At 39.8% G+C, this 288358-nt stretch overlaps 5 protein-coding genes and 1 long non-coding RNA gene across 10 annotated transcripts; 3 read left to right on the forward strand and 3 right to left on the reverse strand.

Moving 5' to 3' along the window:
* Nucleotides 1-27952: 27952 nt before the first annotated feature.
* On the reverse strand, nucleotides 27953-36110 carry cbx2 (chromobox homolog 2 (Drosophila Pc class)). 2 transcript variants are annotated; one of them, XM_026910080.3, is made up of 5 exons: nucleotides 35956-36110; nucleotides 35756-35799; nucleotides 33072-33137; nucleotides 30721-30790; nucleotides 27953-30544 (listed from the first exon to the last, which is right to left on the reverse strand). In XM_026910080.3, exons 1-5 carry the CDS (start codon nucleotides 36025-36027, stop codon nucleotides 29249-29251), a joined length of 1548 nt encoding a protein of 515 aa, XP_026765881.1. In that variant the 5' UTR covers nucleotides 36028-36110; the 3' UTR covers nucleotides 27953-29248. The 2 variants fall into 2 exon arrangements, with proteins under 2 accessions (XP_026765881.1, XP_026765883.1); XM_026910082.3 differs by lacking the exon at nucleotides 35956-36110 and having other exon boundaries at nucleotides 35621-35761.
* A 10553-nt stretch (nucleotides 36111-46663) lies between these two features.
* Nucleotides 46664-53188, reverse strand: LOC113523971 (ectonucleotide pyrophosphatase/phosphodiesterase family member 7). Its single transcript, XM_026910075.3, has 7 exons — nucleotides 52916-53188; nucleotides 51262-51389; nucleotides 49965-50110; nucleotides 48623-49255; nucleotides 48159-48393; nucleotides 47405-47525; nucleotides 46664-47112 (listed from the first exon to the last, which is right to left on the reverse strand). Exons 1-7 carry the CDS (start codon nucleotides 53032-53034, stop codon nucleotides 47058-47060), a joined length of 1437 nt encoding a protein of 478 aa, XP_026765876.3. The 5' UTR covers nucleotides 53035-53188; the 3' UTR covers nucleotides 46664-47057.
* Nucleotides 53189-55916: 2728 nt separating this feature from the next.
* On the forward strand, nucleotides 55917-81193 carry LOC113523970 (uncharacterized). Its single transcript, XM_053231427.1, has 7 exons — nucleotides 55917-56068; nucleotides 66062-66440; nucleotides 66634-68269; nucleotides 68368-68637; nucleotides 72493-72909; nucleotides 74945-75412; nucleotides 80639-81193. Exons 2-7 carry the CDS (start codon nucleotides 66104-66106, stop codon nucleotides 81108-81110), a joined length of 3600 nt encoding a protein of 1199 aa, XP_053087402.1. The 5' UTR covers nucleotides 55917-56068; nucleotides 66062-66103; the 3' UTR covers nucleotides 81111-81193.
* A 9457-nt stretch (nucleotides 81194-90650) lies between these two features.
* LOC128317719 (uncharacterized) lies at nucleotides 90651-100586 on the forward strand. Its single transcript, XM_053231541.1, has 3 exons — nucleotides 90651-90694; nucleotides 91481-91897; nucleotides 100134-100586. Exons 1-3 carry the CDS (start codon nucleotides 90651-90653, stop codon nucleotides 100552-100554), a joined length of 882 nt encoding a protein of 293 aa, XP_053087516.1. The 3' UTR covers nucleotides 100555-100586.
* Nucleotides 100587-110872: 10286 nt separating this feature from the next.
* On the forward strand, nucleotides 110873-180629 carry LOC117596474 (uncharacterized). 4 transcript variants are annotated; one of them, XM_053231423.1, is made up of 21 exons: nucleotides 110873-111283; nucleotides 113445-113864; nucleotides 117322-117738; nucleotides 119424-119840; nucleotides 125391-125651; nucleotides 126786-127202; nucleotides 129036-129473; nucleotides 143090-143506; nucleotides 151161-151628; nucleotides 157747-158163; nucleotides 169388-169804; nucleotides 171651-172067; nucleotides 172910-173338; nucleotides 176411-176671; nucleotides 176800-177051; nucleotides 177129-177374; nucleotides 178253-178510; nucleotides 178640-178939; nucleotides 179310-179579; nucleotides 179668-179751; nucleotides 179888-180619. In XM_053231423.1, exons 1-21 carry the CDS (start codon nucleotides 110988-110990, stop codon nucleotides 179952-179954), a joined length of 6969 nt encoding a protein of 2322 aa, XP_053087398.1. In that variant the 5' UTR covers nucleotides 110873-110987; the 3' UTR covers nucleotides 179955-180619. The 4 variants fall into 4 exon arrangements, with proteins under 4 accessions (XP_053087398.1, XP_053087399.1, XP_053087400.1 ...); XM_053231424.1 differs by lacking the exon at nucleotides 172910-173338 and having other exon boundaries at nucleotides 171651-172058; nucleotides 179888-180617; XM_053231425.1 differs by lacking the exon at nucleotides 151161-151628 and having other exon boundaries at nucleotides 179888-180617.
* On the reverse strand, nucleotides 154841-158082 carry LOC128317704 (uncharacterized). The gene is made up of 3 exons (XR_008301258.1): nucleotides 157920-158082; nucleotides 155935-157754; nucleotides 154841-155400 (listed from the first exon to the last, which is right to left on the reverse strand). It is a non-coding gene; the product is annotated as an uncharacterized LOC128317704 (long non-coding RNA).
* Nucleotides 180630-288358: the final 107729 nt, after the last annotated feature.

Raw genomic sequence — 288358 nt, forward strand, 5'->3', positions numbered from 1 at the left:
CAGGAACATGTTGTTGATGTCATTGAATTTTGTTCATTTATATTATATTTCATTAACATTTAAACAAACATTAATACAGGAGTTAACTGAACATGTTACTTTCCTGATATTAATTGCAGTTTATTAATGATGTAGTTTATGTAGTTTGTTAACATTAGCTAATGCAGTGAATAATGTTAGTTAAAGGAACTTTAATGGAAAGAGAAAAACAGATAGCTAGTATTTTCAATGATTTTCTTTGTTTCTTTCTTTCTTTCTTTATCGACTTGACAGAGAAAATGAAAAGACTTAAACATGAAATTTTACAAGATTACTAATATGCCTCTCTCTCTCTATCTCTCTCTCTGTCTTTGTCTCTCTCTCTCTGTCTTCCTCTTCGTTTGTCTGTCTCTCTTTCTCTCTCTCCCTCTCTCTGTCTATCTGTTTCTCTCTCTCTTCCTCTCCCTCTGTCTGTCTTTCCTTCTCTCTGTTCCTCTCTGTTCCTGTCTGTCTGTCTTTCTCTCTCTCTGTTTCTCTCTGTTTCTCTCTCTCTCTCTCTCTCTCTCTCTCCCCCTCTCTGTCTGTCTCTGTCTGTCTCTCAATTTTTCAGTGTGCTTTATTGACATGACAAAGTATTTTTGTACTGCCAAATCAACATACAGCAACAGAGCAAGAGAAGTAGGAATTGAACAAAACTTAAAGTGAAAAATAGTCAGAAAAATACAAAAATAAAGAAATGTCAAATAAATATGTTGCAAAATGAATAACTAGATGCAACTTCATATACAGTGATGATAACACAGGAACACAGGAAGAAGGTGATGAAGTGGGGTTTGAGTGAGCGGGTGGGTAAGGTGTTAGGCACAGTTATGGTGGTCATGGTGTCTCTCTCTCTCTCTCTCTTTCTCTCTCTCTCTCACACACACACACTTTCTCTCTGTCTGTCTCTGTCCCTGTCTTTCTGTCTGTCTCTTTCTCTCTGTCACTGTCTGTCTGTCTCTCTCTCTGTCTCAGGCTCTCTCTCTCTCTCTCTATCGCTCTCTGTCTGTCTCTCTCTCTCTGATTCACTCAGTCTCTCTCTCTCTCTCTCTCTCTCTCTCTCTCCATGTCCCAGCTGTTGTGATGAACTGTCTCTCTGTGTGATTTGCTAACTGGACTGTTGTTCACAATTCTCTGATTTACTCGCCGTGCTAATTCTGTCTTTTAGACTACTGACAATAAACGACAGTAAAGCTGTCGGACTCCTTTATGTCCTTTCTTTTGTAGTTTTTTTTGTGGCTGTAGAAGCATAGGAACATCTCGAACATGCAGAACTCGTTTGTTTTTTAAACAGAGCTGAATAAAGTTCTGTTGAAATATGAGTTACAGAGTTTTTTATTCTTCATAAATGTGTTTAGCGTTCTGTTTCACACAACAGTGACACATTTCTGTTATTTGAAACTGTAAAAATACACTACCTGAAGTCTGAACCTCACACCGTGATGTGCTTTGAACATATTTTTTATGATGCGTTGGCAGTGGAGAGTTTTCTGCGCTCTTTGAAGTGATCAGCACTGATAATGCTCATGAGTTAATGAGCATGGGAAAAAAACAAAGCCACTCCCAAAGTCTGAGGTTTTACTGATGAAAGCGCATATTTGTTTTTGATGTCTGGAAAACTATGTCCCTTTTTCACAACTTCGGGCATTTTTTGCACTCTTTCATGGACCCGGTGCTGGAGATGGAATCGTTACGAATATTTACGAATATTTCCACTTCAAAAGAGCCGCCTCTCAGGTGGCTGTTTAATGCTGCTTTCACACATTTTTTTTTACAGAACAAAGTGCCATCCAGGGAGAGTATTAACTAAGGAATAAAGCAATATATATATATATATATGTGGCTACAGTGAAGGCCTGGCAAAGCATCTCCAGTGAGGAACATCAGAATTTGAGTTTTGAGAACATGGGCTCCAGACTTCAGGCAGTCATTGACTGCAAAGGATTTTCATCCAAATATTAAAATTATGGCTATATTTACAATTATGTCACTTTGTCCAAATACCTTTGAGCCCCTGAAAATGGAAGTACTTTGTTGAAAATGGCTGTGATTCCTAAATGGTAAATGCCATATTTTTGTGGAAGCTCTTCAAATAAAGCTGAAAGTCTACACTTCCATCACATCTTGATTGTTTTATTTCAAATCCATTGTGGTGGTGTATAAAGGCAAAATCACAAAAACTCTGTCATTGTCCAAATACTTCCGGACCTGACTGTGTGTGTGTATATAAACTCACACGATGCTTACACTGTAATAACACCACCACCAATTCCCAGCTAATGCCTAGCTACTGCAAGCCACATAGCCATTTTTCTTCTTCTTCTTCTTCAAATACTACTACTACTACTACTAATAATAATAAACAATTATATTTATTTTTCAAAATTTAGTCTAACTATGGCAAGGATGCAGCTTCTCTGAGCTTTGGAGACAGAAAATCAGTATTTAAAGTGGGACCGGTCCATGATATCAAACACCATCATACCAACTTCCAAACCGAGCAGATGTGATCTCACGGGTTACAGTACAGTGTTAAAATCCTGGCACTGAAGTAGCTCCACTTGATCATATAATAAAGCTCCTCATACTGTCTCACTCGTAAGACTATCGTTGTTCCGTCCTCAGTGTGAATGATTCTAGGATCGTTACTTGAGGTAAGTCTTTAAGGACAAAACAATCGAATCCTAGAATTCAATTCAATTCAATTTTATTTGTACAGCGCTTTTAACAATGGACATTAATTGGATTAAATGCATTAAATGGACAATAAATGTATTCAAAATATAACATAAATATGTGAATTTAGAATTCAGTTTGAGATGATGTAATATCAACACTTTATACTTTATACTTTATAGATTAATTTAATTTAATTCGCTAATTTACTGGGTTTTTTTTCCATGCTGTTTAACCAAGACGTCTGATTGGTCTGGAAAGCTGTCAGTCAATCGGCTCGTACCACGATAGATTCTTTAAGATGCAGGAGGCATTATTGGTTATGGTTACCTCTGACTCCTTCTCCATGACATAATGTGATCCAGTTGGAGATGTTTCTTCCGATTAGGTCCCGCGTGTCGTGACAGACGGGAAGTCTGAGTGAGACAGTTTGGGATTGGACTGGAATCTGACCCAGGACAAGATTAAACAGTCCCCGTTATTCAGCAGAACATCTTTAAACACTTAATACACATGCTGTTTCAGTTTGTACAATTGTAATGTTTACATATTTTGTTCTCTTTAAACTATTGTTGACATGGTGGAGTCTGAAGAAGAGCCGTGTTTTTCCATTATGGAAAAGGCTCAGCACTGCAGCTATGGTTTTGTGATTCAGATCTTCTCAAGAGCTCCTCGACTCGCCTCACTTTAGCTTTAGCACTTCTTCCATCAATTTCTAGAATTCTCGGCTAATAACGAGAGTGCTAGTACTTTTTAACATTTCCTACTTGGCACGGCCAGTTTAAGTTTTTCTGGATGGAGCTTTGCTCTGATTAAATTGCCCCAAAGAGCTACAGATCCTTCTGTGATCAAAGCACGGGGGTTCAGATCGCCATGCCAACCATTACAAAGCGAACCGTATCGACGTAAAACCCAGCGCCAGTTACACCGCAGGGAAGGAAAGCACCAACACTCAGAGTATTAATTAAACCAAGTGTTTCCATTAAGAATTTATTGTTTCACTTGTTTTTTTTTTTAAATTTTAAATGGTTTTGCTTTTGCCCAAGTAGCAATAGTTACATTATTAATGACATGAATAAAATTACTGGTGTGTATACGTTTCCTCGTAATTATCGCCATGATTGAACAACAGCGATCCTTGACTCCATAAATTTGTCATACTTTGTCATAATCTCAATTAGTAAATTATTGATTTAAATTTTAAATGAAAGCACAAACATTCGCAAACATAATATTATCTCATTTTAAAATGATTCAAATTTGGGAAGCTGGAAATAACCCTATTATTTTTTCCACTTGCTAACTGGAGTAGGCTTAATGGCTTCCTTTAAACAACATCACGATCAAATGGCTTTAATGGTTTCCATTATATCACTTATTCTTGGTTCAGTCACAGATACAGAATATTATTTGTAACGTTCGATCTTTGATGAAATATTTTCTAGTTTCCTATCAAGATAACCAAAACTCCTATACACTCTATACATCCTGTAAAGGTCTCCATTTCAGCATATTTCTTTGATCAAATAAAAACTACATTTACAGAATGTGTTATTTAGATCCACCCCAAATCCATTTTGACTGCCGTTTATATCATCAGTGTACAATGTGACGTTGAGATTTATACCACAGAGCTGTTGAGTTCTGGATTCTGATTGGTCAGAAGGTGTTGATTAATTTTCTAGAACAGCAGCTCTGACAGTAGTGCAGGTTTATATTAATGCGCTCGTTCTAATACGTTATTGTTTCTATAGCAACAGCTTGTTCACAGGGACGTGTACGGTGGATGCAACATATTAACAGTTTTAATTGTTGATGTGGTGAAGTTTTCTGTAAGGAGATGTTTATTTAATATTTATGGAAGGAGTCTCCAGTGTCAGTGCTTTGTAACAGTCAGAGGTAAAGCTGTAACTTTAAGTTCTCAGACATCTTCAGGACAGAGGAGTTTACGCTAATTTGCGGTTTCTCGGTAACATGACGAACTGCATATTTTTGTTTTATTGAGAGAAAAAAGAGAGGCTGGTGAGGGAACGACTGTTTATAGCTGCTATAACGTAAGTGAGAACTGGAACACGCCTGTTTTGCAGACATTCTACAGCATTGAATGTAATTATAAATGAATAAAAAATGATAAGACGTTCCTTAATTTTAAAAAAAATTGTAACTGTTGTCAAACTGCTGTGGTATAAGAGGAATAAAACGCATGGGGATATGCTGTTTTTGGAAAAGAATCAAATTCACTGTGCTAACAGTAACTCTGCTGCATCACACCACCAAGCTGCTGATTAGTTTCATATAACAGCTCCACATGGAGTGCTTTATTCCTTAGTTAATACTCAACTGTTTAAAGTCTAAACCAGCTAAGATCTCACATACTGCATGTATTCATCTAAAAAAATTTCATATAAAGTGAATAATGCTGTCTTTCAATGACCATAAACTTGTATTTTTCTAAATGTGTTTGTTATTTTTAGCTGTATAGGTTGAATTTTGTTATTCATATATCGAATGTTCTGGTTTAATACAGCATGAATTCACCCATAAAGAACCAAATATGGTAAATATAGTGAACCTTAACATACAGTTTCCTGTAGTTATTTAGATTGTCTATCTGACATCTTGTCTGGAACGTGTAATTACTTGAATCAACATCAAATTTCCATAATTTGAGTTCCTGTAATCATCTTTAGACAGCAGCTGATTAATTGTTTGCTTTGTAATTGTTAGCATTGCACAAGCGGCTTTTCCCCCGGAGCGTTGGGTTCGATGTATAAATATGAACTGGAGATCTGGCCACAAATATATCTGCGCATTGCCAGAGAGTTCAAAGCCCCTGTTGATCTGCACTGTGTCCTCTAGTTGTAGACATGAAAAGAATGCTGTGGTGTTGATTTATACACGCGGCGAGAACACTAGTCGGCTCTAATGAGGAATTCACAGCCCTGCCAAGTCTGTTTTCTTTTGGTTTTTTTCCATCTCTTTCCATTTTTACAGTACATGCTGCCAGAGACAGACTAATTAACCTCGGTTTTTATCCCCAGTGTATTGATATTTAACTTGCCATGACTGAATTGTGCATGTTAATTATCTTAAAATTATCTTAAAATCACACAAATCAAAGGGCTATAAGCCTAACCCTAACCCTATTGATATTTCGTTTATAAATATGCATGTAAAATAAAGGTAAAAGACATTTTAAATGCAGCTAAAGACATTTTACCGATATCAATAATCAATATTCATGAAACTACTTAAAAACATATTATTTTCGCAGTAATACTTGAATCCATTTAACGTCTCATGTTTGAAATGGCCATTTCCACGATTCCTCCATGATAGGTTATGAAAAACGCACATCTGCGTTCCGTCACTCAACTCTGTTACTGAAACACATTCACCTCTGTGAAATATTTGGAATAATCCACAAGTCAGATGTTCAACACAAATTTCCTGAAGATCACGGGAAGAAGAAAAATAAATCTTCTCCTTCTTTTTTCTTAGTTTTCTAATGAAATAATGATGTTCATGAATGAATATTTTGATATTCACTGATGAGGTCACTTTGAGAGTAAACATGTTACCCAAATTATTTATGGATAGAAATTCATCCTTAATGTCCTCTTGCCGTTAGCATGGATGCTAGTTAACCACATTTTATTGTATTTGCTAATTCTATGCTAAAAAAAAAAAAATCAACCCTGTTATGGTTAAATGCATGTTTCCTTAGATTCAATGCTAAAAAAATGAATTAAAAACATTAGTAAAATTTACTTAGTAACTAACTTACTAGTAAGTTTTCTAGTAAACTTTACTAAAATTTAACTTTTAATAGTTACAAGGGCTAAATAAAACCAATCGTGGAATCACTCATAAATGTAGAGGAGTTATTTGAAATGTTTACGTCTAGAAAGGTTTGTCAGGTCTGTGTGTGTGTGTGTGTGTGTGTGTGTGTGTTTGAGTAATTTATTAGGTAAAGGTGTTGCGTTCTTGACCCTTGTAATGGCTAATAAACATTAGTCATAGACTAGCATATGATATCACTGTAGTTCCCAGTGGCTGAATAAAGCTTTTATCTAGACATCATTTGGACATAAAAAAAGGAACTGTATGAAAATGTGACGAGGAAACTTGAGGACGAGTGTTTTGTCCTGTTGGCGTGTTTATGAGAAGTATACGTGTGTGTGTGTATTGAGCTTATGGAACACAGCTCTGGAGACATATGATTCTCATTGAGGGGATAAAAGGCATCTATAATGTTGTGTTTTTTTCTTCTCCTTCTTTTGTGCGTTTGAGGAAAGCCGTGTGCACGGTGTGCGCGAGTGCTCGCCCCAGCCCTCCACTCCTACATGTGGTATTGTTTAATACGTCACAAGTGTGGATTCATTGAAGTGAAATTGAAACTTCGTGACAATTCTTTATTAGGAGCTTATAAATACTTTATTTCATCTGTGGGTTGATTCTTTCAGGAAGAAGACAAGTTTGTTGACTCTGGCTATTGGGATTGGAGTGCTGGAGATATTTTATCCAAATTCAAAAATGTAACCTTTGATACCGTGGATTGCATAAGTATTCAACCCCCCGCCCCTTCTTGAACTTAGCTCCATTTTGTTGGAACTGAAATGGACTTAAATGGGATTTTATTTCATGAATCTGCACAAATAATCTGCAGCCATAATATTGAAGTTTGTTAAAAACGTTTGTTTACAAATAAAAAAATTGAAAATTCTTATAGCATTAATTATTCACTCCTATCACTGCGAATCCCCTAAATTAGTGCCCAAAAAACACATAATTAGATCCATATGTGCAATTAAAGTGCCATGTAATTTTAGTATAAATACACCTATTCCTGGAAGAACCTAAATTTTGCTAGATTAAATATACTGTACCTAAACAAACTGCATCATGAAGACCCAGGAGCTATCAAAACAATTATTGGACAAAGTTCTGGAAAAATATCAATCAGGGTTTGGTCCTAAACTTTGAACATCTCGCAATAATATGGCACAACAGTAACTCTGCCAACAAAATCACTGATTGGGTTAAGACAGAATTATTCAGAGATGCAACCAAGGGTAATTCTAATTCAACATGATGCTCCCACCACCATGCTTTACTTTAGAGCACAAATCAATTTTAAAGAACTACAACCACTTAGTGAAGTGAAGTGACTTGGGGCCAAGTACTCATACTCATAATCGGACCCATACTCAGAATTTGTGCTCTGCATTTATCCCATCCAAGTGCACACACACAATAGTGAACACACACACCGTGAACACACACCCTGAGCAACCCTGCTCAAGTGTCTCACCTCAGTCGTGGTATTGAGGGTGGAAGAGAGCGCTGGTCATTCACTCCCCCCACCTACAATCCCTGCCGGACCTGAGACTCGAACCCACGACCTTCAGGTTCACCTTCGGGTTGCAAGGCCGACTCTCTATCCATTAGGCCACAACTGCCCCCAGGTAGGTCACTTTGGGTGGGTTACTTGGAATGGGGAAATGTTTGTTACTGACTTAGTAGCTAAAGCAGTTGGGCTAATGCCGTTATTTTAATTGTTTCTTTAATGGATTGATATATTGAGTGTAATGGAGCGGTGCTGTTATCACCCCAAAGTTGATTACTTTCCTATAACAACAATGTTTTATACCACTTATACCACAGCAATTTGCCATCTATATTTTCATGCAACAATACCATTTATATTTTAATTCCATCCATATTTGACATTTACACACCATGTCAATCACCAATTCCTTGAACCTACCATCATTATTTCATTATTATTATAATTATTTTTTCCTGCCGTTTAACTACTGTCTACATGGAATTAATTTTCCCTTCAGGTCTTTGTGGTCTCCTTCATAATTAAATTAAATGCATGTCCCCATCAGTGTTGGAAAGGTGTTCTCTAATATTCATCTGTCAGTGCTGTTAAATATCACTCTTTCCCCTAACATCTACAGCTGCAGTATTCTGGATGTGTGTGTGTGTGTGTGTGTGTGTGTGTATGTTTTCATCTTCACAGGTGTGCTATCAACTGTGCACTCATATAAAGCATGCATTCATGAGCCTATACAGAGATGTAGGTTAAACCATGCTGCTGACCTTGGCTTCACTTTTTCCTGTTGGAGGAAAGAGTAAAATTCTTTGCTACACACAGTTATAAATTTCACTTGTTTGTTAAAGCTTTTCATTCGACTCATCCTCGTCTCCCCCACTCGGCCTAATTGGGAGTCTTTTGATGCGTTTCACCTTGATGCTGATTTGGGAGGTGATCACAGAGTCCACACCCAACAGTCAGACAAGGTTGATTCAGATTCTCTGCATTCTTATCTGGGTCGTATATTTGTGTGAGTGTGTGTGTGTCTGTGTCTGTTTTGTGGTGCATTGTGGGAACATGTCATGTGATTGAGAAGCTCATTAGTCTGTACAGGATGTCAAGGTCGGCTCCGTTTGGCTCAAGACCGTAAATCTCAGAAAGACTCTACATACAACACAGTATGACAATCACAAATATTATTTTGTATTTATTTCTCTTTTTGTTTTATATGTCATTTTCTTTATTTCTCTCCTTCTTTTGTTGATTTATAAGAATTCACACACTCCAAGTGGTGTGTAAAGTTCGAAATGGTTGTAGTCTCACAAGCCAGACATCTAGGCTCCTCTAGGGAGTCTGGCACTTTTTTGGCAACAAGAAGTGCCTACTTGGAAGAGCCCATTCTGACTGATTTATTTTTTCATTCTGGTGACTTTATCTTGCTCCGAAAGCTCATTGTGTCACTGTGTCCAAAATCAGAAATTCGAAAACAGAAACAAGTGTATGTAGATATTTGAAAGCCAGTCAGATTGCAATCCTCAAGATTCTGAAACTGACGGCCTGACATGTGTACAAACAATATCAAAGCATCTGAAGCTAAGACTAAAGTTGCTAACGAACAGCAAGTACCACTGGAGTAACATGGAAAATAAAGTTACAGGTTTATGAAATGGATTTTGTGATTCCTGGTCCAATGAATCTTGATTTCTGCTGCAGATGGTAGAGTCAAAGATTGGTGTCTACAGCATTAATCCATGGCCTGCCTTGTGTCAACAGCTCAGGGTGGTGGTAGTGGTGTAATGGTGTGAGGAATGTTTTCTTGTCACACATTGGGCCCCTTAATACCAATCAAGCATTGTTTGAACACCACAACCTATCTGACTATTGTTGCTGACCATGCGCATCACTTTATGGTCACAATTTACCATTCGATATATTTACAGTCTTATAAAGAACGTCTTTCACATGTGGAGGAATGGGAGTTTCGCAGCATCAATATGCAGCTGACAGATCAGCACACCGGTTACTCGATGCAATCACGTCAATGTGGACAGAATCTCAAAGGAATGTCACTAACACTTTGTGGAGTTCTGAGAGCAAAAGGGGTCCTACCCAGTACTAGAATAGTGTTCCTAATAAAGTGGCTGGTGAGTGTACAATTAGGTTTTAAATGTAACAGTTATTAGTTTATGGAAGAAACAGCAACAAAGCTCTGTCAAAAATCGATGTTTTGACGTTAAACTCTCAAATTGAGATGTTACAGATGAACTTGTTAGCATTTTACCAAATTCACGTCAACACTCTTCCCTCGCAATGGTGCTTCTCGAGCTTGTATATCGTCCGTGGTTTCTTCGGCGGGTTTCTTGAGATGCTCAGGAAAGCAGAACAGGAGTTTTGTTCTCGCTGTCTGCTGGAAGCGGCGTGTTTGTTATGCAAAATAAAACCCAACAGACGGCCACTTTACACCAAGCCCAGGAATCCACCGCAATTACCTCCTCATACTCGCATGTAAATATGAGTGTTTGAGGCCTGCTGTGGGCGGCAGCGACATGCACGCACTCACTCACGCACACACACACACACACAAATACACATGGTCCCGCACGCAGAGGATCCTGCTCCTTTGTTCTGCCGGCCTCTTGGCTTGCTGCCATGGCGATTCCTCTGGCAACACCTCTCTGTAATAATCCCACAATGGCTGGCGTGTGAGCCGTCCATCACATTCTCTCTCTCTCTCTCTCTCTCTCACACACACACACACACACACAATTTCCCTGTCTTGCGCACCCTCTCACATCTCTCATCATGGCATCAGCAGCACAAAAGAACAGACAAATTCACAAAATATAACACAATAACACACACACCAACAGGCTTTTGAAAAACAGAGCTTATATGTTTTTTTTTCCTTTTTTGAGTTATTCTTTCTCTCTTTCTTTGAAAAAGACAGAGACTTTTTGTGCACAATTACCTTAACTTTTGGCAATAACAAACAGGATTGTGTTTTTCCCATCAGCCACCTGTTCGGTACCAAAGGTTCCGTGTTACTGTAACACGTTTCATACAGTGTGTAAGCTCAGATTGAACAGGTGTCTTTATACATATGTGCGCCTATATGAAACTCATACCACCTGTATATATGTGTGTGTGTGTGTGTGTGAGAGAGAGAGAGATATAGTGTGTGTCTGTGTGTGTGTGTGTGTGTGTGTGAGAGAGAGAGAGAGAGAGAGAGAGAGAGAGAGAGAGAAGGAGAGAGTAATAATATCTGCTCACGACCTTATCAGTGGGTGTTAAAATGCAATTTGTCCTCAGTTTACTGACTGAAAGAAAAAAAGTGGAAGATTGAAGTGTGTGTGTGTGTCTCTGTGTGTGTGTGTGTGTGTGTGTGTCTGTGTGCCTGAAGCTTTGAAATACACTGCAGGATGTACTTAAGAGAAAACGTGTAAATGTGTAATGACTGTGTGTTTGTCGATGTTCTTTAGTCTGAGAGTCTGACTGATTCTCACACCACTCTGTCTCCACATCGCAGCAAATATTTGTGAGTGGTTTACACACTCTTCCTCTGTGCCTGAGTCGGGGTACTGAGAGTACTTCAGGACAAAGAGATCTATCTATCTATCTATCTATCTATCTATCTATCTATCTATCTATCTATCTATCTGCAGAAAAGACATTTTAGCAAATGAAAATCTTGAATATATTCAGATTTATCTAGTATTTAATAAGATTACAATAAACCAAATAGAGTATATGATTATTAAACCTTTTATTTTAACCTTTATTTCTAGAAAGAAGTAAAATTATCAGAATTATCTATCTATTCATCTATAATAATAATAATAATAATAATAATAATAATAATAATAATAGCCCAGAATGTTCTTGGTTTCCTACCAGCAGCGTTTTGGTCCCGGAACCCGGATTTGTGTAGATTTTGCTCCTGTGTTGTGTACACGTGGAACGGTTCCAGATTAAGCACTGGCTATGGAACCAGAACAAGAACCATCATCTGCATCCTGTCGGTCTCTTGAGCAAAAGGCCCACTCAGCTACTCAGCTCTATGATATGATAAGTAAACTTAATTTATAAATCTAAGGTCATTTTCACACTTGAGGGCAGTTTGTCCTGAGAGTTTGGCAAGTTTTGTCAAGTCTGAAAGCTGTTACTGAGGCCGGGAGCAGTCAGGAGAACTCATCATCTGGGGCTTGCTTCAACCAAACCCTGGTGTGTTCCACATCAGGTGAGGAACCTATCCACTCCCAGCGCTATGTAATTATGTGATTGGTTGAACTTACTGTCAAGTAACTTCCAGTTTCAGGTTTTGTGATGGCGTGGAAAGGGTTGTTATGGTCGCCTCATAAGTGGAATGAAGATGGTATTCAAACACAAATTTCCTCGACATATAAAAATTCAGAATTGCTTTTATATACTGTATATGCAAGCAGCACATTTGTGGTAGCCGACATGGCTATAAATCTTCTTACACGAGAATGGCTCCACAGTTGCAAGTATTCCTGCACAATGACATGCCCTGCATCCAAAAAGTGCCTTTCTTTGCCATTTGAGTGTTGGTACCAAATGAAAATAATTTAAAAATTAAGAAATGGATGAACCTAATGTCTACCATTTTGCAAACCTTTGTGCATGGCCAAGAGTGAAAAAGCCCTAAGAGAGAATTGTTGCATCAACTTATGGTCAAAAAGTGATGCAATTATATCTGAAGGAAGATTTACCCCAAACCTTTATCCTAGTAAATGTACTTTTGAATTGATACGGGTTGCAAAAATTCTAGAAGTTTTCCAGTGAAACACGGCCAAAGCAGTTAAGCAAAGAGAGACGGAAAGACGTGATGGAAATTTGGCTTCATTGAGGATCTGCGTCTGTGGTGATTTGGACACAGGCTATAGCTGACCTGCATCATCTAAGCAGTGAGACAGACAGAGACTGTGTGTGTGTGTGTGTGTGTGTGTGTGTTGCTGCTAGGAAACGCTTGATTAATAGAAAGACCGGTCGGCTCCAGAGCTTCAGAGGAGAGGAGGGAAGCTAAGACAAACAGAGGTGTTACGGAGAGGGGGGCCATGTAGATGTGGCTGTGGTGGTGTGTGTTGTTAATTTTCTTCCATGCTGATCGGTCAACCAGGAGCCCCGACTGAGCAAATCTCGTTTCCAAGCCTGTCTGCAGGAGCTCAAGCAGAGAGAGAGAGAGAGAGAAAGAGAAGGAGAGAGAGAGGCGCCAGATAGTAATTAAGGCTGTGTAGATTAAGTTTACAAGAGTGTGATGGTTTAGCCCCCTTTATTACCCCAAGCCCACAACCCCCACTGCCCAGAGGGGTGTAAAACCCTCCATTCTGTGTGTGTGTGTGTGTGTGTGTGTAAACCAGTCTCCAGTTTAACCCTGCTATGGCTGCTCTCTTGTTTTCCACGGCCGGTTTTACGCACTCTAAAAGCGCTGTTCACAGCTCGCTTAACTGGACATTACGAGTGTGTCACCATCACTAATCAAAGTAGCAATGTACACTTCAGAGGACTCTTTTTCTCTTCTCCCATCATCTCTCCATCTCTTGCTGTCTGTCTTATCTCCAGAGTCATCAGTAGTTTATTAGGCCACGTGCTGGCACGGTAACAACGCCGTGGAGGAATCACGAAGGCTGACGCCAGGAGTGATGCGAAACAGGCTTCTGGGCTGCTGAAGAAGAGCTCAGACCTTCAGTTTGGAGGAATTTTTATATTGGCACTGACAGAACAGGGTTTCATTTATCACAACAGAGTTGAGCTCAGTTGCTCTTTGAGTCACATCTATCTATCTATCTAGCTATCTTTTGCATTTTTCTTGGCAAATTATCAAAAAAACAAGAACAGGCCCAAACAAGAGCCAACAGAACCTGAGATTCTAGTTTATTTTCCAGAATAGGAAAATATAAAATAATATAAGACGTATAAGAAAATAAGACACACCCAGTAGCCAATCAGAGATTGGCATTTTACCCAGACAAGGTTCAAGGATCCTTAACCAGAGACGACTAGAACGTTCATGTTCACTGTAAAAACGACTGCATCATTATTTCATTAATTTATGGTTTTGTTCATTTCTCTTATCGAACATTTGATTAGCTGTATTAAAATTAAAATTAAAACTAAAACAGCTGTCAAATGCTTGCTGATGAAGTGTTTTAAAATTTTGTGCAGGTCCAAAAGACATTTTGATGAAACTTTAGTACTTTGGTACTGGATTTTCTCAGAGTGTTGCGATGGTTACATCTAGCTAGTTTTAGTTAGTTTTAAACTAGTAGCTAGTTTTTTAAAATTGTTGTTTATCAACAGAGTAGCTAAGCATCAATATATGCCTAGCCTAAACAATTTATGGTCGTAGTCGTGGTTATATTCCTAAATGGAAACATGGTAATAGGAACATTAGTTTAGAACCATAATAAAAAAAAAACTGAGATAATTCTGGATTGTGATTGGTCAGAAGATGTTGATTAATTTTCTATAACAGCAGCTCTGACAGTAGTGCAGCTGCAAATCACAGGTTTATGTTAATGCGCTCGTGTTAAAACAATATGTTATTGTTTCTATAGTAACAGCTCATTCACAGGGACTTGTACGGTAATAACTGATATAACTGACAGTAATAACTGATATGGTGACGTTTTCTGTAAGGAGATGTTTATTTAACATTGACGGAAGGAGTCTCCAGTGTCAGTGCTTTGTAGCAGTCAGAGGTAAAGCTGTGACTTTAGGTTTTCAGACATCATCAGGACAGAAGAGTTTATGCTTTTTGGTTTCTCAGTAACATGACAAGCTGCGATTTTTTGTCTTATTAGCTTTAAGAGAGAGAGAAAAGAGAGACTGGTGAGGGAACGAGTGTTTCTAGCTGCTAAGCTGCTATAGCATAAGTGAGAACAGGAACTAACTTGTTTCACAGTTAACATTCAGTGTAAGTATAAATGGATTAAAAAAAATATGATGTTTTATTCTTTAGTTTTTTTTAAAATGTAAATTGCTGTGGGAGAAGAGGAATAAACCTTAGGGATATGCTGTTAGAGGAGAATAATCAGCTTCAGGGTGGGAACAGTAAGTTCATTTCATCGCACCACCCCGTCACTCAGCATTTTACTAGATCAACGTGTCTACATGTTCGAGCTTGGTTTGACCTTCAGGTCATTACTGCGATACTGTGTGTGTGTGTGTGTGGTCAGGAGAGAACGACTGAGGGGAACAGAAGAAAAGAATGAGAGAGAGAGAGATAGACAGGGCTGTGCTGGTGTATGTTGTAGCCTCTGAGCTCTGGAGCCGGAGTAATGAAGTGTGAAATTCACAGATAGAGACATCCTGCTGCTCTACACACCACTACTGACACACACACACCGCCACACACACGCACACACACTCACTGCTACGCTGTCCCGGGCGGGCCTGAGCTCCCTCTCTGTCTCACTCTCTCTCTCTCTCTCTCTTCTTTATCAAAAATGTGATTGCACAAACGATGATGGTCGTTGATTATTTCCAGACTTCACTGTAGCGCCTCGCTGCCTACATCCCCTCCCTGTCGTTTCTTTTCCTCTTTTTCGCTGTATTCTGACCAATCACTGAATAAGGTTTATGAGGATGTTTTCAGCTCTGCACGCCCCTCACATCACTTTTTTTGGTTTTTGTTTTGTGGAATTATATGCAGCGTGAAAACAATCCATAGAGCAAACAAATGAAAAGTCTTAATTTGGACTCGGCAAGCTCCATAAGGAACGTGTAACCTACTTCGGCTTTTAAATGCTAACAATTTTCACTTCCTAAAACCAGTTTATACCCAAATATCAGCTTGCATCAGTGTTTAATCTCACCTGGATATAGTAGATTTGTAGCTAAGAGCTGCTGCTGCTGTAATCATAAAGACAGTCCTGTTGCTCATCCCAGGACTCTTATTCACAATCCGCTCTTAGTCAACATCCTGTAAACACACCCACTTCTGCTTGTCTTTACTCTTCTACACCTGTATAATGATTTATAATCGCATTATCCCGTGTCAAGCAGAAGAAGATGAGTTCCCTTTTGAGTGTTTTGACCACATTTCTTCCTCATGTCGTCTCAGGGAGTTTTTCTTCACCACTGTCACCTCTGGGTTGCTCACTGGGGATCTAAATCTACATCCTGAGTGAGTAGAAATAAATTGAGGAATGTATTGGACAGGCTTGCAAAGCTTTTGAGGTAGATGCAAGGCAGCTGACTTTTACCCATTGACCCATTGGGAGCTTTTATAACCAATGCAATTTATAAGAAGCTCAGAACTGAAAATTTGGTTTAGAAGCTTTGGAAAAAGTTTTGTTTTAGAACTACACTATGAAGTGTGACATCTTAGCAAGTGAAAATATCTTGAATATAGTCAAATATATCTACTATGTCCTATTATAATATTACAATAAATGTTTTGGTCTGTTGGCTGATCATTTTTCTAATTTTAAGCATTTATTTCTAGAATAAAGCAAAATTATCTAAAGCTTGAACTAAGTAAGAGTATCTTAAAAACAGGTTGAATATTCTTATATTTGATTTATAATAATCTCATAATAAGAAATATTAGTACATTTTTCCATATTTGAAAAATTTGCACTGCTAATATACCAGCTTTTTAAGAGTTTTGCTTAAAAGCCTGCTGATGTGGTGGTGCTGGGATTTAAACTCACAACCTTCCAGTCAACATGACTACGACTAGCCTATAGTGACCGATGAAAGGGTGGAATCAGCAGGTACTTTGAATTCAAGCTGTTTTTAACTCTCCTTGTCTGATGGACAATTTCTTTCTGGAATTATATTATATGGTGAACAGCCAAAAATGAAACCAAATTGCGTTTTTCTTCCAACAGTATGCTTTGATGCCACAACTTTAAGAGAACATAAATGTGAAATTGTTTTTATTTAGGCTACTTTCTGATAGTGCCTTGGTGTAATGTTGTTTCTCTGACAGTATATAAGGTTATAACAGTAGAGGTACGGCATCTTTCTAGTGGAATTGGAATAAAATCTTTAAATGTAATTTTCTCCATTTTCACTTTTGGGGAAATTTAAAATGTTAGAATGTTATTTCTGGTAATATGTGACAAAGACGTATATATTTAGTTTTCAGAACTATACTAAATAGTAGAAAATGTCAAAATTTGACCATGTGAAAAGTTTTCCCAGGCCAATTCACACACACACACATATATTTATATATAGTTGCTTACTGCCCTGACACACCACTCTCCCCCTCGAACTGTGTCTGGTTGTTGGTGCTCCCGCATGCACTTTGATCATCACACTGATCTCAGTGGTGTCATCACTACAAGTCTGATGATGTAGGGGTTCATTCACACAGTCGTGGGAAAAAAAAGGATAAAGTTTGGTTTTGAAAACAGTTATAAATCTAGCCACATCACTCCTTGGCTCTCTGGTTCATTCTCCATCTGGCCTGTGCTGTGATTTACGTCCCTGCTGCCACTCTGGATGTATATATGTGTGTTTTTCCTCTTCTTTTTGGATCTTTTGCCACACTGAAGCCCCTCCTCAGCTTTCTGACACCATGCTGGCACCCGAGGGGCTCGATGGAGCACAAAAGGGCACACACACACACACACACACACACACACACAGAGCGGAGCCGCAGCACAGAGGGAAGACCAGCGCGGTGAGACACTTTGATGTCTACGCTCTGGTTTGCTCTGCAGCTCAGCTTAATCAAGGGTCTAACAGACTAAGAGCCGTGTGAGGCTTAAGTCTGGAGCGTGGAGACACACACACACACACACACACACACACACACCACTGGACTTTTACATTTACCACATACCATATTGGTTTATCTATCAATCTGTTAATAGAACACCTGAAAAAAATTTAATTAAACCTGAACAGAGAACAAGCAGAAGAAGAAGAAGAAGAAGAAGAAGAAGAAGAAGAAGGAAGAGAAGAAGTAAAATTTGATGAAGGAAGAAAATTAGTAGTAGTAGTAGAAGAAGTAGAAAGGGAAGAAGAAGACGAAGAAGAAGAAGAAGAAGAAGAAGAAAACAGGATAAGTAAGTGAAAGATAAAGTGCAAGGGAAGACAGGAAGAGAGAGGATGAAAAAGAAAGAGAAGAAGAGAGCCAGAAGAAAGGAGAGAGAAATAGAAAGAGGAGAGATAGAAAGGAAAAAAGAGAAAGGGAAAGAAAAGAACTATAGCGAGAAGAAGGGAAAAGAGAGAACGTAAGGTTGAGAGAGAAAGAGAGCAAGAGATGCTGAGAAATACAAAGGGAAGCTAGATGGAACAATAAAGTGTGTGTGTGTGTGTGTGTTTGTGTGTGTTTGTGTGTGTGATTTGATTAAATCCACTTTGACTTTGTCGCCTCTGTTTCACACAGTGGAAAGATTCCTACAGGGAAGCCAGCCGGGAGCAAATACACACACACACACACACACACACACAAACACAGATCACAGATGAAGGCTGCATTCGAGGTGAAGTTGTAAGGTGTAATTCCCGCCTCTAACTGGTAAAAACCACAGAAAACTTGAATTTGAAAAAAAAAAAGCTTGAATTTCACCTCGTCACCTCGGGGTAGTCTCCTCAACTACCAGTTCCTTCCCCGTTCCCGGAGTGACATCAGATCAACATGGCCGCTCTCACTGTGAACAGCGTAAAGTTCCCCTTCTCTACCGTTAAACGAGTTTATAGCAGGATTGGCTTTAGATCAGTTCATATACAGACACAGCACTCTGTTAAATCTATAACACTCACCAACTAATCACTGTGTTGAGAAGCTAATCATCACCATTAGAGTTATCACTAACGTTAGCCGGCTAGCTTGTTGCTAAGCTAATCACGATTGTCCGCTGTGCTGCAGTTTCAGTCTGAAATGTTGCCTGAATGTTTGAAGGTCACTACAGTAGAACAGAACCAGCAGCCACTCAGGCCTGTAACTGTAAAAGTGCACTTAATGTAGCTTTTTATGAGCTTTACCTGCTCTGACTGAGCAAACAAAACACACTTTCATGGAGGCAGCCATGTTTTTTTCTCATGTTGAACACACTGAGGTGGGAATTGATGTTATTACAACCTGAACGCAGCACTACACATTCTCTTCTCTTCAAAGCGATTTTAAGTGGAGTAGAGTTTAATTTGATGTCAGTGACATTAAGTGAAGCATTCTGGAGACTACCAATAGGAGTGATGGATTGTGGGAAATCACTCACTTTCAGTAAGCGCTTTATCCTGGTGAATACCCTTCGCAGGGCACCACACACACACACACATACACATACACACACACACACACACTCACAGACACACTCACACTCACACTCAATCACAACTAGCTGCAATTTATCTTAGCCAATGCACATACTGACATGGTTTTTGGGATTTGGGAAACACACAGTCACGGGAAGAACATTAGAAACTCCGCACAGACAGTAACCTGACCTCATGAGGAAACCCAGGACCCTCGAGCTGTGAGGCAGCAGCGCTACCCCCCCTGTACCACCATGATGCCTTGCTCCTGAAGTTAATAAGACAAAAAAAATGCAACTTGTAACCATAAACTACCCACAACAACAACAACATTTCGCTAGGAATGTGTTATAAATTATTATAAATATGCAAGCTTTCTTCTTCTACTCATACACCTTCTCACCACTGAAGCCATGCCAGCTTTCACCTCAGCAAAGAAAATATTGAAATAAAATTTATCTATCACTGATTTATCTCTAGCTCCATTTTTTCTTCCACTTAATTGTCTTATTTCAGGAAAATAATGCAATATAAATATGAAGTGGATCAAATTGTTACACAGAGTTTTGCTTTCTAGAGATGGATCTAACACCCTGCGCCTCTCCCTCTCGCTCTCGTTCACACACACACACACACACACACACACACACACACACACCAGTCACAGGTATTAAGCTGGTGACTCCAGTATTGTTTATGAAACATGGCAGGATGACATCAGCCAGCGAGACTAATCGATAAGTTTTCACTTCTCTGGCTTCAGACCACTTCAGGTGTCAGTGTGTGTGTGTATGTGTGTGTGTGTGTGTGTGTGTGTGTGTGTGTGTGAGGCAGGCAGCAGTGTGAAAAGCGAGAGTGTGTGTGTCAGACATGTCGACTCCGCTGGCTTGATGGATGGTCAGCGGAGTAAGACAGATGACAGTGTGTGTCTCTGGCTCTGTGTATGTGTGTGTGTGTGTGTGTGTGTGTGTATACGTACCAGTCTCTGTCTCAGCTCTCAATATCACTGGCCAAACTAAAGTTTGTTTACCATGCTGAGGCCAAGTGATTTAGAAGCACACTCTGTGTATATATGTTTGTGTATGTGTGTGTGTGTGTGTGTGTGTGTGTGTATGTGTGTGTGTGTGTGTGTGTGTGTGTGTGTGTGTGTGGAAAGGTATTCTCAGTCTACACAGTAGAGCCATCTCAGATTTCTAAACAGCCCTTTGAAATCCAGACCATCGTTAATGTCCTAAACACAAGCAGCCCTGCTGGGGATCCAAAACAACACACACACACACACACACACACACACATTCCATTCCATTCTTCTAGAAAATTTATAGGGGTAACTGTATCAGTCCTGACCCGGGACAGTGGGTTTATAGGGGTAAATGTATCAGTCCTGACCCGGGACAGTGGGTTTATAGGGGTAAATGTATCAGTTGTGACCCGGGACAGTGGGTTTATAGGGGTAAAAGTATCAGTTCTGACCCGGGACAGTGGGTTTATAGGGGTAAATGTATCAGTCCTGACCCGGGACAGTGGGTTTATAGGGGTAAAAGTATCAGTCCTGACCCGGGACAGTGGGTTTATAGGGGTAAATGTATCAGTTCTGACCCGGGACAGTGGGTTTATATACGGGTAAATGTATCAGTCCTGACCCGGGACAGTGGGTTTATAGGGGTAAATGTATCAGTCCTGACCCGGGACAGTGGGTTTATAGGGGTAAATGTATCAGTCCTGACCCGGGACAGTAGGCTTATAGGGGTAAATGTATCAGTTCTGACCCGGGACAGTGGGTTTATAGGGGTAAATGTATCAGTTGTGACCCGGGACAGTGGGTTTATAGGGGTAAAAGTATCAGTCCTGACCCGGGACAGTGGGTTTATAGGGGTAAATGTATCAGTCCTGACCCGGGACAGTGGGTTTATAGGGGTAAAAGTATCAGTCCTGACCCGGGACAGTGGGTTTATAGGGGTAAATGTATCAGTTGTGACCCGGGACAGTGGGTTTATAGGGGTAAAAGTATCAGTCCTGACCCAGGACAGTGGGTTTATAGGGGTAAATGTATCAGTTGTGACCCGGGACAGTGGGTTTATAGGGGTAAATGTATCAGTCCTGACCCGGGACAGTGGGTTTATATACGGGTAAATGTATCAGTCCTGACCCGGGACAGTGGGTTTATAGGGGTAAATGTATCAGTCCTGACCCGGGACAGTGGGTTTATAGGGGTAAATGTATCAGTCCTGACCCGGGACAGTAGGCTTATAGGGGTAAATGTATCAGTTCTGACCCGGGACAGTGGGTTTATATACGGGTAAATGTATCAGTCCTGACCCGGGACAGTGGGTTTATAGGGGTAAATGTATCAGTCCTGACCCGGGACAGTGGGTTTATAGGGGTAAATGTATCAGTCCTGACCCGGGACAGTGGGTTTATAGGGGTAAATGTATCAGTTCTGACCCGGGACAGTGGGTTTATAGGGGTAAATGTATCAGTTCTGACCTGGGACAGTGGGTTTATAGGGGTAAATGTATCAGTCCTGACCCGGGACAGTGGGTTTATATACGGGTAAATGTATCAGTCCTGACCCGGGACAGTGGGTTTATATACGGGTAAATGTATCAGTCCTGACCCGGGACAGTGGGTTTATATACGGGTAAATGTATCAGTTCTGACCCGGGACAGTGGGTTTATAGGGGTAAATGTATCAGTTGTGACCCGGGACAGTGGGTTTATAGGGGTAAATGTATCAGTCCTGACCCGGGACAGTGGGTTTATATACGGGTAAATGTATCAGTCCTGACCCGGGACAGTGGGTTTATAGGGGTAAATGTATCAGTCCTGACCCGGGACAGTGGGTTTATAGGGGTAAATGTATCAGTCCTGACCCGGGACAGTAGGCTTATAGGGGTAAATGTATCAGTTCTGACCCGGGACAGTGGGTTTATATACGGGTAAATGTATCAGTCCTGACCTGGGACAGTGGGTTTATAGGGGTAAATGTATCAGTCCTGACCCGGGACAGTGGGTTTATATACGGGTAAATGTATCAGTCCTGACCCGGGACAGTGGGTTTATATACGGGTAAATGTATCAGTTCTGACCCGGGACAGTGGGTTTATAGGGGTAAATGTATCAGTTCTGACCTGGGACAGTGGGTTTATAGGGGTAAATGTATCAGTCCTGACCCGGGACAGTGGGTTTATATACGGGTAAATGTATCAGTCCTGACCCGGGACAGTGGGTTTATATACGGGTAAATGTATCAGTCCTGACCCGGGACAGTGGGTTTATATACGGGTAAATGTATCAGTTCTGACCCGGGACAGTGGGTTTATAGGGGTAAATCTATCAGTCCTGACCCGGGACAGTGGGTTTATAGGGGTAAATCTATCAGTCCTGACCCGGGACAGTGGGTTTATAGGGGTAAATCTATCAGTCCTGACCCGGGACAGTGGGTTTATAGGGGTAAATGTATCAGTTCTGACCCGGGACAGTGGGTTTATAGGGATAAATGTATCAGTCCTGACCCGGGACAGTGGGTTTATAGGGGTAAATGTATCAGTTCTGACCCGGGACAGTGGGTTTATAGGGGTGAATGTATCAGTTCTGACCCGGGACAGTGGGTTTATAGGGGTGAATGTATCAGTCCTGACCCGGGATAGTGGTTGTCCACACATAAACATATCAATCATGACTTTCCTACACAGTAAAAACTAATCTCAGTGCCAATTCAGTTTTAAACTCATTATGATATATTGATAACAAAGTGCTATAAAGTGTTATAATGGCATTATAAAATGTGATGTGCTGATTTTTATGAATTAAGCTAATTGTTTTTGTGTTATTGGCTCTGTGATTGTGAAGTAAAACAGTAGCTCTCTCTCTCTCTCTCTCTCTCTCGATTGTCATGAACTCACAGCTGATAAAGCACAGCAGTCACATTTCATCTCTCCACTGGCACAGGATCAAATCTCTAATCTGCAAACACAGTCCTTTAAATCTGGCTCTCTCTCTCTCTCTCTCTCTGTGTGTGTGTGTGTGTGTGTGTGTGTGTGTGTGTAGTAGTAGTAGTAGTATGATGTATGGCAGTACCACAGTGGCAGTGCAGTTATGTCATCAGTGGCAATGTAAACTGATTCCTCACAGGAATTTCTTTTTCCTGATGCCTGCCTCTCTCTCTCTCTCTCTCTCTCTCACACACACACACACACGTACTCTTTGTCTCTCTGTCTCGTAGTGTGTGTGTGTGTGTGTGTGTGTGTGTGTGTGTGTTATCAGTCATGGCTGGGTTTGGCAGGGCAACAGGTCAGATGCTACACTCAGGTCACATACACAGTCTCCCACCCTCTCTCTCTCTCTCTCTCACACACACACACACACACACACACACAGAGTTTCTTTTATCCCAAACAGATCCTCCTCGATAACCAGCCAGAGCAGTAACACAAGCAATTATATTAATTGTTCATTAATGTGTGTGTGTGTGTGTGTGTGTGCGTGTGTGTGTGTGATTACATAGAGAATAAGTTCAGCTGCATTTCTCTCTGCTGTTCAGCTCACTACAAAATGCAAAACATTATGCCTTACTTGACAGTAATATAAAGTTTTAATAATGTATAACAAGATTTAGTTAACAAAGCTTGGGGAAAATTTATTATTATAACTTATTATTTTCTTACACTATTGCACACAAATATTTTCTTCTCTAACTTTCCATCTTTCCATCCTGGTAGGATCTGGAACTGCTGTGACCCTCCCCAGAATAATGTGCTTACTGAAACTGAGTGAATGAGAGTGAGGAAAGAAAATGATAATATAGAATAAATTTTTTAAAAAAAGAATATGATTGAATAGAATGGATTAGAACAGAACTGAACGGATTAGAACAGAATAGAATAGAATTTGATACAACAGAATGGATTAGATCAGAATAGAATAGAATAGAATAGATCAGAATAGAATGTGACAGAATAGAATAGAATATGATACAATAGAACATATCAGAATAGAATGGAATAGAATACAATAGAATAGAATAGAACTGAATGGATTAGATCAGAATAGAATAGAATAGATCAGAATAGAACTGAATGGATCAGAATAGAATAGAATGGAATAGATTAGAATAGAACTGAATGGATTAGATCAGAATAGAATGTGACAGAATAGAACAGAATAGAATAGCGTAGATATTGTACAATAGATTAGAATGTGATACAATAGACTAGAATGATACAATGGAATTGATTAGATCAGAATAGAACATGACAGAATAGAATATGATACAATAGATTGGATTAGATCAGAATAGAATATGATAGAATGTGATACAATAGAATAGAATAGAATTTCATTGCCTGGGTGAATGATAAGAGTTTTTTGGTTTTTGCTCAACAAACACAACAACAGTGAGAATGCAACACAAAATAAAAACACACACAATACACACCAATTACAGATAAACAAAAACAAACAAACAAACAAACAAACCAACAAACAAACCAACAAACCACTGGCGTTTATGTTTGAAATCTGAATGGAGACCCTGAGGATGGAGATTTGTCTGTTTCTGAAACAGCCGTGTGTTCCGGCGTTCAGAGTCTCTGTACAAGCAGCAGCAGTTTATTCAGCTTTAATGCAGCAGCGCCATCCGCTGGCACACAGCTGTACATGCAAGCGACCATGAATAACGCACTTCAATGAATTCTTGTGGGATTAAGACACTGACCATAGCACACTCAACATGCTAGTATTTAATAATAATAATAATAATAATAATTTATAGCTAAGGAATAAATAATTGTGTTGCTGTAATAGTAGAACACTGTGACAGTGTGTTGTGATGAATGTTATCACACCGGAGCTGATTATTTTCCTATAAAAGTACATCCTGAAGTGTTTTATTCCTCTTAAATAACAACAATTTGTCAATGATTACAATTTTTGGCTTATTAAAGAGTGACTTTTCATCCGTTTACAGGTAGATTTAATGCTGTGCAATATTGCCGAAACTACTCGGTTCCTGTTCTCACTTACGTTATAGCAGCTATAAACAGTCGTTCCCTCATCAGCCTCTCTTTTTTTCTCTCTTTAAGTTAATAAGCCAAAACAAATAACAAATAAGACAAAACGCAGCTTGTCATGTTACTGAGAAACCGCAGTATAAACTCCTCTGTCCTGAAGATGTCCTGAAGAAGCACTGACACTGGAGACTCCTTCCATAAATGTTACATAAACATCTCCTTACAGAAAACTTCACCATATCAACGATTACACAGGTTTTTAATCCAACTGTGTAGAGCATCTGCTGTACAAGTCCTTGTGGAAGAGCTATTACTATAGAAACGACAACATATTAGAACGGGCATGTTAATATAAACCTGAGAGCTTAGAGCTGCTTTCATAGGGAATTAATCAACCAGTCAAAATCCACAATTCGACAGTGCTGTGGTGTTTCTGTATTAGCTGTAGACTGTAAAGAACTGTATGCTAACTTGGCTGTAGTGTTTATTCTTTACTGCAGTGTTATCAGTGACATAACGCTCATGGTTCCCAGATAAGAAAAAGTCCATAATGTGTACTGGTTGTTCTTTAAAATCACTTTAACCTTTTTGTGATCTGCTGAACTGCATGCTGTCTCCAGAGGGGAAAAAAATGCCATTATCAAGCAACTCTTTCCCCTCACTGTGTGTGTGAGAGAGGCAGTGAGCTGCTGGTAAAGAAAAACAGGAGCATGTGAAAGAGCAAGCTAAGCGCGTTTGTTCTTATCTTTGAGAACAGAAATGAAAGCCAGTCCTCTCCTCCACCTAGTGAGGGATGAGAGAGGCACTGATAGCACAATCACTCTCTGAAATAAAACAGTTTACTACTAATGTTACAGTTTCACAGCTAAGTTCATGGTGTTACAGTTAAAGCATTGTGTACTGTTTACGCCTTTGCAGTGGATATACTGTTCACAGGTCATATCCACTTTTGGTAGAAAGATAGAAAATAATATTTGAAATAACCAACCTTGAATACGTCTGTTTTTTGGGGAACTGTAAAGGTTCTTAGGTATGATTGCAAAACAGAGTTAAATTTTCTTATAAGGCAAACGTTTGTGGCCACCTGACCATCACACCCATATGTTCTTGTTGAACGTCCCATTCCAGATTTATTCCCCCCGTGTTTGCTGTTATAATGAGCTCCACTCTTCTGGGAAGCTTTCCACTAGATGTTGGAGCGTGGCTGTGGGGATTTGTGTTCATTCCGCTACAGGAGCATTAGTGAGGTCAGGCGCTGATGTTGGGATGTCGAGGAGGTCTGGGGTTCAGTCGGTGTTCCAGTTCATCCCAAAGGTGTTCAGTGGGGTTGAGGTCAGGGCTCTGTGCAGGACACTCGAGTTCTTCCACTCCAACCTTCACACACCATGTCTTCATGGAGCTTGCTTTGTACACAGGGGCATCGTCATGCTGGAACAGGTTTGGGCCTCTTAGTTCCAGTGAAAGGAAATTGTAATGCTACAGAACACAAAGACATTCTATACAATTGTGTGTTTCCAACTTTGCGGCAGCAGTTTGGGGAAAAAGCACATACGGGTGTTTGTGGTCAGGTGTCCACATACTTTTGCCCATATAGCGTATATCACCACTATTTGTGATCTGTTTCTTACCCGGGTCACAATGACCAGAATATAATGGTGTAATGTAATGAAATAAACTACAGGGTGTCCCAAAAGTCTCCATACATAGGGGAAATGAACACTTATTAACAAAATAGCTTCCAAAATTTTTCATACTTAGTTTATATTATCAAATTTTTTTCAGATAGCCTTTAAGAATGCCTTGGACAAAAGAAGAATGCATTGAAATCATTCTCATGGTTGGATCAGGAAGCTGTCAGAAGGTTGCAGTGGACATGCGGTTACGTGCATAACACCAGATATGAGTTCCTCATGAGTGGGAGAGACGACTCCGTGTGTTTTTAAAAAGAAATGGCAATCATGCTTTGTAAATAAAGTTACATTTTGCTAAAAAGTGTTAATTGCCCCTATGTAAGGAGACTTTTGGGACACCCTGTATATGTACATGTACATATAGAGAATGCTCAGTAGAGAAAATGAGACAAGCACACAAAGTTTCATGCTGAAAAACAAACATGAGCATGGCTCCATGGGTAATTCTGGCCCAGGTTAACTGCATGGTGCAAGATTTTTTCATATCACAAATTAGTAATGTAGTGATGTTCTACCATCATTGTGTGCTGTATTATTAAATAAAAAATAAAATTAGCAACATTTAAATTAAAACTGTCCACTCATGGACTGCATTACTGGTGTGAATCAACACTGGGATCCTGTCAACTCCAACACAAAAACTGAAAGCGTGCAGCCCGATATGAAACTCGCAGGATAAAGAAAGACCAGGTTCATTACAATGAACAAACCGAGTGCTTTCTGTGAGGCATTTTCTGCTTTCATTCATTCATCTTGTGTAAATGCCTTATGGTGGTCAGGGTTACAATGGTTTAAATTACTAATTTGTTTATATTTTGAAAGAGATACACATTTTGAACACCAGAATGTTCACTTTCACCCATAAGCTGCTCCTATGGTGGTCTTTTTCCACTGATGGATGGTGTAGGGGAGAAATACTTTTGTGAAGAGTAACAGATGCATATTTGACATATCCACATTTAAACTCACGCCCAAGTTTAATTCAAAAGGTCTGATTTAAAATGAGCTGCCAACTTTTATTTTTTTTTACAAAACCTTTTGCATAATCATCTAAAATAAAGATAGTAAGAAATAATAAATAAAGATGGAAATATTGTGTTCTATCAGAGAGAAGGCCACGTGTTCTACGATTATAATAAGGCAAAAAAGATCACATCTCTAAAACTGGCCATTTAAAAAAAAAAGCCCAGAAGAGTTCAGATAAAAACAAACAAAAAGAACTTTGGATACATTTTCTTCCTTTTGTAGTTGTACATGTCTGTAAACACTGTTTGAGAACTGTATGTCATGTTTTCTTCCATTTTCAGAAACAAATCGACTTGACTTTTTTCTCCCCATTAACTGAGCATAGCATGTAAAAACCCTTTCCCTGCCTGAGTATCGTATATTCCAGCTTGAGCATTGGACTCCAGCATCATTTAGATCGGTGGTTCTCAAACATTTTGGAGCTAAGAACTCCTTTAACTGTAAAATAAACTTCACGAACCTCCTCAGTACAGATTAATTTTATGAACATAATCCAACTATTTAAATATTAGGCTCATTATTCAAATATCTACAGTAATATCCCAGATATTTACTGGGGCTTTTTATTCCTGAACCTTCTAACAACAGTTCTGATTTAAAGTGAACAGCCAAAAAACTAATACCAATAAGACCACAATAATGCATATTATAACTTCAATAGGCTGAATAATGAATTCCTCCACTATAACAAAATATAAAAATAAAAATAAAATAAAATCACAGACCACCTAGCTATGCTTCAGATCCTGGGGGCTCCCAGACACCACTTTGAGAACCACTGACTTAGATGACAAATCAGGGAAATTCAACAAAAAAACTAATTTTAAAACCAAAAGTTCCACATTTAAAATCCTGGAAATGCAATTTTCGAGTTTGAAGATTTTCTTAACCTCCAAGCACCAACTGGTTCAGTCCTTGTGTAAACGCCAAGTCTGAGGATTTGTTATCTTCCAGGCTTCCAGGAGTTTCCAGAAATTCCAGTCTTACTATAAGACACTGTGGTTGTTTAATGAAAAAAAAAAAGCACCAATTGGCTAAGCACCTGAAAACGCTCAAATGTTGAAAACTGAGTAGTTTTTGAATCACCAAATGGTTTACCCACTTTCTTCAGTCCCTTAAATCCTTGCCTTGATTCAGGTATCCTCTTCTTCAAGAAGCAGCTTCCAGAACAGACTTGGTGGTTGTAACAAGAAACTGTGATCTACAACACTTTGCTAAGATACCCAATATCAATAGATACTTCAAGAATCTGTTCTCCAACTCTCTCAGTAATTCCGGATGCTAAAGAAACCCACGCTAGTGGGAGATTCTTTCACAGTTACAGTGACTAGATTAGCAGTGACATCAGTAACGAAAACATGTTCGATGAGGCTTCGTGTTGGCCTCCAGTCCTTGCACTCTGACTGCACTTCCAATGATAACTCCTGCCTTTCCCCAGTGAAGGGAGACTCCTGCTCGGATTCTGAACTGCTTCCCTCCTCGCCCGTGCTCATCTCACTTAGCGGTTTTGTCATTTTGCCTCCATCTTTTGAGCCAGTAAATGTCGGGACTTTCCGCTGCCTTCCCGGATTCGCTTTCCCCAATCTCTCCAATGGATCCTCCATTTTTACTTTTTCTACCCCCCCTGGTGTGCTGATATCACGGGATCCTGGTCGACCCAAAATCCCTCCTTCCGCTGGAGCACTTTTTTCCTGCACTGGACCTTTTTTCACTGTGCTCCCAGAACCCCTATGGTTGGTAACATCTTTTGGAGAAGCACTGACACTGAGTTGTGTTTTGTTGACACCAGACAAGCTGGAGACCTGAGTATTGGGGCTTTTCACTGAGGAGAGAGAGGATGCAGAAGGTTTTGTGTTCGTTGGTCTCTGCAGACCTGGAGTTTCCTGCTTTTTCGTCCAATTAGGAGCTCCCCCTGCCGCCTGTCCATTGGTACTGTTGGTAAGTTTTGAATTGTGCAAACTCAGAGAAGCCACTCCCGGAGACTTAGAGGATGAGTTTTTTAAATCCAGGCTTCCACCATTACCCATGTCTGAGACAGAAAGCTTAAAATCCGTCACAGGTTTCCCTTGGGACTGGGTGGATCCCAGGGTGTTCTTTGGAGATTCGTTGGCAGTAAAAGATCCTCGGTTCTGCATGGCTATTGTCTCCCTGTTGGCGGCTCGATTCAGGCCTGTGTATGTGAAACTGGCAGGCATCAGTGGTTTCTTAATGCTGCTACGCAGGTCTGAGAGAGAGTCTTTTAGCGGTGGCTTCATGATTTTGCGTGAATTTTTGGCCTGATTCTGCTTCAAGGCCCTCAGCTCTGGAGCAAGAGGCTTCCTGCCTCGCTTCTTTTTCTTTGGAGGATCCGGCTTGGCCAGCACGATCTGAGCCTTCTTCTGTGGGACAGGGTGCAGCTCCCGCACTCGAGGGCTTGGCTTTGTCTTTCTGTCGCTGTCATCCTGGTCGTCGTCATCATCTTCAGATGAAGAGGACGAGGAGGATGAAGATGATGATGAATCAGAGGAAGATGAAGATGATGAGGAGCTGCTTGATTTTGAGACTGGCTGAACCGGCTCCTGCTGAAGTGACAAGAAGTGAAAAGAAATCACTTGCTGGTGAATAAAATAATGTTTCATTAGGGAAAAATGCTATAAGTCCTGTGACGCCTGTACTGCCATATTCTCCTGGCACTCTGAAGTCCAGGAATAAATGCTGAGCTACAGTGCTGCATTTGTATCTAATCTGAGGTCCTTACCATTATTTTCCGAGGTCTTCCACGTGGTCGTTTCCCTCGCTTCCGAATCAGCAGCTCTCTTTCTTGCTCCCTGGACATAGTAGAACATCAAGATTCATAAATGCCAATACAAAATAGTCATCAATGTTGTACGAAATAACACTGCTGGCAAGAACCTTCTCGATACCACGAAGGAACTGAAGTTGAAATAATTAAGATAAACCACAAGCAGTAATTTTGTTTAATGTTCCACACAGGTGGATCAAGAGTACCCCTTGATAAAAGCTTATCTTTAACTGTGCTATCAAAGGACTAGCATTTATTAAGTCCAGCTTCCAGGTGAGTCCTGCTTCTCGACTGAGAAAGAGATTTGAGAATGAATCTACTCGACTGCAGAAAGCCAACTGTGTGTTTTGGGTTGCAGCAATTTTTTTGTAAATATAAGCTGCAAAACTGAGCCAAAAGACAGAACTGTAGGACTGCAGAAATGCTATGTTTTCTAGAGATTTGGACCAAAAAGAGAGAAAAACTCTTGATATGACACAAAAATGTTTTAAATTTAAGTTTTCCAGTCTGGAGATTTTTTTCCCCCCACACACACTTGATAAAGGTTTGTTTAATATTTTTCATCGCCATATTTCTGACCAGTGAAATAAGAGTTTTAGGAGGATGGTTTCAGCGCTATACGCTCCTCAGACAACTTTTCTCCCCCCACTGATTTGGATGTAACAAGACAATAGGTGTGGAAGCACCCTTAATTGTTCTCTCTCCAAAAAAAAAATTCCCTCCAAATTTGCAGAAGGTAAAAACCGAACTGATGCATTTGCTCAAGAATACAATAATATCTCATTTTCAAATCATTTCTGAACATTTGATGTCAGATCAGCATGTGCTTAACCACCTTTTTTGTCACAAGGGTTTTGCTTTGATCAAAAATAAAAATCCCCATCTTTATTGTGCCACAAACTCAGGTTGTGAAATCTAGTTCCTGTTTTTTATAAGTTAAAACCATCGCCTCCACACTTCCTCCCTTGCTGAGGCCTCGTTGCAGAAATGTTATTTTGATAGACCAGTTTTTCTCTTTTCTTCTCTTTTTTTAACCAGACTAGAGATGCAACAAGCAAGCATTTCTGATCATCTATTTCCTATTCAAATATTATGCAAGTTAATTACATCATTGAGATGAACAGAATTTACCAAAAAATGTCATTTCTCTCATCATCCATTTTATGAGTTGCAAAAAACAAACAAACAAAAAAAAAACATTAAGTTAATGCTTTTAAAGCAGGGTTTGTACATTTTAACAATCTTCAAAATCATAACTCATTCAGGACTAAAACTTAAATACTTCATTGCTGAATATTCACCGATTATATAAACTGATTTAAACTCTTACACTGAAATTTTAAATTACTGACTAATTGCAAAGATCACAAAGTCCCATGTGTGTCCCATGAACTGGGAAGCGAAATCTCTCACTGCAATTACTATCACGGTCAAGAAACATTTCCTGACTGAAAAGGTTTGCTCATGTCCTAGCATTGCAGAACAATAATGCTTATCCATCACATTTATCTTAACATTTAATAGCTTTTATTCACGTATGAAGACATGAACGTCTTTTGAAAGACCTTTTTGAAGGTAATTTTTAAAAAAAAAAATAAATTTCTTATTTTTCAAGGAGAATGGAAGTTTATTTCCTGTGACTTTCCAGAGTTCCTAGAACAAGCCCTGTAAAGCAGAGGTGTAGCAAATGGGTGGAGTTCAGGACTGAATCTCTCTGGAATATTTTATGACCATTCCAAATGTTTATTTGTGGGTGGTTAACCTAACGCAAATTACAGCTTATTATATATGTGGTAACATTAATATGGTGAGATTGGTTGACGCTTGCTCGTGCCTGAAATGATTGGATAGCAAACTCGTGCATTGTTGCTTATCCTGCTGTCTGGCAGCTGTTCAAAATGCAAAAGTGCCTTACACTTATCAATATTAGCACAGCTCATGGAGTAACTTTATTTCCTCATCCCACACTGCTAATTGCTGCTCTATGGCACTCAGATTCCTACAGGATTTCTCTAGACATTTTAGTCATGATTAACCTGTGCTGTTTGTATTTTTTTGCTACTGAGTCTTTTTCATGATTAAATCTGAAGCTAGCTAAAAAGAGATAAAGCAACAGTTTGAGACTCGGGTGTGTAACGTCTCTGTAAACGAGCCCCATTGGCACCACTAAAGCCCTATCTGCATGTCCACAGAGGTGAAAGACTACAAACGGTGCTGCGCTCACGCCCGCTGGAGCGTTTCAGCCCGTATTGTTTACATTCAAAGCAGGAGGAGCGTTTTCCTCGGCGAGTCCCGACCCCCCTCACCTCTTATTAAACGCAGCCAGCAGTCTCGGGTCCAGCAGGTTCTCCTGAGGCTCCCAGCTATTGTGCCTGAAAACACAAAATACACAAATTAGAGCTGTTAGTCAGTTCCATCTGCACACACAACCCAGAGAGCAAATCACTCAAACTCCACGCCATGACTTTTATAACACAAAGAGGAGTTTATCAGGATCTTATACAGCCAGTGTTCATGAACAACACACACGTCCACTGTCACAGAGATAGAGGAAAAGAAGCTGGAGATAAAGAGAGACAGAGAGAGACACACACAGAGAAAATAAGAGTAAGAAAGAAAGAAAGAAAGAAAGAAAGAAACTTAGTAAATAAGAATAAAAGGAAAGTAAGAAACAAACAAGAAAGATACACAGAAAATTCAAAAAGAAAGAAAGAATAAAAAAAGTAAAAAGTAAGTAATAAACATACAAAGTATAAGAAAATAAAATAAACATGTAAAAGTAGAAAGAAAAGAAAAACCCAAAGAAACAAAATGGCTCCATGTAAATAAAGTGTGTCACGTTTTTGGGTTATAACAAGACACACAAACCGGAACTGCACCATTTTCTAACTTTCCAGTTTCAGCTGGAAAAAACTAAAAACATAAATTATGATCTATTTCACTTTCTCGAGGTTCTTCATGCATTTTTTTTTTTTTTTTTTACAAAATTATAGCAACACACCAGGAAAAGAAGAAAAAGTGTGTTCTGAACATGTTCTGAAAAAAGTGTAAAAAAAAAAAAAAATCATTAGAAATTTTTAGGAAACACGTAAATAACATACTTAATAATTTAATAGTCAGACTCTTCACTTCTTCTCCAATAAAACATGTTTAAACGCTCAGGAAAATCTTTGCTTTTCTGTAAACAAAGCCGCCGTTATTTATCTATTTAATTACAGATTTGTGCAAGAGTGAAAGAGTGAAATCGGCTCTCGAGTAGCACAAAGAAGGACACGCATATGTTAAAAGCAGGTGATTAAAATAATCAATAGCCACTGAGCAAGTGGAAGCAGATGGAGCGGTGGGAAAAAAATGGAGTGTGATTGACAGATAAAATACCCACTGCCTAGGATTAAAGAGTGACAATAGAGAGAGAGAGAGAGAGAGAGAGAGAGAGAGAGAGAGAATAAACACAAAATCAAACAGAATATAAAAAGACTGACAGAAAAATGATTAAAAAAGATAACTGATAAAGGACAAGGGGATAAAGAAAAAGAACACAGAGAAAAAGAGAAGGATGAAATGTAGAGTTAAAAGAGAAAAACAGAGAAATGTGATGACAGAGATGGAGAAAAGAAGCTGGAGATAAAGAAAGAGAGAGGAAAAAACAAGAAAGAGAGAAAGACGGCATATATAAAAGAAGAAAAAGGTAAGAAAACAGAAAAAGAACTAGTCAGACGAAAGAGAAACAAACAGACGACAATTTTTTTTGTTTAATTTGTATTAAATATTTTCCCCCTGAGCTACAATTCTCAGTCTTGCCCAATTAATTATTACAATTTTATCTTGCTTATTTATTTATTATTAATTTTAGGATGATTTATTTATAGTTGTATATTCACTTTATATTACAGTTTTATTTTCCTGCTTCTTTTGCTTGTTATTCTTTGCTTTTAATTTTCTTTTACATAAATTTGTATTTCATTTTTAGTTTTTCTTCTTCCATCTTCCTAAACCTAATGTGTTACAATAATAATAAAGTTTATTACATTTTTGCTTTTTCTCTGTGAAGAACCTGAGCTGCATTTTATTGTACTCAAGGTGCTACGTATAAATAAAGCTGATTATTTTCTATTAAGACAGAAGTTACAATATAGAGATGTACATTTTTATATACAGAGATATTACATGTTTATTTTCTCTTAGGTTTTTTTCTTTGTACTGAACTTTAGTAACATTATTATTATTATTATTATTATTATTATTATTAAGACAGAAGAGAGAATGCAGTGATAGAAAGTAAGATATTAAAAAGAGATTAATAGAAAGAATAAGAGGAACAACAAAGAAAGAAACAGAAAGAGAGAGAGAGAGAGAATGGATGAGAGACTATAATAAGGGAACTCACACACACACTCTCTCTCTCTCTGTGTGTGTGTGTGTGTGTGTGGAAGGGCAGCTGCAGTTGTTTATGAAAGACGGCACAGAGCCAAAAACGGTTGAAAACAAAAGAAAACCAGAAAAAAAGGCGGCGGATGTTAAAATATCCTGCAACACTGTTGAGAGGAGAGTAAATATTTACAGCACTGTGTGATGCATTAACACTAACATTAAACACCACCATTAAACACGCGGAGATTAAAGACAATGCTACTGAGAAACAGATTAAAATCCACACACACACACACACACACACACACACACACACGAAAAAAGGAAGTTTGTCCTCCAGTGTAAATCATCTGAACCTAACCTGGAACAACACTCAGGCTAATCTCAGACAAAAGAGCAGAGTTGAAAACAGTAACAAACACCCAAGCGCAACTGTGTGTCCCAAAGCCGAAAATGTAGCACTAATCCCAGCCTGCAGTCATACTTCTCCATTTCTCTTTACTCTGCACAGGGATGAGTTGCACTGTAACTGTTACACTGAAGCAACAAGCGACACGATGCTGCTGCTGCTGCTGCTGCTGCTACTGCTGCAGTTTTCATTGTTTCAGCTCACACTTACTTGGACGACCATCCTCTCCACTTCACCAGATACTCCAACTTTCCCTGTGCAAAACACACACACACACACACACACGAGCGCAGAACGTTCACACAGGTCACACAATGCAACAACATCAATCCCCAAACGCGCAAACCCATTATATTTAAATAATAATAATAACAATACTAATACTAATAATAGTTAAAGTGCAATCTTACCTTTCTTAGTCTTTTACTGAGAATGCACTCCGCATCGAAAACCTGCTCTCCTACAGCACTCAACTCCTCCATGTCTGCTCCAGCACCAGCTTTCCTCCTCCTCCTCCTCTTTCTCCTCCTCCTCCTCTTTCTCCTCTACCACTGAAAGACAAGGAACCGCGAGGGGGAGGGAAGAAGAAAAAGGCGAAAAATTCAACAAAACAGCCCGGAAAAGTTTGGCCCTCTGCGGACGCCGTCGGTGGTGACGTCATCGCCCGTTGCTTCACACTTCCTGGTTTTTTTGTTTTTGTTTTTTTTTTTTTTGTAAGAACTTTATTCAACAGTAAGAAAAGTTCTCTACAAACATAAATGGCCTGATTTAATACTGAATATTTCTAATCCAGACAACAGACAAGCGCCATAAAACAAACATGTAAAACAAAGGATGTAAAACAAAAATGCAAAAAAAAAACAAAAAAAAAACAAAAAAAAGGAAAAAAGAGAAGATCTAGAGATTCTCTGCATGTTTAATTTCCTCTATTAAGTTACAGAGTTTCAAGGCATTTTTCTTCTCCATTAATTGCAGTGAGAAGAAATAATGACACAGCTCCTTGTGAAATATGTAGAAATTCAGTTGTTTTCAGGAATCTGTTCTTATGTAAAAAGAATTTTCCAAGAATAATAATTATGTTAATTGCCAAGTTGTGTGTTTTGTCTTTTATAAATACACCAAAGATCACATTTTCTTTTGTTAATTCAGAGATATTGTCAAATGTAGGAATTAACCAGTAATGCAAATGCAAATCTTCCCAAAAGGCACTAGCAAATTTACATTCATAATATAAATGTTCATAAATATAAATGTTCTGTTGTTTCAATCTGTTCATCACAAAATGAGCAATTGTTATGATCTAGACCAAACTGATATCTTAAAAATTCTCTGCAAAGATCCATCCTTTGCCTTTGGTGCAACTTCCTGGTTCAGTGGAATTAATCAGAATAAAAAAGAACAATAATAAAATATTTGAGCTAACCAAATGTTTAAAACAAAGTGGATTTGATTATCTGTCATTTATAAACAATAGGGAGAAAGAGTGTAACATAACATAAATACAAAATACAAATCCAGGTAATTATATTGCAAAAAAAAAAAAAAAAAAAAATGCTGAGATTGAACATCTCTCAGCAAATAAACTGATCATTACTTAAGTTCCTTGACCAAAATAAAAGACCTATTTATTAAGTTGTTTTGCTGAGCTGGGGTTACTGTCTGTGTGGAGTTTCACGTTCTCACCATGTCTGCATGGGTTTCCTCTGGGTTCTCCAGTTTCCTCCCACCTCCCCAAAACATGCCAATAGGTGGCTTGGCTAAGATAAATTGCCCCTAAGTGTAATGGGGTGTGTGAATATGTGCATGCGTTATGCCCTATCAGGGGTTGTCATCACATCCACAGTGTATTCCCACCTCATGCCCAGCGTTCCCAGTTCCCATAAGCTCTGTATTCACCCTTACACAGATCAGACGCTTACTGAAAGTGAGTGAAAGAGTTAACTCAGTCAGAACATTCAGAACAACAGCATTCAGAATGACCAACAACAATGACACTGCAGCAGCTTTTGGAAGTCTATGTTTTAATGCAGACCTATTTTTTTTAAGACTACATTAAGCAATTACATAAAATGACTGCACCAATAGGGGGTAAGGTTATTATTTACAGCAAAGAGGGGATTGAATCTGGAATGGGATGTTCAAAAAGCACATATAGGTGTGATGGTCAGCTAGGGAAGGCCGTGTGTGTGTGCGTCGCTTACCTGGGGAAGAGATGGCACCAGGATGCACTATAGGAAGAAGGCAAGTTGGTGGAGGAGGCGTGATCCTCTGGGCAATGTTCTGCTGGGAAACCTTGGGTCCTGGCATTCATGTGGATGTTACTTTGACACGTACCACCTACCTAAACATTGTTGCAGACCAAGTACACCACTTCATGGTAACGGTATTCCCTAATGGCAGTGGCCTCTTTCAGCAGGATAATGCAACCTGCTACACTGCAAAAATTGTTCAGGAATGGTTTGAGGAACATGACAAAGAGTTCAAGGTGTTGACTTGGCCTCCAAATTCCCCAGATCTCAATCCAACTGAGCATCTGTAGGATGTGCTGGACAAACAAGTCCGATCCATGGAGGCCCCACCTCACAACTTACAGGACTTAAAGGATCTCCTGCTAACGTCTTGGTGCCAGAAACTACAGCACACCTTCAGAGGTCTTGTTGAGTCCATGCCTCGATGGGTCAGAGCTGTTTTGATGGCGCAAGGGGGAGCTACACAATATTAGGCAGGTGGTTTTAATGTTATGGCTGACATGCACACATACAGTCAGGTCCATAAATATTGGGACATCGACACAGTTCTAACATTTTTGGCTCTATACACCACCACAATGGATTTCAAATGAAACGAACAAGATGTGCTTTAACTGCAGACTGTCAGCTTTAATTTGAGGGTATTTACATCCAAATCAGGTGAACGGTGTAGGAATTACAACAGTTTGCATATGTGCCTCCCACTTGTTAAGGGACCAAAAGTGATGGGACAATTGGCTTCTCAGCTGTTCCATGGCCAGGTGTGTGTTATTCCCTCACAATGAGCAGATAAAAGGTCCAGAGTTCATTTCAAGTGTGCTATTTGCATTTGGAATCTGTTGCTGTCAACTCTCAAGATGAGATCCAAAGAGCTGTCACTATCAGTGAAGCAAGCCATCATTAGGCTGAAAAAACAAAACAAACCCATCAGAGAGATAGCCAAAACATTAGGCGTGGCCAAAACAACTGTTCGGAACATTCTTAAAAAGAAGGAACGCACCGGTGAGCTCAGCAACACCAAAAGACCCGGAAGACCACGGAAAACAACTGTGGTGGATGACCGAAGAATTCTTTCCCTGGTGAAGAAAACACCCTTCACAACAGTTGGCCAGATCAAGAACACTCTCCAGGAGGTAGGTGTATGTGTGTCAAAGTCAACAATCAAGAGAAGACTTCACCAGAGTGAATACAGAGGGTTCACCACAAGATGTAAACCATTGGTGAGCCTCAAAAACAGGAAGGCCAGATTAGAGTTTGCCAAACGACATCTAAAAAAGCCTTCACAGTTCTGGAACAACATCCTATGGACAGATGAGACCAAGATCAACTTGTACCAGAGTGATGGAAAGAGAAGAGTATGGAGAAGGAACGGAACTGCTCATGATCCTAAGCATACCACCTCATCAGTGAAGCATGGTGGTGGTAGTGTCATGGCGTGGGCATGTATGGCTGCCAATGGAACTGGTTCTCTTGTATTTATTGATGATGTTACTGCTGACAAAAGCAGCAGGATGAATTCTGAAGTGTTTCGGGCAATATTATCTGCTCATATTCAGCCAAATGCTTCAGAACTCATTGGACGGCGCTTCACAGTGCAGATGGACAATGATCCAAAGCATACTGCAAAAGCAACCAAAGAGTTTTTGAAGGGAATGACGTGGACTGTTATGCAATGGCCAAGTCAATCACCTGACCTGAATCCGATTGAGCATGCATTTCACCTGCTGAAGACAAAACTGAAGGGAAAATGCCCCAAGAACAAGCAGGAACTGAAGACAGTTGCAGTAGAGGCCTGGCAGAGCATCACCAGGGATGAAACCCAGCGTCTGGTGATGTCTATGCGTTCCAGACTTCGGGCTGTAATTGACTGCAAAAGATTTGCAACCAAGTATTAAAAAGTGAAAGTTTGATTTATGATTATTATTCTGTCCCATTACTTTTGGTCCCTTAACAAGTGGGAGGCACATATGCAAACTGTTGTAACTCCTACACCGTTCACCTGATTTGGATGTAAGTACCCTCAAATTAAAGCTGACAGTCTGCAGTTAATGCACATCTTGTTCGTTTCATTTGAAATCCATTGTGGTGGTGTATAGAGCCAAAAATGTTAGAATTGTGTCGATGTCCCAATATTTATGGACCTGACTGTATACACACACATAAAAAAGTCTGCATACTCCTGTTAAAATGTTAAAATGGCAGGTTTTTGTGATGTAAAAGAATGAAACCAAGACAAATCATGTCAGATCTTTTTCCACCCTCAATGTGAAATTACAATGTATAAACATTAAGTGAAAAACAATAATTTTAGGGAAAATAGGAAAAATAAAAAATAGGAAAAATAGAAAATTTACAATAATCTGGTTGCATAAGTGTGCACACCCCTAAACTAATACGTTGTTGAAGCACCTTTTGATTTTAGTACACCACTCAGTCTTTTTGGCTAAGAGTCTATTGGCACTTCTTGACTTGGCAATATTTTCCCACTCTTTCTTGAAAACACATTCTAGATCCTTCAGATTGTGAGGGCATTTCCTGTGCACAGCCCGCTTCAGGTCACCCCACAGAGTTTTAGTTGGATTCAGGTCATTCAAAAACATGAATCTTCTTTTGGTTAAGCTATTCCTTTGTTGATTTGGATGTATGCTTTGGATCATTTTTGTGTGGAAAGTTGAAATTCCTTTTCGTCTTCAGCTTACTAGCAGACACCTGAAGGTTTTGCACTAAAATCGCCTGGTATTTGTAGCTATTCATTAAGAAAAGCAGCCCTAAAGCATGATGCTGCTACCACCATGCTTCACCATGGGTATGGTGTTCTTTAGGTGATATGCTTTTTTTGCACCAAACATACCCCTTGGAATTATGAAATTATTTTACCTTTTGGAATTGGTCTCATCAGACCATAACACATTTTGCCACATGGTCTGGGGTGATTTATTTAAGCTTGGATGTTTTTTGTGCAAAAAGGCTTCCTACCCCAGAGCTCAGGCATGTGAATAATATGAGAGATTGTTGTCACGTGCAGAGAGTAATCAGTACTTGTCTGATATTCCTGCAGCTCCTTTAATGTTGCAGTAGACGTTTGACAGCCTCGCTTCTAATTTTTTCTTGTCATTTAATAAATAATATATTAATAATAAATTTTGGAGGGATGTCCAGTTCTTGGTGATGTCACTGTGGTGCTCCATTTTCTCCATTTGTTGATAATATCTTTTACAGTGTTCCAGGGTACATCTAATATTTTGGAAATTCTTTTATACCCCTCTCCTGATCTATACCGTTAGAAAAGTGAGATACCATGCATGCTTTGTAAGCTTTTTGCAGACCATGGCTTCAGCAGTCGGATGAAACCAAGAAGATGTGAAGAAAATCCTACAGAAACAGCTGGCCTTTATTCGGGGTTAATCAGAATAATTTCAGTGATGACAGCTGTATGATAATTACTTTCGAACATGAGATTGAATGTGATTGGTTCATTCTGAACACAGCCACATCCCCAATTTTAAAAGGGTGTGCACACTTATGCAGCCAGGTTATTGTAAGTTTTTTATTTTTCCTATTTTTGTCACGGTTCATGGGTTCACCGGCTCCTTCTGGCTGTTTCATGTACTACGGTTAATTAGTCATTGCTTTCAGTTGCCACTCATTACCGGCTCTATTTATACCTCAGTGTTTGTACTGTCTTTTGTCAGTTCGTTGTCTTCATGTTTGTGCTTTTTCAGCTCCGCGGTTGCGCTGCGTGTCTTGAACTCAGGAGGATTACGGTGTCCAGCTGGCTTCCTGGGACTGTCTGTGCTGCTTGTTCTGTTTCTGCAACCTCATTAAAGCCTCAGTTTACTCGCTACTGAATCCGCCTCCGTTTTTGCCGTGACAGAACGAACTGACCTATATTATGGATTCAGCGAGTGCCGCTGGAGTCAACAGTTTTCTCTCGGACACGGCCGCGCTTCTCGACAGGCAAGAGGAACAGATGGTCGCCACGGGTCGCGCGGTACAGGCTTTGGTGGCGCAGGTGTCCGAGCTCACTGCCCAAGTGCAACTACTCAGAACCGGATCGGTGACGTCACCCACTGCGCCAGCTCCTCAAGACTTAACCCCTCAATCGCCGCTTACTCTTCAACCCGAGCCACCTCCCGCCCCATACTCTGGTGAGCCGCGGCTCTGCCGTGCCTTTCTCACCAAATGCTCGCTTTTTTTTTCTCTCCAGCCCCAGACCTTCTCCACCGAGCGATCCAAGGTGGCGCTGGTGCTGACCTTACTGTGGGGGAAGGCGGCGTTGTGGGGGACAGCGGTATGGGAAAACCAACACCCGTGCTGTGCCTCGTTCCAGACACTCGCCGAGGAGATGAGGAGGGTTTTTGATCGGGCCGTGACGGGACGCGAGGCAGCTCGGAAGCTGGCTGACTTACGTCAGGGCGATCTTCCGGTTTCGGATTATTTCATCGAGTTCTGCACCCTGGAGGCTGAGTGTAAGTGGAATGAGGAGGCGCAGTGGGATATGTTCCTGCATGGGCTGGCAGACCGCATCCAGAGGGATATATTCATGCTTGAGCTCCCAACGTCCCTGGACGGGCTTATCGCCCTGGCCATTAAGGTGGACGCACGCCTACAGCAGCAGGAACAGCGGGGGCTGCAACGCGCAGTTCCGGTTGCCGTGGATCTCCCGGTTTCCCTCTCCAGCGATGCAGTCAGCCCTGCGCACGATCCGGAGCCCATGCAGGTGGGCAGAGCCCGACTGTCCCGGGAGGAGAGGGATCGCCGTCGGACCAGAGGATTGTGCCTATATTGCGGAGGGGCGGGACACATCGCCTCGGGCTGTCCAGTAAAAGCCACCGCCCGACCGTAGATCAGAGGTTACTGTCGGGTGGAATGGCGGCGGGTAAAGCCTCTTCCACAACGCTCCTTCCAGTACGGCTGCAGCAGGGAGGCACACTTCACCCCGGTCAAGCCCTTTTGGAAGGTAATTTTATGGACATTCAGTTCGCTCTCCAACTTCACCTGCCGGTGTCTATGCTTAACCAGCCCATCTCCGTCAGTGCGCTCAATGGCCAAACTCTCTCCAAAATCACACACACCACCGGCCCGTTAACACTCATCACGTCGGAGGAGATATGCTTCCTTCTCGCCGACTCCCCGCTCGCTCCTGTTGTCTTAGGTCACCCCTGGCTCTCGCTCCATAACCCTCACATTAATTGGCGTTCCAGTACGGTCTTATCTTGGAGCGAATATTGTCATGCTAATTGTCTTGTGTCTGCCTGTTCGTCTGGGTCTAGTTCTGTTTTCCAGGAGTCGGTGGATCTGTCTAACGTGCCTAAAGAGTACATGGACCTGAAGGGAGTGTTCAGTAAGTCTCGGGCCGCTTCTCTCCCACCGCACTGTCCCTATGACTGTGCCATAGATTTATTGCCAGGTAAGTCTCCGCCTAAAGGCAAGTTATACTCGCTTTCTGTCCCAGAAAGGGAGGCCATGGAGAAATATATTTCTGATTCTTTGGCAGCCGGGCTCATCTGCCCTTCCTCTTCTCCCGCAGGGGCTGGGTTCTTTTTTGTGGGCAAGAAGGACGGTTCTCTGCAGCCGTGTATTGATTACCGAGGGCTGAACAGCATCACGGTAAGGAACACTTACCCCTTGCCGCTGATGTCTTCAGCTTTCGAGCAGTTGCAGGGAGCGTCTTTTTTCACTAAACTTGACCTGTGCAACGCCAAAATCAATGACATATTGATTTTTTCCTCCTCTCTCCAGGAACATGTTCAGCACGTCAGGCGAGTGCTCCTTCGGCTGCTCGAGAATGGGCTTTTTGTCAAGGCGGAGAAATGCGTTTTTCATGCGCAGTCCATTCCGTTCCTGGGGTTCATCGTGTTGTCTGGGGGGGTGTGCATGGATCCCGATAAGATCAAGGATGTGGTGGATTGGCCAGTCCCTGGCTCTCGCAAGGCCCTGCAGAGGTTTCTGGGGTTCGCCAATTTTTACCGGCGTTTCATTCGCAACTTCAGCCAACTCGCTGCCCCTCTGACCGCCTTGACCTCCACCAAGACGGCGTTTAGCTGGTCGAGCGCAGCCCATGCTGCTTTTACCAAGAGCCGCTTCGTTTCGGCCCCTATTCTTATTGCCCCTGATCTGTCGCGTCAGTTTGTGGTGGAGGTTGACGTTTCGGAGGTGGGGGTGGGCGTGGTTCTGTCCCAGCGCTCCTCCGCAGACGGCAAGATGCATCCGTGCGCCTTTTTTTCTCATCGCCTGTCTCTCGCCGAACAGAATTATGACATTGGTAATAGAGAGCTGTTGGCGATTAAGTTGGCCTTTATTTTACCCGAGAGACTTGTGTTGGCGATTAAGTTGGCCTTTTATTTTACCCGAGAGACTTGTGGTCTCCACCATCACTTGGGAGATTGAGTCTAAGGTCCGCACGGCCTTACAAGGGGTAATGCCTCCATCCGGGTGCCCCCCGGGTCGGTTATTTGTGCCGGAGAGGTTAAGGTCTGACGTCATCCGCTGGTGCCACTGCTCTAAGGTCGCTTGTCATCCGGGGATTAGTCGTACTGCCTTTTTGGTCAAACAACAGTTCTGGTGGCCATTGATGGCCCGTGACATTCGGGAGTTTGTTTTGGCTTGCTCGGTCTGTGCCAGTTGTAAGACTTCCAATCGTCCCCCAGAGGGTCTCCTTCAACTGCTGTCTGTCCCTTCTAGACCCTGGTCCCACATAGCGTTAGATTTTGTTTCCGCCCTCCCTCCGTCCCAGGGTAACACGGTGGTTTTGACCGCGGTGGACGGGTTCTCGAAGGCGGCCCATTTTATTCCCCTGCCCAAATTGCCTTCTGCCAGAGAGACTGCGGTTACTGTCGTTGATCACGTCTTTCGCATTCATGGCCTCCCGACTGATGTGGTTTCTGACAGGGGTCCCCAGTTCGTTTCCAAATTTTGGAGAGAGTTTTGTCGGTTACTGGGGGCGAGTGTTAGCCTTTCGTCTGGTTTCCATCCTCAGAGCAACGGACAGTCCGAGCGAGCCAACCAAGATCTGGAGCGGGTGTTACGATGTTTGGTTTCACAGAACCCGTCCTCTTGGAGCCAACAGCTCTCTTGGGTGGAGTACGCACACAATTCATTGCCAGTGTCATCCACGGGCCTTACTCCGTTTGAGTGTAGCTTAGGATACCAGCCACCTATTTTTCCCAGCCTGGAATCCGAAGTGGCGGTTCCCTCTGCCCACGCCTTCGTCCAGAAGTGCCGTCGCACCTGGAGAACTGTTCGTCAGACACTTCTCCGGGTGAGTGCGCGCACCAAGGCTCAGGCTGATCGCCACTGGTCGAAGCCTCCCGTCTACGTCATCGGTCAAAAAGTGTGGCTTTCTAGTAAAGATATTCCGCTCTGCTCCATTTCGAGTAAATTGGCTCCCAAATTCATTGGCCCATTCATTGTCACTAAGATTCTTAGCCCAGTGGCAGTCCGCCTCAAACTTCCTCCAGCGTACAGGAGAATCCATCCCGTGTTCCACGTATCCAAATTGAAACCTGTTTTTCACTCGCCTATTTTTCCAAATCACACCACTACATGTGGGAAACGTCATGTCTTTTGTTCAAAAAGAAGGTGTATATCACATAAAACCCTGGTATTCAGCCGTCCAAAATTTGTTATTAAGAATGAAATAGACCTCAGATATAAATTAATTTCATAATTTTGCCTTTAGATAGATAATCAAGATATTTGGGTGTGTACTACAAAAACAAGAAGTGTTTATTGTGATATACCTTATTTTATGTGTGTCTGAAAAACCATGTGCCCAGTAGTTTCATGGCTGCCATATTGAATATAGGCCCAGAATGTGAAAAATATCAACTATGTTGCCTGTCATCTGTGTATTTTTGAACAAAGAAACAAAAATGCATAGGAACATTCAAATATTAAATCAGCAGCTAAATATCTAATTCCGTTCTGTTGTACTTTTATTGTTAATTCTATCATTGCTATTGATTCTTGCTTACAAAAATTAACTTTATTATGGGTTCTGTATTCCGTGTATTGTTTTCTCTGTTAAAACCAGGTACTGTAATATAAAGTAGCCCAAGCAGCCCATACGACACCCAGACAGGGCCCTCCATGTACCCACGTTGCAGTTCCATAATAACTACCTGGGTGCGGGTGCCACCCTGTTTGCCTACAAGGGCCCTACATCAGTAGCCCATAGGGGCATCCGTATCTGGGGCCCACATTGAAAACGTCTTACTCTGAGACATGTGAAGTGAGCCAACCGCATCCTTTCGAACTGCTGCTCATGCTGCTTCATAGGGCAGCGTAACACACTCAGAGGAAAGCACTATTCCTCGTCTTCCTCATACATGAGCACATAGATGTCCACAGTCTGCTAGTGTATCAGTGACTGACGGGAGACAGTGTGTCATGGAAATTTACCCTAAAACAGGAACGAGTCAGAGGCAGATAATTGAGAGTGAAACACTTTACCTTTATTCTTGATTAAGGAGAAGAGTTATATGCAGTCATAGGACAACACCAAGTCTTCTGACAGTCAGCTTTCTACACCACTCCTTTACGACTATTTGATTACATCCTGTTTTCTTGTTAAACCTCAATTAAATGATATCATAATATGCCCCTCCCACCAATTAAGATCTCTCGGCTTCTGGTCATGAATGGCTGTGGCATCATTGGGATTTGAACTCATGATCTCCAGACGATAGGGCAAACTGTATTATATGTTGTTAAAGAAACATTTTTTGCTTTCACACCTTAATTGATGAATTTATTTATTAATGAATAATATATAAGCCCTTAAAATAATTTTCCAATTTTACTTTTATTTTACATTTTCCCAGAAGATTCAAATGGACCCCGAAATAACACAGAAACACACAAAGCGTAAAACAGGAAAAATGTTTTAATTTAACATTATGGAAATACTTCAGAAATATAAAATATATTGACATGAATATTCATATACAATGCGTATAAATATATCCATATTTACCATGTGTATGAACATTTTAAAACCATCTTGGCAGGTAAGGGAACTTTGCCATTTATATATTTTTTAAAATCATTATTATTTAACTTACAATAACATGCACACAATAAATTAACCATTATATGTTTACGCTAAATAAATGTAGCATTTTTTTGCTGTATGGCAGAGGAGAATTTCTTTGTTTTGTTTGTTTGTTTTGTTTATTGGTTTGTACTGTTTCATACATAGACTGAAATTTCCTCATTTTCTGTCCAGTGAATTGGGCAAAAGGTACGAATGCAACACCAGGCTAAAATGATGTTTGTTTTTTGTCATCACCTTCAGATTTTTCGCAACTACCAGCTCTAAAAAAGAAAAAAAAAACACAACATATATATATGAAATGGCAAATACACACTGAATCAGCTTAAATCATCTTAATTACTGCTTTAAATAAATTACGTACTGAAACCTAATGAATTAATAACGGATAATTAAATGGTAACAATTTAAATTTTTTTGTTCAAATGATTTCTGTTTCATTTATTAAATCAGTTATGCATTTAATTTTTAACACTGCATAAAATAATTATACAAATTGCTTTATTTCATTTTTTTATTCTTATTTTCTGAGTTCATTTTTTTAAATCCCCATACCTCTGCTTTTTCCTTGTGTGCTTAAGGACGCTGTGGGTCACCATGACAACAAACACGATCAGCAGGAAACCAGCCACAGCCCCGAGGCCAATGAACACTCTGGACATGACAGAGTTTTTTTCTGTAGCACACACACAGACAATGAGAAAAAGTGGTGTGATTGGTGAGCGATGAGATTTTACATATAAGTGCAATTTAAAATACAATTTGTGACCAGAAGGTTGGGAGTTTAAAAACCCAGGAAAACCAGAGAGCCACTGATGGACACATAGATTTTTGGAATGCAGAGAAGACTTGGCATAAAAAAGTAAATAGACTAGCATGTTGATAAAAGAAGTGTAAACTAAATTTAAAAACTCGAAATTTCATTTTAAATTAAATCTAGGACATTATTGAAGTTCATATGTTAATTCTAAATATTAATATGCAAGTTATTCAGGGTAGATTTTTCCTTTAGCAATCGACAAAAGTGCAAGCATATACTGTATGCTGAACCATAGGCTTCGGAGGCAACACTCAGGAACTAGTTCCTTTTGTTGTATTTGATTAGTTAGTTAAAACAACTGTGGATTTTACATGTCAGGTGGACAGAAATTTAAAAACGATTGCTGTAGACATTGGCTCTCTTTTCCAGCAGTGCTTTGCCACTTATTCCCACGAGGGGTGTATGATATCTCAAAATGATCATCACTATATCTCTTTATAAGTGAAACCATGATAATTGATTACATCAGGATTTAGGTAATTAGCTAACCGTGCGGTTGCTCAGAGGAGAGCAGCATGGCGCGTGTGGCGTCCAGGTGTCCGTCATTGGGTTCAGGTGTGATGCCCAAGAGGTGGCACATCAGTGAGTATATGTGGACTGTCTCAAATGGCTCCACTGTAAAATTCTTCCGGAAGGCAGGTCCCACTGCACGGAAGAATGGCTTCATGTCCAAATCGTCATTGTCAAAGCCATGCTCTCCTTTGTTGAACTGCACTGGGATGTACTGCAAGTAAAGTTTCACAAGATCATTCTTTCTGAAGCGTTTGTGCTGGCACATACAACCGAATTTAACTTTATCTCAGTGATTTGCAGCCGCATTCCTGTCAAAGTTGCTGTTATAGAAAATTAATCAACGCCTTCTGCCCAATTAGAATACAGACTTCAACAACACTATTACCAATTTCAATGGTATTCAGTTCATTTTTTAAACTGGATAAATAGTTGTTACTCACCCCATTAATGACGTATCCCAAATCGGCCCATAGGATGATGGGCAATATGCGGTCATTTTGGGCAAAGTGCAGCCTGGGGGGCATTTCCTCTTTCTTGTAGACATGGAGGTGAGGATGAGCACCCTTCAGGGCATTGTACACTTTTTCAAGCCTTCCTGTTTTAGGGAGGAGCAAACCAGATGGCCCATAGTCGACCAGATGGAAGTCTAGATCTTGGAAAGAGAATCCCGGGATTTTGGAGAGTACAATCTCGTTCACCACGCCACCACGTAACACTGTGGTCATGCCATGGTCAGCAGTGATGATGATATTGAGGCACTGGCTGAGGCCGTTGCGCTCGACAGAAGCTCTTAGGTAGCCCACCGTTCGGTCCACCTGTCTCACCATCTCCCTGCGCTGTTCAGAGTCTGGACCGTATTTGTGGCCTGTGCTGTCTGGCTCTCCAAAATACAAGGCCACAAAGTCCAGGTCTTTTTCTCCGAACCAGACACCCATGATCTTGTCAATGTTCTGGCGCCATGCTGTCTCATTGCTGTAGTTATAGAGGCGAGGCTCCACTTCAGACACCAATGCTGTCTCACCATCGTAGGTTGAAGCTGTGCCGGGGAAGTGAAGTGAGCCAGCTCGGAGACCCTGAGTTTAAAAAAAAAAAAAAAAAGAAAGAAAAGAAAAGAAAACAGCATTTTATAGCACATCAGATTAAAAGTCAGATGTCAAATGTTATTTCAGTGCTAAATGTGAATATACAGTAATGTAAATGTAATTATTCAGGATATTGAATTGTCTAGTAATATTAAGTGACTGGATCTGCGGAATAATCTTGCTGCATGGTGGAGTGTCCTCACAAATTCAGGGTCATTGGTTCAATCCTGAGCTCAGGTTACTGTTCTCCTGTACCATGGGACTGGGATACACACTGGAGCTTCCACTTGCCTAGTGGCTAACTAATAAATTCTTTTATTTGTCCACCTCTGGCATTATAAGTCCAGGCACTGTGACTTAGTACCTCAGGCAATTATAATGTGTCTAAACCTAAAGGTTAATCGTGCCAGTTATCACAAGACATAATCTGTTGTGTGCCATGTTCTCTGAACAGATAACGGATAAGATATTTCTTATCTCTGCAATATAATGGATATCAATTCAAAATTTTATGTGTATTACAGTCCACCAAAGCTATGACAGTCCACCAAAAGTCCACTGACTGACCCCAAAGTCAGCTTTAGGACCAGAAAAAGTTTTTAACACTCAGCATTTTTGTATGATTGAGTGATTAGAATGTTGACATATGTTGAAACTGTAAAATACTGTGTAACAAGAGCCAGGTTTTGTGTTTTTGTACCTGTCTTTGAGCACTGATCCAGATGGGAAGGCTGCCGTTATCCCACCACTCGTTCACAAACTGCGTCTGGTAGTACGGCTTCTTCTCAGACGTGCTGGTGTTGAACCACATGTTGTGTATCACGCCATGATTCTCAATATATTTACCTGCAGAATAAATGACAATGGCAGTCTTGGGTAAGATTAGAGTACACATTCTTTCCATTTCTTGATATTTCTTTACACTGCGTTATGAGGATACAGTAAAATAATTAACACTGCGGTGGTGTGAGGAAGCCGTGTTAGTGTTACCACCCTGAGGATGATTATTTTCCTATGATAGCACATCCCAAAGTGTTTTGTTTCTTTTATGATGCATACAATTCCCAACAATTTTACAATTTTTTATTGATTAAAGAAAAACAGTCTGTGGTACAAGTCTCTATGAATGAGCTGTTACTATAGAAACGATAACGTATTAGAATGAGCTTAATATAAACCTGCAATTTGCATCTACAATACTGTCAGAGCAGAAGACATTAATCAACACCTTCTGACCAATCAGAAGCCAGAATTCAACAAGCCAGAAGTAGAAACGCATAATAGAGTTGGAATTATTAAACACTTTGAGCAAATTAAAAAGTGATGTATACGCTTTGTGGGAATTGTAATAGGTATCTTCTTTGTACTTACAACATCTGGTGCTATGTGTAACTCTCTAGTCTGTTTATTAGTGGAAAGATGTGGATTATTCTCAGCAATGCAATTCAATTCAATTTTATTTATATGGTTCTGTTAGCAGTAGACATTGTCACAGCCTCACTGAAAGATTTACAGAGATCCGGGTATAGATTTAGATCCCTACTGAACCAGCCAAAGGCAACAGTAGCAAGTAAAAGCTCTCCCAGATAACATGAGGAACAAACCTTAACTCAGGGAACCTGTCCTCTTTTGGGTGACACTGGATAGTGGGATTATAATAAATCATTACACAGTGTAGAAGAGTAAAGACAAAGAGTACTGAGTGTGGATGCTCAGTATGAGCAGATTGTGAATAAGAGGCATAGAATGAGCAACAGGACCGTCTTTATGATCACAGCAGCAGCTTTAGGGTACAAATATAAAGTTGGTTAGGGGTTGCCTAATAAAGTGGCCATAGAGGGATAACTGTGTCTTGATGAAGGATATGTCTTGATAAGATGAAAGCACTTTTACTGATAAGAGAGGTTGCATGTGTATGGTTTAGATAAGCATGTGAAGGACACAAACAGAGATAAGTGAATTTTAATGAGGTTACTGAAGGATGTGTGTGCTGTTACCTGTAAGTAGTGTGAAATGAGTAGGACTGGTCATGGTAAAGAAGGCCGGTGTCACGTAAGGCGCTTTCACCCCATCTACGGCCATTTGGTCCAGGTGAGGTGTGTCCACATCCCTGTCATAATCCCACCTGAAACAGCAGCAGTTTTTAACATAGTAGTAGTAGTATTAGTAGTAATCACAACTGTATTTACTTATTTATTTAAATAAGATCTAAAATAATGTGTCTATAGTGGATAAACTGCAGGCACAGAAAGTGGATATGTTGCAGGTTCACGACGAAAAATAATTGCAAACATATATATGATGCATTCAAAAACTGAATATGAATGCAAAATACAAGATTGTGTGTTCTGTTTATAGGAAATGGGATTAAAACCTTTTTTCACATGAGGTACTGAGCCATAATATTGATAAACATTTTATCATTATTAAAACAAAGTATAACATAAATGGTATCTTGTTGTGTTCATCAGTTGGAAAGTGACTAATACTTTAATTTTAGATCTAATTGCATGGACTCTGCCCCTTTGTTTGCAGTTTAATGTTAAAATGCCCCAAATTGCTTATTCCTTAAGGAAAACATGCAACATGAGACAAGAACACACAATACTCTAGAGACCTTGTTCGTAAATCAGTATGGTTTTTGTGGCCTTTATAAAGTGTTCACATGTTTTTACATATGGAAGCATTTAGTAAATCAGGTCTTCTATATATATCTATATAAACAATAGAGTTGGTAAGTAGGCCAATTTCACTTTTATTTCAGTTATACAAAGATAAAATCTCAACTAGGGGTCTACAGTTAACTGTAGCTTTAATTGTGGCTGGGGTGGTACCCTAAAGCGTGAACGTACTCTTATTGTGCACCTCTCACCTGGAATTGTGGATATAGTGTACCTTTAAAAATTCTTTAAGGCACTTAATTAGACCTTAATGGTCAGAGTAAAGATTGACACAAATTCATGAAAATTACAATAAGGGTTAATTAGACACTAAATGTGCCTGCACAACTGCTGTCACAGCTGTTCGTGGCATCTGTTGCACTTTATTATAGATCTTTCACATGGAAATGTGTATATAGTAAACTTTTAAAAATAATTTAAGTATAATTTATCATTTGAATTTTAAAGCTTTACTATTTAAAGTTTCACCACATGCAACTTACCAGCTAAAAGATACACGCTAATGATAAAAACATGTATCCTTAATGGTACCACCCCAGTGACAAGTAATGGTAGAGTTTTGTACCATTTATCTGTGAGACTGTGTTTGTAAATCATGTAAAATCATGTTAGTAACACTGGCATTAATCAAGTTTTATGGCAGTGTTAAATTTTAAATATTGATGGTAACGGATACCCAATTGTATCTGATTTTTATTTCAGAGTTATAGTATGCATATTAAAACATTCCTAGCACATTTTTTTCTTGTTACTCTCAGGTTGAAATAAGTGGGACATAATCTGTAAGACAAATATGATTTTTACTGAATGTCTGATAATTTAGTAAAAATAATACATTTTTGCTAACAATAAATAAATGAATTAATTAATGTTTAAAAACATCTATAGAAAAAGCAAATTGGAAAAATATTTGTATTATTATTATCTTATAATAATAAAACACTAAATGTCCAAAAAATTTATGTCTTACCTGAAGCCATCAAAGGAGACCAGCAGCACCTTGCTGCGATCTAAGCAGTTATTTTTGCTGAGAGGCATGGCCTGCAAAGAGCACGCAAACACACACAGACACACACACAAATTCCACATGACTGTATCTGTTCAGTCGTCTCTTACACACAGATCAGCTCTGTGACCAGCTTAGGGATGATCTTGACTTTTGTTGTTCAGATTTTTCCTCCTGAAATCCTGAGCAGCTTCTCTCAGTCTCTCCCTCTGTCAGGTCTGGGAAGTCATTCTCACTGCTGTTTTCTTTTTTTCAATCAGATCAATGGCCAAAGTTTGCTCTTATCTTAACTGATTGTATCTAATTGATTACGAAGCTGTTGACTCAGCAGGTTACAGAAATGAAGTTACGGTTCTGATTAACTATCTGCCATCTAATTTAATATCACCTCTTTGAATGATTTACAAAGATAAGCACTATTCTGTTTGTAAGTATTAGCAGTAAAAGGACTATGTAAGGAATTAAACATTATTTTAGGGAAAGAATAAACTTCAAGGTGGATGTTCCTTATTTTCCTATAACAGCATATTCCTTTGTGTTTTGAACCTGCAAAGCGTAAACTCTTCTTAGTCAGAGGTAAAGTTACAACTTTACCTGTGACTGTTAAAGTGCTGACACTGGAGACTCCTTCCATAAATGTTAAATAAACATCTCCTTACATGAAACAATGTTAACATGTTTTTAATCTGTTTGAGTCCCTGTGAACGAGCTGTTACTATAGAACAGATAACGTATCTAACGTATTTCTAACCCTAACCCGAGTGCATTTACATAAACCTGTGATTTGCAGCTGCACTACTGTCAGAGCTGCTGTTATAGAAAATTAATCAACACTTTCCACATAATCAGGATCTCCAGAATTTAACAGAGCTCAATCAGAATCCAGAATTTGGTAGGGCTGTGAGCAAAACCAATATAATCAATAATGAAGCTCTCATCTGTGTTCTTTATGAACAGTTCTGCAAAATTGTTACAAAAAGTCACCCACCCTGTCTTGGTTATTTGGCTGTTTTGCAGTGTAGCCTCATCAATCCTGATCACATTTGCTATTAGTCTGATGATAAGGCTTGTGTTTCTATCTCTCTCTTCACTTTGGCCTTGAAGAAAGTTCAAGGGAAACGTCTAAGATCAAAGAAACGTTCATCAGCTATCAGACTCGTATACTGCTGCTTCTCTGGTGTGTGATTTTGTGGCTCTGTGTGGCACGAAACCAAGTAATAAATATTTATTTATAGATATTTATTTATACTTCCACTTGAACCCTTTGATAGAGAAACACTGTTGTAGGGTTATATATAGACCCTTTAAGAGTTCTCTGAGAAGAATAACTGAAGATCCTTTAAAGATCCTTTAAGTTTTCTGAGAACTTGTGCTTCCCGAACCCCCAACCTAAAAAATTATTCAAATTACTGTAGTGTATGTGTATAAAAACAGGCCAAGTCATCTCATTTCCCCAGGGCTTTTATTTCCTATCATTTACTGGCAAATAAAAGAATACAAAATAAAATAAAAAATGATAATATACAATAAAGTTTTATAAACTACATGAAAATAAGAATCTTATGATGAAATTTCATTGAAATATATATATATTTTTTTAATTTCCATCTCATCCCTAACCTCCCCAGTGTAATGTCAGCCCCAGAGTATGAGTGTCAGTGGCGCCCTCTGCTGCCACATGTTCATTTTTCCACATTATTCACATAATTACATGTGGAGGACTTACCACATGTGAAAAATATGATTTTTTCCAGGAAGATTTACATCTCATGACCATGGTTTATCTTAGTTTGCCATCAGCAGATGTGCTGAACTTGATTAATGTCACACACACAAACAAACTAGAGGAAAGTACAATAAGATATGGTGCAAAGACACTGACATTAATTTCCAACTCTTTATCAATAGATAGATAGAATAGTTGTTTAAATTCATACACAGTTGATGTGTGTCGATATGGGTGTGGTGTATAATGTGATAGCTAGACTAAAATCTCCCACTGGGATCCTTGTAGGGGAGTGCTGGTATAGTTGTCAAAGTTTTTATTTGAGTTAAATTACTCAGTGATTAAATTAAATTACAGACATCATCATTTCCACCAGGGATTAGAAACAAGGGATATTAATTTTACATTTTCAGATCATCCTTCTAGATCATCTTGAATTGTGGACAGGAAATTAGAGCTTTTGGGAAAATGTGCAGGTTTATGCTAGACTTTTCTTGAAATCACACTGGAATGGGAAAAAACTAATGATATTAAACAATTAGGCATTTAAAAAAATGACCTGTTCAATGTAGAAGGATTTTGTTGATGTTTTTTGATTACATGCAATGAAATATTCCATCTGCTTTTGTTTTATTGGGTGGTAATTAGTGCTTGTGTCTTTTCTGTCTTTGAGAGCCTCTGAAGCAAGATTCTGTGAGGCTGTAGCAGGTGTTACAGGTTTACTGACCACATCCATGCTTTCCTACAATCTTACAAGAGCTAGGTGTACACAACTACACAGAAACAGTTCACAGCTTCATGCCTGCATTTAGAGAAAATAAACAACTCTTACAATCCCCTACTTTCTGCTGAAAAAAACGTGCAGGGATTTTTTGCATGGCGTTGGAGATTTTTTTTTTGTCTAGGACAAAAGTTTCATATTGAACAGTTCATAATTAACATTAACCATTAAGACCATGCAGTCTAATTGTGTATTCAGAGATTCTACATATATGGGCTAATGTCTGCGAGTGTAAAGTAAAAAAGATAAAATGACAATAAAGTACAATATGGCATATATTAATAATCTGGCTGAATAAATGAATGTTTCAGTTTTAGAGCTACAAACTAACACACCTTCAACATCATCACAGTCTCCTAGCTTCACTATGAAAAGCAGTGAGCTCAGACAGGTGTGTGTCATTAAACAGCCTCCTACTTCATCCTCTATATTTCCGGATTCCGTCCTCTATATTTCCGGAGATCTGCTTTTATCATTTTAATGCACAGTTTTCTCTTAGCCAGCTGTGGAGAGCTGAACCAAGCAGGACAAAAACTTTTCTACTCTTTTATAAAAAACTTTTATACTCTGTAAACCTTATTCAGCGTGTGTGTGTGTGAGCGGAAACTGGGTAAGTGTTACAGTTTCCGTTTTGTCACTCTTTCCTGGAAACAGAGCACGATTTCTTTGTCTTTCTTTCTATCCAAAAGTTAGTTTTTTCCTTGTAAAATAAGTTTAAAAGGAATTAATTTAGATAAATTCCCAAACTCAGTGGTTCTCTGGTGAGTTGTGTACATGTATTTGTACATGTATTTGGTCAGGAAATGAATTGGACGGTTTTTTGACCCGTGAAATGCTTTACTTTCGTTTTCTTACATCTGCTAAAAATATTTCTTTTATATAAAAAATTTCCGATGAAACTTTTGGAGAGTGCTGTCTCACCCTAAGACTCTGTAACAGCTGTACAGCTGTGAGCTTTAAAGCAGGTTAGTGTGTTAGATGTTATTGAACAGTGAAATGAAAAAAAAAAAAAAGCTGTGAGACCACGTTATGAAGCACACGTGAAATCAGTCCAATGGAGAAGTGAGACGTCACGAGCGGGGTGACGTGACCAACCAGGAAGCATAAAGCGCATCCGGCAAACACACGTTAGCTTCTGGTGAAGCGAGTGCCTGCAGGGATGCAGGGAGTATGGCAGAGAGATGCAGCATCTCGTTCCCTTCGGGGAACCATGGTTACATATGTAACCCAGAGACGTTCCCCTTCAGGAACTCAAGCTGTGTCAAAATGCTTTGGGAACGAGAATACCCACTGCGACATTATGAGCAAGTCCCTGTCTGTGTGTATCTGGCGAGCACATCAAGACGAGAGAACTCTAGACCCTGGGGTAGATGTCAGGTCGAAGTCGTAGAAATGGGGAGACGAAGAGGACCAGCCTGCCGCAGCACAAATGTCCCAAAGGGCCACGCCTACTGACAAGGCCTTGGAGGCCGCCATACCTTCTCTCACTCCCCTCACGGCTGTGAGAATCACTTCGATACGAGCAGGAGACAACTGTGCCTGCATCGTTGTCGAATCCCACACCACACTCACATAAGTGGTCCTCTGTAGTGGATAAAGCACACTTTACGTTTAGCCGTAACCCCAGCTCTTTCATGTGGGCGAGGACGACGTCTCGATGCCGAGCCACCATCTGCTCTGACTGAGCTAGAATCAACCAATCATTGATGTAATTCAGTATGCGGATCCCCTTAAGGCACAAAGGAGCCAGGGCAGCATCCACACACTTGGTGAAAGTGTGGGGTGAGAGTGACAGCCTGCTTCCTGGAAGGGAGGAGGACAAAAGGCTTGCAGTACCACGGGGCCTGGAGAAGAAGTGGGCACTTTAGGGACACACCCGGGTCTCGGGTAAAGGAATGCCCCAACCATGCCCGGGGCCCTATCCTCCTGAGAGAGGATATAGCAAGCAAGACGATAGTCCTCAGCATGAGGAGCTTATCAGAACTATCTTCATTGGGTTCAAAGGGGGCATTGCACAAAGCCTCCAGAACCACCGCCAGGTCCCATGAGGACCCCTTGGTGCACTGTACTGGCCTCAGCCTCCGGGTGCCATGGAGGAAATGTGTAACGAATGGGTGTCTTCCCAATGACTGACCACCTAGAAGGGCGTGGCAAGCAGCTAAGGCCACCATGCACACCTTCAGAGAGGAGGGAGATAACCCTGCAGAGAAACACTCCTGCAGAAACTCCAGAACTGTACCAACTGGGCAGTTGACTGGGTCTTGCATTCGCTGTCCGCACCAAGAAGTGAAAAGTTTCCACTTCAAGGTGTACAGTTTCCTCATGGCGGGAGCTCTGGACTGGAGTATGGTCTTAACAACCTCAGTTGAGAGACAGGATGCTAGGAGCTGTGCCCCCTCAGGGGCCACGCCCACAGCTTCCATAACTCCGGGCAGGGGTGAAGGACTCCGTCTGAGAGAGGAGGTCTCTCTTGCTCGGAATCTGCAGTGGAGAGCCGTCGAGGAAAGATACAAGATCCGAGAATCATATTCGGGCCGGCCAGAACGGGGCTACTAGCAGAAGCCGGACCCTGTCCAGGCGTACTCTCTCCAGAACTCCCGGGAGCAGAACAATCAGGGGAAAGCATACAGACGAAGCCTCGGCCACGTCTGCACCATGGCATCCAGCCCAAGGGGAGCTCGATGCATGAGGGATTACCAGAGTGGACAGTGTGTCGTTTCCTGCGACGCAAATAGATCCACTTCCTCCTCCCTCCAGAGGAGCCCCACCACCTCGAAGTGGAGCCTCCATTCCCCGGGCCCAGGATGTCTGCTCCCTGATTGAGGTGCCCAGGGATGTATACCACTCTGAGTGAGAGGAGCTTTCCCTGAGCGCACAGGAGGATCTGGTGTGTCAGCCTGTATAAGGGCCACGAGCACAGATTCCCCTGTCAGTTCATATAGGAGACCACCGATGTGTTGTCTGTGCAGACAAGCACATGATGTCCCCTTAGGTCTGGAAGGAAGTGTTTTAGAGCTCAAAACACGGCCAGCATCTCCAGGCAGTATATGTGCCACGTGAGATGATGGCCTTCCCATAGACCCTGGGCAGAGCGGCCACTCATGATCACTCCCCAGCCCGCGACGCTCTCTTCCCGGGTCTGGCGATATGAGGAGCCAGACGGCCTGGGCTGTTCCCGCTCAGCAGCCCCAAAGACCTGGGAACGGCGAGGGAGGAAGTGCTGGAATGCCACCGCCTGCCTCTTCGCCCAGGCAGACATGCACCGGCCTGACCTGCTGCTGTATAAGCTTTGCCAACCAGGCCGGACGTCAGTCTTACTGGCCTGGTGGGAAGCCTTGGGGCCTTCAGGGACGATGCTGAAGACGGGGCGAGATAGCATATCCGTTCTCATTCAGCCCTGTAATGTTTGAGTAATTCGAAACTGTAGGGCTGAAGAGTCGGAATGAATACGGTTTCTCCCACGATCTCGCACTTTGTCGTGGAGATCGGGGAAAAACAGAAGGCCCCGTCATGAAGGCTGTGATCTAGCTCCTAGGAAGCTCTCGTCCAGCTTGCTTTTGGAACGAGCATCCTGCTTCTCGGCCGGCCAAATGATATTGAGCTTGGCTACAGCGCGAGTCACAACCTCCACGAGCTCCTCATACGCGAGGGACTGTGGTGGCGAGCCCACAGTCTCCTCCGTGTTGACGCTCATCACATCAGCCTCTTTGGAGGAAGACAGATGAAACGCCTTTTTTTTTTTTTATTTAGCGGGTGAGGACCGAGATAAGGACGAGCCCGTGTCGGATCCCTCCGCTAAATCCACTTGCGATCCCCACGATAACAGTCTCCGCTGTGCCTCGGCAACAGCGGGACCGGACCCAGCAGTATCGCGGGAGCAATGTTAGCAATGAGCAATTTTTATCAATTTATGACAAGTTCTAATACATTATTGTTTCTCTAGTAACAGCTCATTCCCAAGGACTTGAATGGTGGATGCTATACATAATATAAGGTTAATAAATTTGTTGTTTAAAAAAAGGTATAATTGGTGAAGTTATGAGACATTCATTTAATGATTATGGGAGGAGTCTTTGTAAAATTCAGCAGGTTTTCCTAAAAGGAGGTTAATTCCTGTTATGGATATTATAGGAACTTTTCAGTTGTACCTCCACCAACCTCTCTTTTTTATTTTTCACTTTAAGTTGATAAGCAGCTTGTCATGTTGCTGAGTAACTGGAAAGTGCAAACTCTTCTGTCCTAAAAACTCAAGTCTTGTGTACGTTCCATAATAAACAGTACAATAAACAGTTAGTCATTCACAAATCACTGTGGTATAAGAGGAATATACAATACCAACTGAAAAACGACTCAAAATACTTCAATACTTTTATCGTATAATGTATTTGTTAATTTCACTGGGCCTCATTCATCAAACTTTTAATAAAAGTTGTGTATAAATGTTTGTGAAAGCCAAACCAAACAAAAATTTTCTTCCAGATGTACACAGTTTTCTCTTTACTCATGTGCATATGTTGATCACTCATAAAGTGCAAAGCACGTGCTTGACCCAGCTCAATTACATTTAGTGATGCCCCAAGACTCCATAAAAGGTCAAGTGCACAGGCAGCTGGGAGCATGAAATGAAAGATCAGGATAAAGGCTGCAAGGCAGAAGTGGAAATTATTCTGACTCAATTATGCCAATAAAAATATTTAACAATGTATACTATTAATAACAATAAGCGAGTGCTAAACCTTTCATCAGTTGAGGTGTTTGTTTAGGGCTTATGGCTCTGTGCAGACAGACCGGCTCATCCTCCATTTCTACACCACCATTTCTTTTGTTATATTGGAATGATTAGTTTTATTTGTCTTAAATGATGGGTTTGTGTTGGCTCCCTTTCTTTATTTTTTTATATTCTTTAATTAATGCCAATAATATAAATGTCTGGTTTTCACAAAATGTTCTAGATGATACTCTTTGTCCCTGACCTAGTGTGATGTGAATAGACTGTTTAAACGACTGAACCCCTGCAAAGCCGTGGGCCCGGACGCTGTCTCCCCCTCCACCCTGAAGCACTGTGCCAATCAGCTGTCTCCGGTGTTCACTAACATTTTTAACACCTCACTGGAGACCTGCCATGTGCCAGCCTGCTTTAAAACTTCACAGATTATTCCAGTCCCTAAAAAGGTGAGGATCACAGGACTTAATGATTACAGACCCATTGCCCTGACTTCTGTGGTCATGAAGTCTTTTGAGCGCCTCGTCTTGTCCCACCTCAAGGACATTACAGACCCTCTTCTGAATCCCATGCAGTTTGCCTACAGAGCCAACAAATCTGTAGACGACACTGTAAACATGGCCCTCCACTTCATCCTCCAGCATCTGGACTCCCCAGGATCCTATGCCAGGTTACTGTTTGTGGACTTCAGCTCTGCCTTCAACACTATCGTTCCCATCTCTGCTCTGAGACAAGCTCTCTAAGCTGAACGTGCCGGACTCATTGTGCAGGTGGATCACAGACTTTCTGACAGACAGACGGCAGTTTGTGAGGCTGGGGAAGCATGTCTCGGACTCCCGGATCATCAGCACTGGATCCCCCCAAGGCTGTGTCCTCTCTTCTCTGTTATTCTCCCTGTATACCAACAGCTGCACTTCTAGTCACCAGTCTGTTAAACTTCTGAAGTTCGCAGATGACACCACCCTCATCGGCCACATCTCTGATGGAGATGAGTCGGCCTACAGAAGGGAGATGGACCGTCTGGTGTCATGGTGCAGCATGAACAACCTGGAGCTCAACGCTCTCAAGACAGCGGAGATGATAGTGGATTTCAGGAAGGACCCAAGCCCCCCACCCACCCGTCATCCTCCGTGACACTCTGGTGACCTCTGTTGAGTCCTTCCGCTTCCTGGGTACCACCATCACCCAGGAGCTTAAGCGGGAGCAGAACATCAGTTCCCTTACCAAGAAGGCTCAGCAGAGGCTGTACTTCTTGCGGCAGCTGAAGAAGTTCCACCTCCCCGTGAAGATGATGGTCAACTTCTACACTGCCATCATCGAATCTATTCTCACTTCCTTCATCACAGTCTGGTTTGCTGCTGCCACGGCCAGGGACAAGGCCAAGCTGCAGCACGTCATTCACTCCGCTGAGAAGGTGATCGGCTGCAGCCTTCCATCACTCCAGGACTTGTACGTCTCGAGGACCCGGAGACGTGCAGCCAGGATTGCAGCCGACCCCTCTCACCCCGGACATGTACTCTTCCAGCCACTCCCCTCTGGCAAGAGGGTCCAGTCCATCAGGACCAGGACCTCATGCCACAAGAACAGCTTCTTCCCCGCTGCAGTCAGCCTGCTGAACAGTGCCCCAATTCCCCTCAGGTGACCCCCCCCCAACCTACTGACAGTCACTCTCCCCTCTAAATTGTTTCTGATTCTGATTTACATTAATTAGTCTACTTTAGTCAGTAAATTTGCACACACTCAGGAGCAAGATACAAACATTTCCGAGTTTACAGGATTTTCATGAATACCAAATTTCATGTGTAAACACTCATATGAACGATTTACACACAAATCCGTTCATATCCAACTTCATTAATGCTGAATAATTAATATTTTCTGAAAGCACAATAAAGCCTTTAATTGTTGTAATTATTCTTATGAATAAGAAAAACAAACAGAAACCTTTTCCCGAATTTGATCTCAGATTTAAAAATAGAAAATTGAGTAATGCAAAAGTAAATGGACCCTTTATAAACACATTACTGAGGCAACTTATTTCATTCCTATGTTGAAAAACACACAAAGAGGAATACTTGTGTATTTGAACATGTGAAATCTGTAACTAATTTGTAAAAATTCATTATATGTTTTTTCTATATCTTGCATTTGTTGTGCTTTTTAAAGCATTCTTGCCATTACTAAAACAAATCCCCCGCAATCTTTTGCTGAAATCTTTTAGGTGTTGACTATTTACATGTGAAGGAAAAGTTTATATCATATCTTAAAGAAGCATGGCTTACCCTTTTATTAAGACTGCCTGAAAAATAAGCAATTTGTGAAAATGCATAACAAGTATTTGTTATATTTTGTATTGTATCAGAATAGGGTTAGGAGGGAAGGATTGGGAGATTTTGTAAATCTTATCATCAAAGAAGATGGTGAAGCCATCAGCACTAAGAGAAAGGTGGAAAAAGGAGATGGCAGGTTGAGAAGTGAAGAGAAAAATATGGAGCTTGCCTATATCAGAGAGGAGATAATTCCTGCCTTCCTTTGTAGAACGATGTCTTATCAGCTGTCATGTCAACTTTGACAGAGGATAGTGGTATGAGAGGAGATCAGCATCAATTTGTGATTTCTTCCACTTTTTCTCAGCTGGTCTTAACTGTCTCTGATTACTGCTTAACAGATTTGACAACCAAGGAGCAGGGTGTGAAGGCTTCCTAGGTTTGGAGGAGACAGGACAGAAGAGGTCAATGGATGAAGAAAGTGAAAAGACGAAAGTAATGGTGGCTCATTTAAGCAGTAAAGGAAAAGGAGTCAGGGTGTGAAAGGGTTGGTAGGATCCTGGAAGAGGGAGGAAGGAGAGACTGAATAGAGATTGTGGCAAGCAGGAGAGCAGTATGAAGAGTGTGTTTCTGCCAGGCCAGGGAGAGTGACAGTGAAGAATACAAAGTGATAGTCAGATGCTGTGGGGTCCTTACCCATTGAAGGATTACATTTTTGGGGGAGACCCTTCGTTGGGTAAGTTTGTTTTCCTTGTTTTGGCAGTTGTGGCATTAGTGTGCTGATTGCATGCATCAGGAATTTGCTGATTCGAGAGGCTGACCAGATTTTCCCATGCCACACGGCTACCTTTGAAGTGCGCACAAGGGTTGTTGCTGTCTTGCTTCATTATTGCTTTATTTGAGTTTGGTTTCATTCAGGTGTATTTGTTGTTGTTTAGTATTCGACTCGGGGGAGACTCTTAATTTTTGCTCTGTGGCCTGAGTTTCTGATCAATGGCCTGCATTGCTACCATGCAGTTGGAGTTGTCAAGTATGCGGCTAATTGAAAACAACTCTGTATGTTTAGTGGTGATTGCTTACTCCATTTCTTTGCTTGGTTTTGTGTGTGTTTTTTTTTAGTTTTTGGTGTCTGGAGTTGTTTATTTCATATGTTAAATGGTATTTTTCTGTTTTTGTTTTTTTTGGTATTATTGAACAATATCAGTAGGTTTTGTCAATTTATTTACTGAGTGTTTGGTTTATTTCAGTAGCTGGGGATCCATGGCAGAATGGCCTTACCTCCCCTCTGTTGGTGGTGGAGTGTTTCCTCACCGTGTGCTGTGATTAGCACCCTATTTTGAGTGTGTAAAGTGTGGTACATGAGTGCATGGTTTTGTGTGTGTGTGTGTGTGTGTGTGTGTGTGTGTGTGTGTGAGGGGAGTATGATACTTACAGATATTTCTTCTTGCATCTATCTCTTCTGCTGGTAAGCCTCAGCCCTGTGTTTTGTTGACCCTTGGTTTAAATAAATACCTATTTTCTCTTTTTTTTTATTTTAGTGTTTTGTGACTGAGAGACAGCTGTGGCATGTGCATTTATTCTTTGATGACCTGTGATTAGATTTTAGTGTGTTTGGGCCTTGAAATATTTAAAGAAAGTGTAAAATAAAAAATAAAGTGTCTCTATTTTTATACTCTTTTGCCCTCATTGCAGAAATGAATCGGTGTGACCTAGGGCTAGTTTGTGCTCTATCAACTATTTCCCCAGGTGGAATTCCCAGGGTGGTGTAGTCTATCATTCCCTGAAATTTTAAGGTCAGTATTTATATAGTACCATCCTCCCCGGTATCGCCACAATCTGGCGTAGTCAGCAGGATCCTGCTGGTTTAGAGCAGAGACGTGGGTAATTAATTTTTTTCTTTTTATTGTATTTATTATCTTTATGAACTATATTGATAAATTGTGTTGGGAGATTTCTGTTTGTTTTTGTTGACAGAAGCAAGGCAGTGGTGACCCTCCAGTGTTGTAGGTGAGGTGATTTGTCTGGTTCCTGTGGATATCCTGGCCTTCCTTTTATTTATTTCACTTTTAGTGGTAAATGGTTGAGCGGTCTGTAGAAATAGAAGATGAATTGCATGAATTGAGAGAGCTGATAGTTCAAATAAAAGCAGATAATGAAAGGTTACGGCAGGAACGGGTTCCGGTTGCACAGCCTGGTCCAAATATTGAGTTATCTGGTGTTCCTGCCCCCCTATCTGTAAACTCTCCACTGGTTGGCACCAGTACATCCACAACTGACCAATTTGTTTTTATTCATAAGGACAGAAAGTGTCCATTAATATGTTAGTGGAGGAGGCTCAGGCCTGTATGCAAGCTTGTCATCTTTTCACCACTGACCCAGCATTTTTTTTTGTTTGATCATCTCGAGGGTGAGGCGATCAGGAGATCAAATATTGTTCGGGTGAAGAACGGTGGGACCCAGATAAAATATTGGTGCCTTGCGTGAATTCTGTGGTTGTACGCAATTGTATGTAGCTTTACAGGAGTCTTTTTCTCCAGGTGACAGCAGGATGGGGATACTTTACTTAGTTGAGTGCAGGTGAGGTCATCTCCGAGGTTGGTGCAGCAGTCTCTGTGTAGCGGCATGCTGAGGAGACAGAGGGTTAGTAGCGGCAGCTTTTAGAGAGCCCCAAGCGCAGCAGGGGGTAGAAGGGGACCGTCTTCCCCACTGATGTCGCCTTCTGAAAGCAGAGAGAGAGAAACAACCATTAGTGCAGGCTCCCTGGAGGGGGGTCCCTGGAGGACTAGTGATTAGGCCTTGGCGCTCTCATCCCTGGCCAGGGAACCAACCCCAGCCATTGGGGTTGCATAGACTCCCAGTGCCGGTCCAAAGCCAGGATAAAATCGGGGAGTGTTGCATCAGGAAGGGCATCTAGCATAAAAAAAACTGTGCCAAATCAAATATGCTGACCAGTGATACAATGTGGTGACCCCTAACAGGAGCAGTGGAAAGAAGAAGAACAACAACATAGTATTTTTTAAAAGCAATCTTCGATTTCTTTGTATGTGCCTAAGATTTTTGCACGTTACTACGTGTTATCCATCTGTTGACCTTACAGTATTCCATGACAGGGAGCCTGCTGAGCATTCCTTACTATGTCCTTTATTTAGCAGTTTGCCCTAGTGTGAGTGTGGTGACCATCTCTGAACACCTTTCCATTCAGTCCTAAGGTGTGTTCCTCATGACATTGTGACAGAGCTTATTCAGGTGACTCTTGCTGTCCCTTTGAACAAAGTAAACACTAAAGTCTACCATTTAAATTCCATTAATGACCAAGGATTGTAACCCAAGAGGTCCATTAATAAAGTACTTGTAACAAATAGTCTGACTGGGGAAGAGTAGAAATGTGAAGATAGTAGATATTATTTGTTTACTTTTGCAAAGTTCTGTAAACTGAATTCAAGAACACTTCAGGAATAGGCTGGATGTTGTCAAATGTTGTTGCGTATTTTAATGGATTGTCTTAGTTAACCAAACTTATTAGACTAACAATATATATTTACATGAATTCAGAATTATGTTAATGAATGAAATACTGTACATTTACTAATAGGTGTATTTCTTGTCATTTCAGTGATGGAGGAGTTCATGAATTTGAAGAACTGACGGCATCAATATGGCTTCTTCAAATCAGCCTGCAAGACAGTATGTCAGAGATGCTCGTGAAAACCTGGTTGGACGGCTACAAAACCTGCCTCTTATTGTTGAAAAACTTCACCAAGAGAATGTTTTCAATGGCAATGAAGTTAGTGAAATTGAGGCAGAACCAGAAAAGTACAATAAAACCAGGAAGATACTGGACTGGGTCTTCAACAAGGGTGAGGAGGCCTGTTATAAATTTCTCAGAATACTGGATCGTGAGAGGAAATCGGTTTTGCCAAAAACTCCTGAACTACATACATGGATTTGCTTGTTCTCCTTTAGAGATGAGGCTGAAGATCATTATATTCAAGGTAAGAATGCTTGAGATATGCACATGAATGACTAATAATAAATTTACTCTGTGTACACAATGCACATGATAAAAGAAGTATCTTAAATATTGTGGTAAAGGTTAAATCTGCAATCTCACTAAAAGACACTAAACTGTATAAATACTGTGAGTTATTCCCACCAATAATGTTTTCATTTTACCTGTTATTTTAGGACCTGTCTCATGTCATCAGCTGCAGAAGGATTTGAAGACAAGAACAAAAGAAAATCATGGTCAACAGTGGAAGCAAAGCCTGCAGTTCTATGGAGGAAAAGTACAAAAAAACTTCACCTTTATTCCTCTGGTGTTGGATACAGACACAGAAAAGAATACACCCCATAACAAAATCATGCTCAAGAGAAAGAAATCTAAAAAGTCCCGTTCAAAAAAGATGAAGGCCTACATACCAAGAGACACACGGGGAAAATCCCCTGAAGATTTGCTTAATAGCAGGGAGAAGAGTATCCTCATAGTAGGAAAACCTGGAATTGGGAAGACAGCAGTTGTTCAACAAATGTTGCATCACTGGGCAGAGAGACATGACAGAAACCTTGATTTTGTGTTTTACTTTGATGAAAGCACACTGCCAAATACCTCAACTATAGTTAGCTTAGAAAATCTTCTGCTTAGCACATTTTTAATGTCAAATCCACAGCTTAAAGAAAGTGTTGAAGAAATTTCACAATACCTTCAAGAATATTCTGAAAGAGTCACCATTGTTTTTGATGGAATCAGAGATTTGAGGGACAACAAGATTTTGCTGGGGATCATGAAACATGAACTTCTGCCTGAAGCAACGATTGTTGCAACATGTAGGCCTGAAGTAGAGGATGAGTTCTCTGACTGGCCAACATGCAGAGTCTACGTTCAAGGTTTCAGTGAAGAGTCAATTTATGATTTTTTTAGGAAAATATCAGATAATAATCCAGACTTGGTAGACAGTGTGATAAACAATCCTGCACTCTTCAGTCTCTGCCATGTCCCTATGTTTGCTTTTATGGTGGCAGCCTGCATTGCATACTACACTTCTGAAGAAGCACAGAAGCCATGCACAGCTAGTGAGCTGTATGTGCGAATTTTTCGTCACTGTCTACAGAGACATGGAAATAAGAAATTGCCGGAATTAGATGGACACATTAAAAACTGCAGAGACACGGTGTTATCTTTAGCAGAGAGTGCTTTCAGTGCAACCAAGTTAAAAACGAATAACCTGGAGTTTGATTATGATGAGAAAGGCATTACTGGTGCTTTCTTGAAGTCAGTCTCAGATGTGTCACCAGCATTTGCCAGGACATTTTGTGCATTTCTTCACAACACAATGCAGGAATTTTTTTCTGCTCTCTGGCTTTTAGAAAAAACAGAAATACTTGATGATGTACTCCATCTGTGCCAGAATGAAGACAGTAATCACATGAAGCATGTAATTCCTTTTCTCTGTGGACTTCAATCACAAACCAACGTTCGTCTTCTGAAGTGTCTCTTTCCATTGAACAACGTCAAGAAAAACATTGATGGTTTCTTTGAGAAGGTCTTAAACACTTTCCTCTGTGGTCAACCAGATGATGAAAATGTTGCCTTCATATGTCAGTGTCTGTATGAATTTCAGTTACCTGAAAGCTGCTGCTCATTTCTAGAGAGAATAAACTATCATCTAGATTTGAGTGAGGAACGTCTCGACCCTTACACATGCTGTGCTGTGTCCTATGTAATCAGCCAATCCAGAAACAAACAGGTTCATCTTGATTTGGAGAACAGTGCTGTGTCTCTCTCAGGGCTGAAGACAATTCTCAAACATTCACAATATCTAAGGTATTAATAATTCAATATACTGTATATAATGTATGTAACTGTATATTAAATGAAAATGATATAATTTACTCACAGATGGTGTTTTTTTTGTCCCTCAGTGATTTATCAACAACACTCTGTCAGGTGTGGACAGTTTCCTTGAAACATGAGCAGTTGGATTATTTGATACAGCTCCTGCAATTACTGGGGCATGAGCTCCACCTTCTGATGAGCAGTGATACAGGCGTGCTTGAGCAAGCTGTAAAAATCATAACCCGAAGTGCAGAACAAATAAATCTCTATCTACACTGTGATAAAGACCCACACCAGCTCACAAATGATCCTTACAACACAGTGTTCTCGTGGCTGCCACACAGCGGCTCTCTCAAGTAAGTAACTCAAGCAACAGATATGTACTAAACCTAATTCCCAAAATGTATTTATGTCCAGGAGCTGCAGGAACATCTAGCAAGTACTGGTCACTCCCTGCATATGGTAACAATATCTCATATTCTTCACACGTCTGGGCTGAGGGCTAGGGTGGCTAGACGGACCTTTCTCAAAAAAAAAAGAAAAAAAAAACAGACCATGTGGCCAAGTGTTTTATTGTCTGATGAAATCAAGATTATACTTTTTGGCCAAAAAAATTCCTAAAGGTATGTTTTGGACAGCATATCACTGAAATAAACGTGGAGTGAAATATGAATAGCTCCAAAAACCAGTCAATTTTGGAACAAAATCTTCAGGCTTCTGCTAGAAATCTGAAGATGAAGAGAAATGTCACGTTTCAGCACAACAATGACCCAAAACATGAGAGAAATTTTTTTAATATTTGCTAGACCATTGCCTTTAAACCCAAAATGCAGAGGTAGAAAATGCAGACTGTAGAAGGAAGCAGCTTTTTTTCTTTGCAGTTAAATGTATTATGATCAGGATAGTTGTTGCTGAAGATGAATGATAAAAAAAAAAAAAAGACCATTTAAAATGCAAAATTTAATAGGGATCTAGTTCAGGGGTGTTGAACATACAGCCAATGGGCTGGAACCGGACTGATAAAGGTTTTAATCCAGCCCACCCGATGAATTTAGAATCCGTGTTCTATATTATAATCACCTTGTGAACCATAATTAAATCGAAAAAACTCTTTTAGTCTTTTTTTTTATTCTATTTTATTCCACTATGACTGGCAGTCTTCAACTGGTAAATTGCAATCCAGATGAAAACCTGGAAATATTTCGGCAGACTGAACAGAGTACTTGAAAAAGTACCGTAGCACCAAACGCATAAAACAACAGCCCGTACTTTCATTTTGTGGCTACTCAATCTGCGTCCGCTGCCCGATTTGTGCCACGCATGCGTGGCGCAAATCGAACAATGGATGCAGCTCTGGTAGCGATGCTGCTGCCTGGTCTGTACCATGGATGCACAAAAATGTCACATGTTATGAACCTTAGTTTAGCTCATACATTAGAACAGATTGGTTATGATACTATACATTTCAGTTATATTTCAGTTATAAGATATAAAAACGAAAACTTGCAATACAAACTTTTATAATAAGATTAAAAGCATAAGGTCTGTTATTCTGAAGTGACTAGTATCTTGCTGCAGTCACAAACATTTTTTTGCTGAACAACCTCACTAATACTCCTGAGATACTCCAATGAGTTTAATCAAACTCTGATTAATATTGTTTAAATCAGAGTAATACTGTTCACAATACATCTGAAATGTAAACAATAAAATGAGGAACAATAAAGTGCAAACAGTAAAAATTTCCTTCATCACATCCAGAACCTTCCATCTTCTATAGACGAGCTGGTGGTCTGAAACTGCTTTCTGAAAGTGTAGTCTGTTATAAACCTTAAAACAGCTCGCCACAGAATCGGATGAAAAACGCTGTGTATAAATCTCAGTGTAAACTGATTCACTGTGTTAGTTTCTCAGACCGGTGTCTTCAGTAAACATTTCTCCTCTATGATAAAACTCTCACATTTAATAGCGAGTTTCCCCTGTGCTTCTTGTTTGCATCACACACTGCGATATGATCATGATACTGTATAATGGATTTATTTACAGAAATCTACAGTCATGGTATTGTGTTAATATAAATATATTATATAAAGTGTGAAGCTTCATAACGGCTGTAGTTCATTATAATATCCAGTTTAATCCTGCAGGATCACACACTTTACTTTCTCTTTCTTCTAACAGACTCCCAATAAACACACAGTGTAGTGATGTAAACCACAGCAACTCAATAACAATAAACACTAGAGCGTCGTCTTCAGTGACTGATAGACTTGTGAATTTAAACACGGTACACTGAAGTGCTTCAATATAAGATATATTCAATATAATGCTGCTGAATACAGACGAGTGAAACACTTCAGAAACAGTTTCAGTTTATAATTAACTGCACGAGGTTTATTTTTCCCCAGCACTTTTCAAGACAAAGTTATGTAAATGTTATCTTTTATAATACTTTTATTCGTACAGTGAAACACAGAACTCACATTGTTTTTGGCCCTTCTTTGCTGTCTAATTCAGCAGATTCTGGTGTTGTTCATGTGACAGCGCCTGCTAGAGGACACGGTCATGTTACATGCAAGTATAAATACTTCACCCTGTGCAAGGACGTACATGTAGAGATGTGCACGCAGAAGTATAAATCAGTCCAGAGGATGTCACACACAGCAGAATACAAAACTAATGCAAGCTTTCAAACCTAAATCAGCATAAAGACATCATAGACAAAGTCTCACACCATATGACAAAAGGTCTGTGAGATAACATGGTAGAAGGACTTAGCTAAAGTCTCAGCAGTGTGATTGTTTTTTCTTCTTTTGGCTGTTAGTTCCCTCGTCTTTTTGGCAAAAAAGATGTTCCAGTAATAAAAAAGGGAGAGGCAGTTTATTTTTTTATTGATTTTTTTTATTCTGTGTCACTTGTGTAAAGAGAAAGTGGCCACAGTGTGAAGGATAAGCTGACTGAGCACTCATCTGCTATGTTTACAGCTCACTTTACGTTCATTCATCACTTCATCCATAAAATATCTTGCCCATGAGATAAACAGTGCTGTCTGCTCTGATGCCTTCTGTGTGAAGAACTTTTTTGTGGACTTTAAAGAGACAATACTGTTCATTATTTGATCATATCATACTTACTTATTTATTTAATATTTGCCTGAAATGACATTCCATCATTTATTTGAGTGTATTTCGAGCCCAAAACATGAATCTCAGCATGACATATTGTGGTTGCATAACACTGTCAGACAGAGGCACTGGACTTAATACTGCTCCTCACTCAAGCTGATATCACACAGGAAACATGTGCTTAAGTTCATAAACATTCATAATCATAATGTCCTTAAAGTGAACAAAGGTGGAAGAATGTGGGGGGAAAAAGTTCATAATCATATCTAACTGATACACACCTCTCTTTTATTCAAACTGCACACAGCAGGCGTTACTGTACCATAAATTGAGGTTTAACGTGCAAGTTTCTGCAGTTTCCTCAGACTTGCTTTAGTGCTCTGTGCACCACGTCTGCTAAAAGCCCTGTTTTACTTATGTTAATTATTTATTATTATTGTTAAATCCCGTCACAATCGCATCTATTCAATAAAACTCTGAAGTGTGAACTACATGCAGGTGATGTTAATAATCTGAAAGACACACTGAGAAAATCAGCTTAAGTCCACGTGTAACCTGTCTCTGAATCCACTTCACTTTCAGACTTCTGTCAGTGACTCTGTTTACAGCCCAGTATGAAGATTCTCACAGTATATAATATTTATGCAGTAACTGTACAGAGATGATTGTCTAATATCGTTGAGTAAATATCTGTGTTTCCTTCAATATCAGGAAGAAAACACGTGATAGAGCATAAACGTTACTACTAGCCAAGTACTGTAGCGTTTCTTTTAGTGTCCCTAAGACACTCTCTGTGTTCTAGCAACAGCTCCTTAATATTTTTACTCAACGAGAAACAGAAACTTTAGTGACTCGTCCACAGTTACAGTTTCTAACATATCAGAGGCTTTAAGATAGAGACTACAAACCACTTGTGTACGTCTCTCTGCACATCTGCCAAATGCCATAAATGTAAATGTTTAAGAAAAAAAACAGGTCTCCAGGAGAGAGAGTGTGTGTGTGTGTGTGTGTGTGTGTGTGTGTGTGTGTGTGTGGTGTTCTCTATGTTGTGTACTGTAATAATGTGAATCTTTCACTTTTCTCGAGGTTTGACTCTAAAGAGGGAGACAAAGAACAAGAAAAGAGATGGAGAACATTTAAACTGGATTTGTGTCTGCAAGCAGTTCTACACCAACCACAAAACATCCAGCAAACAGTGCAGAAAGTGATCCCTTATAATTATAAAGAAGAGAGTGATTTCCTGCTGGATCTGTGCTCACGTGTGAAGCAGTATGAGAGTGACACAGGCAGAAGTGTCCTTCCAGCATTGCTGCCAGTTTACCAGTCAGTTCCTGAAGTCTGGTCCATAAAGCTCTCAGAGAGAAAAGCCTCCCTCCTCCTAGAAGTGCTGAAACTCCAAACAGAGAAGAAACCAGTGGAGCTGAGAGACTGCTCAGATGAAGAGAGTGAAGTGAGGAGTTTCCTTCAGTGTCTGCCCTACATCTCACAGCTCTGGTTTAAAGAGTAAGTTTTTACAGTTTTCTCAGACTTGCTTTAGTGCTCTGTGCTCCACAGCTGATAAAAGCACTGTTTTTGTTTTGAAGTGAAATATTCCTGCAGATAAATATCACCATTTTTAGAATAAAATATCTGGTTCTGAAAAGGAACAAAATGAATTTGAGCTTAATCTTTTATGTCGTCAGTCCTGAAATGTTAACAATCAGTTCAAAGCCTGACTTCATTCTATTTACTGTTAACTTGTTTCTTCTAATAAAATTTTGAAATCTAGTATTTTTTCTACTGGAATCTAATAATTCCTGAAGTGTTGTGATACAGTGCAGCTTGTTATAGTATGCAAAGTGGACGAAGGGAATGCAAAAAGAAAAAAACATCTACACATTGATTCATGGTTATTAAGTAGGGGTGTAACGATATTTGATTTGTTTCATGATACTGGATTCATGATTGGGTTCAATTCGATTCTCAGAATATTTTGAACAAAATTTGAATGAAGAAAAATTCTGTCTGAAAAGATTCCTATTACAAGAAAGCAAATATAAGATTATTGAATTATTGTAAGATTATTCAATCTGTTTCTAGACATATTAAAAACTGAAATTAATTAATTTTTATTTTTTCACTCGCAGTAGTTAACTGCACCGTAATCCATTGTGCACACTTTCTAAACACTGTGCGCTTTATTTAATTACTTTATTAATAAACTTTATATATAATACCTTTGTAATCAGACCTGGCAGATTGCTACAGACCAAACAGGCTTAATAATGAAGAGAGCTCGAGAGCAAACGAGACTCAGCAATCCGAGATCTTTTCTTCTTTTGGCCGCTTTACATCCAGTGTGACATGTTAGCGTTCTCATCATCACCGTTTGGTAAAAAAACAAATTTCAGTAATCAGTCAATGGGAGAGATTGCTCAGCTTGGCTAAGAGGGGGCGTGGCTGAGAGGGGTGTGGATTTCAGTAGGGATTCGGTAGCTCTTGAACTAGGCTTATTCCAATAATTATAAAACATTAAAAAGTTAATATCTCTTAAAACGAAACAAAAATCACCAGAACTGTAAATTCGCCTATTAATAACTGATAAGTGAATGCTCTTGTTGCTGTTACTCTCTCCTGACCACAATCACACAATCGCTTAGAAAAAAATTGCTATTAGATATTTTAGTGAAATCATTCAGCCCTACTTTTAATTAGCTATTTTAATCTTTTTTAAATATTAAACTGATTCCAAAGTTTTTTATTCTGTGTCACTTGTGTGTGTAGTGTTCTCTATGTTGTGTACTGTAATACTGTAAATCTTTCACTTTTTTTTTTAATGATTTTTTAAAATAATTTGATCTGTACCTGAAGTCTCGGGACACAGTGCAACTTGTTAAAGTAAGCAATATGGAAAAAGGAACGCAAAAAAGGCCAAAAAAGATTTGTGTTTAAAGGCAGTGGTCTAGAAGTTATTATTGTTAAATCCTGTCACAGACGCTTCTATTCAATAAAACTCTGAAGTGTGAAGTACATGCAGGTGATGTTAATAATCTGAAAGACACACTGAGAAAATCAGCTTAAGTCCACGTGTAACCCGTCTCTGAATCCACTTCACTTTCAGACTTCTGTCAGTGACTCTGTTTACAGCCCAGTATGAAGATTCTCACAGTATATGATATTTATGCAGTAACTGTACAGAGATGATTGTCTAATATCGTTGAGTAAATGTCTGTGTTTCCTTCAATATCAGGAAGAAAACACATGATAGAGCATAAACGTTACTACTAGCCAAGTACTGTAGCGTTTCTTTTAGTGTCCCTAAGACACTCTGTGTGTTCTAGCAACAGCTCCTTAATATTTTTACTCAACGAGAAACAGAAACTTTAGTGACTCGTCCACAGTTACAGTTTCTAACATATCAGAGGCTTTAAGATAGAGATAAATGTAAATGTTTAAGAAAAAAAAAACAGGTCTCCAGGAGTGAGAGTGTGTGTGTGTGTTTGTGTGGTGTTCTCTATGTTGTGTACTGTAATAACGTGAATCTTTCACTTTTCTCGAGGTTTGACTCTAAAGAGGGAGACAAAGAACAAGAAAAGAGATGGAGAACATTTAAACTGGATTTGTGTCTGCAAGCAGCTCTACACCAACCACAAAACATCCAGCAAACAGTGCAGAAAGTGATGACATATAACTATAAACAGAAAGTGATGCCAGATATTGAATATTATGATGAAGACGAATATTATGAAGAACAGAGTGATTTCCTGCTGGATCTGTGCTCACATGTGAAGCAGTATGAGAGTAACACAGGCAGGAGTGTCCTTCCAGCATTGCTGCCAGTTTACCAGTCACTTCCTGCAGTCTGGTACATAAATCTCTCAGAGAGAAAAGCCTCCCTCCTCCTAGAAGTGCTGAAACTCCAAACAGAGGAGAAACCAGTGGAGCTGAGAGACTGCTTAGATGAAGAGAGTGAAGTGAGGAATTTCCTTCAGTGTCTGCCCTACATCTCACAGCTCAGGTTTAAAGAGTAAGTTTTTATAGTTTTCTCAGACTTGCTTTAGTGCTCTGTGCTCCACAGCTGATAAAAGCACTGTTTTTGTTTTGAAGTGAAATATTCCTGCAGATAAATATCACCATTTTTAAAATAAAATATCTGGTTCTGAAAAGGAACAAAATGATTTTGAGCTTAATCTTTTATGTTGTCAGTCCTGAAATGTTAACAATCAGTTCAAACCCTGACTTCATTCTATTTATTGTTAACTTGTTTCTTCTAATAAAATTTTGAAATCTAGTATTTTTTCTACTGGAATCTGATAATTCCTGAAGTGTTGGGATACAGTGCACCTTGTTATAGTATGCAAAGTGGACAAAGCAAATGCAAAAAGAAAAAACATCCAAATCTACACATTCATATATCGTTATTAAGTAGGGGTGTAACAATATACTCTCATCATTATTCGATTCATGATACTGGATTCACGATTGGGCTGAATTCGATACTCAGAATATTTTGAACAAAATTTGATGAAGAAAAATTATAACTGAAAAAAACTTTTTTGTTTCATTTCTGAATCATAAACAATGCAAAACAGTGTGTATTTTTGTCTGTATGAAACTAAATAAATCAAAAATTGCTATAACCGTTTATAGGTTTAATATTGTAAATAAAATGTACTACAGGTTTACTATATCTTAAAAATAAATAAATACATTTATAAATTCTCCCACAAAAGACTGAATAAATAAAGTCTCCGACGCGGGGAAATGATGGACTGAAACATAACTCCCCTACTCCCCTACTCCTGAAGAAACCCACTCTAGATCCCTCTGTCATCAGCAACTACCGACCGGTATCACTTCTCTCTCTTCTTTCTAAAACCCTTGAACGGTCTGTCTATAATCAGCTGTCTTGCTATCTCTCACAGAACAACCTCCAAGATCCCAATCAGTCTGGCTTTAAACCGGCACACTCCACAGAGACTGCCCTTTTGGCCGTCACTGAGAAGCTACATGCCGCTAGATCAGCCAAACTGTCTTCGGTTCTCATCCTCCTTGACCTTTCAGCAGCGTTTGACACGGTGAACCACAAGACTCTCCTATCCACCCTCATGAGTCTTGGAATTCGTGGTGCAGCATGGCAATGGTTTGCTTCCTACCTGGAAGATCGGTCATATCAGGTAACATGGAGGGGATCCACATCTGCTCCTCGCAGACTCTCCACTGGTGTTCCACAAGGCTCAGTACTTGGTCCTCTCCTGTTCTCCCTCTATACCCGATCTCTTGGTGCGGTCATATCCTCACATGGGTTTTCATACCACTGCTATGCAGATGACACTCAACTCATCCTCTCCTTCCCTCCCTCAGACTCTCATGTTTCTGCTCGGATATCAGCTTGTCTGGCTGATATCTCATCATGGATGACAACTCACCAGCTGAAACTTAATCCCACCAAAACTGAACTGCTGTTCATCCCATGTGATTCATCCCCATCTCAGGATCTCGCAATCTCGCCTTCAGTTACCGCACGCAACCTTGGGGTAACCATGGACAATCAACTGTCCTTCTCCTCTCACATTGCTAATCTAACTCGCTCATGTCGATTTCTCCTTTATAACATCAGAAGAATTCGTCCATTTCTTTCCTCACAGGCCACACAGGTGCTTGTTCAGTCCTTTGTCATTTCGAGACTGGACTACTGCAACTCACTCCTGGCAGGTCTGCCTCTGAGCGCCATTCGTCCTCTGCAACTGATCCAGAATGCAGCTGCACGACTGGTTTTCAACCTTCCTAAATTTTCCCACACCACCCCATTGCTGCACTCCCTCCACTGGCTTCCTGTAGCTGCCCGCATCAGATTTAAAACACTGATGCTTGCCTACAAAGCCAAAAACGGACCAGCACCCACTTATCTCAAGGCACTTATCACACCTCGAGCGCCACCACGCTCCCTCCGATCCTCTAGCACTGCTCGACTGGTCCCTCCATCTCTCAGGGTACAAGGAAGGCATGCATCGAGACTCTTCTCTGTTCTGGCACCAAGGTGGTGGAATGAACTTCCCCTAGATGTCCGAACAGCTGAGTCACTGGCAGTCTTCAAACGACGGCTAAAGACTTACCTCTTCATAAAATACTTAAATTAGCACTTTCACAAAAACAAAAAAAAAAAAAAAAAAAAAAAAACTCCCAACAGAGTTTTGGACTGATGGTATTCCTAGTTTGTGACCTACCGAGCCAATATCAGAATGTATTTTTGATAGACTTCAAAGCACTATTGTAAGTCGCTCTGGATAAGGGCGTCTGCCAAATGCCATAAATGTAAATGTAAATAACGAGCTCCGTAGCAGAGCCTGAGGCGTCATTTTAACCGGAAATAGAGCTCCAAAGTCTATCTCCTGGTAATGGTGCAGACTCTCCATGAAAGAGTGTGATCATGTGACCAGCGTGCTCTCTATATAATTTAACTCTGAGTTGTGCAGATTAGGACCTCTGCTGTTCAAACAGTGTAAATGTATTAGATGTATAATTAATAGAAAGCTGATTTCCATGCTGTGATTTGCACATTTCAGCGATGCACATCGTCACGTTTTAGCATCACGATGCATCGTTACACTCCTATGAGTAAGTTCTGTGTCCTGCTCTTCATATTACACGTTTATTTCAATGCCTGATATCGTCTCATCCCTTTACCATCATATTAGTCTTTTATTTTTAAATCATCTCTTGTGTTTATCATCGATCATCTTCAGTAACTGCTTTATCCTGATCATATTACATCTGATAGCTTAAAAGACTATTTCCGTCTTCAGTCTGCATTTTCTATCCCTGATTTTTTTCCACCTTAAAAACAAGTGAATGTGTTTAAAAGCAGTGGTCTATACACTATTGAAAACCCGTCTCAGCCGCTTCTATTCAATAAAAATCTGCCAACCTCTGAAGTGTGAACTTCATGCAGGAGATGTTAATAATCTGAATGAATCACTCAGAAAATCAGCTTAAGTGCACGTGTGACCCGCGTCTCAATACGTGTAACTTTGTCTGTGTAGATGCTGTAACTTTTGCACTTAAAGGGGAAGTTCACCTTTTCTCACATTTGAGGACTTCTAAATATTTATTCAGCGATTTCTAGTCACCTCAGACAGCTTTTAAGTCACTACATGCAGTTTTAAGATTTTTATATTTTTTCTCCATTAAAGATTGTTTTCAAAAATAGATTATAATCAGATGAATTTATGACACTGAGTGCGGTAACTGAGTTGTCGATGTCCATTTTTTCAAAACTTAATTTTTAAAGATAAAAAAAAAAAAAAAAAAAAAAAAAAAATCTACTTTTCTTCATGGTGGTCTATGTATTCCTGTCATGATTCGATCTTTTCTCTTCTTCGTAGTTCATATTTTCAGGGTGCTGGAGGTGGGACAAACCACTCCGGTTGTTGATTGATTTATTGTAATTAGTTTTAACAAATTATTTAAGCTATTGATATAAAAACTGCCTGAGGTGTCTAGAAATCGCCCTACAAGTGCTTAGAAAGGGTGAAATGTGAAAAAGGTGAACTCCCCCTTTAAGTGACTCTGATTACGGCTCACAGTGAATATTCTCACTATTTTTTAGCCCTGCAAAAAATGACATCAAGTTTAAATATCTTTAACATAGTGAAGGTATCAAGTACTTCCTATTACAAGAAAGCAAATATAAGATTATTGAATTATTGTAAGATTATTCAATCTGTTTCTAGACATATTAAAAACTGAAATTAATTAATTTTTATTTTTTCACTCGCAGTAGTTAACTGCACCGTAATCCATTGTGCACACTTTCTGAACACTGTGCGCTTTATTTAATTACTTTATTAATAAACTTTATATATAATACCTTTGTAATCAGACCTGGCAGATTGCTACAGACCAAACAGGCTTAATAATGAAGAGAGCTCGAGAGCAAACGAGACTCAGCAATCCGAGATCTTTTCTTCTTTTGGCCGCTTTACATCCAGTGTGACATGTTAGCGTTCTCATCATCACCGTTTGGTAAAAAAACAAATTTCAGTAATCAGTCAATGGGAAAGATTGCTCAGCGTGGCTGAGAGGGGTGTGGATTTCAGTAGGGATTCGGTAGCTCTTGAACTAGGCTTATTCCAATAATTATAAACATTAAAAAGTTAATATCTCTTAAAACGAAACAAAAATCACCAGAACTGTAAATTCGCCTATTAATAACTGATAAGTGAATGCTCTTGTTGCTGTTACTCTCTCCTGACCACAATCACACAATCGCTTAGAAAAAAAATTGCTATTAGATATTTTAGTGAAATCATTCAGCCCTACTTTTAATTAGCTATTTTAATCTTTTTTTAAATATTAAACTGATTCCAAAGTTTTTTATTCTGTGTCACTTGTGTGTGTAGTGTTCTCTATGTTGTGTACTGTAAAACTGTAAATCTTTCACTTTTTTTTAATGATTTTTTAAAATAATTTGATCTGTACCTGAAGTCTCAGGACACAGTGCAACTTGTTAAAGTAAGCAATATGGAAAAAGGAACGCAAAAAAGGCCAAAAAAGATTTTTGTTTTACCGTAAAGGCGAGTGCTTGTGTTTAAAGGCAGTGGTCTGGACGTTATTATTGTTAAATCCTGTGACAGACGCTTCTATTCAATAAAACTCTGAAGTGTGAAGTACATGCAGGTGATGTTAATAATCTGAAAGACACACTGAGAAAATCAGCTTAAGTCCACGTGTAACCCGTGTCTGAATCCACTTCACTTTCAGACTTCTGTCAGTGACTCTGTTTACAGCCCAGTATGAAGATTCTCACAGTATATGATATTTATGCAGTAACTGTACAGAGATGATTGTCTAATATCGTTGAGTAAATATCTGTGTTTCCTTCAATATCAGGAAGAAAACACATGATAGAGCATAAACATTACTACTAGCCAAGTACTGCAGGGTTTCTTTTAGTGTCCCTAAGACACTCTCTGTGTTCTAGCAACAGCTCCTTAATATTTTTACTCAACGAGAAACAGAAACTTTAGTGACTCGTCCACAGTTACAGTTTCTAACATATCAGAGGCTTTAAGATAGAGACTACAAACCACTTGTGTACGTCTCTCTGCACATCTGCCAAATGCCATAAATGTAAATGTTTAAGAAAAAAAAAACAGGAGTCCAGGAGAAAGTGTGTATTTGTGTGTGTGTGTGTGTGTTGTTCTCTATGTTGTGTACTGTAATAATGTGAGTCTTTCACTTTTTTCTCCAGCTTTTACTTTACACAGGGAGAGAAAGAACAAGAAAAGAGATGGAGAACATTTAAACTGGATTTGTGTCTTCAAGCAGCTCTACACCAACCACAATACATCCAGCAAACAGTGCAGAAAGTGATGACATATAACTATAAACAGAAAGTGATGCCAGATATTGAATATTATTATGAAGATGAATATTATGAAGAACAGAGTGATTTCCTGCTGGATCTGTACTCACATGTAAGGCAGTATGAGAGTAACACAGGCAGGAGTGTCCTTCCAGCATTGCTGCCAGTTTACCAGTCACTTCCTGCAGTCTGGTACATAAATCTCTCAGAGAGAAAAGTCTCCCTCCTCCTAGAAGTGCTGAAACTCCAAACAGAGAAGAAACCAGTGGAGCTGAGAGACTGCTCAGATGAAGAGAGTGAAGTGAGGAATTTCCTTCAGTGTCTGCCCTACATCTCACAGCTCTGGTTTAAAGAGTAAGTTTTTACAGTTTTCTCAGACTTGCTTTAGTGCTCTGTGCTCCACAGCTGATAAAAGCCCTGTTTTTGTTTTGAAGTGAAATATTCCTGCAGATAAATATCACAATTTTTAGCATAAAATATCTGGTTCTGAAAAGGAACAAAATGATTGTGAGCTTAATCTTTTATGTTGTCAGTCCTGAAATGTTAACAATCAGTTCAAAGCCTGACATCATTCTATTTACTGTTAACTTGTTTCTTCTAATAAAATTTTGAAATCTAGTATTTTTTCTACTGGAATCTGATAATTCCTGAAGTGTTGTGATACAGTGCACCTTGTTATAGTATGCAAAGTGGACAAAGGGAATGCAAAAAGAAAAAAACCAGCCAAATCTATACATTCATTCATCGTTAGTAAGTAGGCGTGTAACGATACACTCCGGTCACGATTTGATTCGATTTGATTCATGATACTGGATTTATAATTGGATTCAATTCTCAGAAAATTCTGAATAAAATTTCAATGAAGAAAAATTGTGTCTGAAAAAAATCCTTTTTAAATTTTCAATCATAAACAATGCAAAAGAATGTGCATTTTTGTCTGTATGAAACTAAATAAATCAAAAATTGCTATAAATCGAGCTTTAACATTTACATCGTCAGCTCAGACAGTTTTTAATATTTTTATCTATTTTTTTATATAATCAGATGAATTTGCAGCTCTAAGTGCAGTAACTGAATTATCGAGATCAATTTCCTCATGAGTTAATTTTTAAAGAAATCAAAAATCCCAAAAATCTACTTTTCTTTTCGATGGTCAACATATTCCTGTCCTGATTCGATCTATTCACTTCTACATGATTCATAGTTTCAGGATTCTAGAGGCGGGACAAACCACTCCAGTTTTTTGATTGGTTTATTTTTAACTAGTTTTAACAAATTATTTAAGCAGTTGATATAAAAACTGCCTGCGGTGTCTAGAAATCACAATACAAGTGCTTAGAAAGGGTCAGATGTGAAAAAAGGTGAACTTCCCCTTTAAGTGACTCTGATTACGGCTCACAGTGAATATTCTCACTATTTTTATTCCTGCAAAAATCACATCTTAGCAAGTTTAATTACTTAAATATAATAAGGTTTATCTAGTACTTTCTATTACAAGAAATCAAATACAAGATTATTAAATTATTGTAAGATTATTAAATCTATTTCTAGACATATTTTAAAAATTCCAATTTATCTAATTGTATTTCTTCACTCGCAGTAATGAACTACATAGAAATCCAATGAGCACACCTTCTATACACTGTGCACTTTATTTAATTACTTTATTAATAAACTGTATTTATTTATAACAGCTTTGTAATGACAACAAGCAGATCACTACAGACCAAACAGGCTTATAATGAAGAGCGCTCGAGAGCAAACGAGACTCAGCAATCCGACTTCTTTTCTTCTTTTGGCCGCTTTACCTCCAGTTTGATGACTTAGAGTTCTCATCTTCACTGTTTGGTGGAAAATAAATTTCAGCGATTGCTCAGCTTGGCTGAGAGGGGGCGTGGCCAAGAGGGGGTGTGGTTTTCTGTAGGGAATCTGTAGCTCTTGAACTAGGATTATTCCAATAATTATAAAACATTAAAAAGTTAACATCTCTTAAAACAAAACAAAAATAATCACCAGAAATGTAAGTTCACCTATTAGTACTGTCTAAACACTGGAAGGCTGAGCCCACCCTGAGATTTTGGCTTTTGCAGGTGAGCTTTAGAGATCCTAGGAGTTTTATAGTTCCAGATGTAAGAGAGTATAACTGAGTCCAGATTTTTGAAAAATGCAGATGTTAGAAAGATAAAGAAATCTGGGAAGGGACACCATTTTGATAGAGTTTTAAAATGAAATCTAAAAAATGTAATTTAAATATTAATTTAGGGTTTTTAGGGATTTTTAAGCCAAGATAAGTAATATGGTCATCAACTATCATAAATGGTACATGTTCAAGGAAACCAGGACTATAGATGCCAGATGCAGAGGCATGAAATCACTTTTTGTCGAATTAATAGTATAACCTGACAGCCTACCAAATGAAGTAATCAAGTCCAACAAGATAGGAATAGACTACTCTGCATTCTTCAGATATAGCAGTATGTGCTAAGCGTATAAGCTAATGAGTGTTTCAATGCCTCCCACTGTAAGGCCTTCGATGTCAGGGTGGCCTCTGATTTTTAAGGCAAGCGGCTCAAGTGCAATAACAAAAAGTGCAGGTGAAAGGGGGCAGCCTTGCTGGACGGAATGATGTAGGGGAATGAAGCTGACTTATCAGTGTTAGTTAAAATAGAGGATACTGGACTGTTATAGATGATTTTTACCCAGGAGATGAATGATTCCCCGACGCCGAAGCGCCGCAGTGACTCAAATATGTAGGGCCATTCTATTGGATAAAAAGTCTTCTGCGTGTCAAGGGATATAATTGCTGCTTGATTAGTCTTGCCCTGATCTGCATATATTGTATTGAGGAGTCGTCTAACGGTAACAAAGGAAAACCTTCCTGGGATGAATCCAGTCTGATCGGGGTGAATAAAAGATGCAAGATGTTTACTTAATCTATTTGCCAGTACCTTTGTAATAACTTTTCTGTCAACATTCTGTAAGAGACAGATGTTGGCCTCATATAAAGTTTAGGTAGGGTCTTCTGTTCTGCAGAATGACAAAGCATTCTAAATAATATCGGGACTAATAAGTCTGAAAATGCTTTCTAGTATTCACTGGGGAATCCATTCGGTCCTGCGGCCTTCCCCTAAAGGGAATGATTTAATGGCAGAGAGAAGCTCTTCCTTGGTGAAATCAGAGTCCAGTTCTTCCCTAGCCTGATCACTGAGCTTTGGGTTATCCAAAGAGTCAAAGAAGCTGTGTAGATCAGACTGAGTGACACTACATTTGGAAGAGCAGAGGTCTTGTTTCCTTCCGGTGCTGTTCTTGTGACGAGCCGGCAGGGCTGTGTGGCGTTTTTAATGTGTTTTTTTTCGGTTGTCTAGTGTTAGCTACTTTTTTAAAGCATAAGTCGTATGTGCAACATGCTTCATTTTAAATTCGCCAAGATGGCCTCTACCCGACCATTTTATTTACCACGTGAGTTTCCTCAATTATACTTTCTTGTTGTGTACATTCATCCTCGTGCTAAACTGGGCTCAGCCATAGATGTGGTGATGAAAACTCTCCATATATATGGACAATGTTTTAAAAGGATATTTTCAATATGTTATTTGTGCAACTCGGGCGAATAGGACTTTGGACAAGTGTTATGGCCCGATCAAAGATGCCTATAAGTTGATGCCTTTACCGCCGATTGGAACGGCTGACCATAATACAATACTTTTAGCCTCGACCTACAAGCCAGTGGTAAAGCGTGAGGAAAGAGAGAAAAAGATAATAAAGAACTGGACTGTCTCTAGCATAAAAGAACTGCAAGGTTGCTTTGAGAGTACTGACTGGGACTTGTTTTTAAATTATAGTCCTGATTTGAATGATCAGGTTTTGGTGGTTTCCAGTTATATTGATTTTTGTGATGATTCTACTACTCCTACAAAAAGCTTGGCAGTATTTCCAAACAACAAGCCATGGGTAACCAAAGAGCTTAAAAATATTCTTAATATGAAAAAAAGGGTATTTCTATTAGGGACTAATGAGGAGAAAAAAAATATTAATAAGGAAGTTAAAAGAGCGATTAGACGTGCTAAATTAAATTATAGAAATAAAATAGAAGAAAAGTTTGTTCAAGGTGATATGAGGGCTGTCTGGCAAGGCATCAAAAATATGGCGGACATAAATATATCCAAGAAGGGGCCAGGTATAATGGATAAAAATGATATGAACTCCTTAGCCAATGACTTGAACTTGTTCTTTACGTGTTTTGAAAAACATGATTTAAGTGCTGCACTTGAAGAGTTTAAACAGACATTGAGTCCCTCTGCCCCTATGAAACTGTGTCTCCCTAATATAATTAAACAGCTGAAGTCTATACCTTTTAAGAAAGCTCCCGGACCCGATGGTACATGTGGCAGAACCCTTAACCACTGTGCAGAGCAGCTCAGTGGGGTGTTTCACACATTGTTGCAAGCCTCACTGGATCAAGCCATAGTTCCTCGGTTATGGAAAGCTTCAATTGTAGTACCCATTCCGAAGCGAGAGAAGTCCCATTCTTTTAATGATTATCGGCCCATTGCCTTAACCTCATTAGTTATGAAAGCTCTGGAAAGGGAAGTTAAGTTACAGCTTATGAAAGTTTGCGATGAAAAATTAGACCTCTTACAGTTTGCTTATCGCACCAAAAGAGGTGTGGATGATGCAAAACTCTTTCTTCTGAATACTTTACATCAACATTTGGAAAATGGGGGCTCATTTGCCAGACTATTATTTTCTGACTTTTCCTCAGCATTTAATACAATGAATCCAATTATCTTAGTTAAGAAACTTGTGAATGAGTTTAATGTCAATCATGGGCTGGTTTTATGGATCTTGGATTTTTTAATTAGTAGACAGCAAAGGGTTAGGAAGAATGGAGTTTTGTCAGATACACTTAGTACGTCTATTGGGACTCCACAGGGGTGTGTGTTGTCGTCAATTCTTTTTATCCTCTATACAAATGAGTGTAAAAGTTATGAGGATAATTATGTTGTTAAATATGCAGTTGATACAGTTTTCCTATCCTTGTTATCAAGCTCAAAAGATGATGATAGTCTTGCACTTCTTAAGTATACTACATGGTGCAATGACGTAGAGTTGAGATTAAATATAACAAAAACAAAGGAGATGTTGATTGATTTTAGAAAAAATGCTCCAAGGGTGCAACCAGCTCTTATTCAGGGTAAAGAGGTTGATAGAGAAGAGGAGTACAAATATCTTGGAACTGTTTTTGATACGACTTTAAAGTTTCAGCAGAACACAGAGGTTATAATTAAGAAGGTTCATAAAAGAATGTTTGCGTTAAGGAAATTTAATTCTTTCTGTGTACAAAAACCTATACTGAGTGTATTTTATAATACTTTTATTGAGAGCGTTTTGAGTTTTTCATTTTTGTGTTGGTTTTCATCATTTTCTCTAAAGAATAAGAATCACCTCCAGACCATAGTTAAGACTTGTTAAAAAATTATTGGTATGCCACTGCGGAGCCTAAATGAATTTTGTGAGCAACAAGTGATAAGGAAAGCTCGGAGCATCATGAATGATGACACGCATCCATTGCACAAGCATTTTGAGGTAATGCCTTCTGGAAGGCGGCTTAGAAGTATTAAGTGTACGACCAATCGATATAAGTCTGCTTAGACAGAAGCTATTCGTATTTGTAAACTGAATTGTAGTAATGAGTATTGACGAGTATTAATGGTTCTTAATTTGTCCTGCACTATTTTTTTTTTTTTTTTTTTTTTTTTTTTAAGATCTTACTTGTGGTTGAATTTACTATGAAGGATGTTGTATTGTTGTAATTTGTGTAAAAATGTCTTTTTTTTTGTGTGTGTGTTTTTATGTATATTTGAACTGAAGTTTCAGATGTGCTGCCTATGCCCTATGCAATTGCCCCGTGTGGGATTAATAAAGTAGTAAACAAACAAAATATAGAACTCTAAACCTATTACTGATGTCTTTAGGGTTGGTCAGCAGAGCACCTGAGTTTGATTTAATTCTGTAAATTGACCTGGTAGCTTGAGAGCATTTAAGCTGCTGTGCTAACAACTTCTCTGGCTTATCTCCTAGTTCAAACAGTTTCAAAAGGGAGTTATTAACCTGACTTCCCAGAATGCAGTTGTATTCATATTTAAGCTTCACGATTTTATTAAACTCTACTGGGGATTTTGAAATTTGATATGCCGATTCGAACGTGGGAAGGATGCTCTCAATTTCTATTAGACGCTTGTCCCTTTCCTTTTTGACAGAAGATTCATAGGAGATGATGTGACTGCGCATTACCAAAGAGTAAGAGTTTCCCAGAGAACAGAATCCGAGACCTCACCTGTGTCATTAATTTCAGTGAACTCCCTTATCCTCACATTCATGCTCTCACAAAACCTTTTATCAGCCAATAATAAGGGATTAAAATGCCATGGGTAATGCTGCTTTGGAAGGGCAAAGTCAATGGTCATTAGGAGAGGGCTATGGTCGGAAAGAAGTATACTGTGATATTTGGTGCTGACTACATTTGGAATTAAATTAGAGTCCACCAGGAAATAGTCGATTCTACTGTGGGACCTATGGACATGAGAATAGTAGGAGTAATCTTTATCTGTGGGATGTTGAAGTCTCCTTTTGTCAACAAGGTTCCAGGATTTAGTTAAATGATTTAAAACTCGAGGTGTTGTTATATTAGGTGGGGAACAAGAGGACAGCCTGTCTAAATACGGATCCAAAAAGCAATTAAAGTCCCCTCCGATTATAATGTTTGTTTTTCTGTCAGCAGGGAGCAGATTAAACACTTTTTTAAAAAATAATGGGTCATCAAAATTTGTACCATATATGTTGAGAAAAGTAACGGGGATTGAGTTGATCCTGCCAGAAACAATGATGTATCTCCCATTTGGGTCTGTGCTCACATTGGTGAGCTGAAAGGGAACATTTTTCCGAAAAAGAATGGCAACACCCCGGGCCTTGGAGGTAAACGGCGCTTGATAAACCTGAGAAATCCAATTACATCTAAGTCTTCGCTGTTCTGTGGCTTTAATGTGGGTTTCCTGTAGAAAACCTATATCTGCTGAGAGGGACTTGAGGTGTTTTAAAAACCTTGCCCCTCTTAATGGCATGACCCAGTCCCCTGACGTTCCAGGAAACCAAAGTGAGATCCCAACTGCCTACCCTAACACCTTGATAAGACCTGTGCATGTAAAAGGGATAGATAAGGAATTACCTCTTGCTTATGCATACATTGTGAGTGGTGGAGAGGGCCTGGCAGCACTGCACAACTATAGACGTAGGGGAGATGAAAATAAAAGAAGAATACAAATACAAACTCTGTGACATAGACAACATACATCCACACTGACCAATGCCTATATAAGCGAAATACAACTCTTTTCATCAAACCAGAAGGAGCGGCCGGGCAATGGCTGCAGAACTATTTAAGAACAGTAACTACAAAAATGACCTTAAACACAGGAACCTCTCCGTGAAAATGAGTGAGAGAAATTACAGACATACCGGTACAAAGTTATCTGTTACCAGTAAGGAGTATAAAATATATATCGGGCTGGAAGACAGAGGTGTCGTAATAATATGAATCAATGTGAAACATATTGATGCTTCTTTAGTGATGTATACAAAGTAAATGCAATGGAAGATCAATGACAGCCTATAAATGTTATAAAATTATACTCAAAGGGAAACTCCCTGCTTTATCATAGACTGGACCAATTCAGTATAGATGTTTACTTGGCACAACTAGTTCTTATTTGCTGTAAATGAAACAATTATTTGTCCACTTCTCTGCGAGAATGATTCGCTTCCACAAATTGTGCTGCCTCTGTTGGATCTGAAAAGATGGTGGGTGCTCCGTTTGGATGATGAATATGAAGCTTGGCCGGATAGCGTAAGCTGTGTTTAACACTGGCGTCCCACAGGGCTCGCAGCACGTCACGAAAAGTGCGGCGTTGCATCAGTGCCTCGTTTGTATAGTCTGTGAGGATGAAAATTCTCTTCCCCTTGTATTCCCGAGGTTGTTGTCTGCTAAGGCGAAGGATCAGTTCTTTCTGTTGAAAATGATGAATGTGCACCATGATGGTGTGCAGGTTTGCGCCTGGAGCCGGCTTTGGAGCAGCGAGCGATGCGCACGGTCAATAGACAAGTCAAGTCAAGTCAAGTGGAGTTTATTGTCATTTCAGCCATATACAAGTACACAGTGAAACGAAACAACGTTTCTCCAGGACCAAGGTGCTACATAAGACAACACAGAACAACATAGAACTACGGGGACTACATAAATTACATAAATTAAACGTAAAGTGCACAAGTGCAAACATGTGCAGACAGCACAAGACAGAACAGACAGTACTACATAACTACGACGCCGACCAGTACACAGTCCTGTTGAAAGTGATAAGGTGACAGTAGTGCAAATATTACAGCTGAGGTAGTGTAAACAGTGTAAACATATTAGTAGCAGCAATAATAAAACATGTGCAAAACATGTGCAGTGCATGTGCATAGAGGATGTTCTGTTGTGTGTATATATATGTATGTATGTATGTATGCGTGAGTTCCTTTGGACCAGTTCAGTTGTGTGTGTATATATATGTGTGTGTGTGTGTGTGTGTGTGTTCCTTCAGTCCAGTTCTAGGTATTTAGGAGTCTGATTGCATGAGGGAAGAAACTGTTGCACAGTCTGGTTGTGAGGGCCCGAATGCTTCGGTACCGTTTACCAGACGGCAGGAGTGTGAAGAGTGTGTGTGAGGGGTGTGTGGGATCATCTACAATGCTGGTGGCTTTGCGGATGCAGCGGGAGGTGTAAATGTCTGTGATGGAGGGAAGAGAGATCCCGATGATCTTCTCAGCTGTCTTCACTATCCGCTGCAGGGTCTTGCGATCCGAAACGGTGCAATTCCCAAACCAGGCAGTGATGCAGCTGCTCAGGATGCTCTCGATAGTCCCTCTGTAGAACGTGGTGAGGATGGAGGGTGGAAGATGTTCTTTCCTCAGCCTTCGCAGAAAGTACAGGCGCTGCTGGGCTTTCTTTGTTATGGAGCTGGTGTTGAGCGACCAGGTGAGGTTCTCCGCCAGGTGAACACCAAGAAACTTCGTGCTCTTGACGATCTCCACGGAGGAGCCGTCGATGTTCAGCGGAGAGTGGTCTCTCTGTGCTCTTCTGAAGTCAACAACCATCTCTTTAGTTTTGTCCACATTCAGAGACAGGTTGTTGGCTTTGCACCAGTCCGTTAGCCGCTGCACCTCCTCTCTGTATGCTGACTCGTCGTTCTTGCTGATGAGACCCACCACGGTCGTGTCATCGGCGAACTTGATGATGTGATTTGAGCTGTGCATTGCTACACAGTCGTGAGTCAGCAGGCACAGGCTTTGGGAAGTGCTACATTGAAAACAATTTAGCAATCAACTTGGAAACAAATTCTGTGGGTTTGCCTTCTTCTTCTCCTTCAGGTATGCCCACAATTTTGATGTTGTTTCTACGGGAGCGCGCCTCCAGGTTGTAAACTTTAGCTTGCAGTTGGTTGTTAGCTTTAGCCAGGTCCAGACATTTATTTTCCAAAAGTTGAATCCACGGCTCGTGATCGCTGCTGACTTGCTCTTGAGTGACTATCCGAGCCTCTAAGTCGGTGTGTGAAGTCAAAAGAGTTTGAAATTTTTCCTCGAAGGCATCGAAGTGTTCATTAATGCCGTGGAGAATGGCCTCTGATATCTCTTGGCAAAGTTTTTTGCACATATCAAGTGACATCTCCGAAGACTGAGACGGCGTAGAGTCCATTAGCTTGTTAGCCGCAGAGGGAGAATTAGCTTTAGCCTCAATGGTTTGATGGTTAGCATTAAGTTTAGACTGAATTGCCTTCGGCATGACTGACTTCACGGCTTGTTAATGTCGAACAGAGAATATCACGGAGAGGAGCACCATCGACACACGTCTACTCCATACACTTGCGCACTAGCGCCCCCTATGATTTAGTTTAGTTTTGTTTAGAAATTAAAATTAAAATCCCATTAAAAACTGAAGAAAATAATTTTGAAGTTGATATTTTATCCTGAAATGTAAAAATTTTTTCTTGCATAAATGTTTTTGATTTAATTCTATTTATTGCTAAATTGTTTATTTAAATGTTTATGAACTTGTTATAATTTGATCTGTACCTGAAGTCTCGGGACACAGTGCAATTTGTTAAAGTAAGCAAGATGGAAAAAGGAACACAAAAAAGGCCAAAAAAGATTTTTGTTTTACCCTAAAGGCGAGTGCTTGTGTTTAAAGGCAGTGGTCTAGACGTTATTATTGTTAAATCCTGTCACAGACGCTTCTATTCAATAAAACTCTGAAGTGTGAAGTACATGCAGGTGATGTTAATAATCTGAAAGACACACTGAGAAAATCAGCTTAAGTCCACGTGTAACCCGTCTCTGAATCTACTTCACTTTCAGACTTCTGTCAGTGACTCTGTTTACAGCCCAGTATGAAGATTCTCACACTATATGATATTTATGCAGTAACTGTACAGAGATGATTGTCTAATATCTTGTGTACGTCTCTCTGCACATCTGCCAAACGCCATAAATGTAAATGTTTAAGAAAAAATACAGGTGTCCAGGAGAGAGAGAGAGAGAGAGAGAGAGAGGGGTGTGTGTGTGTGTGTGTGTGTGTGTGTGTTGTTCTCTATGTTGTTTACTGTAATAATGTGAGTCTTTCACTTTTTTCTCCAGCTTTGACTCTAAACAGGGAGACAAAGAACAAGAAAGGAGATGGAGAACATTTAAACTGGATTTGTGTCTGCAAGCAGCTCTACACCAACCACAAAACATCCAGCAAACAGTGCAGAAAGTGATCCCTTATAATTATGAAGAACAGAGTGATTTCCTGCTGGATCTGTACTCACATGTGAAGCAGTATGAGAGTAACACAGGCAGGAGTGTCCTTCCAGCATTGCTGCCAGTTTACCAGTCACTTCCTGCAGTCTGGTACATAAATCTCTCAGAGAGAAAAGCCTCCCTCCTCCTAGAAGTGCTGAAACTCCAAACAGAGAAGAAACCAGTGGAGCTGAGAGACTGCTCAGATGAAGAGAGTGAAGTGAGGAATTTCCTTCAGTGTCTGCCCTACATCTCACACCTCAGGTTTAAAGAGTAAGTTTTTACAGTTTTCTCAGACTTGCTTTAGTGCTCTGTGCTCCACAGCTGATAAAAGCCTGTTTTTGTTTTGAAGTGAAATATTCCTGCAGATAAATATCACCATTTTTAGAATAAAATATCTGGTTCTGAAAAGGAACAAAATGATTTTGAGCTTAATCTTTTATGTTGTCAGTCCTGAAATGTTAACAATCAGTTCAAACTTCATTCTATTTACTGTTAACTTGTTTCTTCTAAATTCAATTTTTAAATCTGTTTTTTTCTACTGGAATCTGATAATTCCTAAAGTGTTGGGATACAGTGCAGCTTTCTGTAGTATGCAAAGTGAACGAAGGGAATGCAAAAAGAAAAAAACAGCCAAATCTATAATGATACACTCCGGTCATGATTCGTTTAGATTCTTAGAATATTTGGAACAAAATTTGAATAATGAAAATTTCTGAAGGAAAAAAACTCCTTTTTTTATTTCTGAATCATAAACAATGCAAAACATTGTAATTTTTGTCTGTGTACAACTAAATAAATCAAAAATTGCTATAAATATATAGGTTTAATATTGTAAATAAAATGTACTACAGGTTCACTATATCTTAAAAATAAATAAATACATTTAGAAATTCTCCCAAAAAAGACTGAATAAATAAAGTCTCTGACGCAGGGAAATGATGGACTGAAACATAACGAGCTTCGTAGCAGAGCCTGAGGCGTCATTTTAACCGGAAATAGAGCTTCAAAGTCTATCTCCTGGTAATGGTGCAGAGTCTCCATGAAAGAGTGTGATCATGTGACCAGCGTGCTCTCTATATAATTTAACTCTGAGTTGTGCAGATTAGGACCTCTGCTGTTCAAACACTGTAAATGTATTAGATGTATAATTAATAGAAAGCTGATTTCCATGATGTGATTTGCACATTTCAGCGATGCACATCGTCACGTTTTAGCATCACGATGCATCGTTACACTCCTATGAGTAAGTTCTGTGTCCTGCTCTTCATATTACACGTTTATTTCAATGCCTGATATCGTCTCATCCATTTACCATCATATTAGTCTTTTATTTTTAAATCATCTCTTGTGTTTATCATCGATCATCTTCAGTAACTGCTTTATCCTGATCATATTACATCTGATAGCTTAAAAGACTATTTCCTTCTTCAGTCTGCATTTTCTATCCCTGATTTTTTCCACCTTAAAGACAAGTGCTTGTGTTTAAAAGCAGTGGTCTATACACTATTGTAAACCCGTCTCAGCCGCTTCTATTCAAAAAAAATCTGCCAACCTCTGAAGTGTGAACTTCATGCAGGAGATGTTAATAATCTGAATGATGCACTCAGAAAATCAGCTTAAGTGCACGTGTAACCCGTGTCTCAATACGTGTAACATTGTCTGTGTAGATGTTGTAACTTTTGCACTTAAAGGGGAAGTTCACCTTTTCTCACATTTGAGGAGTTCTAAATATTTATTCAGTGATTTCTAGTCACCTCAGACAGCTTTTATGTCACTACATGCACTTTTAAGATTTTTATATATTTTGTCCACTAATGATTGTTTTGCAAAATAAATTATAATCAGATGAATTTCCAACTCTAAGTGCAGCAACTGAATTATCAATATCAATTTCCTCATGAGTTAATTTTTAAAACCCCAAAATCTACTTTTCTTTGCGATGGTCAACACATTCCTGTCATGATTCGATCTAATCAAATATAATGTTATTAAATTATTGTAAGATTATTAAATCTATTTCTAGACAAATTTTAAAAATTCCAATTTATTTAATTTTATTTTTTCACTCGCAGTAGTCAACTGCATAGAAATCCAATCAGCACACTTTCTATACACTGTGCACTTTATTTAATTACTTTATTAATAAAGTTTATATATAATAGCTTTGTGATCAAAACTGGCAGATCGCTACAGACCAAAAAGGCTTATAATGAAGAGAGCTCGAGAGCAAACGAGACTCAGCAATCCGAGTTTTATTTTTCTTTTGGCCGCTTTACCTCCAGTCTGATGTGTTAGAGTTCTCTTCATCACTGTTTGGTGAAAAATAAATTTCATTAATCAGTAAACGAGAGATTGCTCAGCTTGGCTGAGAGGGGGTGTGTCTAACATGGGTGTGGTTTTCTGTAGGGAATCTGTAGCTCTCGAACTAGGCTTATTCCAATAATTATTAAAACAATAAAAGATAATATCTCTTAAAACAAAACAAAAAAATTCACCAGAAATGTAAATTCGCCTATTAATAACTGATAAATGAATGCTCCTGATTCACTATTCAATTTTTTTTTAATTATTAAAATGATTCTTATGTTTGTTTTTTATTCGGTGTCTCTTGTGTAAAGAAAAAGTGGCCACAGTGTGAAGGATAAGCTGACTGAGCACTCATCTGCTATGTCTACAGCTTATCCATAAAAAATATATCGATATCACACAGGAAACATGTGCTTAAGTTCATAAACGTTCATAATCATAATGTGCTTAAGCTGAACAATGTGAAGGGAAAAAGTTCATGATCATTTCTAACTGATACACACCTCTCTCTCTTATTCGAACTGCACACAGCAGGTGTAACTGTACTGTAACCTGAGGTTTAATGTGTAAGCTTCTGCAGTTTCCTCAGACCTGCTTTAGTGCTCTGTGCACCACAGCTGCTAAAAGAACTGTTTTATGATTTAATTTAGTTTTTTTTTAAATTAATTTTACAATTTTTTAACAACAACAGACAAAGATGAGACATGACAAAAACACATTATACACAATACCCAAAGGGAACAATCAAATTAAAAATTAATTATGCGCATAGACACACCCACAAAAAAAAAAACAAAAAACAAAAAGAAGGGGGGTGCTGCCAGGAGGAGACAGTGAATGTACAGCTCAGTATGCATCGTCAGGCGGTGAACAATTAAATACAAAAACTGGTTCCGTCTTTGAGATTGTCCAGATAGGCAAGAAATAGACCCCATATATGTATAAACTTTCCCAGGGATTTGGATCTTGTGAACCTTAATTTTTCCATCCGAATAATAGACACCATTTCTGACAACCACCTTCATACCAAGCATCAAAGAGTTTTGTAAGGCTTTAGGTAGATGTAGTGTGGATTCTGAACAACCAAAAATTGCTAATTCAGAATGTGGACTAATGTCTTTGCCATATGCCTTGGAAAACCAAGATAAGATGTTCGACCAATATCCTGCCAGTGTATGACAGTGCCAAAATGTATGCTATAAGGTAGCTTCTGAAATTTTGCATCTGTCGCACTGGGCTGAAACAGACTGATAGATCTTATGCAGTTTGGAGTAGTGAAGACGGTGTACGACTTTAAACTGAATCAAATGGTGTCTACTATTAATGGAACAAGAGTGTATCCTGGCCATAATTTCAGTCCACAGAAGTTCAGACAGGTCCGTGCCCAACTCACTGCTCCAGGTTTTTCTTAAATGATCAGTGCATACTTTAACATGATGGGTGAAAACAGATACAAACATTGAGACCAGTCGTCTGGAGTCAGGGGGATGCAATAAAACGTCAACAAAAGGATATTGTGTTGGTATGTTTTCAAAAGTTTGTATTTTGTCTCTGACGTAATGCCTGACTTGTAAATAGCGAAAAAAAATGTGAGTTGGGAAGTTGGAATTTGTCCCTAAGCTGATCGAAGGAGGCAAATTTACCATTTATATAAAGATCTTCAATAGTGACTAATCCCCCCCTGCTCCAGGCCCGGTAGCATTTATCTGACCATGGCAGCAGAAAAGAGAGATAGAAACAAATAGGAGTTCTTACAGAGGTATTGGGAATGCTAAGCACCTTTCTAATCTGGTTGAGAATTCTGATAAAGCTTCTTGTTATAAAACTTAAATTAACAGAAGTACTAGGTTTATCCAGTTTTGAGAACAGCAAGGCCTGCAGGGAAGAGTTACCAACTGAATAAGCCTCCATTTTCACCCACAGCGGGGTATCAGGGGTGTAATCCGTTGGGCTGCAGGTGTTCCAATACATTAATGTTCTTGCATTAGCAGCCCAATAGTACTGTATGAACACTGGAAGGCCGAGCCCACCCTGAGATTTTGGCTTTTGCAGGTGAGCTTAGAGATCCTAGGAGTTTTATAGTTCCAGATGTAAGAGAGTATAACTGAGTCCAGATTTTTGAAAAAATGCAGATGTTAGAAAGATTTTGACACAAATGAAGAAATCTGGGAAGGGACACCATTTTGACAGAGTTTTACAAAATGAAATCTAAAAAATGTAATTTAAATATTAATTTGGGGTTTTTAGGGATTTTTAAGCCAAGATAAGTAATATGGTCATCAACTATCATAAATGGTACATGTTCAAGGAAACCAGGACTATCGATGCCAGATGCAGAGGCATGAAATGGCTTTTTGTCCAATTAATGGTATAACCTGACAGCCTACCAAATGAAGTAATCAAATCCAACAAGATAGGAATAGACTTCTCTGCATTCTTCAGATATAGCAGTATGTGCTAAGCGTATAAGCTAATGAGTGTTTCAATGCCTCCCACTGTAAGGCCTTCGATGTCAGGGTGGCCTCTGATTTTTAAGGCAAGCGGCTCAAGTGCACTAGCAAAAAGTGCAGGTGAAAGGGGGCAGCCTTGCTGGATGGAACGATGTAGGGGAATGAAGCTGACTTATCAGTGTTAGTTAAAATAGAGGATACTGGACTGTTATAGATGATTTTTACCCAGGAGATGAATGATTCCCCGACGCCTAAGCGCCGCAGTGACTCCAACATGTAGGGCCATTCTATTGGATAAAAAGCCTTTTGCGCGTCAAGGGATATAATTGCTGCTTGATTAGTCTTGCCATGATCTGCATATATTGTATTGAGGAATCGTCTAACGTTAAAAAAGGAAAACCTTCCTGGGATGAATCCAGTCTGATCGGGGTGAATAGTAGATGCCAGATGTTTACGTTACTCTATTTGCCAATACCTTTGTAACAACCTTTCTATCAACATTCTGTAAGAGACAGATGTTGGCCTCATATAAAGTTTTAGGTAGGGTCTTCTCTTCTGCAGAATGACAAAGCATTCTAAATAATATTGGGACTAATAAGTCTGAAAATGCTTTCTAGTATTCGCTGGGGAATCCATCCGGTTCTGCGGCCTTCCCCTGAAGGGAATGATTTAATGGCAGAGAGAAGCTCTTCCTTGGTGAAATCTGAGTCCAGTTCTTCCCTAGCCTGATCACTGAGCTTTGGGTTATCCAAAGAGTCAAAGAAGCTGTGTAGATCAGACTGAGTGACACTACATTTGGAAGAGCAGAGGTCCATATAGAACTCTCTAAACCTATTACTGATGTCTTTAGGATTGGTCAGCAGAGCACCTGAGTTTGATTTAATTCTGTAAATTGACCTGGTAGCTTGAGAGCTTTTAAGCTGCTGTGCTAACAACTTCTCTGGCTTATCTCCTAGTTCAAACAGTTTTTGTTTCAGTTTCAAAAGGGAGTTATTAACCTGACTTCTCAGAATGCAGTTGTATTCATATTTAAGCTTCACGATTTTATTAAACTCTACTGGGGATTTTGAAATTTGATATGCCGATTCGAACGTGGGAAGGATGCTCTCAATTTCTATTAGACGCTTGTCCCTTTCCTTTTTGACAGAAGATTCATAGGAGATGATGAGACTGCGCATTACCAAAGAGTAAGAGTTTCCCAGAGAACAGAATCCGAGACCTCACCTGTGTCATTAATTTCAGTGAACTCCCTTATCCTCACATTCATGCTCTCACAAAACCTTTTATCAGCCAATAATAAGGGATTAAAATGCCATGGGTAATGCTGCTTTGGAAGGGCAAAGTCAATGGTCATTAGGAGAGGGCTATGGTCGGAAAGAAGTATACTGTGATATTTGGTGCTGACTACATTTGGAATTAAATTAGAGTCCACCAGGAAATAGTCGATTCTACTGTGGGACTTATGGACATGAGAATAGTAGGAGTAATCTTTATCTGTGGGATGTTGAAGTCTCCTTTTGTCAACAAGGTTCCAGGATTTAGTTAAATGATTTAAAACTCAAGGTGTTGTTATATTAGGTGGGGAACAAGAGGACAGCCTGTCTAAATACGGATCCAAAAAGCAATTAAAGTCCCCTCCGATTATAATGTTTGTTTTTCTGTCAGCAGGGAGCAGATTAAACACTTTTTTAAAAAATAATGGGTCATCAAAATTTGTACCATATATGTTGAGAAAAGTAACGGGGATTGAGTTGATCCTGCCAGAAACAATGATGTATCTCCCATTTGGGTCTGTGCTCACACTGGTGAGCTGAAAGGGAACATTTTTCCGAAAAAGAATGGCAACACCCCGGGCCTTGGAGGTAAACGGCGCTTGATAAACCTGAGAAATCCAATTACATCTAAGTCTTCGCTGTTCTGTGGCTTTAATGTGGGTTTCCTGTAGAAAACTTATATCTGCTGAGAGGGACTTGAGGTGTTTTAAAAACCTTGCCCCTCTTAATGGCATGACCCAGTCCCCTGACGTTCCAGGAAACCAAAGTGAGATCCCAACTGCCTACCCTAACACCTTGATAAGACCTGTGCATGTAAAAGGGATAGATAAGGAATTACCTCTTGCTTATGCATACATTGTGAGTGGTGGAGAGGGCCTGGCAGCACTGCACAACTATAGACGTAGGGGAGATGAAAATAAAAGAAGAATACAAATACAAACTCTGTGACATAGACAACATACATCCACACTGACCAATGCCTATATAAGCGAAACACAACTCTTTTCATCAAACCAGAAGGAGCTGCCGGGCAATGGCTGCAGAACTATTTAAGAACAGTAACTACAAAAATGACCTTAAACACAGGAACACAGGATGAAAATTCTCTTCCCCTTGTATTCCCGAGGTTGTTTGTCTGCTAAGGCGAAGGATCAGTTCTTTCTGTTGAAAATGATGAATGTACACCATGATGGTGCGCGGGTTTGCGCCTGGAGCTGGCTTTGGTTGCAGCAAGCGATGCGCACGGTCAATAGACACAGGCTTCGGGAAGTGCTCCATTGAAAACAATTTAGCGATCAACTTGGAAACAAATTCTGTGGGTTTGCCTTCGTCTTCTCCTTCAGGTATGCCCACAATTTTGATGTTGTTTCTACAGTAGTGCGCCTCCAGGTCGTAAACCTTAGCTTGCAGTTGGTTGTTAAGTCGGTGTGTGAAGTCAAAAGAGTTTGAAATTTTTCCTCGAAGGCATCGAAGTGTTCATTAATGCCGTGGAGAATGGCCTCTGATATCTCTTGGCAAAGTTTTTTGCACATATCAAGTGACATCTCCGAAGACTGAGACAGCGTTAATGTCGGAGCAGAGATTCACAAAGGTAAAACTAGTTGGCTGGCCCAGAAAAATAAGAGTAACCAGTATATAATACTAAATTATTAATATCACGGAGAGGAGCACCGTCGACACACGTCTACTCCATACACTTGCACACTAGCACCCCCCATCATTTAGTTTAGTTTTGTTTAGAAATTAAAATTAAAATCCCATTAAAAACTGAAGAAAATAATTTTGAAGTTGATATTTTATCCTGAAATGTAAACATTTTTTCTTGCATAAATGTTCTTAATTTAATTCTATTTATTGCTAAATTGTTTATTTTAATGTTTATGAACTTGTTATAATTTGATCTGTACCTGAAGTCTCGGGACACAGTGCAACTTGTTAAAGTAAGCAAGATGGAAAAAGGAATGCAAAAAAGGCCAAAAAAGATTTTTGTTTTACCCTAAAGGTGAGTGCTTGTGTTTAAAGGCAGTGGTCTAGACGTTATTATTGTTAAATCCTGTCACAGACGCTTCTATTCAATAAAACTCTGAAGTGTGAAGTACATGCAGGTGATGTTAATAATCTGAAAGACACACTGAGAAAATCAGCTTAAGTCCACGTGTAACCCGTCTCTGAATCCACTTCACTTTCAGACTTCTGTCAGTGACTCTGTTTACAGCCCATGAAGATTCTCACACTATATGATATTTATGCAGTAACTGTACAGAGATGATTGTCTAATATCTTGTGTACGTCTCTCTGCTCATCTGCCAAATGCCATAAATGTAAATGTTTAAGAAAAAATGTCCAGGTGTCCAGGAGACAGACAGAGAGAGAGAGAGAGAGAGAGAGAGAGAGAGAGAGAGGTGTGTGTGTGTGTGTGTGGTGTTCTCTGTGTTGTTTACTGTAATAATGTGAGTCTTCCACTTTTTTCTCCAGCTTTAACACTAAACAGGGAGAGAAAGAACAAGAAAAGAGATGGAGAACATTTAAACTGGATTTGTGTCTGCAAGCAGCTCTACACCAACCACAAAACATCCAGCAAACAGTGCAGAAAGTGATCCCTTATAATTATGAAGAAGAGAGTGATTTCCTGCTGGATCTGTACTCACATGTGAAGCAGTATGAGAGTAACACAGGCAGGAGAGTCCTTCCAGCATTGCTGCCAGTTTACCAGTCACTTCCTGAAGTCTGGTCCATAAATCTCTCAGAGAGAAAAGCCTCCCTCCTCCTAGAAGTGCTGAAACTCCAAACAGAGAAGAAACCAGTGGAGCTGATAGACTGCTCAGATGAAGAGAGTGAAGTGAGGAGTTTCCTTCAGTGTCTGCCCTACATCTCAGAGCTCTGGTTTAATGAGTAAGTTTTTACAGTTTTCTCAGACTTGCTTTAGTGCTCTGTGCTCCACAGCTGATAAAAGCCCTGTTTTTGTTTTGAAGTGAAATATTCCTGCAGATAAATATCACCATTTTTAGAATAAAATATCTGGTTCTGAAAAGGAACAAAATGATTTTGAGCTTAATCTTTTATGTTGTCAGTCTTGAAATGTTAACAATCAGTTCAAACCCTGACTTAATTCTATTTACTGTTAACTTGTTTCTTCTAATAAAATTTTGAAATCTAGTTTTTTTCTACTGGAATCTGATAATTCCTGAAGTGTTGGGATACAGTGCAGCTTCTATAGTATGCAAAGTGGACAAAGCGAATGCAAAAAGAAAAAAAAAACAGCCAAATGTATACATTCATTCATCGTTAGTAAGTAGGGGTGTAACGATACACTCCGGTCACGATTCGACTCGATTCTCACAATATTTTGAACAAAATTTCAATGAAGAAAAATTCTGACTGAAAAAACTCCTTTGTTTTGTGTGTAAATGTACTACAGGTTCACTGTATCTTAAAAATAAATAAATACATTTAGAAATTCTCCAAAAAAAGACTGAATAAATAAAGTCTCTGATGCGGGGAAATGATGGACTGAAACATAACGAGCTCCGTAGCAGAGCCTGAGGCGTCATTTTAACCGGAAATAGAGCTTCAAAGTCTATCTCCTGGTAATGGTGCAGAGTCTCCATGAAAGAGTGTGATCATGTGACCAGCGTGCTCTCTATATAATTTAACTCTGAGTTGTGCAGATTAGGACCTCTGCTGTTCAAACAGTGTAAATGTATTAGATGTATAATTAATAGAAAGCTGATTTCCATGATGTGATTTGCACATTTCAGCGATGCACATCGTCACGTTTTAGCATCACGATGCATCGTTACACTCCTATGAGTAAGTTCTGTGTCCTGCTCTTCATATTACACGTTTATTTCAATGCCTGATATCGTCTCATCCATTTACCATCATATTAGTCTTTTATTTTTAAATCATCTCTTGTGTTTATCATCGATCATCTTCACTAACCGCTTTATCCTGATCATATTACATCTGATAGCTTAAAAGACTATTTTCTTCTTCAGTCTGCATTTTCTATCCCTGATTTTTTTCCACCTTAAAGACAAGTGTTTGTGTTTAAAAGCAGTGGTCTATACACTATTGAAAACCCGTCTCAGCCGCTTCTATTCAATAAAAATCTGCCAACCTCTGAAGTGTGAACTTCATGCAGGAGATGTTAATAATCTGAATGACGCACTCAGAAAATCAGCTTAAGTGCACGTGTAACCTGCGTCTCAATACGTGTAACATTGTCTGTGTAGATGTTGTAACTTTTGCACTTAAAGGGGAAGTTCACCTTTTCTCACATTTGAGGAGTTCTAAATATTTTTTCAGTGATTTCTAGTCACCTCAGACAGTTTTTATGTCACTACATGCACTTTTAAGATTTTTATATATTTTGTCCACTAATGATTTTAGGTTTTGCAAAATAAATTATAATCAGATGAATTTCCAGCTCTAAGTGCAGTAACTGAATTATCAATATCAATTTCCGCATGAGTTAATTTTTAAAGATATCAAAAACCCCCAAATCTACTTTTCTTTGCGATGGTCAACATATTCCCATCATGATTCAATCTAATCAACTATAACATTATTAAATTATTGTAAGATTATTAAATCTATTTCTAGACATATTTTAAAAATTCCAATTTATTTAATTTTTATTTTTTCACTCGCAGTAGTCAACTGCATAGAAATCCAATCAGCACACTTTCTATACACTGTGCACTTTATTTAATTACTTTATTAATAAACCTTATATATAATATCTTTGTGATCAGAACTTGCAGATCACTACAGACCAAACAGACTTAATAATGAAGAGAGCTCGAGCAAACGAGACTCAGCAATCCGAGTTTTATTTTTCTTTTGGCCGCTTTACCTCCAGTCTGATGTGTTAGAGTTCTCTTCATCACTGTTTGGTTAAAAAAAAAAAAAAAAAGTCAGTAATCAGTCAATGGGAGAGATTGCTCAGCTTGGCTGAGAGGGGGCGTGGCTGAGAGGGGTGTGGTTTTCAGTAGGGATTCGGTAGCTCTTGAACTAAGATTATTCCAATAATTATAAAACATTAAAAAGTTAATATCTCTTAAAACAAAACAAAAAATCACCAGAACTGTAAATTCACCTATTAATAACTGATAAGTGAATGCTCTTGTTGCTGTTACTCTCTCCTGACCACAATCACACAATCGCTTAAAAAAAATTGCAATTAGATATTTTAGTGAAATAATTCAGCCTTCCTTTGATTAACTATTTTAATCTTTTTAATTATTAAAATGATTCTAAAGTTGTTTTATCCTGTGTCACTAGTGTAAACAAAAAGTGGCCACAGTGTGAAGGATAAGCTGACTGAGCACTCATCTGCTATGTTCACAGCTCACTTTACGTACATTCATAACTTTATCCATAAAATATCTTGCCCATGAGATAAACAGTGCTGTCTGCTCTGATTCCTTCTGTGTGAAGAACCTTTTTGTGGACTTTAAAGAGACAATACTGTTCATTATTTGATCATATCATAGTTATTTAATTATTCAATATTTGCCTGAAATGACATTCCATCATTTATTTGAGTGTATTTCGAGCCAAAAACATGAATCTCAGCATGACATATTGTGGTTGCATAACACTGTCAGACAGAGGCACTGGACTTAATACTGCTCCTCACTCAAGCCGATATCACACAGGAAACATGAGCTTAAGTTCATAAACATTCATAATCATAATGTGCTTAAAGTGAACAAAGGTGGAAAAAGTTCATTATCATTCAAACTGCACACAGCGGGCGTAACTGTACCGTAAATTGAGGTTTAATTCCTGTCACAGACGCTTCTATTCAATAAAACTCTGAAGTGTGAACTACATGCAGGTGATGTTAATAATCTGAAAGACACACTGAGAAAATCAGCTTAAGTCCACGTCTAACCTGTCTCTGAATCCACTTCACTTTCAGACTTCTGTCAGTGACTCTGTTTACAGCCCAGTATGAAGATTCTCACAGTATATAATATTTATGCAGTAACTGTACAGAGATGATTGTCTAATATCGTTGAGTAAATATCTGTGTTTCCTTCAATATCAGGAAGAAAACACATGATAGAGCATAAACATTACTACTAGCCAAGTACTGTAGCATTTCTTTTAGTGTCCCTAAGACACTCTGTGTGTTCTAGCAACAGCTCCTTAATATTTTTACTCAACGAGAAACAGAAACTTTAGTGACTCGTCCACAGTTACAGTTTCTAACATATCAGAGGCTTTAAGATAGAGACTACAAACCACTTGTGTACGTCTCTCTGGACATCTGCCAAATGCCATAAATGTAAATGTTTAAGAAAAAAAACAGGTGTCCAGGAGAGTGTGTGTGTGTGTTGTTCTCTATGTTGTTTACTGTAATAATGTGAGTCTTTCACTTTTTTCTCCAGCTTTGACTCTAAACAGGGAGACAAAGAACAAGAAAAGAGATGGAGAACATTTAAACTGGATTTGTGTCTGCAAGCAGCTCTACACCAACCACAAAACATCCAGCAAACGGTGCAGAAAGTGATGACTTATAGGTATGAAGAACAGAGTGATTTCCTGCTGGATCTGTACTCACATGTGAAGCAGTATGAGAGTAACACAGGCAGGAGAGTCCTTCCAGCATTGCTGCCAGTTTACCAGTCACTTCCTGCAGTCTGGTACATAAATCTCTCAGAGAGAAAAGCCTCCCTCCTCCTAGAAGTGCTGAAACTCCAAACAGAGAAGAAACCAGTGGAGCTGATAGACTGCTCAGATGAAGAGAGTGAAGTGAGGAGTTTCCTTCAGTGTCTGCCCTACATCTCAGAGCTTAGGTTTAAAGAGTAAGTTTTTAGAGTTTTCTCAGATTTGCTTTAGTGCTCTATGCTCCACAGCTGATAAAAGCCCTGTTTTTGTTTTGAAGTGAAATATTCCTGCAGATAAAGATCACCATTTTTAGAATAAAATATCTGGTTCCGAAAAGGAACAAAATGATTTTGAGCTTAATCTTTTATGTTGTCAGTTCTGAAATGTCAAAAACCTGATGTAATTCTATTTATTTTTTCCAATTAAATTTTTAAATCTAGTTTGTTTCTACTGGAATCCAATAATTGCTGAAGTGTTGAGATACAGTGCACCTTTCCATAGTAAGCAAAGAGGACAAAGCGAATGCAAAAAGAAAAAACAGCCAAATCTATACATTCATTCATTGTTAGAAAGTAGGGGTGTAACAATACTCTCCGGTCACGATTTGATTAGATTCACAATACTGGATTCACGATGGGATTCAGAATTTGGATTCTCAACAAAATTTGATAAAGACAAATTATGTCTAAAAAAACTTTTTTGTTTTATTGCTGAATCATAAACCATGCAAAACAATGTGCATTTTGTCTATATGGAACTACATAAATCAAAAATTGCTATAAACAGAGGTTTAATATTGTAAATAAAATGTACTACAGGTTCACTATATCTTAAAAATAAATAAATACATTTAGAAATTCTTCCAAAAAAGACTGAATAAATAAAGTCTCTGACGCGGGGAAATGATGGACTGAAACATAACGAGCTCCGTAGCAGAGCCTGAGGCGTCATTTTAACCGGAAATAGAGCTCCAAAGTCTATCTCCTGGTAATGGTGCAGAGTCTCCAAGAAAGAGTGTGATCATGTGACCAGCGTGCTCTCTATATAATTTAACTCTGAGCAGTGCAGATTAGGACCTCTGCTGTTCAAACAGTGTAAATGTATTAGATGTATAATTAATAGAAAGCTGATTTCCATGATGTGATTTGCACATTTCAGCGATGCACATCGTCACGTTTTAGCATCACGATGCATCGTTACACTCCTATGAGTAAGTTCTGTGTCCTGCTCTTCATATTACACGTTTATTTCAATGCCTGATATCGTCTCATCCATTTACCATCATATTAGTCTTTTATTTTTAAATCATCTCTTGTGTTTATCATCGATCATCTTCAGTAACTTCTTTATCCTGATCATATTACATCTGATAGCTTAAAAGACTATTTCCGTCTTCAGTCTGCATTTTCTATCCATGATTTTTCCCACCTTAAAAGACAAGTGCTTGTGTTTAAAAGCAGTGGTCTATACACTATTGAAAACCCGTCTCAGCCGCTTCTATTCAATAAAAATCTGCCAACGTGTGAAGTGTGAACCTCATGCAGGAGATATTAATAATCTGAATGATGCACTCAGAAAATCAGCCTAAGTGCACGTGTAACCCGTGTCTCAATACGTGTAACTTTGTCTGTGTAGATGTTGTAACTTTTGCACTCAATTGACTCTGATTGCGGCTCACAGTGAATATTCTCACCATTTTTTAGGTCTGCTAAAAATTTTAGTAAGTTTAAATGTCTTGAATATATTCAAGTTTTTGAAGTATTTCCTATTACTGAATTACAAGAAAACAAATCTAAGATTATTAAACCTAGTTTTAAGTTTTTTTCTTCCAAATTTAAGCTTGAAATAATCCTGTTCTACTAACGTTTTCAGCACTTTTTCTTACAAAGAAGCAACATGATCTGCCAACAGAATAAAAAAAATTAAAGATTGAAATGATTGTGTTTATAAATAGGTTTAATAATCTGATATTTGGCTTTTGATAATCGTATAATAGGAAATACTATGTTAACGTGAACATATTTGACACTTGCTAAGATGTCATTTTTTGCAGTGTGAGAATTGTTTAGTGTCGTCGAGTAAATATCTACATTTCCCCTCAGTATCAGGAATAAAACACAGTAAACATTACATAAACATGACGAGTGGCCAAGGATGAGTTTTTATTGTGTTTCAGTGTCACTAACACATGACCTGTGTACAACAGCTTCTCAATATTTTACCCAACAAGCAGAAGAAACTTTGGGGACTCGTCAACAGTTTTTAATACATCAGATACTTTTTAAAAACAACAACAGGAATTGTTCAGTACGTACGTGTGTGTGTGTGTGTGTGGTGTTCTCTGTGTTGTGTACTGTAATAATGTGAGTCTTTCACTTTTCTCCAGCTTTGACTCTAAACAGGGAGAGAAAGAACAAGAAAAGAAATGGAGAACATTTAAACTGGATTTGTGTCTGCAAGCAGCTCTACACCAACCACAAAACATCCAGCAAATAGTGCAGAAAGTGATCCCTTATAATTATAAAGAAGAGAGTGATATCCTGCTGGATCTGTGCTCACACGTGAAGCAGTATGAGAGTAACACAGGCAGGAGAGTCCTTCCAGCATTGCTGCCAGTTTACCAGTCACTTCCTGAAGTCTGGTCCATAAAGCTCTCAGAGAGAAAAGCCTCCCTCCTCCTAGAAGTGCTGAAACTCGAAACAGAGAAGAAACCAGTGGAGCTGAGAGACTGCTCAGATGAAGAGAGTGAAGTGAGGAGTTTCCTTCAGTGTCTGCCCTACATCTCAGAGTTCTGGTTTAATGAGTAAGTTTTTACAGTTTTCTCAGACTTGCTTTAGTGCTCTGTGCTCCACAGCTGATAAAAGCCCTGTTTTTGTTTTGAAGTGAAATATTCCTGCAGATAAATATCACCATGTTTAGAATAAAATATCTGGTTCTGAAAAGGAACAAAATGATTTTGAGCTTAATCTTTTATGTTGTCAGTCCTGAAATGTTAACAATCAGTTCAAACCCTGACTTCATTCTATTTACTGTTAACTTGTTTCTTCTAATCCAATTTTTACATCTAGTTTTTTTCTACTGGAATCTGATAATTCCTGAAGTGTTGGGATACAGTGCACTTTGTTATAGTATGCAAAGTGGACAAAGCGAATGCAAAAAGAAAAAAATGGCCAAAGTTATACATTCATTCATCGTTAGTAAGTAGGGGTGTCACGATACAGTCCGGTCATGATTCGACTCGATTCTCAGAATATTTTGAATAAAATTTGAATGAAGAAAAATTATAACTGAAAAAACTCCTTTTTTATTTCTGAATCATAAACAATGCAAAACATTGTAATTTTTATCCGTTATAACCTAAATAAATCAAAATTGCTTTAAACGGAGGTTAAATATTGTAAATAAAATGTACTTCAGGTTCACTATATCTTAAAAATAAATAAATACATTTATAAATTCTCCCAAAAAAGACTGAATAAATTAAGTCTCTGACGGGAGGAAATGATGGACTGAAACATAACGAGCTCCGTAGCAGAGCCTGAGGCGTCATTTTAACCGGAAATAGAGCTCCAAAGTCTATCTCCTGGTAATGGTGCAGACTCTCCAATGCAGGAGATGTTAATAATCTGAATGATGCACTCAGAAAATCAGCTTAAGTGCACGTGTAACCCGTGTCTCAATACGTGTAACTTTGTCTGTGTAGATGTTGTAACTTTTGCACTCAAGTGACTCTGATTGCGGCTCACAGTGAATATTCTCACCATTTTTAGCTCTGCAAAAAAATGACATTTTAGCAAGCTTAAATGTCGAATTATGAAGTATTTCCTATTACAAGATTGCAAGAAAACAAATCTAAGATTATTAAACCTATTTCTAGACATTTTCTAGAAATAATCCTGTTCTACTGACAGATAATTTCGTTGTTTTTCAGCATTTATTTCTAGAAAGAAGCAACATGATCTGCCAACAGAATAAAAAAATTAAAGATTGAAATGATTGTGTTTATAAATAGGTTTAATAATCTAATATTTGGCTTTTGATAATCGTATAATAGGAAATACTATGTTAACGTGAATATATTTGACCCTTGCTAAGATGTCATTTTTTGCAGTGTGACAATTTTTAGTGTCGTCGAGTAAATATCTACATTTCCCCTCAGTATCAGGAATAAAACACATTAAACATTACATAAACATTACGACTGGCCAAGGATGAGTTTTTATTGTGTTTCAGTGTCACTAACACATGACCTGTGTACAACAGCTTCCTAATATTTTACTCAACAAGCAGAAGAAACTTTGGGGACTCGTCAACAGTTTTTAATACATCAGATACTTTTTAAAAACAACAACAGGAATTGTTCAGTACGTGTGTGTGTGTGTGTGTGTGTGTGTGTGTGTGTGGTGTTCTCTGTGTTGTGTACTGTAATAATGTGAGTCTTTCACTTTTTTCTCCAGCTTTGACTCTAAACAGGGAGAGAAAGAACAAGAAAAGAAATGGAGAACATTTAAACTGGATTTGTGTCTGCAAGCAGCTCTACACCAACCACAAAACATCCAGCAAACAGTGCAGAAAGTGATCCCTTATAATTCTGAAGAACAGAGTGATTTCCTGCTGGATCTGTGCTCACATGTGAAGCAGTATGAGAGTAACACAGGCAGAAGTGTCCTTCCAGCATTGCTGCCAGTTTACCAATCACTTCCTGCAGTCTGGTACATAAAGCTCTCAGAGAGAAAAGCCTCCCTCCTCCTAGAAGTGCTGAAACTCCAAACAGAGAAGAAACCAGTGGAGCTGAGAGACTGCTCAGATGAAGAGAGTGAAGTGAGGAATTTCCTTCAGTGTCTGCCCTACATCTCACACCTCTGGTTTAAAGAGTAAGTTTTTAGAGTTTTCTCAGACTTGCTTTAGTGCTCTGTGCTCCACAGCTGATAAAAGCCCTGTTTTTGTTTTGAAGTGAAATATTCCTGCAGATAAATATCACCATTTTTAGGATAAAATATCTGGTTCTGAAAAGGAACAAAATGAATTTGAGCTTAATCTTTTATGTTGTCAGTCCTGAAATGTTAACAATCAGTTCAAACCCTGACTTCATTCTATTTATTGTTAACTTGTTTCTTCTAATAAAATTTTGAAATCTAGAATTTTTTCTACTTGAATATAATGATTCCTGAAGTGTTGGGATACAGTGCACCTTGTTATAGTATGCAAAGAGGACAACGGGAATGCAAAAAGAAAAAATGTCCAAATCTATACATTCATTCATCGTTAGTAAGTAGGGGTGTAACAATATTTGATTTGTTTCATGATGCTGGATTCACGATTGGGCTCAATTCGATACTAAGAATATTTTGAACAAAATTTGAATGAAGAAAAATTATAACTGAAAATACTTTTTTGTTTTATTTCTGAAGCATAAACAATGCAAAACAGTGTGTATTTTTGTCTGTATAAAACTAAATGAATGAAAACTTGCTATAAACAGAGGTTTAATATTGTAAATAAAATGTACTACAGGTTCACTGTATCTTAAAAATAAATAAATAAATACATTCATAAATTCTCCCAAAAATGTGACTGAATAAATAAAGTTTCTTACGCGGGGAAATGATCGACTGAAACATAACGAGCTCCGTAGCAGAGCCTGAGGCGTCATTTTAACCGGAAATAGAGCTCCAAAGTCTATCTCCTGGTAATGGTGCAGACTCTCCAATGCAGGAGATGTTAATAATCTGAATGATGCACTCAGAAAATCAGCTTAAGTGCACGTGTAACCCGTGTCTCAATAACGTGTAACTTTGTCTGTGTAGATGTTGTAACTTTTGCACTCAAGTGACTCTGATTGCGGCTCACAGTGAATATTCTCACCATTTTTTAGGTCTGCTAAAAATTTTAGTAAGTTTAAATATCTTGAATATATTCAAGTTTTTGAAGTATTTCCTATTACTGAATTACAAGAAAACAAATCTAAGATTATTAAACCTAGTTTTAAGTAATTTTTTTCTAAATTTAAGCTTGAAATAATCCTGTTCTACTAACAGATAATTTTGCTCATTTTCAGCACTTTTTCTTACAAAGAAGCAACATGATCTGCCAACAGAATAAAAAAATTAAAGATTGAAATGATTGTGTTTATAAATAGGTTTAATAATCTGATATTTGGCTTTTGATAATCGTATAATAGGAAATACTATGTTAACGTGAACATATCTGACACTTGCTAAGATGTCATTTTTTCCCGTGTGACAATTGTTTAGTGTCGTCGAGTAAATATCTACATTTCCCCTCAGTATCAGGAATAAAACACATTAAACATTACATAAACATGACGACTGGCCAAGGATGAGTTTTTATTGTGTTTCAGTGTCACTAACACATGACCTGTGTACAACAGCTTCTCAATATTTTACTCAACAAGCAGAAGAAACTTTGGGGACTCGTCAACAGTTTTTAATACATCAGATACTTTTTAAAAACAACAACAGGAATTGTTCAGTACGTGTGTGTGTGTGTGTGTGTGTGTGTGTGTGTGTGTGTGGTGTTCTCTGTGTTGTGTACTGTAATAATGTGAGTCTTTCACTTTTCTCCAGCTTTGACTCTAAACAGGGAGAGAAAGAACAAGAAAAGAGATGGAGAACATTTAAACTGGATTTGTGTCTGCAAGCAGCTCTACACCAACCACAAAACATCCAGCAAATAGTGCAGAAAGTGATGACTTATAATTATGAAGAAGAGAGTGATTTCCTGCTGGATCTGTGCTCACATGTGAAGCAGTATGAGAGTAACACAGGCAGGAGAGTCCTTCCAGCATTGCTGCCAGTTTACCAGTCACTTCCTGCAGTCTGGTCCATAAAGCTCTCAGAGAGAAAAGCCTCCCTCCTCCTAGAAGTGCTGAAACTCCAAACAGAGAAGAAACCAGTGGAGCTGAGAGACTGCTCAGATGAAGAGAGTGAAGTGAGGAGTTTCCTTCAGTGTCTGCCCTACATCTCACAGCTCAGGTTTAAAGAGTAAGTTTTTACAGTTTTCTCAGACTTGCTTTAGTGCTCTGTGCTCCACAGCTGATAAAAGCCCTGTTTTTGTTTTGAAGTGAAATATTCCTGCAGATAAATATCACAATTTTTAGAATAAAATATCTGGTTCTGAAAAGGAACAAAATGATTTTGAGCTTAATCTTTTATGTTGTCAGTCCTGAAATGTTAACAATCAGTTCAAACCCTGACTTCATTCTATTTACTGTTAACTTGTTTCTTCTAATCCAATTTTTACATCTAGTTTGTTTCTACTGGACACTAATAATTCTGAAGTGTTGGGATACAGCGCAGCTTTTTATAGTATGCAAAGAGGACAAAGGGAATGCAAAAAAAAAAAAAATGGCCAAAGTTATACATTCATTCATCGTTAGTAAGAAGGGGTGTATACACTCCGGTCACGATTCAACTCGATTCTCAGAATATTTGGAACAAAATTAAAAAAAAAAAAAAGATAAATGAAAAAACTCCTTTTTTATTTCTGAATCATAAACAGTGCAAAACAGTGTGTATTTTTGTCTGTATAAAACTAAATAAATCAAAAATTGCTATAAACAGAGGTTTAATATTGTAAATAAAATGTACTACAGGATCACCATCTCTTAAAAATAAATAAATACATTTATAAATTCTCCCAAAAAAGACTGAATAAATAAAGTCTCTGACGCAGGGAAATGATGGACTGAAACATAACGAGCTCCGTAGCAGAGCCTGAGGTGTCATTTTAACCGGAAATAGAGCTCCAAAGTCTATCTCCTGGTAATGGTGCAGAGTCTCCATGAAAGAGTGTGATCATGTGACCAGCGTGCTCTCTATATAATTTAACTCTGAGCAGTGCAGATTAGGACCTCTGCTGTTCAAACAGTGTAAATGTATTAGATGTATAATTAATAGAAAGCTGATTTCCATGATGTGATTTGCACATTTCAGCGATGCACATCGTCACGTTTTAGCATCACGATGCATCGTTACACTCCTATGAGTAAGTTCTGTGTCCTGCTCTTCATATTACACGTTTATTTCAATGCCTGATATCGTCTCATCCATTTACCATCATATTAGTCTTTTATTTTTAAATCATCTCTTGTGTTTATCATCGATCATCTTCAGTAACTGCTTTATCCTGATCATATTACATCTGATAGCTTAAAAGACTATTTCCGTCTTCAGTCTGCATTTTCTATCCCTGATTTTTTCCACCTTAAAGACAAGTGCTTGTGTTTAAAAGCAGTGGTCTATACACTATTGAAAACCCGTCTCAGCCGCTTCTATCCAATAAAAATCTGCCAACTTCTGAAGTGTGAACTTCATGCAGGAGATGTTAATAATCTGAATGATGCACTCAGAAAATCAGCTTAAGTGCACGTGTAACCCGTGTCTCAGTACGTGTAACTTTGTCTGTATAGATGTTGTAACTTTTGCACTCAAGTGACTCTGATTGCGGCTCACAGTGAATATTCTCACCATTTTTAGCTCTGCAAAAAAATGACATTTTAGCGAGCTTAAATGTCGAATTATGAAGTATTTCCTATTACAAGATTGCAAGAAAACAAATCTAAGATCATTAAACCTATTTCTAGACATTTTCTAGAAATAATCATGTTCTACTGACGGATAATTTTGCTCATTTTCAGCACTTTTTCTTACAAAGAAGCAACATGATCTGCCAACAGAATAAAAAAAATTAAAGATTGAAATGATTGTGTTTATAAATAGGTTTAATAATCTGATATTTGGCTTTTGATAATCGTATAATAGGAAATACTATGTTAACGTGAATATATTTGACACTTGCTAAGATGTCATTTTTTGCAGTGTGACAATTTTTAGTGTCGTCGAGTAAATATCTACATTTCCCCTCAGTATCAGGAATAAAACACATTAAACATTACATAAACATGACGACTGGCCAAGGATGAGTTTTTATTGTGTTTCAGTGTCCCTAACACATGACCTGTGTACAACAGCTTCTCAATATTTTACTCAACAAGCAGAAGAAACTTTGGGGACTCGTCAACAGTTTTTAATACATCAGATACTTTTTAAAAACAACAACAGGAATTGTTCAGTACGTGCGTGTGTGTGTGTGTTCTCTATGTTGTGTACTGTAATAATGTGAGTCTTTCACTTTTTTCTCCAGCTTTGACTCTAAACAGGGAGAGAAAGAACAAGAAAAGAGATGGAGAACATTTAAACTGGATTTGTGTCTGCAAGCAGCTCTACACCAACCACAAAACTTCCAGCAGACGGTGCATAAAGTGATCCCTTATAATTATGAAGAACAGAGTGATTTCCTGCTGGATCTGTGCTCACATGTGAAGCAGTATGAGAGTAACACAGGCAGGAGAGTCCTTCCAGCATTGCTGCCAGTTTACCAGTCACTTCCTGCAGTCTGGTCCATTTCTCTCTCTTCAGAGAGAAAAGCCTCCCTCCTCCTAGAAGTGCTGAAACTCCAAACAGAGAAGAAACCAGTGGAGCTGAGAGACTGCTCAGATGAAGAGAGTGAAGTGAGGAGTTTCCTTCAGTGTCTGCCCTACATCTCACACCTCTGGTTTAAAGAGTAAGTTTTTACAGTTTTCTCAGATTTGCTTTAGTGCTCTGTGCTCCACAGCTGATAAAAGCCCTGTTTTTGTTTTGAAGTGAAATATTCCTGCAGATAAATATCACCATGTTTAGAATAAAATATCTGGTTCTGAAAAGGAACGAAATGATTTTGAGCTTAATCTTTTATGTTGTCAGTCCTGAAATGTTAACAATCAGTTCAAACCCTGACTTCATTCTACTTTCTGTTAACTTTTCTTCTCATCCAATTTTTAAATCTAGTTTTTTTTTTCCTACTTGAATCTGATAATTCCTGAAGTGTTGGGATACAGTGCAGCTTGTATAGTATGCAAAGTCGACAAAGCAAATGCAAAAAGAAAAAAAAATGGCCAAAGTTATACATTCATTCATCGTTAGTAAGTAGGGGTGTAACGATACACTCCGGTCATGAATCGATTCGATTCTCAGAATATTTTGAACAAAATTAAAAAACTATGAATGGAAAAAAACTCCTTTTTTATTTCTGAATCATAAACAATGCAAAATAATGTGCATTTTTGTCTGTATAAAACTAAATACAACCCCAAGTCAGAAAAAGTTGGGACAGTATGGAAAACACAAATAAAAAAAGAAAGTAGTGATTTCTAAATTTACTTTGACTTGTATTTCATTGCAGCCAATACAACAGCACATTATTTAATGTGTTCATGATTTTTATTGTTTTTTCTTCAAAAAAAACAAAATTCCTATTTTGGTTCTTGCAACACATTTCAAAAGAAGTTGGAACAGTAAAGCATTTACCACTTTGTAATGTTGCCATTCCTTTTCACAACACTTAAAAGACGTTTAGGGACTGAAGACACCAAGTGAAGAAATGTTTCAGTTGTAATTTTGTCCCATTCTTGCGGCAAACAAGTCTTAAGGTGGGCAACAGTACGGGGTCTTCGTTGTCGCATTTTGCGCTTCAAAATGCGCCACACATTCTCTATTGGAGACAGGTCGGGACTGCAGGCAGGCCAGTCAAGTACCTGTATCCTCTTCCTCCGCAGCCAGGACTGTGTAATGTGTGCAGAAAGTGGTTTTACATTATGTTGTTGAAATATGCATGGACGTCCCTGGAAAAGATGTCTTCTTGAAGGCAGCATATTGTGCTCCAAAACCTCTATGTACTTTTCAGCATTAATGGTGCCATCACAGAAGTGCAAGTTACCTTTACCAAGGGCACTGACACAACCCCATACCATGACAGACCCTGGTTTTTGGACTTGTTGCTGGTAACAGTCTGGATGATCATTTTCTTCTTTGGTCCGGAGCACACGGCATCCATTTCTCCCAAAAAATACCTGAAATACTGATTCATCCGACCACAGTACACGTTTCCACTGTGTGATGGTCCATCCCAGATGCCTCCGAGCCCAGAGAAGTCGACGGCGCTTCTGGACACTGTTAACATGGGGCTTCTTTTTGGCACAGTACAGTTTTAACTGGCATTTCTGGATGTAACTACGTATTGTGGTACTTGACAAAGGTTTGCAAAAGTAGTCCTGAGCCCATGTGGTGATATTGCTTATAGATGAATGACGATTCTTGATGCAGTGCCGCCTGAGGGATCGGAGAGCACGGTTGTTCAGCTTAGGTTTGCGCCCTTGTCCTTTACGCACTGAAATTCCTCCACATTCCTTGAATCTTTTAATTATGTTATGCGCTGTTGAAGGTGAAATAAGCAAATGTCTTCCTATCTTTCTTTGAGGAACATTGTTTTTAAACATTTCAATAATTTTCTCATGTATTTGTTGGCAAACTGGCGATCCTCGGCCCATCTTTGCTCCTAAAGGACTAGACCTTTCTTGGATGCTGCTTTTCTACCAAATCATAATTACAATCACCTGTTGACATCACCTGTTTCAAATCACGTCATTATTTAACCAATTTACCTGGTTATTAGCCCTAAATTGCTCCTGTCCCAACCTTTTTTGGAATGTGTTGCAGGTCTGAATGCCAGGAAAGGATGTATATTTACAAATGAAATTAAGTTGACCAGACAAAACATTTATTATTAATATTTTGTGTTCATATTGTCTGCAATGAAATACAAGTCAAAGTAAATTTAGAAATCACTACTTTCTTTTTTTATTTGTTTTCCATACTGTCCCAACTTTTCCTGATTTGGGGTTGTAAATCAAAAAATTGCTATAAACAGAGGTTTAATATTATAAATAAAATGTAGTACAGGTTCACTATATCTTAAAAATAAATAAATACATTTATAAATTCTAACAAAAAAGACTGAATAAATAAAGTCTCTGACGCGGGGAAATGATCGACTGAAACATAACGAGCTCCGTAGCAGAGCCTGAGGCGTCATTTTAACCGGAAATAGAGCTCCAAAGTCTATCTCCTGGTAATGGTGCAGACTCTCCAATGCAGGAGATGTTAATAATCTGAATGATGCACTCAGAAAATCAGCTTAAGTGCACGTGTAACCCGTGTCTCAGTACGTGTAACTTTGTCTGTGTAGATGTTGTAACTTTTGCACTCAAGTGACTCTGATTGCGGCTCACAGTGAATATTCTCACCATTTTTAGCTCTGCAAAAAAATGACATTTTAGCGAGCTTAAATGTCGAATTATGAAGTATTTCCTATTACAAGATTGCAAGAAAACAAATCTAAGATTATTAGACATTTTCTAGAAATAATCATGTTCTACTGACAGATAATTTCGTTGTTTTTCAGCATTTATTTCTAGAAAGAAGCAACATGATCTGCCAACAGAATAAAAAAATTAAAGATTGAAATGATTGTGTTTATAAAAAGGTTTAATAATCTAATATTTGGCTTTTGATAATCGTATAATAGGAAATACTATGTTAACGTGAATATATTTGACCCTTGCTAAGATGTCATTTTTTGCAGTGTGACAATTGTTTAGTGTCGTCGAGTAAATATCTACATTTCCCCTCAGTATCAAGAATAAAACACATTAAACATTACGACTGGCCAAGGATGAGTTTTTATTGTGTTTCAGTGTCCCTAACACATGACCTGTGTACAACAGCTTCTCAATACTTTACCCATTTACATTTACGGCATTTGGCAGACGCCCTTATCTAGAGCGACTTACAATTATCTCATTTATACAACTGAGCAGTTGAGGGTTAAGGGCCTTGCTCAGGGGCCCAGCAGTGGCAGCTTGGTGGTGCTGGGGTTTAAACTGACAACCTTCTGAGCAGAAGTCCAACGTCTTAACCACTGAGCTACCACTTCCCCAACTACCCAACAAGCCAACAAGCCAACAAGCAGAAGAAACTTTGGGGACTCGTCAACAGTTTTTAATACATCAGATACTTTTTAAAAACAACAACAGGAATTGTTCAGTACGTGTGTGTGTCTGTGTGTGTGTGTGTGTGTGTGTGTGTGTGTGGTGTTCTCTGTGTTGTGTACTGTAATAATGTGAGTCTTTCACTTTTTTCTCCAGCTTTGACTCTAAACAGGGAGACAAAGAACAAGAAAAGAGATGGAGAACATTTAAACTGGATTTGTGTCTGCAAGCAGCTCTACACCAACCACAAAACTTCCAGCAGACGGTGCATAAAGTGATCCCTTATAATTATGAAGAACAGAGTGATTTCCTGCTGGATCTGTGCTCACATGTGAAGCAGTATGAGAGTAACACAGGCAGGAGAGTCCTTCCAGCATTGCTGCCAGTTTACCAGTCACTTCCTGCAGTCTGGTACATAAATCTCTCAGAGAGAAAAGCCTCCCTCCTCCTAGAAGTGCTGAAACTCCAAACAGAGAAGAAACCAGTGGTGCTGAGAGACTGCTCAGATGAAGAGAGTGAAGTGAGGAGTTTCCTTCAGTGTCTGCCCTACATCTCACAGCTCTGGTTTAATGAGTAAGTTTTTAGAGTTTTCTCAGACTTGCTTTAGTGCTCTGTGCTCCACAGCTGATAAAAGCCGTTTTTGTTTTGAAGTGAAATATTCCTGCAGATAAATATCACCATGTTTAGAATAAAATATCTGGTTCTGAAAAGAAACAAAGTGATTTTGAGCTTAATCTTTTATGTTGTCAGTCCTGAAATGTTAACAATCAGTTCAAACTCTGACTTCATTCTATTTATTGTTAACTTGTTTCTTCTAATCCAATTTTTACATCTAGGTTTTTTCTACTTGAATCTGATAATTCCTGAAGTGTTGAGATACAGTGCACCTTGTTATAGTATGCAAAGTGGACAAAGCAAATGCAAAAAGAAAAAAAAAAAACAGCCAAATTTATACATTCATTCATTGTTAATAAGTAGGGGTGTAACGATACACTCCGGTCACGATTCGATTCGATTCACGATACTGTCTTCACATTTGGATTTGATTTGCTTCTCAGAATATTTTGAACAAAATTTGAATGATGAAAAATTATGACTGAAAAAAACTCCTTTTTTATTTCTGAATCATAAACAATGCAAAACAGTGTGTATTTTTGTCTGTATAAAACTAAATAAATCAAAAATTCTTACAAACAGAAGTTTAATGTACTACAGGTTCACTATAACTTAAAAATAAATAAATATATTTATAAATTCTCCAAAAAAAAAATTTGACTGTATAAATAAACTTTCTGACACGTGGAAATGATCGACTGAAACATAACGAGCTCCGTAGCAGCGCCTGAGGCGTCATTTTAACCGGAAATAGAGCTCCAAAGTCTATCTCCTGGTAATGGTGCAGACTCTCCAATGCAGGAGATGTTAATAATCTGAATGATGCACTCAGAAAATCAGCTTAAGTGCACGTGTAACCCGTGTCTCAGTACGTGTAACTTTGTCTGTGTAGATGTTGTAACTTTTGCACTCGAGTTACTCTGATTGCGGCTCACAGTGAATATTCTCACCATTTTTAGCTCTGCAAAAAAATGACATTTTAGCGAGCTTAAATGTCGAATTATGAAGTATTTCCTATTACAAGATTACAAGAAAACAAATCTAAGATTATTAAACCTATTTCTAGACATTTTCTAGAAATAATCATGTTCTACTGACAGATAATTTCGTTGTTTTTCAGCATTTATTTCTAGAAAGAAGCAACATGATCTGCCAACAGAATAAAAAAATTAAAGATTGAAATGATTATTAAACCTATTTATAAACACAGTCTGATATTTGGCTTTTGATAATCGTATAATAGGAAATACTATGTTAACGTGAACATATTTGACACTTGCTAAGATGTCATTTTTTCCCGTGTGACAATTGTTTAGTGTCGTCGAGTAAATATCTACATTTCCCCTCAGTATCAGGAATAAAACACACTAAACATAACATAAACATGACGACTGGCCAAGGATGAGTTTTTATTGTGTTTCAGTGTCACTAACACATGACCTGTGTACAACAGCTTCTCAATATTTTACTCAGCAAGCAGAAGAAACTTTGGGGACTCGTCAACAGTTTTTAATACTTCAGATACTTTTTAAAAACAACAACAGGAATTGTTCAGTACGTGCGTGTGTGTGTGTGTGTGTGTGTGTGTGTGGTGTTCTCTGTGTTGTGTACTGTAATAATGTGAGTCTTTCACTTTTCTCCAGCTTTGACTCTAAACAGGGAGAGAAAGAACAAGAAAAGAGATGGAGAACATTTAAACTGGATTTGTGTCTGCAAGCAGCTCTACACCAACCACAGAACTTCCAGCAAACAGTGCAGACAGTGATGACTTATAATTATGAAGAACAGAGTGATTTCCTGCTGGATCTGTACTCACATGTGAAGCAGTATGAGAGTAACACAGGCAGGAGTGTCCTTCCAGCATTGCTGCTAGTTTACCAGTCACTTCCTGCAGTCTGGTACATAAAGCTCTCAGAGAGAAAAGCCTCCCTCCTCCTAGAAGTGCTGAAACTCCAAACAGAGAAGAAACCAGTGGAGCTGAGAGACTGCTCAGATGAAGAGAGTGAAGTGAGGAGTTTCCTTCAGTGTCTGCCCTACATCTCACACCTCAGGTTTAAAGAGTAAGTTTTTAGAGTTTTCTCAGACTTGCTTTAGTGCTCTGTGCTCCACAGCTGATAAAAGCCCTGTTTTTGTTTTGAAGTGAAATATTCCTGCAGATAAATATCACTATGTTTCGAATAAAATATCTGGTTCTGAAAAGAAACAAAGTGATTTTGAGCTTAATCTTTTATGTTGTCAGTCCTGAAATGTGAACATATATTTTAAATCTATTTTTTTTCTACTTGAATCTGATAATTCCTGAAGTGTTGGGATACAGTGCACCTTATTATAGTATGCAAAGTGGACAAAGCAAATGCAAAAAGAAAAAAAAACCAGCCAAATTTATACATTCATTCATCGTTAGTAAGTAGGGGTGTAACGATACACTCCGGTCACGATTTCACTCAATTCGATTCTCAGAATATTTTGAACAAAATTTGAATGATGAATATTATGACTAAAAACACTCCTGTTTTATTGCTGAATCATAAACAATGCAAAACAGTGTGTATTTTTGTCTGTATAAAACTAAATAAATCAAAAATTGCTATAAACAGAGGTTTAATATTGTAAATAAAATGTACTACAGGTTCATTGTATCTTAAAAATAAATAAATACATTTCTAAATTCTCCCACAAAAGACTGAATAAATAAAGTCTCTGACGCGGGGAAATGATGGACTGAAACATAACGAGCTCCGTAGCAGAGCCTGAGGCGTCATTTTAACCGGAAATAGAGCTCCAAAGTCTATCTCCTGGTAATGGTGCAGAGTCTCCATGAAAGAGTGTGATCATGTGACCAGCGTGCTCTCTATATAATTTAACTCTGAGTTGTGCAGATTAGGACCTCTGCTGTTCAAACAGTGTAAATGTATTAGATGTATAATTAATAGAAAGCTGATTTCCATGATGTGATTTGCACATTTCAGCGATGCACATCGTCACGTTTTAGCATCACGATGCATCGTTACACTCCTATGAGTAAGTTCTGTGTCCTGCTCTTCATAATACACGTTTATTTCAATGCCTGATATCGTCTCATCCATTTACCATCATATTAGTCTTTTATTTTTAAATCATCTCTTGTGTTTATCATCGATCATCTTCAGTAACTGCTTTATCATGATCATATTACATCTGATAGCTTAAAAGACTATTTCCGTCTTCAGTCTGCATTTTCTATCCCTGTTTTTTTTCCACCTTAAAGACAAGTGCTTGTGTTTAAAAGCAGTGGTCTATACACTATTGAAAACCCGTCTCAGCCGCTTCTATTCAATAAAAATCTGCCAATTCTGAAGTGTGAACTTCATGCAGGAGATGTTAATAATCTGAATGAATCACTCAGAAAATCAGCTTAAGTGCACGTGTAACCTGCGTCTCAATACGTGTAACTTTGTCTGTGTAGATGTTGTAACTTTTGCACTTAAAGGGGAAGTTCATCTGTTTTCACATTTGAGGAGTTCTAAATATTTATTCAGTGATTTCTAGTCACCTCAGACAGTTTTTAATATTTTTATCTATTTTTTTATATAAACAGATGAATTTGCAACTCTAAGTGCAGTAACTGAGTTGTCGATATCAATTTCCTCATGAGTTAATTTTTAAAGATATCAAAAATCCCAAAAATCTACTTTTCTTTTCCATGGTCAACGTATTCCTGTGATGATTCAATCTATTGACTTCTACATGATTCATAGTTTCAGGATTCTAGAGGCGGGACAAACCACTCCAGTTTTTTTATTGGTTTATTTTTAACTAGTTTTAACCAATTATTATTTATGCAGTTGATGTAAAAACTGCCTGAGGTGTCTAGAAATCACAATACAAGTGCTTAGGAAGGGTCAGACGTGAAAAAAAGGTGAACTTCCCCTTTAAGTGACTCTGATTACGGCACACAGTGAATATTCTCACTATTTTTATCCCTGCAAAAATCACATCTTAGCAAGTTTAATTACTTAAATATAATAAGGTTTATCTAGTACTTCCTTTTACAAGAAATCAAATACAAGATTATTAAATTGTTGTAAGATTATTAAATCTATTTCTAGACATATTTTAAAAATTCCAATTCATCTAATTGTATTTCTTCACTCGCAGTAATGAACTACATAGAAATCCAATGAGCACACCTTCTATACACTGTGCACTTTATTTAATTACTTTATGAATAAACTGTATTTATTTATAACAGCTTTGTAATGACAACAAGCAGATCACTACAGACCAAACAGGCTTATAATGAAGAGCGCTCGAGAGCAAACGAGACTCAGAGATCCGACTTCTTTTCTTCTTTTGGCCGCTTTACCTCCAGTCTGATGACTTAGAGTTTTCATCATCACTGTTTGGTGGAAAATAAATTTCAGTAATCAGTAAACGAGCGATTGCTCAGCTTGGCTGAGAGGGGGCGTGGCCAAGAGGGGGTGTGGTTTTCTGTAGGGAATCTGTAGCTCTTGAACTAGGATTATTCCAATAATTATGAAACATTAAAAAGTTAACATCTCTTAAAACAAAACAAAAATAATCACCAGAAATGTAAGTTCACCTATTAGTACTGTCTAAACACTGGAAGGCCGAGCCCACCCTGAGATTTTGGCTTTTGCAGGTGAGCTTAGAGATCCTAGGAGTTTTATAGCTCCAGATGTAAGAGAGTATAACTGAGTCCAGATTTTTGAAAAATGCAGATGTTAGAAAGATAAAGAAATCTGGGAAGGGACACCATTTTGATAGAGTTTTAAAATGAAATCTAAAAAATGTAATTTAAATATTAATTTGGGGTTTTTAGGGATTTTTAAGCCAAGATAAGTAATATGGTCATCAACTATCATAAATGGTACATGTTCAAGGAAACCAGGACTATAGATGCCAGATGCAGAGGCATGAAATCACTTTTTGTCCAGTTAATGGTATAACCTGACAGCCTACCAAATGAAGTAATCAAGTCCAACAAGATAGGAATAGACTTCTCTGCATTCTTCAAATATAGCAGTATGTGCTAAGCGTATAAGCTAATGAGTGTTTCAATGCCTCCCACTGTAAGGCCTTCGATGTCAGGGTGGCCTCTGATTTTTAAGGCAAGCGGCTCAAGTGCACTAGCAAAAAGTGCAGGTGAAAGGGGGCAGCCTTGCTGGACGGAATGATGTAGGGGAATGAAGCTGACTTATCAGTGTTAGTTAAAATAGAGGATACTGGACTGTTATAGATGATTTTTACCCAGGAGATGAATGATTCCCCGACGCTGAAGCGCCGCAGTGACTCAAACATGTAGGGCCATTCTATTGGATAAAAAGCCTTCTGCGCGTCAAGGGATATAATTGCTGCTTGATTAGTCTTGCCATGATCTGCATATATTGTATTGAGGAGTCGTCTAACGTTAAAAAAGGAAAACCTTCCTGGGATCAACCCAGTCTGATCGGGGTGAATAGTAGATGCCAGAGGTCTACTTAATCTATTTGCCAGTACCTTTCTAATAACTTTTCTATCAACATTCTGTAAGAGACAGATGTTGGCCTCATATAAAGTTTTAGGTAGGGTCTTCTCTTCTGCAGAATGACAAACCATTCTAAATAATATCGGGACTAATAAGTGAGAGAGAATGATTCGCTTCCACAAATTGTGCTGCCTCTGTTGGATCTGAAAAGATGGTGGGTGCTCCGTTTGGATGATGAATATGAAGCTTGGCCGGATAGCGTAAGCTGTGTTTAACACCGGCGTCCCGCAGGGCTCGCAGCACGTCACGAAAAGTGCGGCGTTGCATCAGTGCCTCGTTTGTATAGTCTGTGAGGATGAAAATTCTCTTCCCCTTGTATTCCCGAGGTTGTTGTCTGCTAAGGCGAAGGATCAGTTCTTTCTGTTGAAAATGATGAATGTGCACCATGATGGTGCGCGGGTTTGCGCCTGGAGCTGGCTTTGGTTGCAGCGAGCGATGCGCACGGTCAATAGACACAGGCTTTGGGAAGTGCTCCGTTGAAAACAATTTAGCAATCAACTTGGAAACAAATTCTGTGGGTTTGCCTTCTTCTTCTCCTTCAGGTATGCCCACAATTTTGATGTTGTTTCTACAGTAGTGCGCCTCCAGGTCGTAAACCTTAGCTTGCAGTTGGTTGTTAGCTTTAGCCAGGTCCAGACATTTATTTTCCAAAAGTTGAATCCGCGCCTCGTGATCGCTGCTGACTTGCTCTTGAGTGACTATCCGAGCCTCTAAGTCGGTGTGTGAAGTTAAAAGAGTTTGAAATTTTTCCCTCGAAGGCATCGAAGTGTTCATTAATGCCGTGGAGAATGGCCTCTGATATTTCTTGGCAAAGTTTTTTGCACATATCAAGTGTCATCTCAGAAGACTGAGACGGCGTAGAGTCCATTAGCTTTTTAGCCGCAGAGGGAGAATTAGCTTTAGCCTCCATGGTTTGATGGTTAGCATTAAGTTTAGACTGAATTGCCTTCGGCATGACTGACTTCATGGCTTGTTAATGTCGAGCAGAGATTCACAAAGGTAAAACTAGTTGGCTGGGCCAGAAAAATAAGAGTAACCAGTATATAATATAAATTATTAATATCACGGAGAGGAGCACCATCGACACACGTCTACTCCATACACTTGCGCACTAGCGCCCCCTATGATTTAGTTTAGTTTTGTTTAGAAATTAAAATTAAAATCCCATTAAAAACTGAAGAAAATAATTTTGAAGCTGATATTTTATCCTGAAATGTAAACATTTTTTCTTGCATAAATGTTCTTGATTTAATTCTATGTATTGTTAAATTGTTTATTTTAATGTTTATGAACTTGTTATAATTTGACTTGTACCTAAAGTCTTGGGACACAGTGCAACTTGTTAAAGTAAGCAAGATTGAAAAAGGAATGCAAAAAAGGCCAAAAAAGATTTTTGTTTTACCCTAAAGGCGAGTGCTTGTGTTTAAAGGCAGTGGTCTAGACGTTATTATTGTTAAATCCTGTCACAGACGCTTCTATTCAATAAAACTCTGAAGTGTGAACTACATGCAGGTGATGTTAATAATCTGAAAGACACACTGAGAAAATCAGCTTAAGTCCACGTGTAACCCGTCTCTGAATCCACTTCACTTTCAGACTTCTGTCAGTGACTCTGTTTACAGCCCAGTATGAAGATTCTCACACTATATGATATTTATGCAGTAACTGTACAGAGATGATTGTCTAATATCGTTGAGTAAATATCTGTGTTTCCTTCAATATCAGGAAGAAAACACATGATAGAGCATAAACGTTACTACTAGCCAAGTACTGTAGCGTTTCTTTTAGTGTCCCTAATACACTCTGTGTGTTCTAGCAACAGCTCCTTAATATTTTTACTCAACGAGAAACAGAAACTTTAGTGACTTGTCCACAGTTACAGTTTCTAACATATCAGAGGCTTTAAGATAGAGATTACAAACCACTTGTGTACGTCTCTCTGGACATCTGCCAAATGCCATAAATGTAAATGTTTAAGAAAAAAAAATAGGTGTCCAGGAGAGAGAGAGAGGGGGGGGGGGTGTCTGTGTGTTGTTCTCTATGTTGTGTACTGTAATAATGTGAGTCTTTCACTTTTCTCCAGCTTTGACTCTAAACAGGGAGAGAAAGAACAAGAAAAGAGATGGAGAACATTTAAACTGGATTTGTGTCTGCAAGCAGCTCTACACCAACCACAAAACATCCAGCAAACACTGCAGAAAGTGATGCCAGATATTGAAGAATATGAAGAACAGGGTGATTTCCTGCTGGATCTGTACTCACATGTGAAGCAGTATGAGAGTAACACAGGCAGGAGAGTCCTTCCAGCATTGCTGCCAGTTTACCAGTCACTTCCTGCAGTCTGGTACATAAAGCTCTCAGAGAGAAAAGTCTCCCTCCTCCTAGAAGTGCTGAAAGTTTTTACAGTTTTCTCAGACTTGCTTTAGTGCTCTGTGCTCCATAGCTGATAAAAGCACTGTTTTTGTTTTGAAGTGAAGTATTCCTGCAGATAAATATCACCATTTTTAGAATAAAATATCTGGTTCTGAAAAGGAACAAAATGATTTTGAGCTCAATCTTTTATGTTGTCAGTCCTGAAATGTTAACAATCAGTTCAAACCCTGACTTCATTCTATTTATTGTTAACTTGTTTCTTCTAATCCAATTTTTACATCTAGTTTTTTTCTACATGAATCTGATAATTCCTGAAGTGTTGGGATACAGTGCAGCTTGTTATAGTATGCAAAGGGGACAAAGCAAATGCAAAAAGAAAAAAAAAACAGCCAGATTATACATTCATTCATCGTTAGTAAGTAGGGGTGTAACGATACACTCCGGTCACGATTCGACTCGATTCTCAGAATATTTTGAACAAAATTTGAATCAAGAAAAATTCTGACTGAAAAAACCCATTGTAATTTTTGTCTGTATAAAACTAAATAAATCAAAAATTGCTATAAACAGAGGTTTAATATTGTAAATAAAATGTACTACAGGTTCACTGTATCTTAAAAATAAATAAATACATTTCTAAATTCTCCCAAAAAAAGACTGAATAAATAAAGTCTCTGACGCGGGGAAATGATGGACTGAAACATAACGAGCTCCGTAGCAGAGCCTGAGGCGTCATTTTAACCGGAAATAGAGCTCCAAAGTCTATCTCCTGGTAATGGTGCAGACTCTCCATGAAAGAGTGTGATCATGTTTCTTTTAGTGTCCCTAAGACACTCTGTGTGTTCTAGCAACAGCTCCTTAATATTTTTACTCAACGAGAAACAGAAACTTTAGTGACTCGTCCACAGTTACAGTTTCTAACATATCAGAGGCTTTAAGATAGAGACTACAAACCGCGTGTGTACGTCTCTCTGCACATCTGCCAAATGCCATAAATGTAAATGTTTAAGAAAAAAAAACAAGAGTCCAGGAGAAAGTGTGTGTATGACTGTTGTTGTCTATGTTGTGTACTGTAATAATGTGAGTCTTTCACTTTTTTCTCCAGCTTTTACTTTACACAGGGAGAGAAAGAACAAGAAAAAAGATGGAGAACATTTAAACTGGATTTGTGTCTGCAAGCAGCTCTACACCAACCACAAAACATCCAGCAGACAGTGCAGAAAGTGATCCCTTATAATTATGAAGAACAGAGTGATTTCCTGCTGGATCTGTGCTCACGTGTGAAGCAGTATGAGAGTAACACAGGCAGGAGAGTCCTTCCAGCATTGCTGCCAGTTTACCAGTCACTTCCTGCAGTCTGGTACATAAAGCTCTCAGAGAGAAAAGCCTCCCTCCTCCTAGAAGTGCTGAAACTCCAAACAGAGAAGAAACCAGTGGAGCTGATAGACTGCTCAGATGAAGAGAGTGAAGTGAGGAGTTTCCTTCAGTGTCTGCCCTACATCTCACAGATCAGGTTTAAAGAGTAAGTTTACAAAGTTCCTGTGTTTATAGACAAAATACTTCACTGGGACATCCGCCCCAAACCAACATGTTTAAATATTAAATTAATATTTAAAGACTTGAGGTTGGAATCCTATGTTGGACCCTTTGACATAAATCATATCAGTTATGAGATACAGGCTATTACTGAAGTGATGGAAACGTGTAGCACTGAAAGTACACCTGCTGCTAATTTAATGGATACAGGACTATAGTGTGTGATCAGTGTGCTGCTAAATGCTGTTCCTTGAGATTCAACTCCTATTACTGATCTGAATTGTCATTGTTAGCTAGCTAGTTACCTTACCTTGAACCTCCTAATACTGGTTGTTAGCTGGCTAATAGTAGCCAACTTAAAGGCATTTTCTGAATTTTTCTCATGTTGATATGATGTAACTGCACCACTGACTGGTCAGCAGTGGGAGAACTAACAACAGGTGTTTAACTTTACTATTGTGATTAGAAGGCAGGACCGGGACGGCTAATGTGGCTATAAAACAGCAGGTTGTGACCGAGGACGCTGTCACTGGCCGGAACAGCACTCACATCTCTTCACACACATAGCCATTTCCCCATTATTTCCTCACGCAGCTACGTAGCCGTTCCCTGGGGTGCACACTTGGGTTTGTGCTATCGTCATTTCATACACGCGTACACGTACACGTTACTTCACCCCGCAGTTTCCCATCCCCAATAAACAGATAAGGTTAATATATATCTTTATTATTTATCTGCATTTGTTATTGTCTATGTCTTTGTTTGTGTAGTTGTCAGCTCCGATGTGTTTTGTGGGTCCAGTCCGCTGAGGGTACAGCGTGAGCCAGGGGCTAAACGCAGGCGGCGGTCTGAGAATCCTCAAATACAGGATTTTCCTGCGCTGCACCTGCACGATGCCTCCGGCAGCTGGACTGTTCCAAGTGTTCATGAATCTAGGGGAGAAACAGGAAATGTCTCTTTATTAACTCAGAATCTGTTTAAAGAAATGTTGTAAATATTTGTTAAATATTTGTTATGAATATCAGGTAAGTATTATCACATCCATCTTCTGTAAGGACAATGGTAAGTCTACAGCACATACATATAGTAATTATATATATATATATATATATAATTACTATATGTATGTGCTGTAGACTTACCATTGTCCTTACAGAAGATGGATGTGATAATACTTACCTGATATTCACCTGTTGTGTCCTAATGATACATTCCATGTGGGCGGAGCCTCTGCTTCATAAGCATGGCTCTGGCACACAGTCGGGGTGAGACGTTAAGGCAGAAGTTAGGAGGTTGAAGTGAGCTTGTCTAGCGTAATGTAGTTACAATTAGTAATCCTTTGTGTAGAAGGAAACGTGTACATATCTCTATATTGTAAATATCACTCTTTTCTATTTTGTTTCTTTTGATTTGGTTTTGGTTTTTGTGCCCTTTTGAATTTTGGGGCTATTTGTATCACCACGGACACTGTAAATAAACACCATTACACTGACGTGCTATTGCGGCCCAACCATCATTTCTTAGTCATTACCAACACTCCTCATCACACTCAGAAACAAGACCAATGTGTATTTTAAGTGAAATTATTTGCTACTTTGCCCCAGTAAACTGCGTCAGTTGATGCTCCTGTCCATGGATGCAAGCAAAACTCATAATTTTCCATCTTCCGTAATATGAACAGACTGATGTTCTGATCTTCTAAACACTAGCTGAATATTAGTCTTTATTAACGTGTCTGATCTTAGCCTTAGGTGATTCTTGCACTTTTCAAATATATGTGATACTCTTCCTCATAACTTATATATTTTCTAATAAACAGGTTTGATTCAGTCTCTGCATCCATCCAGTTTTTGCTGAATCTGAGCATCGCAGCAGTCGACTGTCAATCAGATAAAGGAGAGAGTTTTACTGAGCTGCTGGCGTCAGTGTGCAGCTACAGCACATTCCCTTTTGGTGAAGAGTTTCATGGATTCCAAGAAAGACAGAGTGATTTCCTGCTGGATCTGTACTCACATGTGAAGCAGTATGAGAGTAACACAGGCAGGAGTGTCCTTCCAGCATTGCTGCCAGTTTACCAGTCAGCTCCTGAAGTCTGGTACATAAATCTCTCAGAGAGAAAAGTCTCCCTCCTCCTAGAAGTGCTGAAACTCCAAACAGAGAAGAAACCAGTGGAGCTGAGAGACTGCTCAGATGAAGAGAGTGAAGTGAGGAGTTTCCTTCAGTGTCTGCCCTACATCTCAGAGTTCTGGTTTAAAGAGTAAGTTTTTACAGTTTTCTCAGACTTGCTTTAGTGCTATGTGCTCCACAGCTGATAAAAGCACTGTTTTTGTTTTGAAGTGAAATATTCCTGCAGATAAAGATCACCATTTTTAGAATAAAATATCTGGTTCTGAAAAGGAACAAAATGATTTTGAGCTTAATCTTTTATGTTGTCAGTCCTGAAATGTTAACAATCAGTTCAAACCCTGACTTCATTCTATTTATTATTAACTTGTTTCTTCTAATCCAATTTTTAAATCTATTTTTTTTCTACTTGAATCTGATAATTCCTGAAGTGTTGGGATACAGTGCACCTTGTTATAGTATGCAAAGTGGACAAAGCGAATGCAAAAAGAAAAAAACATCCAGATTATACATTCATTCATCGTTAGTAAGTAGGGGTGTAACGATACACTCCGGTCACGATTCAACTCGATTCGATTCTCAGGATATTTTGAACAAAATTTCAATGAAGAAAAATTATGACTAAAAACACTCCTGTTTTATTGCTGAATCATAAACAATGCAAAACAGTGTGTATTTTTGTCTCTATAAAATTAAATAAATCAAAAATTGCTATAAACGGAGGTTTAATATTGTAAATAAAATGTACTACAGGTTCACTGTATCTTAAAAATAAATAAATGCATTTATAAATTCTCCAAAAAAAGACTGAATAAATAAAGTCTCTGACGCGGGGAAATGATCGACTGAAACATAACGAGCTCCGTAGCAGAGCCTGAGGCGTCATTTTAACCGGAAATAGAGCTCCAAAGTCTATCTTCTGGTAATGGTGCAGACTCTCCATGAAAGAGTGTGATCATGTGACCAGCGTGCTCTCTATATAATTTAACTCTGAGTTGTGCAGATTAGGACCTCTGCTGTTCAAACAGTGTAAATGTATTAGATGTATAATTAATAGAAAGCTGATTTCCATGATGTGATTTGCACATTTCAGCGATGCACATCGTCACGTTTTAGCATCACGATGCATCGTTACACTCCTATGAGTAAGTTCTGTGTCCTGCTCTTCATATTACACTTTTATTTCAATGCCTGATATCGTCTCATCCCTTTACCATCATATTAGTCTTTTATTTTTAAATCATCTCTTGTGTTTATCATCGATCATCTTCACTAACCGCTTTATCCTGATCATATTACATTTGATAGCTTAAAAGACTATGTTCGTCTTCAGTCTGCATTTTCTATCCCTGATTTTTTTCCACCTTAAAGACAAGTGCTTGTGTTTAAAAGCAGTGGTCTATACACTATTGAAAACCCGTCTCAGCCGCTTCTATTCAATAAAAATCTACCAACCTCTGAAGTGTGAACGTCATGCAGGAGATGTTAATAATCTGAATGATGCACTCAGAAAATCAGCTTAAGTGCACGTGTAACCTGCGTCTCAATACGTGTAACATTGTCTGTGTAGATGTTGTAACTTTTGCACTTAAAGGGGAAGTGCACCTTTACTCACATTTGAGGAGTTCTAAATATTTATTCAGTGATTTCTAGTCACCTCAGACAGCTTTTATGTCAGTGCAAGCACTTTTAAGATTTTGATATATTTTGTCCACTAATGATTGTTTTGCAAAATACATTATAATCAGATGAATTTGCAACTCTAAGTGCAGTAACTGAATTATCAATATCAATTTCCTCATGAGTTAATTTTTAAAGATATCAAAAAACCCCAAAATCTACTTTTCTTTGCGAAGGTCAACACATTCCTGTCATCATTCGATCTAATCAAATATAATGTTATTAAATTATTGTAAGATTATTAAAGCTATTTCTAGACATATTTTAAAAATTCCAATTTATTTAATTTTATTTTTTCACTCGCAATAGTGAACTGCATAGACATCCAATGAGCACACCATCTATACACTGTGCACTTTATTTAATTACTTTATTAATAAAGTTTATATATAATAGCTTTGTGATCAAGACTGGCAGATTGCTACAGACCAAAAAGGCTTATAATGAAGAGAGCTCGAGAGCAAACGAGACTCAGCAATCCGAGTTTTATTTTTCTTTTGGCTGCTTTACCTCCAGTCTGATGTGTTAGAGTTCTCTTCATCACTGGTGGGTGAAAAATAAATTTCAGTAATCAGTAAACGAGAGATTGCTCAGCTTGGCTGAGAGGGGGTGTGGCTGAGATGGGTCTGGTTTTCTGTAGGGAGTCTGTAGCTCTCGAACTAGGCTTATTCCAATATTTATTAAAACAATAAAAGATAATATCTCTTAAAACAAAACAAAAAAATTCACCAGAAATGTAAGTTGACCTATTAATAACTGATAAATGAATGCTCCTGATTCACTATTTCATTTTTTTAATTATTAAAATGATTAATTATTTTTTTTTAATTAATTAAAAATTGTGTAAAGAGAAGGTGGCCACAGTGTGAAGGATAAGCTGACTGAGCACTCATCTGCTATGTTTACAGCTTATCCATAAAAAATATATCTATCACACAGGAAACATGTGCTTAAGTTCATAAACGTTCATAATCATAATGTGCTTAAAGTGAAAAAAGGTGAACAATGTGAAGGGAAAACTGTAACTGATACATACCTCTCTCTCTTATTCAAACTGCACACAGCGGGTGTAACTGTACTGTAACCTGAGGTTTAATGTGTAAATTTCTGCAGTTTCGTCAGACCTGCTTTAGTGCTCTGTGCACCACAGCTGCTAAAAGAACTGTTTTATGATTTAATTTAGTTTTTTTTTTTTTATTAATTTTACAATTTTTTAACAACCGACAAAGATGAGACATGACAAAAACACATTATACACAATACCCAAAGGGAACAATCAAATTAAAAATTAATTATGCGCATACACACCCACAAAAAAAAAAAAAAAGAAGGGAGAGTGCTGCCAGGAGGAGACAGTGAATGTACAGCTCAGTATGCATCGTCAGGCGGTGAACAGTTAAATACAGAAACTGATTCCATCTTTGAGATTGTCCAGTTAGGCAAGAAATAGACCCCATATATGTATAAACTTTCTCAGGGATGTGGATCTTGTGAACCTTAATTTTTCCATCCGAATAATAGACACCATTTCTGACAATCACCTTCATACCAAGCATCAAAGAGTTTTGTAAGGCTTTAGGTAGATGTAGTGTGGATTCTGAACAACCGAAAATTGCTAATTCAGAATGTGGACTAATGTCTTTGCCATATGCCTTGGAAAACCAAGATAAGATGTTCGACCAATATCCTGCCAGTGTATGACAGTGCCAAAATGTATGCTATAAGGTAACTTCTGAAATTTTGCATCTGGCGCAGTGGGCTGAAACAGACTGATAGATCTTATGCAGTTTGGATTTGGAGTAGTGAAGACAGTGTACGACTTTAAACTGAATCAAATGGTGTCTACTATTAACGGAACAAGAGTGTATCCTGGCCATAATTTCAGTCCACAGAAGTTCAGACAGGTCCGTGCCCAACTCACTGCTCCAGGTTTTTCTTAAATGATCAGTGCATACTTTAACATGATGGGTGAAAACAGATACAAACATTGAGACCAGTCGTCTGGAGTCAAGGGGATGCAATAAAACGTCAACAAAAGGATATTGTGTCGGTATGTTTTCAAAAGTTTGTATTTTGTCTCTGACGTAATACCTGACCTGTAAATAGCGAAAAAAAATGTGAGTTGGGAAGCTGGAATTTGTCCCTAAGCTGATCGAAGGAGGCAAATTTACCATTTATATAAAGATCTTCAATAGTGACTAATCCCCCCCCGCTCCAGGCCCGGTAGCATTTATCTGACCATGGCAGCAGAAAAGAGTGATTGAAACAAATAGGAGTTCTTACAGAGGTATGGGGTATGCTAAGCACCTTTCTAATCTGGTTGAGAATTCTGACAGAGTTTCTTGTTATAAAACTAAAATTAACAGAAGTACTACGTTTATCCGGTTTTGAGAACAGCAAGGCCTGCAGGGAAGAGTTACCAACTGAATAAGCCTCCATTTTCACCCACAGCGGGGTATCAGGGGTGTAATCCGTTGGGCTGCAGGTGTCCCAGTACATTAATGTTCTTGCATTAGCAGCCTAATAGTACTGTCTGAACACTGGAAGGCCGAGCCCACCCTGAGATTTTGGCTTTTGCAGGTGAGCTTAGAGATCCTAGGAGTTTTATAGTTCCAGATGTAAGAGAGTATAACTGAGTCCAGATTTTTGAAAAATCCAGATGTTAGAAAGATAAAGAAATAAAGAAATCTGGGAAGGGACACCATTTTGATAGAGTTTTAAAATGAAATCTAAAAAATGTAATTTAAATATTAATTTGGGGTTTTTAGGGATTTTTAAGCCAAGATAAGTAATATGGTCATCAACTATCATAAATGGTACATGTTCAAGGAAACCAGGACTACAGATGCCAGATGCAGAGGCATGAAATCACTTTTTGTCCAATTAATGGTATAACCTGACAGCCTACCAAATGAAGTAATCAAGTCCAACAAGATAGGAATAGACTACTCTGCATTCTTCAGATATAGCAGTATGTGCTAAGCGTATAAGCTAATGAGTGTTTCAATGCCTCCCACTGTAAGGCCTTCGATGTCAGGGTGGCCTCTAATTTTTAAGGCAAGCGGCTCAAGTGCACTAGCAAAAAGTGCAGGTGAAAGGCGGCAGCCTTGCTGGATGGAACGATGTAGGGGAATGAAGCTGATTTATCAGTGTTAGCTAAAATAGAGGATACTGGACTGTTATAGATGATTTTTACCCAGGAGATGAATGATTCCCCGATGCCGAAGCGCCGCAGTGACTCAAACATGTAGGGCCATTCTATTGGATAAAAAGCCTTCTGCGCGTCAAGGGATATGATTGCTGCTTGATTAGTCTTGCCATGATCTGCATATATTGTATTGAGGAGTCATCTAATGTTAAAAAAGGAAAACCTTCCTGGGATGAACCCAGTCTGATCGGGGTGAATAGTAGATGCCAGATGTTTACTTAATCTATTTGCCAGTACCTTTCTAATAACTTTTATCTCAACATTCTGAAGAGCGATTGGCCTATAACTGGCAGAATCACTATCCTCTTTCCCTTTTTTAAGTAAGAGACAGATGTTGGCCTCATATAAAGTTTTAGGTAGGGTCTTCTCTTCTGCAGAATGACAAAGCGTTCTAAATAATATTGGGACTAATAAGTCTGAAAATGCTTTCTAGTATTCGCTGGGGAATCCATCCGGTCCTGCGGCCTTCCCCTGAAGGGAATGATTTAATGGCAGAGAGAAGCTCTTCCTTGGTGAAATCAGAGTCCAATTCTTCCCTAGCCTGATCACTGAGCTTTGGGTTATCCAAAGAGTCAAAGAAGCTGTGTAGATCAGACTGAGTGACACTACATTTGGAAGAGCAGAGGTCCATATAAGTAAGAGTAAGAGTAAGATATTCCTTTATTTGTCCCGCAGTGGGGAAATTGCATTTAGCAACAGCAGGGGTACAGTACAGAAAGAGTATGCACACAAGAACAAGGTAGATTAAAAACTATTCTGTACATAAATGGCTTAAATAGTGCTAAAAGCAAAAATCCTAACACTAAACAAAAAAAGGAGAGGGGTATATACACATAAGTACAGGTTGGTTGAGAATAGTGTAGCTTGCCAGTAGTGTGACGGTATTGCACATTAAAATATTGCACAGTGATATTGCACATAAATGTGAGTGTAAATACTGCACTGAGAGTTTATAAATAAATAAATCAGCAGTGTTCATTATAAAGTTTTACAGCAGCAGGAAGGAAAGACCGACGAAATCTCTCCTTTACACACTGAGGGTGGAGCAGTCTGTCACTGAAGCTGCTCTCCAGAGCTGACAGGACGTCCCGCAGGGGGTGGGACTCATGGTCCAGCGTAGATGTCAGTTTTGTCAGGACCCGTCTGTCACCAACCTCCCGCACTGAGTCCAGAGGACAGCCCAGGACAGAGCTGGACCTCTTGATGATCTTGTCCAGCTTTTTCCTTTCCCTCTCAGTGATACTGCTGCTCCAACAGACCACACAATACAGGATGGCTGATGCCACCACAGAGTCATAAAAAGTCTTTAGAAGCGCCCCCTGCACACCAAAGGACCGCAGTCTCCTCAGGAGGTAGAGCCTGCTCTGACCCTTCCTGTACAGTGCGTCTGTGTTGTGAGTCCAGTCCAGTTTGTGGTTTAGATGAACACCCAATGTCCAATGAACTCTCAATGTTCACCAGTGAGGGGGCAGACCGGTGTCTGCGGAAATCCACCACCATCTCCTTGGTCTTTCTCGCGTTGATGAGGAGGTGATTTGGCCGACACCAGTCCACGAAGTCCTGCATCAGTCTTCTGTACTCTGCGTCATCGTCGTCACTGATCAGGCCAACGATGGCTGAGTCGTCAGACAACTTGAGCAGGACACAGCTGTCCGTGTTGTATCTGAAGTCTGCAGTGTAGAGGGTGAAAAGGAAGGGTGCGAGCACCGTGCCCTGGGGGACACCCACACTGCAGGTCAGGGTGTCAGATACGCAGTCCCTAGCTCTCACAAACTGGGGCCTATCTGTGAGATAGTCCAGGACCCACTCCGCCAGATGTGAGTCCACTCCAGCCCATTCCAGCTTGTCCCTCAAAAGCAATGGTTGAATTGTGTTGAATATATAGAACTCTCTAAACCTATTACTGATGTCTTTAGGGTTGGTCAGCAGAGCGGCTGAGTTTGATTTAATTCTGTAAATTGACCTGGTAGCTTGAGAGCTTTTAAGCTGCTGTGCTAACAACTTCTCTGGCTTATCTCCTAGTTCAAACTGTTTTTGTTTTAGTTTCAAAAGGGAGTTATTAACCTGACTTCCCAGAATGCAGCTGTATTCATATTTAAGCTTCACAATTTTATTAAACTCTACTGGGGATTTTGAAATTTGATATGCCGATTCGAACGTGGGAAGGATGCTCTCGATTTCTATTAGACGCTTGTCCCTTTCCTTTTGGACAGAAGATTCATAGGAGATGATGAGACTGCGCATTACCAAAGAGTAAGAGTTTCCCAGAGAACAGAATCCGAGACCTCACCTGTGTCATTAATTTCAATGAACTCCCTTATCCTCACATTCATGCTCTCACAAAACTTTTATCAGCCAATAATAAGGGATTAAAATGCCATGGGTAATGCTGCTTTGGAAGGGCAAAGTCAATGGTCATTAGGAGAGGGCTATGGTCGGAAAGAAGTATACTGTGATATTTGGTGCTGACTACATTTGGAATTAAATTAGAGTCCACCAAGAAATAGTCGATTCTACTGTGGGACTTATGGACATGAGAATAGTAGGAGTAATCTTTATCTGTGGGATGTTGAAGTCTCCTTTTGTCAACAAGGTTCCAGGATTTAGTTAAATGATTTAAAACTCGAGGTGTTGTTACATTAGGTGGGGAACAAGAGGACAGCCTGTCTAAATACGGATCCAAAAAGCAATTAAAGTCCCCTCCGATTATAATGTTTGTTTTTCTGTCAGCAGGGAGCAGATTAAACACTTTTTTAAAAAATAATGGGTCATCAAAATTTGTACCATATATGTTGAGAAAAGTAACGGGGATTCAGTTGATCCTGCCAGAAACAATGATGTATCTCCCATTTGGGTCTGTGCTCACATTGGTGAGCTGAAAGGGAACATTTTTCCGAAAAAGAATGGCAACACCCCGGGCCTTGGAGGTAAACGGCGCTTGATAAACCTGAGAAATCCAATTACATCTAAGTCTTTGCTGTTCTGTGACTTTAATGTGGGTTTCCTGTAGAAAACTTATATCTGCTGAGAGGGACTTGAGGTGTTTAAAAACCTTGCCCCTCTTAATGGCATGACCCAGTCCCCTGACGTTCCAGGAAACCAAAGTGAGATCCCAACTGCCTACCCTAACACCTTGATAAGACCTGTGCATGTAAAAGGGATAGATAAGGAATTACCTCTTGCTTATGCATACATTGTGAGTGGCGGAGAGGGCCTGGCAGCACTGCACAACTAAAGACGTAGGGGAGATGAAAATAAAAGAAGAATACAAATACAAACTCTGTGACATAGACAACATACATCCACACTGACCAATGCCTATATAAGCGAAACACAACTCTTTTCATCAAACCAGAAGGAGCTGCCGGGCAATGGCTGCAGAACTATTTAAGAACAGTAACTACAAAAATGACCTTAAACACAGGAACCTCTCCGTGAAAATGAGTGAGAGAAATTACAGACATACCGGTACAAAGTTATCTGTTACCAGTAAGGAGTATAAAATATATATCGGGCTGGAAGACGGAGGTGTCGTAATAATATGAATCAATGTAAAACATATTGATGCTTCTTTAGTGATGTATACAAAGTAAATGCAATGGAAGATCAATGACAGCCTATAAATGTTATAAAATTATACTCAAAGGGAAACTCCCTGCTTTATCATAGACTGGAACAATTCAGTATAGATGTTTACTTGGCACAACTAGTTCTTATTTGCTGTAAATGAAAAAAATGATTTGTCCACTTCTGTGCAAGAATGATTCGCTTCCACAAACTGTGCTGCCTCTGTTGGATCTGAAAAGATGGTGGGTGCTCTGTTTGGATGATGAATATGAAGCTTGGCCGGATAGCGTGAGCTGTGTTTAACACTGGTGTCCCAGACCCCTTTAGTGACTTTTTTCCAAAAAAGCGACTAGCGACAAATCTAGCGACTTTTTGGACAAACCTTAGCAACTCTCCAAATGTCACCAGTACTGTCCTGCGCGAGCACGAAGTCTTGCTTCCCCGCTGCAGTCACACCCCTCTGTGCGTCTCCTCTGTTCAGTGAGTGGCTGAGAGACGAGCAGCGCATTCCGTTGACCGCACAGTAGCTGACGTAGATGTGAATGAACTGCGCATGTGCACGCTGTATTGCCACAGACCAATCACTTACCAGCTTCTCCTTTGTATTAAATTTGAAAAATTATTGTGACCGTTTATTCTTGTCATGTGCTTATATTACTCACTACCACAGGGCTTTAGTTCATTCCAGTTTCTGAACTCACTGAATTCAGATTATCTAGAGACTGTAGACTGTACTTATTCAAACACAACAATAAACTTCATTAAACTCATATACACACATAAAAAACATATACACATAATACAAATATAAAAAGTGCATACACAGTACAAATATAAATACATATACACACATAGCTAGAACATTACACACATTCAAATAGTAACATGTCACACTCTAAAATATATTTCCAAAAATATAGAAAAGAATGGGAGCTGATCCCTGAATTTAAGGGGTGGCTGAAGCCCTATGTGGGCAATGACACAAGGGCTTACTGTCTGTACTGCAAGACAGAATTTTGTGCCAAGTTATCTGACATTAAAAAGCATGCATCAACTCAGAAGCACAATGAAAAGTCCAAGCCTTATAATCAAGCCAAGCAATCTACATTGCCATTTTCTCCAAAAAACACTGACTCTTTAAAACAGGCAAGAGGCAACAATGGCAATGGCTATAGCAGAGCACTGCTCCATTCTCTCTTGTGACCACATTGGTAAAGCATGCAAAGCTGCTTTTCCAGATTCCAGTGCAGCCAAACATTTTCGGATGCACCATACCAAGTGTACTGAAATGATCAATGGGGTGTTGGCACCATAAACCACACACTAAAACACACTAAACCACAACAAGAGCCTTACAGACATGGCAAAACTTGCAGACCTGTTAGGATATTGCCCGGCCACAACTGATAAAACTATTAATCAGTGGAGGTCTATTCACCTTCAGAAATGGGAGGAAACAACAAACACTTTGGCATTCTGGGCTGAAGTTAAGAAGTATAGAGATTCAGCAGGCATAAACCCATATGAAGACTTGGCTTCTGTTGCAGTTTCTGTCTTCTCCCTCCCACACTCAAAAGCTGAGGTAGAGAGGCTTTTCAGTCAAATGGGTGTCATTAAAAACAAACTCAGGAACCACATGTCCCTGCAGACCCTCAGCTCTATTCTGTATATTAGATATGGTTTGAGGTTGGCTGGAGATGCATGTTATGAGCACAAACTGCCTGATAAAGTGCTGCAGCTCTTTGGCACTTCAGCAGCCTATTCATTTAAGTCCTGTCCAGGTTCTAGCTCAACCTCTGCATCCAATATCACCCCACAGGAGGAGAGCACTGAGGGTATGGATCTTGTGGATGATGATGAATTCTGTCTCAGCATTCTCATGGAGTGATCTGGAATCAGAATCACAAAAGTTGTTAAATAGTGTTTTTCTTTCACATACAATGAATTTGCTTTGGTTTTGTGAGGCAGGCTGACTTAAAAAAAAAAAAAAATTATCTTTTTCATTTGCTATGTACATATTTGTGGCACTTGTGTCTGCCAAATTATCAGATAATAAATAATAAATGTGTGGTTCATTATCTCCGTTCAGTTAAATTATCATATTATAATAATAGAGTATTTGAGCATAGATTGACTCCATTTTATGACAATTTCAATCTGTTGATTAAAATGCAGTTTTTTAGTATTCACATTTTTTATAAATATGCACATAGTTCGTTTGTAAATATGCAAATAATTCAACCATAGGTTTATCCTCTAGGGGCAGATTATCACTAACGTCCCTGACTGAAACTGAATATCATTGTTGTGACTTGTAGCCTACACTGTGAGAGAACAAGCAAAATATTCTGTGGCAGAACACATTCTCTGAGTTATCGTTGTACATGTAAACAGAGCTGATAATATCACAGCACATATGCTGTCTTTAACTTACATGTATAGTGGTTTTGTCCAACGACGTCGTGGTTCACCGGAATTTTATCAGTGCTGTGGAAGTAACTTCTGGTTAACATGTAGTAAGTTCCGTTCCGTTGACTGACAGAAAATATGTAATTGAGAACAGCTTTACTGGACATTCGGCTATATATTTATATTAAAACAGTTTGTGAGCACGGATTAGGGGAGAAAACAGTTATGAAGTGCCGACATTACGCAGAATACAAATACGACGTGATGATGTCATTAATATGCTAATGACGCATGACGTCATTTAGCGACATTTAGCTACTTTTCAAGCAGGGTTTAGCTACTTTCCATTAGTGATGGGAAGTTCGGATCATTTTACCGACTCGGACCTTTGAGTCTCGTTCAGCAAAATGAATGAATCTTTTTTCGAGTCATTTCGTTCATTTTAGCAAAATATAATTAAAATGTTACGTGTTACTTCCCTAACACATCTACTACTTACGCAAACGTTGATCACACTACAAACAAGACAAAACTATAATGCTGTAATAAACAGAAAACATTAATTCATTGTTTACCTGGATCTTTAGTCTATGATTAGCTCACCTCACCTCTTATCTGACAAGTCTTCGGGTTTGAGTTGTTCGTTCATCACGTGACAGCCCTATAAGCTTAACCAGTGCAGTCTGAGCCAGAAAGAGAATTGATTAGTTCATCTCTCAAGTCTTCGGGTTTGAGTCATTCGTTCATCACGTGACAGCCCTATAAGCGTAACCATTGGGGCTGTCACGTGATGAACGAACGACTCAGACTCAAAGACTCGAAACAGGTGAACTAATTCCAGTACAGAACCTATTAGATGTTGCGCATGCGCGACTGAACGAATCACTCCCCGAGACGACTCGTTCTTCCCGAGTCACGTTAAAGATTTGTTCAAAATGAACGAATCGTTCAAGAACGACCCATCACTACTTTCCATTGAAAATAGTTGGCAACACTACGCAGGGCTCGCAGCACGTCACGAAAAGTGCGGCGTTGCATCAGTGCCTCGTTTGTATAGTCTGTGAGGATGAAAATTCTCTTCCCCTTGTATTCCCGAGGTTGTTGTCTGCTAAGGCGAAGGATCAGTTCTTTCTGTTGAAAATGATGAATGTGTGCCATGATGGTGCGCGGGTTTGCGCCTGGAGCTGGCTTTGGAGCAGCGAGCGATGCGCACAGTCAATAGACACAGGCTTTGGGAAGTGCTCCATTGAAAACAATTTAGCAATCAACTTGGAAACAAATTCTGTGGGTTTGCCTTCTTCTTCTCCTTCAGGTATGCCCACAATTTTGATGTTGTTTCTACAGGAGTGCGCCTCCAGGTCGTAAACCTTAGCTTGCAGTTGGTTGTTAGTTTTAGCCAGGTCCAGACATTTATTTTCCAAAAGTTGAATCTGCACCTCGTGATCGCTGCTGACTTGCTCAAGTGATTATCCGAGCCTCTAAGTCGGTGTGTGAAGTCAAAAGAGTTTGAAATTTTTCCTTGAAGGCATCGAAGTGTTCATTAATGCCGTGGAGAATTGCCTCTGGTATCTCTTGGCAAAGTTTCTTGCACATATCAAGTGACATCTCAGAAGATTGAGACAGCGTCGAGTCCATTAGCTTGTTAGCCACAGAGGGAGAATTAGCTTTAGCCTCCATGGTTTGATGGTTAGCATTAAGTTTAGACTGAATTGCCTTCGGCATGACTGACTTCACGGCTTGTTAATGTCGAGCAGAGATTCACAAAGGTAAAACTAGTTGGCTGGCCCAGAAAAATAAGAGTAACCAGTATATAATACTAAATTATTAATATCACGGAGAGGAGCACCATCGACACACGTCTACTCCATACACTTGCGCACTAGCGCCCCCTATGATTTAGTTTAGTTTTGTTTAGAAATTAAAATTAAAATCCCATTAAAAACTGAAGAAAATAATTTTAAAGTTGATATTTTATTCTGAAATTTAAACATTTTTTCTTCCATAAATGTTCTTGATTTAATTCTATTTATTGTTAAATTGTTTATTTTAATGTTTATGAAATTGTTATAATTTGATCTGTACCTGAAGTCTCGGGACACAGTGCAACTTGTTAAAGTAAGCAATATGGAAAAAGGAATGCAAAAAAAGGCCAAAAAAGATTTTTGTTTTACCCTAAAGGCGAGTGCTTGTGTTTAAAGGCAGTGGTCTAGACGTTATTATTGTTAAATCCTGTCACAGACGCTTCTATTCAATAAAACTCTGAAGTGTGAACTACATGCAGGTGATGTTAATAATCTGAAAGACACACTGAGAAAATCAGCTTAAGTCCACGTGTAACCCGTCTCTGAATCCACTTCACTTTCAGACTTCTGTCAGTGACTCTGTTTACAGCCCAGTATGAAGATTCTCACACTATATGATATTTATGCAGTAACTGTACAGAGATGATTGTCTAATATCGTTGAGTAAATATCTGTGTTTCCTTCAATATCAGGAAGAAAACACATGATAGAGCATAAACATTACTACTAGCCAAGTACTGTAGCGTTTCTTTTAGTGTCCCTAAGACACTCTCTGTGTTCTAGCAACAGCTCCTTAATATTTTTACTCAACGAGAAACAGAAACTTTAGTGACTCGTCCACAGTTACAGTTTCTAACATATCAGAGGCTTTAAGATAGAGACTACAAACCGCTTGTGTACGTCTCTCTGCACATCTGCCAAATGCCATAAATGTAAATGTTTAAGAAAAAAAAATAGGTGTCCAGGAGAGCGAGAGAGAGAGAGAGAGAGGTGTGTGTGTGTGTGTGTGTGTGTGTGTGTGTGAGACTGTTGTTCTCTATGTTGTGTACTGTAATAATGTGAATCTTTCACTTTTTTCTCCAGGTTTTACTCTATACAAGGAGAGAAAGAACAAGAAAAGAGACGGAGAACGTTTAAACTAGATTTGTGTCTGCAAGCAGCTCTACACCAACCACAATACATCCAGCAGACAGTACAGAAAGTGAAGATATATAATTATGAAGAACAGGGTGATTTCCTGCTGGATCTGTACTCACATGTGAAGCAGTATGAGAGTAACACAGGCAGGAGTGTCCTTCCAGCATTGCTGCCAGTTTACCAGTCACTTCCTGCAGTCTGGTACATAAATCTCTCAGAGAGAAAAGCTTCCCTCCTCCTAGAAGTGCTGAAACTCCAAACAGAGAAGAAACCAGTGGTGCTGAGAGACTGCTCAGATGAAGAGAGTGAAGTGAGGAGTTTCCTTCAGTGTCTGCCCTACATCTCACAGCTCAGGTTTAAAGAGTAAGTTTTTACAGTTTTCTCAGACTTGCTTTAGTGCTCTGTGCTCCACAGCTGATAAAAGCACTGTTTTTGTTTTGAAGTGAAATATTCCTGCAGATAAATATCACCATTTTTAGAATAAAATATCTGGTTCTGAAAAGGAACAAAATGATTGTGAGCTTAATCTTTTATGTTGTCAGTCCTGAAATGTTAACAATCAGTTCAAAGCCTGACTTCATTCTATTTACTGTTAACTTGTTTCTTCTAATCCAATTTTTAAATCTAGTTTGTTTCTACTTGAATCTGTGAGTAAGTTCTGTGTCCTGCTCTTCATATTACACGTTTATTTCAATGCCTGATATCGTCTGATCCATTTACCATCATATTAGTCTTTTATTTTTAAATCATCTCTTGTGTTTATCATCGATCATCTTCAGTAACTGCTTTATCCTGATCATATTACATTTGATAGCTTAAAAGACTATTTCCTTCTTCAGTCTGCATTTTCTATCCCTGATTTTTTCCACCTTAAAGACAAGTGCTTGTGTTTAAAAGCAGTGGTCTATACACTATTGAAAACCCGTCTCAGCCGCTTCTATTCAATAAAAATCTGCCAACCTCTGAAGTGTGAACGTCATGCAGGAGATGTTAATAATCTGAATGAATCACTCAGAAAATCAGCTTAAGTGCACGTGTAACCTGCGTCTCAATACGTGTAACTTTGTCTGTGTAGATGTTGTAACTTTTGCACTTAAAGGGGAAGTTCATCTTTTCTCACATTTGAGGAGTTCTAAATATTTATTCAGCGATTTCTAGTCACCTCAGACAGTTTTTAATATTTTTATCTATTTTTTTATATAATCAGATGAATTTCCAACTCTAAGTGCAGTAACTGAATTATCAATATCAATTTCCTCATGAGTTAATTTTTAAAGATATCAAAAACCCCAAAATCTACTTTTCTTTGCGATGGTCAACATATTCCTGTCATGATTCGATCTAATCAAATATAATGTTATTAAATTATTGTAAGATTATTAAATCTATTTCTAGACATATTTTAAAAATTCCAATTTATTTAATTTTATTTTTTCACTTGCAGTACTGAACTACACAGAAATCCAATGAGCACTCTTTCTATACACTGTGCACTTTATTTAATTACTTTATTAATAAAGTTTATTTATAATAGCTGAAATCACAACTGGCAGATCGCTACAGACCAAAAAGGCTTATAATGAAGAGAGCTCGAGAGCAAACGAGACTCAGCAATCCGAGTTTTATTTTTCTTTTGGCTGCTTTACCTCCAGTCTGATGTGTTAGAGTTCTCTTCATCACTGTTTGGTGAAAAATAAATTTCAGTAATCAGTAAACAAGCGATTGCTCAGCTTGGCTGAGAGGGGGTGTTTCTAAGATGGGTGTGGTTTTCTGTAGGGAATCTGTAGTGCTCAAACTAGGCTCAAACTAGGCTTATTCCAATAATTATTAAAACAATAGAAGTTAAAACAAAACAAAAAAATTCACCAGAAATGTAAGTTGACCTATTAATAACTGATAAATGAATGCTCCTGATTCACTATTTCATTTTTTTTAATTATTAAAATGATTCTGAAGTTTGTTTTTTATTTGGTGTCTCTTGTGTAAAGAGAAAGTGGCCACAGTGTGAAGGATAAGCTGACTGAGCACTCATCTGCTATGTTTACAGCTTATCCATAAAAAATATATCGATATCACACAGGAAACATGTGCTTAAGTTCATAAACATTCATAACCATAATATGCTTAAAGTGAACAAAAGGTGAACAATGTGAAGGGAAAACTGTAACTGATACACACCTCTCTCTCTTATTCAAACTGCACACAGCGTGCGTAACTGTACTGTAACCTGAGGTTTAATGTGTAAGTTCCTGCAGTTTCGTCAGACCTGCTTTAGTGCTCTGTGCACCACAGCTGCTAAAAGAACTGTTTTATGATTTAATTTATTTTTTTTTTAATTTTTTTATTAATTTTACAATTTTTTTAACAACAACCGACAAAGATGAGACATGACAAAAACACATTACACACAATACCCAAAGGGAACAATCAAATTAAAAATAAATTATGCGCATAGACACACACACCAAAAAAAAAAAAGGGGGGGGTGCTGCCAGGAGGAGACAGTGAATGTACAGCTCAGTATGCATTGTCAGGCGGTGAACAATTAAATACAAAAACTGGTTCCGTCTTTGACATTGTCCAGATAGGCAAGAAATAGACCCCATATATGTATAAACTTTCTCAGGGATGTGGATCTTGTGAACCTTAATTTTTCCATCCGAATAATAGACACCATTTCTGACAACCACCTTCATACCAAGCATCAAAGAGTTTTGTAAGGCTTTAGGTAGATGTAGTGTGGATTCTGAACAACCAAAAAGTGCTAATTCAGAATGTGGACTAATGTCTTTGCCATATGCCTTGGAAAACCAAGATAAGATGTTCGACCAATATCCTGCCAGTGTATGACAGTGCCAAAATGTATGCTGTAAGGTAGCTTCTGAAATTTTGCATCTGGCGCAGTGGGCTGAAACAGACTGATAGATCTTATGAAGTTTGGATTTTGGAGTAGTGAAGACAGTGTACGACTTTAAACTGAATCAAATGGTGTCTACTATTAATGGAACAATAGTGTATCCTGGCCATAATTTCAGTCCACAGAAGTTCAGACAGGTCCGTGCCCAACTCACTGCTCCAGGTTTTTCTTAAATGATCAGTGCATACTTTAACATGATGGGTGAAAACAGATACAAACATTGAGACCAGTCGTCTGGAGTCAGGGGGATGCAATAAAACGTCAACAAAAGGATATTGTGTTGGTATGTTTTCAAAAGTTTGTATTTTGTCTCTGATGTAATGCCTGACCTGTAAATAGCGAAAAAAATGTGAGTTGGGAAGCTGGAATTTGTCCCTAAGCTGATCGAAGGAGGCAAATTTACCATTTATATAAAGATCTTCAATAGTGACTAATCCCCCCCGGTCCAGGCCCGGTAGCATTTATCTGACCATGGCAGCACAAAAGAGTGATTGAAGGGCAAAGTCTATGGTCATTAGGAGAGGGCTATGGTCGGAAAGAAGTATACTGTGATATTTGGTGCTGACTACATTTGGAATTAAATTAGAGTCCACCAAGAAATAGTCGATTCTACTGTGGGACTTATGGACATGAGAATAGTAGGAGTAATCTTTATCTGTGGGATGTTGAAGTCTCCTTTTGTCAACAAGGTTCCAGGATTTAGTTAAATGATTTAAAACTCGAGGTGTTGTTATATTAGGTGGGGAACAAGAGGACAGCCTGTCTAAATACGGATCCAAAAAGCAATTAAAGTCCCCTCTGATTATAATGTTTGTTTTTCTGTCAGCAGGGAGCAGATTAAACACTTTTTTAAAAAATAATGGGTCATTAAAATTTGGATCATATATGTTGAGAAAAGTAACGGGGATTGAGTTGATCCTGCCAGAAACAATGATGTATCTCCCATTTGGGTCTGTGCTCACACTGGTGAGCTGAAAGGGAACATTTTTCCGAAAAAGAATGGCAACACCCCGGGCCTTGGAGGTAAACGGCGCTTGATAAACCTGAGAAATCCAATCACATCTAAGTCTTCGCTGTTCTGTGGCTTTAATGTGGGTTTCCTGTAGAAAACTTATATCTGCTGAGAGGGACTTGAGGTGTTTAAAAACCTTGCCCCTCTTAATGGCATGACCCAGTCCCCTGATGTTCCAGGAAACCAAAGTGAGATCCCAACTGCCTACCCTAACACCTTGATAAGACCTGTGCATGTAAAAGGGATAGATAAGGAATTACCTCTTGCTTATGCATACATTGTGAGTGGTGGAGAGGGCCTGGCAGCACTGCACAACTATAGACGTAGGGGAGATGAAAATAAAAGAAGAATACAAATACAAACTCTGTGACATAGACAACATACATCCACACTGACCAATGCCTATATAAGCGAGACACAACTCTCTTCATCAAACCAGAAGGAGCTGCCGGGCAATGGCTGCAGAACTATTTAAGAACAGTAACTACAAAAATGACCTTAAACACAGGAACCTCTCCGTGAAAATGAGTGAGAGAAATTACAGACATACCGGTAAAAAGTTATCTGTTACCAGTAAGGAGTATAAAATATATATCGGGCTATATATATATATATATATATATATATATATATATATATATATATATATATATATATATACACACTATATTACCAAAAGTATTCGGTCACCCATCCAAATGATCAGAATCAGGTGTCCTAATCACTTGGCCTGGCCACAGGTGTATAAAATCAAGCACTTAGGCATGCAGACTGTTTTTACAAACATTTGTGAAAGAATGGGCCGCTCTCAGGAGCTTAGTGAATTCCAGCGTGGAACTGTCATAGGATGCCACCTGTGCAACAAATCCAGTCGTGAAATTTCCTCGCTCCTAAATATTCCACAGTCAACTGTCAGCTTTATCATAACAAAATGGAAGAGTTTGGGAACAACAGCAACTCAGCCACGAAGTGGTAGGCCACGTAAACTGACGGAGAGGGGTCAGCGGATGCTGAAGCGCATAGTGCAAAGAGGTCGTCGACTTTCTTCACAGTCAATTGCTACAGAGCTCCAAACTTCATGTGACCTTCAGATTAGCCCAAGTACAGTACGCAGAGAGCTTCATGGAATGGGTTTCCATGGCCGAGCAGCTGCATCCAAGCCACACATCACCAAGTGCAATGCAAAGCGTCGGATGCAGTGGTGTAAAGCACGCCGCCGCTGGACTCTAGAGCAGTGGAGACGCGTTCTCTGGAGTGATGAATCACGCTTTTCCATCTGGCAATCTGATGGACGAGTCTGGGTTTGGAGGTTGCCAGGAGAACGGTACATTTCGGACTACATTGTGCCGAGTGTGAAATTTGGTGGAGGAGGAATTATGGTGTGGGGTTGTTTTTCAGGAGTTGGGCTTGGCCCCTTAGTTCCAGTGAAAGGAACTTTGAATGCTTCAGGATACCAAAACATTTTGGACAATTCCATGCTCCCAACCTTGTGGGAACAGTTTGGAGCGGGCCCCTTCCTCTTCCAACATGACTGTGCACCAGTGCACAAAGCAAGGTCCATAAAGACATGGATGACAGGGTCTGGTGTGGATGAACTTGACTGGCCTGCACAGAGTCCTGACCGGAACCCGACAGAACACCTTTGGGATGAATTAGAGCGGAGACTGAGAGCCAGGCCTTCTCGACCAACATCAGTGTGTGACCTCACCAATGCGCTTTTGGAAGAATGGTCAAAAATTCCTATAAACACACTCCTCAACCTTGTGGACAGCCTTCCCAGAAGAGTTGAAGCTGTAATAGCTGCAAAAGGTGGACCGACATCATATTGAACCCTATGGGTTAGGAATGAGATGGCACTTAAGTTCATATGTGAGTCGAGGCAGGTGACCGAATACTTTTGGTAATATAGTGTATATAGCTATATATATATATATATATATATATATATATATATATATATATATATATATATATATATATATATATATATATATATATATATTTCGTAATAATATGAATCAATGTAAAACATATTGATGCTTCTTTAGTGATGTATACAAAGTAAATGCAATGGAAGATCAATGACAGCCTATAAATGTTATAAAATTATACTCAAAGGGAAACTCCCTGCTTTATCATAGACTGGACCAAGTCAGTATAGATGTTTACTTGGCACAACTAGTTCTTATTTGCTGTAAATGAAAAAAATTCTTCTGTGCAAGAATGATTCGCTTCCACAAACCGTGCTGCCTCTGTTGGATCTGAAAAGATGGTGGGTGCTCCGTTTGGATGATCAAAATGAAGCTTGGCCGGATAGCGTAAGCTGTGTTTAACACCGGCGTCCCGCAGGGCTCGCAGCACGTCACGAAAAGTGCGGCGTTGCATCAGTGCCTCGTTTGTATAGTCTGTGAGGATGAAAATTCTCTTCCCCTTGTATTCCCGAGATTGTTGTCTGCTAAGGCGAAGGATCAGTTCTTTCTGTTGAAAATGATGAATGTGCACCATGATGGTGCGCGGGTTTGCGCCTGGAGCTGGCTTTGGTTGCAGTGAGCGATGCGCACGGTCAATAGACACAGGCTTTGGGAAGTGCTCCATTGAAAACAATTTAGCAATCAACTTGGAAACAAATTCTGTGGGATTGCCTTCTTCTTCTCCTTCAGGTATGCCCACAATTTTGATGTTGTTTCTACAGTAGTGCGCCTCCAGGTCGTAAACCTTAGCTTGCAGTTGGTTGTTAGCTTTAGCCAGGTCCAGACATTTATTTTCCAAAAGTTGAATCCGCGCCTCGTGATCGCTGCTGACTTGCTCTTGAGTGACTATCCGAGCCTCTAAGTCGGTGTGTGAAGTCAAAAGAGTTTGAAATTTTTCCTCGAAGGCATCGAAGTGTTCATTAATGCCGTGGAGAATGGCCTCTGATATCTCTTGGCAAAGTTTCTTGCACATATCAAGTGACATCTCCGAAGACTGAGACGGCGTAGAGTCCATTAGCTTGTTAGCCACAGAGGGAGAATTAGCTTTAGCCTCCATGGTTTGACAGTTAGCATTAAGTTTAGAAAACTTATTTAGAAAAATAAGAGTAACCAGTATATAATACTAAATTATTAATATCACGGAGAGGAGCACCGTCGACACACGTCTACTCCATACACTTGCGCACTAGCGCCCCCTATGATTTAGTTTAGTTTTGTTTAGAAATTAAAATTAAAATCCCATTAAAAACTGAAGAAAATAATTTAAACATTTTTTCTTGCATAAATGTTCTTGATTTAATTCTATTTATTGTTAAATTGTTTATTTTAATGTTTATGAAATTGTTATAATTTGATCTGTACCTGAAGTCTTGGGACACAGTGCAACTTGTTAAAGTAAGCAAGATGGAAAAAGGAACGCAAAAAAGGCCAAAAAAGATTTTTGTTTTACCCTAAAGGCGAGTGCTTGTGTTTAAAGGCAGTGGTCTGGACGTTATTATTGTTAAATCCTGTCACAGATGCTTCTATTCAATAAAACTCTGAAGTGTGAACTACATGCAGGTGATGTTAATAATCTGAAAGACACACTGAGAAAATCAGCTTAAGTCCACGTGTAACCCGTCTCTGAATCCACTTCTCTTTCAGACTTCTGTCAGTGACTCTGTTTACAGCCCAGTATGAAGATTCTCACAGTATATGATATTTATGCAGTAACAGTACAGAGATGATTGTCTAATATCGTTGAGTAAATATCTGTGTTTCCTTCAATATCAGGAAGAAAACACATGATAGAGCATAAACATTACTACTAGCCAAGTACTGTAGCGTTGCTTTTAGTGTCCCTAAGACACTCTCTGTGTTCTAGCAACAGCTCCTTAATATTTTTACTCAACGAGAAACTTTAGTGACTCGTCCACAGTTACACTTTCTAACATATCAGAGGCTTTAAGATAGAGACTACAAACCACTTGTGTACGTCTCTCTGCACATCTGCCAAATGCCATAAATGTAAATGTTTAAGAAAAAAAAACAGGTCTCCAGGAGAGAGTGTGTGTGTGTGTGTGTTGTTCTCTATGTTGTGTACTGTAATAATGTGAATCTTTCACTTTTTTTCTCCAGCTTTTACTTTACACAGGGAGAGAAAGAACAAGAAAAGAGATGGAGAACATTTAAACTGGATTTGTGTCTGCAAGCAGCTCTACACCAACCACAATACATCCAGCAGACAGTGCAGAAAGTGATGACATATAACTATAAACAGAAAGTGATGCCAGATATTGAATATTATGATGAAGATGAATATTATAAAGAACAGAGTGATTTCCTGCTGGATCTGTGCTCACATGTGAAGCAGTATGAGAGTAAAACAAGCAGAAGTGTCCTTCCAGCATTGCTGCCAGTTTACCAGTCACTTCCTGCAGTCTGGTCCATAAAGCTCTCAGAGAGAAAAGCCTCCCTCCTCCTAGAAGTGCTGAAACTCCAAACAGAGAAGAAACTAGTGGAGCTGAGAGACTGCTCAGATGAAGAGAGTGAAGTGAGGAGTTTCCTTCAGTGTCTGCCCTACATCTCACAGCTCTGGTTTAAAGAGTAAGTTTTTACAGTTTTCTCAGACTTGCTTTAGTGCTCTGTGCTCCACAGCTGATAAAAGCCCTGTTTTTGTTTTGAAGTGAAATATTCCTGCAGATAAATATCACCATTTTTAGAATAAAATATCTGGTTCTGAAAAGGAACAAAATGATTGTGATCTTAATCTTTTATGTTGTCAGTCCTGAAATGTTAACAATCAGTTCAAACCCTGACTTCATTCTATTTACTGTTAACTTGTTTCTTCTAATCCAATTTTTAAATCTATTTTTTTTCTACTTGAATCTGATAATTCCTGAAGTGTTGGGATACAGTGCACCTTGTTATAGTATGCAAAGTGGACAAATCAAATGCAAAAAGAAAAAAAAAAAAACAGCCAAATTTATACATTCATTCATCGTTAGTAAGTAGGGGTGTAACAATACACTCCGGTCACGATTCGACTCGATTCTCACAATATTTTGAACAAAATTTCAATGAAGAAAAATTATGACTGAAAAAACTCCTTTTTTATTTCTGCAAAACATTGTAATTTTTGTCTGTATAAAACTAAATAAATCAAAAATTGCTATAAACAGAGGTTTAATATTGTAAATAAAATGTACTACAGGTTCATTGTATCTTAAAAATAAATAAATACATTTATAAATTTTCCCACAAAAGACTGAATAAATAAAGTCTCTGATGCGGGGAAATGATGGACTGAAACATAACGAGCTCCGTAGCAGAGCCTGAGGCGTCATTTTAACTGGAAATAGAGCTCCAAAGTCTCCAAAGACTAGTCTAACTAGTCTCCAAAGTTTAGCTGTCTAAGTCCTGGTAATGGTGCAGACTCTCCATGAAAGTGTGATCATGTGACCAGCGTGCTCTCTATATAATTTAACTCTTGAGTTGTGCAGATTAGGACCTCTGCTGTTCAAACAGTGTAAATGTATTAGATTTATAATTAATAGAAAGCTGATTTCCATAATGTGATTTGCGCATTTCAGCGATGCACATCGTCACGTTTTAGCATCACGATGCATCGTTACACTCCTATGAGTAAGTTCTGTGTCCTGCTCTTCATAATACACGTTTATTTCAATGTTCAATGGCGTCCCAGAGGGCCAGTGTTGTCAACTTAGCGATTTTGTCGCTAGATTTATCGACTTTTCAGACCCCTTTAGCGACTTTTTTCCAAAAAAGCGACTAGCGACAAATCTAGCGACTTTTTGGACAAACCTTAGCAACTTTCCAAATGTCACCAGTACTGTCCTGCGCGAGCACGAAGTCTTGCTTCCCCGCTGCAGTCACACCCCTCTGTGCGTCTCCTCTGTTCAGTGAGTGGCTGAGAGACGAGCAGCGCATTCCGTTGACCGCACAGTAGCTGACGTAGATGTGAATGAACTGCGCATGTGCACGCTGTATTGCCACAGACCAATCACTTACCAGCTTCTCCTTTGTATTAAATATGAAAAATTATTGTGACCGTTTATTCTTGTCATGTGCTTATATTACTCACTACCACAGGGCTTTAGTTCATTCCAGTTTCTGAACTCACTGAATTCAGATCGTTTATCTAGAGACTGTACACTGTACTTATTCAAACACAACAATAAACGTCATTAAACTCATATACACATATAAAAAACATATACACATAATACAAATATAAAAAGTGCATACACAGTACAAATATAAATACATATACACACAGCTAGAACATTACACACATTCAAATAGTAACATGTCACACTCTAAAATATATTTCCAAAAATACAGAAAAGAATGGGAGCTGATCCCTGAATTAAAGGGGTGGCTGAAGCCCTATGTGGGCAATGACACAAGGGCTTACTGTCTGTACTGCAAGACAGAATTTTGTGCCAAGTTATCTGACATGAAAAAGCATGCATCAACTCAGAAGCACAATGAAAAGTCCAAGCCTTATAATCAAGCCAAGCAATCTACATTGCCATTTTCTCCAAAAAACACTGACTCTTTAAAACAGGCGGAGGCAACAATGGCAATGGCTATAGCAGAGCACTGCTCCATTCTCTCTTGTGACCACATTGGTAAAGCATGCAAAGCTGCTTTTCCAGATTCCAGTGCTGCCAAACATTTTCGGATGCACCGTACCAAGTGTACTGAAATGATCAATGGGGTGTTGGCACCATATTTCCTTAAAAGATTGGTGGCTGATATTGGTGATAGCAAATACAGCTTCCTTCTTGATGAAAGCACTGATGTAAGTGTCTCAAAGTACCTTGGGATTGCAATTCGGTATTTTAATGAGGACAAGGCAAATGTGGTGGCTACCTACCTAGGCCTTGTTGAGCTGGAGGGAGGGGATGCTAGAACAATAGCCAGAGCAGTTCTAGATTTTCTTGGGAAGTGTGGTCTCAAGAGGGAGAACCTGCTTGGCATTGGTACAGATAATGCATCTGTAATGACAGGAGTGTACAATGGTGTGCACATAATTCTGAGGGAGGAGAGTGACTTAAAACATCTAGTCCTTATCCGCTGTGTGTGTGTCACTCCCTACAGTTAGCTGTAAGCTCTGCCTCCAAAACCACTCTTCCACATAGCATGGAATTTCTTGTTAGAGAAACCTATAATTGCTTCTCTATTTCTCCAAAGCGCAGAGAGGCATACAAGGCTGTCTATCAGACAATAAACTGTGGGGAGAAGCCTTTACTGATAAAGGTCTATGCCACACGCTGGCTTTCCATAGAGCCTGCTGTGTCCAGAATCCTGGATCAGTGGGAGGAGTTAAAATTGCATTTCAGTCTCACCATGTTGAGTGAGCACTGTTACATGGCAGATGTTCTACATTCCATGTACAGTGACCCACAGAACCTCCTGTATCTCACTTTTTTAAAATCTATAATTAGTGAGGTGCAGTCTGCTGTTAAGGCTTTTAACGGGGAACAGTCGGATCCGCTCAAGCTGCTTGACTGTTTAATGAGACTTATAAAGTCTGTCTGCAGCAGAGTCATTAATCCGATGGCAAAAATTGATGTCCTTAAAGAGCCAATAGATGGACACATTTCTCCCAAACCATACCTTGGCTATATATTTGAGTCCAAGGCAGCACAGCTGAACCTCTCTCCCGAGGAGGAGGACTGTGTGCGAAGAAGATGTGTGAACTACACCATCTCCTTAGCAAATGAATTGAGAGCAAGGCTCCCAGATAATATGGAGATACTGCAGCACATGTCTTTGTTCAATGTGGGGGAGACACTGAACCACAACAAGAGCCTTACAGACATGGCAAAACTTGCAGACCTGTTAGGATATTGCCCGGCCACAACTGATAAAACTATTAATCAGTGGAGGTCTATTCACCTTCAGAAATGGGAGGAAACAACAAACACTTTGGCATTCTGGGCTGAAGTTAAGAAGTATAGAGATTCAGCAGGCATAAACCTATATGAAGACTTGGCTTCTGTTGCAGTTTCTGTCTTTTCCCTCCCACACTCAAATGCTGAGGTAGAGAGGCTTTTCAGTCAAATGGGTGTCATTAAAAACAAACTCAGGAACCACATGTCCCTGCAGACCCTCAGCTCTATTCTGTATATTAGATATGGTTTGAGGTTGGCTGGAGATGCATGTTATGAGCACAAACTGCCTGATAAAGTGCTGCAGCTCTTTGGCACTTCAGCTGCTTATTCATTTAAGTCCTGTCCAGGTTCTAGCTCATCCTCTGCATCCAATATCACCCCACAGGAGGAGAGCACTGAGGGTATGGATCTTGTGGATGATGATGAATTCTGTCTCAGCATTCTCATGGAGTGATCTGGAATCAGAATCACAAAAGTTGTTAAATAGTGTTTTTCTTTCACATACAATGAATTTGCTTTGGTTTTGTGAGGCAGGCTGACTTAAAAAAAATTTTTTTTTAATCTTTTTCATTTGCTATGTACATATTTGTGGCACTTGTGTCTGCCAAATTATCAGATAATAAATAATAAATGTGTGGTTCATTATCTCCGTTCAGTTAAATTATCATATTATAATAATAGAGTATTTGAGCATAGATTGACTCCATTTTATGACAATTTCAATCTGTTGATTAAAATGCAGTTTTTTAGTATTCACATTTTTTGTAAATATGTACATAGTTCGTTTGTAAATATGCAAATAATTCAACCAAAGGTTTATCCTCTAGGGGCAGATTATCACTAACGTCTGAATATCATTGTTGTGACTTGTAGCCTACACTGTGAGAGAACAAGCAAAATATTCTGTGGCAGAACACATTCTCTGAGTTATCGTTGTACATGTAAACAGAGCTGATAATATCACAGCACATATGCTGTCTTTAACTTACATGTATAGTGGTTTTGTCCAACGACGTCGTGGTTCACCGGAATTTTATCAGTGCTGTGGAAGTAACTTCTGGTTAACATGTAGTAAGTTCCGTTCCGTTGCCTGACAGAAAATATGTAATTGAGAACAGCTTTACTGGACATTCGGCTATATATTTATATTAAAACAGTTTGTGAGCACGGATTAGGGGAGAAAACAGTTATGAAGTGCCGACATTACGCAGAATGCAAATACGACGTGATGATGTCATTAATATGCTAATGACGCATGACGTCATTTAGCGACATTTAGCTTCTTTTCAAGCAGGGTTTAGCTACTTTCCATTAGTGATGGGAAGTTCGGATCATTTTACCGACTCGGACCTTTGAGTCTCGTTCAGCAAAATGAATGAATCTTTTTTCGAGTCATTTCGTTCATTTTAGCAAAATATAATTAAAATGTTACGTGTTACTTCCCTAACACAACTACTATTTACGCAAACGTTGATCACACTACAAACAAGACAAAACTATAATGCTATAATAAACAGAAGACATTAATTCATTGTTTACCTGGATCTTTAGTCTATGATTAGCTCACCTCACCTCTTACCTGACAAGTCTTCGGGTTTGAGTCGTTCGTTCATCACGTGACAGCCCTATAAGCTTAACCAGTGCAGTCTGAGCCAGAAAGAGAATTGATTAGTTCATCTCTCAAGTCTTCGGGTTTGAGTCGTTCGTTCATCACGTGACAGCCCTATAAGCTTAACCATTGGGGCTGTCACGTGATGAACGAACGACTCAGACTGGAAGACTCGAAACAGGTGAACTAATTCCAGTACAGAACCTATTAGATGTTGCGCATGGGCGACTGAACGAATCACTCCCCGAGACGACTCGTTCTTCCCGAGTCACGTTAAAGATTCGTTCAAAATAATTTCCATTGAAAATAGTTGGCAACACTACGCAGGGCTCGCAGCACGTCACGAAAAGTGCGGCGTTGCATCAGTGCAACGTTTGTATAGTCCATAGGCGATGCGCACGGTCAATAGACACAAGCTTTGGGAAGTGCTCCATTGAAAACAATTTAGCAATCAACTTGGAAACAAATTCTGTGGGTTTGCCTTCTTCTTCTCCTTCAGGTATGCCCACAATTTTGATGTTGTTTCTACAGGAGTGCGCCTCCAGGTTGTAAACCTTAGCTTGCAGTTGGTTGTTAGCTTTAGCCAGGTCCAGACATTTATTTTCCAAAAGTTGAATCCGTCTACTCCATACACTTGCGCACTAGCGCCCCCCCATCATTTAGTTCAGTTTTGTTTAGAAATTAAAATTAAAATTCCATTAAAAACTGAAAAATAATTTTAAAGTTGATATTTTATCCTGAAATTTAAACATTTTTTCTTCCATAAATGTTCTTGATTTAATTCCATTTATTGTGAAATTGTTTATTTTAATGGTTATGAACTTGTTATAATTTGATCTGTACCTGAAGTCTCGAGACACAGTGCAACTTGTTAAAGTAAGCAATATGGAAAAAGGAACGCAAAAAAGGCCAAAAAAGATTTTTGTTTTACCCTAAAGGTGAGTGCTTGTGTTTAAAGGCAGTGGTCTAGACGTTATTATTGTTAAATCCTGTCACAGACGCTTCTATTCAATAAAACTCTGAAGTGTGAACTACATGCAGGTGATGTTAATAATCTGAAAGACACACTGAGAAAATCAGCTTAAGTCCACGTGTAACCCGTCTCTGAATCCACTTCCGTCTCTGAGTGTGTGTGTGTTGTTCTCTATGTTGTTTACTGTAATAATGTGAATCTTTCACTTTTTTTCTCCAGCTTTGACTCTAAACAGGGAGAGAAAGAACAAGAAAAGAGATGGAGAACATTTAAACTGGATTTGTGTCTGCAAGCAGCTCTACACCAACCACAAAACATCCAGCAGACAGTGCAGAAAGTGATCCCTTATAATTATGAAGAACAGAGTGATTTCCTGCTGGATCTGTACTCACATGTAAGGCAGTATGAGAGTAACACAGGCAGGAGTGTCCTTCCAGCATTGCTGCCAGTTTACCAGTCACTTCCTGCAGTCTGGTCCATAAATCTCTCAGAGAGAAAAGCCTCCCTCCTCCTAGAAGTGCTGAAACTCCAAACAGAGAAGAAACCAGTGGAGCTGAGAGACTGCTCAGATGAAGAGAGTGAAGTGAGGAGTTTCCTTCAGTGTCTGCCCTACATCTCACAGCTCAGGTTTAAAGAGTAAGTTTTTACAGTTTTCTCAGACTTGCTTTAGTGCTCTGTGCTCCACAGCTGATAAAAGCACTGTTTTTGTTTTGAAATGAAATATTCCTGCAGATAAATATCACCATTTTTAGAATAAAATATCTGGTTCTGAAAAGGAACGAAATGATTTTGAGCTTAATCTTTTATGTTGTCAGTCCTGAAATGTTAACAATCAGTTCAAACCCTGACTTCATTCTATTTATTCTATTTCTTCTAATCCAATTTTTAAATTTAGTTTTTTTTCTACTGGAATCTAATAATTCCTGAAGTGTTGGGATACAGTGCACCTTGTTATAGTATGCAAAGTGGACAAAGCGAATGCAAAAAGAAAAAAAAAAAACAGCCAAATCTATACTTTCATTCATCGTTAGTAAGTAGGGGTGTACCGATACACTCCGGTCACGATTCGATTCTCAGAATATTTTGAACAAAATTTGAATGAAGAAAAATTATGACTAAAAACACTCCTGTTTTATTGCTGAATCATAAACAATGCAAAACAATGTGTATTTTTGTCTCTATAAAATTAAATAAATCAAAAATTGCTATAAACAGAGGTTTAATATTGTAAATAAAATGTACTAGAGGTTCACTGTATCTTAAAAATAAATAAATACATTTATAAATTCTCCCAAAAATGTGACTGAATAAATAAAGTCTCTGACGCGGGGAAATGATGGACTGAAACATAACGAGCTCCGTAGCAGAGCCTGAGGCGTCATTTTAACAGGAAATAGAGCTCCAAAGTCTATCTCCTGGTAATGGTGCAGACTCTCCATGAAAGAGTGTGATCATGTGACCAGCGTGCTCTCTATATAATTTAACTCTGAGTTGTGCAGATTAGGACCTCTGCTGTTCAAACAGTGTAAATGTATTAGATGTATAATTAATAGAAAGCTGATTTCCATGCTGTGATTTGCACATTTCAGCGATGCACATCGTCACGTTTTAGCATCACGATGCATCGTTACACTCCTATGAGTAAGTTCTGTGTCCTGCTCTTCATATTACACGTTTATTTCAATGCCTGATATCGTCTCATCCATTTACCATCATATTAGTCTTTTATTTTTAAATCATCTCTTCTGTTTATCATCGATCATCTTCAGTAACCGCTTTATCCTGATCATATTACTGATAGCTTGTACCACTCACCCCGGTGAGGCACTGGGTACAGTACGATTCTGACACTAACAGTGTGTGTGTTGCAGAGTAATAATAAGACAAACACCAAAAAAACGTCTGATAGTGTATTATACAAAAAGTATATACAAAAATTCATCACCCAATTTATCTATATAAACAACCCCAAACACCCTCAGTCTCTCTGGCTGGTGGAAAAGTCCTCCGTAAAAGTCTATATACAGGATTAAAGTCTTTAAAGGGATCGGCCTCACCTGTGTGTCGCTCCTGGGTGATCAGATCCTCCTTTCTGCTGAGTAGCAACTCCCGCTCGTGAACTCAGGCACAAAAGGCAACAATAGTCTCACCGAGATTCCACCACAGCGATGGTGATCCACCCAGCTTGACAGTAATCGTCTTGTCAGTCAGTTTTAGACCACTGAGCGCTCCCCCTTGTTTTCACCTGCTTATGTACGCTTCCCCAAATTCCCGAGTCGGTATGTGATGAGGATCAGACGCGGCGAGCTCGTAAAGTCTCACGATACGGCACGCACAGAACCAAACACTTTGTGGATGGCGGCACCAAAGACAGCATTTTCAACACAACATGTGGCAATAATTAAACACATGTATATATAAATAATTACAATATGTGGTGGTGCTACAAGCTTAAAAGACTATTTCCTTCTTCAGTCTGCATTTTCTATCCCTGATTTTTTCCACCTTAAAGACAAGTGCTTGTGTTTAAAAGCAGTGGTCTATACACTATTGAAAACCCGTCTCAGCCGCTTCTATTCAATAAAAATCTGCCAACCTCTGAAGTGTGAACGTCATGCAGGAGATGTTAATAATCTGAATGATGCACGCAGCTTAAGTGCACGTGTAACCTCCGTCTCAATACGTGTAACTTTGTCTGTGTAGATGTTGTAACTTTTGCAGTTAAAGGGGAAGTTCATCTTTTCTCACATTTGAGGAGTTCTAAATATTTATTCAGTGATTTCTAGTCACCTCAGACAGCTTTTATGTCACTACATGCACTTTTAAGATTTTTATAGTTTTTGTCCACTAATGATTGTTTTGCAAAATACATTATAATCAGATGAATTTCCAACTCTAAGTGCAGTAACTGAATTGTCAATATCAATTTCCTCATGAGTTAATTTTTAAAGATATCAAAAAACCCCAAAATCTACTTTTCTTTGTGAAGGTCAACACATTCCTGTCATGATTCGATCTAATCAAATATAATGTTATTAAATTATTGTAAGATTATTAAATCTATTTCTAGACATATTTTAAAAATTCCAATTTATTTAATTTTATTTTTTCACTCGCAATAGTGAACTGCATAGAAATCCAATGAGCACACCTTCTATACACTGTGCACTTTATTTAATTACTTTTCTGCTGTCCTCGGTATATGTTCTGTATATAACTTGACAGATAAACTCTTTCCTAACGTCAAGACTCTGAAGACAGTTGACTCCTTGTCCACAGGTTTATTGACATTGCAAGGAAAGGTGAAACTGAAACATACAAATGGGTAATCAGCACTACGCTTGCACTTTTTAACATATATTAACTCGAATACTATGAATTAATGTTTTTACTGTTACTATTTTTATGTATTTAATAAACATTTCTTAATGAAATATATGGTATCATTTTAATCTGTAATCGCTTATCCAATCACTAAATTAACTGCACTTGTAGTATTAACTTTCAATGATCTAGGAACAGTACAGCAGTTGACATAACATTACATTAGTACTATAGTAATGTAGATGGTAAACAACAGACTTTTAACAGTAATTTTATAAAATGCAACACTGTCCCCAAAATAATGATCTGCAATCGTAGATATTGTTAAAAACAATCAATACATACCCACGATGCTACAAAGGGCATAAGATGTATGCAGATGTCACAGGATTATCTTAAATGCATTACACATACTGCTCTCTGTGCCATGCTTGACTACTTCCTGATTAATGGTCACATGACATAGGACCTTACTGAACCCGAAGATTCGGCTAAATAAAGGGATCACTTGAAGAGAAGAAACAAGACCTCTAACATACACTATATTACCGAAAGTATTCGGTCACCTGCCTTGACTCACATATGAACTTAAGTGCCATCCCATTCCTAACCCATAGGGTTCAATATGATGTCGTTCCACCTTTTGCAGCTATTACAGCTTCAACTCTTCTGGGAAGGCTGTCCACAAGGTTGAGGAGTATGTTTATAGGAATTTTTGACCATTCTTCCAAAAGCACATTGGTGAGGTCACACACTGATGTTGGTCGAGAAGGCCTGGCTCTCAGTCTCCACTCTAATTCATCCCAAAGGTGTTCTATCGGGTTCAGGTCAGGACTCTGTGCAGGCCAGTCAAGTTCATCCACACCAGACTCTGTCATCCATGTCTTTATGGACCTTGCTTTGTGCACTGGTGCACAGTCATGTTGGAAGAGGAAGGGGCCCGCTCCAAACTGTTCCCACAAGGTTGGGAGCATGGAATTGTCCAAAATGTTTTGGTATCCTGAAGCATTCAAAGTTCCTTTCACTGGAACTAAGGGGCCAAGCCCAACTCCTGAAAAACAACCCCACACCATAATTCCTCCTCCACCAAATTTCACACTCGGCACAATGTAGTCCGAAATGTACCGTTCTCCTGGCAACCTCTAAACCCAGACTCGTCCATCAGATTGCCAGATGGAAAAGCGTGATTCATCACTCCAGAGAACGCGTCTCCACTGCTCTAGAGTCCAGTGGCGGCGTGCTTTACACCACTGCATCCGACGCTTTGCATTGCACTTGGTGATGTGTGGCTTGGATGCAGCTGCTCGGCCATGGAAACCCATTCCATGAAGCTCTCTGCGTACTGTACTTGGGCTAATCTGAAGGTCACATGAAGTTTGGAGCTCTGTAGCAATTGACTGTGAAGAAAGTCGACGACCTCTTTGCACTATGCGCTTCAGCATCTGCTGACCCCTCTCCGTCAGTTTACGTGGCCTACCACTTCGTGGCTGAGTTGCTGCTGTTCCCAAACTCTTCCATTTTGTTATGATAAAGCTGACAGTCGACTGTGGAATATTTAGGAGCGAGGAAATTTCACGACTGGATTTGTTGCACAGGTGGCATCCTATGACAGAATTCACTGAGCTCCTGAGAGCGGCTCATTCTTTCACAAACGTTTGTAAAAACAGTCTGCATGCCTAAGTGCTTGATTTTATACACCTGTGGCCAGGCCAAGTGATTAGGACACCTGATTCTGATCATTTGGATGGGTGACCGAATACTTTTGGTAATATAGTGTATTAAGTGGTAACAGAACAACTTTATTAATAAATTTTATTTATAACAGCTTTGTAATGACAACAAGCAGATCGCTACAGACCAAACAGGATTAATAATGAGAGCTCGAGAGCAGACGAGACTCAGCAATCCGAGTTTTATTTTTCTTTTGGCCGCTTTACCTCCAGTCTGATGTGTTAGAGTTCTCTTTATCACCGTTTGGTGAAAAATAAATTTCAGTAATCAGTAAACGAGAGATTGCTCAGCTTGGCTGAGAGGGGGTGTGTCTAAGATGGGTGTGGTTTTCAGTAGGGAATCTGTAGCTCTAGAACTAGGCTTATTCCAATAATTATTAAAACAATAAAAGATAATATCTCTTAAAACAAAACAGAAAAATTTCACCAGAAATGTAAGTTCACCTATTAATAACTGATAAATGAATGCTCCTGATTCACTATTTCATTTTTTTTAATTATTAAAATGATTCCAAAGTTTTTATCCTGTGTCACTTGTGTAAAGAGAAAGTGGCCACAGTGTGAAGGATAAGCTGACTGAGCACTCATCTGCTATGTTTACAGCTCACTTTACGTACATTCATAACTTTATCCATTAAAAATCTTGCCCATGAGATAAACTGTAACGAGGAGTCAACAGAATGGGGATCCATTAGCAGCGTTTTAATAAAAGGCAGACACAGTCGTACAGGCGTGGTCGGGCAACAGCGAAACAGGGTAATCAGAGGCAAAACAAAGGCAGAGTGATCAAACAGGCAGATGGTCAGGGCAGGCAGCAAAGAATCAGAAACGAGAAGGAACAGTCCGAGGTCAGGGCAGGCAGCAAAGAATCAGAAACGAGAAGAAACAGTCCAAGGTCAAACACAGTAATCCAACAGAGAAGATATAAACGCTCAGAAATGTTAGCCGGGGCAAAACAAGACTTCGCAATGAGTGAGCGAGAGGCGGAGGCTTAAGTAGTCCCAGTAATAGGCTGCAGGTGAGCTCGTAATCAGTGCTGGGTGTGGGGTGATGGGAAATGTAGTTTCGAGGGGAAAGTCAATACTCGGGTGATGGTGACCTCTGGTGACGATCAGGGGGAACCACAGAGGCCGGATTCGTTACAGAGCCCCCCTCCTGCGAGCGGCTCCTGACGTGAGAAGGCAGACGACGCGGGGTCTTCCGCGAGGACGAGGGGCCGGTTTATCCGGATGGGTCCTGTGGAAGTCAGTAGTAAGAGACGGGTCAAGAATGTCCTTGGCATCGACCCAGGACCTCTCCTCCGGTCCGTACCCCTCCCAGTCCACGAGATATTGCAGGACTCCTCCCCGGCGCCGAGAGTTTAAGATTTCCTGCACCTGATACGCCTCCTCACCGTCGATGATGAGGGGAGGGGGTCCCTGGTTCCGGGCCTCATCTAGGTCGTCCGCCCTTCTTGGAGCACCAGCGGCCTTGAGCAGGGAGACATGAAAAGTGGGTGAGATACGATATTGTGGAGGTAAAGCCAAACGATAAGAAACAGGGGTTATTTGTTTAATGACTTTGAAAGGACCCACGTACCTGGGACTGAGTTTGCGGCAGGGTAGTCGGAGCCGGAGGTCTCTAGTGGAGAGCCAGACCCATGATCCCGGGACATACTCAGGGTTGGGACGTCGGTGGTGATCTGCCTGTTCCTTCTGTCTCCTGATGGCGCGTTGGAGATGGGTATGGGCCTCGTTCCAGGTGGTTTCACTCCTCCTGAACCAGTCATTAACTGCAGGTAATTCTGTGGGCTCCCCGGACCAGGGAAAGAGAGGTGGTTGGAACCCCAGCACGCATTGGAAGGGTGTAAGCCCGGTGGATTGTTTGCGCAGGGAATTTTGCGCGTATTCTGCCCAAAACAGATATCGGCTCCAATCAGCTTGGTTGCGGTGACAGTAGGATCTTAGGAAGCGGGTGATCTCTTGGTTGAGCCGCTCGGTTTGCCCATTGGATTCAGGATGGTAGCCCGAGGTAAGGCTTATGTTAATGTTGAGACGTTTGAAGAAGGCTGTCCATACGCGAGAAGTGAACTGAGGGCCTCTGTCCGAGACGATATCTTCAGGGAGTCCGTAGAAGCGGAACACATAACTGCACAGAGCCTCTGCCGTTTCTAGGGCTGTGGGTAGTTTGGGTAAGGGTATTAGGCGACAGGACTTAGAGAAGCGGTCAACCACAGTAAGAATGGTGGTATTGCCTCTGGAGTTGGGGAGGTCGGTGACGAAGTCGATGGCGATGTGGGACCAGGGTCTCTGAGGGATGGGTAGAGGTTGGAGCAAACCTGCCGGTAACTGTTTGGAGGATTTGGTGGCGTTGCAAGTTACACAGTTCTTAATGTATGCAATGGTGTCAGTACGGAGTGAGGGCCACCAGAATTTGTTGGTGAGGAGTTGGATGGAAGCCGTTATTCCGGGGTGTCCGGAGCCGGGGAGGTCATGAGCCAGTTGAATAGCTCTGTTCCTCAGGGAAAGAGGTACAAAGGTCCTATTAGGAGGACATGCAGCCAGTATGGGATCGGTGCCCTGTGTCTCCGCAATTTCGGTCATGATGTCCCACTGCACTGGTGCCACGATGAGAGTGGTAGGTAAGATGGGATCGGGAGAAAGGGGTTCGTAAGCGGACTCAAACTGGCGAGAAAGCGCATCTGCTTTGGTGTTCTTGGAACCTGGACGATAAGTTACTGTGAACTGGAAACGTGTGAAGAACAACGCCCACCTAGCCTGTCGGTGATTGAGTCTTTTTGCAGAGCGGAGATATTCCAGATTGCGATGGTCGGTGAGAACCGAGAAGGGAAATTTGGCTCCCTCAAGCCAATGTCGCCACTCCTCCAGCGCCGCCTTCATAGCCAATAGTTCGCGGTTCCCCACATCATAATTCTGTTCCGCTTGGTTAAGCTTGCGAGAGAAGTAGGCACAGGGGAAGAGTTTGGGTGGACTGCCATGACATTGCGAAAGAATGGCCCCGACGCCTGTGCTGGAGGCATCTACCTCCACTATGAATTCACGTTCAGGATCAGGGTGATGGAGTATAGGTGCAGTAGAGAACCGTTCCTTGAGGTGATTAAAGGCTCTGTCGGCTACGGGCGACCAGGTTAAGCGTCCTCCTCTCCTCTTGGTCATTGAAGTCAGGGGGCCTGCGATGGAGCTGAAGTCTCTGATGAATCGTCTGTAGAAGTTGGCGAATCCAAGGAATCTCTGCATCTCCTTAACAGTCGTAGGTTGGGGCCAGTTCAGGACGGCCTGCACTTTACGATCGTCCATCGCCACTCCCTCAGGACTGACCACATATCCCAGGAACGTGGTGGAAGTCTGGTGAAATTCACATTTCTCTGCTTTAGCATATAACTGGTGGGAGATCAAACGTTGTAGTACGGCTCTGACATGGTGAATGTGTGTTTCAAGAGAGGCGGAGTAGATGAGAATGTCATCCATGTAGACGATGACCCATCTATTCAGCATGTCACGGAATACATCGTTTATGAATACCTGGAAGACTGAGGGACTGTTGACGAGGCCGAACGGCATGACCCGGTACTCATAGTGCCCAGAAGTGGTGGAGAAGGCGGTCTTCCACTCGTCCCCCTCCTTTATGCGAATCAGATTGTAGGCATTGCGCAGATCGAGCTTGGTGAAGTATTTGGCGGAGCGAAGCTGCTCTAGAGCCGGTGGAACTAGAGGTAAGGGATACCGGAACTTGACAGTTACTTCGTTTAAACCTCTATAATCAATACAGGGCCGAAGACCCCCATCTCTCTTTTTGACAAAGAAGAATCCGGCGGAAGCAGGAGACGTAGATGGAACGATGAAGCCCTTAGCCAGTTCTTCCTCAATGTAGGCTTTCATGGCTTCAGTCTCTGGTTGCAAAAGAGGGAAGATTCTACCTCTGGGTGGTGTAGAACCAGGGAGCAGCTCGATGGCGCAGTCGCTAGACCGGTGTGGCGGTAATTGGGCAGCGTTGGACTTGCTGAATGCCTCAGCTAGATCAGCATACTCCGAAGGAAGGTTGGCTGAGGGCGGAGGGTCCTTCTTAACGATGACTGCTTTAAGTGACGTTGGTTCCAGGGTCTGAAGACACTGTACAAAACACTTGGCCGACCAGTGAATGATTTGACCCTCAGTCCATGAGATCTGTGGTTCGTGGAGCTGAAGCCAGGGTAGTCCAAGAATAACTGGGTTATTGGGAGCTTGTATGATGAAGAAACGAATGGTTTCTGAGTGCATGGCGCCAGTAGTCAGGCAGATGTCATTGGTGGTGTGTAGGACCTGACCGGCGCCCAGAGGTCTTCCGTCTAACGCTGCCACTGCCAAAGGAGATTTACAAGGTATGAGAGGGAGGTCATGAGCTTTGGCGAAACCCGCATCAATAAAATTTCCTGCTGCTCCAGAATCGATTAGAGCCATTGTCTCTACCATCCCATTACTAAAGGCTAATTTAACAGGTACCTTAATACACTTTGAAATATGAGATGATTGACTCACCGCAGAGGGGAGCGTGTTGCTTGGGTCTTGTGGGGCAGGAAGCTTTCACATGACCGGCTTGGCCGCAGTAGAGGCAGAGGTTTCTACGATAACGGCGCTCTCTTTCCTCAGGGGAGATACGAGCGTGCCCCACCTGCATCGCCTCCTGCTCAGGCATTAGCGGAGGGCTCGGTGAACGAAGCGCCGAACCCCTGCTGGGTCTCCTAGAGCGAATTAGATTGTCAATGCGAATGGCAAGATTAATCAGCTGATCTAAGGTCTTGCCCTCATCTCGACAGGCGAGCTCAGCCTGTAGCTCCAGGTTTAGACCCTTGCGGAAAAGCAGCTTTAAGGGGTCATCAGACCATCCGGTTTGTGCAGCCAGTGTGCGAAATGATAGGGCAAAATCCGCCGCCGTTTTTTCCCCCTGACGCAGCTTGAGAATTTGTTCACCGGCTCCGTCTCCTCCTTCGGGCAGATCAAACACCTCTCGGAATCGCTGCAAAAACGCCTCGAACGAGGAAAAGGCTGGTCGAGTGAAATTCCACACGGCGGTGGCCCAGTCTAACGCCTTGCCAGACAGGAGAGAGCAGACAAAAGCGATGCGACTCTCTTCCGTGGGATATAGCGCCGGCTGCTGCGAGACAAACAAGGAGCATTGGAGCAGAAAGCCCTTACACTTCGCCGGTGTGCCGTCGAACTTTTCCGGGTAAGCTAAGCGAGGGCTAGCCGTAGCATGACTCGGGGGAGGTGCTTGGGGTGCTGGCTCTAGCGACGGTGAGGCAGATTCGGAAGGAGGTAGCCGTATCGCTTGCAAAGTTTTTACTAATTCCTCCGTGAGTGATGTGAGACGTGCTAGCTGTTGTTGATGGGCGGCTAGTACGTTAGCCTGGGCAGAGACTTCGGTAGAGAGTCTGTAGACCGCTGCTGGATCGAGAGGTGGCGAAGTCTTCTGTAACGAGGAGTCAACAGAATGGGGATCCATTAGCAGCGTTTTAATAAAAGGCAGACACAGTCGTACAGGCGTGGTCGGGCAACAGCGAAACAGGGTAATCAGAGGCAAAACAAAGGCAGAGTGATCAAACAGGCAGATGGTCAGGGCAGGCAGCAAAGAATCAGAAACGAGAAGGAACAGTCCGAGGTCAGGGCAGGCAGCAAAGAATCAGAAACGAGAAGAAACAGTCCAAGGTCAAACACAGTAATCCAACAGAGAAGATATAAACGCTCAGAAATGTTAGCCGGGGCAAAACAAGACTTCGCAAAGAGTGAGCGAGAGGCGGAGGCTTAAGTAGTCCCGGTAATAGGCTGCAGGTGAGCTCGTAATCAGTGCTGGGTGCGGGGTGATGGGAAATGTAGTTTCGAGGGGAAAGTCAATACTCGGGTGATGGTGACGATCAGGGGGAACCACAGAGGCCGGATTCGTTACATAAACAGTGCTGTCTGCTCTGATGCCTTCTGTGTGAAGAACCTTTTCGTGGACTTTAAAGAGACAATACTGTTCATTATTTGATCATATCATACTTATATATGCTTACTCATATCATACTTATATATAAAGCCGTTTCCTCAGACCTGCTTTAGTGCTCTGTGCACCACAGCTGCTAAAAGCACTGATTTATGATTTAATTCATTTTTTTTTTAATTAAAATTAAAAATAAATTGTGTTTAAAGGCAGTGGTCTGGACGTTATTATTGTTAAATCCTGTCACAGATGCTTCTATTCAATAAAACTCTGAAGTGTGAACTACATGCAGGTGATGTTAATAATCTGACAGACACACTGAGAAAATCAGCTTAAGTCCACGTGTAACCCGTCTCTGAATCCACTTCACTTTCAGACTTCTGTCAGTGACTCTGTTTACAGCCCATGAAGATTCTCACACTATATGATATTTATGCAGTAACTGTACAGAGATGATTGTCTAATATTGTTGAGTAAATATCTGTGTTTCCTTCAATATCAGGAAGAAAACACATGATAGAGCATAAACGTTACTACTAGCCAAGTACTGTAGCGTTTCTTTTAGTGTCCCTAAGACACTCTCTGTGTTCTAGCAACAGCTCCTTAATATTTTTACTCAACGAGAAACAGAAACTTTAGTGACTTGTCCACAGTTACAGTTTCTAACATATCAGAGGCTTTAAGATAGAGACTACAAACCACTTGTGTACGTCTCTCTGCACATCTGCCAAATGCCATAAATGTAAATGTTTAAGAAAAAAAAAACAGGAGTCCAAGAGAAAGTGTGTGTATGAATGTTGTTGGCTATGTTGTGTACTGTAATAATGTGAGTCTTTCACTTTTTTCTCCAGCTTTTACTTTACACAGGGAGAGAAAGAACAAGAAAAAAGATGGAGAACATTTAAACTGGATTTGTGTCTGCAAGCAGCTCTACACCAACCACGAAACTTCCAGCAGACAGTGCAGAAAGTGATCCCTTATAATTATGAAGAACAGAGTGATTTCCTGCTGGATCTGTACTCACATGTGAAGCAGTATGAGAGTAACACAGGCAGGAGTGTCCTTCCAGCATTGCTGCCAGTTTACCAGTCACTTCCTGCAGTCTGGTCCATAAAGCTCTCAGAGAGAAAAGCCTCCCTCCTCCTAGAAGTGCTGAAACTCCAAACAGAGAAGAAACCAGTGGAGCTGAGAGACTGCTCAGATGAAGAGAGTGAAGTGAGGAGTTTCCTTCAGTGTCTGCCCTACATCTCACAGCTCAGGTTTAAAGAGTAAGTTTTTACAGTTTTCTCAGACTTGCTTTAGTGCTCTGTGCTCCACAGCTGATAAAAGCACTGTTTTTGTTTTGAAGTGAAATATTCCTGCAGATAAATATCACCATTTTTAGAATAAAATATCTGGTTCTGAAAAGGAACAAAATGATTTTGAGCTTAATCTTTTATGTTGTCAGTCCTGAAATGTTAACAATCAGTTCAAACCCTGACTTCATTCTATTTATTGTTAACTTGTTTCTTCTAATCCAATTTTTAAATCTAGTTTTTTTTTTCTACTTGAATCTAATGATTCCTGAAGTGTTGGGATACAGTGCAGCTGCAAAGTGGACAAAGCGAATGATGAAAAATTCTGACAGAAAAAAAATCCTTTTTTTTATTGCTGAATCATAAACAATCGAGACATTGTAATTTTTGTCTGTATGAAACTAAATAAATCAAAAATTGCTATAAACAGAGGTTTAATATTGTAAATAAAATGTACTAGAGGTTCACTGTATCTTAAAAATAAATAAATGCATTTATAAATTCTCCAAAAAAAGACTGAATAAATAAAGTCTCTGACGCGGGGAAATGATGGACTGAAACATAACGAGCTCCGTAGCAGAGCCTGAGGCGTCATTTTAACCGGAAATAGAGCTCCAAAGTCTATCTCCTGGTAATGGTGCAGAGTCTCCATGAAAGAGTGTGATCATGTGACCAGCGTGCTCTCTATATAATTTAACTCTGAGTTGTGCAGATTAGGACCTCTGCTGTTCAAACAGTGTAAATGTATTAGATGTATAATTAATAGAAAGCTGATTTCCATGATGTGATTTGCACATTTCAGCGATGCACATCGTCACGTTTTAGCATCACGATGCATCGTTACACTCCTATGAGTAAGTTCTGTGTCCTGCTCTTCATATTACACGTTTATTTCAATGCCTGATATCGTCTCATCCATTTACCATCATATTAGTCTTTTATTTTTAAATCATCTCTTGTGTTTATCATCGATCATCTTCAGTAACTGCTTTATCCTGATCATATTACATTTGATAGTTTAAAAGACTATTTCCTTCTTCAGTCTGCATTTTCTATCCCTGATTTTTTCCACCTTAAAGACAAGTGCTTGTGTTTAAAAGCAGTGGTCTATACACTATTGAAAACCCGTCTCAGCCGCTTCTATTCAATAAAAATCTGCCAACCTCTGAAGTGTGAACGTCATGCAGGAGATGTTAATAATCTGAATGATGCACTCAGAAAATCAGCTTAAGTGCACGTGTAACCCGTGTCTCAATACGTGTAACTTTGTCTGTGAAGATGCTGTAACTTTTGCACTTAAAGGGGAAGTTCACCTTTTCTCACATTTGAGGAGTTCTAAATATTTATTCAGTGATTTCTAGTCACCTCAGACAGCTTTTATGTCACTACGTGCAGTTTTAAGATTTTAAGTTTTAATGTTTTTTGTCCACTAATGATTGTTTTGCAAAATAAATTATAATCAGATGAATTTCCAACTCTAAGTGCGGTAACTGAATTGTCAATATCAATTTCCTCATGAGTTAATTTTTAAAGATATCAAAAAACCCCAAAATCTACTTTTCTTTGCGATGGTCTACATATTCCTGTCATGATTCGATCTAATCATATATAACATTATTAAATTATTGTAAGATTATTAAATCTATTTCTAGACATATTTTAAAAATTCCAATTTATTTAATTTTATTTTTTCACTTGCAGTACTGAACTACACAGGAGAGAGAGACAGAGAGAGAGAGTGTGTGTGTGTGTTTGTGTATGTGTGTTGTTCTCTATGTTGTGTACTGTAATAATGTGAGTCTTTCACTTTTTTCTCCAGATTTGATCCTAAACAGGGAGAGAAAGAACAAAAAAAGAGATGGAGAACATTTAAACTGGATTTGTGTCTGCAAGCAGCTCTACACCAACCACAATACATCCAGCAAACGGTGCAGAAAGTGATCCCTTATAATTATGAAGAACAGAGTGATTTCCTGCTGGATCTGTACTCACATGTGAAGCAGTATGAGAGTAACACAGGCAGGAGTGTCCTTCCAGCATTGCTGCCAGTTTACCAGTCACTTCCTGCAGTCTGGTCCATAAAGCTCTCAGAGAGAAAAGCCTCCCTCCTCCTAGAAGTGCTGAAACTCCAAACAGAGAAGAAACCAGTGGAGCTGAGAGGCTGCTCAGGTGAAGAGAGTGAAGTGAGGAGTTTCCTTCAGTGTCTGCCCTACATCTCACAGCTCAGGTTTAAAGAGTAAGTTTACAAAGTTCCTGTGTTTATAGACAAAATACTTCACTGGGACACCTGCCCCAAACCAACATGTTTAAATATTAAATTAGTATTTAAAGACTTTTCCTTGAGGTTGGAATCCTATGTTGGACCCCTTGACATAAATCCTAACAGTAATTTATATCACACACACTGAATAATTTAAATAAACAAATCAATTTATATCAGTTATGAGATACAGGCTATTACTGAAGTGATGGAAACGTGTAGCACTGAAAGTACACCTGCTGCTAATTTAATGGATACAGGACTATAGTGTGTGATCAGTGTGCTGCTAAATGCTGTTCCTTGATGTGAATATCACATTACCTGAGATTCAACCCCTATTATTGATCTGAATTGTCATTGTTAGCTAGCAAGCTAACTTACTTTGAACATGCTAACACTGATTGTTAGCTGGCTAATTTTAGCCAAGTTAAAGGCATTTTGTTTGCTTTTTTGTTTTTAATTTTTGCTTTTTAAGTATTTTATTTTTAACAATTAATAAAGTGAATACAAACTAAAATTTAACTCTAAACTCTACATTTATGTTTGCCAATTCAACAATGTCATTACTACAAAATTACTCTATGCTAAATACAGTTCCATCTGTTTTAGCTAGCTAATGAATATTAGCCTTTTCCCTAATGTATATTAAGCCTTGAATTAACTAGACAATAACAGTTCAGGTCTGATTGACCCACATCTAAATAGCTAGATAATTTCATCAGTTTTTATTAATGTCTTTATTAACGTCTCTGCTGTGAGCCTTAAGCGATATTTTTGTGATATTCTTGCTCAATAATGTCATATTTTCTTACATCTAGGTTTTATTCAGGCTCTGCATCCATCCAGATTTTCCTGAATCTGAGCATCGCAGCAGTCAACTGTCAATCAGATAAAGGAGAGAGTTTTACTGAGCTGCTGGCGTCAGTGTGCAGCTACAGCACATTCCCTTTTGGTGTAGAGGTTTATGGATTCCAAGAAAGACAGAGTGATTTCCTGCTGGATCTGTACTCACATGTGAAGCAGTATGAGAGTAGCACAGGCAGGAGTGTCCTTCCAGCATTGCTGCCAGTTTACCAGTCACTTCCTGCAGTCTGGTCCATAAAGCTCTCAGAGAGAAAAGCCTCCCTCCTCCTAGAATTGCTGAAACTCCAAACAGAGAAGAAACCAGTGGAGCTAAGAGGCTGCTCAGGTGAAGAGAGTGAAGTGAGGAGTTTCCTTCAGTGTCTGCCCTACATCTCACACCTCAGGTTTGATCTGAATACTGCCTCTTCACAGTTCTACACTTAGACGCTTGCTTATTAATGTTTTTGTCTTTTACTCAAACATGTTAATATGCAGAGACCAAAGAATTCCAGAGGATACAGTCCTAAGTGGGTCATTTCTATGGAAAATTAAGTTAAATAATCTGTTCATATTTTTGTCTCATTCATCTTGACAAGACTTTCTTTATACTGATTAATCCTCTACATTTTATCTGTAACTGACTGCATTTCAGGTTTATTGTAAGAGTTGAAAATGGTTAAATTTTTTTTGACAGATTTCCCTTTTTGTTTATTCTTACAGCATATTTAATATGACTATAAGTATAAACTTGAAAGTGCTTTGTCTAATTAGAGATTAAGACATTTAAACTTTAAAATCTTTCTGATTATTAGGAAACTAAATATTAATTTCTTCTAGTGCTTATAGTATGTACATATTTATTTACCCAGCATTCCACTGTAAAGTCAGGATTTTGTGTCTAATACACACAGTGCCACTAGAAAGTTTAGCTGCGTTTACATGGACATTAATAATCCGATCGTAATTGGACTAGAAGCACAATCAGATTTGAAAAGTCACATGTAAACAAGTCAATCGGAATGAATTAGCCAAAACCGATTAAAATTTCATTCGGATCGTAAGGGGTGGTTTAAACCTTTTCTAATCCGATGGAGAGGACATGTAAACACTTCATCGGATTGAAAATGAAACCAGATAGTTCTGCACATGTGCAATGACGTACAAATCACGTAATGACGTATGACGCACGGCTGTCAGCGGTATTGGGGCTCTGACCGTAGCCTAACCAGGTGCTATGTTCCCCTCCACCATTGAGCATAGTGTCATAAATGACTGTCGTGTCATCCTAAAATTCTCCTTCCACTCCTCGTCTGTGAAGTGGTGCAAGACGACATTGTCCCACCAGTCCTTGCTTCAGACCCTCATCCACAGACGCCTTGTTCTGGGCTCGGGAAGGGGCATTTTAATTGCTTGATACAGTCAGGTCCATAAATATTGGGACAGTGACACAGTTTTGGTAATTTTGCCTCTGTACACCACCACAGTGAATTTGAAATGAAGCAGTCAAGATGTGACTGAAGCGTAGACTTTCAGCTTTAATTCAAGGGGTTTAACAAAAATATTGCATTAACCGTTTAGGAATTACAGCCATTTTTTACAGAGTTCCTCCATTTTCACAGGCTCAAAAGTAATGGGACAATTGACTGATAAGCAGTTTCATGGCCAGCTGTGGCCTGTTTCCTCCTTATATCATGATAAATTAAGGAGATAAAAGGTCTGGAGCTGATTCCAAGTACTGAATTTGCATTTGGTAGCTGTTCATGGGAACTCTCAATATGCCGTCCAAAGAGGTGTTGATGCAAGTGAAGGAGGCCATCATTAGGCTGAAAAACCAAAACAGACCTATCAGAGAGATAGCAGAAACTTTAGGAGGGCCAAATCAACAATTTGGTACATTCTTAAAAAGAAGGAATGCACTGGCGAGCTCAGCAACACCAAAAGGCCTGGGAGACCACAGAAAACAACTAAAGTGGATGATTGCAGAATTCTTTTCTTATTGAAGAACAACCCCTTCACAACATCTAGCCAAGTCAGGAACACTCTGGAGGAGGTAGGCCTATCATTGTCAAAGTCTACAATCAAGAGCCACCTTCATGAATGTAAATACAGACGGTTTACCTCAAGATGCAAACCGCTGGTAACACTCAAGAACACAGAGGCCAGATTAGACTTTGCTAAAAAACCTCTAAAAAAATCCTGACCAGTTCTGATGCAAGATTAACTTGTACCAGAATGATGGGAAGAGAAAAGTATGGAGAAGGAAAGGAAGGGCTCATGATCCAAAGCATACCACATCATCCGTCAAACATGTGGAGGCAGTGTTATGGCATGGGCATGTTTGGCTGCCAATGGAACTGGGTCACTGGGGTTTATTGATAATGTGACTGTTGATAGAAGTAGCAGGATGAATTCTGAAGTGTACAGAGCTATACTTTCTGCTCAGATTCAGTCAAATGCTGCAAAACAGATGGATAACAACCCAAAACATACTGTGAAAGCAGCCCAAGAGCTTGGAAATTAAATGTTCTTAAATGGCCGAGTCAGTCACCTGACCTCAACCCAACTGAGCTGCTTTTCACTTACTGAAGACAAATCTGAAGGCAGAATGACCCACAAACAAGCAGCAACTGAAGATGGCTGCAGTAAAGACCTGGCAAATCATCTCAAGGGAGGAAACTCAGCATTTGGTGAAGTCCATGGGGTCCAGACTTCAGGTAGTTATTGACTGCAAAGGATTTACCTCCAAGTAATAAAAATAATCCTAATATTTATGATTATATTAGTTTGTCCCATTACTTTTGAGCCTGTGAAAATGGAGGAACTCTGTAAAAAATGGCTGTAATTCCTAAACGGTTAATGCAATATTTTTGTTAAACCCCTTGAATTAAAGCTGAAAGTCTACGCTTCAGTCACATCTTGACTGCTTCATTTCAAATCCACTGTGGTGGTGTACAGAGGCAAAATTACCAAAACTGTCACTGTCCCAATATTTATGGACCTGACTGTAAATACACACAGTACCGCACAAAACATCACACGCTCGTCGTCTTCTAATTAGCAGCTGAAACAGGCAAATGTTAAGTCTGCTTTTTAAAATGAAAAAGAAGCAATGGCGAGAGAGTGGCTGCTAGTATCTGCGTGTTGGAACAGCGGGAAACGTGTATTCGTGCACTGTGCGCATGTCAGAAGATCAAATCCGATTCTGTCATGTAAACGCGCACATCAACCCGATTACTTTATTCAGCGTTCTTGTAAACACTGCGATCGGATTAATCAATCTGATTGATTTCATTCTGAATGAAACAAAAAGTGTCCATGTAAAAGTGACTTTTGTGAAGACTTTACAAGTTAACTCAATGTTTTTGCATCATTTGTTGAGTTGGGTTCTCTTTATTGAGGTTCAGGACTTAGATGATGATCTGTTCACATTTCAGTTAGACATTGCCCTATTTGTTTTTTCCATCAAACCTGTTTAGATGTGAAGAAAAGTTAATTCCACGTTTAAGTAAAGCAGTTGTTGACTACGCAGAAGATACAGAGCTGGTGAGAGCTTTCTTTGCTGCCGTGGACTTCATCTTCATTATAGATTGGGTTTTAACCACTCGTGAGTGCAGGGCTGTGAGGAAAGTGCTGAGTCTCTCAGACTCCAAACTCAAACTCACTCTGAAACCCCGGGCCATCTCTCTCCGAGGGGCGAGACTTCTCTTCAGACACATCACACACCTACAGAAACTCTGGTACATGTTATAATCAGTTTCTTAATTTTCACACCAGTCTATGTAACTTCATTAAGACATGCTTTAGTGAAATTGAGCTGGACCATGAATTCCCCTTTGATGAATGTGTTTGTGTGAACGTTGCTCAGCCTGAGTGACCGTGTGGTAGGGAGGATGGTCCGAGCATTTCGAGCAGTGAGAGCCGGTGGCTCATTGGTCATTGAGGAGCTCTGTCTGGGCCTTAACAGCATAAAGCCAAAGAAAGAGATCTTCACATTTCTGAGCAGTTTGTCTTCCCTCCTGAACATCTGGACTGTTCACTGTGTGAACCTCACTGAGTGCAGGATGGAGGCTCACTCTCTCATCAGCCTCATGTGTCATCCTGGGAATTTAAATATCAGGTCAGTTTACAGTTTACATTTTTATCAAATAAAAATGATCAATATTTTTGATCTATAAACATCATGTTTGTGTGTAGATTATCTAAAGCGACTCTCCAGCAGTTTACTGGTCTGCTGTGTGAGGCGCAGGATGGGGAACTGACCCGCTTTTTCCTGGAGAAGGTGGGAGGTGACCTGACTTCCTGTTCTCTCAGTTGGGAGGAGCTTATCTATCTTCTCCAGCAGCAAGTTTGCCGCATTATTGTGAACATCAGAAAGAGCAAAATCACATATAAACATGCCAGACAGATTCTTCCTCTACTGTCTGAAATTCAGTTTAAACGGTAAGAAAGTACAAATGTAATGTGTAACTGTAACATTCAAATTCAGAATTTTATTATATTAAAACCTTTCTTCTGCCTTTGGTTGTTAATAAGAGATCTGAATTCAAATTGAGATTATTTTATATGGATATGGATGTTTTGTCGTGTTGAATTTATTTACTCTAATTCATTTGAATGCATGATGCATCTATCTTTTTTGAAAGATATTCCATTTCATACTCGGTCTTTAAATGTTGAGTAGCAATTTAGCACTATTAGGTGGGTTACACTCTAAAGTGTTTCCTTACTTACTTTTGAATAATTTAGTACTAAACTATATTAGATATCTACTCATTTGCATGCTGATTATTTTGAAACTGATTATTTTGAAACTGATCTGAAACTGATTATTTTGAACATTAATACTAATGTATCATAGTGAATTTTGCCTGGTAATCCACTTTCAGAGACTGAGTTAAGTTCCAAAGACTCAAAGCTGTGTAAAAGAATGGATGAAGTCACATCCACATTAAGTCTGGTCTGGGTAATATGACTCTGACCAAAGACGAAAGAACTCTTATGGCTGGCTGATCTTCTTTATTAGTCACTATCATGTGATCAGGCACACTTGTTTTCAAAGACACCTTTTACTATATGTGTGGTTTCTGGAATAGAAATGTACCATATATTAATACACCAATAATGACTTATGTATTTAATGCATAGTTAAAAGTGTATTTGATTATCATAATTATTTACTTATGTCATTATTGGTGTATTAATTAACCTTGCAGAAAGACAAGGAATAAATAAAAGGAATTGTCTCTCGTGTAGTGGGTTAAAAGAAGAATAATATTTAGAGTTTCATTTATGGATGGATGTGTTTGTAATCTCCACAGATTGAACCCTGGTGTTGTGCTGTCAATCATCAGAGAGATCTATGAGACTGGTTCTGCTCACTGTGTGTCCCGTTTGTTGACATCAACACACAGCTGTATCAACCTGAACAATACAGAGCTGGACTCTTATCACTGTACTGCGCTGTGCTTCACCCTCCAACACTGCACATCTGTCTCTCTGAGCCTGCTGTGGACCTCCATACCAGAGGGGGAGCTGGTGAAGATTCTGCCTCTGTTCAACAGAGTTTCTCAGCTCAGGTAAATCAGTGTTCACAAGGACAATACCTGGAAGATATGTCTGAGTAATAGAAATTGCAGTAGTTAATAAAAATACACAAACGTAACAAACTTTGCAAGAGTCAAAATGCTTGTTTTCCTTTCTCTCAGTGTTGACAGGCTCCTGTTGCTGAAGTTGCTCCACTGCTGCAGTATCTCTGAGCTCCAGCAGGGGGCAGCAGCAGTTGTCTCGGCTCTGCAGAACAGACTGGACTTCTCTTGTAGCACTGGTTTGGATCTGAGCACAGAAACACAGGATAACACTCTGCACCTGACCACTGAGGACTGTAGAGACATCAGCACTGCCATCTGGAAATCTCACCAACTTACAGAGCTCATTCTAGAGGACTGTGAGATGGAGGACACTGGAGTGGACATGTTCTTCCTCATTCTACATACTGTGAGACTGCGGTGAGACACACATACAGGACGGAACTCATTCAAGACTGAATGACACAAACTAAAATGTCTATTGTGGCTAAAGGGTAGAATTTTCAAACCAGTCACTTATGCACTTTGAACAAGGTGTACAGTTTAAGATCAACTTTCTATTTTTCGCCAGGTCCAGTAGAATTCATTCAGTATTTTAATGCCACTGAGCTCTAAAGTGAAATTGTACAGAACCAGACTTCATTGCAGAGAGGCTAATACTTCAGACTAATTACTTACCAGAATATGTGTGACTGTGTATTAAAAGTTTTAACTCTCTTGACTGGCCCCTGGTCTAACTCTCTCTCTCTCTCTCTCTCTCTCTCTCTCACTCTCTCTTGTACTTACTCAGCTGTAGTAAACCTTTGTTGCTCCGGTTCCTGGCTCTTCTCCATGTGGTGAATGAGTCAGACTGTGTGAGGCGTGCTATGTCCCTCTCCCAGGCTCTGGATGGACAGATGGACCTCAGTGAGACCCCTCTGGACCTCGATGCCTGTAGATCACTAGCGTTGTTTCTGGAATTTTCTGAAGGTCCGTCAGAACTGGACCTCAGCCACTGCCAGCTCGCTGATCATGGCCTGGAGCTGCTGTTCCCACACCTGCATAAAGCAGCTGTCCTGGAGTGAGTATGCAGTGTGTGTGTGAGTGTGTGTGTGTTATCTGCAGTTACGTTGTGCTCATTGTTTTCGTATGTTTCTTCTTTTCCTTAGCCTGAGTCACAATGACATAGACGACTGTTTAGCAGGAAGAATCTACACAGTCGTTTCCACTAGCAGCAATATACAGACAGTTCGGTAGGTTTGTGCATGTGTTTGTGGTGTGTGGAAACATATACACTGTATATATGTGTATAGATGGATACGGAAATGGCGTCTATGTAATGGCTGACCTTTTTAGCGAAAATGTGAATATCTTTTTTTGTGTCTTCAGACTCTTCAACAACAGAATTACTGATATAGAGCCTTTCCGAAAAGACAAGCGCTTCGAGATCTGGTGATGACTGTGGACCAGTGTCCTGTTTTCACACTGTTTCAGAACTATACATAAACAAGTCAACATGATAGAGGCATCATTATTCTCTTGTCTTAATTCTAAAGTGTTATTTTGGTACTTGTTTTGCTGTATTTCTTGTCTGTCCAATTAGTTTGAAATTTCATGGCTTGAGATTTGAGACATATGCTGACCAAGCATACGTCTGCTACATTTACATCTGACTTTAAGTGTTGTTCATAATTTTATCCATTAAAAATTTGTCCTCTGAATAAGCTGTCTGATTAAATAAATGTACAGAAATATTTTACCACCCACATGAACACAAGATGGCAGCAAAGGAACAGAAATAAATTTAAACATGACTTCTGTCAGCATCAAAGCAGTTTCTAAAGGTCTCTTAAACTGTCTAAGCTACAAAGCTAAAATGTTATTGAGTTTCTTGTGAATCAGTTATGATTGTATGAGTGTTTACACAATTGAGGTGCCATTTAACCCTTGTAGTTTAAAAAATTAAACTTACTTTTTAATATATTTTCAAATTACATCTAAGAAAACATGCATTTAACCATTAAACGTGTGGTAACTCATCCCAGACAATATTATATCTGGCAGATTGCATTTTTCTCTTAAATGAGTAACACTTGATTTTTTTATTTTTTTATTTCTTGACATAGAATTAGAAAATATATTGTATATAATTTATATATAGTATACCACTTAAAAATGTGATCATTTAGCATTCATGTTAATGGAATGAGGAAGCATTGTTATGACTTATTTATAATGTATTTTTTTAATGAATCATTTCACTTCAGTCTATAATTTGGGTAACAGGATTGTAAGTGTTCTCATCAGTTAATATCACAGTTGAAAATAAACAAAAATATCTTTTGTGACGTGGAATATTACAAATATTACATAGAGGTGAATGTGTACAGGTAACAGGGTTGAGTGAATGAAGTAAAAAGTAAGATTATTTCCAGTCTGTCATGGAAGACTTGTGGAAAAGAATCTCTGTATCTTTAATTTAATTTAGTTGTAGTTTAGTTTAATTATAGAGCCTGTATGATATGTATGTAAGATTTACATTTAATAACAATGAGGAATGACAAAAAACATGCATAATGAACGTAAAAGTCTGTGGTGGTAGATGGTCTATGTAGATGGTCGGTGTGGGCGATATGGGAATTGATAAAAGGGGCATTTTAAAAAGAAAATATGAAAGGAGGGTTAAGCAGAATGATGGCACCAAACAGCAGAAACAGAGAGTTAAAGGACAAGAGCAGAGCAAACCTCTCCACCGACAGAGACGCTGTTGCACTCAATCCACTGCCAGCAGAATCAAAGCCGAGGAAAATTGACCTCTCAAGCTCGGATCAACCAGCGGACAAATGAAAAAAGAGAAATAATACACATCCTATCCTATTTCTGTATAAGTATCTGTTTAGAACATCTTATCTGTTCAGTCCAAAAAATATCTGGTTACATCCCTAATAAAGCATGTCAACAAACCTCAAGAAGCTATAAAACACAGACTCAAATTCCTGGGTGTGCATGTGTGTGTAAAGGTCATAAGGTTAAAGTGTAAAGGTTATAATGATTGTGTCACTGTATGTGTGTTATTGTGTGTCAGAGACAGACAGAGAGGAGTGAGTAAAGGTTATAACAATAACGTGTTTCTGTTTGTCACACAGATGATGAGGTGAAAGTAACGAGGTCACTGCTCGTCCTCTGGGTGTCCTTCCCCTCTGTGTGTGTGAGGAGCGAGTGTGGCCCCGTTTCATTGTAATCTGAAAATAACAATGTTTGCTGAGGCTGCCCTGTGCTTGTTGAGAGAAATAAGGTCTCTCTCTCTCTCTCTCTCTCTGTGATGTATACTATTGGAAATCAATGGTTTATAAGAACAGCCCATCACAGCCTTTTATTACCACACCACCACCATCAACTTCCAAATAGCTGTGTAGTCTTCCTAGCCTCTCTCTCCCTCTTGTTTTTTTTATCTTTCATGCTCTCTCTCAGCTGATTGTTCAGTGCTTTCGTTTTATTACTGTTACAGGTGGCTCAAATGGGTTTGTAATTACTCTGGCACACTAAAGCATGTTGATTCGCCTGTTAATCACATTACATATACACTTCCTTTAAACCAAGTAATTTCCTGAATCTTGTATTTGAAATTCTTGTACAGAATTCTTGTACACAAGTACTGAAGGTAAAGATAAAACATTTTATTTTACACTGTACTTAGGAATCAATTATGGTTACATTTAATGTTGTGGAACATTCATGACTTCCTGTTCTCACTTACATTATAGCAGCTTTAAACACTTGTTCCCTCACCAGGCTCTCTTTTTTCTCTCTCTTGAAGTTAATAAGACAAAAAAAACCCTGCAGCTTCTCATGTTACTGAGAAACCACAAAGTATAAATTACTCTGTCCTGAAGAGAGCTTAAAGTTACAGCTTTATCTCTGACTGTTACAATGCACTGACAATGGAGCGTCCACCATACAAGTCCCTGTGTATGAACTGTTACTGTAGAAATGATAACTTTAGAAGGAACAGGTTAATCTAAACCTCTGCAGCCATCACTATGTCACAGCCATGCAGTTATAGAAAATTAATCAACATCTACTATGGTATAATTATCAGTATTACACAATGCCTTCCCTTGTTTATGCACACCACATTCTCCTGATTTTAGAATGTTTTTGAAAGATAAGTTGGATAATTTCTCTGCCAACCAATATTTGAAGTGCTTTGTTTTACTTTTGTTTGTTTCTTGTTTCAGGTCCAGTACTACCAATAAGCAACGCCACAGATTCATTGAGATTTTGAAGTGTGTAAATCATCCACTGAGCTTTCCTGCTGCTAATGTCACTTCTGCTGCAGTCACATTCTGGTCAGAGGTTGTCTGCATAGGAAGTTGTGTTTTTCAGTTCAACACTTGTTCACACTGTGTCTTCTGTGTTTAAAAGGATCTACTGAGCAGAAACCAAGCCAACAAACCCATACAACTAAGTATGGAGCCCAAAGTCAGAGGGTAAACATCAGTGGTGACTGGGCGTGACAGCAGAAGAGAGATTGCACAAGGGTCTGAAGCTCTATTTTTAGCTGAGGACTTGAAAGGGTGACAGTGAGGAAAACAGGTAATAATTGATCTGTTTGCTTAAAGGGCACAAGTGAGGTGAGGGGTGATGGGGGTTTCCTTCAACAACAGAGTGACCTCAAATAAAGGAGAAAAAGATAAACACATGCAAGATGTTCACACAATGAGCAGAATGTGAGGACGCAGTCGACCAGAAGGGAGGTAAAAGGTGACAGGAAGTACCAGGGGAACTGCTCACAGATGGCTGGAATAGAAGTGGGTGGAATATGCTCAATCAACTGAAGAGAAGAATGTTCAGAGGACAAAAAATGTGATCAAAGGGCAGATGAGAATACTTTCTGATTTGTAGCGTTTGTGGACGTCATCTTTGTTGTTCAATCAGGACGATTATCTGAAATGTTATAAAAGGAAGAAAGCAAGAGAAAGATATTATCCATAGTGCTTACCGCTCAAGAAAACTGAACAAATTCTTCACAGTGCCACAAGGGACCACTCCTTTTTTTAAAAGATTTTAACACAAATAAAGCATTACTGCAAATGTTTACTTGATGTATGTCCTCTTGTGTATAATTAAGTAACATAAAGCTGTCTAATGTTTATATAAAAAAAAAAACCAACCACTTTTCCCTAAATCACCCTATCCTTAGAGGAACCCTACAATTTTGTGGTGTATTAGCATCTCAACTGTTTAGCTGATGAGACTCTTCTCCTCACACAAGGCCGTATACAGAGTTGAGGATTTAATATTGAAATTGTTCACATAAGTCTTCACGTAAGGCCTCAGATGTACCTACAAACTTAAGTCCTATTCATAAGTTAGGTGAGATTTATGCATGCAGGGCAGAGCTTGTCTAAAACAGAGGCGTGTCTCAGGTACGTGTGATTCTGAACTTGAAATTAAGCACATTTTTCCTGCATGATATTGGCTTGAGTAAGGAGCAGTATTGAGTCCAGTTCAGTATTAAGTCCAAAAGTATTAAATCCAGCACCATTGTTTGATGTAAACACAATATGTCACACTGAAATTTATGTTTTGGCTGCAAATACGCTACATACACCAATACACAAAAACAGTGGAATGCCATTCGAGACTAATTAAAGATATTGTTTATTTCAGGGAGATCTTTTTTAAACAAATAAATTTATGAACACAAAGTGTGCTGTAAGTGTAGCAGATGAATGCTTGGTCAGATTATCATTCAAACTGTGGGCATGATGTCTGTAGAAAATGTTGCATCGAATGAACATTATTCTTTTTTTTATTCAACAACTCAACATAGCAAATTAAAAATGTAATAAACAGCCTGCATCTCACACACACATTATGATGTCATGATGTCATAAGTTAAAACAACTCACAGCACAAGATAATAAGTTCAAGTGCTGGATCAAGTGCTATTTTTTAAACTGATGAATAATGAATAAGTCGGAAGCCATTTTGTTAAATTAAACCAAGTAATTATATAAATATTCACATAATTTTCTGATGTTTTTGAAAAATCTGTTGCTTCTTTTCAAACCAAATCTCTAGAAAGCTCTCAGAGAAAGAACCTGGGCTGTTAAGAGTGTGTGTTTGACCCTAATGAAGTGTTCTGTAATCTTGTCACATGGAGTTCTGGTAGGAACAATAAACTATAACAGCTGTTTAAGCAGTGAAATCCTAGAAGGCTCTTAATTTTAATACACTAAGGCCTTAGTGAGTCTAACCTTGAGCCCAACTAGTAATGATCTGAGTTTGAGAAATTTCCATTCAGCTTAGGATGGTAATCATATCAAAGAAATAATGTTCTATAAAAAGCATTAGAAGTAACTTCAATAGAGAATTTCCTGTTAATTTAATATCAAATTAATATCATGTGTTAGTCATTAAAATAACATTTTTGTAATACAACAAAATTTTAAAAAGAATCAAAGGGTATTCAGGTAGATATTTATATAATGCTTGTTTAAAAAAGTTAGAAGTAATAATATATTAGGTAAATAACAGCTGAGTATAATTACTTCCTAGTGTTAATAAATGAATATAATAAATATTTGTGTTTATTTTTTGTTTCCTGTAGGAGGTGCAGACTGTAGGATCCCTCAAATCAACCTTCTCCTTTTTAATACTCAGCAAAAATACGTATTGACTCTCTGCTCTTTCTTTTCCTGTAATAACACAGTAACACAATCAATTGAGGGATGGAAGTGTGTGAGAGCTCAACTTTGTTATGAGGTCACTTTCAGATGGCTGGTAAAATGCTACATTTTTAAATGGTGTGTTGTTTGAAGCCCCCAGAGAGGTGAGGAAGGACGGTTATGGTATGTCCCAGTGCTGCATGCTGATAAAGGTTTATGGTATGGCCCAGTGTAATAATGTAATAATGGTGACTTTGTAACTTGAAGCGAGGATTCACAGGGTTATAGCCCTCCAGGCACGCATTGTAAAAAACACAAAGACTATAGGAAAGATGGAGGAGAGTGAGGTCCAGTCTCTAGTCACTAGGGCCCTCTTTTTTTCTATCTCTCAAGGTGAACATGGCTCAGCAGCCAGCGGCGATGAACATGTCACTAACTGTTCCAAATGATAGAGTTGCACAGTCCTGATTACAATAACAGTGTCACCTCTCTCTTTAACCTTTCCTCTAAGTTCTTCTCTTACTTTGTCTCTTTGTGTTCTGTTTCTCTAATTTAATATCATCTAACCTCATCTATTTAAAAGTTGTTCCTCCTTTGGACAGGTTAGTGCCTGCACTGATTGTCACAAAAAAGTAATAAACCACTGTATTTTAGCAAAATAATCAGTAATAATTACTGTTACCACATCAAAGTGGATTATTTTCCTATAATAACATGTACCAAAGTGTTTTATTCCTTTTATACCACAGCAATTTGCCAATGATGACGAATTTTAATTTATTAAAAAAACATTAATTGTGGAATGTCCACAAAAACAAGTTACTCAAAAACTTGTTGTTGTTGGGGTGTTTGGTATGATATTCTTGGCACAGCAGTGGGTCAAGAATGTCCCGGGCTGGGATCCATCACCTTTTCTCAGGTCCATAACCCCACTTGATGAGGTATTATAGCTTGTCCTCTCTCTGGCGGGTGTTGTGGATATCTTTGACAATGTAGGCTGGTTGCCCTTCAATGTCTAGAGGAGCTGGTGGTGTGGAGGGAGGGATGCTTTCAGCTACGGGGCCTGGGGTGACTGGTTTGAGCTTGGAGACATGAAATGATGGTGCAAAGTGGCAGTGGCGTGGTAGATCAAGCTTGTAGGTAATGTCACTGATCCTTTGGAGAACTCTGATTGGGCTGATGTAGCGAGACGTCAGCTTTTTGCATCCATTGTCTGTCTGTGAATTTTTTGTTCCTGCGCCATTTGTTCCAGGTGTTGGTGTGCAACCTCCCACACTTGTTAAATCAGCTTGAACCATTCGTCGACTAAAACACACTGGAATGGGGTTATGCGCATGGCTGTGTGAGGGAATGAATTCGGGGTGTATTCTGCACAAGCTAGGAACAGGTCCCAATCCTCCTGATTATTGGCACAATAAGTTCTCAGGAAGCAGACCACTTCTTGGTTAGCGTTCTCGACCTGGCTGTTAGCTTGAGAGTGATATCCTTTGGTGTTCTTTGATCATAGACAATAGGAAAGGGTGTGTTCAAATCCTGAGAAGAATAATGCTCACCTTGCCTGATGTGAGCTGTGCATTTTAGCAGTCTTGATGTATTCTAGATTCTTGTGGTCCATGTACACTATATGGCCAAATGTTTGTGGACACCTGATCATCACATCCATATTTACATTTTACATTTATGGCATTTGGCAGACGCCCTTATCCAGAGCGACTTACAATAGTGCTTTGAAGTCTATCAAAAATACATTCTGATATTGGCTCGGTAGGTCACAAACTAGGAATACCATCAGTCCAAAACTCTGTTGGGAGTTTTTTTTTTTTTTGTTTGTTTTTGTTTTTGTTTTTGTTTTTGTGAAAGTGCTAATTTAAGTATTTTATGAAGAGGTAAGTCTTTAGCCGTCGTTTGAAGACTGCCAGTGACTCAGCTGTTTGGACATCTAGGGGAAGTTCATTCCACCACCTTGGTGCCAGAACAGAGAAGAGTCTCGATGCAGGTCTTCCTTGTACCCTGACAGATGGAGGGATCAGTTGAGCAGTGCTAGAGGATCGGAGGGAGCGTGGTGGCGCTCGAGGTGTGATAAGTGCCTTGAGATAAGTGGGTGCTGGTCCGTTTTTGGCTTTGTAGGCAAGCATCAGTGTTTTAAATCTGATGCGGGCAGCTACAGGAAGCCAGTGGAGGGAGCGCAGCAATGGGGTGGTGTGGGAAAATTTAGGAAGGTTGAAAACCAGTCGTGCAGCTGCATTCTGGATCAGTTGCAGAGGACGAATGGCGCTCAGAGGCAGACCTGCCAGGAGTGAGTTGCAGTAGTCCAGTCTCGAAATGACAAGGGACTGAACAAGCACCTGTGTGGCCTGTGAGGAAAGAAATGGACGAATTCTTCTGATGTTATAAAGGAGAAATCGACATGAGCGAGTTAGATTAGCAATGTGAGAGGAGAAGGACAGTTGATTGTCCATGGTTACCCCAAGGTTGCGTGCGGTAACCGAAGGCGAGATTGCAAGATCCTGAGATGGGGATGAATCACATGGGATGAACAGCAGTTCAGTTTTGGTGGGATTAAGTTTCAGCTGGTGAGTTGTCATCCATGATGAGATATCAGCCAGACAAGCTGATATCCGAGCAGAAACATGAGAGTCTGAGGGAGGGAAGGAGAGGATGAGTTGAGTGTCATCTGCATAGCAGTGGTATGAAAACCCATGTGAGGATATGACCGCACCAAGAGATCGGGTATAGAGGGAGAACAGGAGAGGACCAAGTACTGAGCCTTGTGGAACACCAGTGGAGAGTCTGCGAGGAGCAGATGTGGATCCCCTCCATGTTACCTGATATGACCGACCTTCCAGGTAGGAAGCAAACCATTGCCATGCTGTACCACGAATTCCAAGACTCATGAGGGTGGATAGGAGAGTCTTGTGGTTCACCGTGTCAAACGCTGCTGAAAGGTCAAGGAGGATGAGAACTGAAGACAGTTTGGCTGATCTAGCGGCATGTAGCTTCTCAGTGACGGCCAAAAGGGCAGTCTCTGTGGAGTGTGCCGGTTTAAAGCCAGACTGATTGGGATCTTGGAGGTTGTTCTGTGAGAGATAGCAAGACAGCTGATTATAGACAGACCGTTCAATGTGCTTGTTGAACATCGCATTCCAGATTTAGTCCCCATTTTCAGTTATAATAACCTCCACTCTTCTGGGAAGGCTTCCCACTAGATTTTGGAGCATGGCTGTGGGGATTTGTGTTCATTCAGCTACAAGAGCATTAGTGAGGTCAGGCACTAATGTTGGGCGAGGAAGCCTGGAGTGCAGTCGGTGTTCCAGTTCATCCCAAAGGTGTTCAGTGGGGTTGAGGTCAGGGCTCTGTGCAGGGCACTCGAGTACTTCCACTCCAACCTTGGGAAACCAGGTCTTCATGGAGCTCACTTTGTCCATGAGAGCATTGTCTTGCTGGAACATGTTTGGGCTCCTTAGGTCCAATGAAGGGAAATTGTAATGTTACGGCATACCAGGACATCCTATACAATTGTGTACTTCAAACTTTGTGGCAAGTTTAGGGAAGGCCCAAGTATGGGTGTGATGGTCAGGTATCCACATACTTTTGGCCATATAGTTTATATCATGAATGGGTGTTGGGCTCCCTCCAGCCAGTGACACCATTTATCCATGGCCAGTTTCATTGCAAGGAGTTCTCAATTGCCTATGTCTTAGTTTCATTCAGCCAGGGACAGTTTTTAGAAACGAAAACCACTGGGTGAAGCTTAGGACTTTTGCCAAACTTCTGTGAAAGTACTGCCCCATGCCTGTCTCTGAAGCAGCCACTTCCACTACAAATGGCCTGGATATATCTGGGTGCTTCAAGATGGGGGCTGATGTAAACACCTCCTTTAGGCATTAGAACTCTTGGTCATCAGAAGGGTTCACCGGAAGCTTCTTGGGCCTTTTCTTGAGCAAGGCTGTGAGGTGCATGGTGATGGAGTTGGCAACCCCAGGCAACCCCAGGAAAATTGGCAGGAAAATTGGCAACCCCAGGAACTTCTGTAGCTCCTTAATTGTGGTGAGAATAGGCCAGTTTGCTATTGCACTGACCTTATCCTGATCCATAAGAACTCCTTCCTTGTTGATGACATATCTGAGAAATGAGATCGTGGTCACGTGGAACTCATATTTCTTCCCTTTGATGAAGAGCTGGTTTTCTAGAAAATGTGCTAGAACCTTTCTGATGTGGGTTACATAGATTTTCTTGGATGGGGAGTCATTGACGATGAGGACGTTGTTGATGAGGCAGTGGAACACTGCTGCAGTGCAAGAAAGACCTAATGGCATGATGCTGTACTAGAAGTGGCCAGAGGTGGTGCTAAAGGCTGTTTTCCAATCATCGCCCTCACAGATACGGATGAGATTGTAGGTACAGTGCAAGTTGAGCTTGGTAAAGATTTTAGCATCTCTGAATTATTCCAATGTAGGGGGGACCAGAAGCAGAGGCTAACGGTACTTGATGGTGACTTGCGTCATTATCCACGATAATGAATGAATGGTCCAAAACGTCCCCCTTTTTTCCACAAAGAAGTCTCCAGCAGATGTGGGTGAGAAGGAGGGATGAATGAACCCTTGTTTCAGGGCTTTCGTGATGTAGTCAGCCTTGGCATGAGTTTCTATAGCCGAGAGGGGATAGATTCAGTTAGGAGGAGGCATGGTGATGGCCATGAGCTCAATAACACAGTCACAGGGCCAGTGAGGAGGGAGGCCACTAGCCTTGGTTTTGCTGAAAACTTGCTTGAGGTCCTGATACTCTGGGGGCATTTCCACATTAGAGCTGGCCACAAGGCTCTCAGCTGAAGTTGACACTTCAAGGAGGGTGGTTCTGTAGACAATGGTTAAGGAAGTGCAGTGACCAGTGGATGATTTCTCTCTTGGACCAGGAAATCCATGGATCCTGAGTGTGCATCCAGGGAAATCTCAACACAAAGGGAAATTTCTTAGTGACGGTGACTAGGAGGGAAATTTGCCCCTGTTGGAGAGCGCTGACTCAGAGAAGGATGGGCACTGTTCATTGCACCCTTTTTTGATAGGTCCACCATCAAAAGCTTGGATATGCAGAATGTCTGGGTTGGCAGATTCAATCTTGAGATGAGGGAGCTGTCGACGAAGATGCCAGCTTCTCCGGAGTCAATCAGTGCAGAAACAGTAGAAAGACTATCTGAGTGTCTGAGTTTCTGCATGGGTAAATTTTGGCATTTGGCAAAATTTTGGTGTGAGAACTTTGGAACACTCACTGTGTTGGAGCAAGAAGACTGATCAACTCGCTCAGAGGTGGATTGGCCTGGGTTTAGGGCAGACTGGGCACATTGCTATTTGATGTCTGCGATGGGAGTTATTTGGGGCTTTCCCCTCCGGCTCTTCAACAGGTGGTCAAGCCATATGGAGAGGTCAGTGAGGGAGTCTAATGAGGTTTGGTCATCATGACATGCACATTCTGTTCAGAATATTCTGATTTAAGCCCTGCCAGTATGCTGGTTTGAGCACTAGTTCATTCTAGGGTGCGGAATGTCAGCGCGAACTCCGTGGCACTCTGGTGGTCTTGCTTGAGTGTGAGGATCTGTTCAACCACCCTCCAGAGAATGGTCAAAAACCCACTGAAAAAGTTCTAGGAAGCATTCATAGGAGGTGTGCTCTGTTCCTTGGCTTCCAGATGGCTGTAGCGCAGGTGCTTTTTCTGTTAAAGGGTTGATGTGCAATCTTGGTTCTCTCAGCCACTCCCTCCTGACTGGAGAAATACAGTAAGCATTGAAGCATGAATCCTTTACATGAAGTGGGATCACCTGAATATTTGTCAGGGCATGCAATGAGCGATGAAGCAGATTTAGAGGGTACCACCCTAGTAGCTCACGTGGGTATCAGCGTGCTGGATAGCTGCGCTAGCTGGGCGTTGATCATGGCAATCTGCTGCTGTGGCTCACTGAAGAGAAGGCGTTGGGAGGCCAGAGCCTGTCACCACTCTTGGAAACCGGTTGCCTCCATGTGTAGGCGAAATACTCTGTCAGGTGGCAGAGACAGTGACAGTTGCAGGTTAAGTTGCTTTACTAAAACAATGGCAAATAAATCCAAATAGAGAAACAGAATCAAACTTATCAAACAGGCAGAAGTCAGGCAATTTGCAAACAAAGTAACTTGGGCAAGAGGCAAAGACATAAACTGGAAACCAGAAATGCAGTCATAACCAAAAACACAACAGCATAGAATCAGAAAGCTTGGTATAGACAGGTACGTGACACTGAACAAATACTTCTCAATAAACTAGTGGAATGAGAGTCTTTATATACTCTTTGTGTGTGAGTGTGATTGGGTGCAGGTGTGTGCATTCGGAATGATGGTGAACGTGAATATGAAAGAGTTTGTGATGGATGGTTGTAGTCCTCATTGGCTATTTGTTGTGTGATCTGGGAAGCAACGCCACTTCCAGCATTGATGTGACATATAGTATATAGGCAAAAAGTGCAATTGGGTAAACAGGAACTTATGAGCTTATGAGCAAATTATGGGTAACTTACCTGTTATAGCAGCTATAAACTGTCGTTTCCCTCACCAGCCTCTTTTTTTCTCTCTCTTGTAGTTAACAAGACAAAAATGCCTCTTTAATAAATATAAAGTAAAAAGTAAAATAACTCCTGCATTTCCTCCTGTCTCTTCCCTGTATAGACTCTGAGCACTGCTCAGTTAACGAGCTAAAATACTGCTTTAGTGATGGAGGTAGAAACAACTTTAATAGTTGTTATGGAAACTGTCAAGAAGAAGTTTTTTACCTAGCACTGAGAATTGGTTTTCTTTTTTTATTCTCTGTCCACTCTGTTCTTCCCTCTGTTTCTTTCATGGGTAAGTCCTCATGTTGGTTAAAGGCCTGCAGCTAGGGACATATTACAGCTCGCGCAAACTTCTGGATGAAGGCAGCTGTACTCTGCAGTATTTTCAGCCTGATTTTACTCTCTACATTAAAAAAAATCTTGAGATCAGTGGTCTTAGGAAACATGACATGATGTACTCACCAGTGACTGATTTAGTGTCACTGTGACCAAAGACATCAAAGTTCTGGCATTGTGAGAAATTTCTGATTAAACTCTGTGAGTGTGAGCTCTGCTATTACACTCGTCTAAGAGCTACCAATAGGAGCACAACATAGGATGATGCCAAACTCACAGGACAGCTACAATTACGGTATTGGCAATGAAGAAACTTAAATGAAACATGCATAAAAGCTCACTTTGGAGAATATTAATGTTTATGCAAACCTGACTTCTGGATCACGCTTTGATTTTCTTTAATTACAGGTCTATCATTAGAGGATCTTCATTGTATAATATGACATGGAGAACATACATTATCACACAGTCTGTTATAGACTTCAGCCAAGATTTTATTGGTATCTTGTACAATGTCACAAGACATTTATATGTAATAAATCTAAAAAGTTGGCAGCACTCGAGATTTAGAGTATGTAGTCTGTGTCTCTGGATAAAAACATTCCCAGTTTGGTCTCTAAATGGGCCTTTTTATATGTGTGCTAATTCCAGCACCATGTCTAGGTCTGTTTTCCCACCAGACCTTTAATTAAATGGCAAACTGAAAATAGGCTCAAAATATTTCAAACATATTGGATTACGATGCACTGATAATAAACTGCCACTGTTTTTGCTCAAAGAAAAGGGAACACTTCATTCTCAGAGCATGTTCATTTGAAAATGGAACCCTGTGGCTGAGAGACTCGATTACAGCACTGAGAGACCATACAAAAGTCAATAGAGAGAGAGAGATAAGACAAAGGATGTAAAAGATGGATAGATAGAGAAATAAAAAGCCAAAAGGATGAAAATATAGGAATACTGATAAAGATGATGAGAAAGTAAGATTGTGAAAGAAGGAGGGAAACTGGGTTATAAAGAGAAAGGATAGAGAGAGATAATTGGAGAGGTAGCAAACAAAGAGATGAAACTGCCTAAGGTTGAAGGTCTTGTGTATTTTTGCGCTGAGTGAACTTAAAGAACATGATCATATGATTGTTTCAGTTTAAAAACATTTAAAGAGTGGGAGAGGTTCTCACATCAAAGTCAAAAAGCATCTACGTTCCCTTTGCAGCTTGTCATGTTACCAAGAACACACAAAGTGTAAACTCCTCTGTCCTGAAGATGTCAGAAAGTTACACCTTTATCTCTGACTGTTACAAAGCACTGATACTGGAAACTCCTCCCCTAAATGTTAAATAAACATCTGCTTATGGAAAGAATACTTCACCATAGCAATAATTACACACATTTTTTAATCTGTTTATGTGGAATGTCCCTGTAAATGAGACATTACTATAGAAATGATGACGTACTAGAACAATTACTATACTATACTGAATGTTAGCAATAATTCCTTTAACTTCTAACATCCAATTTGGATTTGTTAAGAAATGAAACTCTTAAAGTTCACTCTGAACTCAAGTGTCATCTATCTTCAAGTATCACATCAGTATCAAAACTGAGAATGGCAGCAGAGCAAAAACAACATCATTTTCATCATCATCATCATCAGCAGCAGCAGTGCAGAGGGAGATGGAGTAATTAGCTAGGAGGTAATTGCTGAAGACCAGATGAACGTGGTGCATCAGAGGGTTTCTCTCTGACAGACTGTTTCCTGTTTCTGACTGCTCTTCTGGGAGAAAATGCTAGGATTCTCTTTGCTTTCTTTCTATCTCTGTCTCCCTGAGCTCCATCCATGTACCTTTTTCAAAGACTGAGCTCGGTTTGTAACAGGTGCTGCTGAATATTCATCGCCAGAACTGCTTTCCTGTTTCTAATCACTCACAATATGCCTGCGCTCACAATCTGTCAATCATTCAGATCTCCAAAATGGCCTGCACGCAACACTGGTTATGGAAATTCGTACTGTTGGCATGTGGATGGGGCGTTCCTCACCTGAACCCTGATTAGGGTCATAAAACTGAGCTTACGTGCATGGCTGAATGTTTTTGGACAATACAAATGGAACTAGAGGAGAAAGTAAAATTACTCACCTTTTTTGGAATAGAATAAATGGTACTTTGAGAAAAGCTGATGAAAAAAACTGTGATCATCATATACTCTCCCCAGAATGTAAGTGCTGTTCTGTAGTTCTACTCAACTAATCAGTTTCATTTAATAATCAGTCTCATTAATGAATGCACCTTTAAATTAAACTTTAATCATGTGACTTAACAAAAGACACACAGAGAGGTAAAGCCCCTACATTTCTTGCACTTCCTGTTTAAACAGACATAAATACACTATATGGCCAAAAGTTTGTGGACACCTGACCATCACACCCATATGTGGGTCTTCCCCAAACTGTTGCCACAAAGTTGGAAGCACACAATTATATAGGATGCCTCTGTGTGCTGTAGCATTACAATTTTACCTTCACTGGAACAAAGAGGCCCAAACCTGTTCCAGCATGACAATGCCCCTGTGCACAAACTGAGCTCCCTGAAGACATGGCTTGCCAAGGTTGGTGTGGAGGAACTCAAGTGGCCTGCACAGAGCCCTGACCTCAACCCCACTGAACACCTTTGGGATGAATTGGAATGCTGACTGTGCCCCAGGCCTTCTTGCCTGACATCAGTGCCTGACCTCACTAATGCTCCTGTGGCTGAATGGACAAATCCCCACAGCCACGCTCCAAAATCAAGTCGAAAGCCTTCCCAGAAGAGTGGAGGTTATTACAACAGCAAAGGGGGACTAAATTTGAAATGGGATGTTCAAAAAGCACATATGAATGTGGTTGTCAGGTATCCACAAACTTTTGGCCATATAGTGTATTTAGGTAGTTATGATTAAGATAAAAGCCAGACAAAGGTATAAGTACCTTGGCTTGACAGATATTACACTGCCTAAAAGAATGACATAAACACATGTGGATTAATAAATTAAGGTTTTGGGCTACCACCTGACCAGGGCACGGATAGTGTTGGGTTGCCGCTGTGTCATTGTGCATGCTTAAGTGTTAAAAGTATTTTACTTCCACATTGACGAGTGTATGTACTTTCTGTTGGGACTGCGTGTGTGTGTGTGCGTAACCCAGTGTGTGTATGTGAGCTCAGTGTAACACAGTTGTAGTAAACACTTTTTTGATTTTTTCTGGAGTCAAATAAGATTCACTGTAATGATGTTAAGGATCTTTAAGGATATTTAAGGATGTTAGCATGCATGTTAGCATACTAAGAAGAAGAAGAATCTGGGTGTGGTGCTAATCTAAACATGTTATTTTAACACATCAGACCTTTCTCTATGAGACTAGCACACATGACTGTCAATTAGACAAGCTAATGTACACATGCTAGATATCAGAAGAGAACAGATCATCATCAGAGTCTCTCGATCTGTGTGTTTCTTCCCACTGGATCATCTGCCAATTTCATTTTAATTAACTCATCATCTCTCACCTCACTGTCGATCTCTCTTCAGATCACACTCGTTTGTGTTTTGAGTTGTTGTAGTACATCTTTCTAGACATTTTATGTTTTCAGGGCATTTTTTAAGACAGACAAGTTATGCCTGGTATCATCAATACACTTGTAATTGATAATAAATATTCCTGTTGCCTTATTTCCTTTGATTAGTAATATTAGCTGTTTAAGCAAAGCACGTAATAACTACATACATACATGACTGTAAGTGGTCATGTATTTCAGACTAATTATGGTTACTGACATTAGGTTTCAAGTCTGAGCAGTTTTAAGCTCTGTTTGGGCGCTATTAGTTTTCCATGTGGTGGTATGGTAATTATTAGCAGGTTTTTAGTAGGTAATTATTTTTTAGATTTTAGATTTTAGTCCTGTCTTAGATTTTAATCCTGTCCATTCTGTCATGTCAGTATTTTATATGGACTGTGTGTGTACATGTCTGGAAAGATTTCTCCATATTTTACCTTTATAAAATGAGCAGTACAAATAACCCCAGAATTGACATGTTAGTAAAGATTGTGTTCTATCCTGTAGGAAAAGAGTTTTTTGCACTTTTTCTTCAGTATAAAGACACTCTACTAGTAACTGCTCTTTAAAATGGAGCAGTAAAATATAGACAACCTTTAAGAGGACGTGTCAGAGAAGCAACACTTTTAGGAACATTATTGAGTTCCTTGTACAAGTGCATCCTACATACACGTTATGGTCATGCGACCTACTAATGATCAACTTTTACAGCCATGCTAACATGAAATAGGCCTCTTCACAGCTAGTAATGTTAAGTACTGTATGTAGTGATAATTGTGAAGTGGATGCTACATGTATATCTGTATATACATATATATCTGATATACATGTATATCTGATTTGCGAAAGTTGATCCACCTGAATCTCCCAGCAGTCACAGGACTGGAGCAGTTCTCTACAGCAGTTAGGGCCCCAGTCAAATGGAATGACATGGATAACACTGATCACTCACACTGTTCAACACACTGTTCTGTGCTGTATTTTACTCTCTGTGCAGAATATCAGATACTGAAGTTGGCTAATGAACTCATGTAGAAGTATGAAATTTATTACTCCACAATAATACTAAAATTATTGTATTATAAATGTTCTTTTTACCACTACATTGCATTATAGCTTCTATATGTTCAGCATTGAAAACTACATGATCATTGTATCCCACACAATTACCATTTTCATTCATACCATTTTCAAGTAAGGTTAAGTGGAGTGAAGAAGTTAAAAAGGAGTGTGTGTGTGTGTGCGAGTGTGTCAGAGGTAGAGGAGAGGGCTGTTTGTCCCCAGGTGCTTAGGGAGCTCAGGACACACTCTTTCCTTTACACTTCGTTAGCCTTGCTCTTCCTCCTGACTTTGGCACACACACACACGAACACACACACACACTCTAGTGTCAGTGCTTTGTAACAGTCAGAGGTAGAGCTGTAACTTTTCCATCATCTTCAGGACAGAGGGGTTTACGCTTTGCGGTTTCTCTGTTACATGACAAGCTGCATTTTATGTCATTAAGCTCAAGAAAGAGAAAAAAGAGAGGCTGAAGAGAGAACGACTGTTTAGCTGCTATAATGTAAGTGAGGACAGGAACTGATTTGTTCCACAGATATTACACAACATTAAATGTAACTATAAATGGATAACAGTGATGTGTCATTCTTTAATAAATAAAAAAATGTAATTGTTGGCAAATTGCTGTGGTATAAAACAAACAAAAAAAAACACTTGGGGACGTGTTGTTATACAAAACTAATCAACACCATCCTGTCACTCAGTATTTTCCTACAACAGCTACACACACCGTGTTTTATTCCTTACGTAACAAGTTGGATGGTTTTCTCATTTCTTATTTAGAATCAAAGTTTATGACTGTTTCTGCACCTCCTCCATGTGTCCTGCAGGGGGCGAAGGTGGACATCTCATACAGTTTCCTCTGAGAGAGACAGAGATGACTTCACTGTCTTTATCTCTCTCTCTCTCTCTCTCTCTCTCTCTCACACACACACACACTCTGTAAATGTCACTCTGTGTGGTTTTCGAGTGCATGAGAGCACTTGACAAATAACATACACATGCCTTTTCTGCCACCTCTGTGTCTGTTGAGAAAGAGTCTTATTGTAAGAGACCAGCACTGTATGTGTGTGTGTTTTATATGTGAGTGAATTTTTTTTACCATTTACAGAATCCTGTATTGTTTGTACATAGTGGTGAGTAAATGAGAGAATCTTGCAGCCATGTTGTCAGCCATGTCAATCAAACTGCTTCTTTTTGTGAAAGTAGGCGGTTCTTGGCCATGTTTATTGAAGAAATGGACTCTCTAGTGAGGGGTGGCAGGGTGGTACAGTGGGTAGTATTGGTGCCTCACAGTTCCACGGTTCCCAGTTCAATCCTGAGCTTATGTTCTCCTTGTGTCCATGTGGGTTTCCTGCGGGCTCCCTGGTTTTCTCCCACATCCTAAAAACTTGCTGGTAGGTGGATTGGCTACATTTAGTCTCTGGGTATGAATGTGTGTGTGTGTGTGCTATCCTGTGTTCCTCACACCAAGTGTTCCTGAGATAATCTCTGGATCCACTGCCTGGATACACTTACTGAAGATGAATCTCCTATATGTGGCAGGGAATCACAATCAGCTTCACCTTTAAAAATTTTGTAGCATTTTCACCACACTGTGTCATACAGGTGTTCAAGAGTTCTAAGGTATCACAAAAATCTACCTTATCATCTACAATTTTTTTTCTAAATAATCTCTCTCATTACTTGCTATTCTAATTTCCATTCACATTTGAAATGTAACCAAGTACAAACGCATTACTCAGAATTAACAGATAATATGTTCTACACAGATACAAATACAAATAAGAGGTGCACTGAGAAAGCTTTCCCACACAGGGCATCTGGTGGAGACAAGCTGATAGAGATCCTGTGGGATGCAAAAAAAAAAAAAGATGGGGAGGTTTTAAAATTCATGAAGCTCATGAGACAGTAAGAGACCATGTGTGGTGCTGTGTGATGCATTTACAGTGTTCGATCATTCATCTTTAGTAACTCCCTGATCAAGGTCATGGTGGTTTAAATTAGATACTTGTTTGTATATATTTTTAGAAACAAAACTAATTAAAATTTTGTTAAAAATATTGCAGGCAGGTACAAACACAAATAAATGAGCAGGATTAATAAAACAGTTGAGATAGATTATGACCTGGCATGATGTAGCTGTGGTTGAGGAACTGTCAGAGTCAGAACACACACCATGCTGCCACAGTTGGCAGTGCCCATTCATAAAACGCTTCTGATATAGGCCATGCCCACTTCTGGTTTAAATCCAAATACAGATAATTTGGATTATCTGTATCTGGATAATCCAGATACAGATAGTGGCATTGCGTTACACCTGTAACACACACTTTTATCAATTAGGAATGAAGTGTGAATGTGTAGAGTGACCTGTGTTTATTTCTCTTTCTGTCTCAGTGGAAGAGAAGGAAAGTGAGCGAGTCTCGTCTAGGTCTGATCGGCCCGCTGCGGTTTAATGAATAGAGCCTGAGAGCTTTTTCACTGACTCAGCCTTGCTCAGCTTATTGAAGACCGCTTCAGGCGTCTGCCTTTAAGTGTGATGTCTCTTTATACATTGAGAGGACAGAGGAGTAGAACAGCAAGTAATTAGATTGAGAGGGAAACAGAGAGACACATCCACACAGAACTTTACTTTTACAGACAAAGAGAGAGATATAAAAAAGTGCAAATATATGATGGAAAGAAATGCAAAGTAGAGACAGATTTTTAACCTCTTAATTCAGAGTGGAGATAGACAGGCAGACAGACAAAGAGACTGACAGTAAGACAGGTAGACAGAGGGACTGACCGTGAGACAGGTAGACAAAGGGACTGACAGTGAGACTGGCAGACATAGGGACTGACAGTGAGACAGGCAGACAGAGAGACTGACAGTGAGACAGGCAGACATAGGGACAAATAGACAGACTAGCAGACAGACAGAGAGACCAGTAAACAGACAGACAGAGCAAGTCAGATAGACAGAAGGATAAGTAGAAAGTCAGACAGACAGACAGATAGATAGATAGATAGATAGATAGATAGATAGATAGATAGATCTTGCTGATTGGTTCATGCAGCACTGTTAATACAGATAACCAAATATTCTGATTGGTTGGGGCTGATACACATCACATTGTGCTGTTATGACCTTTCTGTTTGTTCATGTTTGTTGGTGGTGGAAGGAGTGTGTTTTATCTGTCAGGTGCAGCCCACTTTCACATGCCTTGTTCCCGCCTCCAGTTTCTGATTGGATGATTGCTGCTCCCTGTTTCTATTTAATGACATACCACACTCTGCCCTTTGTCAGGTTCTTTCAGTTAGTTCAAGAGTAGTTCCATTTAGAAAATCCACTCTAATTTGAGAATGTCTATCTCAGTTTAGTGTAGCTGGTTCTGTTTAAATATCTACCCGGGTAGGACAGTGCTATTTAGGTTAATCAGTTATGTTGTTCTAGCTCATTAGACTAATAGGTTACAATAGGGGTAAAAGGTTACAAGGTTACAAAAGAGGTAATAGGTCTCTGAATTAACCCTTTTTCTTTTCTTTTCCTTTGCAGTTAAAAGAATAATTTAATTATTTCCAAATTGAACAAAATAGAACACAACTGTACCTTCAAATTATCAAAATATCAACAATTATAAAAACAAAGTACATCATAAAGATGCATAACAATTCCAATTCAGATCAAATTTTGTTCAGTTCAAGTATGGTTTCTGTTTTTAAATGCAGTAATGCAATTATGCAGTTCAGTTAAATCAAGACAAAGTGAAAAAGAGATCAATTTCCAGTTTAGTTCAAGATAAGTTCTGATACTCCTACCACTCTGGCAGTGAGTGTATCAACAATCCACCGTATGCAGCGAGGTCCCTCGCTGATGTGATGAAGGTGGAACCCATGGTCTGGGTTGGCTCACCATCATGTTTCCCTACGTGTGTCATCTCGCTCCAAAGAGGAATCTTTGTTCAATGATCAGACTTTTCCATAAGAAGAAAAGGAACACAAAAACCTGATCTACATAGTAAACAGGTTGTCAAATATAAGTCAATATATAACATCAAATATAAATCCAAATCAATTAATTTTACAGTTTCCACAACATGATCACCACGTTGCGCAGTCAAATTCAAAATGGTGGTGAAGCCGCTTTTTAGACTCGCAGTCCCATTTCTCATATATTAAATTCTATAACCTTCACATAACACAAATTGCATTTACATATTAAATTCTCAAATAATCAGAAACCAAGCCTCCTTAAACAGTTATTCACTCTTCACTGGAACTCGCAAGTATATGAACTTGAGGAAAATTTCAATAAAATCAGTTAAACTAACCAAACCACTGTGGTTTATTTACTCAAGTTCCTTATAAGTTTTCGATCAGGTAAATGTCAGTTTCTGGATCTTAAATTAACTTTTAATAAAGTTTTTTCACCTATTAATGTCTGTGCTTCTCTTTTCCGCTCTCATCTCTCACCTGTCCTTTCTGCATCTCTCTCGCTGCTGTGCAGTGAGCGAGTATCTTAAAGGGGAAGTATCATTTGCAATTTCTCTTAGGTATGTTTTTATAATTTACCCCATGAAATTATCACTCTATTTTTTTCTTACTTTTTAAATCAACATATGCATTTTATGAGGTCATCCAGGAAAACTAAGGCTTATTTCAAGTTCAGATCTCCTATACAGCACTCCATAAGTCTCTGGAAAATGCTAGGGGCATTGGTTATCCCTTGAGGCATCCTGTTGAATTCAAAAGAATACTGGCGGGCAGACAAATGTGGTCTTTTGCTTAACTGCTTCCTCCATTTCAATCTGATAGAATCCAGATTTAAGATCTAGCACTGGGAACCATCTGGACCCCATCAATGCTGAGAAGGATTTTTCCAAAATAGGTAATGCATGTGAATCCTTTACCGTTTGGAGATTCAAGTTCCTGTAGTCTACACAGAGTCTAATGTCACCATTCTTCTTTCTGACTATGATCAGCAAAAAGAATGGAGATTCTGACTCATGAATGACTTCTGCTTTGAGTTGTGCACAGGTTCTCTGTCCTGGATATGTAAAGGCCTCTCTCTATGTTTAAATGCCATTTCGTCACTGAGAGTTATGTCGTGCTTCATCTTGTCAGTGCAGCCAAAATCAAGCTCATGCTGTATGAACACTTCTGGAATAGTGTTCAACCTTTCGGTTATTCTTTTTCCACTCACTGGGTACTAGAGAGTTTCCAAAGTCAAATTTGAGCTTCAAACTGTGATCAGACTTTGCTAGAGAATCTGAATTAGGAAATCTAATGAACTGAATGATCTTTATGGCATATATTTCTGCTATCACAGCTTTTGGAGTGATATCATGGTCTGACTCATTCTTGTGAATAACTGGTATGCAACATGGCAGTTTAGATGGTATACTTGCTATACTGTCTTTTACCAGTATGCCACCTGGTAAGGAAATTGATTTTTATGATTATATCATCACCCAGTTTCCAGTGTTTAATGTTCTACAGCTCCTCAAGAATTTTTGTTTTACCAGCAACTATAGTCTCAGAGTTTCTGCTGTGCAGTCTCATTTCTCCTAAACTGGAGTCAACAGACCATCTTTTCTTGGCTTCAAGAGTTTTTAGAACAACTTTATAGCCATAAGGTACTGACCCACGATTCTGAGGTGTAGCATTTGTATATTGCTCATACAGAACATCCAAAGTATTGGTGCCTATCGAAACTGATGAAAGGGTGGAATGCACTTCAGGGACAATCAAGGCTAGTGTGGACACCTCAATATCTGTTCCAAGTAAGCGGTTAGGGAACATCCAAACTGTTAGCTCCTTCCACTTAAGTTGGAATGAGTTAATTGGTAGATGAGACAGATTCTCTTTGTAGAATGAATTTGGAAACATTGTTGCTTGGGAGCCTGTATCTACCAAGCAACTGCAATCTTTACCACCTCATTTGTGCAATGCACTTAGCCCCAATCAGTCCTTTTGGCAGGTTTGCTGACTGCCTTTTTGTGTGAGTGCACATGTAGGAACTGCGTCATTTCTGTCTGGGACATTTTGTCTGTGTTCCAGTTCCCGTTTGCCCCTCAACTACAACTGGACCTAGTTAAAATTATCAGGCTTTAAGGCGCCATGCTCAACATCCCATGCTAGGTGCTTTTCTCTTAGCTGTTTCCTTTCTGAGGCTACCAGAAAGGGGTTTGGGTCACTATCACACTGGGGTTTGATATGTCCATCTTCCCCACACTTAAAGCAATACCAGGGTCTGGGTCTATTGCTTTTATTGCCGTTTACATCTTGGTTGTAAAACTGCACCTTCTGAGGTGTGAGGTGTCAGCTGGAGACTTTGTGATGGCTGACATGGGGGTTACTGCTTTAGCAGCTGGTTTAGCTGGGTTGTTTTTGGTTTCTTTCAGGGAGATTCACATGAGCTGGGATTGCAAATCAACTATCTGTTTCCTTAGGTCTTGGATCTTAGACTTGGAATCAGGGGTCATTTGGGGTGGAGTGCATCCTTCCCCATACTGGAGATAAACAGTCTGGTAATTGGATGTCACTTTCTGCTTTGTTGCACTAAAGTGCTGTCTCATGCGGGATGCTTTGGAAGTGTGCTTGTTTTCTGCTGTGCAGAGTAGTCCTGAGAGGTAGGTCTGCCTTGCTAGCTACAGGTATGTAGGCACTGGCTAGGATTCTGATATAGCTAGGATTCTGTATGCTTTGGTGAGCCATACTGCTCAAGGAAGTCATATAGCTCTTCATCAGTCTCTTCGCTGATTATTCCACTAAATATTACTGAGTTAGGGATTTTAACACTGCTAGTTTTAACTACTTCCATTGTGTCTCAGTGAAAATACTGTTATCTGCTCTCTGGTTATTGGAAGAGCTCCAGTTTTTGGCCACTCCTGGCTGGCTCACCAAAGCATACACACACATGTAAATAGTTTTACTAGGACGTAAACACCTTTCTGTTAAAACAGTTTCAGATGGGAAGTTAGGAAAGGAGATGTACTTTTATTCTTCTTTGTTTGTATATGTTATGTAGAATATTCTTTATAGTCATTTTTTTTGCCTGTTTGCCACTGTGTTCACTATTTAAGAACAATACAAAAAAGGAATACTTTACTAAGTGCATTAGCTCAATAATAACATGATTACATTTTTACTTGATCCTGTCAACATTCAACACTGAGTTAAAATGTTAGAATGTTCATTTGTTGTGTTTTTTCTTCATGTAGTTGCTACTCTAAAAATATTGAAAAAACAGAAAAGAAACTGACAGTAACAATAATGAGGAAAAAAAGCAAGTGAGGTAAGTTTTAAAATAATACTATAATGTATATTTTACATAAATACAGTGGTGCAGTGGTCCGCACATTTGCCTCACACCTCCAGGGTTGGGGGGGGGATTAATGCCTTCACCCTGTGTACACAGATCTTGCATGTTCTCCTCATGCTTCAGGGGCTTCCTCTGGGTACTCCTCCCCCAGTCAAAAGACATGCCTTGTAGGCCGATCGGCATCTCTACATTGTCCGTAGTGTGTGTGATTGTACCCTGCAATCGTTTGGCACCATACTATCCCCTGCTTTGTCCCCTGAATCCCCTGGGATAGGCTCCAGGCTCCCTGCAACCCTGTGTAGGATAAGTGGTACAGAAAATGGATGGATGGATATATAAGTAATATGTAGCCAGGTAGTACATGAAATGGAAATATTTCATTATTATATTGATTTTCTTTTGTAACTCTTTGCACTGCATGGATTTCAGCTCTGTGGACTTTTATTTTAAAAAGATCTATGACGTCACCGAATATCAAGAAGAGGGGTGTGTGTCATAGGAAAAATGCAGTGAGGCATATGCAAGCACAGTATTCTGCACAAAATGGTTGCTAAAAGTCCAGAAAATACAGATAATACTCTACTTTGTTTGTTGAGTCCCTGGAGGACTAGTGGTTAGGCCACAGTGCTCTCAATGATGCAGCCCGGGTTTGACTTACGGCCAGGTAACCAACCCCAGCCACTGGGGTTGCATGTAACAGTGTAATCCAGGTCCCAAGCCCAGATAAAATTGGGGAGGGTTGCGTCAGGAAGGGCATCTGGCATAAAACCTGTGCCAAATCAAATATGCAGACCAATGATCTGCTGTGGTGACCCCTAATGGGAGCAGCTGAAAGAGGAACAACAACTCTACTCTGTCTGTTGCTGGACCTTTATTAACGCAAACTGCTTCATCATAGGCTTTTATTCTGAGGAGATGAAACAGGATTAGGTGCTAGATGGAAACTAGCTTTCTTTTGGTGAAGCTAAAGACTAGTAGATTTGTTCTGTCCTAGGACATTCACTACTGAGGTTTAATAAATGTGCAGTGTAATCTTTTCCAGTGTAGGTTGTATTTTCTTTTCAGCTGACTGCAGCCAGAGTGGAAGGTGAAAAGCCCAGTGGTACAGTAAGAACTTACAGTAAGTTCAGCTTTGTATGTATACAATATAAAAACAAGTTCACTGACTGTTCTCAGAAGTATGGTGGAAATCTAACCTTGTGCTTTGTGTCTTCTCTGTGCTAGTTCTGCCACTACAGTATTTGTACTGCTGTGGTTTATGTTTTCTTCTGTGAGATTAGCTCTAGATGATTTACTATGAGTAAATTTACAATCTCAGCAAACACTGATGTTAAGTCTGTAGCATGAAATAGCTGATGAGTGACACAAGACAATTTTAGCTCAGCAGCACCATCTTCTGTCCATTTATTTTATACCAGGATTTATGTTTTCTTTTCTAACTCAAAACTCAAAATCCCAGGAAAGAGAGATCTATCAGAATAAACACGAGATAGTTCTCTGTTGTCCTGTGCGACTTATTCCTGGCAGCACATATAAATCCTCTATCACTGAGCTTTGCTGCAAGTAATTGTGTTGTGATACAAGCAATCAGGCAAAGGAACAGTGTTAATCTGAGCACTTCTTCCACATTGGACTTGACCGTGGTGTCACCGATGCTGCAGTCACTTTTACTGTTGTCATGGCGACCGTATCTCAAGCTGGTGGAAGATGAACCTGAATCCTGAGTTCAGCTAGTTCCATCGTCTGTGCAGTGAAAAACTCTGAGCAATAGAGACAATGAAAGTTTGTGTTTTGCAGTGTGTGTGTCTCTGCCGTGTGTGTGTAGACTGTGCCTGGTTCCTGCTCCAGGCCTGACTGAGCTATCCTCCATAATTATATCCCACATGCTGCATGACTGAGCTTGGAGAACTCAACCTGGAAAAAATCCTCAGCATTTGATTCATTTCAAATCAAAGTCCATAAAACAAATTATTACAATTATTACATTGGATATTGTTTCAATTTTTACCAATTGTTATAATTTCTTGCCATGTCTAATTCCTTTAAAAAAATCAAAGTTTCATTATGACAAAAAGTAATAATAATTTGTACTTAAAGTACTGCTTGAATCACTTCAGCTCAGTTCATTTACAGTGTGATTCATTTACAATGTGATTCATTTACAGTGTAATTCATTTACAGAGTCATTGTGATGCAGCATTATTCATTTAAAAATAATTCTGTTACAACATGATTCATTTTTAGTATTATTCATTTACAGTGTGACTCATTTATAGCATTATTAATTTTCCAATTGTATTTTGCATTGAAAGTGTGATTCATTTTCAACGTGAATGATTCACAATGTAATTTAGTTATAATGTGATTCATTTACATTGATTCTTTCACAGTGTAGTTCATTCACACCATGATTCCTTTACAGCATAATTTATTTACATTGGGTTTCATTTACAGCATGATTCACTTACTGTGTGTGTATCTATGTGTCCTGTGAGCTAATAATTCTTCATAGTGTGTGTCTGTGTGTGTATGTGTTTCTCTTTCTCTAGGCTCAATTCATTTACAGCGTGATTCATTTAAAACATAATTTAGTTATAATCTGATTCATTTACAGCATGATTCATTTATATCGTTCCTTTCATTTATATCATTTGCGAATCGTTTTCATCTGTAGTTCAGTCCAGTTGAACTGATCAGTTGTTGTTCTACTTTTGAGCATGGTTTAAAAAGGGCCGAGGAGTTTGTCAAAAGGTGAAACAGTTTCTGATTTTTTCCCCAGGCAAGTTCTCTCACCACTCTACACTGTGAAAACAAGACATCAGTATATTACAGACTGTTTCCTCTTTGTGTGTGTGTGTATGTGTGTGTGTGTGTTAACACTGGAAACTTAGCGACTGCTTAGCAACTTGTGTCTATCGGCATTATGTATTGCTAATAATAACTACAGCAAGTTTGCTAACTAAAATTATAGTGTTATTGACAAAAGTTTAGGTAAAGAGCAGTGTGTGTGTCTGTGTGTGTGTGTTTGGTTATGTGTGTGTCTGTGTGTGCTTCCCTGTGATGTAAATGTCAGATTCTCAACAATGTTGTAATGTTTTTGTGTGTATTAATGTTTCAAAGTGTATGCGCATGTGTGTGTGTGTGTGTGTGAGTTTATGGTTGTGTATGTGTGTGGGTGTTTGTGTGTTTGAGATGGATTGTTGTGAGTGACTGTTATTCCCAGTTTGCAGGTTCACCTCTCTGTCCCTACTCAAAGTGAGTGTGTGCCTGGGGCAGAGCTGAAACACACACACACACATACACACACACACATACACACACACACACTCCCTTAATGACACAGAGTCCAGCTAATTGAATTACAGGGAGGCCTATCAGCCTGAGGGCATCTCAGCAGCCCAGGGTGTGCGTGCGTGTGTGTGTGTGTGTGTGTGTGTGTGTGTTTGGACTGTATATACATAGGCAGTGGCTAATGCATATGTAATGTGTGTGTGTGTGTGTGTATGACATAAAGTGTATCAGTTCATTGTGTTCTTGCCACAGGCCAAAGTGGTTCGCTGGCAAAAGAGGTGAATTCCAAGTAGCATGTGTGTGTGTGTGTGTGTGTGTCTTTGTGAGTCAAGACTTTCATACATTCATCACATGTAAATACACACATTTCCTGTTGCTTTTAGTTGAATTACTGAAGAATACAGTAAGAGTAGCACGTTTGTGATGTTATAATGCTTTAAGAAGGCATTATACACATTGATATTATTATTTACATCACAGCTCTGTTGAATTCAGGATTGTGATTGGTCAGAAGGTGTTGATTAATTTTCTATAGCAGCAGCTCCGACAACAGTGCAGATGCATATCACAGGTTGAGTACACACCCCCTGTGGAAGCTCCAGCCCATGAATCACAGATTAGATCATTGTTCCAGGATCATAACACTCCTCTAATTGACAATTTCCAGTTTTAATTGAATTTGGTGAAGTGAAGAGGGCAGAGAGTGGCATCCCTGGGAGTCTGTGTGTGTGTGTGTGTATGTGTGTGTGTGTGTTACTATACATTGCTTTAATCTCAGAAAGGTAAAACCACAGGTTTAGTTTTCCAACAGCATTATTGTGGAAAGGTGATCCTGCAGTTTCAGTGTAACATAATCCTGTTTGGTGTCTTCTATAACACACACACACACACACACACACACACAATCAGTCTCAGATGGGAAAAAAAAATTCTCCAGACACAACTCTGGTACAAACCTGTCCTTGCTCCCCCGACAACAGGCTCCTCCCACCTACAGCTTTCCACCTGTTCTCTATTAAACAGTAATCAAGACTAATTGATGCACTTCTGTGTGTGTGTGTGTGTGTGTGTGTGTGTGTGTGCGTGTGAACTCTCCCAATAACGAGCTGACTTTCTGAGACTTTGTGATATCTAATCAGCCTGACCTGTATATCTTTATCACAACTTTTGCCTTTTGAGTTTGTGGCTCTGATTTACTGCAAACTCAGAAGAGGCTAACTTGCAAGTCCAATCTGACCTTTTTAAAAAAAATTAGTCTGTGTCTTTTTCTAAGATTAACTGCGAGAGCAAGAGTAAAATAGGATCAGAAAACTGTATTAAAATTATGAATGCGTACGAGTGAACAGCATAACTCCACGCCCCAATATAAGTGAGATGCATGTAGTTAGTTACTGAATGAGTGCAACTTATTAAAGCTAGCAGATACTAAATCAAGTTCATGAAATCATAAAGTGTGTGCAAGATATAATAAATTTCATCACACTTTTAATTTGCTACTTTCGATTTGTGGAATAAAATAACGTCAGTGATTTTGTTCATTTGATGCGAAAACATATCCATGGTTTGAAGGATAAGCTGACCAAGCACTCGTATGCTACACTTACAGCTCATGTTAAGCTCATTCTGTAACATGCATTGATGTGAAGAGACAGCAGGATACAAGTGTGTAAGATCACTGTGTAGTTTATTCAGGCAGATCCCATAATCATACAGTAGTCATAGTTCCTAGCTTGGGTCATATCAGAGGCAGGCAGGGTAACACTGGGATATCAAGATCTGTCGTCGAGACACAGGCACAGAACAAAACTACATTTCATAACACTGAAACACAAGGGCTTAAATAGACAAACTAATCAAGAACAAATAAAAAGAGGTGAGTACAATAATGACAAACTAGAAAGCGAGACCAATGATATGACAGGGGCAGAGACAAGATATGAACCAAAACAAAACACTGGAACACGGAAGTAACACTGGTTGCACTGGAGGGATAATTTTATCCATACAAATAAACAATGTCTCTGATCAATATGTGTCTCCTCCAATGCCCTCCTGTACTTTAAAAGGATGATACTATTATTTATTTAATAGTATCTTATTTATGTATTTAATTTTGGCCTCAAATGGCTTTCCATGGTGTATTTACAGCCAAAACATAAAGCCTGAAATTTTATGAGTACATCACACTGTCAGACAGTGCGCTTAAGTTCAGAATCCGATGTAGCTGAGACACGCCTCTGTTTTACTCAAACTCCACCCAGTGTGCATAACTTTCATATAACTTCAGAATAGCGTTTAACTTAGGAGTTACATCTCAGGCTAGAATACCGATATGTGCAATTTTGGTATTAAATTTTCATTAAACATGCTGAACACAACTCTTAATACGTCGCAAATTGAGGTCCATTAATGTGTGGTCTGGGGGTGAAAATGTGAAAGGACTTGGCTAAGCTTAAAGATTTATCAGAAGAATCTACTTTCATCACTCTCTGCTTGATTTTGTCTTTATCTATACACTAACGTTTGAACTATAGTGATTTATACTCCACTATCTAACTGCTCATTCTGCCAAAATTTTATTCTAATCTCTCTCTCTCTCTCCCTCTCTCTCTCTCGCTCGCTCTTTTTTTTCCTCGCACACACTAATAACTGTCTCCTGCCCATTACTCTGACACCAGGTCACAGCATCTGTCAATTGTCATTTGACACCAAATTATCGTAGCATTATTAAATTTATAAACGTCAGTTGGAATCAGATGGAATCACGGTCAGGAGGAAAAGAGAGAGCGACTTTCTAATCTGCTTCGGCTGTCAGCGAGCTCGCTCATCATCTCTGCTGCGGGAAATGAGAGCGCCCAAACGTCTGACAGCACAATATCACAAAACACTGACACATCATCCTTTCATTTTTCCCCAGACAAGTTTTTTCCCCTCACAATTTGCCTCCCTCGTCTCCTCACTACATTATTTATTTCATTTTTATTTTTATATTTGGAAAGGGAGCAAAAAGCAGCAGTAATTTATACATATGAGCAGAACAAAGACCTCTTCATTTAAGATTGTTTTTACAATGGGTGAATGAGTGCATGAGTAATAAAAACAATCGTCTAGTGAAAAATACACCATTCTCCAGATTTCTGTCATTATCATAAGTACTGGCCCTCTCAATCCAAGACGGCTGAAAGTGACAGAGATGCAGCATGTCTTTCCTTTATTTCTGAAGTAGACAAAAGAGCAAAATTAGCTTTTTAAGTTTTTAAATGTAAAACTATTTTAATGAGATAGATATTTTAGAAGTCTATATTTTTTGACTTTCTAAAAGTCTGTATTTTTCACTTAAATTTGCTTTTCAGTTTCCTTTTTTATTTTTTAATTTGTTTTTAATAATACTACAAGAACATCAACAACAACTTTTACTACTACTACTACTACTGATAATAATACAGTATGTGGATATTTCTTATAGAGATTTTTGCATTTTACATATAAACAACTAAAAGAAAAAAACACAATGTTGGAAAATAATCAATAATGAGGTAGTGTGATGATGCTTTCTTATAACATCATGTCCCAAAGTGTTTTCTTCCTTTTATACTACAGCAATTTACCAATGATTACAATGTTTCATTAATTAATGAACACCATCATAGCCTTTATCCATTTATAGTTACATTTAATGTTATGGGAAGTCTGAGAAAAAATCTGTCAGTCCTTAATTGTTTTTAACACACTTTGCAAAAATATACAAGAAACATTAGACAAAAACTTAGAATTATATTTTCATGAAATGAAACTTTAAATAGAAGTATACTGTGTAAGTAACAAAGTAAATCTGAAACAGTACCTATTCAAAAAACACCTCAGAAAACATGTGAGAAAGTCATTGAGACCGTGCTCGATGATAATTGGCTTGATGTGATGAAGAAAATATTTTTTAAAAAATGTGAATAAAAATAATTTCAGCATTAAGAGAGGCCTCAGCACAACTACGTTATCTAATATTCTTACGTCAAAACCATTCATTTATCAGAAATTAAGCCAAAGACACAGAGTTATCAGCTAAATGGCTTTAGTGGTGGGTGCTAACAGCCATCTGCTGGGAGACAGAACACACACACACACACACACACACACATATACACACATGCACACACACACTAGTGTCTCTGTTGGAGGATTTCTATGCAAGCATCTGTTCACTTTCCTTTCAGTGTTGCCAAATTGGGTGTTTTCCCACCTTCTGAGCTATTTTTACTCACACTGGGAGGTGGAACACACTGGACCATGAGGGAGTGGGACAAGCACACACACACACACACACACACACACACACACAGGTTATTTATTTATTCTGTATAATCCAGCACTCGGAGTTCATGGCAGGGGTCAGATCACCAAGATTGAGAGGCAGAGGCCATCTATAATCATCATCCAATCAGATCAGAGCTGGGGGAAAACAAACTTTCCTTATGAGCTTGTTTGTTCTTGTGAATCTGCAACCATGAGATTGTTCAAAGAGACAAGAGAAAAGTTTCAAAACTTTGGCATGTGAACTCAGTGACCTGTGCATTTTCATGAACATCCCACTCAAATTTCTGCCATCTCCAATCCGGTCCAGACTCAGTGGAGTTCATTAGGCACAACTCTCTGTTACTAAATACACTGCGAAATAACTGTATATGGGGGAAAATCAATACACCCAGAAATAAGTGTGTTTTTTTTTTTAGCTTCTCTACAGCACTGCAGCACAATGCTCACTCTCTGGAATAGTTAAAATGACTGTGAAAATATATAAGGAATACCAGGTCCCAAAGTGTTTTACTCCTCTTATACCACAGCTATTTTTATAGTTTTTTTATTTTTTCAACCATTTTTATTTTTATTTTAACCATTTATTCATTAAACACACATCATACTTACATACATATCCACTTATAGTTACATTTAATGTTGTGAAATATCTGTGAAACAACTTAGGTCCTGTTCTCAGTTACATTACAGAGCTATAAACAATTCCTCACCAGCCTCCCTTTTTTCTCTGTCTTAAAGTAAATAAGACAAAAAAAAAAAACACTGTTATGTTACCGAGAAACCATGAAGCTCCTCTGTCTGTTTACCCTGTGACACTGGAGACTCCTTCCATAAATGTTAAATAAATAACTCCTTACAGAAAACTGTATCATATCAATGATTACTAGAGATGGTTCATCTGAAACCCAGGATCTGTATCAGGTCCACAGCAAGAAAAATAAAATAAAATAAAATAAAAAGTTTAGTGTATATCAGGAAAAAAGGACAAATTTGATCCAATCCTGTAAAAAATAACAAAAAATTGGAATTGGATTTGTAACGTATATACTTTGGGAACTGGAAATGTATACATGTAAAGAGAATTGACTGTATTATGTTTGTAATGTAAATGATTTTTGCATGAAAGTGTTTAACTGATTAAAAAAAAAAGCCATGGTTTTATGCAGGTTGTCTTTTTAGCTGTGTATTTTTGTATTATCGGTTGTTACTCAAGGTTTCAGTATTGGTAAGTTTTATCAGACCGTGTGTTATGAAGTGTTAAAGTCAGACCATCTCTTACAATTACACACTTTCTTTCTGTTCTTTGAGTTTATGGGGAGTGTCCACTGTACAAGTCCCTGTGAATGAGCTGTTATTATAGAAACAATAATGTATTAGAATGAGTGCATTAATATAAACCTGGGTTATAGAAATGCTGTTCTAGAAAATTAATCAACACCCTCTGACCAATCAGAATCTAGTATTCAACAGTGCTGTGGTGTGACATGATAATAACAGCTTTGAGGAGTATGAAGACATGTATTCAGAGGTTAATATTAAGTCAATTCTGCTTTCAACACAAGTGAATCACAATTTCTTTTATTCAAACGCCAACATTTCCACCTCTGCCAAGCAGAAAACCCTGTGATATGTAGGAGTTCTTTTCAAAATTCGCATGAAAACCGATGGATGGAAACCCCATGACGAATACGTAGGTGTACTCAGAAGAGCCTGTTCTTGGTATTCTTGGTCTTGCACCAAGTAACACCTCCACATTCTGCTATAGTTTTATAAAATGATTCTCTCTCTTGTTCTAAACCTCTCCCAGGCCTCCACTGCTCAATTCCTGGACAACAGCTTTTCCCTCTCTTGAAGTATCTCAACCTTTCTGAAACTCTCCAATAAAAGTATAAAGGAAAAGAGGAGAATAAATCTGTTGCCGTGTTTCTGTGCTCTCTTTATCTGCATATGCGTTGCTTAGAGCATCTGCAGAATGTTTGCTGTTGTGTAATATAAGGTGAAAAGGTGCAAAGAGCTTGGCCTTGGCTGCTGTGGTCCTCATCTGCAGATGCTCTTGGTCGCATAATGAAAATCTCCCCTTCAAGGTCCAGCTCAGATTGAGTTTAATGCCTGAGTAATTGACTTTGCTGGTGGACCGTGTCTCCTGGCAGGATTTACACCACACAATTACCACCAGCCATTACAGTGTGTTTGTCAGGACTTACGGACACCTGAAATGATGGTCATCTCCTTTCTCCACTCCATCTCATTTTCTCATGAACATTGTCCCTTATCTTTCAATATTTTAGGTCATAATAAGAGTTGTTACAAAGTATCTTACGAGACAAACACTATGTTCTCATTACAAGCTTCATTCATCGCACAATTCCAATTTTTTTTGCTCAGATCAGATTGGATCTGAGCCACAAGTCGACCCATATCTGTCTTTAATGTGAATACACCTTTTCTCAGAAACACCCCACATGCACACATTGATTTCTTGGGCAATTGTTTCACTACACTACTCAGTTCCATTAAATATACTCAATACTCTTGCTGTCCTTCATCGTTGTTTTGTCTCACTGCAAACACTGGACGGTGATGATGATGGTGAAAAAGTAGCATGAATTCAGATCTGTCCATTCTCATACATGTCACATGGCCACATATGAGATATGTATCCAATCTAGAACCACATATGAAAGTGGCTGTGGTCTGAGTTGAAAATTGGATTTGTGTTACTTCAACCTGGCAACATCAGACTTATAGGGCTGTATATAGTGTTAAGCATTTGGTGAAATACAGAAGATTTAATACAGAAATTGCACACATCTGTATTCAAACCTCAGATGTAACTATAGACTTAAAGACATTCAGAAGTTACACAAGAGTTACACACACTGGGCAGTGTTTATCTAAAACACGGTGTGTCTGAGTTATGCGTGATTCTGACCTTGAGCTATTTTCTTGTGTCAGACTAAGTCCAATGTATGAAGTCCAGCGCCACTGTCTGACAGTTTGATGTAACCACAATATATCATGCTGAAATGTATGTTTTGGTTGTAAATACACTCAAAATAAATAAGAACTTAAAGTGAGCTGTAAATGTAGCAGATGAGTGCTCGGTCAAATTATCCTTAAAACCATGGGCATGTTTTGTTTATAGAAGAGACAGACAGTTGTATTATTTTATTAATTCAACAAATCAAAATAATGAATTAAAAGTGTGATAAATTTGCATCCCACACACATTACAATTTTATGAACTTGATTTAGTATTTTGTGGCTTCACACAAGTACACAAGTTTTGCATACAAGTAAATGTCGGCACCTGATATAAAAATATACAAACAAAATAATAGGCTGTACTGGATCAAGTGCTATTTTATGAGCTGCTGAGTAATGAGTGTGGAAGCCATATTGTTACATTAGCCCAGATTTGCAGTGATTAATGTGATGATAACAACCAGGACTATTCATGTGTGACTTGCTGATTTCCATTCATTGTTAGCCATATTAGAATTTGGACTGAAACTGGCCACATTCTCCACTACAACAGAAAATTGGATCAGAAAGCTAAAAAAAACCCTACTACTTGGCAAACCCTACCCTACTTGGCAATCAAAGAGCAAAGTCAAGCTAACTGCTAACTCATTATACGCAAAACACAAAAAGGATAGTTTGGGTCAAAACATAATGTAATGGTAATAAGATGATGATTCTAACCAGAGCCATGTTCATTTGGCCATATTAGCATTTAATCATGTTTATGTCCTCAATTATAACCCAAACCTGATGAGATGACTGAGAGAAAGTGTCACAACTAGAACGTCTTATAAATTCATGCAAGCCAAGTAATGTGTAAATTATGATTAAGATACTGCAAGGTATGGAGATATGAGTTGTCATTTTTCTTAGGCTTGATATACGAAAACCAACAAAATCACTCTCACTCATTAGAGTTGCGAATAATTTTGCCTGCTGTCAATTCAAATCAAATCCTCCTGGCTGAGGTTAAACAAAGTCGAGGCGCTTGGTGAAAACTCCATCAAAAGAGCAGACAAGAAGCGGCTCAGAAAGCAGATGAAACACTATTTCTGTGTGTCAGAGAGCATATGTTTGGGGTGCCGTGTTTGAACTCCTCCTTAGAGAGAGCTCGCTCCCAGCACAGTGTGAAGCCCACCACCACGGCGTCGAGAGAGCCTTAATAACTGCTGCCTTCTCTTCAACAGAATGCTTTATCAAACGGCAAGATCATCACGTGATCTCACAACATCAGGACTCGGCGCTCCACATATCCTGACAACAGAGCTGAAAGTTGGAGACAGGTGTAAATAATTAATTACAAAACATGGATTAAAGTTCGATTTATCATTACAGATGTGAAATGTATGGTGGTGGAATGAGGCCAGTGCACATCCTGAGGATTGGAAAAGTTGACTAAAATAGAAGTAGATGTATCTTCTTCTCACTTACATTAATCCTGGTAGACCATGATCTCATTTACATAATACATATTGATAAATTAGCACTACAGGAATTTATACATTATTATTCTTTTCAGCATCACATTCAGCATGGGTTTACAGTTATTCGTGGTTTTTTCATCCACCGTTCAAGCTCCAGTTTAAAACAGTTAGGACCAAAGTGACTCATTGGTTGCAGATTCATTTTCCGAATTTATTTTAGATTCTGTGACTATGTATGCATGGTGCTGTGTGACAGTGTAATGGTTATGCTTGTCGAGGGCCCCCTAGAGGTCAGGGCCCCTGTGCGCTGTTGGTGGAACAGGTGAGTGAAGCAGGGAATATAGAGAAAGGAGAATGAAAGTGAGACAGGTGGTCACTGAGACACTCATGGTTATCTGATCGTCTTTTTGGTTGATTAGAAAGCTGTCATGCTGCATTTCACCCTGTAAAATAAATAGAGCAGCCATGCCATGTGACCTCCATTAGATCAGCTTACTGTGGGGGAGCTGTGATAGCATCTGCTATTGATCGCACAGCGGCCCCTCCATTCCCTCCCGCAGTGCAGAGGTCATCAGGAGCCCAGCAATCATACACTCACATCTCGACGTACTTACACAGCCTTATATGTCTGCAGTGTGGCTCGGTGAATGAGACAGCATGACATTTAGTTCTTTTTATCAAATGGAATAATCACATGACAAGTCAGGAATTATTACTATCCTCCTTCATTTATTAGCTGTGTTCAATTACATTCTCTAGTGACATACATGTGGTTGTATATTAGGAGTCATCTACGACAGAGAGAGAATCGAGCCTGTAATAAATGTTTGTTTGTAAACTTGACAACACCTGCGAGGAAAAACATGGTGCTAATTTACGAACTGGAGGATTGTGTATTTCACAAGAGCATAATAACACATCTTATCAGTGTTTGCCTTTACGCATTTATTTAGGACATTTCTAGCTAAATTATAGCTAGAAAAATAGATTATTTTACCATGAGCAGCCTGAATGTTACTTCAGCATTTATTGTATGTGGAAATTCATATAACTGAAAATATGGGCAGGTATTAAAATTGTGATTCTGCCATTCAATGATAAAATGAAAGCATTGTTTAAAGTTTCTTGAAATGATGTCTCACCAAATGAATCAGCAGTTTGTTTTTCAAAATTATAACTTAAACAAGAGAGACAGGGATAAAGATGGCAGAAGTATATGAAATCTGTGTACAAAATTCTCACCCTCATCAGAAGTCACACATTAAGAAGTGAAATTTAGAGAGTAAGCAGAAGGTTACTAAATTCATGCTACCTAGAGAGCAAAATATATCACGTGCAAGACCAGGGCCATGAGTTTTATAGCTGGATTACTCAACATCAGTCTGTAAGACGTTTATTTAACATTTATGGAAGGAGTCTCCAGTGTCAGAGGAAAAGCTGTAACTTTAAGTTTTCCAACATCTTCAGGACAGAGTAGTTTACACTTTACAGTTTCTCAGTAACATGACAAGCTGCGTTTTTTGTCTTAGTAACTTTAAGAGAGTGAAAACAGAAAGGGCAGGTGAGGGAATGACTGTTCATAGATGCAATAACGTAAGTGAGAACAGGAACTAAACTGTTTTTTGGACATTCCACAGTATAAACATAACTGTAATTGGGTAGAAAGTACAACATTTTGTTAATTAATGAGCAAAAAAATGTTCATTGTTGACAAATTGTGGTGGTACAAAAACATTTGGTGAAGTGCTGTTATAGGAAAATAATTAACTTGGAACAGTAGCAATAACTCCATCCAGTACAGCTTAATTTTTATTCTGTATTGAAGCTTAGCACATACCTGACCTGAGAGTTTACAGTGTGCGATAACCTACAGGAATCAGTGCTACTGAGGAGAATGAGCCATGCTGAAGGTAAAGAGGTTTAAATTCCTGCAGATTATCTCCGAGGATCACACACACACACACATGAGAGTATGTGCCAGCACCAGGACGGAGTGAGAAAGGCAGGAAAGAGAGGCAGAGAGCTGTCACCGTCTCCCTCTCCTGCTCACCAGCCTGTCTGTTAATACCCTCAATTATCCTGCAGTGCATGCTGGGAGAACGAGCGCAGACTCGGGAAGTGAAAGTCAGAAAGTTTTTAATTTGACAGCTTGGCTCTGTAATGATGGTGTGTAATTAGGGAAAAGGAGAGCTCTAAGTGTGTGTGAATGGTTGGCCTGCACCAGGGACTTTTAGTGTGTGTGTGTGTGTGTGTGTGTGTGTGTGAGAGAGAGAGAGAGAGAGAGAGAGAGAGGAAGCGGGTTTTATAGAGTAGTACTGTGACCTGGTGAAGCTTCTTAGTTTAGTGAAGCATTTCTGAGTTCCATTACAGTTTTTAACGACTATGTATGAAGTGTAAATCACCAAAATCACCCAAGCGTCCACGTTCAGAACGAGCGGAGAAATAAGAAGTGAAGAGAAAGTGTGTCCAAAATCTTTTTCTTAGTCATTTGCAATTATAAAAAAAAACAGTTTGGAACCAACGAAAATGAAAGTTTTCCCCAAGACAAGTCTAGGGTCCAGACAGTTAGAAACCCAGTATGACGCCTTTGTACATGAGAAAATGTCTAAAGTGCACTATATATAAGGAATAAAATACACTTTGTAGTGCTGTTATAGTAAAATAATCAGTGATGAAGTGGCAGATGAAACAGAGTTACTGTTACCATCCTGAAGTTGACCATTTTCCTGTAACGGCACAGCCCAAAGAGTTGTATTCCTCTTATACCACAGCAATTACCCAAAGACTATATTTTTTAAAATGTATTAAAAACTGTCACTTCATACTTTTTATCCATTCAGAGTTACAATTAATATTCTTTTCTCAAGATACTGACCAAAAAGAGTGTACAGTATATTTAGGAGCCTGATCAAGCTGGACCAGGCAGACATGAAGTCAATGAACAATGAGTTCTAGTTTGCCATTCTCAGGTCACTTCCTGTTTTTAGAGAACATCATGCTGCATTCAACTCAAGATATAAATTCCTAGATGCTGAATTCCCTATTTAGCTCTGTTTTACAAAACACGTCAATAGCTGAATGTGATCCGCCATCTTGTGGTGGTATTTAATGCTGAAGAAAAAACAACATTGTACGCTGTTAACACACAATTAGTACAGAAGTTTCTTAAAATTATTCATTTTAATGATTTTCTGGAAATTCAGACTTGACAGAATTGGACAGAATTTCTTTGTTCATCATGCAGAATAACAAGACAAAACAATATCAATAACAGGAAACAGGTGTGTATGATATTCAGGGGATGTGGTCAGGGCCGAGTTGGGGCAGGACAAAAGTCAGCAGGAAGGGAAAACATGAAGAAACAAAGATGGTTTCTATTTTATTTGAAGTGACGACCTTTTTGTCTTCCTTAAAAATAAAAGAACCTAAATCTTTGTCTTTCTTGCCAAAGTCAGTCTTCCAATTAAAAAAAAAGAAAGAAATAAAAATAAAAACAACAACAAAAAAAAATCTAAATTTGTATGATTTGATGTTGGTCTCCTGATTAAAACAAACAAACAAACAAACAAATAAATAAATACCTGGTCTGACTTGCCAGTGTCAGTGTTCATTAAAACAAACATATAGATAAATAAATAAATAAATAAATAAATAAATAAATAAATAAATAAATTTATGAGTCAAATTTTGTGAGTTGCCAATATTAGACTTCTGATGAAAAAGTAAATAAATAAAAATGAAAATATGTAAAAACAAATAAAAACACCTGTGCTAAAAATAATTAATAAAAAAAGAAATTGAAAATTTGGTACCGGGTTGCAGCACCCGTGGACAGCTGAAAAAGTGGAGAACGAAAGGATGACACAGGAGCGGTGGCTTGCCTTTGCTAAATTCTCCTCAGTTATGAGGAAAATCCCACGCAATGCATAGGCAAACTGGTCTCATTGTGCCCCCTCTACTGTCGAAAGTGTGTAACTGCATGTACACCTTACTGTTTTACATAACATTCTCGTACACTAAAATAGATCTTAAAAAACAAGGTACGTACTGAGAATAGAAGTATAAAAAAAATAAACCACGTAAAACCAAATATTTATATTCACAATATGAGCACACATTAGTGGGCATCACACACTCCCCAACAAAGTAAGAATGGCTCCTGACATTTCTTCAAAACATTACCCAAACATCTCTTAGATTTCTTCACTAAACATCTCTGGTACTCAACCATCTACTTAATAGCAAATCATTGTGGGTGGAATGTACGTGGCTGGTGTATGGTGTGTATATGGTAGGTACGGTGTCGGGGTGTAGAAGATGGGTTGTGAACCCGGTATACACATTGGCGGAATGAATGGCATGGGTGAGTATGTGGGTGAAATGGGATGAGGTATAACTGTGATGGGCGAGTATGGGGTCATGTGAGCAGAAACTGAGTTAAGATTAGCATGTAACTGCATTGATGGTTCACCCAATGTTTCGTAGGTGAGGAGCTGTCTTGGCTTCCTGTCATGTGTCGACCTTCTGAGTTCTATGTAGTTATGCTCAACAGGAGGGGTTAGGGGTTGGCTTTTGGTACCAGACTCCATGTGCTGGTTGACTCCATCCTCTTCCACAGGTCTAGTGAGGTCAGGTAGGTCCCCATCGGTGTTTCGCTCAGGTTCACTTCCTGTAGGTGGTGGGAAAAGGCCTGGTGAATACTCAGGTACGGTATGACTTGTGCTCTTTACAGGTTCTGGAGCTGCCACGTCTTTCGCACAGTCTCGTATGGGGTTCCTCCGAGGCGAGGTAAATTGATCATGATGACTAAGAGGTCTTGCCTCTGTTCTCTCTGGAGGGGTTCTCAATCAGTACCCTGAGCTATAGTCATCATCTGAATCAGAGTCGTCACTCTCATTCGTGCCCTTTTGTGTGGCTGTTTGATCTCCTTGTCTTGTTTCTTTCCAGGGATAGGTCTGGTATGGGGTAGGGTGACTTTGAGAGGTAAGTCGTTTACCAGCAACAAGAGATTGCGATGCAATGTGCGGGTTTTTTTCTGGTCCCCAGTTTCAGGGCAGACAATGTAAATAGGACTGTTGGCAAGCTGTCGTTTAACACTGTAGACAGTCTTTTCCCAGTAGGGTCTTAACTTGCCTGGTCCCCCACGTTCACTGAGATTCCTAACCAGGACCCGGTCGCCCGGTTGTAAAACCACTCCTTTTGCTTTCCTGTTGTAAATGACTTTTCCTCTCGCACTGGACTTCCTACTATTTTTGGTAGGCTTCTGACATTCTTTCAGCCCATTTTTCTGCATAGCCTCTAGGTGAATATGACTCCTTGTCTCCATGTAACCCAAAGAGCAAGTCGACCGGAAGATGTGGATGACGGCCATAGAGGAGAAAAAAAGGTGAATAGCCGGTAGATTCATGTCTGGTGCAATTGTATGCATGTATAACATGCGGGAGGTGATCCTTTCACCGCAGTTTCTCACTTTCAGTCAACGTCCTCAACATCTGGAGTATGATGCGGTTTAACCGCTCAGCTGGATTGCCTTGTGGGTGATATGGTGTTGTCCTGGAGTGGCCTACTCCTGACAGTTGCTGCAATGTTTGGAACAGTTTATTCTCAAATTCACGGCCTTGGTCATGGTGCAGTTTGGAGGGATACCCAAACTGGGGTATAACGTCACCAAACAGGAGCTCAGCAGCGGTCCTCCCGCTCTTGTTTTTTGTGGGATATGCCTGAGCGAATCTAATGAAGTGATCATGCACCACTAGAATATATTCATACCCTCCACAGCTGGTTTCCAAATGCAAGTAGTCAATGCACACGAGCTCTAAAGGGAAACTGGACGTGATGCTGCCCATTGGCGTGCGGATCTGTGTGGCAGGTTTCTTGGCCTTAATACATGGGCATTTTCGGGTGACATAGTCCTCTATTTCTTTTGCCATAGAGGGCCAGTAGAATCGCTCTCTGGCAAGGTGGAGGACTCTTTCTGTACCTTTCTGTCCCATCTCATTGTGCAGATATTTCAGAGCAAGCATCCTGTATTTGGAGGGGAGGACCAACTGCTTGTGCTCATTAGTGCATCGGTAAAGGAGGTCATTCTCCAAGTACAGCCTACTCCACTCATGAAGCAGCTTTTGAGCAGCTCCTCTCACTGTTTTGCGGATTTCTTCTGTCAAGTTAGTGTTTGATACCTTTAACTCCATTATCTGGCTTATGGCTCGATCCTCTTGCTGGGCTTTCACAAGATCCTCATGGCTGATGGCCAGCAGGTTGGTATGAGGCTGTTGGAGAAGCTTGGAGGAGGTAATGTTAAGTGCTGCGACCCAGGCTACGTCCTTGCGCTCAGCTGGCTGACTCCCATTCCATGTTGCACATACTGCCTCATCTGTGACTTCCTCAGTGCCAGTCATCTCATATGTCTCTAAATCCAGAGGCAGGCGGGACAAGGTGTCTGCGTCCACATTTGACTTTCCGGGTCTGTATTTGATGTCAAATCGGAAATCTAAAAGTTCACCAACCCACCTATGGCCAACTGCAGTGAGTTTCGCCGTACCCATGACATAAGTCAGCAGGTTATTGTCCGTATAGACAGTAAAGTGTGGCGCATAGTACAAGTAATCACGGAACTTCTCACACACAGCCCATTTCAGTGCGAGAAACTCCAGTTTCCCGCTGTGCAGATGGTAATTGCGTTCAGCTGGTGTGAGTGTTCTTGACCCATATCCAATGACTCTCAGTCTGCTATTCTGGCGCTGGTACAGGACTGCTCCTAGGCCTTGATCTGAAGCATCGGTATGTACTGTGAAAGGCAGGTTAAAGTCGGGATATGCTAAAACAGGTGGACTTGTCAAAAGAGCAACCAGTTGTTCAAAGGCTTCCTGGTGTGCAACAGACCAGCTAACAGGCTCTCGGGAGGGTAACTGTGGACCTTCAGCATTTCTACCTCGTGCTGGGATCCGGGCTTTCCCTGGCTTGGTTTGAAGCAGCTCAGAGTTCGGTTTCACAATACGGGAAAAATCCTGAATGTATGAGTGGTAATAACCCAGGAATCCAGTCAGCTTCCTCACCTCACCAACTGTCTGTGGTGGTTTACTCGTCAGGGTTCGTACAGCCTCCAGGTCACGGGGGTCTATCTCGATCCCCTCAGCTGACACAAGGCGGCCCACGTACCTGACTTCTTGTTTAAATAGCTCGCATTTCTCCGGCCTCAGTTTCACCCCGTGATGCTGGAGAGCCTGGAGAACTTTGCGGAGTGCCTCAACATGTTCATCGAATGTTTTTGCATAGCAGAGTACATCATCAAGATATGGAATGCAGCACTCGTCTCTGAGAGGCCCTAGCATTTCTTCCATGCTCTGCTGGAATGCTGCAGGGGCATTCGACAGTCCAAATGGAATACGGACCCATTCATAGAGACCCCAAGGAGTGATAAAGGCGGTGAAATGGCGTGAGTCTTCAGCAACAAAACCCTGGTGATAGGCTTTGCCCTGGTCCAATATACTAAACCAGGCGTTGCCACCAAGGGTGTCTGTCGGGTCCTGTATCCTGGGCAGTGGATGTCGGTCAGGAACAGTTTTCTTGTTCAGGAGGCGATAATCAATGCATAGCCGCAGGCTCCCATCTTTTTTTCTGATGCAAACAACTGGAGCAGTATACGGAGACTTGGATTTAACTATCCAGCCTCTGAGCAACAGATCCTGTATGTACTCATTCACCTCTTTGAAGAGTGGCTTTGGGACCGAGGAGTAAGTTCTTTGTACAGGTATTACATCTGCAGGCTTGGTATGCATCCGATATCGTTGCTGTCTCGTGCAAAGGCACCAGCTTCTTCGCAAAGTATTTCATTGACCACTGCCCTTTTTTTCTCATCAAGATAACTGAGATCAACGTTAGGTTGCCATGGAGATGGGCTGGGGCTGGCAGGGGTTAAAACAGCACTGTTGATGGTCACTGTGGATTTAGGTTTGTTGGGTTGGTCTGCTGGGATCACTTTTTCAACACTATGAATGCTGCCAAGAGCTGTCTTTCTTGGTAAAGGGATTGAGTGTTTTGTGTTGTTCCCAACAGGTACAGCTACATACGGCTTCCTTGGATTTTGCACCTCCAACAGACCGTCGCCAACATCCAGGTCTGCCAGTGATACGTTATTATCATCAGGCTCAAACAGGAAGACTGAGTCAGACAAGTCCATGCTAGGTGGGACTTGGCACTTTACCCAGGCCACTTGACCTGCTGGAATGAAAATATCTTGTCTGCCAGTTCATAGGCGCCCACACTGTACAGAGGGTTTGCTGGTCTGGATGAAGTTCACAAGAAGCTCTGCTTTTTCGGTTGGTATCACCATGGCATTACAAAGCAGGGAGGTGAGTGTGGGGACCAGCTGCTTGGGCTGTTCTTGTATCATCTCCTCCAGCACATTAAATCCCAGCAGTGGTCTCTCCAGGGCAAGACTGCTAACAAGAAACGGCACAGTGATTGACAAATCAGGATTTTCATTTCCCATCAAATTAACTGTTAGGGAGACCCAGCCATCAAATGGAATCTGGTCACCATTGACTGCACAGACTTTCAGCTCCTCTCCATCATGAAAAATTTCACTGAGTGGGTTTGCAGCGGTGTCTGGTAGATATTTGCTTTTCCAGTCTCTGTCAATCATGCTCACCTGAGCTCTGGTGTCTAGCAAAGCAGTTACAGCTAGACCATTAAGGTTACAGTAGGTGAGAGCTTTTCTCCCAATGAGCTTGGCAAGATGCCCACTTTTGCTGTTGGGTAAGATGTGAGAGGGTGTACTTGAGGTTGGGTTTGTTTGTCTCTGTCTTTGGTTTTCTGTCATGTTTTCTTGTGCTTGGATGTGAACGGTTGCCACACTTTGTTTGTCAGACTCACCAGTATGGCAGGTGTGAGTTTGGGACTTTAGGGATCCGGTCACTGTCTGTTCCCTAACAGGGACCGGCCCCGGTTTCCCTGGTGCATTGTTTTCTTCAGACAGCCCACTGCTCGATGGCCGTCTTCGCCACAACGGAAACAGTGAGTACAAGCAGGGCGGTTCTGTTCAATGCACTTGTTACACCCATATGGTTTCTCTCTCCTGTCGTCTGTCTTACCCCTCTGCAAATGACTGACTTGTTCTGGCTTTTGTGTCCGTATTGACTGTTGTATGACCTCTACAAGGCTGGTAAGTTTCTAAACTTTGTCTGTCAACCGTTGGATCACATCTGTCTTCGATTTCTTTCCCACATTTTCCTCCTTGACACCAGGAGACTGAGCAGCATTAGCCTCAACCTGAACACTGTGCACAGTTGTGAGTCTTTGACGGGTGGCTGGGCCTAAGCGCCTCTGTCTTTCACTTTCATCGCTCATTATCTTCTGTATCTGTTTTAGGATATCAGTCAGTCACACTAGTGTCTGCAAGTAGCAGCTTGAGTTCTCTGCGGATATCATCATGTTTGTGTCCAAGGTCTTGATGTACAGTATGGAGGAAAACATCCTGAACTGTGCTTGGACTATACCTCACATCTGTACCAGTGTGTTTTGAAGCCAGCAAGATCTTTTGCTCAAGTCCTATGGCTCTGTACAGGAATTGTTGAGGCGTCTCATTGTCCTTCTGTTTGGTGCACATGAGCTCCTGGAAAAGCTCCATGGTGCTTTGCTCACCCAGGTGGGAGTAAAAAAACCTTTTTTTACTTTTAAAACCTTTTTTAAAGGTTTTTAAAACCTTTGAGCTCTTCAATGGTCAGGCCTTCCTTGTTCATTAGCATATCTTTGAAATTTCCAGGTTTTATGGCCCTGAGGACAGCCCTCACAATTTCTGCACTACTAAACTGCTCCTTTACACCTTCTTCAATCTGGCGGCAAACATTGTTGTAGCCGATGTCTGAACCGTGGTCTCCAATCTGACCACCCTGAATTTTGAACTCTCTGTGATGGAGGTAAGAAAGCTCTCTTAAGGAGATCAACTTGTCATGAGCCACAGTTGTGGGGTGTTCACTTAGACGCCTGGTGTTTGATATGTCCCTATTCTGTGATATGAGCTGCGACTTTGCAGGTGAATGGGGTGCAGACTGCAGAGTGGAGGTGGGCATGTACTGTGTGATGTTCTTACAAAGTTCCTCATAGCTAGCAAGTAATTTCTGTATTTCTAAGTCGTGTGTGTTCGTGGCTGTAGTTGCAAAAGGGTGGTTTGCATTAGCATTAACTTCAATAGTCTCACTATCAATAGTTACAACTGGGTTTACATTAACATTAGCTTGAGTTTCTTCACCAGTGACGTCATCAACTTGTGAGTTTGGCAGTGGAACATGTGAAACAACATCACCTCTTACATTTGTACGCCAGACACATGACTCTGAATAGTTACATCAATTACATCTTTCAACTCTAACAGGTGCGCTAGGCCTGCATCCTCAGACTCTAGTAAGGGCTTACAGTGCATGAAACTGCTGATGTAGTCGAAACAAGCCTCCTCATCCCCAGGTGCCAAACGAGACTGGTCCACTCCTGACACAGGTCCCAGCGACTTTGCAATCTGGAACAGTTCATCTGCAGAAAGGGTGAGCAGGTCCTTCTTGATGGTCCACACCAAGCTTTGGCCGCTGTCTGCCATGGCCGCGTCTGCCATGGCTGCGTCCCTCTTCCTCGCGATTGATCACACAGCCCAGGAACCGTATCTAATCTCTCTCCTCAATGAGTGGTTATTCCGCTGACTGGTCACTTTTGGCCCCAGGTGTCTGTATCACTAGATCATCTTTTGCCCTGGCAGTGGAGATGATCCCGGACGAGCCCCCAATAAACTGTAATGGGTACCGGGTTGCAGCGCCCGTGGACAGCTGAAAAAGTGGAGAACGAAAGGATGACACAGGAGCGGTGGCTTGCCTTTGCTAAATTCTCCTCAGTTATGAGGAAAATCCCACGCAATGCATAGGCAAACTGGTCTCTACTGTTGAAAGTGTGTAACTGCATGTACATCTTACTGTTTTACATAACATTCTCGTACACTAAAATAGATCTTAAAAAACAAGGTACGTACTGAGAATAGAAGTATAAAAAAAATAAACCACGTAAAACCAAATATGTATATTCACAATGTGGGCACACATTAGTGGGCATCACATGTATAAAATCAGTGTGTATGTATGGAGAAGGGTGTGAGTGTGTGTGTGTGTGTGTGTGTGTGTGTGTGTGTGTTTATGTGTGTGAGTGTCAGTTCATTTGTCACACATGGAGTGTGTGTTGTGATGGAGAACGGTTCTGCTGGCATTAAGAGACTGAGTGAGATTGATGGAAGTGTATGGTAATGGACTTACTGATGGAGTGGAACTATTCAAACAAAACCATACACACACACACACACACACACACACAAGGATTGTGAGTGCATGCATAATTGCACATGCATTTGTTATCAAGCTTGAAAATAAACATGTCTGACCCACACACACACACACACACACACACACACACACACCTGTGACCTGTTAAAAGGCACATTAACCTCTCATGACAGAGAAATGACACTTGTATAATGTACATTTTACTGATGCTCATGGGAGGAGTTACTCTTTACAGGAAGCAGAACCTGAGCATTACACAACACAATGATTTTTTTTAACTTCACGTATAAAATATAAAAACTGCTGATTGGGTCAATCTATTGAAGTACCTACACTGGGCCTGTAGCACTGCATTAAGGGAGCATTTACTTCAAAACCCATGAGGTGACCTAAAGTGGTGTAGTAGGACATGAACAAGACAAGAGAAAATCAAGAGAAAATCAAGAGAGACAGAGAGACACAGAGGAAGAGATGGACAAAGAGAGAGAGTGACAGAGTTCAAACATCAAAAACTTTGAAATTTGAGACACAGACAGAGAGAATGAGACAATGACAGAAAGTGAGATACAGAGAGATACACAGAAAGAGACAATAAGAGAGACACAGAGAGAGAGAGAGAGAGACAGACAGTGAGAGAGACAGAGAGAGTGAGAGAGAGAGAGAGATAGAGAAAGATACAGAGAAAGACAGAGAGAGAGCTAGAGAGAGACAGAGAAGGATACAGAGAGAGAGAGAGACAGACAGAACGAGCGCATTAATAAAAACCTGTGATTTGCACCTGCACTACTGTCAGAGCTGCTGTTAGAATAGAAAAATAATCAACACCTTCTGACCAATCAGAATCCAGAATTCAACAGTACTGTGGTATAAAATGTAACGTATGATGGTTTTGTAAATATCACTATTAGAAGTTTGGACACACACCCTGATGGATAATTCATCCACTCTTGACCCCAGAGTCTCTTCATAACAACAGGCTAAAAAGCAGAGCCAAAGGAAAATGAGCGGAAACATTGCTGCTGTGTTGAGCAAAACAAACAAATCAAGAGAACGACCTGGCTCTCCCCAGACATGCTTCATTTTCTTCCTTTTTCCACTTTTCTGTTTTTTTCCCCTCTGAGAAAGAAGGATTCAGCTCTATACCTCTCTCCTTTACTTTCTCCATCTCTTTCCCAGGCTCCCTGCTCAGGCCTTGGGGCTAATCAGAGATTGATTATCTCTCTCTCACTGTGTGTGTGTGTGTGTGTGTGTGTGTGTGTGTGTGAGAGAGAGAGAGAGGTTTGAATCAGGGCTTCCCTCAGGACAGGGCTAAATTGGCAGGAGACATGGGGAAGAGAGCGCCAGGCTCTTCAGAGGGAAAGGTTTGATGTGTCAGTCAGTCTGGATGGTGTAGTTTCTTCTCTCTCTCTCTCTCTCTCTCTCTCTCTCTATATATATATATATATATATATATATATATATATATATATATATATCTACCAACCGCTCTCACTCTTTCTCTCTCTCATACACACACACACACATTTCTGGAGGGAAGAAGAGTGAAAAGAAATGGAGAAGATGTAAGAAAGATGTGTGACTGTGTGAGAAGCGCTCAGAACTGGCCATGTCGTGGTCTATAAAACATAAGTGCTGTTGAATCCTGGATTCTGATTGGACAGATGGTGTTGATTAATTTTCTAGAACAGCAGCTCTGACAGTAGTGCAGCTGCAAATCACAGGTTTATATTAATGCGCTCGTTCTAATACGTTATCGTTTCTATAGTAACGGCTCATTCACAGGGACGTGTACAGCGGACGCTCCACATAAAAACGTGTGTAATCATTGATATGGTGAAGTTTTCTGTAAGGAGATGTTTATTTAACACTTATGGAAAGAGTCTCCAGTGTCAGTACTTTGTAACAGTCAGAGGTAAAGCTGTAACTTTCAGTTTTCCAAACTCTTCAAGACAGAGGAGTTTCTTGGTAACAATGCAAGCTGTGATTTTTTCATCTTATTAACTTTAATAAAGAGAAAAAAGAGAGGCTGGTGAGGGCTTTACTGTTTACAGCTGCTATAATGTAAGTGAGAACAGGAATGTACTTGTTTCAATGTTCTAGAATATTAAATATAACTATAATGGATAAAAAAGAATGATGTGTCATTCTTTAATTAATAAAAAAAATTGTAAATGTTGGCAAATTGCCATAATATGAGGAATAAAACACTGTGGGATGTGCTGTTATAGGAAAATAATCAACTTTGTGGTGGTAAGAGTAACTCCGCTTCATCACACTACCTCGTTATAATACAATGAGATATTGAGATTAAAGATATGTAAACGTCCTGAATACATAGTGCCATTACTGTTATGGTTTCCTTACTATGGAAACTTCCATCATAGAAACGTAAAGTTGAAAATGAGTCGATTAAATTAACTTCTTCGTCATTTATCTGCGAATGCTGAACCAAACTACAGCTTTAAGGAATCATTTAAAGAATCAAATCACTTTACTATGTCCAGTGCAACAACTTATTCTATGTTTTTTGTGTGAATTTTATGCATTTTGGTATATGTACAATACACGTTGCGATTTTAGTATCTTACGTAACTTTTGTACACCTTGTGTTGGACAGAGCTGTTTCTCTGATCCAGGATGGTAGAGTCACGTCTCTCGGTGCCAGGATTTGTTTTGGCTTTCAGTTCAGAGCTTCTGGTTTCCAAACACTCAATCTGGTCGATGTGGAAACACCCAAAAGCCCCCGGTTCAGCTCATTAGCCCCATTATCAAGCTCTTCCTACGGACCACCAGGTGTGTTAAGGCTGAGTGAAAGTCCAATATACACAAGCAGCTGGTATAAAAGCCCCGCCTCCACCCCTCCACTCCTCTGTATAAGGTTTTATTTCTGGCATTCATATCAGAACATTTTTAAAAACACACAGATGAAGATGCTATGAAAAAGTGAAAAGCAAGGCTGGGGCTGATTTTTTTTTCTCCCAGACTGTAGATTCATTCAGCCAATCAGTAACAGGTGTGTCATGTGATTACACAGAGTGACACGCCCCCTAGATCTGATCTCCATTTGGGCTGATGTTTCTGTGCAACACGTCTGAGAAGGCAGATGTGAAATACAGTCACAGGAGTAATGGACTTGAACTTTTTTTCCCAAAATGCCTTTGGATTAGAAGAGAAATTAAAAGTAGATACACTGTCCAATCAGAGTAAAAATGACACAAAAGGTCAAATGACAGAATCCTAAATTTTGTGGGGTTTTTTGTTTGTTTGAAAATATTTCAACTTTTCTGTTTGTTTGATCAAGCATTATAAAATATTTAAAAAAAAAATAGAAATAAATGCAGCTGTCTATCTGTCTTTGTGTATGCGTATGTATAGCATTTTTATTTTGCCACTGATAGGACGTTATGATGGTGTTGAGATGTTAAGGTATTAATTTTAGCCTCCCATCTAATATAGTGTCACTGATAATAAGTGTACCTTCTTCATAACCATATTTGTTCGTTTGTCTTTGATTTGTAGTGGATTTTGTCGATCGTGTATCGTTCCTCTGCGTGCGCTCCTTTATCCCATTTCACGCGGGTGTTTAACATTGAGCAGAGAGCCATTTTCCAGCTCAGCTGGCCCTCTTTTCCACCTCCATCAACTTTGCTTTGCATGATAAAGCTCTCCTGTCCCAGAAGGCCGATGCGGTAAGTAGGGATTTGTCTCGCTCGGCGGAGGTGAAGTCGTCCTTTTGTGCGGCCGGCGCTGTTGTTCTGGCCCGCATTGTTCAGGTGTGCTATTACCTGCCCTGTGGGAACTCGCATTCATTCCAAAATGCCACTCTCCTCCTTGCCAAGCACAGAACCCCCCTCCTCCTCCCACCCCTGAGAACCTGTCTCCATGGAAACGCTGAACAATGATCGCTCCCCGTCTTTTTTATGACCCTTCATTCTGCCTCGCGATCGTCTCTCTCTCTCTCTCTCTCTCTCTCTCTCTCTCAATTGCTGTACTTCTGTCTCTTTTTTCACTCCTCCTCCTACATCTCTATTTTTCCCTCTCTCCATCTCCATTTGCACATCTCACGGTTTTGATAGAATCGAATTCCATATACGAGGAACTTTTGGACATTCTGACATTTTACAGGTTTTTCTGAGCTGCTTTATAAAAAAATAAACGCCCTTCCATGTGTTTCTCCTCAGTCTAGGTTTGATGTGCAGTTAGTGGGCAAACTGTGGGTGATTTATAAAGAGTAATTGTATGAATGACATCATGTGCAAAGTCGAAGGAAGGAAATCTGAAAGCATGCAACTGTGTAATTACACATCGTGTATAACATGAAAAGTTCAAGGTGCAGTTAATTCAGTTACTGTAAACTTCTTACATATATTTAACATTTAACCAACATTATACCCTTATACACACAAAAACATTAACTCACAAGTTTGTATTAATGCGCTTATTCTAATAAAGCTTTATAAAATGGTTACTACATATACCTGGTAAGGGTTAATAAAATAAACACACAGCAACACAAAAATTGCATTCATTTATTGATAGATAATCATTCAGATAATCATTCTTCCCCCAAGCAATGTAGTTCTTCAGCAACATTTAGCAGAATGGTTGCCAAGCAACACACAACACACTGTAATTATAAACGCTATATACTCACATATACTCCAGTCCAGCAGTTGTTGTTAATGCACCTTTTTGCTCGATATCAACCGCCTTTACTGAAAAGGAAGACCTTCATGAATGGGTAAGGTGAGCTAGCGAAAACAAAACAATTAGCATTGTAGTCGGGTTCATTATTGTACGTTACCGCGGTGCCAAACTGCAATGTATATTTCAAAGAAAACACGGCTGTTGAATTACAAACGGTTTCTTATTTGTTTTTTTTTCCAGAAACTGGTATTATTAGCATAACAAATGCTAACAAAATCTGACATTTTGAACTCATACTGATGTAATGAGGTCACAGGGGTGTGCTTATAGAGTAATTTACAATGGTTTCGAATGTGGCTCAGCCAATCATAATCAAGGACCAGAACTATCCGTTTTATGATATATTATCTATAATGTATGTTTCTCTAGTAACAGCTCATTCACAGGAACTTGCACGGTGGATGCTCCAGATAAATGTGTGTAGAAAAGGAGATGTTTATTTAACATTTATGGAAGGAGTCTCCAGTGTCAGCGCTTTGTAGCAGTCAAAATAGGTAACAAGTAAAGTTGTCACTAAGTTTTCTGACATCTTCAGGACAGAGGAGTTTATACTTTGTAATTGTTTACAAATTATTGTTGCAGATGAAGAAGAAGAAAACACTTTGGGATACCCAGTTATTGAAAAAAAAAAACTTTGGGGTGATAACCGTTGCTCCATCACACCACTCTGTCATTCAGTATTTTAGTTATATATATATTTTTATTCTCTCATAATAAGTCAAAATTTTGTTTTATTTTGTCTTCAAACGGTGAAAACAATCTACACAATCATGATATGGGCAATAAGTTAATCTATTTGCATTGACTCCACCCACTTTTTTTTACACTTTAAGGCAGAATCGCACTAAATTTCACATGTTCAATAAGCCAAATTCGATAAAAGGACAGGGGATGTTATTTTGTTGAAAGACACAAACCTTTGTAGACTCTGCTTGGGCGGATTTAAATAAATTAAAGTGAGAAATGAATAAGAAATGTATTTTAGCTAGTGTAATAAAATTGTTGTATAATCTACGTCTTTCCCTGACCGTAGCTCTTTACAGTATAACAGTGTCACCATGTTCAGTATCTTTATTTCACCCTGTCTCAGTCATGCTAACACACAGAGCCACTGTGTTCACATCTCTCTGCTGGCCAGTGTCCAGTGGAGACAGTGTGATTTCCTCCAGTGTGTATTTACACCCTGTCATTCCTGCTCTGCTTCACAGGTAATTGCACCCAGGAGCTCTGGCTGGAAGGTCAGACAAGGCTAACACCTTTCCCCACTTCCTCTTATGCTTGCTGGTTAACCCGGCACTCTGACATCACCTGAGTGACAGGAAGGAAGTGTGTTGGAGGTCCTGAGTCAATTCAATTCAATACAATTCAGTTTTACTGATATAGCACTTTCAACAATGGACATCATCACAAACCGACTGTGTTTGTCTATTTCCAGATATAACAGCTGAATCAAATGACAGATTCTTGCTGAAAAAATGTTGTTGCAGATGCAAGTGCGGGCTTTTCTTTATTAAATAAAATACAAACAAAAACAACAAATTCATGGCAAGATTCATAAACTGAGCAAATCAAGAACTAGCTGCTAAAATAAGAACGTGTCATGAAGCATTAGACGAGTAACAACCACAAGAGTCTACCAAAACAACAACCACTAAAAGAAAACTCAGAGCTTGTACATAGGGATTAATCAAGCGAGAAACTGAAAACACTTGCACAAATACAGGAAATCAGTGGAATAAACAGTGGGAAGTTCAAAAATACATGGGAGGATGCCTTGTGGCAGCTTGGCGGTGAGCAGTTTCTGGTGGACATGTCAGATTTTACGACACTTTCTGGACTAATTATGTTAAAATGTCATAACAAATGACTTTGTAGCTCCTTGAACTTCTGGTATACGTATCAGTGTGACCTAACTGGTGTGATGTAACATTTCAAACATGGCTTTATCTAGGTGTTTTAATGTTGACATTCCAGCTAGCAAAACTCTAAAGTAGTAAAAAATTATATTTACAGCTTAACAAGGTCTGTGTGTTCAGGTTACTTCAAATTACTTCAATTACCAGAAATTCTGAGCAGTTAGAAGTGAAATTTTTGAACATTAACTAGCAAACATGCAGATAAAACCTTTTCATGTTGAAGTCACAAAATAAAATTTAATTGAATTTAGTTAAACAAGCTGTAAATACAGAGTTACCCCAAACGAGTCCTGAGATTCAATGTCATTTCAGTAGACTTTTAGTAGCTGTAACACAAGGTAAGATGTCGATCTTGTGATGAACAGTTTCACCAGTTTTCCTAGCTTTACCACTAATACACCTAATTTATTACTTTATCATTTGCTAATCTGTGCTTTACCTGTCACTGTTGTTTTACGTCACTAGAGAGATGTTCTGGTTGTGATATGTTATCGTGAACAGAAAGTGAAATTATATTCACCTGTTTATATTCTAGTGTTCCCTCATTTCCTCTCTCTTTCACTGTCTCTAACCAAAAAAACCCACATCTGACCATTTTCCAGCCTTTTTCCTGAGACTTTTAATCTCTGAAACGATGTCTTGATCAGAGCCGTGGAAAGACGATGGAATAAAACCTTCTGTAATTAGAGGATGAACGCAGATGGCTTTATTAATGACTGCTAATGACAGTTAAGATTTTTACGACTCCTGGTGCATTAAAATCTCAGAGAAAAAAAATCCCTGCCACCTGCAGAAGGACATTAGAAAAGGCTCGGCTGATCCCCGACAAGCCGAGAAGAGTTTGATTAAACAGGCTTTAAATATCCTGGCTGGCACTACGACATTGTTTTGACCTTAAATTACATCAGCGTTCATTATTTCAGTGCTGAACGCTTCACCAAATTCATCATTAGGCATGAAGATATTGGTCCCATACAGAACAAAATCACATATTAAAGATTTATTCGATATGCTGATCATTAAATCTCATCAACTCCAGATCAGGCTTTTATTTTTTCAGAGGCTTTTTTCCTCACTTATCTTGCAGAACCTTTTGTTCTCTTATTAGATAGTAGAATTTTTTTAGATCCAGTCAAACTGAGGTTCAACACTAACATGGAGAAAACTGTTTCACTTATTAAACAGAAAAGATATAAAACTTGTAGTGTGTACACTTTTCCAGAATAGCTCCAGAAAGTCTTTACCCACAAAATCCTCAAAATCATACATGATGAGTCTAGAAAACTCCACATTACATTTTAGGATTTATGTTAAACTGTAATTAGTTAATTATGCTTTCTGTAATTTCTTTAGATGCATGGTTCATAGCTTTATTGTTATATAACGTTATACGACATAACTGTTAGTTTGGGAATTTTTTTTTTTTTTTTACAGTGAAACTATAACCAACAAAGAGGCACAAATCTGTAAATTACAGAAATTATTATCAGGCTAATTTGTGCTACTGATGAATGTATGCTTTAAAAAAAAACTGTTACACTAAGCTATACTTTTACAGACAAGTATAAATTTGGTGTGTATAAAAACATTCTGTGCATAAATAAATAAATAAATAAATAAATAAATAAATAAACATTTTCATTTTGGCCTTTTCTTTCTTTTTGTTTTTAGGGTTTTAGGATTTTTAAGGTATGAAAAACTTTCATGTTCTTTTGATAGAAATTGATACAAGGTGACATTAATTTGATTTTAATAGCCAAGAGATTGTGATTTGTAAAGTTTTAATTGGCTGTTACTGCAGGAAATGACTGATTTATAATATACTTTTAATTATTGAGCATATGTTGGGTCTTTTTTTTTAACTACAAAAACTGCTGCAGAAAAAAATAATATAAAATTATAACTTAATATTTATTGTTGTATATTTTTATTACAAAATTTTTGGCTCTACTTTACAAGAAATTCTGCAGCATAAGTAAGTAAGCTAATGAATGAATGAATGAATTAAAACAGGTTTATATGTAGCTTTGTCAGTGGAGCATCTTCACATGGATGTGTGTGCTATGAGAATATCTTCTAGATGTTCTTTGCATTTCTTGCTTGGCTAAGTTGGACTGAATCAGTATCAAAGTGTGTTAGTGTGTTTCACTCAAAGAGCTGATCGTGAGGTACAGTGTGTGTGTGTGTGTGTGTGTGTGTGTGTTTGTGAAACCTCTCTCTCTTTAAAAGCTAGTAGAAGTCAATTTAGTGAACTGATGTGAATTTTTTTTTCTGGTAAATTCTCTCTCCTGGCTTAGTGTCATATATTTCTCCATCCTTGATTCTGTTGGAGGTGAAAATTGAAAGTGAATGTGGAGCGGTGGTGTAAAACAGCAGGACAACAGTGTTAATATCACTATACGCTGGTGATTAGGCGAGGTTAAACAGGTGATGAATTCTGTTTAACGCTGCAGCTTTCTGGATTCATTTGATTTAATGGAGTAGCGGGATGTAATTCTGTCATCCTATTAGTGTTGGCGGACTGTTTGGAGATTTATCATTTAGTAATTGATCATATTGTGTGTGTGTGTGTGTGTGTGTGTGTGTGTGTGTCTGTGAGCGAGAGAGAGAGAGAGAGAGAGAGAGAGAGACAGTGAGACAGAGAGAGAGAGAGGCAGTGAGTACTAAAGATGAGTTATGGGAGAGAGATAAACAGAGGTTTTGGATAAAAGTGAGAGAGTGGAAGAACGTGTGTGTGTGTGTGTGTGTGTGTGTGTGTCTGTGTGTGTATGAGAGAGTGAGAGAGAGAGAGAAATTGAGGGTAATGCCCTCTTTGTGGTCTCTTAGGAAGCTGCAGCTTCACTGCAAGTCCATAGCATCAGAGCACAAAGTTAGGACGCAAGTGTATTATTTAGAGAAATTGTGCCATAGTTTAATGCAGGGCTCAGAGCACATGTAGGAAATATCATAGAAGGAAAGTACATCCTCATAAAAATGGCAGCACAGGCAGTATGGGGAAAACCAGTAACACAACATACAAACAATGCTCAGAAATGAAACAATATGATTGGCAAGACTTCGCAAAGAGAAATGGAAACAACGGGGTATTAATAACCAAACGGATTAAGGGCTGAACACAGAAGAGGAACACACATTAGGGAAATAAATCAGAGATAAAACAGGGGCAGGGATAGGACTGGAACCAAAACAAAAGCACATGGAGAATAAAAAAACAAAAGCATGCAACAAGCAAGCAGGGTAAAATTGTGACAAGACTAAAAAAAGGTTATATTCCTTACCTTCTTTTATTATTACTATTAGTAGTAGTAGTAGTAGTATGTACTATAAGCAATGTAATATAATGTAATAAAAATAAAATAAAAATAAATAAATTAAAATGGAAAACAATAGTGTATTACAATTAAGATTTGTTTAACCATGGTCTTATATAATTTGTATACATTGACACAAATCAATACATCTGAAAATATAAAAGAAAAATGAAACTAATTCAGGTTTGAATCAGGTTCTTTCTTTAGAGTCATGATTTCAGATCTGTGTGTGATAACCGCGTCTTAAACAGCGTGCAGCGTATCAGACGCAGCCTCCTGAGTGGCTGTTAATGATCTTCTCCAGCACATGTTACAGTACAGATCACATACAGAGAAACAACAAGCAGTTCCACCTCCTGCAGTCACTCATTTTAATCCATTTACAACCCTGCTGTATTCAGCACTCACATCGCCTGAACATGAGCATACTGACAGGCTCGACACTGACGAGTGTGTAACACATTTACTGCTCATATCTGCTTTTCCTTCAATTCTTTCATGCTCGCATTCTTCTCTTCTGTACAACTGTCTGTCACCAAATTTCATTTGGCCCTTAGAGAAGCTGCTCTCAATTAATGGTAACAGGAGTTTTGTAAAATTTTCTATGAAATTTTACCCTGATCTCCTGAGTTTGGATTATAAATGAGAACATGAAGATGCTTTAATGCTAACATGGCTAACAATGAATGGAAACCAGGTCACGTGAGTCAGACGTTACATTCATTCATAACAAACCAAGTATGCTAAGTTCTGCTTGGTTTATTAATTTTACTGTTTATTTAACAATTTAATTCATTTTACTATAAAATTTTGTTATAATTTATCTCTAGACTAGCAGCAATTAGCATGACTATGCACTTTTGTTGCCTCATTATGGCCAATTTAGCTCCTTCTTTTAGCCAGAAAAAAAAATAAACTGAACATTTATGTATGAACACTACGGGTGTATGAACACTGCGGGTGTATGAACACTGCGGGTGTATGAACACTGCAGGTGTATGAACACTGCGGGTGTATGAACACTACTGGTGTATGAACACTACGCGTGTATGAACACTACGGGTGTATGAACACTGCGGGTGTATGAACACTACGGGTGTATGAACACTGCGGGTGTATGAACACTACTGGTGTATGAACACTGCGGGCGTATGATCACTGCGGGCGTATGAACACTGCGGGTGTATGAACACTGCGGGTGTATGAACACTACTGGTGTATGAACACTGCAGGTGTATGAGCACTGCGGGTGTATGAACACTACTGGTGTATGAGCACTACGGGTGTATGAACACTGCGGGTGTATGAACACTACGGGTGTATGAACACTGCGGGTGTATGAACACTACGGGTGTATGAACACTGCGGGTGTATGATCACTGCGGGTGTATGATCACTACTGGTGTATGAACAGTACTGGTGTATGAACACTACGGGTGTATGAACACTGCGGTTGTATGAACACTACGGGTGTATGAACACTACTGGTGTATGAGCACTACGGGTGTATGAACACTGCGGGTGTATGAACACTACGGGTGTATGAACACTACGGGTGTATGAACACTACGGGTGTATGAACACTGCGGGTGTATGAACACTACGGGTGTATGAGCACTACGGGTGTATGATCACTGCGGGTGTATGAGCACTACGGGTGTATGAACACTACTGGTGTATAAACACTGCGGGTGTATGAACACTACGGGTGTATGAACACTACTGGTGTATGAACACTGCGGGTGTATGAACACTACTGGTGTACGATCACTGCGGGTGTACGAGCACTACGGGTGTACGAACACTGCGGGTGTATGAACACTGCGGGTGTATGAACACTACTGGTGTATGAACACTACGCGTGTATGAACACTACGGGTGTATGAACACTACTGGTGTATGAACACTGCGGGCGTATGATCACTGCGGGCGTATGAACACTGCGGGCGTATGAACACTGCGGGTGTATGAACACTGCGGGTGTATGAACACTACGGGTGTATGAACACTACTGGTGTATGAACACTGCGGGTGTATGAACACTACTGGTGTATGAACACTGCGGGTGTATGAACACTACGGGTGTATGAACACTGCGGGTGTATGAACACTGCGGGTGTATGATCACTGCGGGTGTATGATCACTACTGGTGTATGAACAGTACTGCTGTATGAACACTACGCGTGTATGAACACTATGGGTGTATGAACACTGCGGGTGTATGAACACTACTGGTGTATGAACACTGCGGGCGTATGATCACTGCGGGTGTATGAACACTGCGGGTGTATGAACACTGCGGGTGTATGAACACTACTGGTGTATGAACACTGCGGTTGTATGAACACTACGGGTGTATGAACACTACTGGGGTATGAGCACTACGGGTGTATGAACACTGCAGGTGTATGAACACTGCGGGTGTATGAACACTACGGGTGTATGAACACTACGGGTGTATGAACACTGCGGGTGTATGAACACTACGGGTGTATGAGCACTACGGGTGTATGATCACTGCGGGTGTATGAGCACTACGGGTGTATGAACACTGCGGGTGTATGAACACTGCGGGTGTATGAACACTACTGGTGTATGAACACTGCGGGTGTATGAACACTACGGGTGTATGAACACTACTGGTGTATGAACACTACGCGTGTATGAACACTACGGGTGTATGAACACTGCGGGTGTATGAACACTACTGGTGTATGAACACTGCGGGTGTATGAACACTGCGGGTGTATGAACACTGCGGGTGTATGAACACTACTGGTGTATGAACACTGCGGGTGTATGAACACTACGGGTGTATGAACACTACTGGTGTATGAACACTGCGGGTGTATGAACACTACTGGTGTATGAACACTGCGGGTGTATGAACACTACGGGTGTATGAACACTGCAGGTGTATGAACACTACGGGTGTATGAACACTGCAGGTGTATGAACACTGCGGGAGTATGAACACTACGGGTGTATGAACACTGCGGGTGTATGAGCACTACGGGTGTATGAACACTACTGGTGTATGAACACTGCGGGTGTATGAACACTACGGGTGTATGAACACTACTGGTGTATGAACACTGCGGGTGTATGAACACTACTGGTGTATGATCACTGCGGGTGTATGAGCACTACGGGTGTATGAACACTACGGGTGTATGAACACTGCGGGTGTATGAACACTACGGGTGTATGAACACTGCAGGTGTATGAACACTACGGGTGTATGAACACTACTGGTGTATGAACACTGCGGGCGTATGATCACTGCGGGCGTATGAACACTGCGGGTGTATGAACACTGCGGGTGTATGAACACTACTGGTGTATGAAAACTGCGGTTGTATGAACACTACGGGTGTATGAACACTACTGGTGTATGAGCACTACGGGTGTATGAACACTGCAGGTGTATGAACACTGCGGGAGTATGAACACTACGGGTGAATGAACACTACGGGTGTATGAACACTACGGGTGTATGAACACTGCGGGTGTATGAACACTACGGGTGTATGAACACTGCAGGTGTATGAACACTGCGGGAGTATGAACACTACGGGTGTATGAGCACTACGGGTGTATGAACACTGCGGGTGTATGAGCACTACGGGTGTATGAACACTGCGGGTGTATGAACACTACTGGTGTATGAACACTGCGGGTGTATGAACACTACGGGTGTATGAACACTACTGGTGTATGAACACTGCGGGTGTATGAACACTGCGGGTGTATGAACACTGCGGGTGTATGAACACTACTGGTGTATGAACACTGCGGGTGTATGAACACTACGGGTGTATGAACACTACTGGTGTATGAACACTGCGGGTGTATGAACACTACTGGTGTATGATCACTGCGGGTGTATGAGCACTACGGGTGTATGAACACTACGGGTGTATGAGCACTACGGGTGTATGAACACTGCGGGTGTATGAGCACTACGGGTGTATGAACACTACTGGTGTATGAACACTACGGGTGTATGAACACTACGGGTGTATGAACACTACTGGTGTATGAACACTACGGGTGTATGAACACTACGGGTGTATGAACACTGCGGGTGTATGAACACTACGGGTGTATGAACACTGCAGGTGTATGAACACTACGGGTGTATGAACACTGCAGGTGTATGAACACTACGGGTGTATGAACACTGCAGGTGTATGAACACTGCGGGAGTATGAACACTACGGGTGTATGAGCACTACGGGTGTATGAACACTACGAGTGTATGAACACTACTGGTGTATGAACACTACGGGTGTATGAACACTACGGGTGTATGAACACTACTGGTGTATGAACACTGCGGGTGTATGAACACTACTGGTGTATGATCACTGCGGGTGTATGAGCACTACGGGTGTATGAACACTGCGGGTGTATGAACACTACGGGTGTATGAACACTGCGGGTGTATGATCACTGTGGGTGTATGAACACTACTGGTGTATGAACACTGCGGGTGTATGAACACTGCGGGTGTATGAGCACTACGGGTGTATGAACACTACGGGTGTATGAACACTGCGGGTGTATGAACACTACTGGTGTATGAGCACTACGGGTGTATGAACACTGTGGGTGTATGAACACTACTGGTGTATGAACACTGCGGGTGTATGAACACTGCGGGTGTATGAGCACTACGGGTGTATGAACACTACTGGTGTATGAACACTGCGGGTGTATGAACACTACGGGTGTATGAACACTACTGGTGTATGAACACTGCGGGTGTATGAACACTACTGGTGTATGATCACTGCGGGTGTATGAGCACTACGGGTGTATGAACACTGCGGGTGTATGAACACTGCGGGTGTATGAACACTGCGGGTGTATGAACACTACGGGTGTATGAACACTGCGGGTGTATGAACACTGCGGGTGTATGAGCACTACGGGTGTATGAACACTACGGGTGTATGAACACTGCGGGTGTATGAACACTACTGGTGTATGAGCACTACGGGTGTATGAACACTGTGGGTGTATGAACACTACTGGTGTATGAACACTGCGGGTGTATGAACACTGCGGGTGTATGAGCACTACGGGTGTATGAACACTACTGGTGTATGAACACTGCGGGTGTATGAACACTACGGGTGTATGAACACTACTGGTGTATGAACACTGCGGGTGTATGAACACTACTGGTGTATGATCACTGCGGGTGTATGAGCACTACGGGTGTATGAACACTGCGGGTGTATGAACACTGCGGGTGTATGAACACTACGGGTGTATGAACACTGCGGGTGTATGAACACTACTGGTGTATGAGCACTACGGGTGTATGAACACTGTGGGTGTATGAACACTACTGGTGTATGAACACTGCGGGTGTATGAACACTGCGGGTGTATGAGCACTACGGGTGTATGAACACTACTGGTGTATGAACACTGCGGGTGTATGAACACTACGGGTGTATGAACACTACTGGTGTATGAACACTGCGGGTGTATGAACACTACTGGTGTATGATCACTGCGGGTGTATGAGCACTACGGGTGTATGAACACTACGGGTGTATGAACACTGCGGGTGTATGAACACTACGGGTGTATGAACACTGCGGGTGTATGATCACTGTGGGTGTATGAACACTACTGGTGTATGAACACTACTGGTGTATGAACACTGCGGGTGTATGAACACTGCGGGTGTATGATCACTGCGGGTGTATGAGCACTACGGGTGTATGAACACTACGGGTGTATGAACACTGCGGGTGTATGAACACTACTGGTGTATGAGCACTACGGGTGTATGAACACTGTGGGTGTATGAACACTACTGGTGTATGAACACTGCGGGTGTATGATCACTGTGGGTGTATGAACACTGTGGGTGTATGAACACTGTGGGTGTATGAACACTGCGGGTGTATGAACACTTCGGGAGCATGAACACTGCGGGTGTATGAACACTGTGGATGTATGAACACTACTGGTGTATGAACACTGTGGATGTATGAACACTACTGGTGTATGAACACTGCGGGTGTATGAACACTACTGGTGTATGAACACTGTGGATGTATGAACACTACTGGTGTATGAGCACTGCGGGTGTATGAGCACTGCGGGTGTATGAACACTGCGGGTGTATGAACACTGCGGGAGCATGAACACTGCGGGTGTATGAACACTGCGGGTGTATGAACACTGCGGGTGTATGAACACTACGGGTGTATGAACACTGCGGGTGTATGATCACTGCGGGTGTATGAACACTGCGGGTGTATGAACACTACGGGTGTATGAACACTGCGGGTGTATGATCACTGCGGGTGTATGAACACTGCGGGTGTATGAACACTACGGGTGTATGAACACTGCGGGTGTATGAACACTGCGGGTGTATGAGCACTACGGGTGTATGAACACTACTGGTGTATGAACACTGCGGGTGTATGAACACTACGGGTGTATGAACACTACTGGTGTATGAACACTGCGGGTGTATGAACACTACTGGTGTATGATCACTGCGGGTGTATGAGCACTACGGGTGTATGAACACTACGGGTGTATGAACACTGCGGGTGTATGAACACTACGGGTGTATGAACACTGCGGGTGTATGATCACTGTGGGTGTATGAACACTACTGGTGTATGAACACTACTGGTGTATGAACACTGCGGGTGTATGAACACTGCGGGTGTATGAACACTGCGGGTGTATGATCACTGCGGGTGTATGAGCACTACGGGTGTATGAACACTACGGGTGTATGAACACTGCGGGTGTATGAACACTACTGGTGTATGAGCACTACGGGTGTATGAACACTACTGGTGTATGAGCACTACGGGTGTATGAACACTGTGGGTGTATGAGCACTACGGGTGTATGAACACTGTGGGTGTATGAACACTACTGGTGTATGAACACTGCGGGTGTATGAACACTGCGGGTGTATGATCACTGCGGGTGTATGAACACTGCGGGTGTATGAACACTGCGGGTGTATGAACACTGTGGATGTATGAACACTACTGGTGTATGAACACTGTGGATGTATGAACACTACTGGTGTATGAACACTGCGGGTGTATGAACACTACTGGTGTATGAACACTGTGGATGTATGAACACTACTGGTGTATGAGCACTGCGGGTGTATGAGCACTGCGGGTGTATGAACACTGCGGGAGCATGAACACTGCGGGTGTATGAACACTGCGGGTGTATGAACACTGCGGGTGTATGATCACTGCGGGTGTATGAACACTGCGGGTGTATGAACACTACGGGTGTATGAACACTGCGGGTGTATGATCACTGCGGGTGTATGAACACTGCGGGTGTATGAACACTACTGGTGTATGAGCACTACGGGTGTATGAACACTGCAGGTGTATGAACACTACGGGTGTATGAACACTGCGGGTGTATGAACACTGCGGGTGTATGAACACTACGGGTGTATGAACACTGCGGGTGTATGAACACTACTGGTGTATGAACACTTCGGGAGCATGAACACTGCGGGTGTATGAACACTGCGGATGTATGAACACTGCGGGTGTATGATCACTGCGGGTGTATGAACACTACTGGTGTATGAACACTTCGGGAGCATGAACACTGCGGGTGTATGAACACTACGGGTGTATGAACACTGCGGGTGTATGAGCACTGCGGGTGTATGAACACTGCGGGAGTATGAACACTACGGGTGTATGAACACTGCGGGTGTATGAACACTGCGGGTGTATGAACACTACGGGTGTATGAACACTGCGGGTGTATGATCACTGCGGGTGTATGATCACTGCGGGTGTATGAACACTACGGGTGTATGAACACTGCGGGTGTATGATCACTGCGGGTGTATGAACACTACGGGTGTATGATCACTGCGGGTGTATGAACACTGCGGGTGTATGAACACTACGGGTGTATGAACACTGCGGGTGTATGATCACTGCGGGTGTATGAACACTACGGGTGTATGAACACTGCGGGTGTATGAACACTACTGGTGTATGAACAGTTCGGGAGCATGAACACTGCGGGTGTATGAACACTACGGGTGTATGAACACTACTGGTGTATGAACACTGCAGGTGTATGATCACTGCGGGTGTATGAACACTGTGGGTGTATGAACACTACTGGTGTATGAACACTGTGGGTGTATGAACACTACTGGTGTATGATCACTGCGGGTGTATGAACACTGCGGGTGTATGAACACTGTGGGTGTATGAACACTACTGGTGTATGAACACTGTGGGTGTATGAACACTACTGGTGTATGAACACTGCGGGTGTATGAACAGTACGGGTGTATGAGCACTACGGGTGTATGAACACTACTGGTTCATGCATGTCAGAAGTTAGCATGTTACAGGTACTTTAACTGTTAATTACTTTTACACATTTGAATGCAAATTACCCTACTTGAGTTTACAGGTGATTCAGTTATGTATCTTCTTTAATGTAATTATTGGTTAGCTGTAACCTAAAGCGTCGTTCATGGCTAGAGGCGAGCAAAGCAGCTAAGTCAGTAGTTAGCATGATCAGTTCCTGGAAGTGGGAGCTCAGAGCTCAGAGTAACAGCATTTTCGAGCTACAAAAGCTGTGAAAAAAATGTATGTCTCCATGAAAGATTGTTTGTTCTGTCCGGGAACCAAAATTTCATATACTAGAAACAAGCTAGCTAGCGATAATGTTATTAGCAATAACTTCAATGCTCACAATGTATTTCCCATTGTAAAACAGCAAACTGCCTGGTCAGTGTTAGATGTAACAACTAATGTGTTTGTATGTCAGCTGATCTAAAGCAAACACAACTGTTATGTCATTTAAAAGTAGAGAAGTGGTGCTTTATTCACTGTTGACGGCGTGAGCGGCCTGGCTGTTATGACATCATGTGATGAACCCGAGGTTTAGATCCCCTTCCTGATGTTCCGAGCAGGAATTCCAATTCGACAGGAGTTTTCTTTTTTCTTTTGATTTTTTTTTCTAGGAAGAGGTCGGAAATTCTGAGATAGCTTGCTAGGTTTTGCTGTGTTTTATTATGACTATGCAGTTAGTCTGCTATTCTGTTAGTTAATTCTGCTAGCTGCAGCTTTCTTTTTTACGATTATATGTTGTTGTCATTTGGATGCATCAATGTCAACATGGTTGTGTCCTGGGGTTGATATGAAGCATTGTGTGCTTTTGAGTGAATGTTAGCAGATTAATGCAAGGGAGCCATGAATCGTTTCTGTGTGTGTGTGTGTGTGTGTGTGTGTGTGTCTGCCTGGCAATTTTCACAGCAATGCTGTTATGACGTGACGTTTTGTGGGTGTCTGAAAATCAAATGTTTGATTTGACAGTCATGAGATATGCATCCAAAGTTTTTTTTTTTTTATTTGGTTGATGTTGTTGTTTACTCATCAGAAAGGTGGAATTTGAGACCAGGCACGGCAGCAGGCACGCACACACACACACACACACACACACACACAGAAACGATTCATGGCTTCCTAAATGCTTTGTAGCATAAAGGTCAGGGGAAGGATGGTAGTGCTAGCACCTCTTTGAAACATTTCAGGCGATCTAAACAACCACAATGCTTTTGAGAGACGGGACCGAGGCAGAAAAAAACCCCAGAAAGCCAGACGTTTTTATTTATTTATTTTTTCTCTTTAGAAGATTAAAAACCTGTCTAAAGTAGGACCTGAATGAGTCATGGCCATTAGGGAGCTGTTTGTGCGATGAAAAAGAACCGTGACATGCAAGCGATCTTTATGTGGGTTGTGATGAAGAGCTTTAAAAAAAAAAGTCATCTTACAAACAGAGTAGGATGCTGGCTTTTGTCTAGTGTGTGTATGCATAATTTTTTTTTGTAAAAAATACTGATTATTAATTAATTGGTGTATGTTTTATAGAAGCAACAATGATCCTCACCGAGCGTCTGTATCTCAAGACTGCAGATAAGAAGTCCTGTTTGAGAGAGGCAAAGCATCGTCCTGATTTATTAAAGGTTTGTGTAAAAACACATGTGAAGTTGATCAAATCTGAAAAGAAACACAAATCTGATTTACTAAAATGATTTACAAAGGATTGTATCCTGTCATTTGTCATGTCGCTCTTACCAACTGCAGTGTGCTTCATCACTGACTGAAAATTAGCTTAGGAACAGAGGTTGTGTGTCATTTTTTTGGCTCAGATATGTGGATGTCCATTTCTATGACATGAAGACAAAACTATACAGTTTCTTAAAGCTCTATGAGCTCACGTCTCAATGTCTGAACAATATCTTAATGTTTCTCAGAACTCACCAGAGTAGAGCAGTTAGTAAAGATGAATGAATAAATGAACGAATGAGTAAATCCCAGTTTACACGAGACACGATAAACGTGACCCTCAGTGCCACATGAGCATCATTAATCATCATGGTTAATCAACGTCCTTTCTTTGTCCCTCAAGCTTCTTATCTAACTCTGTCTCCCTCTCGCATGCGAGTATAAAACATGTTCTCATGACTTTTTTTTTTAATCCCACAAGACCTCATTTCTGATGCACACCTCTAGTTGTGTAAGTGAGCCATGTTTAAATGTCTGATTTTTTTTAAATAGTGTAATATGATACACAGTTTTATTATTTTCCACATTTATTGCACTGATTCATTAACTGAAGTGATACATTCTTGGTTGAACAAATAAAGCCTAAAAAATAGTGACATCCTTAAACAGTTTGTGCAACTCTGGAAATGATGACTAGACGACTGGCCGACTAGCGTGAGGTACTCAGTGAGCTCTAGCTAACTAACGCTATCGTATGGTGAACAGAAACAGGCCGAGAGAGCCGTAGAAACCATCTTGAAGCACATTACGTACTTTTAGTCCCATAATCCTTCCCTAACATCAGTAACAGTGAGTAGTTTCAGTTTCAGTTTTACTTTTCCGGAGCCTGTTGGAGAGCTGAACTCATCATGGCAATCGAGAACAACTAGCACACACAAAATTATGATTATTTTCTCCATTTTTGCACGTGACGTCACTTTTAAGATTAGGCATCATCACAAAGCAGATTTCCAGAAATTCAGATGGAGATTTAGATTGCTACACTGGTGAATCCCTGCGACAACGTCAGGAGGAAGCCGTGAGAAAAGCCAGACTCTGAACATTCAATAGTGGGATTATAAATGATTACAGTAAACATCAGAGAGAGAAGACGGATCAGATTTATCAGATTGATCACATTTATCACTGGGATTTGTATCTGTTTGGGATTTTTATGTGTTTGTATTATGAGTTTTTGAGAATAGACCAAATGCTTTATTGAAGCATGTAAGGAAAGCTTTATATAAAACATTAGCATAGAGCTCATGAGAAAGACTTCTATGACTTATTAGTGTAATTAAAAATATAGGACACATCACACACTCACACTTCTCTTCACTAATTGTGACTGTATAAATTGGAAGAAAGACAGTTTTTTTATGTCACCTATCCTCCTGTCTTCAGTGTGTGATTTACAGTCTTATAAACAAGTGTGTTAGTGTGCAATCAATAAGTTTTTAAAATGTTCACCTCATGCTTTTGAGCTGAAGCTCTTGAGCACAAATGTAGTAAGGCTTTGTGCATTAGCTCATATGTGTGTGTGTGTGTGTGTATTGCCTGACATTGAGGCTTACCAAGGTGCAGGTCGACGCTGTTTAACATGCAGCGTGTTTCTCCGGGGGTTTCGTTTCTCCTTCCCTCTCTGTGACACTCTGCTTGATCACTGCTATTAATTGTTGCTAATTACTCATTGTTGCCCTGGAGACACCTTTTCTCCAGCCGTCCTCTCTCTCTCTCTCACACACACACTCACATTTGGACTCTCAAGGGCTTTTCTCTCACATCAGATTGCTAGTCAGGGCTTTATTAATAGTATTATACACTAATACAACTTGCACTCAGGGTTGATGTTAGCATTTTGTAGCTGTGGACTCTATGCAGGTCTCTTGTAAAGGCAATTCAGTTCTTTCTTTCAATAAAGGAAATAGGATTTAGACACCTACATACTGTTTCCTGCTACATGTCACTCATAAAAAGCTACATTAAGTGCACTTTTACAGTTACAGGCCTGAGTGGCTACTGGTTCTGTTCTACTGTAGTGACCTTCAAACATTCAGGCAACATTTCAGACTGAAACTGCAGCACAGCGGACAATAGTGATTAGCTTAGCAACAAGCTAGCCGGCTAACGTTAGTGATAACTCTATAACGCATGGTGATGATTAGCTTCTCAACACAGTGATTAGTTGGTGAGTGTTATAGATTTAACAGAGTGCTGTGTCTGTATATGAACTGATCTAAAGCCAATCCTGCTATAAACTCGTTTAACGGTAGAGAAGGGGAACTTTACGCTGTTCACAGTGAGAGCGGCCATGTTGATCTGACGTCACTCCGGAAACGGGGAAGGAACTGGTAGTTGAGGAGACTACCCCGAGGTGACGAGGTGAAATTCAAGCTGAGGGATGTTTTCTGTGGGTTTTACCGGTTAGAGGCGGGAATTACACGTTAACTTCACCTCGAATGCAGCATAGTGTTAGAACATTCTGGCCAGTTTTTGAGTCAGGAATGTTATAAATCCAAACATCCTGTAAAACTGGATAAAAAGTAGAAAGAATGACAAAAGCCGGCTGCTTAGATGAACAGTAAAGGAAGTGGGATGGAGAGAAGTTCATAATATTATTTAGGAGTAAATTCAATGGATCCACTGTAGAACTAGAGGAGGAGTGTAGAATACACTTTAATAAACTCACTCAGAACCAGAAGTGAAAGAGAAATTGTCAGGTACCAGCAGACAGAAAGTAACTTCGTGGTGTACCAGAGAGTGCAAGGACGCAATTTAAATAAATAGAGCATTCTTAAAAGACTCAAAAGCAATTAATTATGGAATTTATTATGCACTTAATCATTAAGATAAAAGAAGAATGCGACAGACATGAGGGCCATAAAAGCTGCAAAACATAATGACCAAAGCAATTCTCTACAAGGACTGTCTGGAAAAACAGATTTACAAGATTCCAGCTAACAGATTTAGATTTGCAGAACATTTCACGTTCAAGCTGTAATGTTTTCCCTGTTTTATAAGAAGGTTTTTACATAACGTTTATAACTGTTCCAATGTTTGAAGAAAACTGTCTTTAAAGGCAGATGTTATGGCTGAAACATCGCTGTATCTAATGATGAGATATTTAGGCTACTTGCTTTAAAATTATTAGTGAAAAGATGTTCAATGTATAATTTACTGCAATTCTAAGTATAAAAAATAGAAATAATTAAGGCCTGCTTTAAGTTTTATTTTAGTTACTTTCAGTGGCAGTGTTTCTAGTTTTAATTATTTTTATGTACATTTTTATTTGAATACAATTAAACAACTTTAATAAAAATGTTTTTTAAAATAAAGATTAGTTTTAGTTAATCATAATAACAACCCTGCTGGAAGTAACGGCAATTTGTAAGGAATGTTCTTGGGAAAATTTCCACCTGCAAGCTCGTTCTGTCACAAACCTGTAACTGCATTACATATTTATTTATTTAAAGAATGGATTCAGTTATTATAGAAATATAATAAATAAAGCATCATGCTATCAGCACGTGTCAGCATAAATTGAATTAAAATAAATTTCCATATAGAAAAAAGTCTACCTAAGACTGTATGCATAAACTCTGGCAGGCTGTTAGCATAGAGCGAGAGAAGCAGATTTTCCAGAAAATGCCGATTACATTTCAGACAGGTAGAATAAAAATATGCTTTTATGCTTTCCATCCAGAGGGCGTCCGGTGCATTAAAATATTACATTCCCAACCAGGTCCAAACATGAAAACTGAATTCAATAACACAACCAAAAGGTCATTGATCAAGACACAAGAACAGGATGAAGATGATCCGATCACCTAGCACAAACAACGCCTAGTCAATGCATAGGGAGCATATATCCGTCCCGTGTGATCCGATCCCCAACCAATAATCAAAGTGCTGAGGTCAGCTGTGTGTGTTTGGTCCTTTACACACCCAGCGGAAACGCTGCTCCTAAAGATCAATAGCTGTAGCAATCAATGGCCTATTTAGGAAGTACATGTAGCTAATATGTGTGTGTATGTGAGACGGACAGATGATAGGTCACTGAAGATGTAGAGCTCCCATTGTGTTTGTGCAAGTATCTGATAGTTGATAGGTCATTTAGGAGGTGTGTGTGTGTAAATGTGTGTGTGTGTGTAGGTATCCAGTGTCAGTCCATCAGCAGTGATGCTTCACAATGCAAAAATCATCGTAAAATCATCGCGAAACAAATATGAGGTGGAAATATTCCCCATCAACCTACGTTCAGACTAGCAAGTGAGAGGTCACTTTGTAATTTGTCTCTTGTGAGCATATGGTTGTGTTTGTGGGCGTGGTCTGTCTGTTTTTTGTTCAGTTCTGATGAGAAACATTAGTAGCTATATGCAGCTTCAGAAGCTAAGGAACTAATCAGTGTGAAAATCGGTTGTTTGATTTATGTTACATGTTCAGCTTCATACAAGCTTCATTAGCAGATAATATTAGCAAAGCAAGCTTTTGCATGCCTTCCGAGCTCTATTTTTCTTCACAATATCTCTAAACACTTTTAATGAGAAATTGTATATCACAGGATAAGGTGAAATCATGATTATAGGATTTTGAGTGTCAGACATTTAGTGGGAACTGATTGAAGGTAGGAATTAAAGTTGTGAGCAGGAAGCAAAGAAATGTCGGACCACGTGAGCCACAGGATTGGTCCGAGGAAACATTCGAGCCAATTGTTTGGATTTGTTGCTTTACAGTGTCATTTTATTTGCATAGAATTGAAAAAAAATATCATGTCACTGTCACTGAAATCTTGGCAACATTTTAATCGCAACATTTTAATCACAAATTTCCTCCTGTAACGAGAGCTCAGTACACTTCCCCTTCCCACCAGCAGAGGTCACAGTGACCAGAGTCTACTTCCTGTTCACTTCCTGGTTTTTAGGCATTTAAGAAGCAAAGGTTCCTACTTTCTTTGGGCATTCTTGCCAAACCTACTGTTTGTGTAAGTCTTTTATCTGGCTCCCTTGCTGTGTTTATATTAGTATCTTTGGATTATCTCTGGATTGCCTTTGGATTAGTATCTCTGGATTATTTTTGGATTAAGTGTTGGCCGTATTTATTAGTTCTGATCAGTGCTTAATGTGTACTGTTCCTTAACCAGCCCTAATGTATATGGACAGTTAAGATTTGTTATATATAAAATAATAATAATAATTAAGGTTTGGTGCTTACTCGAGTTTGTTAGGGATGGTTCACAGAAGCACCTTCAGTGATGCATAACCAGGCATAATGCTAATGCTAACGGAGTGTGCATGAACACAGCTCTGCCTTCATTACAGATCAAAGGAAAGGCATGATTATTAGCTTCCCCCCTACGGGTACTTAATTATCTTAAGACTTTATTCACTTAAGCACAGAGTGGGGTTAAACGAGCTCCTGGTGCACTAGGCCATGGAATACTGACTCTTTAAGATCAAAACCTCACACATTGCATGTATTTTTCATTTTATATATTGCTTTTGGCTAATTTTCACAAAGCGTGCCAGTAATCCTCACTCACTCACTCACTCGCTCTTTCACTCATGTTTGGTAACCACTTTATCCTGATCCGCCTGGCAGTGGATCAGGAGCCTATCCCAGGAGCACTAAGCATGAGGCAGGAATTCTCTCAGGATGGGATGGCAGTCCGTTACAGGGCACCATGCACACACATGCACACAGTCATTCACAGCTAGGGGCAGTTTATCTTTAGCCACTCCACCTACTGGCATGTTTTTGGACAGTGGGAAGAAAACGAAGAACCCAGAGGAAACCCAGACGGGGAGAACATGTTATGCAATGTGCTTTTGTTTCTGTCCAAGTCCTGTCCCTGTTCTAACAATAAGGTCAACAAGCCTAATCTACCCCATCCTTTCTTTCTCATAATGCCACCTGCTTTTGACCCTGGCTTGTTTTCCCATTTTCTGATTAAGCATCACTCAAGTTTAATGTTGACTCGCCGTGCTCCCCACTACTGACTTTGACGATGATTCTTGGATTTCCCTAAATAAAATTGACACCAGCGTGAGTACAAACAGTTGCGTCGTGCCTTCGAATACCACCCATTACAGCATCAGTTTGGAAGAACAGCTGCACCCTCTATCAACACCCGTAACCCTGACCTTATCCTTTGTAACTTTTCATATGAATTGAGTTATGTGTGTTAGGATAAATTTGCATGTATGAGATCATGTCTGCTGTCTCTACCCCCCCCCCAATTTCCAGTCAAATTCAGCTCCTATTTGCATTGCTGATCCAAATCAGCCTCTGAAAAAAGTCATAATATGATGGCAAAACATCTATTCCTCCAGGACACCCACCGCTTCTCCGTTATGCAAAATCCTTCTATGACAGCGTACAAACATATCACTACACGGCCAAATCCTCCACAACACTCCCTCACACATCCATGCTGGAACCGTCCAACACGATCAGGCAGGACGGAACGAGGCGTTCGCCTGACAATCGCGCTTTCCAAATGAGCACTGAATATCCTTCTGAAATTGAAAAGTTGGCAGCCGCTATTGCGCTGCCTTTGTCTCCGTTCCTCTGCATTTTGATGGGCCTTTTATGAAAGCTGTGTGCGGTGGTGGGATTTTTTTATTTTATTTTTTTACCCCACAACCACCACGAACACCGACACTCCGTAGAGGAGGTCAAATATTATGTGAGCGCCCATTAAATTTTAACACTGCGTGCAGCCCGGCAGGAATAAAAAAAAGCATGATATTCCTTTAGAGAGCAGCAGAAATGGAATTACACTGGGGAATATAAAAGCTCGACCTTCGCACACCTGAAGAGCTCGTCTGAAAGGATCCACGCCGGAGCTCAACTGAATGCCAAACATCCTATTAAAGGCCTGAGACAAAAGCGGGGGCTACAGGAGACAATTTGCTGTTTCCTTTCACTGCAGACACACCTTTTATTCCCATCACACCCTGGGAGAAAGAGAGAAATGTAATGTTTTGACTGGGTCTGACACTCTGTCCTTGGCTAACACATAACTGCACAGGCAGGTAAGAAGCCATGAAGTAGTTCAGAATCTGCACACATTCACAAACATGTTTGATTTTGTGGGTTACATAACTTGTACTATAATTAAGAGGATGCACCTTTTAAACTGTTATGTAAGGCATATAGGAATATAATCAGGCAATGCGATGTGATGAAGCAGAGTTACTGTTCCTACTGCATGGTACATCCCCAAGTCCTCTTACGCCACAGCAATTTGCCAACAGTTACAATGTTGTATTTATTAAAGTTCATCATAAAGTTTATCCATTTTTGGTTATCTTTAATGATATTTTCTTTTATTTTGATTATTTTCCCATAACAGCATGCCCCCAGGTGTTGTATTCCTCTTATACCATGGCAGTTTTCCAGTGATTACAGTTGTCTGTTAATTAAAGAACAAGAAGTCATACATTTTATCCATTTATAGTTACATTTAACAAGTTAATTCCTGTTATCACTTAGCAGCTATAAACACTTGTTCCTTCACCAGCTTCTCTTTTTGGGAAGAGCTTTTGAGATACTGATCAGTCAGTGAGGAGAAGGGTGAACAGCTCACATATTTTGTTTCAGAGATCGACTTTTCCAAACTTCCGTGCTCTGCCATCTCCAATGTGTAAACGTTATTACAAGCTCTATTGCAGGTCTCTGGTGTGAGCTGATGCATGGAGATGGATCCTTTGGTTCTACTGTTTCTGGTCACGATGTTTTGGCAACATTGCTTCCACATATGAAAAGAGAGAAAAGCCAGGGTTGAGTAGACAGCATGGCTAAGTGTGAGCACGTTGGCCATATGTTAGCATAAGCTCTGCGTTTAGACATTTCGTTATCACTCTGTTGCACCTGAACCTTGCTGTAATCACTTGACGCAGCAGTAGAGGATGGACCACTGCAGAGCTCACAGCTCATATAATCAGCTATTTGGAGCTAGAATTAAAATTCAGCTCAAACACAGACACCCCACCCTACTCATTTCTATCACTGAACTATAAGCGTAAATAATGGCGAAGATGCAATTAAAAGGTAAGCGAATAAATCATTTAATGCAAGCATTAAGTAAATTAAAAGTGGTAATGAGGTAGAAATATTAGGCCTGTTAGACCAGGGGAATTTTTTTCTTCAAAGTAATGCATCCTAAGGGCTTAAAAAGAGAAATAATTAGAGAAATAATCATGCATAAATCAGTTGAGATATTAGAGGTAAGATAGAAGAGTCAGTTGGGGTATAAATGATGGTCTTGCATTCAAATTACACTGAGTCAGAATAGTAATTCACCATGAATCAAGTTAAAGGAGAACTAACAGAGAGACGGTTGGCCATACTACTGCAACAACAGAGACTGAAAATCCAAAATCTTAAAATATATATATATATATATATATATATATATATATATATATATATATTTACAGCGTATTAGTGCTTATTCCAGTGTTGGGATATCAGCTGCAAGATTCTGAAGCTTGACGGCAAAAAAGTGCACAATAAGTATCCAAGGAGGATACTAACATTTTTGTGAACTAGATTTACAGATAAATTAGTTTGTATCTGTCACATGACACATTAGGGTTTAAACACACAAACTAACTAAGGGCAAACTGAACACAGGTGAGAACGATCATGACACATAAAGGCGAGCACCAATGACAGGACACGGGTGGAGACAGGAAATGAATAGATGCAAAAGCACACGTGGCAAAATATACAAAGACATGAGAACACGGAAGCGTGCACTGTCGCACTGTGGGTGCTTAAAGAACGCTGACCGCTTCTACACTCGGCGCGAGGGGGAAATGCCTGCCAGTGTCCAGTTTGATGAATGAGGCTCAGTATTAGCAAAGGTTGTCCTTCAATACAGTATATATCATTAGATTGCCTTAATATGGAGAGAATGAAAATTGAGAGCCTTGTGGTATACCCTTGCTTTGTTTTAGCATGATACACAGCCAAAGAAATGACTCGGGCATCAGGCTGGCAGTCTTTCAGATGAGTAACACTTGAGGGAGCTCAGATTCAGAAAACACAAGGAAGAGATTAAGGAGATCAAGGCAGAGAGACAAGGAGGAATGGACGTAGCATAATCAGACAGCTGAAGATGAGCAGTTTCCTTTTGAGCGACTGAAGCAAAAAGCACAATGGAGAGACAACTTTGAGCCGGCTGCAGTAAAATCCTTGTGACGCTCAAGAGGCTTTAGGAGATGGGGAAGCACGGAGTGACAGAGAGAGAGAGAAAGAGAGAGAATTTTTAGATTCTTAAAGGTCAAGATTAAGCATTCAGATAAACGCAGTGAAATGAACTGATTTTAGAGCGAGACGGAGACTGTGCAAAGGAAAAGGTGACAGTGGTGTCAGAAAACAAGCACGCCACTGTTCAAAATGTGAGACACGACCTTTGAAATGAACAATTTCAGACTGGGAAAGTAATTCAGTAAGAAAATGTTCTCATCATAGACCTATGAATAATGTATTATTACCATTTGCTGTGGCTAACTGTAAACATTGGGGGGGGGGAAAAGTCTTGTGGGATCAGTAATGTTGTGTGTATCAGCAAACAGCATTTCCATTTCTAATTTCACCCCAGTGCTCTCGGCATACTTGATACACCATTTCAGGAAGATTCTGTATGCTATCTTGTAGGATGGCAGAGAAATTGGTGCTTTCCGCTTATTTTTGGCACATTATCTTATGATAAGATCCAGTTCAGCATGATTGTGTTGTTTATTTGATAGATCAGGACTTATGAATAACTGCATCTCGCAGTGGTCACCAGTAATACATTGTCTGCATACTGAAGGAAGGATATCAAGAAGCACTGGCAGACAAATCAGTGAAGAAGTAGGTTCAACACCCAGAAAAGGAAAACACTACTCCTTATCGACTTTCACTAAACAGAAGTTTATATTTGGTATGCATTTTTGTTAACTTAATGCTCTTCATGGTGGTGAGACACACATCAATGCTGTAACTATAGCAAGCTACTTGTTCAGAATCTGCGACCTGCTGCACTACACACATCGGCTGACGACAGACAATATTTTCAAAATGTAGAAGCATAATATAGTGCAGTGCAAAACTGTTATATAATTCTCCTGCTTACTATTTACTACGTACTTGTATTTGTCGTGACAGTTTCAATAAATTTGTGAGCCTGGGTACACAGTTGAAATGTTGAAATGTTGAAATGTTTTGTGATAAATATGTTTCTTTCCGTTATTCCAGACCTACTATTTGTCATCACTCAGTTTCTTTGTCTTGAGTTGTTCAAGGTAAAACTCAACCCAGGTCTTTTCATGCTCTATTATTTATTGCATGACATTTAGCAATAGCAGAACTTCGCTTTAATTAAAAGGTCCACCTCTTCTGTCGATGACAAATGGACTTGTCTTGGCCTGGGTAGGAAGCAGAGCAGAAGCTTAGATCCTTTAACCCCCTCTAGTGATGAGTAACAAGCTAAAAGCAGTGGGTATTGTGGAAGAGGATCGTGGCATCACGCTTTAGTTTAACTCTGTGGCTGGTCAGTGGAAATAGCTGCTGTTGTCTTGCTGGGAGTCTCAGTATCTCGGAGGATATGGTTTGATTAGGAATGTCTGTGCCTAAGCTTTTGGGTTTATTCTTTGCTTATAAAGGCGTGCAAAGCCTTCTGCTAGCTATACAAACATGCCTCACGATTGCAAAGAGTTGACATTCAGTATAAGCCATGTTCAGAATGGATTAAATGGCAAAGCTTTTCTTACAAATTCATTTGTGCAAATGCCAAAGAAAAAATTTCTTGTTTCAATTCCCACAAAGTGTCATCACGGCCTCATTGACTCATGTTTGCAAATTAGCAAAAATTCTCCCAAACCAGCTCTGACAGTAGTACAGCTGCAAATCACAGGTTTATATTAATGTGTATATAATTAATATAAATGTATTAATTAATATTTTCCATAGTAACAGCTCTACATATCCGGATCAAAAATGTGTGTAATCATTGATATGGTGACGTTTTCTGTAAGGAGCCATCTATGGAAAAGAAAGAAGCCACTGGTGTTCTAACAACCAGACATTGAACAGGTCAGCCAAGGAAAACAACAGCAGCTGATGACAGAAACATTGTGCGAGCTGTGAAGAAAAACCCAAAAACCACAGTCAGTGACATCATCAACAAGCTCCACAGGGCAGGGGTGAAGGTATCACAATCCACCGTTCGAAGAAGACTTCGAGAGCAGAAATATAGAGGCCACATCACAGGATGCAAACCATTCATCCGCAACCAGATTGGAATTTGCAAAGAAATAGAGAGATGCGCCACAAAAGTTCTGGAACCAAGATTAACCTCTACCAAAGTGATGGAAATGCCAAAGTTTGGAGAATGATAGGATGTGTTCATGATTCAAAACAGAAGCATGGCAAGCATGGTGGAGGTAGCGTCATGGCTTGGGCTTGCATGGCAAGCATGGTGGAGGTAGCGTCATGGCTTGGGCTTGCATGGCTGCTTCTAGAATGGACTCACTAATCTTTATTGATGATGTAACTCATGACGTTTGGTGATGTCAGTGGGTCACCAGCTTGCAGTTATTGCAAGCAAGGGATCTGCAACTATATATAATGTATGCGTGTGTGTGTGTGTGTGTTTGTGTTTTACTTTAATTTAGTTTAAGACTATCTGTGCCAATACTTTTGCACCTAAAAATTGGGTGGTCTGCCACCAAAGTGCCAAGTTCTAAGTTGTTTAATATATATTTACAGCAAATCCTTTTATCTGTACAAGTTGTAGAGAAAAATACAAAATTAGACATTAATTGGAATTTTACAATGTTTGCCTTTAAACTAAATGGCTAGGGCTAGAGGTGTGCTATCATTTAAATATTTTATGTATTATATATATATATATATATATATATATATATATATATATATATATATATGAAATATACACTAGGATACAATAGTCAACTGCATGTTAAAACACTGATTTGCTGTATTTAAGCCAGAGTCAGGTTTTATGGCAACTCACATTTACACATCCGAGGAATGTGCCCAATGGTCAATCAAACTCAATCCATTTTTAATGAAACAATATTAAAACTATGCAGCTGTTCTATGATCATCTCTTATTATTACATATATCATCAAATAAATAAAGCATAACTTTGAGAAAGAATAAAACCTGTGGCAAGAAGTCAGAAGTAGCCTGCTAGTGCTCTCTGTTAGACATCCTTTACTGTATTCTTACATACATACATACACATGATCACAGAGATGAGGTGCATAACACTGGGACCACATGTGTGTAATTATAGATGAGTGTGATAATCAGCTTGCTTTAATCCTGATTTGGCTAAATCATCTAAAGCAAAGAGCTAAAATAGATGACTGGGCTGTGAGAGCAAAGCAGGTCAGGAAAAGTGGCTAGTCTTTCTGCACATTTAACAATTTATGCATGTCAGAGGTGAACACCTTATTTTTAACAAGCTTCAATCTTCAACACATGGCCACAGACGTTCAGCACCTTGATACATTTTCATAGACCATCTCACATCACTTGTTTATGCTATAACAAATTATGTCTATTATTATGGACATGTTATTATTATTATTATGGCAGTTATAGCAGCACTTTTCTGAGTCCAACTGAGTTTTGGTCAAAATTGACATTTTAAATGGAAATTGTTCTGCCTATAACATTATGATCATAAATATATTTTGCCAAAATGACATGGAAATGTTTTTATTTACTTTCAAACCTTGCCTTGGCACCTTCCATTTTTCTACAAACTCTGAATGTCAGGCTTTGATGAAGTTGTTGGATAGTTTTATTGTCAACTTCAAGAGAGAGGGAAAAAAAAGGAGGCTGGAGAGAGGATGACTGTTTATAGCTGTCTATAACATAAGTGAGGACAGGAACTAACTTGTTAAATGTAACTATAAATGGATAAACTGTGTGACAGTAACTCTGCAATGCACAGTGTTGTATTCCTCCCATTACTTTACTTGTGATTGAGACATATTGTATGTAAATGAGAAACAAATTTTAGTTCCCAGGCAGCCACTCATACGTAGGAGCTTTAAACCATGGAACATTTGGAACATGTAGAAGTCCTGGGAAACAGAAGTTGATCAAATTCTGGAAGCGTCACGTCTCTGAGCTCTCTGCTCATCCCTGCAGAGCCCCAGAGTTCAATTATCTCCAGCTGAAATCCAGCAGGAACAGTTTCAGCATCCAGATAGAATGGATCTGCAGATCTTCTGAATACAGCCTGTTCCTTCCTAAACTGCTCAAGTCTGATGTGAGTGTCTGCTTCATGAGTTCAAGCCCAAAGCTGTGGAAGCTACATCTGTAATCCTTCTAAAAAAAACAACAAAAAGAGGCTTCTTGGGGTGTTGGAAAAAAGAGTCACATTCCCTTTTCTTGAACTGGCTTCATTTCAAATGTAGAGGCTCAAACACATCACAAATCGATTTCTTTTCCCCTGTACCTTCAGCTTAAGTGTCCAAAAGGCATAAAGGACAGATCAGCAATCCACCATGACTCATGACCGAAGTGTCCTTTCCACACTCTAAAAAACAGACTGATTTCATTTCACAGACAAAAATGTTGTTTTAAAACCCAACATTATGGTGTTTTTTTATCAGTGTCTTGATCTTTTAACTTTCTCAACAACTTTAGAGCATCAAATTATTTTAAAATGACTTTCTTTCCACACAAGGCATATGAATGTGCCTAGAATTTGGCCTGAAAAAAGTGGATGTCTATTCTGGATTACATTTTCAATCCTAAAGACATCATTTCTTTTCTCTTGACTCTTGGTCATTGGTAGATTTGGCGATTCCTAATGAAAATTTATTTAATTACATTTAGAAAAAATATCTGATATTGTTTTCTGCTTGCTGTATTCTGTTTGATTGGCCAGTCTCTCATTCAAATCATACAAATCAACAAATCAAGGGGCTAAGGGTAAAGTTTAGCATGATGCTAACACCACCATGCTTCACTGTGGAGATATTGATATCAGCGAAGCAACCAAGAGGCCAAGGGTAACTTTAAAGTAGCTGGAGCGATCCACAGGTCAGAAGCGAGAAGCCGTTCACAGGGCAGTGATAACTGGACTTTATGGAAGAGCGATGAGCCGTGTGATATCCCGTTCAGAGTTTTGGGAAAAGCATGTTGGAGACTCAGCGAACATGTGGAAAATGGTTCTGATGAGATTTTTTTGGCCTATGTTTGACAGAAACCCAACAACCTGAGACCACCGTGCCCATTCTGAAGCATGGTGCTGGTAGCATCATGTTGAGAGTTACCCTTAGCCTCCTGGTTGCTCCTCCGACTAATCCGCTCTTTATCCTGTGAATGACTTTTGGTGGTCATCCTCTTCTAGGCAGAATCGTCCATTTTTTAATAACAGATTTAATGTCACACTGTGGGACATACAGAGATGAAGTTCTGTGTTTACAGTCGTGTTAAAAAACACCAGGAGGTCCAGCAGCTTGTAGTGTGCCAAAGTCTAATCAAGGCACCAGACTCTCTCTTTCTCTTTCTCTTTCTCTCTCTCTGTAGTTCTCTCTGTCTTTTTCTCTGTCTCTCTCTGTCCTCTCTCTCTCTCTTTCTCTCTCTGGCTCCCTCTGTTTTATTCGAAATCTCTCTCTTTGTCTTGTCTAGCGATGTCCCTGTGCAGAAGTGAGAGGTCTGTGTGTTCACTAATGACTTACTGGGATAATTAAGAGGGCTGTCCAGTGCCCAGTGGGGCCCACGAGGCACGCGCGCACACACACACACACACACACACACACACACACACAGAGGCAGGTTTTAATGAGAGCCCTTCAGTCTTCAGACACTCAGGGTGCACTGACTTTAATGACCCTCACAGCAAAGCTGGGATCAACCTCTCTCTCTCTCTCTCTCTCTCACACACACACACACACACACACACACACACACACACACACACACTGATGCAGACATCCTGTTCATGTGCATCTGAAGAAGGAGCGAGTGCAAAAGGAGAGAATAACTTTGTGTGTGTGTGTGTGTGTGTGTGTGTGTGTGTGTGTGTGTGTGTGTGTGTGTGTGTGTGTGTACTAGTAAGTAGAGGAGGAGTTCACAATCCCGTCACACACTGCTACCTGCACTTCCTAATCAAAGCGGCTCATTCAGGGCTCTGACACATTCAAAGATACAGCTTTCTCTCTCTCTCTTTCTCTCTCTCTTTCTCTTACACACACACACACACACACGATTCAAAAATGTCTGTTTCCTTTTCTTTATGTCACACACTCAGAGAAGCTAGCCATTAAATTGAAGGATTTGTCAAAAATTGTTACATACAAATATGCTCAAATTACTAATGTCCTAAAGTGAAATATTAGGCATTTTAAAGGAAGGACATTCGTTAATGTGTCAGGAGAAGCTAGCTAATGTGTTAAATGACTGTTTATAGCTACGACAACATAAGAAAAGTCAGGAAATAACTTGTTTCACAGAAGTTCCACAACATTAAATGTAACTATAAATGGATAAAGTATGACATATTGTTCATTAATAAATAAACTTGTAATTGGTGTGGTGTAAGAGGAATAAAAGACTTGACGTGCTGTTCAGGGACTTCAGGATGATGACAGTAACTCACAGCATGCTGTCAGGAGCTCTGAGTAAAGAGTTAATATGTTAAATGAGGAAATCGTGTTAATTGGGGACTGGTTTAGTGTCGTGTCTTTATTATCAGTGTCGAAAATGCTAATAATGTATCCAGTGTTTAATTTATAAAGCAGAATTAATTTCACCCTCGAGCCTGGCTGTGAGCTTTAAACAAGCTGCTGCTGAAAATGACAGAACGGACTCAGCCAATCAGTTCAGATAGCAAACAGCTTCCCACTGTCACGGGAGCCAAAATTCATCAGCATGAACAGCACAGCGTGTGGTGTGTGTGTATGTGTGTGTGTGTGTGTGTGTGCATGAGATCACAGTGTATTTCCCAGGTCTGACACTGACGGTTGTTATTTTGCTCGTGGCTGCTGTCAAACTGAACACAGCTTAATTGAGCGCAAGTGGATGAACAGCAGGAGAGATAGAGAGAGAGAGGGAGAGAGAGGGACAGACAGACGGACAGACAGAGACACAGTGGGAAAAGAGGGGAGAGACCGACAAAGGGTGAGACAGAGAGAGAGCAGATAATGGGAGAGAGAGACAGAGTGAGAAAAAAGAAGTGAAAGAAAGAGAAAGACAGAGAAACCAAGTGCGAGACAGAGGGATAAAGGTAGAGGGAAAAAGACAGACAGACAGAGAGAGAAAGATAGAGAGAGCGAGACAGAGAGGGAAAAGGGGGGAAAGAGAGAGACTTTAAAAAAAAAACGTTTAGATGCCTTTAATGCATCAGTTTTGCATATTTACATCTAAAAAACTCCTCGTTCTCCTTCATTCTCCTGCATCATGGCATTCACTGATTCACAGTGATGTGGTTTTTTAGACGATTCTGTAACCTTATTCATCTTCTCTCCCCCGTTTCAAGCTTTGCTAATATTATCCTTAACCTCAGCAGTGTTTCTCTGTCTCGGTGTGTTCCTGCGTGAGTGCTATGGTTTCTCCTCCTGCTGCTGGTTTGCAGTGTCAGAGGCTGGGGTCGCTGCTAACGCTAACACCCGCAGTGGCCTCTGCTTTACCGCCAGCACTAGCTCCAGTGTCTGTGATGTTAACTGCAGTAATGTCTGTGTCAGCAAAATTGTTGACTGAGGTAGTAGAATCTGTGTTAGAGGAACTGTTTGTTCATTACTGACTTTTTGTGTCTCTGGCTCTGCTGTGTTTTGAGCTTTGTGAGTTGTGGGCTTCGGCTCCCCGGAGCTCTCCCGCTGACCGTCCCCACGCTGCTGCAGCTGCTGTAACCCGGCCGAGTCGCCCTCTGAGCTCCACGGCTGCACAGCTCTGTGTGGATACACAACCTTTTTTTCCCCAATGTCCTCACACTTGAAACACCTCAGGCGTTTAGTTGTAGCAAGCACCATGTAGTTGCTGTCTCCATGTTTGCATTTAAAGTTTACATCCAGGCTCTCATCTTGGCTGTTTAGAAACATAAAAACCTGTCTTCGGAAAAGACAGAACATGCTTCACTGCAGAGGTTTTGCAGCCGAGCGGAATCGCTTTCATTGGAATGCGGAATTGCTTTCATCAGGTTTCAGAGGGGAAACCTGTACCAGGGCTCCTTTTAACCATATTCCGGTTTGGATCAGCGTTATTCACTGGGAGGGAGAGTAAATGTTCTCACACCCGACCTGCTCTCCCACCACTACCATCACATCCTCTACCTGTGCTCCGCTCTCCAGCACACACCTGACACCATGCTGGAGAGACAGCGTCTCCCCTCCGTCCTCAGAGGCCATGGCGTCCCTCTCACTCTCTCCCACTTTCAGATGTTTACAGCTTGTATACTACACTTATAACTGTAGCTTTCATTATTTAATTACTACTAAGTAAAAGAAGGACAAAATAAAAAACAAGCAGAAATTTGGCACAATGCCAGACAGCTCTGCATGCGCTCCCTCTACACTCAATGCAGAGAGAGAGAGAGAGAGAGAGAGAGAGAGAGGGGTTTATTGCTACTTGATTGAATGGTTTCCCATTTACATTAGTTTGTCCTGTTAAGTAAAATAAAACAGAGTGAAAAAGGAATTAAACCACAGAGTTTAAAACATTAAAACCGACTGCCTATCTTCTGCAACATCACATCACACTCCTTCCATACTCCACAAGGAAGAGAACTCTGTTCATCAGGTTAAAATAAACTGATAGAACCAACACCTAAAACACAGTTTAACAGACACATCTTCTTCTCTAAAGAGACTTCTCAACCTGCCACAGTACAGAAACAGATGTTGGACTGTCTGCTGCTGGATTAACATGTGCCATGTGTGTGTTTGTAGCTGAAGCCTCCACTGCAGATCCTCCAACACGTTTCTCAGTGCGGGGGTTTACACAGTGACCACCTTCACTGTCCCACTGGTCCACAATGAAGCCTTCACTTTTTGCCCAGTTTACCTGGGCTGAGGAGGCATTCTCATAAAGTTCTAGACTCTCGCCAGGTTTTAAAATGCCATCCTGCCCTGTAATAAAAACAGTAACATCATCTACATAAGCAGACACGGAGCAGCTTATCCCAGCAGGATCTCCTCATACAATAAAACCCTTCAATTTTTTTTCCGTATCTGAGACAGCAGTAGCTCTATGACAAGGCTGTACAGATGTTCTCACAGGGGACATCCTTGTCTGATTCCCCTTTTAACAGGTACTGGGTAACTCAGTCCATCTCCCATCTTTAACAGTACGGAAGCCCTGTGCTCAGTCTTATCATCGCAATCAAATTCTCTCTCTCTCTTAAAAGGTACTTATGCCCAGCTCTGTCAAAAGCTTGTTCCTGGTCTATTAACGAAATGCCAATATTAAGATTAGCTAAGACATATTTTGTTATAAACTGATTGTCCATAATAGTAAGACCTTGTATAGTATGTTTGTACCTTTTTAGGTGATAATATCCAGAGACACAGAGAGAGAGAGAGAGATACTGTATCTAGGTGACAGCTCCAATCTGCTTACCGAAGAACAGCCATGCTCATTAAAACTGTCAGAAATTCAGAACACACCTCCAGCAAAATGTGCGTCCACATCAGCTGTCACACACACACACACACACACACACATACACACACACACATAATATAATCTATTTATTTGTTTCTAATGTCTTACCATCAACATCCATCGTTTGTTCAATACGAGTGAGTCTCGTTATTTACTGAATGGTGTCTGAATTTTCTGAATTCTTCTGTAATCACTGAATTCTTTTGAAAAGGAATCTTTTTTTTTTTTAAACAGTAGCCATCACATTTCCGACAAAACAGCCTGAAAAATTCATTAACCTCAAGTTCTTTTTAACCGAGTTTGATTACGGGCTGGAACAAAGTGTGCGTGTGTGAGTGTGTGTGTGTGTGGGTGTGTGTGTGTGTTCACTGCCATCAAACTACAGATGCAAAATGACTGTTTAGAGCTATGTTTCCATCCATGTATATTTACATGGATTTTGGGATATCGTCTGATAAAATGCTGGAAACACCAGATGTGAATAAAGTCTCCAAAATGCGCATTAAAAAACTCAATTGATGATTTTTTTATTCGATAAGAAGACATGCACATAAACGACAATGGAAACACATTTACCAAATAAATTCCTTGATACGCATCAAAAAAGTCATGTGACTTGCTTAATCGTGTGACTAATCGTGTGATTGGAAAATTGGCTGAGAAAAGTCAAAATGGTGGAGAGTGAGATGTATGTTTGGATAGACACAATCATCAACGAGTGCCTGTAAAACGATTGTGGGCCAACCCTTTCTGTTCACGTCATCCCTGTAACCCTCAGCCCGAGGCAAAACAGGGATATGGGTTCCATCGAGACCTCTGTATGCTTGTGGTACATGGTGTGTGGTGTAGTTATGTTTAGCTGTCTCACACACTTCAGCCAGGTCTGAGGTGGCTCATCATGTGTGCCCTGGACTAACCAGTGGACCAATCTCGTTGCACAGCATCTCAAATGTTGTTTTAGTCATTCTGAAATGCCAAAATCAAATGATTTGGTATAATCACCTCCCAGAACTGTCTCACACGATTCCGCTCCCAAATACAGTATCAGGCATCCACCTTCAATCACAAGATAACACGAGGTGTGTGATAGTGTCTCATCTGCATGCTCTAAAGCACATGTAATTTATTATATTAGAAAAAAGAGCAGTGGCTTCACCAGCTGCAACAACTTCCATTTGTATTGATACTTTGCACCAGTTTCCCCGGAAGTGATGATATTGTTCTCTTGAACACATGGGATGGAAACGGAAAAAACGAGAAGAAGAAGGAGAGAGAAAGAGTAGAGAAAAGCAAAAAAAGAGAGGCAGACAGAGGAGGAGGAGAAAGAGAAGATGAAGAAGGAGTAGGAAGCAGAGGAGGATGAGAAGAAGGAAGAGGAGAAGAGAAGAAGAAGAATCAGAAGAACAAGATAAAGAAGGAGGTTGTGAATCTCAAATCTCCATCATCCAATCTCAGATGTGATTGGTTGAGATACTACTATACGTAGCCCCGCCCCCAACTCATTTATACACATTTTTATACAGTTAAATGTGTAAGTAATGAGGAATTTCCTTTTTTGCACTTGTTAATGAATAAATTTGGCCCAAAAATATTGTTTTATATGATCAGAGTTAGACATTAGTTGGGTTTAGATTGATACTAAAGACAAAATCAAATAATTAACATTGGAAGTGATAAAAAACATTTAAATATCAAATGGTGGAAGAGAAAAACAAATAAAATGAGAGGAGTGATATTAAACCCACACACACCATCCTTCATATAGCATAAAACAGAATAATATCACATGTAAAAATAACCCTTTGCTTGGAGATTAGCGTTTAGAAAACGCCAGCCGTAAAAAAAAAAAAAAATCCTCATTGCCATAGCAACCACGGTTAATTTGTGCATTGTTTCAGACGGCGCTTCAGCGACACGATGCGCAAGGTTTAATAAATTTGGACACGTAGCTGGAAAACTGCAGGTCATAGGATTACTGAGCGGCGTAATGACGGGGGAGCTGACAGAAATAATCGCTCGAGTTTTAATTAGCCTCAACACACACACACACACACACACACACACTCCACAGTATTTAGTGTTAACCAGCAGAGAGTTGCTTCATGCTTCAGAGCTCCCTGTGTCATTCTGTAACATTTTAAAGTTACACTTTGGTGCATAATCATGTCACATTTGTTTCTTTGTTCATTTTAATTCTGAACTTGCAGTTTTGTTTCTGGTTCTGAACCCAACCAAACTGCTGTTTGCTAAATAATAGCTAGCTAAATCTAACTAGCCTTAATGACTAGCTAGCAAAGATATGAAGTTGTGTTAGCGAGGCACTTTTACCAACAAAACCTCAAGAACGCAAATGTGATTTTTAGCTCGGAGACGAGAGATGGTTTTGACTCCTCATTAGACGTGACGGTTTGATCCACTGAAACTTGGAGAACAGAATTATGGGATTGCACACCAAGCATTTTGTCAAAATAATAAACCTAACCAGAGGAAAATGCACCTTGTTGAACTGGACGAATCGGGTGCATGAGTTCAAAGTAAGTAAATAAAAAATAAAATGCAAAACAGACGAGCATTTAAAAAAAAATCAATTCATAGTAAATGCTCTGCCTTTTAAATTAGGTTTTTTTTTTTACTTTTTTTTTTGCTGTGTGATGCTATGATGCACTTTGAAGGGTTGAAATCTTCATTCACAGACAAAAGTAAAAAGAGGAAGAAGGAATGACAGAGAGAAAGAAAATACAAGAAAAAATGAAAAGGAAGATGTATAATTTGAGAATAGGGCTATAGTTTAAAGGTTGGTTGAGAAACTCTGAGGCAATCCCCAGGGCTGAAAAGATGGAGGGAGAAAGAGGAACAGGAAAAGAGTGAAGGGGAAAGAAGGTAGAGGAAGAGAAAATAAATGAGAGGAAAAGAAGAGAGATGAAAATGAAGAAACTAGAGAGAATGAATAAGGAGAAGAATGAGAGGATGGATGTGAAATAGAGGAGAAAGAAGAAAAGACAATAAAGAAGAAGGAGAGACAGACAGAGAGACAGAAAGAGAGACAATGTTCTTTATGTGAATGTGGGCGTGTCTACGAGTACTTTATGTGAGTGTGGGAGTGTCTCTCAGTTCTATATGTGAATGTGGGCGTGTCTACGAGTACTTTATGTGAGTGTGGGAGTGTCTCTCAGTTCTATATGTGAATGTGGGCGTGTCTACGAGCTCTTTATGTGAGTGTGGGAGTGTCTCTCAGTTCTATATGTGAATGTGGGCGTGTCTATGAGCTCTTTGTGTGAGTGTGGGAGTGTCTCTCAGTTCTATATGTGAATGTGGGCGTGTCTATGAGCTCTTTATGTGAGTGTGGAAGTGTCTCTCAGTTCTATATGTGAATGTGGGCGTGTCTATGAGCTCTTTATGTGAGTGTGGAAGTGTCTCTCAGTTCTATATGTGAATGTGGGCGTGTCTACAAGTACTTTATGCGAGTGTGGAAGTGTCTCTCAGTTCTATATGTGAATGTGGGCGTGTCTACGAGTACTTTATGCGAGTGTGGAAGTGTCTCTCAGTTCTATATGTGAATGTGGGCGTGTCTACGAGTACTTTATGCGAGTGTGGGAGTGTCTCTCAGTTCTATATGTGAATGTGGGCGTGTCTATGAGTACTTTATGCGAGTGTGGGAGTGTCTCTTAGTTCTATATGTGAATGTGGGCGTGTCTATGAGCTCTTTATGTGAGTGTGGAAGTGTCTCTCAGTTCTATATGTGAATGTGGGCGTGTCTACGAGTACTTTATGTGAGTGTGGGAGTGTCTCTCAGTTCTATATGCGAGTGTGGGCGTGTCTGTGCGTTCTATATGTGAGTGTGGGCGTGTCTATGAGTTCTTTATGCGACTGTAGGCATGACTGAGTTCTTTATGTGCATGTGGGCGTGTCTATGACTTCTTTATGTAAATGTGGGTGTGTCTGTGAGTTCTTTATGTAAATGTAGGTGTGTTTCTGAGTTCTAAGAGTGTCTTTGAATTTATAAATGGAATTTGGCCGTCTCTTTCTTCCATTTATTCCGCTCAATAATCTCATAAAAGAACTTAGTTTTCTCTTTTCTTCTTATTAGTTTGTACTTAATTTTATCTTGAGCATCCCTCTGAGACTCTTTCTCATTTTTATTTTTCTCTCAGGTTTAATTAGCTTCTTTCCACAAATCCATGCTCTGTGCTCTTACTTTTCCTTTAATTGTGATTATTTACACAGTAAAGTGTTGGGAGTATTTATAGGCCTCTCGCTACGCGACTGATCTCCATGCCTGTTATTTCCACAGCTCCATCATTACCGGCCTCCTGCAGCAGCGCCTTTCCTTTTAATATGCTAATGCTAGTGTGGATCGGCTCGCCGGGTAATTGTGAGCCACTCAAACACAACGCAACAGACACACACACGCACACACACACACAAAAATTTGTGAATCGAGAAATCACGCTGGACGCACTGAATAGCGCAGGATTGGAATGGTTTAGGGTTCATCAGGTCTCTTCCGCAATTTATCTTTTCTTACACACACACCTGAGGAACAAGGCGACGAGAGAGTGCTCTGTAATCACGCTGCCTTTCTTACAGATAAACTGCTTTTCACTTTTTTTCTTCCAGATCACCACTGATCTGTCCATATGGTGTGTGTGTGTGTGTGTGTGTGTGTGTGCTGCAGTTAGACTCTTAGCTGTTATTCACAAAACGTAGAACAGGAAGAAACTCTTCCATTACAGAAGCACAAAAACACAGATAAGAAGCAGTGGAAGTGACTCTTTAAATCTTGCCGTGGCTGTATGTTATCTCACATTTCACCACAGTGGTGTTGGATTCTGGATTCTGATTAGTCAAGGAGTGTTGATAAATTTTCTATAACAACAGCTGTGACAGTAGTACATTTGTTATTGATAGATTGCATTAAATGTGTCCCTGTGAATTAATGTAAACCCTTGGTTGACCTTAGCGCTGACACTTTCATGTAAGAGCTATTGTTATAGCAAATTAATCAACAATTTCTGACCAATCAGAATTGAGAATTCATCCATACTATGGTTTATGATGTATGTTATGTTGGGGTGTAACACAGTGACACTATCTATATCTATATCTGTTTAGCACTCCAAATATTCATATCTGTATTCCGATTTAAATCCAATGGCCTAAACTGTAATGGTGTTTTTTTTTTTTTTTATTAAATATTGTCAGCATGGTGTGTGTGCATGGTGTGTGTATTCTGGCTCTAACGGTTCCTCAGCCTCAGCTACATCACTCCAGTTTATAATTTGTCTCCACTACAGTGTGTGGGACTGTTTTAATCCCACTCACACAGTTATTATTTTAGTTTTTACCTGCCTGTGATATTTTCTAACAAATTTAGTTGGCTTTATTTCCCAAAATATAAACTAGATAGTAGCCCAGTTTAAACCACTGTGACCCGGACCAGGCAGATGGTAAGGATGAATGAATGAATACTGTAAATACATCACACAGCACTGCACCCTCACATTGGTGAACGTGGTCTTAGTTTGTCATGTGAACTCTTCTCGAAAGCTTTAAAAAATGCTGCGTCTTCTATTTGGATCTGTATTTGTATCCATTTATAACACATTATCTGTTCATTCTGAGTAATGTATTCGCTTCCTGTTGTATCTCTATACACTAAATGAAGGATAGAGACAAGATTTGAGAAAAAAAATATGAAAGGGGTTAGGGAATTTTGTGTGTGTGTGTATGTGTGTGTGTTCCTGTTTCACGAAGCCGCCTGGTGCAAAAGTGAAGCTCAGCACTAAATGAAAAAGTTCATTATGGTCCTGTCAAGGTGAGTGGAAACTATCTCATCCCAAACCCCTTCAAAAGAGAGAGAATGTGAGTGTATTTGTGTGATAAAAGACCCAGTGTGTATATGAGGAAAAAAAAAAAAACCTTTGTGTGTGTATGTGTGTGTGTGTGTGTGTGTGTGTGTGAGGGGTTTCAGAAGAGACAAGGGCAGTTGAGTTAATTGTGCCGTTCTGTAAAACGACCCTTATCTGTTTCTTCATATGAAGCCATGCAGCTTCAAAACTCCTCATATTTTCCCCCTGTCAGCAGTGTGTGTGTGTGTGTGTGTGTGTGTGTGTGTGTGTGACCTCTATCTGTTGGCTGTGAGTTGGTGGATTAGACTTTTTTCTGTGTGTCTCACTCTGAATGTGTGTGTGCTAAACTCAGGTTCAAGTCAGAATCACAAACTTATCCTGGAATGCAACTTCATGGAAATGATGTGTTTATTTTGTTTTGTGTTTATGTTTAGTATCTTAAACTCTAATCTTTATGGAAACATCTAAAAATCTTTACATTTGGTTCATTTTTGGAGCACTTGGACTGATTTATCTGTGTGTAAAACGAGAAGGTTTCTCATGAAGTTAATCAAAAATACAGCTTGTCATGTTACAGAGTCATGTTACATTGAAGCGTAAACTCCTCTGTCCTGAAGCTGTCAGAAAACGTAAAGTTACAGCTTTACCTCAGTCTGGTACAGAGCACTGACACTGGAGACTCCTTCCATAAATGTCTCTTTACAGAAAACTGATGATTACATACTCAATCCATTCATCTGAAATGCCTGCCATACAAGTTCCTGTGCAAGAGCTGTTACTATGGAAACGATAGCGTATTAGAACGAGTGCATTAATATAAAGCTGTGATTTGCAGCTGCACTACTGTCAGAGCTGCTGTTCTAGAAAACTAATCAACACATTCTGACCAATCACAATCCAGAATTCAACAGAACTATGATGTGAGAGATTCTAAAAGAATATCCCAGCTGCTTTTATGAGACTTTTGAGAGAAATAAAGGACTTTAAAGACTTCTCCTCCAAAATCTTTCCTCCAACTATGTAATCTTCAAACAAATCAACATTAATATGTTAAATGGGGACATTTCGTTCATGATAGATTTCATTATCTGGAATGCTTCTACAAGATTTTCTGACAACAGGACATGCTTTTGCAGGTATGAGAGAATATCTGTGGTAAAGATCTGGCTATATTTCAGCCTGAGTATGGGAAGGAATAAGAGAGAATAAGAAAGAGAGATATTGAGTGGTTAAAAAGCTGGAACTTCCTTACCATGAGGCTGGAGAGACAGGATGAGAGAAGAAGTGCAGTGTAGCGGTACAATTAGCTGAAGCACCAGGTGGGCCAGCGTCCACCCATTGATGAACCTGCCAAGGCTCCTAAAATTGTTTTGCTTTGTACATACAGCACAAACGAATTGGACAGCTACCTGCAGTGCTATGAGGGATCTGCTGAGACTGCAGCATGACCTAGAACTGGATGGGCAGCCATACTCAGTGCAAGCTTAATGGTGAAAGTTTATTCAAGACTCTTCAAACATGCAGCAGTGTGTTATGACAAGAAAAAGGAAGGCACAATGAGGAGATATGACTTCACCCCCAGTGTCTACAGGGAGAGACTCCACAGGGTGTGGCTGGTGTCGTGCCCCAGTCTAGGGTTGGGAGCTTAACAGAATGTGTGTATGTGTGTGTGTGTTTCTCGGGAGTGTAAAACACACACTGGGTGACTTCCATACAAGTTATAGCAAATATATTATTTGAAGAAGCCACTGGTAAATGTAGCTAGGCAAGCCCAGGACAACATAACAAACAAACCTGCAGGGCTAACCATACCACCACCCCAAACTAATTTACCTTTACAAGACAAAAACTAAAGACTATCTGCTTCCCTAACTCCCTACCTAGCCAATACATGCAGACAAAACCTCAAAATGCTAGGGTTAGATAGGGTGAATGCTTTTCTGTTGTGCCACTTATTGAATTAAAGTGGGTCTGTTAGAGCAGGGAAAACACTAAAAGTGCTGGGATGTGAACTCCCAATTGTCCAATCAGCTATCCACAGCCCAAACCCCTGAGCCACCATTGGCCTTCAACTTGGCAGCTTGTTTAAACAGTTTAAACAGTAACTAGCTTTGATGAAAAAAAATTATTCTTTCAGCAGCAGGAAGCACTTTATCCTGGTCAAAGTCGCGATAAATCCGGAGCCTATCCCAGGAACAATGGGTGTGAGCTGGGAATACACCCTGGATGAGATGCCAGTCCATCACGGGGCACCATGTACACACTCATTCACATTCAATTTCAGTGGCAATTTAGTGCAGCCAACCCACCTACTGGCATGTTTCTGGAATGTGGGAGGAAACTGGAGAACCTGGAGGAACCCTATGCATACATGGGGAGAACATGCAAACTCCATACACGTAACAATCCAAGCTCAGAATTGAACCCCGGGCCCTGGAGCTATGAGGTGTTAACACAACTGCTGTACCACCACGCAAAGGAAAATATGCTGTGCTTTATTTGGGGCAGTTTTTCTTTGGAGGAATGGTAGTACCACTGTCTGGGGATTCGGTTGTTAGCCACTTCTGTCTTCAGACAGACCCTGTGACTGAATATTTAATAAATAATATATTGAATACTACATATTCAGAGCAAAAGGCTAAAACCAACTGGCAGCGTAAAAAAATAGATGATTGTGTAGACAATGACTGCATTAACACTAATAGAGCTTAACACAGAATCATATCACGTTTTTACATTATTTTACATTATTATTGTCTCTGCTTCTATGTTCCCTGCTGCCTGTAGATCTCTAATTATGTTGCACTGATTTAAATAGTGAGAAGAAAAAGCATTGTTTGGAAGCGGGAGCCTGCTGCGCTAAGAGGGCTTTGTTTTGACGAGCTGAACAAAATGCATGGTGGGATGTTTTCAAGATGATGAAGAGCAAGAAATTGAGGGTGTGAAAGGAAAAGAGAATGTATAAAATTGCATGTGTGTAAAGAGGCCTGTCAGAACGAATTTCATTGTTTGATAATATTTACATATTCAAGGCAAAAAACTCCACATTCAAATGTGTATGATGTTTAATCCTAGTCATCTGACATGAGTCTCAATACATCCATATCAATTATACTATACTTTTTTTAAGCATATTTTTAAATTATGGTATGATAAATGTAATTACACCACAGCACTGCTGAATGCTTGATTCTGACTGAGTAAAAGATCTTGACAGTAGTGAAGCTGAAAAAAAAAACAGATATATATGTAACCCCTATTGGTTAAAAGGAAAAAGAGAGTATGCCCCTTTAAGAGAACTCTTTGCCCCTTTAAGAGAACTCTTTGCCCCTTTAAGAGAACTCTTTGCCCCTTTAAGGAGTTTGGTAGAAATGAGAAAGTAGAAAGAAGATAACTGGGATGATTGCGTTTTGTTGTAACTGTGTATTGGTATATAAACCACGAATATCAGAGATGTAACTTGTTTCGTGTCATGGTAGGGTGAGTATTTTGCTTAGTAGTAACCGTTGCAGGTTATTTGTTGGAAGACAGTGAAGAAAAAAAAAGAACTGCTTGCGAGTCAGAAGGAAGATTTTTGTGAGTATCTGAGAGACTGTCAATGTTCAGAATTATTGTTCGAGTTTATTTCAACCAGGTCTGGTCAGCGCGATTGGACAGAGAAGTGTGGATTTTCTCCAACACTAGATCCTGATCTTCACCAGATTTTCCCCAGCACTGGATCCTGATCTTCACCAGATAGCCCATTTGAGTACCAGGAGCTCATTTGGTCCTCTGGCTGCGAGGGAATGGATCTCATCAAGTTCATCTTGGTTTACTGGACCTTGTTACCTTCAGGATGTTAATGTACTGTTTAGCTTTTATTTGATTTGCTCTTTGAGCGAAGGGGCCAGTTAAGTATTAGGCCACTAGTATCATTCCTGAGCATCATTCAGGCCTGCACCTAGCAGGTGGGACAGGTGAGGTGTGTGTCTGTGTGTGATTGGGCCCTTATTTGTTTAATTTGTATATTTTGGTTTCTTTAAGTTTATTACACAATTTGATCTGTAACGGGTTGAGCAAACATATTGAGTTTAGTGCATTAGTTGTGAATATCTGAACGTGAAGGGAAAAAAAAAACACAAAAAAAATCATACCCACATAGGTGGACATTAGCAATTTGGTATGTACCAGTGATTAGCAGAAGGAAGGACAGACATCTGTATAGTGAATTGTGTGTCTTTATTTGTTTGAGAGACCTAGCATACATACAAGAGTGTTTTCCATTTGTATTATATATAATACAGAATTCTATACAATATTAAAAAAAACTCAGTTCCTTTCTATAGCAACCTTTACCATGGATGTTAACAGGTATTAACATTAATGTTGTTCTAATACGTTATTGTTTCTATAGTAACAGCTCATTCACAGGAACTTGTATGGCGGACGCTCCACATAAACATATTAAAATGTGTGTAATTGTTGATATGGTGAAGTTTTCTGAAAGGTGATGTTTATTTGACATTTATGAAAGGAGTTTCCAGTGTGAGTGCTATAACCGTAAACTCACAACATTAAATGTAACTTCAAACAGGTAAAAAATAAGATGTGTTGTTCTTTAATAAGAGGAGTAATACACATGGAGATGTGCTGTTATAGGAAAATATTCAACTTCAGGGTGATAACAGTATTTCCACTGTTGAGTGTGGGTCATGTGACTCATGTGCTCCAGATTCTATACTATATGTACTAAAGCTATACTGATTGCTTTACATGTAAAAATTAAAATTTGTTTGTTTCACACAAACCGTGTGTGTGTGTGTGTGTTTCTGTTTCCTTATTCTGAGAGCGGGCACTGCACATTGAATCCCAGCCTCACACACACACACGCACACCTACTCATGCTTTAAAGCCTCTTTAGGCTCCTTACACACCTAACACTAGCTGCTCCTGCACTGAAAGAAATGACCAATTTAACACACCTCCACTCAGCCTGTGTTCAGAGGAGGTGTGCAAAATCACCCGTTTCTTTCAATGGAACAACACAGATGACGAAAAAAACCCCAGCACCTGCTCTTCTGTGTCATCAAGCTGCAGTCTAAACAAGAACAAAAAAAAACTTCTTTTTTTTTTTACTGTCAAACCACAAAAGACAGTTATTTCACCAGCTATGGTGTGCTAATATCACATTACAGTCTGAAATCTGAACAAATAATTCCTTTATTCACTGAACATCCTGGTGACCATTCACATAATGCTTTCCCTATTGTTGTGTCATCTTACATTTAATTTGTATTTTCCAGCCTTTTCTTAGTTTAGTGAACCACCTGGGCAAATCTGTATATTTGTCAGTATTTTTCACATTTTGCTTGCCAATAACGTTAAAAAAGTTAAAAATAGTGCTGTAAAAATATGTGAAAAATATTAAGCTGAAACTTGTAGGGGAACGGGAGAACGAGTTGAGTGTCATCAGCATTGTAGTAGTATGAAAAGCTATGTGAGGGTATGAACACACTGAGAGTGAGCATGGAAGATGCCGTGATCCTTGTGGGACACCCTGTTGATGTCATCCCCGAAGCTAAGACACAAACCAATGCCATTTTGGGTCACTAATTCCTAGACAGACAGGTGTGTCTTGAGTTTGAAGGAGCAGCACTGACGACAGCTAGGCTGATCTGGTGGCACTGAGCTTCTCAGTGACAGCGTTTCTGTAGAGTGTGCCACTTTGTTCTGGATAAGAATGTGAAAAAGTTCATCATGAACAGCGCCATCAGTAAGACAGACAGGAGAGAAGTGATAGTGGTCAGTAGTTGCTGATGTCTGAGGTGTATAGTAAGGGTTGTTTCATGCAGGTGTTACCGGATGCGCAGAATGGCAAATTGGATTACGTTGCCATGGAGGAAAAGCGGCGGGAAGGAAAGAAGAAAGGAAGTAGCAGACCCATGCCGAGCAAACAATCAACCACACTAACACGAGAGCAATATTAATCGATTGTTACACAGTGCAGTGGCATATTTTAAAGATTTTCAAGAATCTTTATTTGCACATTTTGTTTGAAGCATTTTGTGTGTTACTTGCAAGACATACTGCTCCAACTGACTAATATCTTTTTCTTACGCTTCACAGGTTCCAGGACAGAGAAGCCAGGACATGTCTATACATCAAAGACATGTAGGTAATATATTATATAGCATCAGCAGGTAAGGGGGTGGGGGCTACTCCATGTATTTCTGGTTTATATAGAAGTATAGTGTATACAGAAGTATATATAGAAGTATATACAGAAGTATAGTGTATACAGAAGTATATATAGAAGTGTAGTGTATACAGAAGTATAGTGTATACAGAAGTATAGTGTATACAGAAGTGTAGTGTATACAGAAGTATATATAGAAGTGTAGTGTATACAGAAGTATAGTGTATACAGAAGTGTAGTGTATACAGAAGTATATATAGAATTGTAGTGTATACAGAAGTGTAGTGTATACAGAAGTATATATAGAATTGTAGTGTATACAGAAGTATAGTGTATACAGAAGTATATATAGAAGTGTAGTGTATACAGAAGTATATATAGAAGTATATACAGAAGTATAGTGTATACAGAAGTATATATAGAAGTGTAGTGTATACAGAAGTATATACAGAAGTATAGTTCATACAGTAGTATAGTGTATACAGAAATATAGTATTCTTAGTTTCCTGTTGTTTTCTTTGGTTAAGAGCTTGATCCTTGAATTAGGGACAATTTTTTTCTATTACTTTCCTTTAGCGCCACCCATGTCCAGTAGCTTGTAGCACTCATAACTGAACTTGTGTTGAGAAAATGTCCAGTTGTTTTGTAGCATTCATAACTGTGCTTATATGAGAAACTCATTGTAAATAGTATCCTTTGTTTTGCTTACTGTGCATCCTTTTAAACTATATTTTAAAATAAGCCATTGTATATGTATACGTTGTATAACACTGTATTACAGGACTGTGTCCCTCGTGGTTACTGGTCTCAGTTCTCTCCCTTCTGCTTACCACCAAACGTAACTGACTCCAGAAATATCCTAGACCTGCCCTGGGTCATAACACTTATAACCCTTGCTGTTTTGAAGGAAGTTAGAGCCATTTCCAATAAAAGTAATGAATAGCAGTTTTTCTCTCCCCAATTTTGATCATTTGCCAATTCTCACCCACCAGCCAGCTCTCCCCATCACATGACCAACGGGGGAAGATGAAGGTCACCAACTGGGGAGGATGAAGGCTAACATGTGCTTCCTCTGAGATATGTGAAGCCGCCTCATCTTTTCAAACTGTATCTCATGCAGCTTCACAGGGAGGAATGCACTATCTGCCCTCTTTTACATACATGAGCCCACAGATGCCTGTGATTGCAGGACTCTGTGCTGGCGGTGACGCAGCCCTGGCCTGGGACAAATGGGAAAATCTTGGTTCATTTACTCCGAGCTGTGTGTGCATGTGTGTGTATGTGTGTCTCCTAGGGCACATCTGCATAAACACATAGATACACTCTCTCACACAAACACACGCTCGTGGAGAAGCGAACTGATTTGTTATCTTTAACAATACTTTAAATTACAGCATAAACAGGTTCATTGTGCCGCAGTAATAAAACAGGCTGAAAATAGAGCATGTGCGTCTCGTCAAAACCTGTGGAACTGTAATTTTGTGCTGCTCTGAAATATTGCGCCTCGTTCTGAAGATAATTGCAGTAAAGTTTATGTCTTAGAGGATGATGAGAAACTCATGCATTAGCCATGATGCCAAAACACTGGCTGTGTTCATTTAGACAAGTGAGTGTGGGCTGTGTGGAGAGAAATGATGAAAAGACAAGGCAACACTCTCTCATGATTGCAAATCCGTAAAGTGCTAGCATGACTCAACTCATTTGAAAGAAGAGAGGACTTGAGGGCAGTGGAGTCGTGGACATTTTTATATGTGAAACACCTCATAGTCCTAACTCACTCTTATTCACTTTTAAGGCCTGTTTGGACAGGATAGGATTTCCAGTTAAGTAACATTGCTGGAGGATGTCTGTGGTAATTACAGGTGCTGTTCATATAATTAGAATATCATCAAAAAGTTGATTTATTTCACTAATTCCATTCAGAAAGTGAAACTTATATAATGTATACATTCATTCCACACAGACTGATATATTTCAAGTGTTTATTTCTTTTAATTTTGATGATTATAACTGACAACTAATGAAAACCCCAAATTCAGTATCTCAGAAAATTAGAATATTGTGAAAAGGTTCAATATTGAAGACACCCGGTGCCACACTCTAATCAGCTAATTAACTCAAAACACCTGCAAAGGCCTTTAAATGGTCTCTCAGTCTAGGCTACACAATCATGGGGAAGACTGCTGACTTGACAGTTGTCCAAAAGATGACCATTGACACCTTGCACAAGGAGGGCAAGACACAAACGCTCATTGCAAAAGAGGCTGGCTGTTCACAGAGCTCTGTGTCCAAGCACATTAATAGAGAGGCGAAGGGAAGGAAAAGATGTGGTAGAAAAAAGTGTACAAGCAATAGGGATAACCGCACCCTGGAGAGGATTGTGAAACAAAACCCATTCAAAAATGTGGGGGAGATTCACAAAGAGTGGACTGCAGCTGGAGTCAGTGCTTCAAGAACCACTACGCACAGACGTATGCGAGACATGGGCTTCAGCTGTCGCGTTCCTTGTGTCAAGCCACTCTTGAACAACAGATAGCGTCAGAAGCGTCTCGCCTGGGCTAAAGACAAAAAGGACTGGACTGCTGCTGAGTGGTCCAAAGTTATGTTCTCTGATGAAAGTAAATTTTGCATTTCCTTTGGAAATCAGGGTCCCAGAGTCTGGAGGAAGAGAGGAGAGGCACAGAATCCACGTTGCTTGAGGTCCAGTGTAAAGTTTCCACAGTCAGTGATGGTTTTGGGTGCCATGTCATCTGCTGGTGTTGGTCCACTGTGTTTTCTGAGGTCCAAGGTCAACGCAGCCGTATACCAGGAAGTTTTAGAGCACTTCATGCTTCCTGCTGCTGACCAACTTTATGGAGATGCAGATTTAATTTTCCAACAGGACTTGACACCTGCACACAGTGCCAAAGCTACCAGTACCTGGTTTAAGGACCATGGTTATCGCTGTTCTTAATTGGCCAGCAAACTCGCCTGACCTTAACCCCATAGAAAATGTATGGGATATTGTGAAGAGGAAGATGCGATATGCCAGACCCAACAATGCAGAAGAGCTGAAGGCCACTATCAGAGCAACCTGGGCTCTCATAACACCTGAGCAGTGCCACAGACTGATCGACTCCATGCCTAATGAATGTATACATTATACAAGTTTCACTTTTTGAATGGAATTAGTGAAATAAATCAACTTTTTGATGATATTCTAATTATATGACCAGCACCTGTATAATTGATTTGCATGGAATAAGTGATCTCTGTATAAATCAGGTGTACAGTTGCTTGTTACACTAAAAATTCCATGCCTACTACACTCAATTCTAATAGACACTAATTGCGCTTGTTGTATGGGGCGTGGCTGCACGAGTTGTGCCTGATCATTAGAAGGTCACATGATCATAAAATGAATGTAGACTCTACCTGTACTAAGAACACAATAACTCAACTAAACCCCCTGAAGCTTCGTTTCTCCAACACATGCTTGTAAACGTCGACTATATTTTATTGTTCTGCTGTGAAACACGGACTTGTGTTTGTTCTGGCTTTGGTGGGAGGCAATAGAAAAGAGAGAGCGCTTCCTGGGGTGTCTTTATGCTGAAGAAGAAGCACAAAAGGTCTTTTCCTTTTCCTGTTACTGATTTGTCAGGTTGGATGGGATAAATATTACATGGGGTTATTTCTGCTGGTCATTTTATAGGATGTAGAATGTGGCATAATCTTTCCAGATGCATGTGTGTGCAGTCTGTAAAATAATGACTGCTATAATACATATCCCTGCGATAATACAATCCCTGCGATACTCTGGTAATAATTACATTATTCACCACCCCGTGTAAAACTACTCCAATCCAAATAGGTCTTTAGCTAATCTGATCCCATGAGTGGTTAGAATTTATTCAGTTTCATATGAATATGACCATGTGATGTGCAATCACAGTTTATCAAGGCAGTAGGACAATAAGTGTACATGTTCTCTCTCTCATTTTAAAAACAGTGTGTAGAACAGAAATAATAAATAGAATTGCATGATTGATTCGAATTTCAGAAGGAACTCCTGGGCATTATTGACACCCCCTGATAATCTAGCCCAAAAATTGATCCTGGGTTTGTATTAGGTTCTATTGCGAAAACACCCTTAGGGCAATGCATAATCGTAAATACCTTTTTAACCTCTTCCTATGTATATGTCTGTACAGCACGTTGCATCTAAGAGTTTGCATGAACCACCCAAAATAAGGTTGTTGAAATGTTTGAACGAGGGCCGAGGTTAGTTTTAATTACTTCATTCATAAGAAATTCAAAAAATCACTCTCTCTTGTTAGACTTGCAATGGATCTTGTGTGAAATTTGTTTGGAAGAGAACTTACAGGAAAAAATGGAGAGAATGAGATGTGAAAACAGAGGATTGTGGGCTATAATGACTAAAATATGCTTATTGAAAGAGGGAAAAGGTGGAGAAAGAAAAAGATGAAAAGAAACTGAGATGAGAGGCAAGAAGTGAGAGAAAATGTAAAAAAAATGGAGGAAGTGATGAAAAATGAAAGGACAGATAGAAAGAGAATGAAATGAGAGGTGTGGGCTGGTGAAAGGAATGATGAAAGGAAGGAGGGAAAATGAAAACTGAGGAAAAACAAGTGGAGCGAGGGCTGAAATGCAGAGTCACAGATGGGGGGATGAGGAAAGAGATAAAGTGACACCCACTGTTTCATTATCCGAAAGCAGCAAGTGGATTCATCATCTGCTCGAGCACTGAGAGAGAGAGAGAGAGAGAGAGAGAGAGAGAGAGAGAGTCACTTAAAAACATCCGACCGAAGACACTCATCAGACTGGTGACAGCTATGGATGGAAATAAGGAAACGTTTTCCTTGCTAATGCTTCCATCTGTTCATCTCAGACACAAAATGTGTCTGGTTTTTGGGTGTTTGAGGATATAAATGTATATATAGGCGGCTCTGTTATACTGTGTGTGTGTGTGTGTGTGTGTGTGTGTGTGTGTGTGGGGGGGGGGGGGTGTATTTTTTCTGGCATGGTTTGTCTCCCCTTGTCCACGTACAGGAAAGCATCACTGCAAATCAATACAAGTTCTTCTGACTGATGCGTCCTTTCTATTTGGCCTACAAGCTTCATATCTGACTGCCTGCTCCTGCCACTTTTTAGTTGTGTCCTGTGGGATCCCAGTCGTGATGCACTCACCAGTAAGTGAGTCTTGATGTTCAGTTCCAGGCTCAAAGCCCTACTTCAAGCCTGGAACTGAGCATCGAGACTCACTTATTGGTTCAGGAGTTAGTGACTAAGAACAAATATCTGAAACCAAAAAAACACAGATGTTCCACAATGGGGTAAAAAGAAGAAGAACACCACTGTCTTTCGCTTCCACTGCCACTGGTAGTCGGCATATCTCCTCACGTCTCATTTGCAAGCTTGTACTGCTTGTTCCACCCACTTTCCATTGCCAAGGGTTGTTTTGCTTCGTGTCACTGTAAATTGCCAGGTTTAGCTGAAAATGAATGACTTCTGGTTGCTTTATCATGTTACATTGCTGCTGTTTCAGTCGATAAAGACAGATGAGTTTTATATAGAGGCTCAGGTGTTTAGGCTTCAGGACTGACAAGAAAACAAGGCCCATTTTGCAACACAGTCTCACCATTGTACATTCATAAGGGTTTGAGCAAACCAAGTAAGAAATATAAAAATTTGTGTGCCATCTTTGGTACATCTTTTAAACCGTCACTAATGAGTGCTAATAGGTCCATCTATCTAGCCATTAATCACACCAAGAAAGCTTGACACAGGATCAGCAGAACTCTGGTATTAGAGCACTAAAGGATTTATATAATTTCCACTTTCTGCCTGCCTGTGATGGTCATAAACTGCCCTTTAAAACTCACTTGAGGTCATCTGTAAGGTACCCAACAACCAGGATGACCAGCCGCACCAGGAAAGATAAATCTGTCTCCTCAGATAAACAATGAGGCAGAAAGTTAGCCAGTCCTTTGAAATTCTATCACCACTGGCATTTTCCTTTAAAAAACATCAAATTACAAAATTACTCAAGACAATCATAACCTACTTATTCATGTACTGTGTTGTTGTTGCATGACAATTGCATGCTTACTGGATGTGTAATCTTTCCATTTTCTCAGGTCATCTTTGCTGTTAAAGCCATTGTAAATCATGCTTAGAAGTTTGGAGGAAGTTCTGTAAATGCACAACACTTTTATGATCTAGGCTTTTTATGAAATTGTCCCCATGTGTCCCCATGTGCTATCCTTGGGGGTGTGAATTGGAGTGGATGACTGGAGTAAAGTCACTTCAAGGATCAGGACCAACCAAAGTCAATTATCCAATTGACTTATTTTCACTACATTTGTATATATTTAAATTTCCATATACTTTGCATAATATTGCATGCCTTTATTCTTATAATTAAACTTTGTATATACAACTAAAAGATGCTAATGTGGGTAATAGAGACCCAGCTGAGATTTTGGAGTAATGAGTTAGACAGCACTCTTCACCACCATCAACAAAACAGTGCTTCATCCCTCCATTACAGTTCCAGAGACTTGTAGAATTGATGCTAAGGTGCATGGAAGCTGCTCTTGCAGCTGAGACACTGTAGGTTGGTTTTTCCTTTGACGCACTTCACCATGTACCAGAAGGTCACACAATTTCCTTCCAGCATTATATCATGATTACAGATTCATTTAATAAGAATTTCCAGTGGTTTCCAGTGGTGGAAATGCTCCAAGGTTTTCTTGCCTATTGTTGGAAAATGGTAGCCAATACTCAAATGTAACCAAGAACCACATACGTTCACAAAAGAGGCCATTTATGTGGATGCAAAGAACCAACCGCAAAGGTTTTCCTGTGTCTGCAAATATACAGGCATATCTCATTTCCTCACCACTAACGTCCTAATAACACTTTTTACGCTGTGTACTCCTTTTCAATCCAGTGACTGTATGTTGCCCAAAAAGCTCATGTCACTGTTCAAATGTTTGTGTTTCCTTTGGAAACTGGTGCAGAGAAGTGCGTATACATGGAAGTGTGAATATCCAGTCAGGTTGCTTCCTTCACGATTCTGAAGCAGGCAGCCAGCTAAGTGTACAATATGTACATGATTCTCTGTTATCTGTGGGTGGAGCATGTCAGGTTGAGACTCTAGCTAACCACAGAACGTATGTAATATTGCTCATTCAACCACATTTCACACATTTCTTTCCACATTCTGAGGAAAATGCTGGGGATTAAACTGCATCCATGCACTGCTCCACTGTCTATAGTGTTAGAATCAGAGATGAAAAAAGGAATAGGAGCAAAAATCTGGAATTAAAAAAAAAAACAGATGTTTCACTCCCATTGGTGGTTGGCCCATCATTACACTTTCATAAAGCTAAACTCCACCCAATGTTGCACTGTTTATCCCACCCACTTTGCTTGGCCTGGGGTTGCTTCTCTTCATGTCACTGAAAATTGGCAGATTTCATTGAAAATAAATAACTGCAGCCAATCTAGACCCGTTTTATATAGAGATGTTCGGTTCAGGCTTCAGGTCTGACACGAAAAGGTTTTTTCAGAACTCTGTTTAGTGATTGTATATTTGTATGGCTTTGAACAAACAAAGTAGGAAATATAGAGTTGTGTATCATCAACTGATAGTGTTGCCAAATGGTAACACTAAAAACTGCTAATGTGAGAAAAACAGACAACAATCTGAAACAGGATTGTACATTTGTAAATGTATAAGTTATGAAGTGGGGTTAACACTTCATATTAAAAAATCAAACAAAGTCACTGCCACTTTTGAGTGACCTCAAAAGATCTCTGGCTCTGTAAGGACCCAGAACATAAGAGAGTGACTTATCACACTGCTCGCTTTAGACGCAGAACTCACACTCATTTCTGATAGGTTTCTGATAGCCGTTGCCATAGGGACAGATTACACCAGAGCTCATTTTAGTTCCTTCTTTACCAACACTGGCACATACATTCCTATCTGCTGCTGTAAAGAGTGTAAATGGAGTATAGATTCGTGTCAGCTTGCCTTTTCCAGACACTGAGAATACATCCATCATCTGATATGCTGTTCATGTTTCTCTGCTGATCCCATTTGTTAGAAAGCTGTTAAATCAGAAGATGACGGAAGAGCAGCTGTTCAGCCTTTGCAGACCAGACTGCATGATTAGTTCACCATTTGGTTTAGAGAGACAAGTATGACAATTTGTCTTTTCCCCCCTCAATACATATGATCACAATGCTTGCATTTCTTTCTTTTCTCAGCTCTGAAAAACGAACCTGGTTTTTCTGTTTCTTTACATAAAAAAAAGATCCTCAAACCATATGCAGACCCAGGAAAGCATTTCAGGGTTTTATAAACTTATAAAATGTTCACGTTTTATGTTATTTGAGACATGGGATATGTTTTTACATTTAAAAATATTTTGGCTAACAATGTTCTTAAATGTTTCTCTGGACATAAATGAACATTTTTAAAGATATGGATGTTTAGCTGCAGGTGGCTGCACCGGTCGTGTAAATGACTAAAGGGTGTTGTCACTGCTGTTTTTTTTTAATCTCTGCTGTAAACACAAATAAGGATGCACTCCCTTGTCTTTTTTCCTTTTCAGAAAGTCTTTTTTTTAACAACACAGCTATACAATCTAATCATCATATGTCTGATGGAATTCACTGACCCATTGATAACAGGGGCAAGGAATAAAGAACGAACAGGCAACAGGTTTCATACATTTTGTGGAAATAATAACCGATTTAATGTGATAACTTACTGCACACTAACAGCTTTTTTCTGCCTCGTGGTTTTTTCATCAGCTGGCTGTAAAACAGCAGCATCAGTGAAATGGAAGCTGATGGGCTTCGTGGGGCTGTGACTTTGGCGTGACCTGAAAAAATTCGGCAGCGTTAAGCTGCTGTCCTCATCCGGACTCTTCTGCCTGAATGGTTGTGTTTCTGACAGAGGACAAGGTGTCCACACGCACCACTTACGTCCTTATACGCACACATTCACGCAAGTCACCTTCATGCACTTGTCAAGGTAAAGTGGGGGAAAACTGGCCAGGTCTGAGCTGAGCTAACATCATTTACACCACAGTGCTGTTGAATGAGTAGTAACAGCTCATTCGGAGGGGTTGAATGGTGGATGGCCCACAGAAACAGATTAAAAAACATGGTTAGTTGCTGATATGTTTGAAGTTTTCTGTAAGGAGGAGTTTATTTAATTCAATTCAATTCAATTTTCTTTTATTTGAATAGCACTTTTAACAATGGACATTGTCACAAAGCAGCTTTAAAGAAATAAATACATTCAGATTAAATTAAACCAAAATAAATTGTAAATATGTGAATTTGTCCCTAATGAGCGAGCCAGAGGTGACGGTGGTGAGGAAAAACTCCCTGAGACGATATGAGGAAGAAACCTTGAGAGGAACCAGACTCAAAAGGGAACCGGTCCTCATCTGGGTGCTAACAGGTAGTGTGATTATGAATAAATCCCTTCTATAACGGTGTACTACATGGACAAATAGTGCAATTGTGCAACCAGTAAATTCATCACGGTTTTCCCATGAAGTCCGGTTTGTTAAACCTATCCACTGTCCCCTGATGGAGTCCTGAGTACAAAGCTGCTGGTGGCAACCGCAGCCCCAAAGCCACCACAGCAACCGCAGCCCCAAAGCCACCGCAGCAATCGCAGCCCCAAAGCCACCACAGCAACCGCAGCCCCAAAGCCACCACAGCAATCGCAGTCCCAAAGCCACCACAGCAATCGCAGCCCCAAAGCCACCACAGCAATCGCAGCCCCAAAGCCACCACAGCAATCGCAGTCCCAAAGCCACCACAGCAACCGCAGCCCCAAAGCCACCACAGCAACCGCAGCCCCAAAGCCACCGCAGCAATCGCAGCCCCAAAGCCACCGCAGCAACCGCAGCCCCAAAGCCACCACAGCAACCGCAGCCCCAAAACCACCACAGCAACCGCAGCCCCAAAGCCACCACAGCAACCGCAGCCCCAAAACCACCACAGCAATCGCAGCCCCAAAACCACCACAGCAACCGCAGCCCCAAAGCCACCGCAGCAATCGCAGCCCCAAAGCCACCGCAGCACCCGCAGCCCCAAAGCCACCACAGCAACCGCAGCCCCAAAACAACCACAGCAACCGCAGCCCCAAAACAACCACAGCAACCGCAGCCCCAAAGCCACCACAGCAATCGCAGTCCCAAAGCCACCACAGCAATCG

This window comes from Pangasianodon hypophthalmus, chromosome 29 (genome assembly GCF_027358585.1).
Source record: "Pangasianodon hypophthalmus isolate fPanHyp1 chromosome 29, fPanHyp1.pri, whole genome shotgun sequence".
Lineage (NCBI taxonomy): Eukaryota > Metazoa > Chordata > Actinopteri > Siluriformes > Pangasiidae > Pangasianodon > Pangasianodon hypophthalmus.

Excerpts from the sequence above, each read along its gene's own strand:
- LOC113523971 (XM_026910075.3), bottom strand. The coding sequence starts at position 53,034 with ATGTGGAATTTGTGTGTGTGTCTGTGTGTGTTTGCGTGCTCTTTGCAG. Across the intron at positions 51,390-52,915 it reads GTCTCCTTTGATGGCTTCAG|GTGGGATTATGACAGGGATG; the intron begins GTAAGACATAAA and ends CTGCTGTTTCAG. Across the intron at positions 47,526-48,158 it reads CTCCTCTGAGCAACCGCACG|AAAAAAACTCTGTCATGTCC; the intron begins GTTAGCTAATTA and ends TGTGTGCTACAG.
- LOC113523970 (XM_053231427.1), top strand. The coding sequence starts at position 66,104 with ATGGCTTCTTCAAATCAGCCTGCAAGACAGTATGTCAGAGATGCTCGT. Across the intron at positions 66,441-66,633 it reads TGAAGATCATTATATTCAAG|GACCTGTCTCATGTCATCAG; the intron begins GTAAGAATGCTT and ends CTGTTATTTTAG. Across the intron at positions 75,413-80,638 it reads TCACAGCTCAGGTTTAAAGA|CTTTTACTTTACACAGGGAG; the intron begins GTAAGTTTTTAT and ends TTTTTTCTCCAG.
- LOC117596474 (XM_053231423.1), top strand. The coding sequence starts at position 110,988 with ATGACTTATAATTATGAAGAAGAGAGTGATTTCCTGCTGGATCTGTGC. Across the intron at positions 127,203-129,035 it reads TCACAGATCAGGTTTAAAGA|GTTTGATTCAGTCTCTGCAT; the intron begins GTAAGTTTACAA and ends TCTAATAAACAG. Across the intron at positions 179,580-179,667 it reads CATAAAGCAGCTGTCCTGGA|CCTGAGTCACAATGACATAG; the intron begins GTGAGTATGCAG and ends TCTTTTCCTTAG.
- cbx2 (XM_026910080.3), bottom strand. The coding sequence starts at position 36,027 with ATGGAGGAGTTGAGTGCTGTAGGAGAGCAGGTTTTCGATGCGGAGTGC. Across the intron at positions 35,800-35,955 it reads TCAGTAAAAGACTAAGAAAG|GGAAAGTTGGAGTATCTGGT; the intron begins GTAAGATTGCAC and ends TGTTTTGCACAG. Across the intron at positions 33,138-35,755 it reads TGGAGAGGATGGTCGTCCAA|GCACAATAGCTGGGAGCCTC; the intron begins GTAAGTGTGAGC and ends TTGTGTTTTCAG.
- LOC128317719 (XM_053231541.1), top strand. The coding sequence starts at position 90,651 with ATGTCGAACAGAGAATATCACGGAGAGGAGCACCATCGACACAC. Across the intron at positions 90,695-91,480 it reads GAGGAGCACCATCGACACAC|CTTTGACTCTAAACAGGGAG; the intron begins GTCTACTCCATA and ends TTTTTTCTCCAG. Across the intron at positions 91,898-100,133 it reads TCACACCTCAGGTTTAAAGA|CTTTAACACTAAACAGGGAG; the intron begins GTAAGTTTTTAC and ends TTTTTTCTCCAG.